This window comes from Accipiter gentilis, chromosome 26 (genome assembly GCF_929443795.1).
Source record: "Accipiter gentilis chromosome 26, bAccGen1.1, whole genome shotgun sequence".
NCBI classification, from domain to species: domain Eukaryota; kingdom Metazoa; phylum Chordata; class Aves; order Accipitriformes; family Accipitridae; genus Astur; species Astur gentilis.
The window spans coordinates 10,397,863-10,681,711 of record NC_064905.1 but is presented as its reverse complement, the minus strand read 5'-3'; the positions used below and the strand labels follow the sequence as shown (position 1 = coordinate 10,681,711).

General features: G+C 49.0%; 5 protein-coding genes across 13 annotated transcripts; all 5 read left to right on the top strand.

The window, feature by feature from the left end:
* Positions 1–7,513: 7,513 nt before the first annotated feature.
* On the top strand, positions 7,514–65,824 carry PPARGC1B (PPARG coactivator 1 beta). 2 transcript variants are annotated; one of them, XR_007509650.1, is made up of 13 exons: positions 7,514–7,663; positions 43,552–43,725; positions 46,305–46,517; positions 48,408–48,524; positions 49,330–50,482; positions 51,095–51,131; positions 51,559–51,623; positions 52,071–52,842; positions 53,334–53,409; positions 54,263–54,384; positions 54,786–54,940; positions 56,668–56,960; positions 64,979–65,051. XR_007509650.1 is itself a non-coding variant. In XM_049829130.1 (13 exons), exons 1-13 carry the CDS (start codon positions 7,580–7,582, stop codon positions 65,184–65,186), a joined length of 3,276 nt encoding a protein of 1,091 aa, XP_049685087.1. In that variant the 5' UTR covers positions 7,514–7,579; the 3' UTR covers positions 65,187–65,824. The 2 variants fall into 2 exon arrangements, 1 of the variants encoding a protein (XP_049685087.1); XM_049829130.1 differs by having other exon boundaries at positions 56,668–56,767; positions 64,979–65,824.
* Positions 65,825–67,575: 1,751 nt separating this feature from the next.
* LOC126050798 (nuclear factor 7, brain-like) lies at positions 67,576–78,768 on the top strand. Its single transcript, XM_049829144.1, has 9 exons — positions 67,576–68,579; positions 69,217–69,312; positions 70,381–70,614; positions 70,725–70,747; positions 71,727–71,869; positions 73,306–73,736; positions 75,554–76,133; positions 78,064–78,159; positions 78,736–78,768. Exons 1-7 carry the CDS (start codon positions 67,953–67,955, stop codon positions 76,121–76,123), a joined length of 2,124 nt encoding a protein of 707 aa, XP_049685101.1. The 5' UTR covers positions 67,576–67,952; the 3' UTR covers positions 76,124–76,133; positions 78,064–78,159; positions 78,736–78,768.
* A 9,485-nt stretch (positions 78,769–88,253) lies between these two features.
* Positions 88,254–99,850, top strand: SLC26A2 (solute carrier family 26 member 2). Of its 6 annotated transcripts, none has more exons than XM_049829142.1 (3): positions 88,254–88,383; positions 94,752–95,405; positions 97,764–99,850. In XM_049829142.1, exons 2-3 carry the CDS (start codon positions 94,764–94,766, stop codon positions 99,267–99,269), a joined length of 2,148 nt encoding a protein of 715 aa, XP_049685099.1. In that variant the 5' UTR covers positions 88,254–88,383; positions 94,752–94,763; the 3' UTR covers positions 99,270–99,850. The 6 variants fall into 6 exon arrangements, with proteins under 6 accessions (XP_049685099.1, XP_049685096.1, XP_049685097.1 ...); XM_049829139.1 differs by lacking the exon at positions 88,254–88,383 and adding an exon at positions 88,841–89,396; XM_049829140.1 differs by lacking the exon at positions 88,254–88,383 and adding an exon at positions 89,407–89,565.
* Positions 99,851–103,838: 3,988 nt separating this feature from the next.
* LOC126050794 (sulfate transporter-like) lies at positions 103,839–131,177 on the top strand. The gene is given in 10 exon segments (XM_049829135.1): positions 103,839–105,983; positions 108,626–108,827; positions 109,837–111,034; positions 111,960–112,590; positions 113,438–114,214; positions 114,216–115,206; positions 123,452–123,678; positions 123,815–123,881; positions 126,233–126,517; positions 127,467–131,177. Coding segments are annotated over 4 exon segments (2,256 nt in total). The 5' UTR covers positions 103,839–105,983; positions 108,626–108,827; positions 109,837–111,005; the 3' UTR covers positions 115,035–115,206; positions 123,452–123,678; positions 123,815–123,881; positions 126,233–126,517; positions 127,467–131,177.
* A 3,993-nt stretch (positions 131,178–135,170) lies between these two features.
* HTR4 (5-hydroxytryptamine receptor 4) lies at positions 135,171–281,038 on the top strand. Of its 3 annotated transcripts, XM_049829155.1 has the most exons (8): positions 135,171–135,316; positions 178,087–178,168; positions 202,559–202,684; positions 203,673–203,873; positions 218,381–218,534; positions 220,452–221,020; positions 247,413–247,488; positions 252,080–252,198. In XM_049829155.1, exons 2-7 carry the CDS (start codon positions 178,143–178,145, stop codon positions 247,471–247,473), a joined length of 1,137 nt encoding a protein of 378 aa, XP_049685112.1. In that variant the 5' UTR covers positions 135,171–135,316; positions 178,087–178,142; the 3' UTR covers positions 247,474–247,488; positions 252,080–252,198. The 3 variants fall into 3 exon arrangements, with proteins under 3 accessions (XP_049685112.1, XP_049685111.1, XP_049685113.1); XM_049829154.1 differs by lacking the exons at positions 247,413–247,488; positions 252,080–252,198 and adding an exon at positions 278,154–281,038; XM_049829156.1 differs by lacking the exons at positions 247,413–247,488; positions 252,080–252,198 and adding an exon at positions 224,493–224,969.
* Positions 281,039–283,849: the final 2,811 nt, after the last annotated feature.

Genomic DNA, 283,849 nt, shown 5'->3' with positions numbered 1-283,849 from the left:
CCAGCATGGCTAATAATAACAGCTCTAAATTCTCCTCGCCTGGCGCTTAGTCGGCGGCAATGGGTGCTGCGCAGCCTCGTTGCATCTCTCCGTGCCTCCATTCGGTCTATGTCTGCGTGTGCGCCCTTAAATACATAAAATGCGTGGGCAGTTGCACACCACTCCCTCCTCCCCCAGTTGTGCAATTCGAGTGTTTGGATACAATATCCAACCCCCTGGCTCTTTGCTGATGGGAATATCGTGCCCGTCCCTGTGGCAAGCAGAGTAGCTAGGCGGCTGTATTCCTTACCTCTCAAAGGAGCCGGGAGTGCGGAGAGAGCTGGAAATAGCCCTGGCTGACACAGATACCTGTGCAAAACAGCAGGGGCCTGCACTTGCCTTGGTAATTGCATACTGCATGGCGATGAGTCACCCGCAGCCCCGCTCCGGCGGGCAGCGCGCGGCCTCCCTGCCTCCTGCTGCATGGCGCGGGCAGGATTCGCCGGGCTCAACTTGGTACCGTTTGCCTGGGAAAGTGCTGCGCTCCCCCCCGGGAAGGGGGGCCCAAAGCAGAGGCAGTGAGAGGCGAGGATAGCAGGGAAAGGATGGGAATGAGAGCATCTTGCAGCTTTTTAAGCTCTCAAGATGCTTTCAAGTGCTAGGAAGGCTGTGTGAGCTGTGATTTTGCTGCATTATTTCTGTTGCTAGCCATGCCTGCATGGGGAGCTCCTGTGTGCAGAATAACTGCGTGCAGCAAGCAGGCATTCACAAACTGCCTGGTCTGGGGGGGGGGAGGGGGCGAGCCCCTCAGCTGGCATCACCCGCAAGGGACGAGGGACCCCCCTGCAACCAGCCCTCAGCATTTCCCAGGATGGGGACCTGGGGACTCAGAGATGGGACCCCCTTATCTCCGCCACCGGTACAACCACAACCGAAGCAGCCAGAGAAGGAAGCGATGGGTCGGCTCATCCCGAGCTCCTCGGCCACGGCAACAAGGCTCCACCAGCAGAGCTCTCCATCCTCCTCATCCTCCTCGTCCCCATGGCAGGGGGCTTGGGGGCTGCCTCGCTGCCGGCGATTGCACTGTCAGGAGGAGATTAATAAATAATTAGCCGGCAAACTTTCACCAGGGAGCTTTGTTTCTTCTCCTCCAGTGGTGCTGCCTATTCAGAGAGCAGAAACCAGGGGAGAGCGGCTGTCTCCGGGGGAGAGGGCCTAGAGGGGGTGGCATTTTCCCCGCCAGGCTGGCGGCTCCCTGAGCTCCTCCGCAGCTGACTTCACATATCAAAGGGACGCAGGAGGGAGGAGGAGGAATAGGTAAAATCAATGAGAACCTATTTGGTGGGATAAAAGAACGTGGTTTTATTTATAGCGCTGGCTGGATCTGAAGTGTCTTCTGCCCAGGAACACGGTGCCGAGGTGCTGAGGAACAGCAGAGCAGTGTCTGTGCAGGGCCAGGAGATGCGCCAGCGCCTGGTGCCCTGGCATCCTCCAGCCCCACTGAGCCCAGAGCCCCGTCCCTGCCGCTCCCCAAAGTGCTGTGGGTGGCTCCGCTCGCCAGGCTGGCAAGGGGAGCAGGAGGGGGTGCCTACAGAGGGGTTTTGGGGCCGGGGGTGCAGTAGTTGGGGATAGGGAGAGCCAGTCACCCGTGGGGAGGCGACTCGGAGGAAAGCTAGTGAGGAGGGCGGGGGTGTGTGGAGGGGGTGCTGTGGGATGGGGGCCCGGGGACAGCCGGGGACAGCCCGTCTGGGAACCACGAGGCAGGGAGATGCCCACGGAGGTCCCTGCTGGCAAGAGCTGCTTGAGGAACAGGTCCCTTCGCTGCTCACCCCCTTGGCCAGCTCTGCTGGTGCAGGGGGATCGTGGCGGGTCTCCGGGAGGAGGCGGTTAAACAGAAAGAGGAAGAGAAAACAGTGATGGTAGCAGCCAGACCCTGACCGGCCCCCGGGGACAGGCAGGAGGAGTCGCCCTGCTTGGGGCCAGGGTGAGCAGAGGAGGATGAGGTCGGTCTGGGTCTTGGCCAGCCTCCCACCTGCCCCCTCGATCCTCCCGGGGAGCAGAGCAGAGGAGCGGCTGGCAGCAGGACGATGGGGATGGAGGAGATACCCCAGCTCCTGGTGCTGTCCTGCCGGGCTGGGAAGGGAGGCCACGCAGCACCACCGGGACTGGAGGCAGCCCGACAGGCAGGGACGAGGCAGGCGGGCTGGCGAGGGGACAGTGGGTGACATTGATGGGCTACGACAGACACCGCCAGCGCAGTGTGAGAGCCGCTAGTGGCACGGTGCGGTGGGGAAGCCGAATTCAGCCAGAGCGAAAGAGTGAGTACGAGGGACACGTGCCGTATGGTGCAGCTCAATTCGGTCCCTGCACGCTGATGGCTGGCTGGTGCCAGCGTGCCTGGCTGCCTCTGGGACAGCGTGTGGGGACACCGCCGGTGAAAGAGCAAGAGGAAGGCCGGGGTGTCCATGGGGGGATGTCAGTGCAGAAAGAGCAGTGCAGGGTCTCTGACAGGGGATTTCTTCCCCCAGATAAAGCGAGGCACAGGGTGAGCCACGTGCCCTGGGCTGCTGCCGGGCTCTCGTCCCCAGGCAGAAGGGCCCGGCTGGCCCCGCTGTGCCGGAGCAGCCTGGGGAGGAGGACAGGCTGCTTCAGCTGCTGCGGGTGAGCTGCTTCCCGCGGACAAATGAGTCACTGGAAACGCCATAAGGAGTCAATGGGCATCCTGGTCTCCTCACTCAGCCCACACAGCTGGTGGGCAGCATGAGCCATCACGCAGGAGCCTTCCCTATCCTCTGCTGCTCTGCCTGGCCTCTGCCGCTTGCTCTGGGAAATTCCCATCTGTTTCAAAAGCTCATTCACAACCCCCTTCTTACTCCTTCGCCATAGGTTTCCTCCGCAGTAACTGCATGGCTTTAGCTCCACAGCATGTGCAAGGCTGCGGTTTTGGAGAGGAGCAGGCTGCAGAATCAGGCAAGCTGGAGCCCTGTACATCACCCTGCGTGTGTGCATCCCCCCAGCCCTCCGTGTCGGCCATGGGCTCCTCTGCAGAGCCAGAGCAGCCCAAGTGCCTGTCTCTGCTGTGGGGAAAGAGAGCTGCAGCAACCTGAGTTTGGTGGCACGGGGTGGGGAGTGACCCTCTGCCAGGTGCATTCCAGAGAAGGGACTGGGGGGGCTTTGCCATGGCACAGGCAGATACGGGGCCCATGTGTGCCTGCACGAGGGGCTTTGCCAGCACGGTGGAGCATTGCTCCCCAGCGATGCCTGGGTATGCTGGAGCAGGAATGGCAACCTCTGAATAAACACAGCCACAGCCCTGTTCCCTGGACAAGCTGGAGCTCAGAGACAGGAGCCCAGCCAGCACCCGCTTGTCTTCTGAAGCCACTCTTGTTTCCCAGGTCCCCTCCAGCCCAACAGGCCATGTCCTCAGCGCCGTGGCAAGGAGGGTGTCAGACAGAGAGCGGAGGGGCAGTTTCCACCCAGGTTCATGGGGAGTGAGGGGGCATGTTGCCCAGCAGTGCATTACCAGAGGTTCACTCCTTGCTCACCATGGAGCACCACAGAGCCCTCATGTCAAAAAATGAGGGGGAGGAGGAGGAGGAAGAAGAGGAGGCAGGAACTACCAGGTGAACATGGCTGATCAGGAGCCACCGGACACAGAAAGTCTGGAGGAAAAGCAACACTAGGTCCCTGTGCTCGGTGACTTCAGGTGAAGGACGAGGCTGAGCTGAGTGCCGAGCAGGACTGAGGGGAGAGAAAAGCAGAGCTCGTGGAGAGGAGCCAAGCAAAGAAACTCAGTGAAACCCAGGGGCACGGCACTGCTAACCACTGCTGCCCCGTGGGGAGCGGAGCCTCTAATTAGCAGCCCACATGAATGAAGACTGCTTTAGGGGAGGACTTTGGGAGAGCCTGGGGGCATCTTGCCCTTCGGCGGCTGTCCCCAGTTTACCCAACTGCCAGCTCAGAGAGACCCAGCCAGCGCAGATCCCCCTTCCCCTGGGTCCCCAGGGAGGGCGGCCGCCAGGGTGGCCGTCCTGGCCACCGTGCCAATTCCCCCTGGGGCTGCATTTAATTTTAGTGCCAAGGAGAGCGTGCCACAACGTGGGGGGCTGGCGAGGACCCACCGGAGGCTGGGGATGTTGTAACTCAGAGGAGCCCCATTTGCCGCTGCCTCTCACTGCCCTCTCTGCCCGGTCCTTAGAACATTTTCCCATCCACAAACAGGGGCAGCTGCAACATGAAACCGCAGGCGGGAGTTTGCACAGTGCGGGGTGTCTCCTGTCCAGGCGCCGCTCATTGGCTCCTGCCCCTGTCCCACATTTGGCCTTTGGTAGGCTAAGGGTACCTTCAAACCCTGTCCCCTCCTGACCGCTGGCCTAATGACATTACTCACTCTCTGCTGTTTTTAAAGGGCATTTGCAGACTTTTCCTGTTATATTTTACCTTGGTAATATTATCCCCAGCCCCTCCAGGCTTAGCATCGTGTTGCCACGGCTGGCTGCAGCGCCGGCACGGTGCCACGGAGCGCTCCGGCTTAGCTGGGGCTGGCAGGTGAGGGGTGGATGCGGGGGGCTTATTTCTGTCTGACTGTGGCTGACACCTCTTTGAGTACATAAACACAAAGAGTAGCAGAAGCTGGAGCTCTGGCAGCTCTCCTGCTCACAAAGCTCAGGTTCTGGTTTAGGAGGAAAGCCCTGAGCACTTAGTGAAACTGTGCGCAGACAGAGAAGGGTGGATGCACATGGGGAATATAATGTCCCGTTCACACCATTGCACTGAAGTACCGTGGATCAGATGCCTTCTCTACCCACCGTGGGTATTTCTGAGGCTGCTGCATCACTGACTTCTAAGGAGGCAGAGACAATGCCAGCTATAACATCTTGTCCTCCTTTGCCTCTCTCCTGGTGCTTTGAAAGTCCTTTTTATGAGCGTTATTCAACCAATGCCCCCAGAAGCTCCAGGGCACAGGAAAGTGGTATGATGTCTGTTCTATAGGTGAAAAAACCAAATGGCATAGAAAAACGCTTGGACTGTACAAAAGTCCAGAGCAGTCAGGAACAGAAGTTGGAGCATGTTAACACCGACTTGCAGCCACGTGAGCAACTGTACTTCGTCCTCTGGGATTCCACAGAAACCCTGAAGTGGCAGCAAGTCCACCCCTCTGAGATGCCCCCATTTCGCTCCATCGCTGCTTTCCTCTGGCCCCCTCTTGGCACAAGGGCAGCCTGACCCCAGCGTCCCATCCAGTTTTGCCCACTTGGCTGACAGAAGCCCTAACCCTTCTCTGTCCAGAGGATAAATGAGGCAGCCCAGGCTGGGCTTTGCTTTCCTTGTGCTCCTCAGTGCCGCTGGGCTGCCTGGCTGAGCCGCACCGTGCGGGTGGCTGCAGCCAGGGTGGGCGACTCACAGGCTGCTGACAGCTGGGGACTGGAAAGGGCTCGTCTTCTCGGGTTAGAAAGCAAGGAGGGAGGAACTGTGCTTGCACACACGCCAGAAGGGAAAAGGTATTTCTGAAACACATGGCTATGCATAACTTGATTTTAGAACAACCGTTCACACGTAATTCCTATGAATGGTTACTTCCCATTTGAGTACAACTGGTGTAAAGGAAATCACAAGATACTTGAGTGAGAACCTTGCCTTTTGTGCCACAAATTCCTCCCAGAAGACTGCTTTTATGGTGAGGCCTGCCAGTCCTGCTTTTTCCCTTCTGGGGCAAATGTCCCTCCTGTTCTCACCTCACCTCCTCTCTCCGCAGCATTCAGTGCTTGCCATCTTCTGCAAAGGAGGGACTGGGGTGGGAATGCACTCCAGATCACTGGCCAGCAGGGTCAACTGGGAATTGGAGTCTTGTTCTGCAAGGAATTGCACGTGCCCCAGAGCAAGGCAATTTCCTTCCCCCGGCCCTTCCGATGCAGTCCAGCAGCGCTGTGCTCTGTGCTGTGCCTGCTGTGAGCTACAGCTGTGCATCCAGGCAGCAACGCTTCTGGGCCCAGACCTCCCACCCGTGGGAAGAGGAGTTTCATTGCTGAGGGAACAGCTTGAAAAGCACCTTAGGTAACTGTTTCAGCATTTCATAACAGTAATTAGTAATAAAGTGCCACAGCAATGAGGAAGAGTTGGCGGCAGCTTCTCTCTTGCTTTGTCCCATCCCAGCAGCGGAGCCACCCCTGCCCCCAGCTCTCATCAGCCGTATGATATAACACACGCTGCCCGCTGACATCTTCTTTTGGTGCAAGGCTCGGGACGATCAGGGAAAACCCAACGTTGCTACATCGCATGGTATTCACAGCGTGTCCTGAACCGAAGGGAGGCCAGAGGGTATTAAAAAATGGCTGGAAACAGCTCTCCCTTTGAAACAAAAGCAGGGCAAGGACGGGCAGCAGGCCTTTCCTACCAGAGGAAGAAGCACCTTCTGTTCACCCATCAGAGCCTGATGCAGAGCTCTCCACCTAGATTGCTCCACATTGCTTTGCTTCATCAGCCATTTACACTGATACTGCAGGCCCGCCTGAGCCATCTGAGGGGATTTTAGGATCTGGAGCCATTAGGCTGCAGGTGTTGCCACTTGGTTGGTTGCGTATCAGCTAATTCAGGCTGCAGTGCCAAGTCCTGCTCTTTGCCATGTAATTGCTACGCGTAAGTAAATAGAACATTCATGAGATTTTTGGTCCCGTCATTAATTATTTCTGAAAGGGCTTTTAGCGTACGCCTCATAACCCCAGACAGAAAAATGACGTGCGTGACATCAAGACGCTCGCAGCAACAGTGGGATGAGCGTTGAGATGAAAATGAGGGAAATCTGAAGACCTTTCCTTCCTTGTTAGTCTTTGCTCTCGGCCACCTGGCCCCACTCCAGCGCAGACCCACTGAGCCTGCGAGTGACCCTCGGCCTACCACGCGGCACTCAGGGTTTATTTATCCCAATACGGGGTGAGCTAGGGACTCTTGAGTGGTGCCCGGTGATGCTGGGTGCCCCCACTTGTAAGGGCTGGCACTTTTAAGGTGTGCATGGCACTGCTTAAAGTGGGCGCACGTCCTGCGGGAAGGCCCTCGTGCCCCACGTGTGGCTGCGAGCCCCACGGGGCGCTCTGCCGCCGCGGGTGTCTATCTGTCCCCCGCGCCTGGATGCGACCTTCAGCCTTTCCACGCCGCACTCGGGGTTTACGTATCTCAACTCGGGGCAATCTAGGGACTGTCGAGCAGCTCCCGGTGATGCCGGCAGCGCCCCAGGTGCCCCCCCCCCCCCCCCCTTTCAAGGGCCGGCACTTCTAAGGGGCTCGCAGCAAGTTGGTGCCCTGGGTGGGCGCGCGTGTCCCGCGGGAAGCCGCTTGTGCCCCCCCCCGGCTGCAAGCCCCACGGGGCGCTCTGCAACTGCGGGTGTCCGTGCCGTCCCACCCCCCCCCCGCCACCATCCTCCCGCCCTGCTCCCGCCCTCCCCCTCGCTCCACCGCCCTCCCCGGCTCCCGCAGCCGGCGGGTGGGGGCTGCGGGCGGCTCCGCCCCGCCGGCCGCCCGGCTCCCCGCCGCCGCCGCCGCCGCCGCCGCCGCCGCCGCGCCTGCTGCATGCTCGGTGCCGCCTCAGCCCCAGCCGGAGGTGGAAGATGGCGGAGCCGGGGCCGGATTGCAGCTCTCTGCTCGACGAGGATCTTTCTTCCTTCGTCTTCAGTTACCTCGCTGACAGCCAGGTAGGGAGGGAGGGCGGTGGAGGGGGATCTGCTGTCCGGCTTCCCAGCGCGGGTTGCAACTGGGGAGGGGGAAGCCGGCAGACCCCCCCCCCTACCTTCCTGGGGCACCTGGGGAAAGGGCCGGTCCCCGCACCCCCCCCTCCGGAGGATCCGCGGGGGTCCCGTTTGCTCCACTGATGCGCAGAGGGGGAAATACGGGGAGGGGGGACGCGCGGAACCCTGCCGCCCCCGCGGCTCTCTCTGCGGCCCTCCCCGTGGCTTCGGGGCGGCCCCGGCGCGGCAGCAACCCCGCAGCCCCGCCGGCGCTTTCAGCACCACTAGCACGTGGACTCCCGCGCCCCCCCCCCCCCGGGTTTCTGCAGGGAATTTGGGGGGGGGGGAGAGAAGTTGATGGGTTGATCGGTTTTGGCACATACCACCACCCCACCACCCCCCCCTTTGCAACAGCCCTTCCCGCTGCAAAGGTGGGGAGGGGGACGCCGCGGTGCAGGGCGGCGAGGGGAGGGGGGGGGGTGCTCCGCAGGGGGCTGCGCGGTGGGGGCTGATAAGAGCCGGGCTGTGGGATGAGTCATGCCGAGCGTCAGTTACACGCATACCGGCTGGGATCTTGGGGGATGGAGGTTTGGGGAGGGGGGGGTGGCAGGGAGAGGGGTCTCGGTGCTGCGAGTCAGCGGCTCCAAAATCTGGATGGGCTCCCTTTTGGACGAGGCTGGGTATTAAAATCAGATTAAGGCTCCTTGGCAGCTCCCGCACGATCACGAGAGCGAGCCGTGCTGGCTATAGGGCTCGCATGCTTTTCCATTTTGGGGGGTGGAAGAGAGGCGCTATACAATAAGCCGGGCAGTAGCAAGAGCCGTGACTGATCCGGAGCACAACCGCGCATTTTGCAGTCGGATTGATGAGGCTGGTGCAAGTGGGAAGAGTTTTCTGTAGTTATATATCATCCCTCCAGCCCTTCACTTTCATAACCACGGATTACAAAATAGCTTCGGCTGTGAAGCTAGCGTGTTCATCTCAACCCTTGCTCTGTCACCAGTTTAGCTCCGGGATTGCCAACGGCAGGAGCATGTGTGTGGGGGAACGGGACTGGGACTAATCCCGCTGTTTGGGTTCAAAACAAATAAGGTCTCAGGACTTGGTAAATCAGATTTGCCCCCGGTGTGTGTGCCAGACAGAACCAGGCAGGTCTTGCCACCAGCTGGATCGGTGTAGTCCCAGCACCTCTCCTCACATGCACCAGTTCCAGAGCGCTCTGGCTTGGCTTGGGACCCGGGCAGCTTGCTGGGGGCAGAGCAGGAGGGAGGTGGCAGCTTCGGTTGTTAACGAAGAGCTGCTGACAGGTTGATTACCACAGGAGGGTCAGGAAGGGTGAGAAGTGGGCCGAGAAGATTTTGTAAGCGGTTTGTGTTTTCCGATTTGGACGGATTTATTATTGCTGAGGGAACCGTCAGCTAGAGAAGAGGAGGCTGGTTGTGTGGGATGCCATCCCTAGGACGTATGGCAGAAAGGCTGCGGCTCCCACCACCCCCATTGTTCCCTGGGCAGGTGAAAGTTCCTGGCTCCGCTTCCCCGCAATAACCTGCCTGTTCTCTGCGTGCTTAACATGAAATGAAAAGCTCGTGTGATTGCAGCTCGCATCTGAAGGCTCGTTTCTTTTTTGCTTTCTGGTCAGCATTTGATGTGCCAATTTAGGAATCTTATTCCAAAAAGGGACTGCGAAGGGGAAAAAAAAATCCTGCGAATTGTCATCCTTCTCTGGTGCAAAACCACCATGTTGTGAACATCCCCTGCAAAATTTGGGACTGTGAAATGGCCTGTGACGAAAGATGACTGTTTTTATGGCATGTCCTAAAATCCAGTTTGCCGTGCCTGTCCCCTCTTTTTCTCTCCCTCTCCCATATGTGCACTGTATTGGAGGGAGCAGCGTAGGTACACGCACAGAGTTAGTGCTAGCCTGATGTCTGCGGGGTGTCTAAGATGAAGAGTAGCAAAGGGATCTTTGCAGCCCGCTGCGGGTTCCTTCGGCAGCCGTGTGCAGCCTGTGTTTGCTCTCCCACCCGGCGCCTGCTTTTGATAATTGCATTTCCTCCTGTCCCCACGTGCGCAGAGGGGTTAAAGGCTAGGGTAAAAAGTAAAGAAAAAAAGAGGAGGGGGGGGGAAGCGCCCCCCCCCAGCTATGATTTGCATGCATTTGCTTAAGAACCGCCTGAAGTTGTAAGCGTGTGTTGTGCTTGTACCTTAACCTCTGCTGAAACTGCAGGGAAGGCTCCAGCCCTGGCTGCTGTCACATGCCCGCTTTATAACTCGGAGCGGGAGGCGGTCCGGGGCTGGTGCTGACGTCTCTCCCCATTACTACTGTACGAGCCTCTGCTTACAACTGGGTTACTGACTTCTCAATGAAGCCCAAAAGCTGCTTCCACGAAGTCCCCAGTGCTCCAGCACAAGATCAGATTATCCTGAGAGGCTACAATGTCAGGAGGCCGTGAGATCATCGATATTACCCATTTCCTTCGTGGAAATCTTGAGGAACTCTGACTCTCCTCCTCTCTCCCGCGTGCTCCTCCCCAGTCCTTGCTTTCGCAGTAGGTTTTGAGAAAGGCGCAGTTGGGTGCCGGGTGATGGCTTCCTTGCCAGGGCAGGAATCCTCAGGAGGGCTCTTGGGGAGATGCACGGTGAAGGTTTGACATGGACATTTGCATCAGTCCCTTAATTATATGGGCTTGTGCTGAGGATGCCTGCTAACCTCTATTTACATATCGAGGACAGCGATGATTCACGTGGTACCTGCATTGCTACAGAAAGGAAATCAGGGGTTTTCACTTGATATCTGCCTTTCTCCTGCCAACTCCTTTTCCCTTTTCAACAACAAAAAAAGTGATTTTGTTTTGCTGCGACTCAAAATGTGTCATTTCTGGGCCCGCTTAATCCATTTTGTGCAACTCTTTGCTGCTCAGAGGTATGAAGCTGGTTGTAGCTGGTTCATCTGCTGGCACCAGGCGCTGCAAAGTGCCAGCCAGGCAGCTCTGCTGGGAGCACCACGGAACAGCCGGCGACTCTCAGCATCCCTGCTAAAGGCAGGAGCAGTTTGACTCTTACGGCTTCAATTTGTTTCAAAACCCCAAATGAAGTGCAGCAGGGGGGGGAAAAAACAACCGAGAACCAAGCTGCTTCTCAGAGAGATGCTTAAGATCACATGAACTGAAATACAATATTCTCTCTTTAACTTCTCAGCCTCCTGCTAACAGCTTAATCCATTGATGAGTACAGGAGGCCCGGTGAAGCCCTTGGTGGAGAAGTGGTCCATTGGGTGAATTGTTACTGCCAGTAATGAAGTGGGGACGCATCCCTAATTTCTGATAGTCCTCACCGAGCAGACTAATATTCTGCTTTTTCTGAGGCTTTTCTCTCACAGGTTTTGCCAGGGGGGGGGGTGTCTGGATGACCGAGACAGCCCAAGGGCCTGTGCAAAGCGTATCTCCAGCCTGGCTGCATTGCTGCAGCTTGGGTCGAAGGCCGCTGCATTGCTGGGGCTGGAGACCCCCCCCCTCCCAGGAAAGCACTGCAAGGTGTCCGTGGTGTGGTGGCTGTTACTGACGGTGGCAGTTAGCAGAGGCCACACGGGTACGTTTGCAAAGTGGGGGGCGGCGGTTGCCAGGGATGCCGGCAGCTGCCCGCGCCGCAGCGGTGGCTGCGGGAGATGGCGAGCGTGGCGTGCTGCTGAGCCTGCTGCTCAGAGCTGGGAGAGAGCAGCCGCTGGGAGCAGTGATGGGGGAAAGGGGGGGGGTCCCTGAAATCTGGCCCCTCGGAGAGCCTCCCCACACACCTGCCTGCCTTCACCCCCTGCTTTTGACCAGATACCCTGGTGCTCCCCACCCTGGCAGGGCACCAGGGCTGCCCCACGCTGTGGGCTTTCCTCCCTCCTGCCTGCGCATCCCTGCCCTGGTCTCATGCCGTAATGGAAAGGCACCTCTCCAACAGGTGAATAATTAAGGTCTCAACCTAGTGCCTCCAGCAAAGGGAGCTTTGTGAGGGAGACGGATCTCTCTCTCACATTAACCTTTCCAATGTCAAAAGCCTCTTTGTAGTTAGAAACTCCACTTGCTCCGGCACTTCAGTGCTGGTGGTTGTCCAGTGAAAAAAGCCCAAGGGATGCCCTTCCTGCCCCAAACCCCTTCCTGGCTTTGAGGATTGGGTCCCATGGTCCCTGGCGTAGGGCTGGAGACAGGGACGCCACGGGCTGGCTCCTGCCAGGCAGTTTGCTGTGCTGCCGGCCGCTGCTGCCTGCTACTGCTGCCCGCTGTTCCCGAGGTGCAGGAGCCCACCAGACCCTGAAATCCCCTTCGGTGGGGCTGGGGGCCAGTTCCTGGCAGAGCGCGGGAGCCCCGCGTCTGCACTGCCGGCAGGCAGAGTGCTGGCAAGGGCACGCTTCCCCCTGGCCGGCGTGTGCCAGCACCCGTGGGAGCTCGGGGACGTCACCCGTTGGGCTGGGGCAGAGGCGTTGTGCGGGGCCAGCCTGTGCCTTCGCTGCCTGGTGCCTGCGGGGCAAACGCCACCAAAACCACCGCTTCTGCCTGCCCGTGGCCTTGGGGGGATGGTGAGGGGCACCGTCCCTGCGGGGCCCCCAGAGCTCCAGCACCCGTGGGGGTCTCCAGCACGGAGGGGGCCTGGCTCTGGTGGGGAAGGGGAGGGCTGGCCCCAGAGATAAGGCTCTGCTGGGACCAGGCACGTTGTGCTCGCTCGCCGCCACCGAGGAGCCGGGAACACGAGGTTCCGGCAGGGCCTGGGTCGGCAAACGTGTTTGCCGGAGGGATCGGCTTCGGGCTCCCGCGGCTGAGCCCCGCGCCATGGCAACCCCGCGCGGGTTTATATTTCTCGTGACTGCTTGGCAGCCTGAAGTGATTTAGCGGAGGGGGAACTTTGTACATGCCGGAGCTGCCGCTGCCAGCGCGACCGTGCGGGGCTGACGGCCACGGTCCTGGCCATGCGGCACTGCTCCTCCCTGGGGGGCACGGGCTGGGGCAGCCTCTTGCCTGCACCCCGAGAGCGGGCAGCCGGCTCCCCTGCCTGCATGCCGTGCTGGGAAAGGCAGGTTCTCACCACCTGCCTGCTGGCTGGTGAACCACCCTCTTGCGAGCATGTGGAAGAGGATGTTTTAAGCTGCCTCTGCTTGTAGTAATGAGCCAGAGAGTAAAGGTTGAAGTTAATGGGGCGGGTGGTCAGGTGAGGTAGTGACCTACTGCCAGGGACAGCCGCACCGTAGGCACCGGGTGATGGTCCAGCCAATGTGTTTCCCTTCCCTTATCGCTCGGCTGTTCTACGTTTCAGCACTTTGCCTGAGCTCTGGCTCACAAATTATTATTTATTTATTCATTTATTGTTTTTTATAATGGGAGCTTCCAAGAAATGCCGTAGGACTTTGCACAGATCTGGCAGCGCTCACGGTCTCATCAGCCACGTCCTTACCCTGCTCTGTCTCACTGCACCTCCCCAGGCAGATGCAACAGCCAGGGTTGACCTGCTGCAAATTGCTACATTAAACTGGTTCACTTCAGAATTAAGACAGGGAAAAATAAAAGCTGGAAATCTCCTTTGGCCCTGTAAGAGCTGGAATACCCCCCCACCACCACCCCGGGCAAAGGGTTCTCCATGTGGCAAGTCTGGTATCTGCTGGTGGGGGTGTGTGGAGACTGTGGCAGTCCTGGGGGCTCTTTGAGATGGCCCCATCCAGTAGCCAGACTAACCTTTGATCACTGCTGGCTCCCGGGCAGCAATGTGGGGCTTAGGGAAAATACTTCGCTTATCTTGCATCCCTGCTGTCCCGAGGCAAAGCCGCCAGGCACTGGGTGCCGGATGCCTCCCCGGTGCCCCCCCCCCCCAACCTCTTACCCGAAGCTTCACTGGGGGAGCACGATGAGGGTCCTGCTGAAGTATGACAGGAGCTTTTTATATCTGCCTGTGCATATCCACCCTTCCTGCAGCACCCTGCCCACCCAGGCAGCAAACAGGCAGGCGTCTGCCCTCATGGCTGGGAGCAGGAGGCCTCTGCCCTTGGTGAGGGTGAGCCTGTGTGATGGGGGCTGAAGCGGGAGAGACCCCCGGTGCCCCAGGAGGGCCGATGTGACACTTCTCTCCTTCCCTGGGACAGAGCGGTACATGCTTTATATTGATGCTGGAAGCTTTTTGTGCTGAGGTGCCGGAGGATAAAACGAGTTCCTCCAGCTCTTGCAGCGACTACAGTTGCAGGGCAGCGTATCTTTACCGTGATGCATTTTCTAAATTCTTCCTCTGCACTGCTTCTGCGCCCTGCGGTCGCTGCCTGCAGCGGCAGGGAGCACGCTGGCCGAAACAGTCCCTTCTGCTGAGCCAGCACCACTGGTCAGGCTCCTCAGTTCCTGTTTCAGTTTGCAGCAAGTTCATCACCGCCGTCGCTTCTGCTTCCCCAGCCTGCGTTTGGGGAGGCTGCAGGACCCTGTTCGATCCCAGCATATGGGGCGGCGGGCGAGGGGTGTGGGAGGTGTCATCCTTTCCCCCTGCCAAAAGCTGCCTTCCCGAACTGGTCCCTGAGGAACCCTCATTTCCTAATTTTCATGCACATCAAGAGCAAGGAAATCCTGTGACGGGGGGGTGATGGAGGGGAGAGGGCAGAGCATCCCGGCGCAGGCGGGGGGCTGAGCTGGGGCTGAGCTGGGGCTGTGCTGCAGCCAGAGCAGCGTGCTGGGGCGGCCGGCTGGGCTTTGCGGACGGAAGGAAGCCCAGCTGCCTCTAATCATGTTTCTTCTCCTCCCTCCTGCCCGGATGAGGGGGGACGGCAGGTTTCGCTGCCTGCGAGTGACAGCTGGGGACCTGGTTGTCCTACCATGAGGGGACCTGTGGCCGGAGCAGCCCCAGCTGTCCCTCGGCACACAGAGCTGGGGTGAGGGGAGCTGCTGCTGGCAGCAGGCAGCGTGGTCCATCCCCCCAGCCTCAGCAGCCGTCTTGCTGAGCCCTTTCTTGCTTTGTTTCTAGCCAAAGCGCCGAGGTAGGAGTGAGTTGTGTTGGTTTTTTTGTGGTTTTTTTTTAATGAAGAAAGTGCAAATGTAGCTGTGGGGTGTTTCAGGACACATCCCAGTGGGACCACTGCCGCGACCCTTTGCACGCACACGAGAGTGATGGGGCAGAGCTCCAGCCGGCCCCGCGGCAGCTGGGCTGGGTTAGAGCAAAGAGCAGCGCTGATCGCGGCCGGGGTGACGGTTGTACGTGTGCTTGGATAACAGCGAGGAGCTGGAGGCGTAAAACATGGCGCTCTTGCAGCTCCCCTTGAAGGCCAAAGCAGGGGCAGGCTCTGGCTTCTCTTTCCCTGCAGCGGCCAGCCGCCCTGCGAGCATCGCGTGCCGACTCCGGTGGGCGCGGGGCTGGGGCGGCCGCGGTCCTTCGGCTCCTCGCACGTCGCCCAGGCAGAGCGTGCGCTCCCTGGGCTCGGAGCAGGGGGGAGAGCCGCTGCCTGTGTGCCAGAAGGATCAGGGCTCTGCCCGCTCGCAGGCAGCACTGGCGGAGGGCAGGGCAGGACACGGGGTGCTGTGCGGTGGTTTGTGCCAGGCGAGCCGGCGGTGCCCTTTTCTGCCACACAGAGGTTGCTCACCTGGCACCCAGCACGGCGGGGCTGAACTTTGTTCCAGCTCAGGTCCCTCTCTCCCGATTTTCCAGGACTTGCACGGCCTCAGTGCAAATGTTTGCAACTTCCATGGCCCTTGGCTTCAAGCTAATTAAACTTTGCATTCCTGTCGGCTCCCTTTAAACTGCGGCTGCTTAGCTGCTTTCCTTTCCCCCTCTGCTCTGGGGCGTGCAGCCCTGCCTGCGTGAGGGGTGTGTGGCTCAGAGCCGCCTTCCAGCATTTTAATGACAGGAGGATTTTCAAACCTTCCCTTGAACAGCATAAACCCCAGAGCTCTGCATAGCTGGAGCTGGAGTCTGAAACCAACCAGCATCGTTTCTCGTTGCGAGCAAGCTTGCACATAAATAGTCACAACCTAACCGTGCTAATAATGAAAAGAAAAAATTGCAAATGTTTTTCTTAAAAAGGAAGTTTCTGTCTCTGTGTGGGCCCCACCAGCAGACTGGCGCATGTTGGTTTTGGGTGCTAAACCCCATTTCCCAGGTAACAGAACTCAAGCCTATGAGAGCTGTGTGGTTTTCTCAGGCTGAAAGGTTGGATGGTATTTGAGCTGCCTTTTTTGTTTTCTTGTGGCCATGTCCTTTTAGGAAGGAGTAAGTATGTCTATTTATATATATTTTGAAAATGAAAGCACGTGGTTCGTGTCCCCAGAAACCCCCATGGTGCGTGTTGTCACCTAGCTCTGGTGGGGACACTGCTTTGCTGACGACCGGCAACCAACCCTTCCCAACAGCTCACGCCAGCAGCCGAGCTGGAGGGTAGGGGTAGCCCCTGCCCTGCAGCCCCGGGGCTTGGGGGGAGCAGCGGTAGGTGTGCGGGACATGCTCATGCATGCACGTCTCCTCTCCTCATGGGACCAGAGGCTTTAGGATGTGAAAGTGGATGCAGGAGGAAGTTGGCAGCTGAGCAGGGAGGGATGTCGCGGGGGAACTGTTAGGACAGGCATGGCTGGGGAGGGCTGGAGCTGCTCGGTTTATTTACTTCTGTTGACTCCTCCTGCCCGTGCTTTCAGTCGTGCTGTTTGGCCTTCCTGCAGCGATGGCTCCTCCATTCCGGTGTTAGTGCATCCGGGATGTGGGGCATTGGAAGCCCCTGGGCCCCCACCTCCCTGTGCTGACCAGGGGCTGCCCATGAGGGTCTGCTTGCCCAGGCTCCCTCGCCTCGGTTTGCACCGCTCGCCTGCTGCCCGTCTGCCCAGAGGAGCTGGAAACCCATCTGCATATCCAGCTGAGTCAAAAATAAATGAAAGGCAGGTTACTGGGGGGAGACTGTCCCCATCTCTGCTGCTCACTTATGGCAGTGCAAGGACCTGGAAACACAGCTTTCAAGTTTCTCTCTGTATTTATGTAACCCAAACTAACTCTTTTTTGGAAAAAGCCACTCTGTCTCGTTTAGCTACCTAAATATAGCAGCCACTCTGGAGGGAGGATTAGCTTGTGAGTGCCCTGGTGGGTATGGGACCTTTGTGGATGGGTGTTACAGGGAGTTTAAGCCTTGTTCAATCAGGCCCGGGGGGGGGGTTTCCCCTGATATTAGCAGGGCGGGCTTGCAGCTGTCCCGGGGCAGCGGGGAGCTTGCAGCAGTGACCGGGCTGCGCAGACCGGCAGGGAAGCAGGAACCTGCGGAGATGTGGACTGCAGGGTTTTTTCTAAATGTCTCAATGCCTTTTGAGGCCAGAGCCCATCTACGCCCAAACATGCTGTTTGCTAACATACCATCGCCTCGCCTTGGAGGAAGGAACCGTGCTCCAAAGCACAGAAGCAGAGCTGAGCTACGGGCAAAACCTCCGCATCCTGCTCTGCCAAAGGGCCCCATGGGGCTGTGGCACCTCGGTGTGATTATTCAGGGCTGCTGGAGCAGAGTCACCGCTGTGACGTGGGGTTGGGCGGAAAGGCGAGCAACGGTGAAGGTCCTTCTGCCCTTCGATGTACGGGGCACCGCAAGCATCAAAGTCCTTTGAGCTCCTTTGGTGAAAGATGTGGGACTGACCCTTGGAAATGCCAAAATGAGGGACGGCCCACAGGTGCCACTTCCCCTTGCCAGGGACGTACGCTCCCCACCCTCGCGGGCAGCGGGGCTTGTACGCTTGGCCGAGATGCACCTGTGTCAGGATCTGGGCACCGTGCACATCCCATGGACCCACTTCTGCTTCTCCATAGACACAAGGCCCCTCATTGCCCTCAGAATGAGTACAAGAGATGGGTTTGCCCGAGTGGTCTGACCGCCTCACCAGCTTGCCTATGTGGCATGGTGGGGCTCTCTTGTACCACCTGGGGTCAGCAAGGCTCGCATGTTGCATGAAGTAGAGGTGGAAGCCAAGTTTCTTGGAGGTGCGCAAGGTGGCCCTTGCTTTTGTCTCTTGACATCTCCAAGTGCCCTGCGATGAGGGTGCCATGGGTCCCTTCCAAGATAGCAGGGAGCAGCCATTTGTGCATGCTGGTGTCCCAGGGACACATGCTGCTTGAGTCTCTGCAGCTGGCTATTTGTAAGCATGAGGAGGGGACACCCTTGCGTGCCCCCTCTGCTCTGCCCTGCTTTGCAGCACTGACAGCAAGAGCCCGGCTCCTTGGCCCAGTGCTGCTGCAGGGGCTCTGTCTTGTGATTCAGGCCCTGATGGAGATGTGCAGAAGCTGCCTTGCGTTTTCTGCGGGAAGTGAGAGGGTCCCTCAGTTATTTGAGCCTTCATCCCTGTGCTTTTCTTGTTGCTTCCTCTGCATGCAGCAGCTCTGTCTCCTTGCACGCCTCCACATCTCCCTGCTGCCCACCCCTGCCTGTCACCGTGCCCTCTGCCCAGCTCGGAGCTGTGCAGTCTCGTGCCAGGGCTCACCCTGGTGTGCAGGGTCTTGTGCCACCGCTGCCATCCCACTGGGGCAGGAGCCACCTGGCTAAACGGTGGGACCCCTGGGGAGGTGTTGGTGAACACGTGCACGCTGCTTTCACACGGTGCCCTTGCACAACCTCGCAAACCCCAGTGCGATGCCCCCTCGGCTCCCATCGCGTGGGCAGGGACCAGGCAGGTTCGGCGCTGCCCCGTGGCAGACCCACCAGTCCCTGCTGGGTGGAGGCAGCCTGGGTCTGAAGGAAGGACCCTGCCGTTTTGATGATGCCCTCCTCAGGTCTGTCTTATTTGGCCCTAGCAAGCTGGAGGTGAAATAGAGAAGGTAAAGGCTGCACATTGAAATAGGAGGAGGCAGCGCAGTTGAGATCCGGCTGGAGGGCTCGCAGCATCCCCAGGATCCCCGAGCCGCTCCGGCAGATGGCTGCAGCCCTCCCGCCCTGCTCTAAGGAATACAAATGTGCGGCAGATACGGTTACCCAGCCCCGACAGCGGTATTAGCTTTCATCTAGATCGATATCCCTGCCTGCCTGCGTCTAAGGGAGCACTCAGCTGGCAACCCAAGCCTGGCCAGGAGGAGACACCCGCTGAGGCTCTGCTGCCCGCTCCAGACCCTGCCTGTCCGTCTGTCAGTCTGCCTCGGCACGGAGGCAGAGCCAGCGCCGACCGCAGCGCCGTTGCTGTGCTGTCGGACTCCGTCATGCGTAAAATGTAATAAATAGGGCCATAAGCCTTTTACGAAGTCTATTTCCACTCTTGGATCCGGGATTTAATGCATGGCTGCTTAGAGAGGCTGAGGATTTCAGGGGTCAGCAAGGCTAATTGCACTGCTGGAATAAAAGGGCGCTCGGCAGGATCCTGTGCGCGGGCGGGAGGGGGTGCCGGGGGTCCCAGCCACCCGCCGCAGTGCCCCAGCCCTGCGTGCTGCCCGCCAGCAGCCTGGGAAAGCAGCAGCCACGCGTGGCAGCTTGGCGAGGGATGCGGTCACTGCGGAGCGCTCCTCAGCTGGGCACCGGTGGCTTTTGGGGCTGGGGGCACTGTGCCAGCTGGGGAGTCATATGCTGCAGGTGATCGGTTCCCCACTGCTGCATGGTGTCCCTGGGCATCTGACTGAGCACGTCTGGCTGGAGTGCTTGATCTTAGATTACCTGGAAGCCAGGGAAAGCCTCCGTGGGGGGTGAGGATCAGGGCTGTCCCAGTGCAGGCTGGTACTGCCGGGCTTGGCCGGTCCTGGTGCCAGCTCAGCCCCAGCCTGCAGCATCTCCTTGAGCTGGGTACCGCCCTGCCAGGCTGCCCGCTGTGCCGGCTGGCCCCGACACCACCAACTGGGACTTGAAGGGGTGTGTGTGCTCGGTGGTGATGCCACCGGAGAGACAGCCCCACCAGGAGTGAAAATGCAGGGCCGGGGCGAGAGCCAGGGGCACAAACCTGGCCGGGTGCTCCGGTGGTGGGAGTCGGGACCCGGACTGTGCTTTCGTGGAGGTGTCGGGGTGGGACCGATGGGATGGGCAGGCTCCGCTTCACGGGGACAACTGGCAGCCAGCACGCGCCCGGTAAGGTGAGGGGGACCCAGATGCCCGGAGGCTCCCAGGGCTTCTCCCTGTGCCAGCCGTCCACGCAGGGCTGGCAGGGCTGTGCCTCCGGCCGTGGCAGACGGAGGACGCCAGCTCCGCTCAGTTACTTTCCTGTCTGATCCCGTCATCTCCATCTCGCGCCAAGTGCTGAAGTCGTCATGGAAACCGGCATGGCGGCAGCCTCGCCAGCAGCTCCCGCGCGGGATCCTCGGTCTGAGCGCCCGACCGGCACTGGTCTGCCGCGGCGGCGGGTGGCTGGCTCAGTCGGCCACTTGCTGCTGGTCCTTATTCCTTGAGGGCATCGGTCTGCTGCTAGGCTCCAGCGATGCGCACACATGGTTGCTTCCCTGGCGTTGTAGCAGGGCCCAATCCGTTAATGTTCACCAATCCCAGAGAGCGCCTTCCAAAAAGCACAAAAAAGCGCCCTATAGTACTGCTATTAATAGTACCTGTTCACAAAGTTGTCTTCAGCAGAACTGTTCCCACCTTCATTCACAACAGCCATCGCACGGGCCTGATTCTTCTCCCTGCTGCCCAAGTGGCTTGGAGGTAACCCCGACCTCCCAGGGTGCCCCACTCACCCCACGCTTCCACTGCTCACCACCGTTTCATTTGGCTGTGGAAATAGATGGTCTGCAAACCTTTCCCTGTAGTGGGAAATGGAGCAGGATTTTTTTTCCAGGGTTAATTTTTCTCTGGTGACTCTCTGTAACTCTGAACTCTGTTTGCCTTTGCCTCTCCTCCCACGTCACTCTGGTCCAGCGGGGCTGTGTTGTGCCAAAGGCTTTCTCCCTGGAGCATCCCTGCTGGAAGTCGATGCTGGTGCTGGCATTTTGCTTGATCAGCGGAGGAGGCAGTGCCTGAACTTGACTGTCGGGGATGGAGTATTTTCCACTTGTATTTTAGTGGGTGTTTTCATAGGTTTCAAGCTATGGTCCTCCCTTCTTGGCATCTTCTGTCTTCAGAGCTCACGCAGACTCCTGGGAGGGTGCAGGGCTTTGAAAGGGCTTTGAGGATTCATGGGTTCAGCCCACTGCTTTGAGGCAGCATCTCCTGCCACTGCCAGGGAAAGGCCTATTTCTCCTATTCTTGAACTCAGCAGTCACAGAGTTCCTCAGGTTCCTGGGCTAATCTGTTCCTGCCTTTAACGAGCTGCCTCATTAAAGTGTTTTTCCCTAATAACCAACCCTCTGGGCTGGGTGAGAGGCTGGTGATGTTCGACTGTAGAAAACTGGAAACCTGCAGGCTGCAAAGGGCTTTTCCAGCTGCTTGCAGGGATGTAGGCTGAACACCAGCCCTCTCCTGTGCAGCGCTGGCGAGGCTGTGAAAGTGGCAGCAGCCCAAAGCACCCCAAACCATGCCTCTCCTGCGCTCCAGCTCCAGGTTTGCTGGACCCACAAACTGCAACGGTGCAGCTGAAGGGGGCAGGTTGCACTGAGAAAGGCATCTGCCCTTGGGGTGCAGCAAACTGGGGATGCTGGGACTAAACTGTCCTGCTGCACAGCCTTCCTGCACAACGTCCTTACCCAGTGATGTGTGCTGGGGCTGCTCAACGTCACCCTACGAGCCAAACCCACGCGTGCACGCTGCCGAGCGGGCATGCCTGTGCGCCTCGGGCCCAGGAGGTGTCTGCCCAGCCTTAATGAGGGGGTTTGAGCTTGTTGCCTTGGTGCTTGGGAGCTGGGGCGGCTGGTTTCGATGAATGGAAGTGGAAATCTCCCTCCTGGGGGCCAGCTCTGTGTGGCAGAGTACACACGCCGCTTGCAGCCGTGGCCTCCTGGGAGCGTCTGTCCGGCGGACATCGGTCCCACCGGGTCCCCCCACCTCTGGGGTGGCTGCCCTGGCCAAGCGGGGCACAGGGTTGGGAGCCCTTGGGGCGATGGCTGCGAAGGACCAGATTCAGCAGTGCCTCTGGCGACGTGGCAGCATTTCACGGCTGCCACAGCCTGGGCTGAGCCAGCCCCTGTCTCCAGGCCATGGTTTTTAGGGTGGCAATGATGCAAGGCAGGAAGGTGCCTGGTACTGGTGCTGCTGGGGCTGCTCTGTTTATATATAGCTGACCCACTTGCTGAGCGGGGGCTGCCAGCCCCTCCTGGTGCTGCGCTCGGGGGTGCATGCACGTACCAGGGCTGTGAGGGGCTGCACCAGCATCAGCCTGGGGGCACAGGGCTGCGGGTGACTGGCCTGCAGTTGCCTGCAGCTTGCTTTGTGGAAGGGCTGCAGGAGCTCTCTGCTCGCAGGCTACAACTGTGCTGCCTGCCTTTCAGGGGGTGCGGGCTCTGTTAGCCTGCCTGCTTCCTCAACACCCCCCTGGCCTCACCCACCCACCGGCACCCCGGCTCTCCCAGGAAAGGCAGAGCCGCCAGTGCCCCAGCAGGGACAGGACCGGGCAGGAATTGCTGGTGGAGGGACCAACCCGAAGCTTGCCCGGCTGTGCCTGGACTGAGCCAGGATCCCAGCCCAGGGCAGTGCTCGAGCCCCCCTCCCGAGAGGCAGCCCCACATCCCGTGGGCTTAGCCTGCCCTCCCGGCCATCCCCTCCAGCCGGTCCTGAGCGGTGGGCGCTCAGCAGGCTGAGGGTTTGGGTGCTGGAACAGCCACCTTGCTGCTAGCCTCAGGTCTGCGTGAGCAAGCGTGCACGGGGCGTGCGGGTGCACGCAGGGGTGAGGCGGGACCCACAGCACGCCTGCCGCAGCCAGCTCCTGCCACACGTACTGGGTGCTGCGCCGGTGCTGCCGGCGTGTGCCGTGTCCCACTGCCCGTCCTGCCCTGCCCACCCCAGTGGCAGGCAGGAGCGCCGGGGTGGGTGGGATAGGGTGGCAGAGGCGCAGGTACCTTGTCCCTGTGCCCTGGTCACTGGGGTGCTGTGCTCATCTCAAAGGCACAGTCTGGTGCAGCGTGGTGGTCTCCAGGCTCGAATTCCCGCGGGGGACAGGGTGCAAGGACTGTGCAGAGCAGGTGGCAAGAGGAGAGTGGGCTGTAAGAGGCAAGGATGCAGCCCCACTGTGGGGTCACATTCCCTTGGGCCAGAGGACCCAGGAAATAAGGGAGAAATAACCCACCAAAATTCATGCCCTGGGCCACTCCAAGCACAAATCTTGCATCCCCTCTCCTGCTTGGCACTGGTGGGGCTGTGCTGATCTCCAGGCACCCTCCAGCCCCAGCTCACCCCTCCAGCTGACTGCTGCTGCTTGCAGTGGGTGCTGCTGGTGTACAAGGGGCTTGGGGGAACTCTTGGAAAGCCCTGGGCTGCCAAAGCAGTGCCTCTTGGTGCCAAGCACCTGGGAGCCAGCCACTTCCCCAGGACAGGAAGGAGACAAAAAGAAAACCTCTTTCGAAGTGCAGCTGGTGGGACACCCTCCATGTGATAGCTGCAGCACACAGGTCACCTGGGCGAGGGAAGGAGAAGGCACTGGTGCTCCAATGTCTGCACTCATGCGGGCTTTGGCCGGTTTCTCAGGGAGGAGACGGGGTGCATGGCCACCCCATGCCACCCCTGGTCAGGCATGGGGTGAACTGGGAGGGCTTGTACTGCTGCCCCTGTGGAAAGGGGGTCAGCCAAGTGGACTGCGGTTTGGTAGGAGAGGAGCTGGGAGCTCCCAGAGGCAGCAATTGTCTCAGCTGCCCCGGGTGGCTGCACAGAGCCATCTCCCATGCCGCCCCATCAGTTTTCTGCCCGCCCTGAGCACAGCCCTCAGTGCAGAGCATCGCAGGGGTGCCGGCAGGTGTAGGGACATTGTCTGGTGCCGAACCACCCGTCACATGAAGCTGCAGATGACAGCATGCCTGAGCTCTCGCCCGCAGTGAGCTGCTCCTTGGCAGGACGCTGGCACTGGCACAGGGAGGTGGGTGCCATAAGAGGCAGAGACATGGCGGCGGGTGCCATGGGAGCATGATGGCAGGATGGACCTGGAGAGACTGCGGGACTCAACCCTGTTAACCCTGCAGCTTCTTCCCCAGAATTGGGGTGTCTGACCAGGATGCTTTCCTGAAAAGAGCTGTTATCCACATGTAGTTGCCTTTGACAGGCTAGACGGGACATGGTGTTCCCATCTGATGGCCTCTTGAAGTCCCTTTGGCTGGGTGTTTGCAGAGCTGTTGTGGTTGGCACACCTGGAGAAACGCAAGTCCCCAAGGTAGGTCAAAGCAAAACACTTGCTGCGGAAAGGGAAATTAATTATAGGCGCTTTGCTGCACTCCAAGCAACTGCAAAGGCTGATGTTTCTCCTGTTGGCTGATAAACTAATTGTAATGACGAAACCTCAACAAAAGCAACACTCTTAAATGCTTTCTTAATTAATAATTTTCAATAATTACTTGACGTCAATGACCAATAAACATTTCGGAGAAGGGAAGTTGCTGTTAAGTGCCCAATACCTTTGCTCCTCCAGTTGCTGTGCCTGGGTTCCTGCAGCTCTGATGAATCCCACAGAAAAGCACAGGGAAGGCCAAGCCCAATGTTTTTAAAAGAAAACATTAAGCAGGAAAAAGTGATTATTCACGTGCATGTCCACAGGGAAAAGAGGAGGGAAGCTGAGCAACTGCTCAGCCCTGCTGCTCCCCGCTGAGCAGCTAGCAAGGGATGGCAATGCTGACAGGCAGGCGTCCAGAGGGGTGGCACCCATGGGTGCCCCTTTCCTGCCCCTCTGGTGCTGCTGAGCGCCGGGTGGGGTGCTTTCCTGGGGGCAGCATGAGCGGGAGGGCACTTTCCCAGGGAGTCCGTGTCCGGGACTTCTTCGAGGCATTGCTGAACATCCTGCACCCGTGGAGGGTCACCCACCTCCCACAGGCATCTGCCGCGTGCCTCTTCCTCCTCCTCCTCCTCCTCCTCCTCCTCCTCCTTCCCACAGCCTGTCTGAGGGCAGCATCTCCCAACTCAGCACTGCCAGGCCTAGAAGCATCACCAGCTGCATTTTATTGGGTGGGAGTCAGGAGGACCCCGGTCCATCTGCTGTTAAGTGGAGCCTTGGAAAATCTGTCGTTCGTCCTCACCGAGGTGCTCCTGGCTGCAGCGCAGTGCCGGGAGGGTTAATGTCCTTCTCCTCCTCCTCCTTCTCTTGGCTTCACAGCCATCTTAAAACCGCTGGAGCTGTGCAGTCCCTGTTCCCACTCCTTTTACAGTATGGGCTGGCCAGCCAGGGAGCCCAGCCGGCTCCTCCATCCGTCCGACTCCTTTCCTTCTTTGGATGTCCCCTGCGCTCGCTGCCCGGGCACTGCCTCCCTCCCATGGGACCCATGCCCCTGGCGAGGGGCTATGGCTGGGACAAGGGGCTGCCCGGGGCCCTGGGGCAGCAGGCACAGGGTATGATTTTTGCAGAGTTTTCTCCAAGACAGCGCTGGATGCCTGCCAAGATGGATGCCAGCCGGCTCCCGGGCACGGTTAGCACTTAGCGAGCCCTTTATACCTGCAAATCCCTTGGCAGGCGTTAGAAAAATCCTCCTGCGGGGAAAGATGGGAGAGGGTCACTGTCATTAGCAGTGAGGAGGGTGGCACAGCCAGGGGACATGAGCTGTTCGGGGTGAAGGAACCTGTCGCAGAGCTTCCCACCAGGGATGGAGACAGGGCTGCTTCCAGCAGGACGGCAGCAAAGCCTCACCTGGCACACGTCACCATCCAAAATAAGCTGCAGTCCTGGCGGGGGCAAAAGCAGGGATGCCACGGGAGGGTCCCCCAGCCCAGAGAGCTGCAGGCATGGAGGGCAGAGCTGCAGGCAGGCAGGCTCTGCTCCCCTCTGAGCTCTTCCCCCATCTGCCACCCCTCACATCTGGACTCGGGGGTCCCCGGGCTGTTTGCTGGTGGCTGTGGGAGAGTTGCTGGAGCATGCGCGGCTGCTGCCCGTGAGGACAGCAGCAGCACGTGCTCCTGGCTCTGCGTCCCCAGTGCTCTGTGGCCTGTTACCCAAATACCAGCTACTGCTCAAGGGTCTGTGCCCCCTGTGAGCCTGGGGAAAGCAGGGGAAAGGTCTCTGGGGCTGAGGGGGGAGGCAGAAGCAGGGCGTCCGTGTGTCCCCTCTCTGCTGCTTCAGCAGATGGCAGCACAGGGAGGAGGAGGTCATCCAGAGATCATGTTTGGGGTTTTTTTGGGTTGCTGTAAGTCTTTGTGCATAGGATGGTCCCTGAGCAGGGAACAAGGGGAGAAGGGGGAGCAGCCCCCAAAGGCATGGGGAAGTCTCTGATGTGGTCCTGCCTCGTGAGCCCAGACATTCCCCCAAAAGCAGGGCTGTTGCCATCTGTAAGGTCTGGCTGAGGAATGTAGCGTGGGACTGGCCAGCTCACCCTGAGTGTGGGGATGCAGTGACGGTCGGACTGCTTCAGGTTTCTCATGCTCTGAAAACATGAAGATTGGTTAGAAGATGGTGAGATTTGGGGGGAAAGGGTCAAACATATCCCCCATCTCTGGTCCCCAATGGGAATTTCAAGACTGGGAGCATCCCATTGTATCCAGGGTTGGGCTGAGGGATGTTTGTGGGCACGGGGCTCCCATGGGCTTGCAGAGCCCCAGCTCCCTCCTTGCTGTGCTGCTGTGGGTCCCCATGGGCCACTGGCAGCAGCAGTCTCACTGCAGCCCCCGCGGCAGCAGGAACACTGCACGGGGGCCGAGGACCCGTCAGTCGGAGAATGGCTTTTTCAGTTGCCCTGCATGAGCCCCTCACCTTGTCCTGCCTGTTCCTGCCTGGGATGTGAGTGTCCCTTATGTCCGGGGAACTCGGGCTCTTTCTGCAGCCACCCAGCTCAGCTTCCAGCCAGCGGCTGAGATGCTCAGGAGCAGGGGAACTCACCTCTGCCCCTGCCCAGGGGATGCTCTGGGCGCCTGCATCGCACCCTCCCTGTGCCAGCGATGGGCGGGAGTGCGGCAGCGGAGTGCGCAATGGGTGGGCGTGCGGTGGGAGGGCGCGTGATGGTCGGGTGTGTGCTGGGTGAGTGTACGGTGGGAGGGTGTGCGATGGGCGGGTGTGCGATGTGGGGTGTGCAGCAGGAGTGCTCTGCAAGCCCAGCGGCTTCCCGGTCCCCATGTGAGCGGTGGCGCAGGCGCAGTGGGTGCCATGGCTGCCTTTGCTGCTATCACCACGTGATCCGATTCACCCAGAGGAGCGTATGCTGCCCGCCTGGCAGCCCCCAGCAGCCCCCCACCACTCTGCGAGACCCATGGGTGGTCTCAATATCAGGATGCATAGGAGTGCAGGTCTGGTGCTTCTGTGGGTGCCATGGGCCCCAGGTTCAGCCGCTCTCCAGCAGGGATGGTTAATGGCTTAACCCCTTCCCTCCCGCCACTTCCAGCCTCCCATTTGGCCAGTGGGGTGGCTGTGGGGGAAAGGCCGGGTGGGCTGGGGAGCCGGAGGGCTGTTTCCTTTGGCCGGCGCTGTGGTCACGGGGCAGGAACCGTGGCCGAGGCCGGCAGTGCTGGCAGCAGGGCGCCCTGGCCACCCGGGGAGCAGGTGTCCTAGCGTGAACCGGCCGGCCGGGAGTGCCGGCGGCAGGAGGCAGGATGCCTGGAGTTCCCGTCCTGCTTGGCCCCGTCTCAATGGGACTCGGCGCCAAGAGTGGGGTGGATGGCTGCTGCGAGCAGCCAGCAGCGCCTTGGCCCAGCCTGGCTTCCTGGCCGCGTGGGGATAGAGGCTGGCTTGCAGCACGTCCCCTTTTTTTACCCATTTTTCCCAGATGTGGTGATGGAGGCAGCAAGCGCACAGCCTGGGGCTTGATGGCACCCATGGGAGCATGGCTCCCTGCCCCTCCTGCCTCTTGCACAGGGCCCCTGCTCTGATGTCCCCACCAGAGAGCAGCAGGAAAGGTCCAGGGAGCTTGCTCTGTCCAGGCAGGAGGCTTGCGGGCAGCTCACACCAGCCTCCTGGGACGGCTCTGATGGGGCCGTGGGTTGGGGTCAGTGCTGGGGTTTTAGCAGGAGCACCATTGGGGTCCCACTGAGTCCCACCCCCTCGAATGCTGCCCTGTGGGATCTCGGGCAAAGAGGCTGTGCAGCTTGGCCCGGGGTGGGGAGGCAGCGTGGGGTCGGCTGCCAGGGGAACGGTGCCGTGGCATGGCAGCTCACAGCCGCCTGTGAGTGTGGGTGGCAGCCAGCAGCGTTTTACAGCACCCCGGGCTTCACCCCTCTTGCTCCTGCCCGTGCCTCAGCCCCATGGCAGCTGCCTTCACACCATGTCCCAGAGCTGAGCCTGGCAGGATTTTGTGCTCTCCTAGATGTGCAGGATGCGATCTCCATCCTCCCCTGCCTGCCCTGCCCTGAGCATCGCCTCCTTCCCCCGCCAGCACCACGTTTCCCATTGGTGAACAGGGTCTCTCAGGAAAACCTTGGCAAGGCATCACAGAGGCTGCAGTTCCCCAGCAAATTTTGGGGCACGTCTCCTTCCCTCCAGGACGCGCAACAGAGGGACAAATCCTGGTGTGACATATGAGTGTTTGGCAGAAACGATCCCTCAACCGTGGTCCCAGCGAGACAGTGGGATCGAGCGCTGGCATCCGTGGCTGGTTTGGATGAGGGAGCATGCCTGTGTTTCATCAGCAGGGAAGCCACAGGAAAGCTGCACAGCCTTTGCTGGAAGGCCTGGGTACTGCCGCTGCTCTCGCCAGGAGTAGCGGGAATCCCTTCCCACCCAGGCAGGACCTGCTCATGCCAGTGCATCTCTAAACCCCTCTGGGATGCAGAGTGGGGGTTTGGACCCACAGCATTGCACAAGCAAACCAGCCCCATGTCTTAGGAGACACCCGGAGGGAAGGCTCGTGTTTATTTTATGCTTTGCACCCTGTTTCAGCCAATGCGAGCTTCTGCACTGGATGTGTACAGGCAGTCCCCAAGAAAGGGGGAGCATCAGTGCAGCCCCCTGGCTCCTCTCACACCAAATCCAGCAGCCGGCAGGATAATAAATGAGGAGTCTATATTTAGATGCAGCGTCTAGAGAAGCGTCACGGCGTTGCCAGCGGGTTTTACTATTCAGCGCAGGCAGGTTTCCCCATTCCTCCAGCTTGATGCCACCTTTGTGGAAAAGCTCGTCAAGGACATCCAGCACCAGCTGGAAAAACACCCCAAACAGAAAAACTGACACCTGCGACAAGATCTTGGCACCCGCTGAGGGATGGGTAGAGCGGAGCATCCCAGGGAGCCTTGGAAGGAGCTGGCTCGCGGCCCGTTTAGTTTGGCAAAGGCCTTATTTTGTTGTACAGAAGTTTGTAGTAAAGAAACATGTTGCAGGGATGGAGCCATCTCTTGTGCCACCCCAGCCTGGTGTCAGCTCCCTCTCCCAGCACTGCTGCTGGGTGCAGCCCGGCCGGCGTCTCTTTTCTCCGTGCACTGGGCTGGCTGATTCCTCTCCCTTTTCCAACAAGCGGTACAAAGGCTGGCTCTGCAGCGCTTCTCCCTCTCCACATTCCCAGCCGGGCTGCCTGGGTCGGACACTGGTCCGTGGCAGGAGCCCCACTGCCCTGGTGCAGGCAGGCTGGCTTCATGCCACTTCATCCTCTGTTTCAGCACAGCATCAGCTATCGCCCCGCGGAGCTGCTAATCCACACGGTGCCTAAACCTCCGGCAGCAGCCCGGCTGGCCTGGCTGTGCCGCTGGAGCTGCTGGGAGCAGCTGGCGGTGTGGTTAGGGAACATTTCTCTGCTGAAGCCAGGGCTGCCCAGCCTCCACTGACTCAATCGTCAGCATGAGAAGGTCTGTGCAATCCGTGTTGAAATTTAAGGAGAGGCCGAAGTGTTGTGCAAAGGACGAAGAGCGCTGTGCAGAGCCAAGCTGCAGGTTTCCTACTATCCCAGAGCGTGAGGTTAGTACCAGCTTGGGAAAGATGAGATTTGCATGAAGACGCCTGGTGCTCGGATCCGGGTTTTTTCCCCTGTTTTGCAACATATCGGAGGCTGTTTGGAGCAGATGCTTTCCATGTGCTGGCTCCTCTCCGCTCTTAGCCTGAGGAAAGTTTCTTCAGGCAAAGCCAAACACTGAGCCATTGCCATGAGACGTGAGTGTGGCTGAGCCAGCTGGTGACAGACATGGTGACCAGCTGTGCCAGAGGCCTCCTTTGTGGCTCACAGCACCTTGACTGTTTTTTCCTGCACCCCTCCAAATTTTGATCGCAGCAGGTCCCGGGGAGCAGTCTGCTTGGGTTCCTGTGTCCCACCAAAGATACAGACAGGGTGGGAAATGCCAGCACAGCCATAGTGCTGGGAAGAACTCACCAGCAATGGGGCAAGCGGTCCCTTCCCCACCTCTGCTGCACCCTGGGGCTTGCACGGCCCCAGCTCCCTGCTCCCGTCTGAGCACGATGGGCGTTGTGTGGGTGCGAGATGCGCACGGACAACCTTTCCTCTGATTGCCCGTGGTGCACGCTGTGCGTCGGCAGTACGGGGGCACTTGAGGACACCTCAAGGACTGTGAAACCCGCTGACGGGGCTGGTTCACAGCTGCGCTGGGGGATAACAGCGCATCGTGCTGAGGGACAATGAGCCCCCGTGCCTGCCCCCACCTGCTGGGGCACCCCAGGGAGGGAGAGCCCCTTGTTCATAGCAGGCACGTGGTGTTCGGCGTGGGGACGGAGGCACCCACAGGAGCCTGGGCAGCTGCCCACAGGGGACTGGCAGCCGTTTCGGGAGGAGGAGGAGGAGAAGGCACCTGACTGCCAGGCAGCGGTCCAACTTCTTGAAACAGCTCCCGTTGTGGTTTGCATAACCAAGCACAGCTCGGCTGGGTCTGGGGACACGTGTCTCCACCCAGTCGCCCACAGTTGGAAGCCGCGCTCGCAGAGGAGCGCTGGATGGAGAGACCCAGGCGTCTGCTTGCTGCGGTGCCGTGCACGCCATGCCCGTGCTGCCAGGGGCTTGGAGGCACAGGGGTGGCTCGTTCGCCTCCGGCAGCGGTGGGAGGGTGTGAAATCAGCTTTACCCGCAGGCTCGGTCCCCGCGAGGTTCCTCTGCCGGTGCCGTGCCGAGCGCGGCCGCCGGCCTTGCTGCCCGTCTCCTTGCCGGACCCGTTGCGCTGCCCTGCGAGGTGACATTGGAGGCTCTGCCCAAGGACACCCGGCCGCGCTCCCGCATGGCAGCCCCCGACACGGGGAGCAGAGGGAGCCGAGGGAGATGGATGTCCTCTGTGGCTCAGGGAGGTGGACTGGGTAGCTGGAGCTTTTCACATGACTGGGGAGCTGCTGCCAGGCGCTGGGACCATTCAAAGCGTGTGAAGGTGGCACACCAAGCAGGCGCCTTAATCCCTGCGAGCCCTGCGTGGGGATTCAGGCCATCTGGGACATGGCACTGCCAGGGCAGAGGCGGCTGCCCCCATGCCGGGGGGGACCCTCGGCTCTGGTGCTCCTGACCTCGAGGCGGATGCTGGGTCAGACCAGTTCCTGGGCACCAGGCTGTCAGATCCAGATCTCGGGTCTGGATTTCAGGCCAGCCTGCCCTGGGGTCTCAAGCTTTATGTTGATCCCAGGATCAGCTAGGGTCAAAACCAGCAGGGAACAAGGCTCGGGAGCAGGCAAGCTCAGGGTAGGGTTGTGAGGGAGCTGGCACAGGACATGGAGTGAGTAAAAGGGTCTGATTTAAGCATAGGAACTCATGTTCGTGGGCTTTACCCCCACTGGTTTGGGGGGCGAGAGGTCCCAGCCCCCAGGCGCCACAGCAGGGAGCGGCTGGACCCCACCTGGGCGTGCAGCTCCTGCGCGCCCCGCCGGAGCCTGTCGGGCTGGGGTTTTGGGGAGGAGAAAGGTGTGGTCCCTCGCAGCGGGGAATTTGGAATAGCGTGAAGCTTTGTGTATGTGGGTGATCGCCCGGGTTTGCATGTGCTCCTGAAGGAGTGTTTTGCCCTCGGAGGGATTTTTCTATCTGGAGATCTTGAGCAGTTTCTTTCCGGGGTGAGTCAGTTGTTTGCAGTGGGGGGAAAGGTCCCAATGCTGGGGAAAGCTCGGAGGAGCAGCCAGGTTGGCAGTGCCAGCTCCAGGCTGCGGCTCCCAGAAATGCTTCCTGCCAAGCCAAAAAGCAGGGACAGAGTCCCAGCCCCGGGTCCCTGGGGGCAGGTGGCCTGGCTGGGACACCCACCACTTCCCGGGACACTGGCAGTGCTCTGGTGCGGACCCAGGCACAGCAAAGCCTTGCGCCGGTTGGTGTAGCACCGGGAAATCCCCAGGCCAAACAGGTTGTGCTGGTGAACGTGCAGCGGGTGCTGGCAGTGCCTGCACCGCAGCCCCGGGGGTGCTGCTCAGGGATCACGCCTCCACCGTCCACACTGGGAGCTGTGTACATAGCCCGTGGTCACGGGACCTGCTGTAACCTGCTCTCATTTCACTTCCCGTGCCTCAGTTTCCCCACTGTAATAATTGGAATAGGATCAATGCTTTTGATCAGTTAATACCGGTGATTTCCTAGCACTGATGATGCCCAACTGGCAAATACCCAGCTGTTCATCATCCCCCTTCCCCACCACCTTTTTAGGTGGTTTGAGTCACTGAAGGGGCGATGCAGCTGTGCCAGCTCTCTGCAGTTTTGGGGTGCTGGGGCTGGCACAGCCCTCCCCTGGCAAGCCCAGGAGGTGCCTGCGCCTGTGCTGTGCCTGCCCACCAGTGCCCAGGCTCCCCCACTCCCCCCTTGCTGGCTTTCCTGGGGAGCGCAGTTAGAGTTGTGCCAGAGCAGAGCCAAGCGGTGACCGCACCGGGTGGTGATGCATCTCCTCTGGCCAGGACGCCTCCAGGCACTGTGCAGAAAATGGGCATTAATTTAATCAGGGAGACTGCAGTGCCTACCTGATGGGCTGTCAGAGCAGGGAGAGGAGGGAACCCCCGATTCAGGAGAAGAGGTAGGGGGGGCCCCTCTCCTTGCTCTCGCAGGGGACCCTGGTGATGGGGAGCAGTGAGGTGCAGGCAGCATGGCCATGCCATGGGGTGCAGGGCAGCAGGCAGGAGCTGGTGCAGGCAGCGCTGCCCGTTCCCCTGCAGCAGGGGGACGCAGCGAGGGGTGGCTGGCAGCACTCTCCCGCCTGGCAGGGAGAGCTGGGCAGGGCTCGCACTTCCACCCCCGCTGGGATATGGGCCTGGGCATGCATGGACAGGCCTGGCAGGGTACGGACAGATCTGAGCAGTTTTGCCCTTTCCACAGCGGTTTTCATCCTTCGAGGCCTTGCGCCTCCAGCCGAAAACTTCATTTTCCACGGGGGAGCTGGGCACAGCGGGGGATCCCCAAGAGACCCCCCAGCAGGACAGCCAGTGCAGCCAGGGTCTGCCAGGAGAAAGGGTCTGTTGAGGGTCACAGTGGGTCAGGTTTGGTGATGGTGCCCTAATCCCTGGCAGGGCACAGTGCATCACTGGAGCATGCCTGTGGCAGCAGAGCATCAGGGCTGGACCCTCTGGGAGGTCAGGCTAATGCAGGAAGATCCTCCTTGCACCTTCTTAACCCCAGCTTGAACCTTCCCTGTCTCCTGCCTTGTCCTGATTAGTGCTAAGAGGGTGCTTTGCTGCTGGTGGCACCAAACAGTGTGGGGCACTGCACTATCTTCCACGGTGGGGAAAGCCTCAACGCCTCTCTGAGCTTCAATACAAAACCTGCAGACAGGCAGGCAGGCAGGAGACATGCTTTCCTCCCTCCCCTGCCTGCCACGTCTGTGGCAAAAGGGACTGGGAGTGCTCCCGGCAGGGGACAGGCTGCCCGGACAGTCCCTGCTCTGTATGGGAGCACTGGTGAGGTCCAAAAAGGTGCCTATGGCTCGGGGAGGTGAAGAGCATCCTGCAGATGATGGTCACAGACCTGGCAGAGGGATAACACCGGGCTGTGGTGTCCAGCAGTCAGCAGATTTTCTCCACCCGCTCATCAGATGTGTATGTAAAGGGGCAGGATTCAGGCCAGCTTTAACCTCAGCTCCCGTTTCACGGCTGTGGATCCACTGACACGGAGCGCCAGAACGCGCTGGGAATTACAGACCCCTGCCGAGCGTGGCAAAGCCAGGCTGCCTGCCGAGCCACTGCCTCCTGCTAGCTGCCACCCAGAAAGCCCTGTCTTTAGTGTCCCGAGCCAGGGGAGGAGAATATTTCAGTAACCATAGTTCACCCGGAGCTGGTCTTCCCTCCTGTGCCATTTCACAGCCTCAAGGCAGCAACCCCAGAGCTGGTGGCACCGCGGGGCGAGTGGCTCTGGTGCAACTGAGAGTCTGCCCTGCTGGCACAGTCGCTCCCTTGCCGCTTGCCCGTGGACCCCAAAAGCCTCCTGGCTACTCCACATTGCCTGTGCCAGCCCCCAGAAGTAGTTCAGGGATTCCCAGGACCACAGGCTGCAGCTGTGGCTCCTGGCAAAGCCAAGGGGAGCTTTCCAAGTACAACACCACAGAAGATCCCAAGGCTGTGGCTGCCGGTAGGGAGCACGGCTGAGGCTGGGCTCGCCTGGGCAGCTCTGGAGCTGGAGCAGGAACCCGACATGGCATGGCACAGTGATGTCTACCGTGCTCCCTGCGGGCAGCGGCTCTGCTTTCCTCGTGCTACTGCGGGTTCAACCTCACTTGTAGTGTGGGGAGCTGCAGGGACAGTTGCTCGCTGCCTCTTGGCAGGGATTTGCACTTGCAGTCACCTGAGAGGGGTGAAGGGCTGCCGGTGCTAGGGCGAACAGTGCCCACGGAGCTGAACTGGTGTTAACTGGGAAGGGCTATGCCATGGGAAGACGTTTGCAATATCCTCCAGACAGAAGGGGCTTTGTGGAGCCCCGTCAGCCCACAAGCTGGTGACCAAACCTCCGAAGGGGCCGCTGGCCAGAGCAGGGCAGGGGCAGGACTTCTCCCCCTCTGGCCCCTGCAGCCATGCTGACTCTGGGGGAGCCTCCTCGCTGGCGTCCCTCTGCCCACAGCCATCATGTGGCTGCTGGCTGCCAGGGCATCAGAAGAGGAAGGTCTGAAAATAATCGCCCCCTCATGTTTTCCTTTTAAAAGGAGGGAGTTGCCGTCGCGGGGAATTTTTGTGACCAGCAGAAGCTGGCTAATAGTCAGCTCCTCGGTGAGTCAGGTGCTTGCCCCCTCCCACAGTGCAGCCTGGCCCCCCTGTGCCACCAGCCTGGCTGGAGCTTGGGGTCACCCCTCCACTCCCGGGGCTCCCCAGCCTGTCTTGCGGGGCCACAGCATTTCCTGCCAGCTCCAGCTCTGGGTCTGCGAGTGGAAGCTGTCCCGAGAGTTTTGGGGTCTTGATGCCCCCGCTGGTCTCTGACACGGCCCCTGCTGCTCCCTGTCCTGCTGGGCATCATCCTCTGCGTGGAGCCTCTCGAGGCTGCAGGGCTTGTGCCACCTCTTGCTCTGTCCTTGCCCTGTGCAGTCTGTGCTGCCTCACTGGAGAAATGCTGCGGCGAGGAGGTGAGCGTCATGCTGGAGCGCAAAACCTGCCTGCTCCTGCCTGTGCCTCTCTCCCCATGGCCAGGGGATCGCATGGCAGGGCTGGAGAGCTCCCGAGCTGATGGGACATCTCAATTCCCACTGTGCTTTTGTAGCTGGCTCGGCACGTGCCGGTTGCTGTCTGTTGGTCTTGCGTTTGGTTTTGGGGCAGATAACAAGGAATTTCTTAGAAAACACCACCAGGGTTCAGGACCAGGCCTGTGCCCTGCCTGGCTGATGCCACCGAGAAATGCCAGCCCCGCTGCCTGCAGCAGCACCTGTCGGTGATGGGAGCAAGGCTGGCAGCAGCCGCTGGCACATGCATATTTAGGGGTGCTGCTCTCTGCTGTGCCAGGATCAGCCGGTGATGGGCGGTGGTTGCTGGGCTAGCTGCTGGCAGGGTTGGCACGGGTGCTGCCGTTTGGCTCGAGGGGTGCAGGATAAAGCTGTCATTTCTCTTGCAATGGGAGACAGCGTTATCAGCACGCTGTGTGTGCCCGAGCATGCTGGCACTGCCTGGACAGCCCTCTGCCTGGCAGACCGTATCCCGGGGACACGGCAGCAGCAGCAGTCGGCACGGCATGGTGCTTGGCTGCAGCCACAGTCAGCGGGTGCTGTTTCCATTAGCTGGTGTTGAGAGGAGCTGCATCTACCTGCTGCCCCCTCTCCTTGCGTGGGGCAAAACAACCGTCGGTTCTCCTTTTCTGCCCTTACCTCGTGCTTGGCGGTGCTGCCCTGGCGGCAGTGGTGCTGGAGGGTGACGGCAGTGGAGAGGTGCTTTGGGCTCTGTGCAGGGTAGCTGGGGCTGCGGGGTCTCCCCAGCTCTGCTGCAGCACCAGCGGGTCCTGAAGCCCTGGGCTGGCCTGTCCCAGAGCTCAGGCAAAAATAAACTGGACTCTGTATTTGGAGCCCAAATAAACAGCTGCCGCATATAGTATGAACATGCAGCTCTCTAACCTGTGATATACTTTGCTGCTGCCTTTCTTCCTAAACTTGACACACCTTTGTTTAAAGTGTTCCAGCAAAGCGTTGTTTATTCAGGGCATTATTACCAGTATCTCAGGCTCCTTTTTTCTATCCTGTGACTCAAGGATAGCTTAGTGCAATTTCTTCCATCTTTCCTCCATATCAAAGATATCCTGGCAAGTTCATGTTTATTGTTTGCAGTTAATGTTTAATATTTCCTATTGCTGGCATCTCATGGTTGATCTTAATTACACCTTTCTAATGTAAGACAAAAGTCAGCGAGCGAGACTGTGTTCACACTCGGGCTGTGGCTCAGAGCCTGGCACCGAGCACCCCTTGGCCTGCTGGTGCCGCTGGGCCGGGTACCTGGTGCTGCCTGCACCCCCTCCCCTTGCCCGCTCTGCGCTTCACGGGCTGCATCCGGAGGGTGGCTGCTCCACGCGAGTCGGTGCAGGGTGTCCGGTGTGGGGCCTGGCACCGCCGTGGTGGCTCCCACGTGCCACGGCAATGCAGACAAGCAGCAGTTGTTTCTGAGCGGCTCGAGTGGAAGAAAGGATCAACCTGCTATTTATTTTGTCCGGGCTTTAAATGCTAGTGCTGGTTTTTCCTCCCGCTGGCTGGGCTGAATCGTTAAAACAGATTAGTAGGAATTAAAAAAAATTAAAAATCAACAGAGTGCAGAGGGCGAAACGCCCGGCTCCTAGCAGGACGGCGAGGTGTTGCACGCCTCTGTGCAGACCCTGGGAGCCTGGGAGATTCCTGTGCTCCTTTTGCCCCAAAACTGGGGAGCTGGATGAGGGAGCGGCAGCCTGCTGCTGCGCAGCCCTGCTTCGGCACTCCTCGTGCCTCCCACCACCATGTCACATCGGTGGGTTTGCAGGCAGGGTCCCCTCTGCCTTCGCTGCCTCACGAGGAGGGACCGCTCACCCTCCGCTTTGGGGCTCTCAGGCTATAAATATCGGGGGGGGGGGGGGGTGACGAGGGGCAGCCGGGCCAAGGCACAACCCGACACCACCTCTCCCTCATTCACAGTGACATTTTGTCAAATGCCAGTGGGGACGGGGGTTGCTTATCTGCTGGCATACACTCCGGTGACCTTCACAGCTCTGGCCAGGTGCCTTCTTGCTGTATTTACACTTATTTATAGCTCTCTCCTCCATCCTCACCTCTTCCCTCCTCCCTGCTACTGAAGGGGGGATGCCCACCCCACACAGGTCCCTCTGGGCTGGGAGGGCTGGGAGGCAGCTGGCGTGTCCTTGGGGATGATAAGGGGCTGGCAGCACCCAGTTTTGCCACCCCAGGGTGCTGGTGGCGTGACCGCGTGGGGACCACGTCCCCTGGCTGGGAGCTGTGGGGACAGCAGGGTGCACCCCGGGAGCGGACGGGGCTGGCTTTGGCCCCGGCGTGGGTCGCAGTGGCCGTGTGCCCCCATTGCCTCCTCGCTCGGGTTCTGGGGCAACCCAGGACGGTGCTGGGGATCTGCAGGCGCCCGTCCCTGCCTGCCCGAGCGGGGCTCCCACCTGCCCGAAGCCGCTAGCGGGCCTGGGGCAACCATGCCAGCTGCCGCACCAGCCAGCCCGCTGCCGCCTGCCTGGGGAAGAGTTCATCCCGGTGAAGCAGCCGCCCGGTGCCCGCCTGCCTGCATGGCTGTAATCCCCATTGCAAGCAGTCTGTGATTACGGATTTCCCTGATAAGCCTGGACGGCTCTCTCCAAAACCCCTGCCCAAGGATTTTCTTTCCTTTTTAGAGACAAGCCTGGGGTGAGGGTGAGGAGGGGGAAACTCCCCGGCCAGCCACAAATGCGGGCACCGGGAGCCAGCGCTGCCCGTGCTGCCGCGGGGGTCTGGCGGGAGCCGGCACTTGATGTTCTCGGCATTTCTCACCTTCTGCTGATTTGGGTCCCAGCCTAAATGCTACTGGCTAATTTGGGGCTCTGTCTTCAGCGCGTGCGGATGTATATTTATCCCTTAATGCTTTGGGTGGGCACTTGGCTGTGGGCAGGGAGGAGGCTCCGTGCGGGGCTGAGTCACTGCTTCGGCTTCTCAGCGAGGAGATGGGCTGCCTTTTTCTGGCCGGTTCCTTTGGCCCCTCTGAGGTGCTGCCGCTTGCTTTCCTTCCTTTTTTCTGTACAGCAAAGTGGCATGTGAGTGACAAGGCAATTGCAAAGCATCCTGGGGCCGTGTATGCAGGTGGCAATGCAAATCTGGCCTCCCAGGCTTAAACAGGATTAAGTTCCTGCGAAGGCGCTGCGCCCGTCCAGCAGCGCTTTTGCGCCGGCAGACTTCAGAAGCCGAAACTTTTGCAGCCTCACTAAGCATGAGCACAGTGCGTGTGCCATGGCCCAGTGCGCTCAGAGCCTCGCTGCAAAATACTTGGCCACCACTTCAAGGTGCTGGACCCAGGAGTTTTGCAGATAAGGGAGATTTCTACTGGTGCTGCTGTCGGGGATATGACAGAGGAGAGGACCTGGAGGTCTCTTTGTCATGGTCACTGCCCTGTCCCCAGCCCCTCTGAGCCAGTAAAGCGCTGCAGGCAGTGGGCAGCTGAGCTCTCTTGCTTGCCCTGGTTTAGGTTGCAATTGCCTGGCAGCAGGGCTGCAGTTCCTCCAAGACGATGTCCAGAGGTGACATCGCCCCTTTGCTTCTTTCCCAGGCTTGCTGCAGGGAAGGCCAAACCCCAGAGCATCAGCATTTGCCTGAAGGCTGCTGAACTCTGGGTTGTAGGTGCCTGTTTTCAGGCTGGCAGGCAGGAGGGCCGTGCGCTGCCTGCTCCCCGGGCAAGCTGGCCGCACACATGTGGAGCCAAGGTCTGCTCGTGGTGGGCTTGCTGGGTACCGCTGCCCCTGGGAGCCAGCAGCCTGGTCCCAGCTCGGCTCTCCAGCCCTGCTGACTGGGGGGTTTAGTCTGTGGAGCCCAAGTTGACACTGGAGAAGAGGAAAACATTTCCTGTCTCGTTAATCCAATATTTGAATTAGAGTTGGGCTTGGAGAGGAACCTCATGTCTCTGCAGAGGTGAGACCTCACATACTCCTGCACCTGAGTTAACACTGCTCCAAAGCAGGAGAAAGACCTGAAAGGGGAAATGTCCCACCTGCTGTCCCCACGATGTCGGGAACCAGCACTGAGCTGCGCTCAACGGGGCATCCTTGGATGTGGCTGCAGCCAGTGGCTGCCCTCACTCTGCTGCAGGTCCAGCCCGGGACACGCGCCGGAGCTGCTGGGGACGCTAGAGACGGTTGCCCGCGACGGCCGCCCTCACGATCGGGCAGGGAGATGGAGCTAACCCCCACGCCAGGTCCTCGTCCCAGTCTGCCTTGCCACTGCCCTGGGAAAGGCAAAGATGGGGGGGCTTTGCAAAGGGATGGGGAGTTAGAGCAGCAGGTGCCCTGGTGAGTGCAGTCCCCAGAGCACCCGGGAGCTCTTCCATTCGCAGCCCCGGGGGACAAAGGGATGCTGACCAAGGAGCCACCAGAAGTTCTTAGACTGATTTGCTCCCATGGGGTTTCCAGGAGAAGGCATAGTGCAGGCTGGGGTTGGAGCTGGTCCCTCTTCGCCCACCCGCAGTGGTTAGGGAGAGGCCCTGCTGGTACTGGTCTGGAAACGCTTAGGTGCAGCCGAGGCTCCCCGGGACAGGAGAGTTGGCGAGGTGACCTCTGGACGTCCTTGGCTGCCAGTCGGAAGACTGTCCCTTGCGCCTTCTCGCTATTGCCACCTCTGCCGTGGTGGACATGGACAGTGGGGCTGGCGGCGGGGCGGTGTCGCCACGGCGGGCACAGAGAACCTCCTGCTCTCCAGGCTGTCCCCAGGCAGGCACAGCACGGCTGCTGCCGGATCCGGCCAGCCTCTGCAGGGACATGAAACGAGCACAAACCCTCGGCATGAGGGTCCCTGCCGGCCTCCCGGGGCAACCCCTGCTCCCACGATTGAAGTTAGAACCCCCCCGCAGCGGGAAAGGGCTGCCGAGCTCAGCAGTAAATGAATAAAAACGTTAATGCTCTGTCCTCCCAGCAAGCAAAGCCTCTGCAGAGGCGAAGCTCCTTGCAACACGCAAGCGAGTATCAGCTGCCTCTTTGTCCTGCAATTGCAATTGCGTTTCTGCTAGGGCTGAGGTCAGAGCTGGTTCATGCTTTAAAGAAAGCCGAGGAGGATGTCTCTGAACAGAAGCCGTTCCCCCAACTGCCCTCCACCTTTTAGCTTTGGCTTTCTGTTGCAGCTGCCCGCGCGGTGCTGCTGCGAGGTGCTCCTGCTGCTGGAGGGGATGCCCAGGCTTGGATGTAGGTGTGTGGCACAGAGGCACGCACGTAGCTGCCTGGGCATCCCTCTTCCCTGGAGCAGGGATTCATTAGACAAGTCGCAATGAGCTGCCGGCAGCTTTCTGGTCGCAGCCATGCTGCAGCGCGCACGGGCCAGGTGTCTGGGCTGGAGGATGCCTCTGAATTTTTGAGCATGTCTCCATGGGTGTTTGCTGGCTGCACACCAAGAACCCATGGCTGATCTTCCTACAAACTCCCGAGTAAAATTAGAACAAAAGTTCACTCCTCTCCCAAGGCAGCAGGAAATGCAAAGGGTGGGAAAAGGGAGAGTCAGAGCAGATGAGGTCCAGTGCCCGCAGGCAGCCTCCCCATCGCCGCTGCCACCCCCTACCTGGGCAGGGGGCTGCGTCCTCCCCCACCCCTGGGGCCAGCCCAGAGGGGCTCTGCTCTCAGAGCTCAGTGCTGGGCTAGCGGTGCTCAGAGGGATGGATTCCCTCCAGAGACTCAAGTCCTTGGTGGCTAGGCCAGTTAAATGCAGAGGGGGCTGGCTGGAGCTGCGGCTTCATGCTGGGATGCCCTGCTGGGTGCCCACGCAGGTGACCGTGCTGACCAAAGGCTCTGCCCGCTTCTTCCAAGCAGGGGGATACAGATGTAGGCAGAGCTGAGTTTTCAGGCGCTCCTGACCTGTGCTAGCTGGGAATCTGGGAGCACCTGCAGCCAGCCACTGCCTTGGGATGGCCGCGCGCAGCGTGGCAGTGCCGGGGCACTCCTGCCTCTGGGGTGCCCAAAGAGGGCAGCTCAGCAGCATCGGATCGCAGGAGTTTATTTTTACCAAGCCCTGTTGCCAATGGGGACATGTCACATCTGTGGAGTTGATCAAAAGACATCCCGAGCACTGGTGTCAGCTGCTCCTTGTGATCTCAGCACCAGGATCTTTTCCCTTGTGGCATATCAAAAGGAGCAGGACAATTTGACTGCTTTGCTATTTTTAATTGAACGCGCGCACACACACACAGAGAGACACACATATATATATGTATGGCTTTTCTAAAAATAAAAGTCTTTGCCTGTGTTCCCATGGGAAGATTTGGGGAGAAGGGGGAGCCGGAGTTGTTGCAAGAATTTTTCTGGAGCAGGCGCAAGAGCAGTGGCAGGAAAGCGGGGACAAGCCACAGCAGGTAAGGGACACATCTGAATGGCCAGAGGCCGTCTGATCCCAGAGCAGCCCAGGATGCCCCTGAGCAGAGGGGACAGGAGAGCTAGGGGAAAGGTAACAGCCGTGTCCCCCAGAGCTGGCAGTGATGAGGATGGGGACCCTTGACCTGCTACATGTGCTCTGACCACTTGGGGAGCAAAGGTTTTTGCAGAGCAGGTTTGTAGAGCCCCAGCCTTGGGGGGCCCACGAGGGGTATCGGTATCCCAGAGCCATTCAGGGGTTTGCATAGAATTTTTTTGTGCCTGATATGCTTGGTGGCACCATGCTCGTGGACATCAACCTGATACACGTCCCTCCCACAGCAGGGTGGAGGGAGGACGCTGAGGAGAGCATCCCTCCAGCGCAGGGGCAGCTCCCCAGCCCCTCGCAGTGCTTTGCCTGCGCCGGCGAGGCTGGGGCAGCGTCAGCAGCTCCCCACCATCCCCAGCCCCGCTGCGGCCGTGGGCACGGCTGGGCTGGCAGCCCGTTGCTGGGACATGGCACTGGCTCGCTATTGGGCCATGAAGCTGCTCTCCCCTACCCTTGCTGCATCTTCCAAACCGCTCGCCCTTTCTTCCACTGCCCCTGGAATGGGACAGAGCAGAAAGCAGGCGAGAAATGCAAAATGGTAGTGGGTGTGCGCACAGGAGTGTCCTTTGGTGTGGCACAGGGTGTTCTAAACCGGGTGGGGAGCATGGTACACAGGCTTCTCAGCCTATGGGAACACAATCAATAATCCCAGGTTATCCCAATTAAAAACAAAGGAGAAGAGAAAGAGAGAAATGCTGCGTTTTCCGTTCCAGCAGCTCGGTCTGAAATCCCTTTTCCTTCCGGTTCAGTGTCGGAGGACACCCTTCCAGGGCACTTCAGGAGGGGAGGCCCCCACGTTCTTCTGCCCCTGCAGCCTCCCTCACATGCTCAGATGTTTGCCTGCTCCAAAATCCATTTGCTCTGTAAATAAACTTGCTTCCCTCATCGCCAGAAAACTCCCCCCCGGGCAGCCAATACCGGGAGGAGTTGCACCAGACCTTTCCCCTCTGCGTTTGAACCGGGACACCAGCGGCAAAAACGAGCGGGACCCGAGGGCTTGGTGCAGGCAGCGAGCGGTGGTGCAGGCAGGGCCGTGTGGGTGCCAGCCCTCGCTCCCATGGGTGCTGGATGCAGCCGCAGGGCTTCGTGGCTGGGCAGCGGCTGGGAGCCAGGCAGAAGCGGGGCAGGTCCCAGCTCCTTTCTGTGGTTAAATGGAGATTTTTAGCTCGGTTCCTAGAACTCGCATCGCCCCACGTGCACCGGGACATTGATTCGTTTCTGTGCTGTTTTTCTCATCCTGCATGTGCGATGCGGGGACCGGGGTCTGTATTGCCTTGGCAGTGCCTTGGGACATGCAGGACGTGCAGCTTCCCCAGAGGGACTGGCCCCGAGTGGTTCAGTGCCACGCGGGGGGGATGGGGACGGGGACGGGGTATGGAGCAGCCAGGCTGACCGGGCGTGAGGCTGCCCACCGGAGCCCGGCCCCGTGGTTTGCTCTCACGTGCGCCCAAGTCTCTTGCCTTGCTCTGTTATCGCTGATCCCGAGGGCAGCTGGATAACCCTGGATGTCACCCTTAGGGCACCAAAGGCAGGAATGGCTTTAGTTCCCCCTAAGAGCACCAGCAGCGGCTTTGCTACAGTCCGGTTGGCTGTGCTGTGCCCTGAGCTTCTGCTCGCCAGAGGAGATGAATCTCTTCCAATGCAGATGCTGCTGTTTCGACACCTGCCATGGCGCGGGACGCAAGGGGGGGGTGGATTGTGGCAGTTGCGGGGCAGTTTTCAGTAACCAGCAGTACCAGTGCCAGGTTGTGCAAACCGATTTGCAAGATGCGCAGTAAAGAGGTGCTCTCTGCACTCTGCACTGCTGTTTAATTGCTCCTGGAGCCACTTGCCAAAGCTTATTCGAAAGAGGGTCTGAGTAATGGGCTCGAGGGGAGGCAACAGCACGCTGGGAGAGCGGCCGTCTCCTTGGGTGGTTGCTGCTGCCTGTTGCTGCCTGCCCCCCGGCATGGCGGCGGGCTCACCCACCCCCTTTCTCTTCTCTCCCCAGTACGAGGTGTCTGGCGAGGAGCACCTCTACTCTGACTTCCCCGAGATTGATTTGTCTCAGCTGGATGCCAGCGACTTCGACTCGGCCGGCTGCTTCAGCGAGCTGCAGTGGTGCGGGGAGCACTCGGAGACCGACTCCAGCCAGTACAGCACCGACGACTCCGAGCTCTTCCAGGTACCCGCATCCTCCTGGCACAGGCGACCTGAGGACGGAGGCAGGGGGAGGGCAAGGGAGGGGGAGAAGGAAGGAGGAAGAGGGGGGACACACACAACTATTAATAGCTCCTCCCCAGCTGATTAGTGCTCCATTAATTTGCACGCCGGCTCTAAATGGGGCGAGCAGAGTAAGGCTAATGAGGAGATGGACGAGCAGAGGAGGGCTGCTGAGCCAGCCCTCCTGTGATGTATTATTAAAAGGGAATTACAGCTGGTGTGCAGCGCGTCTTGTTCTATTCCCGGGATGGCAGGGTGTGCCAGGGCGCCAGTGTGGGGGTCTCAGGGCTGCGGTGTGGGGCAGGAATATTTATTTCCCAGGAGCAGGAAGCAGCCCCTTCCCCTGGCTCTCCAACTTCGGCATCCTCCCTGTGTTTAGGTCTGCGTTCCCTCTGACAGAGGGTGGCTGGTTTCTCTCCTCACCTTTGTGCTGAGATGGACCCATCACTGTGCCGGCACCGGGGACCGTGCGGTGCAAAGCAGTGCCGGGACAGAAGATGCTCCTGGGTACAGGCAGGGCTGGTCCTTGACCCTCAGCACTGGTTTTGCCTCTCCTTGCAGAAGAGCTGAGCATCTCATGGAGCTGTGGTGCCAGGGCAGGGCTGTGAGCACAGCTCAGGCAGGTTGGAGGCAGGGAGCTGCGGAGCCTGCCTGGGGACTGGGCACAGAGCAGGCTGGGCAGCTCGCTCGCCTTTCCCAAAACTCATGCCATGCCCTGGATGTGCCCCATCCTCGGGGCCTGAGGTCTCTGTGCCTTCCTGAGCAGCACCCAGGCCCTTCCGTACCCCCTCGGACAAGGAGGCTGCGACCCACTGGTGCCTGCTAGTCACCAACTCTGGGTTACATTTTGGGAGGGAGGAGGATTTGTATTTAAACAAAGGGAAAAAAAAATAAAAAGCCCCAATATTTTCTAACCTGGCCATAATAACAACCCTCTGGCTTTTATGCTGTGCTGATGCTGTGCTTGAAAATGGTCCAGTCCAGCTGAGGGACCTTCATCACGAGATGCATATTTTCCGCTGAACTTCCTGGGGAAAAGATAAACAGAAAAGAAATGCAAAAGACAGGCCCATTAGGAGCAGTGGAGTATGATGAAATGTATCCCACTGAACTTGTATGCACAGTGGTCTCATGCCAATAACAGGAGGAAAAGAAACAGAGCCAAAACTGGAGCATCCTGCTGCCTTTCCCTGGAGCCTGCTCTAGTAACTGCGAGCAAGGTTAGGGCACGGAACAAAAGATATGTAATTTTCAAACAAGATGAGAGAAACACAGGAGGCTGTGTGCAGTCAACAGTCTTCCTTCGGAGCCTGAATTTACCTCTGTGCTAATTTTATAGCTGATGGTAGCCTGCTCCTTGTTGGACATGGTTTACATTCAGAATATGATGGAGGAGGACCGAAAAGAAGGAACTCCTGGCTCACTTCAGCCATTCTCAGCTTCTGAGTCCTCTTCTGGGCTTTTGCATCATATTTCCAGATTGGAGGGGGACTCATGTGGCTGTGTGGGACTGGGAGGGCACTGGGAGCGCTGGAGGTGCGTCAGCCGAGGCAAAGCCTAGATGGAAAGAGGGGCCCGAGGGGGCATGTCGGGGCAGTGGGCAGGTCGGAGGCAGGACCAGCCCGTGGACCTGCCTGGCCCAGCGCAGCCCTGGTGCAGCCCCAGACACTCAGAAATCTCCCATCAGAATCCCCAGATCATGCCATTCACCAAAAAGAATAGATCAGGGGAGCCGTAACATAAGGCCCATCTCATTCTGGGGGCAGTGCTCTGTTGGTAGGGTCCCTTGCAGAGCGCTTGGCGCAGCTGGCTTAAGCCTGAGGGCTGAGAGCCCCCGTCGAGCTGGAGGTGCCTGTGTTTGAAAACACAGTGAAAACAAAAACCACACTGCTTGTTGCAAGCTGTGGCATGTGGCCAGCGGTGCAGCCCGGGCTGAGCTTCCCCTGTGCCCTCCCAGGGGGCCGTGCCCTCTTGTCCACTTGGCAGCCCCGGGCTGAGCTTACGGCTCTTCACATTTTATTTGCCGTCCCCATCAGGAGAGCTGCAAATAACCAGCCGTGCCCTCTCGGGCCTCCCCAGCCCCGTGGAAGGCAGGGGGCTGTGCCTGCCCCCTCCCTGGGCTTCCATCCCGGCTGGATGCTGTTCCCAGCCCCGCTCAGTGGTGCTGTGATAGCCAGTGCTGGGGGGACTTGCAGCCCAGAGTCAGGAGGGTTTGGGCAAGGAGCCTTTTAATCACAGATCCTTTATCTGCTGCTGTTTGCCTCATGGTGGAGTGGAGGCAACTATTGGGAGAGAAGATGCTCTGATTCACTATATTCCTGCTGGGGGTGCAGGGGGACAGACTGATCCTCCTTTTCCAGTTGGGTCTCTCTCCTGATCCTAGTGCTGTGCTGGGGAAAAGCCCTCCCAGGTCCCCTGCAGGGTCACTGGGAAGTGTGGGTGCTGGTGTGGCACTGCCAGCCCCTCTTCCCCCCTGCCCAGCATCCCCCAGTCCCTCTGCCCAGCCTAACTGCCCCTCTCTTCTCTGCCTGCTCCTTTCAGATAATAGACAGCGAGAATGAAGCGCTGCTGGCAGCCCTCACCGAGACATTGGATGATATACAGGGAGATGACATGGGCCTGGCTGCCTTCCGAACTATGGAAGAGGGGGACACGCTCAACCATGCCTACACCTCGCCTGCCCCCTCCCCCAAACCCACCGCCCCGGTCACGGGGGGGCCGCCCCCGGCCCCCGAGTTTGATGAGCTGTCTCTAGTAAGAACCCACTTCCTACTGTTTAAGGTGGATTTGGATGAGCCCCTGATAAGCCGGCTGCATGGGTATGATAGGAAGCAAAGGTCTGAATTTTTTCATTCTAGGCTTAAAACTCTCTTTAACCGTCAATACCAAAGCATATACTTGTATTGTATACGTATACATGTTCTGCATCATTGCTGTCACCTCCATCACCATCCTCACGGGAACAAGCTCTGTGTATACAAATATATCTTTGAAGGGGTGGGGGCGGGTGTCAAAGGGGTGGGGGCTGCTTTGGCAAGACCCACACCTGCTTTTAATCGGACGTGCGGATGTGGGGCTGCCCGGGGCTCTCTCCCTAGCCCATCCCAGCCCCGTGCCCATGGGCAACGGTGGCTGCTCCCTCCCGGCTCTGCCTCGGGGCCGAGCTCCCCGCTGCTCTCGCAGGAGGGACAGAGGGGGCTTGGCCGGGGTGTCAGAGAGCCCATGCCCTCAGCTTTCAGCGGGAGGGTTTGACCCCCCCACGCCTTCCACCACAACCCCCTCGGGGCCTGCGTGCCCTCCAGCCCCTGCAGATTTCGTGACTGGAGCATCCCTCTTGGTTCGCTGCAGTATCCGGGCTCCAGCCCTGCTCCCCCTCCTGGCCAGGACTGACTGGCAGCATTTGCTGCAAACCGCCGCCGTCCTCGGGAGGTGCCCTGGCACAGGGGCACCCACCCCACTCCCTCCTGGGGCTCACGGTCCCCCCCAGGGACCCCCAGCCTGGCCCCGAGGTCTCCCCAAAAGCCGGGGCTGTGGCAGGGAGGAGTGACATCCAGTGGTGAGAGCGTGCATTTCCACCGCCCACGCCCTGCGCGGGGGGGTATATATCACACACAATATGTATGTGTATATATAGGATGTATACGTTGCAGGGGGGGGGGGGGGGAAAGGTGCTGGTTGCTTGCACCAACAGGAGCTGCACGCCTAAAGCTGTGGGTGCCCCGGCTGATGTTTCCCGGCAGACCCTGACCTGGGCACCCCTTATTTCTATCGCCCTTTAAAAGCCCCCGCGCCCGCCCCGGGGCTCCATGCCCGCCGGCCAGCGCGGGAGCCCCAGATCTGTCTCCTCCGTGCAGTCCCCCGGCGCCTACGCAGTCGTCTTGCTGTTGAGATGTTGTCGCCTTCGGTTGTTAGCGCGACACGGGCGGAATATGAAATGTTGTTGCTGGGTGTGGGGTTTGGTTTTTTTCCCCTCTAACCAAAAATGGTTTTGAGCAGAAGAAAAATGTTATGCTGACCTTGCCATCAGAAGTGGTGGCACTGTGGGTAACCCAGGGAAAACCCCGCTCCCACTGCCCGTGATCCTGACAGAGCGTGTTGGGGAACATCCTCAACAGGTCCCACAGGGGCTTGCATCTGCAAAACGCCTTGAAAGCTCATTAATGAGTCGAGGCCCTATCTGGATGTTTCAGCTAAATGAGCCTTGCACGGGGACCCAAGCGAGCTGTCCAAACCTGTCACTCATGCCAATGTAAAGTCTCTGTAACCTAAAGGCGGAACTGACGGAGTGAGAAGTTTGGATGCCACGACAGCTCCTGTGTGTCTGACGGGAGCAGGGTTGCCACTGGGAAGTAAATTCCCTCATGTCCCCACCTCCCCGACCTGCTTGGGGGTCCCTGGGGACGTGGGTGAATGCTGTGGAGACAGCCCCAACCCCCTCAGGGCTGTGCGTGGCCAGGCGCCTGGCCCCGCAGATGTGGGAGAAATACCTCCCTCCTTTTTATTTTTCCTCCCCCATTTTTGGGTCAGATGCTCAGCAATGGACCTGCGTAGCGCAGGCATGAGCCGGGGGGCTGCAGCCCCACCGGCACTTTCTCTTGCCCTCGCTACGATGCCGACTCCTTTTCTTGCCGCTTCTCTTTGCAGCTCAAGAAGTTGCTCCTCTCTCCATCGCACGTGCCTCCGAGCTGTGAGGCTCAGCGGGACGGGAGCGCCCGGCGCCCGGGGACCCCTAAATCCCGACCCGCACGGCCCTGCACAAAGGTACTTTCTCGGCGGGCAGAGCTCGAGCCCATCCGGCGCCCACCTCTTGGGACCCATCCTAAAGGAGGTCACCAAAGGATGGTGTTGGGGAGCGTGGGCAGCCCCTGAGCTGGGCCAGGGGCTGGGGACAGGCGGGGACCGTCACCGCGGTGTTCCCATCCCTGTCTGCGCAGGGGCTGTGCAGTCCGGCTTCAGCAAAACCTTCAGGCTTCGTGCTGGGCTGTGAAACATCTCGATCTCATTTGGACCCAGTGGGGTCAGGCCTCTCCCAGCTTCCCTGAGCACCGGTTTGTGAAAGCCTTGTGTGCTCCCTGGCCGCCCCCTCTCCCCCCTCCCCGCTGACTCACAGCCCAAGCCGGGAGCCATCAGCCAGGGAGAGCTGCATGCCGAGCTGCAGAGCCGACCCTGTCACTTAAGCTAATCTCCTGAAACCCAGCAGAAGTTGCCATCAAAGATTTTTCTACTTGGCTAATGGTAATTGTGCGGTGCATTAGGCCCGGCAAATTAGATTGCCTGGGAAGAGCAGCAAATCCCTCCTGGCGAGAAGGAGCATCATTGCGTGCTGGCTGCTGGAGGGGCAGCGCTCGGGGCGGTTGGGCTGCCAGCTCCGCATGACCACTGGAAACCTGCTGGGGTGTGGGGCTGACCCCCAGGCACGTCAGGATGCTGGTGGGCTGGAACCGGGGGTTCGAGGATGTGGGGTGGCTCTGTCAGCCTGGGGGGCTTCCTCCCCCTGTGCTTGGTACTTGTGTCAGGTCGTGGCTGCGGGGCTTGGGCCTGACTTTCTCCTCTCTCCTCTCCGAAGGTGGAGGGTCCCCGGGACAGGAGGGCGAGCGTCCCGCAGGCACAGAGCCGCAGCTGCACCGAGCTGCACCGGCACCTCACCTCCACAGCTCCCTGCCCCCAGACCAAAGCCCCCCGGGCACCTGAAGAGTGCCCCAGCGGCCGCCACCACCCGTCACCGGGCGACTGCGCCCATCACGAGGATGACAGTGACTCCAGTGAGGACTCGCTGAGCTCCGGCGACTCGGTAACCCCCCCCTCCTCGGGGGAGGATGGCTCCGGCAACCAGTTCTCCTGTGAGGGGGAGATGCACTCGGTGGTGGAGCTCATCCGCTACATGCACACCTACTGCCTGCCACCGCGGAAGCTGCCCAGCCGCGATGCCGCCGACGCCAAGCCCCAGCCCTGCAGCAGCCCCTTCAAAAGAGCCAAACCGGACTGCCCCGCGCAGACGGGCCCCCCCGGCAGTGCCCAGAACCGGCCGGGCTGCGCCTGGCAGGCGGCAGGGGGATGCAAGAAGCCCGGAGCATCCTTCTCTATCCTGAAGGAGCTGCTGGCGCGGGACCTGCTGTGCGACGTGAGCAAGCCATACCGCCTGGGCAAGCCCGTGTACGCCGCCCTGGCCCGGCCGCCCGGCTCCCGCTCCCCTGTGCCACCAGCCCAGGATGGGGAGGATGCCGGTGGGACCTGCACATCCAGAGCCAAAACGGCACCGGAGAAGGGTGAGCCGTGGCAGAGCCCCAGGGCCGAGGCAGAGGCACTGCGGGAGCCGGCTGGCCTCGAGGACGATGCTGGGAAGCGTGCGGGCACCCCGGGCGCAGCCGCAGGAAAAGTGGTCCGCAAGCAGGAGAGCGCCGTTTACGCCGTCCGCCGGTCCAAGAGACTCAACCCCGAGCTCGGCCACTGGCTCTCCTTCCTCGACGAGCCGCCCCCCGAGCCCTCCATCCCCCGGGAGGCAGGGGATGGCCACGGCCCCCGGGACGCCCTGGTCTGCAGAGACCCCACACTGTGCCCAGTGCTGGAGGGCTTCTCCGCCGAAGAGCCAGCGGCCGAAGTGGAGGTGGGGGGCACGGCACCACCGGCAGAGCCCCAGCCCCTCTCCCTGGGCTCCCTGGGGGACGGCGAGGCGGGTGACGGGTCTGAGAGCCGGCGCTGTGTCCTCCTGGAGCACGCAGGTGAGGGGGCCGGGGCTGCCACTCTGCTCACCCCTCCCCGGTGCTGCCGCGCTGCCTGTGGCGCTGCCTGTGGGCGAGCAGTGCCGGCCAGGCGCCCGGCGCTCAGCTGGCAGTGAAGCTGTGGGCAGCCCCAAGCACAGGCGAGCCCTGACCCATGTGCCAGCTGGCTGTGGGGTCCCATGCGTGGGGAGTTGGGGGGCCTGTTCTGGTTTTTGGGGTGCTGTTTCGATCCATAGGGGCCTTCTGCCTCAGTTTCCCCATCCTTATAACGAGATGAAGGAGTCGGTGTAGCGCTAACCCAGCAGGGACTGGGTTGCCCCATCTGTCCAGGTCCCCCTTCCCCACAGACTCACCCTGTGCGTGGGCACCACGGTTCAGCTGCACCAGGGCCCCAAAATTGCAGCTATCCACAAGCGCTTTGTGAGCACGAATGGCTCGATCCTGGCAGTGTTAGCCCTCCCGCAAATGCTGCTGCCTCGCAGGCAGGCAAAGCCCACAGTCCCCAGCCCTCTGCCAGGCAGGCAGCGGGGCCCCAGCTCCCACTGCGAGCGCTGCGGGCGTTGGAGGGAGCACAGCTCTGCTGGTAACCCTGCTTCTCTCCCTGCCTTTCAGAAACACCCAGGTGTCTCACGCTGTCCTTGGCACAAACGTAAGTGCGTGTGGGGCTAAATGAACTGCGCTGGGACTGGAAAGCCGCCTCGCTTTGTCTGGCTGGGCATGCATCTGCAGTGAGCAAGCAAAGCTGCTTTTGCAGAGCAGACTGAGCCATGCAGCTGAGCGCGGGGCTGTGGGGAGCTGCAGCCATCGCTCGGGTGCAAGGAGCTCAGAGAGCCCCAGGCTGAGGGCAGGGCATTTCTGCATGCCAGGGGCAACATGCCCCGGAGCTCTGGCTGGGATGGGGAGGGCATGCTGCTCGCCCGGCTGCCCCTTGCACCCCTCCGTGGGGTTAGTCTGCCAGGCACTAGCTGTGGTGGGAGGGCTTGCTTGTAGGCAGTGTTTTCTCAGCTTCCCTTTGGTTTTTGGGACCGTGGTTCACCTAAACACTTTCTCTCCCCTTATTTTCTGCTCTTGTCCAGTGACCCAACCTTTGGGAAGAGAAACTTTGAGCCGATGTTGACGGTGGAGCTGTGTGGGACAGCAGGTAGGACGGGCTTTTAATTTTTTAATTTTGCAAAAATCCTCACTGGGATGGGGGCAAATATACCCTAAATTCAGCCTGGAGTCACCAGCTCCAGCCGAGGGGGCACGTTCATCCCTGGCCCAGAAACCCCCTTCCGCACCACGAACGCAGGAGACTTCCAGTGCACTGCCTCCGCATCCGAGCACTGCGAGCAGCTCAGGGGGATGTTTGGGATGGGGGCTGTTCAGGGGGCTCCTGCATGAGACAGGAGGGAAGGGAGAGTCCTCTGGTCCCTGCTGGGGATCAGGCATCCTTCTTTTTCCTCACGTGCTGCTGGATGAATGAGGCTCCAGGGGCTGAGCAGCCTCCTCCCTTGCAACACCTGGTGCAGCCTAGGTGCTGCGGTGGGACGGGGCAGGACGGCGGGGTCAGAGAGCTGACTCCTGCCCTTTGTTCGGGGGGGTTCAGGTCTCACGCCGCCCACCACTCCGCCGTATAAGCCCGCTGAGGAGGACCTGTACAAGCCAGACATCCCCCAGGAGCCAGGGAAGGAGGACGGGACGGCCCCCAGCCCCGGGGGCGCAGGGGACGCGGCAGCCTCCCGGAAAGCCCCCAGGAAGCACCCCGAGAGGACGGAGCTCTTCGCCCACCTCAGCCGAGCCGTCGGGCGCCCCGTGCTCCCTGAGCAGCAGGGTGTGCTCAAGCGGCCCTTCTCCCGCTCCTTCGGGGACCACGACTACTGCCAGGTGCTGAAGCCCGAGGCCGCCCTGCAGAGGAAGGTGCTCAAGTCTTGGGAGCCCCCGGGCCAGGTGGAGACGGAGCACAAGAGGAGGGTCCCAGCTGCCCACTACCAGGGGCTGGACCTTGGCGGCAAGGAGGCGGGCGGCGAGATGCTGTGGAAGGACGGCGTCAAGCAGCTGAGAGACCAGGAGATCAGAGCCAGCTTAACAAAGCACTTTGGCTTTCTGGACAGTGCTCTCGATGACGAGGACATGGTCTTCTGCAAGACCCCCGAGTATGACACTGTCTTTGAAGACAGCTGCAGTGAAAGCGGCTCCCCCTTGGAGGAGGAGGAAGAGGAGGAGGAGGAGGAGGAGGAGGAGGAGCACGGCGACACCAAGCTGTGCCTGCGGAGAAACCCCCTTTCCAGGACCACTTTGCATTACTGTTCCCGGAGCAGGTCCAGTTCAGGGTCTTCGTGCTGCCGGTCCCGATCGCCCGCAAGCAGACGCACCTTCAGGTACAGGGGAGCCATGGGGAGGGCACTTGGGACTGTTCTTGCCCCCTGTGTTTTTGCCCCAGTGCGTGGCAGCTCTGGCTGTCTCCGCTCTGATGGCCCAAGTAATAAAGATGCTAATTGATGAAAGAAAAGCTATAGAAATAATTGGTACTACATCAGCAGCTGCTGCAAACACCAGCCATGGCCAGAGAAAACAGCACTGGGGCAAAGCAGCCAGGGGTTTCCACGGCACTGGGAGAAATGGGGCACGGGCAGGAGCCGAAGGGGTGAGTGCCAGCTGGGAACCCCCTCTGCCATCTATCAGAAAGGACCTTCCAGTGTTCTTCCCAGTGTTTCCAGACCCCCATCTCTCCTCGGCTGCCGGGGCTCCGGAGTGCCCACCTGCCCACTGTTGCAGACACTGCGTGCCTCAGCTTCTCTTTGATGTTTGAAGCTTTCCCTGCTGGATGCCCCCAACCCCCTGGGCTGACCTCCTCTCCCTCGCTTCCCAGGTGTGAGAACAGCGAGCAGTGTCAGGGCGGGAGCGGGCACCGGGGCCAGCTGGAGAAGAGACGGGAAAAGGCCATCGTAAGTGAGCGGGGACCCCACGCTGGGACAAAGCAATCCCCAGCCCTCAGTTCATCTCCCGCTCCAGAAAAGCAGCAGTGGAGCCCATTAGCCCTGGCTTCAGCATCCCTTGGTGCGAGGCCAGTGTTAAACAAGGCCATGGGGATGGAGCGAGGAGAGAAAAACCCAACATGAAGCGGAAACTGCCGGCAATTGGCAATACACGGAGTCCTTGGCCCAGAAATGCCCAGAGCATCCTATGCCGGCGCTTCAGCGCAGTCGGCATTGGCAGTTAGCGGAGTGAGCTGGGGAATCCCTGAAGCAGCTCAGCCGTTACAGATGCGGTCCTGCCGCAGCAGCAGCCTTGTGCACTGGGAACCTGGTGTGTGCCCATGGGTGGGAGCTGGGCGGGGGGTGGGTGTGCGGGGAAATAACTTTGTCCTCCGTACTGTTGTGCGCGCACACACACACACACACATGCTCACACATGCCCCTCTCCATTTTTTTCCTGAAATGCAATTGAATTTTGCCCCTAGCAATTATTGGGAATATTTCCCGGTATCTTCACCAGAAGAAGATGAAAAAGCTGCAGGAATGCAGGAGAAATTTAAAAGTGAAGAAGAGGGCAGTGGCTGCTTCAGCCTTTATATGGCTGTCCCCTGCAGCAGTGGTGTCCTGGGGGTGACACCTGTGAGCTAGCTGGAATGGACACAGCCAGACTCTGGACATGTCAGGCTGTGCCCATGGTGGTATTGCCCCACTGCAGCCTGATTCCCAGTGCTGGCTTGCAGGGACTCCTCCATGGCCCCACATTTCCAGTACCCATCAGAAGCCCTGAGGTGCGGGATCCTGAAACCTTCGCTTGCTTTGCCAGGGGGAAGGCCGTGTGGTGTATATCAAAAACCTCTCCAGCAGCATGAGCTCCAGTGAACTGAAGAAACGCTTCGAAGTGTTTGGTGAAATCGTGGAGTGTCAGGTCCTGTCCAGGACTAACAGGTGGGTGGGGAGCGAGCTGCGGTCCGGGGCTCCAGTGGCTACGGACAAACCCTCTTCCCCAGGCAGCATCAGCACTGCCAGGCAGCGCAGGGTCACCCCTGCATCCAGATGTGCACATGCGAGTGATGCGGTTGTGCCAGTGGGGTGAAGTGCTCTGTGTCACGCCAACTCCCTCGCTCAGCTGAGCCTGTGGTCCCGGCACTTTGGGCGAGGAGATGCAGTGTGTCCTCAGGTCCAAGGGCAAGGGGGGGAGCGGGGGGATGGAGGTCTGGTGGGATGGAGGGGCAGCAGGATGGAGGGACACAGCGGGATGGAGAGCCGGGGGGTGCGGTGCTGGGCAGAGCCACGTCAGAGGGGCTGCGGGGCCCATCACATCTTGAATTCTTTCTCTGGTTGCTCAGGGGGGATAAATATGGCTTGATCACCTACCGGTATTCAGAGCATGCCGCCTTATCTCTGAAGAACGGCACCTCGCTAAGGAAGAGGAACGAACCTTCGTTCCAGCTCAGCTCTGGTGGCCTCGGGCACTTCGTCTGGACCAGATACACTGACTTGGGTAAGAAAGCAGGAGCTGCTTTTTCCGAATCATCTCGTTTATCAGCACAGAGCTGTAATGGCACATTGCACTGCTGAAACCTAGTCACGCAAGGATCCTAAACCTCTTTAAAGCCTGCAAGAAAAGCCCACCGGCTCTCCCATGGCTCACGTAGCTGCTCTTAGGTCAGTCAGATGGCTTGGGAAACTGGGGGGGAGAGAAGAAAAGCAACTGGCGTGAGGACCCAGAGTGTGTTGGCTGCAAAACATAGCATCGCGCCCCAGGGCTGCTGGGTCTCAGCTGACCACAGCCCATCCTGTCTCTGCTGCATTTCTCCACAGCACTGGACGCTTTCCAGCAGAGAAGTCCTTTCCCAGTCATTAGAGAAAGCAGTCAGCCACATCTCATTAGCCCAAGAGGTGATCTGGGTGGTTTGCTGCTCTGCAGGACAGATTCACTACACTGCACGTGCACTTTTGAGCCAAAATGATGGCACTGTAATGTGCTGTGGTCGCATTAACGCCTTCTGTGCTGTATGGGCTTCTGCAAGACCTCCTGTCTCGCTGGGCGACCGCCTTAGCCGGGGTTTTGCTGGACCCCGTCCCTCCCTGGGTGGTAGGGCTGCAGCCTGAGCTGAGGGACAGGAGTGAAACCCTGTGCTAGTCCTACAAGAGAAATGTGATCCAGCCTTCGCTCAGCTCTTGTGACTGGGATCTTCAGGTGTTTCACGAACATGGGGCATTTATTTCTGTACCTTCTGCAGGGGGTGAAGTGGTTCTAATATCCCACTTCATGCACGAGAGACTGAGGCCCAGAAAATAAAGCCCTAAGTCTTGATTTATCTGTAGATGCCCAGTCTGACACAAGTACTGCTTGATCTTTTAGCACCTTATCATATCTCATCTGCTCAAAGCAGCAATCCCTCTGACTTTGTGGGCGCAAATGCCCATGTTCATCTACATAAATCCCTCTCATTTTGGGCACAGAGAAGATAGGAAACAGATAGCACCCCATGATGAAGATGTTGGCATGTGGCTGTGCATTGCTGCGGGGAGGGGGGCCAGAGCTGGCCCCCTGCATAGGAGAACCTCCCTCAGTGCTCCTCACCCGCAGATTGCTGCAAGGCCAGCAGTCAGCCCCGTATTGCACAGCCTGACTCGTTCCTAAAACCCTGCTCGCCCTTGTGCACGATGAGAGGCAAAGCCCACAGGCAGAGGTGAAATGCAACCACGCCATTCATGGCTCGTGCAAAAATATACACCCAAAAGCTGCTGTTAAATTAGGCAGCCTTATTTCTGGCATTTGCTGAATTTCCCAGGCTTTGCGGTGGCACTGCTTGTTCAGCTTCTGATGGACGGCTGGGTTGCAGGCAGGCAACCTCCTCCCCATGACCAGCACGGCTCCTGCGGGGACGGCCCTGTGTCAGCACCTCAGAATTCAGCTGCACCCCGCAGATTTTTGCACGCCTGGAAAGGGGTGTCTGTGGTGTGTGGCCTGCCGGGCTGGGCACCGCTACAGCCCCTCTGCCCAACAGCTCCTTGTCGATGAGGGAGAGGCAGCACCGTCCCCGTTCCCTTTCGCCATCACCGCCTCGGCCAGGCTGGCTTTGCGGTGCCGGGGTGCAGCATGCCGGTAGCGGGGGAGCAAGCAGTGCCCTGGCGTGCCTCAGTTTTCCTCCTCGCCCGGCAGCGAGCGTGCCTAGTGCCCTGCTCCCTGACCCATCTGCCTTGTATCCCTGCCGTTCCCAGATTGCAGCGTGGAGGAGTCCTCCCCAGCTCCAGTGAAAAGCAAGTACGAGACCATGGATTTCGACAGCTTGCTGCAGGAGGCCCAGCTAAGCCTGCATCGGTAACAGCCTTAACCTTGGAGGAATACCTCAATACCTCAGTCAAGGCACTTCCAATATGTTTACGTTTTCAAAGAAATTATTCAGTCTATGGAAAGCGAGAGAGAGCGAGAGAGAGCGAGAGCACGCACGCACGAGAGAGAGACTGCTGTCCCTTCCGATCGATGTTTACATTGAACAAAGCTGCTTCTGTCTGTGAGTCCCCATGGTGTTGATGTCTCACTGCCACACGTTAGTCCCCCCCGCTTCTGACTGGTTGTTTCAGGGTGAGCCTAGGAGCCCCCCACCCCTTCTCCCTCCTCCTGGCCCCCCCGGTGCTCCCGCCGCGGAGTTGCAGCTGTGTTCACCATAACATTTTTTTGTCCGTAGTGTGTGATGATGAAGTTGTTAATTGTGAATAGAATCAGGATTATAAACTAATTTTTAATAGAAGAAGAAGAGAAAAAAAGTATATACTTAAAAAATGTATTTATGGCTCAGATGTACTGTAATTCAGATTTATTGTACCGCTTCCTTGATTTTTAACTATGCACTGTAATGAGGCACTTGCCACTCAGCAAATGGGGGGTCAGAGCAGAGTCATGGAGCCAGCATTCACCCGTCGGCTGCGGAGGCGCCCGCCTTCCCTGCCGGCAAACCGGGGTGCTCGGCAGTCGCATCGGGGTCACCCACTTTGCTGTCAAAGCCATTCTTCTTGCTCACGTGGCCCGAGTCCCCCAGCCCCCCCAGCCCACCTGGGTCGCGGGACCCAGATGCTGAGCTCGGTCCTGGTGCGTGACGGAGCCGGCGGGCGGTGGGGCATGCCAGCCCCGTGCCATTCTTGCTGTGGGGCTGGCCAGCTTTGCAGGCATGAAGGAGAGGGGTGGTAAAAGGATGCACTGCCCGGGGGGCTGCCAGCGCTGCTCCAGCCCTCCGCTGCCTTTGGAGCCAGGAGAGAGGGGCCGGGGGGCCGGAGCCGGCCAGGCTTGATCCAGTGGGTCCTGCTGGCACAGCCTGGGGGATGGATGCCTCTGGGTCCCTGCGAGGGAGCTGGCTTCTGTCCGGCTCCTTGGGCGGCTGGGAGACCGGCCAGGCCGAGCCGCTTGCTCCCCGCTCGCTTCCACCCCGTGCAAAGCGAGTGGGGCGAGAAGATGTGTCTGTGATCCCTGCCCGGCAGCCAGCCCAAAATCCAGAAAGGCAGGGAGGCAGGAGCGGGGCACGGGAGCCGCGCCGAACGCCCACCCTGCCTGCGCTCTGCCCAGTACCTGATAAGCCATACACTTCCCCAGCACCCAGTTGGCACCCAGGATCTGTGCCCCATGCCCACCAGTGCCCCGTGGCACGCTTGCCCACTCTGCTTCTGGCCGGGGGCCCTTGGGGCTGCCTGGCAGTGCTGGATTTAAGGTGTGCTCAAGCAGCACCCCCACGAAATCTGCTTGCAAACTTGCCCTCCATCTCCGGGCGAGGAGCGAGGGGGAGAGAGCCCACCACCGACTGGAGCAAACCCCACTACGTGCTGGCCAGAGGCACTGTTTTCCTGAGGGAGCGGGAATCTGGCTGCTCCTCAAGCCATCGCCATCGTCTCCTTTTATTTTCCAGGCCCAGAGACCACTAGGGATTCAGCCATCCTATGTAGATAGAATATTATAGCCTTAACTCTGCCAATAGATAGATTAGAGTCTCCTGGGGTCTCCCCTCAACATGACTTAGGGGTTTTATTCTCATTTCCCTGGCGTGGGTACTCTTTCGTCTTGCAGGGAGCGTGACCAAAGCCTCAGAAATTGCATGAGGTGCAATGCCGAGAGCCTGGCTGCTGCCGAGGTGGCCCTTGGCTCCGGGGCCATGCGTGCAGCTGGTCTCTGGCGGGAGCGGGAATGCCGGCAGCGCCGATACCAGCACCGTTACCCGGCTATTTCTCTCCGCTTTTGAGGGAGCCGTGGTTCTGACGACGACCAGCCCGGCGGCGCGAGGGTCCACGGGCCACTGCGGGGTTTGAACTGCGGGTCCCCAATCTGCCGCCGGCGACGATCGCTGTCAGGGAACGGTCCTCGTGCCATTGCAGTCTCAGCAGCGAGGTTCGGCATCTCTCCTGCCACGAGCTCCCCCCACTTCTCATCCCACCTTAGCAAACACGAGTTGCTCTGGCCGAGACTGAGCATCTGCTATTGGCAATTGCCTCATTGTAGCTTTGCCTTTTTCTGTCCTAGTATTTCCTCACAACGATGATGTTTACATGTGATTGCTATAGAGCTTATGTAGAATGTATATAGCGACACATTTAGGGTGGGTAGTACTGTCCTGTGCTGTGCTGATGTTTTTCAGAAAACGATCAATCCAAAAAACCAACAAAAAAAAAGCAAAGTAAGTGGAATTCTTCCATCTCCCGCTCAGCCAGCGGCACCGAGCCCCCACGGCCGGACCCCGCTGGGGATGCATCAAGCGTGGCAGAGGGGAAGGGTTAGTGCAGAGCTGGGGGGAGCCCTCCCTTGGGGGATCACTCAGTCGCTTCCCAAGCATTGGTTTTGGTGTACCCAGATACAAAATTTCCCATTGTTTTCCTGCGGCTGGGTGCCCCAGGTCATCCCGCAGCCCCTGCCGGTGCCTGGCTTCTGGATATCAAGGCCGGTGCTCGGGAAGGGGAGGGCTCGTCCTGCACAGAGCCGATCAGTACTGCACCCGTAGGGTAGGAAGAGATGCAATAAGTGGTCTTTGTGGTGCCTGAAGCCTATAAGTGGGGTTGGGGTTTGGGGTTTTTTTTTGGTTTGGGGTTTTTTCTTTTTTTTTCCATTAAATTGGGATGGTTTGTTTTCCCTCCTCCCCGAAGAAATTTCTCCAGGACTTACGCACTATGCACAGAGGCGTGCAAGGCGCAGAGGCACAACTGTGGCTGGGGCAGCCCTCTGCTGCTGCCCGCGCCTGCCAGCCCATCGCTGCAGCAGGGAAAAGCAGGGGGCACGCGCTGCCAGCCCCAGGGCTATCTGCTGCCTGCCCTGGGGGGCACGCGCTGCCAGCCCCAGGGGCTTCCCCTGACTTTTAGGACTGGGTGAGAGTGGAGGGTGTTCAGCTCAAGAAGCACAGGTCTGCTGGCTTTAGAATTCCTCACGCAGGGTTTGTGGTGAAAAATAAGTTTCTGCTTGATTTTGTTTTGTTTTCTTTTAATATAAAGGTGTCTGTAGCTCACAGTGCTCGAGTCTGCAAAGGGGCAGGAAGGAGGGCTGGGGCACAAGGGGCAGGTGAGAGCTCACTCCTGTAGCGACCCGTGACTATGACTGTTTTGGATGCTAATGGGGAAATGGGGCAGGAGGAAAGCAATGCCCGGGCACTGCGCAGGGAGAGGCAGCCCGCACCACCGCGGAAGCAAGAGGCACCCAGTGCTTTGCGGGAGCTGCGGGGGCCGGGGAGCAGGGATCGACCCCCCACCCCGAGGATTAGCTTTACATCCCGCCCAGCCGGTGGCATCGTGGCAGGTGCGTGTCCAGGCTTGGGTGCAGCTCAGAGCTGGGCGCCCCAAAAAGGGAACCCTTGCACCCCGGTCCCCACGGCAGCCCCGGGAAGCCGCCCCCCGCTGCCTGCGAGGGCCGGGGCTGCGGGGTGTGTAGGAGCACTACTTCAAAGAGAAACTGGGAGCAAAAGGGTATATTACGGTAGGCAATAAGTAAGGAGGAGATTTATTTTTTTAAAAATATGTAACTATAGAATGTCCCTCAGTAGTTCCCTGCAGGTACTGTGGGGAAATGCTGAATGTGAAGAGTTTTCGTGACAAAAAAGCCCCTTTGCTTTTTTTGCACAGATTTGCCCCAGAAAAGCTCATTGTTCAGGGTGGGGTACCAGGTTTCTGGTGGGAATCCCGTGGGTCCCTGGGGCTCCGCAGGAAGGAGCAAATGTTTCTGAGTGTCTGGGCTGAACGCAGAGGACAATCCCGGGTTTTCGGTTCATGCTGCCCCAAAGAAAAGGTTTGTCCCGATTCCTACTCAGCACAGCTGGCTGGGCTGCACATCTTTCATGAAGTGGCAGCTCAGTCACAACATTACAGTCTTGAGTGTCTGATTTCAGCACTGGTCCATGCAAAGGAGTGTTGCAATTGCAGACCAGAACTCTTTTTTTTCTTTTTTTTTTCTGTTTTGTTTTTTTTTTTCTTTCTTTTTGGGAGTATGCTGAATACTGAGATACATTGTTGTTCATAGCTGAGCCCTGACACCCTTTCTGTTCTAAGCGTCGTAGCCCATCCCCGACAATCTCAAGCAATATAGAGCCAAATGCAGCCTTTGGGTTTCGTTCCTCTTCCCTCGCCCACCCTGGGGTCAGGGGTGGCAACAGCAGCCTGACCACAGCACCCACGGCCACGGCCACGGCCACAGCACCGAGCCGAGAGCCACGCTGCGGTAAATACGGAGTTGGGGAGGGAGTGTGTGTATGCATGTGAGAAAGAGAGAGAAAGATTAAATTGATGCATTTCTTGAGAAAGGTGTAAGAATTTCACCTTAAAAGGGGCACATCTGCTTTGTTATTTATATAAAAAAAAAAAGCTAAATTCTGTCTTTTTCTTCTTTTTTTTAAGTAAAAGGACACTGCTAATAATTATTAGGGGCCAATTCTGCCTCCCTTCCTCATGCTGAGTAAGTACTACTTTGCAATTTTCTACTTGCAGAGTAAGTAAAAGTAGCAGAATTGATCCCTCTGTGATTAAGAATCAAGTTTTTAGTCTGTTTTTTTTTTAATTGGTAGTGGTTTTTTATATTTTACTTAATTTTTTTCCCCAGTTCCGTTCCGTTGTGTCCTTATTTATGTAATATACTTTAACCTTAAAAGATGGCATGGATTCTTATGCCTTTCCTTTATTATTATTGTTATTATTTTTAAAAAAAAGATTTATTTCTAGTGTGATTTAACTGTCTACCTTCTAAAACGAGAGAACGTTTTCTTGTATTTTTACATTGTCAGATTCTATAGTTTCATAGATAATTTAACCAAATCGCTCAATGTATTATCTATATCTATCTGGTGGGTATAAAAGTTCTATTTTAAATTGTGTAAATACTTCAGAACTGGCTTCTTTTTCCAGACTCCCCTGCCGTGGAGTTACTTGTTTACATCAAAAAGACTGTAGAATCTCTACGCTCATGTACTGTAAATAGTGAAGTGATCTGCCTATAACTAAATGATAACATATATACTATAAAGTGGAAAGAAAAAAAAAGGAACAAGTCTGTGCCGCTAATACTTTAGTTTATCAGTGCAAGCCTGCTCTGGGAGGAGGTGTTTTGCTTTGCAGAAGGTGCTCTCCTGCATCTGCCTGGCCAGCAGTGGGATTGTGGGGGCACGGCTGGGGCCGGGAGTGGTGGTGGAGCCCCCCAGCTCGCTCACACCAGTGCTGCACCACTGCTAGGGATGTGGCTCCTACGGGGGAACATCCCTGTATATTGCTATTTTAAGTGTGGCTTCTTCCAGTTTAACTCATGCAGGAGAAGCCTGGGCTCCATACTCTGGACTTTGGGAGCAGTGCCACTGCCGCAAGACCTGTTCAGAAGAAACCCCCCGGACTGGGTGGTTAAAAATGAAGTGGCAAATTTGCTTGAGTGGGAGTAAGAGAGCAAAGGGCTGGATTCCAAGAAAAAGTGTGGAAAAGACTCCAGATGGTGATGCGGCAACCGTACAGCTCGGGACGGCACCTGGAGAGCCCCCCCAGTACCAGGAGAGCAGCCCCCGGGAGCCAGCCTGCTCTGCCAGAGGCACGGCCAAGGTGGCTGAACCGCTGTTTCCCAGCACAGGGGCTCTTGGTGTCCTGGTCACTGTGGGAGCCCAGGCTGTGGAAGGGATGGGATGGAAAGCCGGGGGAGTTGGCAGCAGCATGGGGGCAGCTCCCCTGCAGCACCCGGCACATGGGAGCCCAGTGCCAGCCATCACCCCTGCGAGGGCTCACCAGGTCGGAGGTGTCGCACTGAATTTATCCGGAGCATGGCACGGTGATGCTGCCAGGCGGGAGCACCTCAGCAGCCCTAAAGGAAGAGGTCTGCAAGGTGCTGAGCTGTCCCACATATTTTTTTCTGCCAATTTGCACCGATTTAGGCAGCTGCCCTAGACCTGCCTGCCTCCAGCACAGCACAGCCAGAGGCAGCCCAGCGCAGGTCCCTCTGCCCAGCCATAGAGCCAGAACCAGCCTCCTACCCCCAACACAGCCCCTCGTCCCTGCAACTGCTGCACCCCAAGTGCAGACCTTATGGGAAGCCCATTTCCCCACTGCTTTCCAAAAAAACCCCAGGCTTTAGGGCCACCAAACAGGAATATTTTTCTAAGATACATCAGGGTGCAGTGATGCTGCCAGTGCCACGACAGATTAAAACATGAAATTGCAAGGAGGAAATGTGGGGATGCAGCTGGGGCAGCCGGTGTCAGGGTGCCTGGGGTGGGTGCAAGCATGAGCAGAGGCACGGGAGCGGGGTCCCTGGCTGGCAGGGCTCCAGGATGGAGCGGGGGCACACGAAGGAAGGGTCTACACAGAGGGACAGACCCACAGCTGACGCTTGTCTCCCAGCCTGACCTGTGTCGTCCAGCACTGCATTCCCAGGGAGCTTCCTGGAAAATCAAGGACTGATACTGTTGATGGAGTATTATCCTGCAAGCAGACCTAGAGACTGAAGGGAGCTGCTGGTGAATCACAAAATCAATTCAGCAGCTCCATTAGTCCCAGCAATTACTTCCAGCCATTTGGAAAAAAACCCAATGCAACAGTTTCCATTTTGGTATAACTTTGAGATAAAATGGCTTCTTTTCATACAGACGGGTGCTACTTTTGTAGTAGCTTATATGGCTGCTCTCCAGCTGCCAGAGGGAAGGGAGGTGGCGTTATCTCCTGTACTGGGCATACCGTGCCTTGTGGGAGGGGAAAATAAGTCAGTAACGGGCTTTTGTGAATAGGGACAGCTTTTGTCACTGACCTTGGCTGACTGGCACCTGGCAGGCAGGGTGGGCAGCAGGTAGCGTGGGCAGCGCACGCAACGCAGGCAGCAGGCACCGCAGGGGCTGCAGCGGGCAGTGTGGGCAGCGAGGGCAGGGTGGCAGTGCCCGCATCTGCCCGGCTGAGCTAGGCTAGCTGAGATCACGGCTGCTCTGGGGCTCCACCGGCTTGGTGGGATCCCCCCAGCCCCACAGGCAAAGGCCCACAAAAAGACCCCTGGGTGGGCAGGGGAGGCAGGGTCACAGCAAGGCAATGCTTGGAAACGCCACGCCAGGCTCGTGCTCCTGACTGGGGTGAAACCCCTGTTGCTTGGGATTTATTTCACTGTCCTGGGCTGCCCTTTGGAGTTGCAGCTCCTACCCATGCCCTGGGCAGTGACATCTGACACCAAATCCTGCTCTGGGCTCTTCTAAGCACAGGAGCTTCCAGCTCCCCGACATGGACTTCAGCTTCTGGGCCACACACAAAGTCTATCCAGGAGGCTGTGGAGGTCATACTTCGAGTAATGTACACATCTGCACATTCTCAGTATTTATCAGTCCCAGCTTGTTGTCCAGATCCATCTAGGTGTCTTTGCAGGGAGAAACAGGGACAGGTCTGGTTTCTGTGCTCCCTGCCAGCTCAGGGACCTCTTTGCCTCCCTGCCCACAGCAGCTGCCTGCATGCCCACAAGGGATGCCTCCCAGCTTTCCTTCGCGCTCCCTCCCAAGCTTTGCATGTCTCCCCCTAAAGCACCTACAGCTCCTACCTCCTGTGCTTGCTGTGTGTCTTTAAATGCCAGTGGAGAGCTTTCTCCAGGTGCTGCTGGGTTTGGGTCCCGCAATCTCTGTTCCCTCTTTCTCTCCCCCTCAGTCCTTGGCTGGATAAGTTTTAATTTTTCATGCACCGTCTCTGCCTCCAAATACCTTTTCAAACTCAGACTTGGACCCCTCGTGTTTCTCAGCAGCCTCCTGCAGGTAAGAAGGCACCATCCTCTCCCCACCAGCTTTTCTAGCACTAACCCCACTCCACTAAAACCCCACCACCCTGCTGACTCTGAGGGAGCGTTTCCAGCTCCTTATGTCTGCAGGCTCTTTATGTCTGCAGTGCACAGTGGGCCACGCTCGGTGGTGGCTGAACAGACCCTTTGATGACCAGGGCAATGGCAGCAAATCTGCCCTGGCAGCAGCTGCAATGGGTGAGGTGCTGGTACGGGGCTCTCAGGAGGCAGCCGGCTCCGCGCAGCAGTGCCAGGGCTGCTGCTTCTCTCCGTTTCTAAGTGTCTCTGCTTCCCTTTCAGCTTGACATCCACAAGGACCCCTCCTTGCTCCTGCAGTCGTGCTTTGATCACCATGAGCAAGTGGCTGCCCAGGTGGAGGCTGAGCACTGAAGGAATAGCAGAGGGCTGGAGAGAGCAGGGCAGCTCAGGTTTGCCGGGAGCTGCCCTCTGCCTGCCTGCTGGTCAACAGCCCATGGAGCAGAGGGAAGACACCTCCTCATCGCCTTAATAATAGCGATGATTTTAGAGGAAAACAGTCTACACTGCAGTAGCGCACACAAGCACATGATGCCCTGGGCTCTCAGTAGCCCCCGAACCACCGAAGGCTGACTGCTCATGCACAACCTGCTAGAAGAAGGGCACAGAGAGGGGTTAGATCGCCCTGGAGCCTGGCACACGCTACCTGTCATCTGTATCTGCTTGCGCTGGTTTCGGATCACTCGGAGTCTTCACTGCAGTGCACATGCAAAATAGCGGTGTCTGCCTGGAGAGAGGCAAGGAAAGGATTTAGCTCACCACTGCTAAATGGGCAAACTCTTGGGTGAAGCCCTGGCTTTTGTCACCACCACCATCTCCATTCATCACTGCCAGCTACTGAAAGTCATCTCCAGGCAGCAACTCAGAGGTCTGAGGAGAAAAGACAACTTGTGCAATCCCCCCGGGATGTGGGGCTCTCCCTCACACACTCAGACAGTGGAGGGAGGGATGCTGCTCCTAGCATCCTCACTCCTGGGATTCAGCTCGCCTTCGAGTTTACTTCCAGGAAACAGAAGTCCATGTTTGCTCTAGTGGGTTTTTGCAATCAGTCAAAGGCAACCAGCACTGAAATACTGTTGTATTTAAAAATTATACAGAAAAATAAATGCATCTGGCAACCAGCTATCACTCTCTCCACAGTGCTTCTGGTATAAGCTCTATCCCTGCTACTTAATCTACCCTCCCTTCAGTGCTGCTGGTGGGGGGGACCCCCACACCAGTGTAGCTGTGAGGCCGAAGGGAAGAGTTAAAAAGCCTGTTTGGCTGCAGCCATGCACCATTTTGCCATGCAGGCTGCCCACAAGCACCCCAGGAGATACCAGCAGATTATTTACAGTGGCCATTGCCTGCAGCTTCCAGCATCTACTGGCTATCTAAACTCCTGAAGGAAATTAAGGAAACTAATTTTTCTTCAATGAAAGGATTAAGAACTTTAATTAATGAAGGGTAAAGAAAGATTTTAAGCTAGGCGATTTGCAGGCAGCATGTGCAACAGCAAGGCTGCAGCTGGCTGCAGCAGCATGCAGCGGTGGAGCAGCAGCTTGTCTCAGCCTGTGTTTGCAAGCATGGCACAGTAAATAACCCAGAGCAATCCACAAAATCCCCACAGGCTCCCACATGGAGCAAGCCCTTCTGCAGCCCTCGTAGGCTCCAAGCAGATCAAACAGAGGATTTTTCCTATGCAGCACCAGGTTTGGGGGTTGGGATACACACAGCAGCATGGCAGTCAGCTGATGCCATGTGCACTAAGAGCCGCATTTGCAAGTGCAAGTTCTGCCATGCTGGAGGAGGTGGGGAAGGGCAATGGAAAGCAGTAGGTTCACGTGCTTTGGGGGAACAGCAAAGCCAGGTGAGCACTGCATACAGTGTTAATCATGTTCGAGACAGCTGTGGAAAAGGGATTAGCAGTAGCAAAGTGTGAAGCCCCATGGAGGGGAGAAAAAGTAATGATAAAGGACACAGTGGTTAGGAATGAGAATAAGAAACATCACTCAGAAAGCACAGCTGTCATCTGAAACTTCCCCATTCAGTGGGCCGAGGTCATAAGAAAGCATTAGGGAGCAGGTAATAGGCAGCAAGCTGCAAATGAGCTTGTGTTCTGATACGGAGGGAGTAATTCTACCTGCCCCAGGTGGGTAGCAACATGTCAGAGAGGATTGAGAGGGAAATACCATCAGGAAGAGATTTATATGATGAATTCTTGTAAAATAACCAAAGTAACTATTGCTTCTTTGGGCATGTAGCCAGGTACAGTGTCCTTGCCTCGACAGTAGCTCGGGAGTCTCGCTTGGTTCATGTAATACGTGTTTAAAAAGTCCTCGGGAACCCAGGAGCAACCAGACCAGCCCAATAACACCAGCCTTTGCAAACACCACAGGCAGCAAGGTCTCTGCCACGGGGGACGACGACTATTTTTTGCTAGGATGCTTACTGACAGCGTGCTTCGTGCCAACAGCTTTTCAGAAGCTTCTCAACAGCTTCTCAGAGTAATGGGACAGGGAGAAGAGAGAAAGGAGTAGCTTTTAAAATATTAAAAAGAAGTTGCCTCCATCCTCCTCTCTCCCCTGCTCCTGCAATGAAGGAGCCTTTTATTCCCTCCTGTTTTAGGAGAAACTAAGGCTTAGCAACTCCAAAGAGGAAAGGGGGGAGCACCCCCGAGCAGAGCCCCCCTACAGGTCCCACAGGAGGGCTGGGCCCTGGCATGGCCACCCAGCCGAAGGGCAGCGGGGGAAACGTCCTTCATTCTTCCAGCTTTCCTCCCGGCACTCAGACGCTGAGGGGAGGCGGGAGCCTGGCCAGTCCCGGGCCGGTGGGCGCAGGGGCCGCCTTTAAGGATGGAGGATCGCCAGGTGCCCCCTCAAGAAACGCCTCCGCGAGGCCTGGGACAGAGAAGAGTCGGGCGGGCCGCAGGCGGAGGCCCCGCTTCCCGGCCGCTGCCCTCCCCATATGAGCAGGGGTGGGCTCTTCGCCCCGCTCCCCCCCGCCGCGGCCGAGCTGCCGGAGCCGCCTGCGGGCTGGCGGTGCCCTGCGGCGGCCGTAGGGGCTGGGGGCCGGCGGGCAGCGGCGCGGAGGAGAGGGCCGGCTTTGGCCTTGCGAGGCGGGAGGAGGCGGCGGCGGCGGCAGCAGCAGCTGCAGCCTCAGGGCGAGCCAGAGCCGCCCCGGCGCTGCCGCTTTCTGTTTCTTTTCCCTGCCGGTACCCGCCCGCTGGCCCTCGGCCCTGGGTGTTCCCCCAGGCACCATGGCGGAGCCGGGTGCTGTGGCCGGGCTGGAGGAGTTGCTGACCTGTCCCATCTGCCTGGGCGTCTACCACGACCCCGTGTCCCTGGTCTGCGGTCACAGCTTCTGCAAGGCGTGCATCCAGGAGGCCCGCAGCTGCCGGCCCGGCCCCTTCACCTGCCCGCTGTGCTCCGCCTGCGCAGACCCCGCTATGGAGCTGCAGCCCAACATCCAGCTGCGCAGCATAGTGCAGAAGTTTCTGGAGGCTCTCGCTCGTCAAGAGGAGGGAGAGCGCGAAGGGCAACGTGAAGAGGAGGGGGAAAATTCGGGCCAGGGGGACAAGGTGACCCCGTGTGACTTCTGCCTTCAGGAGCCCCAGCCAGCCGTGAAGACCTGCCTGAGCTGCGAGGCCTCGCTGTGCCAAGCCCACCTGAGCAAGCACAGCACAAAGAGCCTCCTGAAAGACCATGTCCTGATAGAGCCCTGTGATGTTCATCTTTTGGCTGAGAGGAGGTGCCCCCAGCACGGCAAACTGCTGGAGTGCTACTGCAGGACGGACTCGGTCTGCATCTGTGTGCTGTGCTGTGTCGCTAGCCCCCACAGGGAACACAAGATCGACACTTTGGAGGAGGCTTTTGGCCAGGCGCAGGTAAGAGGCTGCCAGGACAGCAGCCCGGGCACGGCTGCGCTAGGAAAACCGCTGGGGTCTGTGGCGTGGAGAGCTGCCCGCAGCACAGGGATGAAACGTCTCCCGAGTTTCGGATCTGCAAACTCAGGATGGGGCTACATATTCATCTTGGGATGTTGGGCTTTCAGTCCTAGTTTTGCCCCAGATTCCCTCTGGGCTTGCCCCTCGGGATATAAAGCAAGATGTTATAAACGCTTTCTTCCCATCCCGAGGAGCCAAACTGGTCAGACTGAGTGCTTGTGGCTATGCTTTTAGTCCTCGGTGCGCTTTCAAGCCAGAAGACCAGCCTGAGCTGCATTTATGCAAAGAAAATTGATGACAGAGTAACAGAAAGGAAGCTGTCAGCACTGAAGGTAGCTTTATGTGTGGCTATTGCACATGAACAGCTTTCAGTTTCAAAATGTCTTTCCCATGCTTGTAATTGTGGTATTCGTTCAGGGGTAAAATCTTACAGTAAACCTTTATGTATTGATTTGTCCTGAGAGCATGCAGTGAACAACCTTTTTGCAGGTCTGGCTTAACCCGTTTCCATAAAATAGCTGATCTTGTGTACGTATGTCGGTCCTATCCTCATACCTCCCTCTGGTTATTTTTATAGAGTGTTTTTCCTGAAACTCTGGAAGCAGTGAAAGAACATGAAGCTGCACTGAATCAAAGCATAGCAAATCTGCTGAAACAAGAGGAGGAAGTAAAGGTTTGTTCCAAGTTTCCATATCCCTTCGGGATGGTTGCATGCTGGTAGCTGATGAGATAAGGTTTTCTTTTGCGCTTTCCCAGATCATGGATTCCAAAGCTTTTTTTAGTTCCAGGGTGGTTTCTCAGATATTTTCTAGGTTTCTTCTTTGAAGGAGGAGGATGAACAACTTTCTTATCAGTCTGGCAAGTACATTCATAGTTTGCAAAAGACCTTTGACCTTGAAAGTTGCTGTTAAGTCCATGCCTCCTGATTGGTGGGTGGTGGTTGGTTTTTTTTCCCCCAACGTTACTCAATTTGCAGACTCTAAAATACTTATGGAAAGGATACAGACCATGTTAGAGTAATTTTATTCCTCTTTACAACAAGAAATCCCTTTAGGTTAGTCTGTGGTTCTAAGAAGTTGGTAGGAATGAGATTAAAAGATTGCCCCACAGTGTCTGGTTTTTGCTCCCAGCATGCAAATACCTATGTAAAAGCTCTGAAAGAGCGGGGAATTTAACGCAGGTCTCCAAATCCTCATTCATTCTGCTTAGGCAGAATTGGCACTTGCCTTCCTCCACCAGTAAAAGTGATGGGACTAGAAGTCCTGGCACTGGGCAAAGGAAATGTTCCCTTCAAGTCTGAAGACAAAACTGTACTTGTGGGCAGTGTCCTGTCTGGCAGTGTAGCTGCTTTCAAACAGTGAAGGAAGCTTGGTGGAGGCAGTAAGCAGAGAAACTTTTTCCTCACCTGTCCTTAAAAGGACCAAAGACAATGTATCCATAGAAAAACACCAGTGCAGAATAAGGAAATACATGTATAGTGGAAAGTTTTCAGCAAGCATTGTGCAAGAAGCACTACTTTTTCATCTTTTTCTGGTCAGGTGCCAGATGCTGGGGAAGGCCACTTATGTCACTTGGCCTTTCTGCTGTCAGTGGGACATCTTGGTTTGTTGTCATATAGAGAGGCACTGAGTTAGTAGTTACTTCTCTCAGCCCAGAAAAGACCAGGCTCTTTCTGAGTGAGAGTTAGTGTGGAAAATGTAAGATTCAGTCCCTAACAACTTTGAAAGTGTTTTCTTAACAGGCTAAGGAGAGCCTCCTGAGGTATCAGCTGGAGAGCCTCTTCAAAGAGATGTGTCTGCAGCTAGATAACAAAAAAAGAGAGGTCCTGAAAGCTCTCAGTCACAACGAGGAGCAACAGCTTTCTCAGATTCAGATGGAGGTACAAAAACACAAAGAGGAGAAGGATGCAGCCAGCTGCGATATACAGGAGCTGGAGGCTCTGAGAGATCAGAAAGACCTACTTCTTTTCATGAAGGTACCTAATAGCATCTCCCTTTCCAGAGATGCTCAGCTCTTGGGCTGGCAGTGCTTAATTCTGGCTGGCCTGCGCTGTGCTTAATTCTCCTTTCAAAATGTCTTTTACAGACTTTTGCAGCGATTCGATCCAGGTAAGCTCTTCCTGAGGTGGTCTGCTATTGCATTACATGTTGCTTCAGGTGACTGATAGTCCAGTGGTCCGGGTCTGCTAGCCCAGCCTGTATGCACTGCAGGCCCACAGCTCCCTGGGCTTGCCCTGGCTGCCCCTTGGGCATGCTGACTGCACATTCTGAGCCTGGCTTTGTCAGGGACCTGGAGAAGCCCCAAGCCCCAAAATATTAACAGAGGTCGCATGTGACTCTTCGTATACAACATGGCTTAATTTTCTGTATCCTCTGCACTCATTCTTGAGACCCGTTCTGAGGGCAGTTCCTGAATATTTAGGTCCCTGGCTGGGCATGCAAAGGATGGATGAGCTTGGATATCCTGAGTTGTCCTCCAGTTTGCATTGCCTAAGGCTTGTAAGAAGCAAATGTGGCAGGAGCCGAAACATGCAGCGAAGTCATGAGACTACAAAGTTCATGGTTTTTCTCCTGAGCTGCTCCCCCAGTGCTGTTTCTCCACCACTGCATGCACACAGGTCCCGCAGCCCAGCCTTTCCCCAAGCCCTGCATTTCAGGTGCAGCAGTTGGCTGTGATAACACAGCACTTCTCGTTTGCTGTCCCAGCATGCCAGCGGTTGCCCTTGACACCTCATTAGCTCCTTCTGCAGGGACTTGAAGACTGTAACCAGAAACATGATGCTGGGGTCCTTCCTGGCAAAAGTTGGGGCTGAGGTGACTGAGACAAGGTCCTCTGGGGACAGATATTGTCCATGGAGTGAACTTCATCCTAACAATGTTGAAGAGATCTGGGGTTCTGGGAAAAGACCTGTCAGAGGGAGAGTCGCTGGTAAAGCTGCAGAGGGGAGGGGATGATAGAAGCTGCTTTTCTGTTCCTCCCATCGAGGCTGGGTGTGGAGTGGGTGACGCAGTTGTTGGGTCAGGGATGGGCTTGGTGACGGTTTTCTGATGACTGGCTGCTCTTCTGATGTCTTTCTGTGTGTTTTAGGAAACGCAAACAACTTGCTAACAAAGATGGTGTAGAACTGCCAAGGCCACCCATTATTTTGGATAAATTAACAACAGACACTACTCTAAGGCTTTTCCGGCAATTCCTCTCAGACATGCAGTCCTTATTTGAAGTACCACCTGGTAAGTGATCATGTCACTACCTGACAAGCAAGACGGAGAAGCTAACAAAACATGTTTAAGAAAGGACTGTAATAGGACATCAAGTATGCCAAGTACCTCTAGAAGAACTGATTACTAACATAGATTATTTTCACATATGTGTACGTAGAAGGGTGCTTGTCCTGGTCTTCAGTGCTTTGGGAACATGCCTTGAATACATCCTGTTAAAATGGGCTCTGGGTGAAGAAATGTGGATGTCGTAGGAATTTTCTGGGAGGATTAAGAGAAGAGAATAGCAACACCTCTTCTGTCTGTAGCATCACTTTGATTCAAAGCATGGGGAAAGTTGTGAACTCATCACAGCAGCAGCAGGCGGAGTTTGTCTTATGTTGTAAATAATCTACTCTTTCTATGTAAATAACTTTACTCTTTTGTAAAGTTTTGTAAGATCTACAGTCCCGGTGCTGTGCATGGTGGGATGCTTTTCCAACTGCGTTGAAAAAACTAGGGTTCCCTTGTTATTGCTCTCTTGATGGTGCTTGAGCCCTTGCTGACAGTCAGCCTAGGGACAAGACTGAGAGACAGCTGGGGTGGGAACGCTCCGTCCAGAGCGTGTGCGACAGTGTGCGATGTGCACACCTAATTGGCCACCATCGACACAGCCTTGGGTACTCTAAGAAGCACACTGTGCTAATGGCCACTCCTGAGTTCAGTCTCTACCATACCTGTAAGCATAGTCCAGACCTATTCTGGCTAAAAAGCCTTAGATCCAGGTTTTCCTAATTATCTATGCCATCTAAGCAATTTTGGTTAGTTGCCCAAGTCACTGCTGCTGTTTCAGTTTCCTGGAGGAGTATCTTCCGGAGCAGAAAATGCCACAATATTGAAATGCATTACGTGCAAGAGAAGGTCTGAAAGACTGAAAGAAAACATTCTGCAAATTCCTGAGTGTAAAATTAACTTCATGTGACTGGCCATGCCAGGAATTGTTGAGAGTTCTAGAAAATAACTTCGAATTATGCTAAGTAAACAAGCGTTTATAAAATGGCTGTGCTGCTGTTCACACATTTCTCATACAGGGAAGTTAATCTGGGAAGTTTTTAAAAATGCCTCATGAAGGTCTGCAGGACAATGATGGAAAACTAAAATCTAAGTTGCTGTAGTTTGAAACAAAAAGCAAAAAGACACTTTAAAATTGTGAAAGAGCAGCATTTCATGAAATGTGATATCAACCTCCTTTAGAATTACATTGGAGCAGCAGGGAGGTGCAGAAGGTGTTTCAGTTAACATATGCTTTTAATGACTTGGGTGGGTTGGACTTGAATTGGATGACTTGGATAGGATGACTTGGATTGACTTGGATGACTTGGATTGGGAAATCCAGCTTTCAGCAGTGGGGATGTATGCAAATCTGCACAATTATCTGTTAATCATAGTGTGGTTTTTTCTTTCTATAGTTCAGGAACACCTGACTTCTTCAACGCGTCTAGGAACTACAGTTGCTTACAATACCAATGTAGTCAGTGCACCCCCATCCACTTATGTCCACTTTGGATGGACACCAGCTAGCTTAAATCCATCTAATGCCATCTCACACGTAAAGAGCAACCAGAGCTTCTCACAGGGCTGTCACTTCTGGGAGGTGGACACCAGCAATGCAAGATATTGGAAGCTTGGAATCGTTAATCGCAACTTGGAGTGCTACCTGCAAAATTCTCATGATTCCCTCTGTGTGTTCCTAGGTCAAACAATGATCACAGCAAAGGGCTTTTCTACAGCCCTCAAAGTGGTCAGGGTAGAGCTAGACTGCAGAAGAAATACACTGTCATTTTATAATGCGTCTGTTGAGGATAGAGATGCTGCTGAGAGCCTCGGGCTTTTAGAGACAGTAAGCATCCCTTCGAACTATCCTGCCTATGCTACCTTCGGTGTGCTTGACGGCTCTTTGAAGCTCCTGTAGTGATGTGGCGACAAGGTGGTGTTTTGTGTTTCCAGGCCTAGGTATCGAGAGTGTTGCTGCACGGAGGCTGCGCTAAGCTGGCATATTAGAAATTGGAATTTGGGCTGCTGCGACAGCTCATCTGTGTGAGAGCAAGGCCTCTCTGGGGTATATCACAGCACACTGCAGCTTACTGCAAGAGCTCCTATCATATTTGTTCTGCTAATCACAATGGAAATACTGTTAAGTTGTGCTTTTTTGTTTGGCTGTATCAAATGCTGTATTGGCTGCATGTTATTAAAGTAATTCAGTTTGCGAAACTCAATGGCAATTTAGTTTATAAAGAAGTTGACAGCACAACATTAACTGCTACAGAACTAAGCAGCAGCAATGCTGATCTTTGCTCTAATGCATCAGCTTTTACCTCTGCCCTCCTCCACCTGTCCGGCACAACCTAAGCCATCTGTTGCAGAAGCAAAGCTGGCCTGGGAGGCAAGTAGACACTAGGCGGTAAGACACCTGGTTTCCCTTGCTCTCTGCTGCTGTTGTCCCCTGTGAGCTCTCTGATAAATCAGTTACCTACTTCTTGCCTCAATTTTAATTTTCTCCTCACTTATGCAAAAATGTCATAGCAAAGGGAGTAATAAAAAGGAAAACTCCTGTGCCTTTAGTCTGTGCCATATGGGGCCTAGATTACTTCGTTCTTATGGTTGTCCAAACACCTTGGAGGTGATATTCCTGCCTGCTGCCTGTGGTTCTGCTGCCTTCAGACAGAGCCAGGGTATTTGCATGAAGAAGTCCAGGCAGGAGCTCTTCACCCCAGCAGGGACAGTGAAGGACCTTGAGGAACACTACAGTTTTGCATATGCTAAAAGAAATCCTTGTTCAGTCTTAGAAGAAAGTAGCTGTCTTTTCTATTTTGTGTTTTATACACCAAAATGCTACAGAAAACCATGCAGGTAGATTTGGTTCTCCCAAATGCACTTGCAGTGGGAGAAGTGGCTGCTTAGGTGGGATGGGTGTAAAGTGAGATAAGCAATGCTCGTGATGTGGTATGGGGATATTCCTATCCTAGAGTGCCTTTCCCGAGCACCTTTCCCAGTGCCCATTTGCCTGTCAGCTGGCTGCAGGTAGGAGACCAACGTCAACAAGTCCCAGTAAAACTTTCCCCTAGGTTCTCCCTATTTTACCTTTAGGGGAGCATCTGTAACTGTTACGGAGAAGAACCAGGCAAAGCAGAGGGAATTCCTGGCTTACCCCTGCCAGGCTCATACTCTTCTTGTCCAGGTTTTATCTTTAATTCGCTGCCCCTGGCATGGGATGGAGGATTTTTCCAGGAGGGCAGAGGGCTGTAGAATTGTCCATCTTGTGCCCAGCCCTGCACCCCCTGCTCCCACCGGCCTGCTGGAGGCTCACACAGGGAACAGCGCTGCCTGAGACCGAGGGCAAATGTCTGAAAGTGGCTGCCACAGCTTACAGGAGCTGTTTCCAGGTGGAGCCTGGGATGGGGAGCGTATCTCTGCCGGCCTGTCAGAGAGCAGAGAGGAAGGACTTGCAGCCTGTGGGTTGTCAGAGAGGAAGGATTTGCAGCCTGTGGGCTGGGTCTCCAACAAGCACACAATGCCAAGAACGTCTTTTTAGTTTCGTTTCTCGCAGACTGGTTAACGCGCTGTTTCCGCAGCCATGGCAAAAGCAAAGGAAGAATTTGGAGGGGGTGCCAGCCTGGAGGACGAACTCAGCTGTCCCATCTGCCTGTGTCTGTACAGGAACCCAGTGTCGCTGAGCTGTGGTCACAGCTTCTGCAAGCAGTGCATCCAGAAGGCGCTCGGTGCCCAGCAGCAATCCAAGACCCCTTACTCCTGCCCCATGTGCAAGCTCCAGCTGGGGCCCATCCTGGAGCTGCAGAAGAATTTCCAGCTGTGCAGCATCGTAGAGGCATTTCTGGCCAGCACTTCCAAAGGACAACAGGCCGAGGGCTCTGCAGAGGGGAAGAAAGAAGAGGAGGAGGAGGAGGAGGAGGAGAAGGAGGAGAAGGAGCAGGTGGTTCCCTGCGACTTCTGCCTGGACCGCTTTCAGCCAGCAATGATAATGTGCCTGAACTGCGATGCGTCTTTGTGCCAGGCCCATCTGAACAAACACAACGCCAAGGCTTCCCAGCAGCACCACATGTTCATAGAGGTGGGCGCGGGCGATGCGGCGGAGGGGAGGAGGTGCCCGGAGCACGGCAGGCTGCTGGAGTGCTACTGCCAGGACGAGGGGCAACACATCTGCACGCTCTGCTCCATTGTGGGCTGCCACAAGGGCCACAGCATCATCACCCTGAAGGAGGCACATGAGAAACAGCTGGTAAGGGGCTCTCCTCTCCCCAGGGCCCTCGCAGGGTTTGCTCCGAACTCCTGACCTGGAGGAAGGGGGGAAGCTGCAGGAGGAGCAGTAAGGCTTTCACCAGGGAGTGGGGACGGGGACGTGAGGACAGGCAGGCAGCAGCTGGAGGGATTTCATGCCCGCACCCAGCGGGGACTGGTGCATTGTGCTGCAATTTGCTTTTAACTTCCTTCTTTGTGTTGTGAAAGCAGCCTGGCAGGCTAAGCAGAGGTAGAAGAGCAGAGAAAGGTGTTTGGGGCTGACCAGGACAAGGGTGGGTAAATCCTGTAGCGTGTGTCGATGGGGACGTGCACGCAGGAGAGCAAGCAAAGAGGCAGGCGCAGGGCTGTCTGTCCCGTGCAGCCCCAGGCAACTGCAAACTGCCCATGACAAGTATATTCTTGCCTGGGATGAAGAAGTATTCCTGCAGGGATTAAGAATTCTCTTCCTTTACAGAGCCTCGGGGACCCCACTACTGCTGAATTTGGGGCTGGGAAACATGTTTTCCCACTCGAGGCCCTTTCCCTCTGGCTCCCTTGTCCCTCTGCCCTAAGTTTTGCAAAGCCAGCGTCCCAGCAGGCAGAGACATGGGGCCTCGACGTCCCTGCCTTTGAGTCCAGCTGCTGTCCTTGAAACACTCCAGAACCAGCTGAGACTGAGGGGATAAAATGCATTTGCTATGCTCACTCACTGCCTTGCATTTGAAATTTCTGGGCTCAATGTAGAGCCCAAGCAAAACACCCTGCAGGAACCCAGTGCATGGGGAGGAAACGCCCGGCTCACTCTGGACCTCAGAACAGGTCACAGTCTCCTTAGGAATTAGCAGGAAGCATCCATTGCAGTTACACTTATCACAAACTAACTTTCTCCCCCAAGTTATGTGTAGAAAATTCAGGGCTGCCAAACAGAAGCAGGCTGTGTAGGATAGTAGCCAGTTCCTTCATCCCTGGAGCTGGTAAAGGAGCAGCACTGCTCTGCCTATGGGGAAGCTGTCTCCATGGATAAGCTGAGATCTCAGCTGCATATTCCTCTTGGTTGTCTTTTTTAAACTCCCCAGGATAGCCAGGGAAATCTGGAATACAGCTCTTCAGGAGGAATTATAAAAAGGTTTTGGTGCAAGGAACCTTGGTCAAATTTGATTATTTGCCTTTTAATTTTCCAAACATTAAAACTTTCCAACTGTGACAACTATCTCATGGAAAACCTAAGCTTTCTGGCATAATTTTTATTAAAGAAACAGGAATCTGGCAGCTGTGTCTGCCATGGCCATTCATGGGTGCTTGAGGTGTGAAAACACTGCTGGACACAACCAGGAGCAACCAGAACCGTTCAGAGACTATCTAATCCCCAAAGAATGAGGTTTAATGTCCCCTCTGAAATGTGTTATCGTGCAGTATAAGAGCACTGAATGATTGTGGTAGCCATTAAAGTAAACAGCTGGGTGAGTAAGTACTGCTGTTTCGCTGATCTTCAGAAAAGATGGTTGCTTATTACCTTATCCTCAGATCCCACAGCTGCTGACAGATGTGAAAACTAAGGTTTTGGATCACATTAGGCCCATGCAAAGATTCTGGCAGGAACAGAGCTTTAACAGATAAAGTGAGATTTATTCATTTAAAGTGAAATTTACTTATTCAAAGGGAAAGTTGTTTATTAACCTACCACATAGAAAGCCACACATATAAAAACTAAACATTGTCTTGAAAGATTTCCAGTTCATATCAGTTTTCTGTTATGCCCTATCTTTATGAGGAGGCAAGTGAACACAGTTTATTCTAGGACTCCCTGGTGAAAGTGGGCAGGTAGAAGGCACCCATGCCATTTCACCAGCTCCACAAACCGCCAGTCTAGTTTAAACCTACGTGTGCTTCTTCCCTGCTATAATGTTCAATGCTGTCTTTCCTTCTGCTAGGGTGAACTCTCAGACATTGTGACGTGGCTGCAGGAACGTAAAAGTGCTTTAGATACTGCCCTAGAAGAGCTTCAGAGAAGCAAGAATCAGCTCAAGGTTGGTACCCAGAGCATCTTTCCTCTGTAATTTCCCAGAAATAAGTGATGGCAACTATACTGTTAGAAGCAGATGAAAAGAAAGAGATATAGTCCAAAGTAAGGAAAACACTGGTGTAAGAAACTGGCAGAAGCCAAGCTTTCTCACAGCCTCCCTTCATAGCTCCACAGGAGGAAACAGCTGAGAGACTGTTGCTTGTGGCTGTGGAGACTTAACGCTATGTGGTTGCATAGACAAGGCTGCAGGACTGGCAGGCCACAGACTGTACATATCATTATGTATTTTTAAAGTTTTCTATCAGTTAAATAAAAGAAAAACAATTTGAATCTACAAGTGGGATTTTCAGTGTGTACCGATACAGTTCTCACATTGCTAGCTGAATTTTATCTGATTTTGTTACTATATCAGCATTAATTTTCATAACCCTCTGTTTAATCAGATATTCTAAACAAATGCCTATTGCCTGCTTCCTTCTAAAGCCAGTGCAAAGGATAGGTACAATCTTAATTAATAGAGCACTAAGCTGAAGTGTTGAGTTTCCAAGCCAGCGCACCATTTTCTTATCTGTTCATTTAGACCAATACGAAAACAGTGACTTCTCAGCTGCAAAAGCTGTTCGAAGAGATGAATAGAGAGATGATGCTGAAAGAGAAGATGATCCTGAGTGACATTCAGTTCAATGAGAAAAAACAACTGGCAGACATTACCAAAGTGAAGAAGGAAGTGGAACAGAGGAGAGATGAGGCTGCGCAGCATCTTCAGTCTTTGCAGAAAATGAGAGCGCAACAAGATATTTTCCTCTTCTTCAAAGTAAGCAGCGGTATTCTGCTTTTCTTCATGAATATGCCTATTTCTCAGCCAGGTGCCCTTTCTGGAATTCACACTAACTGCTTTTTTCCTTTTTTTTGGGGCAATCCTGTTTGTAGGAATTTAAACTGGCCACGGACAGGTATGTTCCACCTGAAAACACTTGTTTTCTTCTTTGAAAAAATATGGTGTTGATAACTGGGATCAAACCCTGCTGCCTGTGCCCCTCTGTCCTGGCACCCTATGCTGCAAAGCTGCTCCCTATTCAAGCTGAGCCAGAGGGCACCACACTATTAACGAGGATGGCGAGACATCTGCCTGCTGTTCCAGTGGTCCCTTTAAGTTTCAGTTTCCTTGGCAGCTACGTGGTTGCTGGATTCTGATGAAAACCACTGGCTTTTATTACCAGAAAAATGTTTTTATCAGAGATGAAGCCCATAGGGTTCAGTTTACAGCAACACTCTCTTGGATGCGTATTGGTGACACTCCTGCAGGTAAGTCCCAGTGAACAGCCTTTGGCTGCAGAGGTAACTGGCTCATTTCCCACCGATCTTTGCTTCTGCTTGTGGATGAGCTTAATAGCTAGACAGATTTATTATCCTTTCTCTTGCAAGTGACACATTTAATTTATAACTTCTTACTTCCTAATTGACGCCTGGGTGTCAGCTGTAATGCAATGGTGCAAAACCACACCAACAGTAAGTTACAGAACCCCAAGAAATTTTGCTGCAGCACTAAACTCCCCAGCCACAGGAAGGGCTAGCTCAAACATCTGGCTGGATTTTAAGGTGTCATCTCTGTAACATGTACAAATAAAACTGAGTTTGAACTTGGATTGTAAGGATAACTTTGAATCACCGTGTACCTAGGGGCTGTGCTGGCAGCAGCATAGTCCATTACTCACAGCTGTGCCGCAAGTCAAAATCTAGCCTGTGGGATCAAAGTCATTTTCCAGAAGCCTGGACACCATTTCCTATGTTTGGCATTTTCTTTCTATCACGATGGCGGTTGTGCTCAAACAGTAAGCGCCTGCCTGCAGCAGGCCAAAGCACTATTTGCACAAGGGTATTAGCAAAACACCTCCCCCTTTCTCATTTTTAGCATTTGAAAGTTCCCATCCAGGTTTGGTAAGCAAAAGGCATTGCTAAATAAATAACAATATATAACAATTGCAATTCACTTAATGTTATCAGAGAGCTGTTTACCCGATGCTTCATGTTGCCAAAGCACCCCCCTCTTTGTAGTGTCCTTCCTAATGAAGGAGTTTGTTAACTTTCTAATGCTAAATGATTTTCCCTGGTGAAATGGCCACTTGCACCCTAGGGTTGCGAGTCAGAATTTCGGCACCAGCAGGATGGACGTGGAGGTAGTGCAGCTGGATCAGGCCGGGATCGACCATTACCGACGCCTGACGAGGGACTTCATGAGTCGCCTGGACTCACTGCTGCAAGGCGTGCAGAGTGAGTGATCTGCCCCGACCTGCTGGCCACGCACTGCTGACCCCGAGCGGAAAACAGCAAGCCATGGGTTTCAGTGAGCTGGGCTGGTGGCCACCGAATGCTGGCCCCTTTATATGGGACGTGTGCATGGCCTTGAGAGGCTGATGAGGATTCAGATGGGATCTTGGGGGTGTTGGAGAGGGGAAGGTGAAGGGGGCAGAAGGACTGTTTCCGGGGATAACAAGGAAGAGGTCTGCTCCTAATCAGCGTAAGGCCAGCTTCTCCTCTGTTTGATGTGCTCTCCTCCTCCCACCTACCTCCCAAATCTTTGGGTGCTCAATCACGCTTTCGAGAAACGTCTTCTTTGTTTGCCTTTGTCTATCCCTGCCCATGACATCCAGGGGCACAGTACCAAGTCCCAAACTTCTATGCATTGCCAGCTTTGTAAAACAATCTTCTCCATCTTTCTTAGGTGAACTCTCCAACCAAATTAAGCAGAACAGGTAAATACTTTTCTTTACTCACAAAATGTTCCCTGCAAATTTCTCCAACAGTTGTTCGTTTAAGGACCGTGTGTCCTGTGCTCCTCTGCTTCAGTCTCAAAGAGGGCCAAGCAGAGTCCAGAAGGCTGTCCTTCATCTCAAAAGAGGGGGTCATATCCATTCATGTCTCTTATTTTGTTATTAACACGGTGTGATTTGTGTTTTATGAGGCACTAACAATCAACACTGTTTCTTTACAGTGGGGCTTCAGATACTGGTGCCTCTTCAAACTGTAAGTGTTCAAAAATACTAGTTATTCCTCAGGACTCTGGCCTGGGGCTGTGAATCTGGCAGAGAAAATCTCGCACCTAAAAATGTGAGCAGCATTTTGTTGCATGCATCTCCTCTCCTTGCCAGACGTGAGACCAGCAGGAGTGCAGCCTCAGGGCACAGTTCTCAAAATCTGCAGTGGGCAGAAATCTCTGGGAACTCACCAGAGAAATCATTTATCTTCAGTGTGAGGGAGAGACTGGGTTTGCTTCAGTACTCAATAAAGGTCTGAGCCTGCTCCTGGGAAAGACTGTGGAGGGGTTCTCACCAGCTGAGCAGAAGCTGGAGCAAACCCAGTGCCCGAAATGATTCCCAGACAAATCCAAATGCTGCAGGAGATATTAAATCTGTAAACAGTGTTTCTCTTCAGATAGCACTAGTCCAATGCTCAAATAGATTTCTGCTGAGTACAGTGGTGCATTTTTTCTACAAGCTTTTTTGAAGAAAACTTTTTTAGAAGTTGTTTGAAAGATTTTTTGTATTTTTTAATTGCTGCAACTGAAGTTCAGTTTGTGAACAAGTTTTTCTTAATTCATCAACTCAAAATAAAATCCTATTTTCTTCACCACTTTTTAATTTTTGGAGGGGAAAAACATTCTCTTCAGACAAGCATTTCTTAGGGACAGGTTAATGGTCAATTTTACTTCAGAAGAGATGTGTTTGAGAACAGCTGTTCAATTGGGGCATTGAGCCTTGTATGTAGTCTTGCCCTAAAAGCAAACATATTTGTTTTACCAGACACATTTGAAAAAACAGAAAAAAATCTTGTTTTCTTTTTTCAGTAATTCAGGTAGCTGATAATGGATGGAAAGCACAAGAGGTATGCAGTGCAGGCAGGTGATTAAATGGAGTTTTAATTACACAGCTCAGCTTAACAATACAGTTGCTTTCATTTAACATAATACCAGCCTCAAATCTAGAGGTATATTTTTACATCAGTGTACATGGCCATTTATTTGTCTTGTGAGCTCAGCCTTCTACAGACATATTAATGTCTGTGTTCTATAGAGAACCAGTTACTCAAAACAGGGAAGGGAGAAGAAAGATTTTTGTATTTTTTCTGAGGCAATGCAAAGCTGTACTTGGAAGCAACTTGTCAAATATGTTATTAGCACAGCAATAAGATATTACTTTATTATTACAGTAAATGAAACTTTTCTATCTTGTGTATTCCTACAGCACAAAACCAACGGAAAAGATCAGTGCGCTTCAAGTGGCAGATGTATGCCCAGAAGTAAGGGGAGGTGAAAAAAAGAAGTCAGAACTGAGATGGAAGGACGAAGTTAAATATTGTAAAAAATGTCCTCTAATAATGGGGACTGGCCAAGTGTCTTGACCTCTCTGGCATACCTGCTTTTAAAAGCAATTCTGCAGCATATGCAAATTTAGAAAAGAAGTGCTAAGATTTTAATATGAACGTAAGAAAATCTCCAACTGCTGCTGGCTTCCGGACTGTGGACGGTATCATCTCATGGTACTGATGATACTTGGGTACTATTAATTGTGGTGACTATGTTGTCATTATGTGGTTGGATAACCAAATAAATGGCTATAGATACAGATACGCAAGGCTGGCTGATTTCATACCATCACCAGGAATTAATTGTTGAGAGAATTGTGGATGGCTGCAGTAGGAAGCTGTTCAGGACCATGCCACAGATTTGGATCATCACAAGTGATCTTTGTAGCAAAGAATTAATTATCTTTGTTTGAAACCAGCTTAGTCAGCCTCTAAGCCACATTTTAACACTTCTCCTACAGAGCGCTTAGAGCCATGCAAAATACCTCAGTCAGCAGCGTGCAAAGATGCTTTAGTGGCCACATCTCCGCGTGTACAGATAGTCTTTTATGATCAAGCACATGCTGTGCTTTCCAGATGTAGTGCTTATTGCACGTCAACTCCACAAAGGGATTTCATGGACGCTGCCAGGCAGATAGGCTCACTCTTTGTTCCTGTAGGCTGCTCTGTGCCTAGCTGTGGTTCAGATCCAACATGTAGGTTCACAACCTGTGCGTTTCTTCTCCAAATGATAAAAATATTCTACTGCAAACCAGGGTTGCCAACATAAAGATTTTTAAGAAATAAAGGCTAAAGTTCTGGGTGCTTCTATATAAATTCAGATTCATGGCTACTATTCCGTCACTTGTGATAATCAAAATATACATAATTGCAGGGATTAAACCCAATAAACTCAGCAAAATCCATCTCAGATTTAGAGTAACATCTCCCTTCGTGGTTTAAACAGACTCGCCAAGCTGTAATGGAGCCGCAGCCCTTGCTCTGCTGCACACAACAATTGTCAGCATAACAGAAAGTGCGTGGCCAAATTTTGGGAGCTCAGCAGTAGCTCAAGGTGACTTTGCAGATATTCCCTACTGCTTGAAGCCAGCGAGACACGAAGGACAGCTGCTCTCAACCACTCAAATGAGGCAAAAAAAAAAAGAGCCTGTCCTTCAGCACTTTTATTACCTGGGCTTCTTTCTGGCTGCCAGGTAGTTACTGCTTTCACCCCAGGTGACGGAGCTGTGACCAGCCAATGCAGTTCAGTGCTGCTGCTGCAGACAGCAAGTTACTGCGCTTCTGCAAATCACTACAGAGAGCAAGAGATTTACTTTAGGCAGACTATTTTAAGTCACTCCCTCACTCCCATCTCACCACATCCTACATTGACTACACTTCGGAAACGTCAGCACCTCTGTAGCCCCCTCTGAAATATTAGTTGAGCATTTCTTCGGTGAAAGCCGTATTACAAAGGTATTCCCATGCCTCCAGCCACAGGCTGCTGTGGGAGAACCAGAGCACTGCTCTCCCCCTCGCTAGCAGAGAGAAAAGGCAAGTGGCAGCAGGGTGCTGAGCAATTCCTGTGCTCCCAGGCAGCAGCCCTCACCAGTGTGTTTCTGGATATATGGCTACCCCGTCGCCTGCAAGCAATTCTCATTTTTTTAACACCATTTCTGACAGTCTTGGCGAAGCCATGATTATATTTTCTTTCCCCAGGGAGATGAGGTACTGAGTTCACCTTTCCTCCAATGCAGCCATCAGCTCCCTGAATCTCTGAGCCCCTGGCAGACATGCCTGTGACCTGTTTAGAGAAGGGTCCTCCCAGAAACCTTCACAGCGGATGACCATCCAGCTCTCATGAATGGAGTCACATTCACAGGAGGCTTTCAGAAGGGCTGGGAGCAGTCGAGAAGGGAGTATGTCTGCAGCAGGCTGGGTAAAGGCCGTTCGTGCTTTAAGGACAAGCTCTACAGCCCTCACTAGACAGTTGTAACGCTGCCTTTGAAGCATCGATCACAGGTAATACAGTATCGCACTAAGACTGAAGTACTTAGCGTAACTAAAACCCAGGACCAATGGGACATATTGACCAAAACAAAGACAATAATTATCTGGATGGAACTTGCCCAGCATCTAATTTGGAGGGAAAAGTGCATGTAGCTCTTCACTGCTAGGTTTATCGGACTTGAATTTGGGGCTGATGTAAATACTTGCCAAAACGGAGCAAAAGAAGGTGACTACTGTAGGCAAAATTAATGTGATCCAGGAGATAAGGACTTCATAATTGCTGCTGTATGGCAAAAGCAAAGGATTTCATTTCAAGTGGATGGAAAAAATACATTTTTTAATACTGCTGCAGGCTTACAAAGCTTTTGGATGAAAATTAATATCTAGGAAGGTAGATTTTCCGAGTTAGATACTAAGCTGATGGTGCAGTCTATTTCCCCCCTACATTTGCCTGCTACAATATTAGCAAAGATAGACTCTGAATTTGAGCCTTGTTGTATTTTTAATATTCCATGTATTAGCCTTGAGGAAGCAAAGAGAGGTAAAAGACTATACAAAAGCAATGTAAGAAAACACACTGCAGTCCAGCAATTATTTAAGTAAGCCTTCTAACCCACAACAACACTCTGAAAATTTTAACACCTAATTAGTTTTTGACTCTAGGAGACAATATTGGACCAGAGCATACACTGAGAGTGTAGCAATTCTGCGCAGATATTTGTGCAGGACACTCTTTCTTGATAGCAATATAATTGTAAGATATGTAGTCCTGAGATATGGACAAAGTCTATTTCTTTTTGATATCTTTATGGTTTAAGTATTTTGATTACCTAAGGACTCTGATTCATTGCATCTTTCATTATTTATTATGCTCTCTTCCCTCCACCCACTTCATTTTTACTTGGCATTTGTCTCATCCTTGATGGAAACCTTTAGAGGGGAGGAGAGTGAAGTAGCTGATTTTATGGCTCTTTTTTTTGCTTTTGCCAAGCATTGCATGATGTGGCTGAATTTATAATCAAATGCATAAATAAAATGCATTTCAAAAGCTGGGTCAGGCCTCTTTCTGTTACTTAGTCTGATGGGTTTTCTAAGTCAGTCAGACATGCCACATCTAGATCTTTATGTGTCTGACACTAGGGCCTTCTAAGACCAGCAGGTTAAACACGAAAACCCACGGGTACCGCTTTGATTTTGCACACTGGACGCTGCAAGAGGTCTTGAGGAAGGTTGTCCTAAGGCTCCTGATTGCTCCCCCCAAATGCTCAAGTTCAAGAAGCTCAGGGTAGCTTAATGTTACTTCTGTTTTGTCCCTATTTTCTGACTATTAACGTTTGCCTGGGTGACCAGATAAGCTGCCCACGTGGGGAGGCACGTCTGTGTGGGCTCCGATATGCAGATAGATCTCACTCTCTAGGCAGCAAGCTAGGCAGCTCCCACCTTCTCCATCTCCAAATTTCATGCAACATTTTGCAAATGCAGGCCCAAATCTCAGGTGACGGCAAGTTGTACAAGGAAGGAAGGACAAGGAGAGAAAATAAAACATGTTTTTAGCTGCTTTCACCATAGCCCACCTGTCTTACCACAGAGCCGTACAGCCGGCAGGACCGAGGCAGTGGGCAGGGAGGTAGTAGGAGGACGCTACCGAAAGCAGGAGGCTCCTTACACAAGGCTGGGAGCCAGATGGCATAAACCAGCTGAGAGCTGGGGGAAATCAGAGGGTGCTTTAATCTGCTGACTGAAAAAGCAGAGCTGGAAGCCTGGAGACGACTGAGAAGAACCAGGGAGAGCTGCCGCACAGGGCTTTTATTGACGGGGCAGAGAGGGATGATAAGACCGTCCTGTGCCGCCCATCGAGCTCTTTGCCAGGGGCACCGGGGTGCAGCGGGGCTCTACGAGAGCTGCCGGGTAAAGAGGCAGGGCGGGAGGGCTTCCCTCTGCTGCAGTGCGCGGGGCTGCCCAGCAGTATGTGCCCGGTGGAACAAAACAGAGCGTTTTTCAAGATTATTTTGCAGTCTGAGAAACTGGTCTCTGGAGATTTGATATTACAAAGATGATGGGGCAATGTGGAGAACCGGAGGCCGTGGGTTTGACAGGTAGGCTGAGCGGGATGGGCAGATGGCAAATGCTAGCGTTCGTATGTCAGCCAGCCCCAGCTCACCACCGTTCCTTGGCAGGAGGTTCTGGAGTGTGAGGAGCCCAGAGGCACATTTCTCCAAGGCCAAAGGTTCCCTTAGCCTTGTACAGAAATACATTAACCATAAACTTAATATACCCCGAGAAGAGGAAAGCAGCTGGAAGTTGAATGATTTACTTATCTTAAATATTTACTTGGATTTTTTTCCCCTACTTTTTAGAAAACCAGTATACAGTAAAAAAGAAAAAACCCAAACCCTAATAATAGCAGTGATTCAGAAAAAAATTAATGCTTGGGATTTTTTTTAATATCATGCTCTTTATTTGCACTCCAAGAAGATACTGCTTGGTTTTCTTGTTAAATTTCTGCAGAGTCCCCCCACAAAAAGCTCCTCTTAATGCTTTTGTCACAGATGTCACTCCTCACAAGGATTTGCTCTGGTAGTCGTGGAGTCACCATATACTTCAAACTCAATTAAAACTCCTGTGGAAGTCCCTAAGAGGATTGGGAAGTCAGAGCCACTGATGCTTTTGACGGTGGGTAGCCAGGGGAGAGGGAGAGAGCTCTTTTTTTTCCTTTGCAACCTGCCTGTTCTAGTTACCATGACATCTAGTTAAACCCTTGTGGAGAGGGTAAATGTTTACTATTGGAAATATTCCGTATTTCTACAGCAAGATTTACAGCATTTGCCTAACACCAAAAGACGTGAGCATGGATTCTGCAGGCGTGAAGCTGGTCTCGCTTTCTCTGATCATGTATTGATGGGCTTTTTGGCAGCTCGAGGTTCCACCCGAAATGCAAATACTAGGCAGCGTTCCATTTCAGAGAATGTCTGCTTTTCTGTGCAAATGGCGAAGGAAAGGCAGACGAGGCTGGGTATGGCCCCTCCGACCTTGAACCTCCAGGCCAGAGATAAAAAAAAGAGTACTGAACAAAACCCTGCTATTTTTCAATACTGACATTGTCAAAGATCCTCTGTCCTTCCCACTTGGAAGCACCTCCCAAACAGATCTGGACACCAGAGCAAACAAGACTGAGGGATTTTAAAAGGCTATTTTTCAGGAATCATAGTGGTACCCCAAAGCAAAATGAGGCCATTTTCTGTCAGAAATTGTTACGGTTTCCCTATCTGTGTCACGGGTGGAAAGTTAAGGTCGCTTCACCTCAAGTTACCAAATCGAAATTAATCTTTCAAGCGTGAGTGCGACTTAATTAACAGAAACGCGGACTCTTCACTAGAGTTCCTCCGGTTTGTTTGTTTGTTTCGGGTTGGTGGCTTTTCTGGGGTAAGGAGCAGAATCAGCGGGTCGCGCTCCGCACCAGGCTTTTTCAGGCCGCTCGTAATTCTGAACACGCTTGGAATTAACTGGAAAGTAAAAACTGAAGCGGGGTGGGGGGGGGGGGACGGGGTGTCTGGTCCGGGCGGCCCGTTAGGCCAGGCCTTGCCTGCCGAGGCCTCTCGGGCGGCCCGGCCCGGCCCTCCCCTCCCCTCCCGGCGACGGGCGGGCTCCGCGCTGCGCCGAGGGGCGCGGCGGGGGCGGCTCTGCCCTCCCCTCCCCTGCCCGCCGCTCCCGGCCCCCTCGCGGGGTAGGCGGGCGGGGGCGAGGAGCAGGACCGGGCCGGCGCCGCCGAGCAGCCGGGAGCCGCTGCGGCCGGCCGGTCGGTCGGTCGGTGTGTCTGTCTGTCGCTGGGTCCCGCCCGCCCGGCCGAGGTCTGCCCGGAGCCGCCTGCGGCCCCGCGGTGAGTGGGCGCCTCAGCGGGCGCTGCCAGGCGAGGAAGGGGAGGGCGGCGTGGGGGAACGGGCGGGCCTGGGGGGCGGGGGAAGAAGGGACGGGCAGGGCGGCGGGCAGCGGGGCGCCGGGCGGCGGTGGCGGGTTGCCGTGGGCCCGCCTCGGCGCCCCACGGGGGGGTTCCTGCTCACGGCCCCGCTCCGTGGAGTGGCTCGCGAGGCGGTGCCTCAGCGTGAGGAGAATAGAAAATGAAAGCCGGGGGGGAGTGCTCGGTGCCGGTGGGGGGGATGTGTGTGTGTGTGAAGGAAGTGGTGCTGAGATCGATAGGGTGAAACCAAGTGTTGCATTAAAAGCGTTGTACTTCCCTTTCTCTATCCTGGAAACTTCATGTTGGTTGGCTTCCGAAGTGATACACCAGTGCTCAGCAAAAATCCGTGGTTTCAGGAGTACAAGAAGTGTGTGGATTTCTTCTTGCTGTGCGCTCTTCTTCTTGCTGTGCGCTCTTCTTCTTGCTGTGCGCTCTTCTTGCAGATTTCAATTTAAAAAAACAAAATAGAACGATTTTTTGAGCCCTCCCTTACGCAGTGCAAACCCTGTGCTTAGCTTTCCGCTCAGAGGCGGACAGGTCTCTTGCACGACCCTCTGCCCCGTACAGGCAGCCCACTGCCGTGGCTGCCCTCCTGGCTGCGAGGCCAGGCCGGCGGGCAGCGTGGCAGGGGCTGGCAGCCACGGCCCAAGGAAACGCCTTTGGGGCAGCGCTTCCTCCACCTGTCCTCACTGCCCCGGTACAGCTCGTCACCGTTCAGCCTTCGCTACCTAATGGTAAGGGCGGGAGGGGGGTCCTGACGGAGAAGTGACTTGCTGAAAATACTACTTGGGAAGCCCTCTGTGGCAAATCCGGTTCGGATGGAAACTGCTTGAGTGCTGTGTGAGGCCGTAGACGGCTATCTTCAAGAGGGATCCGCATCAGGCAGGGCAGGGCAGTGTAACCGTCACACTCGATGTGCAGCTGCTTTCTCGGAGGTGAGCTGAATTTCCTGGAAGGACTGGCTGCGAGCGGGGCTGCCGACTTCCATGGGACCTTCCCCAAAGAGGCTGGGGGCTGTGCGAGGCTGGTGGGCAGCTTTGCTGCTGCTGCTCGGGAGAACTGACATTTGAAGTAGGAGGAGATCAACTATTTCACGCAAACAAGGTTTTATTGTCCGGCTTTGCAGGTTTTCCTGCTTGAGTTAATGGCTGGTGATTATTGTGCCGACAGTAATGTAGCTTTGTTCCAAAATGTGTTGCTTAAATGTGGTATGTTGTTTTATGGGTCTTAGTAAGATTTCAGTATTCATATGATTTTAAGTCTCTTGTTGAAATTAAAGTTCGTAGCTTGAATGTTTTATTGGAGGGTGTTAAGGATTTTGTCAGAAATCTGAATTTTCTTCCAAGGTACATGCAGTGCTGTTCCAGCGCCTATCTCGGTGTTATCGTGGCGGTATTGAATTTCCTTGTTGCTCCACAATACTTAAGAGATTATTTGTAAATGGCTGTTGTCCAGCAAGAGTAAGGACAAAGATATAGTTATCAAAATGTTGTGATACGCTTTCCTTTTTTACTCTTAGGGTGAGATTTTCCAAGGACCCAGAGGTAGTAGCCTACCTCCGGTTCAGTTCATGTGGAACTTGGATTTCTGATTCATCTGCTTCTCCTTTACATCTCTTCAGAAATTGTTCATGTCTCTTTAGATTATGTGTTTATGCATTAGTTTTTAAGTGCATGCATTTAAGTGCATGTAACTTCTCATGTCTAGCAAGTGAGTACGTGAGGGTGGGTAGTGATCACATACAGTGACAACTGGTGCACCTGAAATGTAGAAAAATAATCTGGAAAACTGAGATTGGTGTTATAGAAAGAACACTTTTGATTTAGTTTCTACTCTTAAATGCACACCTCTTATGTTTAACCTTGTAAATATGTTATTCAGCAGGTGAGTAAGCTTCACAATCCATTATTCTCATACTGTCAAGGTGACTGTGATCTGTGACAAAGAAATGAAGTCCAAGCCAGCAAGGCCCTGTGCTGCAGGTAGTGTTTCCCCAAAGAGAGACGCTAGACAGGTGATAGCTCACGTCTGCCATGTCATGGGATCAGTCAGAAAGGCCCAGATGGGATCCAGAAAAACAGTCTGTAACAAGAATGCAGTACCTCCCCATATCTTTATTTTATGGCAGTCACTTGATAACAGAGAGATACTGGAAATTTCCTCAGTTCTGTGTTGTAGTCTTTTTCTTTGTATCTTAAGTAAAGGTTTGTGGCAGGTGGACACCCCCTGAAGATCTTCCTCAGGCCAAAAGGAGCTCATAAAAGTGAATTCTAGGCAGACAAATTAGTTGTACGTAAATAGCAGCTTTCAAAATAAAAAGCACAGTAGCTCCTTTTCCAAGTTAAATATACAGAATATCGTTCAGTATACTGAACCAAAGGCTGTTTCCATTTTTATTTTTTTTTTAAGAACAAAATCCAGTTTTACTAAGTAAGCTTGGGCTAAACGGTTACACAAATAATACAGAGCAATGCTTTCAGGCAGAAAAGGGTGAAACGTGTTGCAATTTTTGTCATTTCCTAGTGTCCTGACCTGGCAAGAGGCAGTGACTGTGTGATGAAAGGCCCTTTTCATGCCACGTAGTGAAAGCTGTCATGCAGCTCAACACAAAGATCCAGTATATGCTCAGAGTTTAGTAGCCAAAAAGATTTTTACTTAGAACAGTTCTCCACTGTCTAGACACGACCAAAAAAACCCAGTATCATCTACTATGCAGATGCTTGATGGCACTGCAGGGAAGAACTACACTGAACTATCTGGGTTTTGTGTCGGAGTTCCCTGGAATGTTAAGAAAAACTCCCAGGTTTGAGTGAGCTGTCTACAAGTCCTGGATGAGGGAGAGAGGAATCAGAAGGGTTTTCATTACTAAAATCTTTTCTAAAATCTCAGAAAACAGACTCATTCAAGTAATTTGCTACACATAAAAAGTAGTCTGGGGTGAATTTTTCCCTCAGCTTTTACAGTATTGATTTGTAACTCTGTGCTTGTGAAATCAATAAAGCTGCTCAAGCAAATACAACTACAGAATGTGCTTATGCAGAGTACTGCAGACACATGCTTTTGTACACTATATTCACTTCATTCTCAGTATTCGTTTTGGTTTTTTTTTTGGTAAGTGCTATAAATAATCCCTGAGCGGACTTTGCAATACTGTACACGTGGCTGAGATTTGATATCTGGAAGGTGGGGATGGATTCACCTCCAAGCGTGATTACTATGTGATCTTGAGTATGTCATTTCTTGTAGTGCATGTTTCCTCATTGTAAAGATCCTTATTCTTCATATGGCTCTTCTGAGCCTATAATTATTCTAACACACATTAAAGATACTGAATTGGAAGGCATTAGCCAAGGGAAGCTTGTCACTATAAGATGTATATAGGTATGTCATACAGTAATACTGTATGGCCAGGAAGCTGTAAGATAGAAGTTTGGAATAATCAAGAAGGCGGGTAGCCAAAACTGAAGCTTTCTTTTCTTACCTTCTATTGTACTAGGTGATTAACTTGTCTAACAAGAACAAATATGGAGACAAAAAAATAAATTTGAAAATTTAGCCCTAAAAATGTATATGTATTAGAGTTCTGGGTGCACTCATCTTTGGATCCAGAATTCTCAGTTCTCCAAGCTATAAGGGCCAGGATGAAAAGAAGGACATAGATACAAGAAATAGGACTTGAGTTCAAATTACGGAATTTTTCACTTAGGTATCACCTAACCTAGCAGTGCATTAAAGCTTCATTTTTCCTTTTTTTTGGAGTGTGACTTTCCCGAAGCAGCACTTCTACCTGTGCTCAGAGCAGCATCCACCAAGAGGCATGTTGCCCCCCTGTGGTGCTTAGAGCTGTTTTCATCTTGCTGGTTTGCAGACCACCCTGCAGACCCTATGTGTGAATTAAGCATAGAGTTGGAGGTATGGGAGTATGGAACAGGGCAGGAGCTGGAGAAAAGCATTGATGCATTGCTAGAGATATCTGGTAGGTGTGGAGAACAAGAGGTAGGTATAATAAAGTATCTCGCCCAGAGCATGAGGCCTGGCAATGCTCTTCAGTCTCCCCCAGCATGTAACAGAGCACGAGTTGTGTAGATCATGATATCATAACAGGAAGGCATACAGCCCCTGTCTTATGCAGAAAGTCCATCCCTGCTGATGCTATTGTGCTATTCGCAGTTTTGGAGCCAGGGAAGTCTCCGTTTGAAACATGGCTCCCTTCCAGTAGCAGTCCAATGGCAGGCTAGCAAAGAGCTGTGTTCAGTGATTTGAAAGGATTCAGGAGCTTACCCACCAAAGAGACACTTGCTGTCTCTGGCTCTGTAGTGAATGAAGACGCCTTTTGGGAGTCCCAGCATGGAGCAGAAGATAAAATGTGAACCTCCGTCTCTGGTATTTTCTGTTGGCTATCTGTCGGCATCTGTCCCGTGTGTTGACTTTAGATAGCCCTCTGCACGCTGTAGCCTGGTAGCTGTAGGGAGCAGTATGCTACGGTGTGAGGTGGAAGAGTTGGATTACTTGGGTTGAATTGCTTTCTAATTGGAAGGCTCTTTTAGAAATTTCTGAATATTTTTATCTGGAAGGAGAAGCCAGCCTAAACATTAAGTATTGTAACTGCTTCTACTCTCATGTGGGTTCCTTTGATATGGTTAGGATCTTTTGATTAGGCTGTCCTAAGACAGTAGGTACTTGGGTTGGTATTGTCTTTCTAGCCAGAAGAACCAAAAGTAGTTCATCTCTGTCTGAGCTAGCAGACTGCTGGAGGCATGGCTGTGCGTAAACTGTTATACAGGGCTGGTGCACGGCAGTTTGGATACCTCCGTATGACAATATCAAACCTGGAATGGAGGAACAGAAATTGTATGCTCCAGGCAGCTAGACCAAGGTCTAGGAGAAGGTGTTTCCTCTCTGCATAGCTGTAGGATCAGTGCCTTGCAATGGTCTGACTGCAGGAGAAACGGATGGTTTGAGCACCACGCTTAAACTCGCTTCGCTCCCTTCTCCCCTCACATGTTTTTGAGAGACTTACACTGAAGTGATAGTAGCCGTGAATGTTTTATAGCTACTTGTGAAATGATGATTAAGTGAACAAGTTTTGAGATGGACTTTTCAGGGACATCCTCAGCACTGCTAGCTCCAATACCGATTTGGTGATAAATTCAGTCATAAACATTGCATAGAACGTTAGTTTGATTGATGTTTGCCCTGCACAGAGAAGGTGTAATTAGCACATAAGGGATATGTTGTTATAGCAGTCTGGGTCTGCAAGGTATGTTTGAAAGGGAAGGCTGGGAGTTAGATTTTTCAGGGTTCTGCTGCTGTCTCTGGACTTGACTCCACTGTAGCACCAGGTGAATGGGTTTCTGGCTGAAATCTATCAACTTCAGTGTACTAGTAGTAGCAGGTATTGTGGCTGAGTTTTCTGGACGATTCTGGATTTTTTCTGGAAACTGGGAGTGCTGTATGAATGCTGGCAATCACTGTTGGTATTGTCAAGTTTCATTAGGGCTTCTTTCAAGACTTTGCTCTTTCACAGTCAGGCAATACGTTTCCAATATTAAATGTGTTTTGATACAATCAACTTGTTTTACTGTTTGTAGGCAGCCTGTACTAGAGCACACATTCTAGCAGAAGCGTTCCACCTAACTTCCATTGTGCCCATTAACATGCTTTCTGCTTGTGTGTATTGTTTTGGTCAGATGTAATTTACTTGAAAACCGGCTTTTAAAAAGTGTGAAGAGCATTCTTTGCAGTATGTCATTGGCTGAAATAAAGCCACTGTGTGAAGATTGCATCTTCTTAGGTAACAAATCTTTACAATATTTGGTAGGTGTAATCACTGCATTTTTTTAAAAAAAGTATATATAAATGAGATTTAGACCAAGCTGTGCAATGTTAGAGACATACTAATTGTAGTTAATTTTCAGCAACTGAATTGAAGTGACTGTTGGACTGCTTTGTGTCTATCTTTGCATGGTGGAACAGGCTGCAGACAGTGATTTTATTAAGGAAGCCTCCCAGAGGGACAGTGCTGCTGCATTCTCTTCCATTTCACAACATTGCCAGCAGCAGGTTTATTCTATGGGATGTCAGCTTCCCTCCTAGGGAAGGTGATTCCTTGCTTAACAGGGATATAATGGGGAGGCTCTTTCCAAGTTTGCTTGGCAATTGCTTTCTCTGTGCTGAACTAAGACTTTTAGCCCTTGCTTTTCATAAATATTGTATTCAGTCTATTAAAAAGTCTCATGTAGAGCATTCATTTATGGTTTAATGCAAATGGTCCTTCTTTGTGTTTCTAGGGAGTCCCTGAGATGGCAGCAACGGCAGAATTCAACAACGTCCACTCAGTGACTGAAATGCCAGAAGGAGACGATGCTAAACGCAGTTTTCATCACAGAATGTTCTTGGAACCCCAAGAGAAGAAGAGGAGCATGAAGGCTCTGATGGTTAAGCAAGCAAAGAAAACTTGCAGCTGCACTCCAGCCAAAGTTAAAGACTATGTTTTCAGTTTCTTTCCTGTCTTGCAGTGGCTTCCTAAATACAAACTAAGAGAGTACCTACTGGGAGACATAATGTCTGGTGTGATTGTGGGGGTGTTACTAGTCCCACAGTCAATTGCCTATTCTCTCTTGGCTGGGCAAGAGCCTATTTATGGCCTTTATACATCCTTTTTCGCCAGCATCATTTATTTCATATTTGGAACCTCCCGCCACATCTCAGTTGGCATCTTTGGTGTGCTTTGCCTGATGGTGGGACAAGTGGTGGATCGTGAAATACAGAGAGCTGGCTATGACTTAGAACCAGCTGCGCTCAGTGTCCTCACAGATACAGCAGCGTACGTAAACACCACCATTTCGCCTGTGAATCAGACATTGCAGAAGCTGCTCTGTGATAAAAGCTGCTATGCAATTACAGTGGGAGCCACCATGACCTTCATAGCTGGAGTTTATCAGGTAAGAGGAGGTGGGCAAACAGGTTTTCTGTGGAAATAGTTTTAATTCTTTAAGTGATTGTCCACATGAACAGCCTGCTGGGCTTGCATGTGTCCTCAATCTGCATCCCAAATGAGTGGACACAGGAAGGACTGGAGGCCTCCAGTTACTGTGCAGTTACTGCAGTGCAAGAAATTCCTCTGTGTCCTCTCCTTTTTTAAATAAGTTTTTGTGCTTGTGTTGCTACTCTGTTGGGGACTGTAAGGACCTGCACATAGCCACCTGCTGCTCCCACACAATCTGCTCACCACCTTCCTCGCTGTGGCCTGAAGCTTTTTTTTTTTTTTGCTGGCTTATAGCTTAGGCCTCCATTTCATTGGGCCAAAATGTGGTGTGTCAGCTTTTCATTCCAGACTTCAGGCATTTGCCTTTTCTTCTATCAAAAAATAATCTGGACAGTAGAAGTATCTCCAGTTTCTTTTTATTTATCACTGTGCTTGTAAAACTTTGCTGTTTGCCCATTCAAAGCCAAAACAATGCCATTGTATGAGAGGGATACTAGTGAGATGATAAAATATATTTGAAATAAAACTTTGAATTATTACCATATTAAAATATATTACTCGACAATATTTTACCACTCTGTCTCTAATTACTTCCTAGAATTAACTGCTCGCTGAAATTAAAGCAGGTATCTTTGTTTTTAGTGTCATGCATTAACCAGAATGGATTTAGTTTTAACAGTGCTGCATAGCTGTGGTATTTCAGTTTGTGAGTTCACATTCATTTGTTCTTACAGTGACCTCCAGGGTGATAGCTAATCAGACTGTGTAGGAGCGGAAAAGGAAGCATACCTGTGATACTCTAAAACACTGGTTTTAGGCACAACCTGGGACGACTTCTTGTACTGGAAGTCAGTGTTGAGTAATTTCAGAAATATTCTGGGACTCTGAGGTACACTGGATTTTGTGCTTCATCACTGTAGCATGGATGCAGTTTTGGAGTTGTGAATTGTTTGTAATATTCTTTGCAAGTACAAGTACAATTAAGTTCATTTATATGAAGAAGTCACATTACTGTATCTTAAGTCCCTCTGAATGTTAGGCATATTTTACTTGCTGTCTCTCTGCCTGCTAACCAGTAGGTCTTCACACCCTCAAATATATATATTTTTTTTTTAATTGGAAGCTCTAACCAAAATCACATATTCTTTGTATCAGAAACTTTACAGTCAAATCACAAAAAGCAAGCCTGCTCACACTAGTTGCCTACAGCATAACTAGGTAAGACAATTATTGCTAATGTTTTACAGTTAGAAAAACCTTTAATTAACTTAATTACCAAGGCTGTGAGGGAGACTTTTTTAGAGCTTGGCTCTGAGCCCATGTCCAGTCAGTCCAGGTCCCAAACCAACCTTCTCTTCAGTAATGCTTTGTGGTTCTTATGAAGTTTCCAGGCATGATCCTAGCCTTCTTTGGTTTTTTTTTTTCCCCTCAATTATCTAATAGGACATTCCAAATTGGCACTACTTAAAGTTTTAATACCTGTGAGTTCTGGCCTGCAGTCTTCAGATAAGAGTGTCGACATCCCTGTTGGCCGGTGCAGGGAATTAATAGGTTTCTATCAAACTGCTGTGAGAAGGTCCATGCTCCATTTGGCATGAAGGTTGACGGGGAGGAAGAGACATTTACCAGGTGTGAAAACACATGTGTAGAGTAGGTATCGATAAAACCAGTCATTTCAATGAGAGCGCACCAAGGATGTGTCTGTTCAACTAGCATTAATAAAAATGAATGACAAGGCACTTTAAAAATTTATCTCTATTTATATAATCTGCATCACAAGAGTTTGCAGCTCATATACTTTCTGAGTCAGATGCACCAAACTTTATGCAGTGCAAAGTACAGTTGTTATGACGTAAGGTGTATTTTCATTGCAGGTTGTGAGCTCCAGTATAAGACAGACAAAGACAACCAAAAATGTTTTGGATCCCTGCAAAGTTCACAGAGTTTGTAAGAACTTGAAAGAGAAATGGCAGAAGTAGCCAGTATTTCAGATGCTTTTTTCCCCAGGCTTTCTTTTTTTGCTTGCTAGGGTAACTAGAAGTTATAACTGAACCAATGAGCAAACAATAAACACAGGTTCCGAGTATGAAGACCCTCGCAAAAAGCTGGCGCTCTGTTAGAAATGCATTTTGTTTAAGTGTGGTGCGCCAGGAGCAGCTGAATGCTGGGGACTCTTTTCTCCATGCTCTGACCATGCCTTGTCCTCCAGGGCTGTGCGCAGTGTTTTTTTATTGCACCTCCCTCCAGAGCCCCACAGTGATGACATCTGCGAGTTTTGCATCCTAATCTGTTTTGTGTGGTTGATTCTTTTCAGGTGGCCATGGGTTTCTTTCAAGTGGGCTTTGTCTCAGTGTACCTCTCTGATTCATTGCTGAGTGGATTTGTCACGGGTGCCTCCTTCACCATCCTAACCTCACAAGCCAAGTATCTCCTGGGCCTAGACATTCCACGGAGCAGTGGCATCGGCTCCCTCATAGCCACGTGGATAAACATTTTCAGAAACATACACAAGACCAACATCTGTGATCTCATCACCAGCTTCTTGTGCTTTCTTGTACTTATCCCAACCAAAGAGCTTAATGAATATTTTAAATCCAGGCTCAAGGCTCCAATACCAGTTGAACTAGTCGTGATTGTGGCAGCTACTCTGGCATCTCACTTTGGGAAGCTGAGAGACACTTACGGCTCGAGCGTTGCTGGACACATCCCAACTGGGTTTCTGCCACCCCGCCCTCCAGACTGGAACCTAATTCCTAATGTGGCCTTGGATGCTATCCCCATAGCTATTATTGGCTTTGCCATCACTGTCTCCCTCTCAGAAATGTTTGCCAAGAAGCATGGTTACTCCGTGAGGGCCAACCAGGAAATGTATGCCATTGGCTTCTGCAACATCATTCCCTCTTTCTTCCATTGCTTCACAACAAGCGCAGCTCTTGCCAAAACTCTTGTCAAAGAGTCCACAGGCTGTAGGACACAAATGTCTGGCATGGTGACTAGTTTGGTAATCCTATTAGTCCTCCTTGTGATTGCACCTTTATTTTATTCCCTTCAGAAATGTGTCCTTGCTGTCATAACGATTGTAAACCTCAGAGGAGCCCTGCGGAAATTCAAGGACTTGCCAAAAATGTGGCATTTGAGCAGAGTGGACACAGTGATCTGGCTAGTTACTATGGCAGCCTCAGCACTCATCAGTACTGAGATTGGTCTTTTGGTTGGTGTTTGCTTCTCTATGCTCTGCGTCATTTTCCGAACTCAGAGACCAGAGGCACCGCTGCTTGGCTGGGTGGCAGAGTCTGAGACATATGAATCCCTGTCTGCTTACAAGAACTTGCAAACCAAGCCAGGGATTGTCGTGTTCCGATTCGAAGCACCCCTCTACTACATCAACAAAGAGTGCTTTAAATCCACCCTGTACAAGCAAACTGGAGTCAACCCAGTCTGGGTGAAGGAAGCGAAGAAAAAGGCAGCGAAAAGAATGCTTAGAGAGAAAGAGGTGGATTCTAGTGGCAACCAGACCAGCATCTCCATGGATTTTGTCTCTGAACCTCTGGGGTTTCACACAATAGTGATTGACTGTTGTGCAGTACAGTTTCTGGACACAGCAGGAATACGTACGCTCAAAGAGGTCTGCAAGGACTACAGGGAGATAGATATCCAGGTGCTACTGGCCCAGTGCAATCCTTCGGTGCGGAGTTCCCTGATCCGAGGAGAATTTTTTAAAGAGGGCGAGGACCACCTTCTCTTCCACAGTGTGCACCAGGCTGTGGACTTTGCATTGGATGCACAGGGGCACAGTGGGACCAGCACTTCTAAGAACTAGCAGTGGAAAGGCAGCAAACTGGAACAAAGCCTGGGAAAAAATGGCTGTGGGTCTGTATGTCTATGCAATATATATGCACTCAGACAAAAAGAGCCAGGGTTGTTAACACACTGGTTACTATGCAGTCTGTTTTGATGCTTTAAATTTGCCTGCCTGGGTATAGTGATTCAATAGGTGGTACTGAATGAAGGAAATTTCTTAACTTGATTATGGCCAATCTGTGAATCTAAGAGTTTTCATATGATTGTTCATCTCATTTCTCTTCTCTCTTGAACTTTCTATGTCTCAGTTCCTCTCTGAGTTTTGATTGTCAGCATTGAAGTCTTTATTGCAACCCTATCTTTATGGATCAGACAGAATTTTGAAGTAGTCTAGGCATCCTGTCCAGCCAAATAATGAGAGGCAACTCATTTCTTGTCCCTTGTTCTGGCATTGCTTTTCCATATCACCACAGCCTTGTATTTTCTAAAGAATGACTGACAGGAACTGTTTGCTCTGGTCTTTACTGTGGAGTGATTGGTTGTTGATTTTGTAACCTCCCTGAATTTGAGACAGATAGATAAATAAAATCTAAACATGCATGAAGGTCTTAATGAATAGCTTCTAACCATCTACCACCTCCAGAGGCTTTGTCATTGTCTGCTGAGAGCCTAATGCAGCCAGGCAATGGGGACATGGTTATCTCATTTCTGCACAGGCCGTTACATGCCAGGAAAGTTTGCCTCTTCAGCTTGAATTTTTCTGGAATTATTTTTATTCAGAGGTGGCTGTTTAGAAGTCTGATTCATGCTTATGGTCAGTTATTTGTTTTCATAATGTTTAGGAGCTCTTTAGATTTGTGGACAGTAGATATGGAAAATCTAAGGGTGGGATAGAAGTAAAGCAGAAATTGCACTGGGGGATTCTTTCCTCTTTACACTCGACTCCTCTCTCCTGTACTCTTTCCATGCTGCCCAGGTGGAGATTTTTTGACCTGTGACCATGCACAGGTTTGTGTAGCCAAATTCTAACCAAGAAGGGCAAAACAGCAATTATTTATTAAAAGATGTTTTTTCAAATCCATTTCTACCTGTGCTAGAAAGGGAGGAATAGGAATGTTACTTCCAAGAAGTACACACTTTCCACAGCTTACAGCATACGTATTTGTAGCTCCTGGGTATTTGTTTACATAAAAGCACAATAAAACAGCCATAAATTGATTTTCAAAGAATTAATTTAGATTACAGCTAAAAGATATACTGAAGTGATTTATGTTTAGTTAGAGCACATTGAATCTGGCCTCAGTGCTATTTGTGCAGCCACGACTGGCAATACAGCCTCCAAATTCCATTTCAAGCGAGACACAAGAAACCGTATTAAAATGCAACAGCAAAGGCAGCCAGCCAAGCAAAAGAACAACTTTTAATGTTCTTATTTAAGATAACGTCCAGAGGTCATAGTATTAATAAGTCTATATTAATACACACAGCCCTGGTTAAAAGGGAACAGAAATAAATGCTATTTGCCAGAGAGTTCAGTATAATAGAGAGTCCTTTGGAATTAACTGAAGATTAGAGCTTGTCATGACTGGAATTTCTTAAAACAGTGGGTTTTCAGCTGTTTTCTTTTTAGGACTAGAACCATTTTTTAACAGAGGCATGAATCTGATTTGAGCCTACTGGCAAGAAGCACGTTTCGCTTGAATATGTTTATGGACCCTTTAGAAGTAATCCAATTTCACCTTTAGGAATCAAGGACCACTGATTGAAAACTTGCCCTAAAGAATTTGTTTTATAAAGGAATTTCATATATATATATATATACACACACACACATGTACGCACATATATATATATATGTGTGTGTATATATGTGTGTTTGTGTACATATATATATACATATCTTCTGTATGATGGATGCAGCAGCTATATATATCCAGTTACACTTTTGTGATACTCCTGTTTATGTCTGGGAAAGGGCTCTTCTGCCTTCTACTGTTTTAAATGAACAGTGGAAGACATGTACTAGATTTTATAAGGGGAAATCTGCCTTCTGTTATCCCTGCCTCACAGCTTAATTTGTAATCTATAGGAAGAGGGAATCTCAGAATGACTGATTTTGGGTCTATGCATCTGTCTGGAACAGGAACGTTCATCCCAGGTGCAACCTTCAGAACCCCAGGCCAGACTGGAAGATGGTATAAATCAGTTGATCTCCATTCCCAAACGTACTAATCAGCAATTATCACTCTAAATGAAGAATTAAGAGATCATTAGCACATTCATTAATGGCAACAACACAGCATTATGGAAATTAACACTCACAGTCTCAGCTATACTAAAGACAACTGGAAATGTCTTTAGTAGTCTCCTGCTAAATGTCAGGCTCTTTTTTTACATTTATTGCTGCTATAGATAGTACTGTCAGTTCCTCCTAATGTGGCAGTTGCACTAATAAATGTTTTACTTCTGTGAATGTTTTGACATGGAAACAATTTTCAGTCCACTTAATAAAATAGGGAAAGGTACTGCAGTGGAGCACATGGTGCTTATTTTTGGATTTCTAATGACATTGCCAGCATTAGTCTTGTGCGATTTAGTGATCTTGATTTTCTTGTAAGCCATTGCAGTTCCATCTGCTCCTCTGTAATTCATTGCGAAACCAACGTCCACCTTCTTGACACTTCTTTCTGTGTTTTGCTGTAAGACATTGCATATGATTGACTGTAAATAGAAGAATCATTGCCTTTGTGTATGTTGCTATTATGTGTGACCTGCTACTCAATTTTCATGCCAGATCCTTTGATAAGCCTAAAGCTCCTGAATAGAGAGTGTAAAACCCCAAACCCCACCAAGTCAGCTGGGTTCTGGAGCTGGGAGAATGGGGACTATGGACCACTGTGCATGTTCCCCCCCAAGCAGGCTGGAGCCTTGGCCTGATGTGGGGCTGTGCGAGGGTTTGTGTAGCTGCAGGAGTAACAGTGCTGCCCAGGAACAACAGATTAACCTGGAGATGTCTTTATTATGGGGCTACTGTGACACTGTGTTACGCAGCCATGTGCCTTTTTCCATAATGAGTGTAATAACGCAGGACCTAGTTCCTGCTCAGTGCTGCTGCATGAGTCACTGTCCTGAACTATATACGTAAGGGATTTCTGTTTTCATGCTTATTTATTTTTAGCTAATTTTAATCTAAGTCCGCATATGGCTCTCCCAGCCAGGACAGCAGAGCTTCCATGACTGCTGTGCTCCTTCCCCGTTGGGCTGCGGTGATGAACGGAAAGGTACTTTCTCTTGGGAAAAAACAGCCATTCCTTTGTCTCTGCTTGCTTCTGCTTGCTTGTACCACGAGACATTAAAATCCACTGCTGATGTGTCTGAAGTGCAGAAGTGAGGTATTGCAGGTAGGAAAGCATCCTGGCTGCCGCACCAGGGTTTTAAGCCAGTTGATACCCAGCTGCCTCCCACAGCCTTGTGCTGAGGTCGACCGTGAACTCTGCCTGTGCCAGGTCCTAGATCTAGGTCTTACCTGGTGGGATGCAGTCTTTCTGTGGCCAAACCTCCCTTGAGAAGACCAGCAACACTGTGCGTCTCCTTGGGTCCAGTTCCATGAACCTTTCACCCAAGGGCTCTGCTAACTCACTGTTCCCCACCACGCTTAGCTACCTGCTATCATCTCCAGTGCTGCTGGTGCAAAGAGCTTTTAAGCAGGCTGAAGTCATGTCACCCACGTGTCTCCATTCCAGAAATGGTGCAGGAACACCCATGCTGGCCCTGCACACAGGCACACAGGCAGGCGCGGGCTCACCCAGGCTCAGCACTGACCTTAGCCTCCCTGTGCTCCCAGCGCAGTGAGGAGCACGGCTGGGCTGTAGGAGACTGCTGGTCTAGAAGATCATAGAAACTGGAACAAGAGGAAACCCTTTGAGCTGAGGATGAAACTCTTCAGGCAAAAAGTTTGTTTCAGGGCATTATCTTCTGTTGTGTTTTTTTTTTTTTTTTACGGAAAGGTGATTTACATTCTTTAGATTTTTTTTACCGACATGGCTAAGCTAATGAAGCTGTGATGCAGATAGCAGTCGTCTGCTGCTGATGCCATACAAGGTGCTTTGTGTCTGTCTAGCTTACTTTGCTTTACTGAGTCTCGGTGTAGGATATCGTTGTGAGACTTCAATATTGATGTAACTGTCCACACCAGAAGGGCTTTGCACTTCTACTATGCTGGCATAGGTAAAAAGAGCAATGTCTTTAGTGCAGACTTTGCACTGTGAATGACCTTGTTAAGTCCCAAGAATTACTTGCACTTGGTTATCATATTTGTAAGCCTTTGTAGGATCAGCTGCTCATGTGAAAACTACCTGATCTTTACTGTTTCAGACAAATTCCACCTGAAGTGGAAATAATTCTGAGTCTTGCCTTTTATTTTGAGATCATTACAATGCTAAAAGTGAGGCCTCTGGTTAGGTAAAATGGCAAATATTTAATATATATGTATTTAGTTCATAGTATAATTAGTACCTTTCTATTTTATTTTCTAGAGATTGTATAAGCTAAGGCATATTGCTATTCTCTAATGTGCAAATACACAAAATATTTCAGCGTTGGGTGGAGAATCAGATCTCCATTGAGTAAATATACTGCCAAAAATATTTGAATTCCAGTTCTCTCCAGCTCTGAAAGCACTTAGCTCTCAGTCTGGCTCCCAGATGATCTGAGGACTCCGTAGGAAGATAGGAAGCAAAATATTTAGCTGGACTTGGGTCCAAGTTTTTTATGTCTGATTTTTGACTTAAGGGAGTAAATTTTATGTATATTTGAAATGCAGCTGAAACATGCTTAAGGAGAGGTAAAGCCTCACTTTTTCTGGAAAGCACACGATACTTTGAGTTCATCAGTCTCATGAGTCTCTGAAGATCATCTCTGGTACCTTGGTATGTTCTGGGGTATGATTTTTGAATTATTTTAAATTCAGAATAATTTTAGATATTTGTGACATAATGTTTTGCAGAATAAACAAAATGGCAAATTTTGCCTAGAGTAGCTTTTTCAAGTTAGAGAATCAGTTTCACCAAACAGGACCTCAGGAATGGAATATATCACATCAGTCGGCTGACCTAACCAGTTTACAAAATAGTTTATTTGAATAAAATGTGGAAAAGTTGTATAGTGTGTAAAAAATAGCTTACTTTATACTGTGACTTATCTGTGCAGTAAAAATAAGGTATAACTTTTCCCCCCAGTTTGGTGGCAGAATCCAGGGTGCTGGGAGAGCCGTCTTGCTCTGTGGCATCAGTCCGTGCTGGTGGGTGTTTGCTGACGCGGACCTTGCCTTACGCCCAGCGTGGGGAGAGATGTGTTGCCATCAGCTCCTTGTTGAGTGCTGTGCTCACCGACCAAATGTTTGTGATGAAAGTTGTGTTTTGTCAGTGTCCTTCTTACATCCTACCTTCAGCTATGGGATATAGCCTCTGCATGTTGTTGACTCTCCTTTATGCTGTCTCTGTTAGATCTGTATCAGTTGTCATTTTTAAATACTAATGTGCCTTATTGTCATGTAGAAGATTTGTTAGCACAAGAATTTTCTATCAAATGTGGTAAAATCTTTGGGATTTCTTTATCACCATTAAAAGATGATATTTATGTTTTTTCTGTTGTCGGTCATATGCTTGACACATAAGAAGATGCTGCAGCTATAAACTTTAAGAAGAAAAGCCACATGTATTTGAGCAGTGAGTCCCCAGTCCCCGTTTCTCCTGACAGTTGTGCCCACTCCCTGTTGTAAAGCACAGTGTATACACAGCTGTGTGCGCTGTTCTCCCGGACTGTGCGTGGGACACACGTAGGCACGCGTGGAAGTTTCCTGCCAAGGTAAACCAGGGCATTGACTGACGATATGCGGCCAGCAGCAGGCTTTCTCCTCGTTCTGACTTCGGTGCTCTGTGCAACCAGGCTGCAGTTTGTCTCATGAATAATAACAAGTAATAGGCAATGTGATGACGGTGATGTGCCGAGTGCCGGTGAGCAGCACCCCCCTGTGGGCTAGGTCCATATTCCTAAAATGCAAGAAATGACAGATTTGGTCAGGTTTGGTGCTACTTGTACTTTACATTATGTGTAGTTATAGCACATGGTATTACATATTCAGCCTTACAAAATTGCTGCAATGTGTTTCAGTGTTATTTGACATAACAGGTTATATGACTTAGTCAGGCCATGGCCAGTAAGGGTCAGGGCAAAAATTAGGGCAGCTCTGGGTGCATTTCTGGGCAGTTACTGGGACCATTATCTCTGCATACACGTCCTTGAGTTATGCAAAAGATTTTCTTGATCCAGCACGCCTCAGCTTTTACCTGAGGATGCCTTTTACCTTAGGAGACCTCAGCGCACATGCTGTAATTTTTGTGTTGGTGCCAACAGAGTGGTAGGAGCCCTCAATTACGGAGAATGCCAGCAGGAGCTTTCTGGTCTCTTGAAAAGCATAGGACAGCCATTGCCTTCAGCAGAGTGACTCTGATTCCTGCGGATACAGAGCTGAGATAACGGACTTCAATCAGCAGGACCCTTTCACCGTGCTACTCAAGGCTCTACCTTACCTGTGGACAACTATTTCTCGCCACACGCGCTCCTGTACCAGATGAGACGCCCCCAGCCCCATCTCCAGGGTCACAGCCTGGTGGACGCTGCTTGGGAAAGCTGTACCAGAGGTCCGGCCCATTCAGAGCCCTCCCAGCACCCAGTAAGCAGCAGGCTAGAAACTTCCTGAGCACTTAGACCTTTGTTACAGCTTTTGCAGCACTTCTCTGTAAAGCTTCCTAACCCCTTTTCTCGAACCAGTTGACTCCCACCACACCCTGTGGCAGTCCATCCCAGTGTTTGTGTTGTGTGAAAAAGCTGCTTCTGTTTAAAATCTAAGAGACCCAATCTTGTCATTTGGCAGGTAGTTGGAGATGTGCTGCAGTTTCTGGGCTTTTTACCCATCTGCTGGAGCATCTTTCTGTCCTGTGGCGTTGAGATGTGACCTCTGTAGGATCCCTCTCCACTGCCTCGGTGCACGATGAGCTGGTGTGGGATGGCTGCTGGGAGAGCTCGGGAGCCAGCCGCAGAGCTCTGCCCGACGTGGAGCCTGCTGTGCTGTGCTGGGGGGGCAAGCTGTGTTAACTGCAAACAGGGTGACCCTGTGAGCCAGCCAACAGCTACAGGGGGAAGCAGCATCCCACCAGCACGGCCTCAGTGCCATGAAGGGCTCGTAGGCAACACACACAGGTCAAGCCTGAAATGATGCCAAGTAGCCTGGGCTGAATGCCAATTCAGTATGAAACAGAAATGTGTCTCCCTGTTTTTATTTCACTGTATTAATCTGTAATCAATTCAATCTGTTTACAGAGCCATTATAGCATTTTTGGTTATTAGCTTGATAATTTGGAAAAGGGTCATAAGCACTGGACATTTGTCATGCAGGGGAAAACAAGAAAACAGCAACACAGTGCCGCAAAAGTTGGCAAGGAATCATTTTCACCCTCCTTATATAAACTGGGAATGCTCCCCAAATCCTCTAGCTGACGTACTTGGAAGTGTTCTTTTTTTTCATCTTCTAGGAGTGGGCGTCAGTGCTGGGGAAGGACTTGTAGCAGAGTGCTAGTAGGGTGGATCTAGCATGTGCTATCCTCAATAGCTGGACAGTTGATGTGCGGTGTATGACTTCTGCAGCCGAAGAAGCTCTTCCATGTCCTTTTAGATCTGCTACCCTTGCACTGAGTCTCTTTCCAAGGACATGTGCTGCATGTCGCATCTTTCAAAGTACGCTAAAAGTCATTCCTTTCATGTCTGTCTTCATGGCTCAATGCTGGGAGCAAGCAGGAATTTAAATAGATGCTCTTTATCATTATTTGTAGGTTCCTTGGTCCTTCTCAAACTTCAGAGTGGCATGACTGCATTACCGTGTGCAGTCACAGGGTGAGCAATACTTTTAGCCTCGCAGTGTTTATGTCTGGAGAGAACTTCTATCTTTGCCTGGCATGCCCTGCTGCTGTGACCCCTGCATGTTAGCATCAACTGCCCTGCAGAATAACAGGAGGCTCCAAAACCTTTTATTTCCAGGGATAACCTACTGTACTGGTTCCACATTCTCTGGTGTTACCTCTTGCAAAAATGTGAATAATTGCTTTCCATGAAACCATCAGAGAGGTTCTATTCAGCTTTTTTGTCCTCGGGTGCTTTTGTTGCATTTTGCCATATCTCGGCAGTGGGACCAGTTCTGGGCTTGTCTCCTTTTCCTTCTTTTTCCCTTAAAGAATGGTGATGTTCTGCAGATGTCTACATGTTGAAAGTTCATTTCCAAGTGGAACTGAACCAGCAGCCATCCGAAAAGACTGTCAAGTCCCATACCTGAAGGGAATGAAGAGCATCTCTCTTAGATACCTGGCACCATCACCTGGCTCACTTGCCTTTTTTGTAAATAAAGTTGCATGTGATCTAAGTAGCTGCGGAGCAGTGGGGTGCAGCCGTGTACTAAGCTGAGGTGGTCCCTTTATGGAACCAAGACATGTGGGATGCTACTTGAAAGGCTTCCAGGAGCCAAATAGTCATAAGTATATTTACAAGCCTTAAGGCAAGTCAAAAATCCTTGTACAGTGCAGTTAGCTCTGTTCCAAAGAAAACTGGAGATGCCAGCTCATACTGTTAAACACAGGTGATGCACTGACACAGCAGCAGAGACTTGAATTCGCTACACTTAGCCATTGCAAAATGCCTGGGTAACAATCATGGACACAGACAAGTTCATAAATTTTTTTCTACTTAGGATAGAAAACCAAAATAGCCCGCTACTACATTTTCCTTGTACCTGGAGCTTGGTTTTCCACTGCTCTGTTTCTAGCTGGCTGCAATGGCTGTTGCATAGATGGATGTTACATTGCTCACATACTATGCCATAAATGAAAAATTTGGATTTCATGCTTTCTGCTTATCTTAAAAACAGAGGGTGCCATGTTACTGGCAGGCAACATCCTGTCTACACTTGCGTTGTTCGAGATAATACCGTCTGTCCAATCCAGCCTTGCCCAAAATGGAGCTAAACAGTTAAGTGAGTTTATAGTGGCAATAAAGAACAACCCTTGAAGAGGCATTTGAAAACAAAGAGTTTCAGCAGTTTGCTGTAGTGACCTTGCATTTGGAAGGCAGTGCAGCCTTAGCCAGCTCAAGGTCACATGAAGTTCCGTTGTGGGTTTCTTTTTTTAAGCTGTCTGCTATACATTTTCTAGAGCAAATGTGAAATGTTTGCAGTTTCTGCCCTTGCCTCACCTCATACAGTAACAGTAATTTCAGAGACGTACGCAGTGTTCAGTGTCACCAAGTATGTTCTTCCCTCCTCTCTGCCAGGATGGAGAACATAAAATTGCCTGTCCTCACTGTCTACAGAGTGAATTTCCAGCACAGAAAGGACCACGTGGAAGCTGCCATAGCATGAAGGCTTGCTGTTTCAAAGAGGTCAGCACAGAGAGCTGAATGCACAGGGAAGCCAGCTGGGACAAGGAGCTCGAGAACATAATTCCAGGGAAAATATGGAAGATTTTTAAGTTGAGTATACAAAAGCAACTGGGAACTTGCACACAAGAAAGGGGGAAAAATTGTAGGGAAGGCTTCAGACTTAATTGAAAGGATAGTCACATTTACAAAGGATGGCAGGGGAGGCATGGAGACAGAAGAAATGGAAAAAAGAACTGCTCACCAAAACCTATGCTTGGGAGAGGTGGAAAAGCATGGCTGTAATCAAGGCTTACCAAACTACATCAGGTAGTAAAGGAAATAATAACAAACAAAAGAGTTTCAGAATATATAAGTGAAGATGGAAGTTGGAAGGAAAAGCAGCAGCAGGCAGTGAAGGCAGGGTGGAAGTTAAAGGTAGCCTAGGTACTGTCACAAATGGGAAAATTGCTTTGTCCCATTTTCATGGTGGACAGATCAGGGATACAGAACTGGAAATAAATGCTTCCTAAATAAGATCAAAACCCAAAGATGGATTGTACACAGATGTGTTTCATCCCACCAAACAAGCTGACTTAAAAGACCAGCCTGGCCAGCTTTTCAGTGACTGAGTCACGAGTTCTTCAGTGACTGAATTTCAAGGTGAAGGAATCATACAGAAAATGGAAATTTGGGTCATTTGCTAAAGAAGATGGAAAAGGAAAATGAGTGAGTAGAGACAACATCAGACAGTCCAAGACACAAGATGAGTTTTGACTAGGAAGGATTATAAAGCATATGAAGGAATCATCTTTTAAGGACAGGAGGAATGACAAGGCTAAGGAAAGATACAGTCCATTACTGAAAGAAGGGAAAGGGAAAGGGGAGCTATCAACAGATGAACCTGAAAATAAATGAGCTGTGGAGAAATGGCAGAGAATAAAGAATTTATATAAATAGATAAATACATTGAGCAGCTGTCTCCGCTACCATGTGCTCTCATTTTTTCCTGCTGCCAGAGAGCCCTGATGTTTCTTATTTATTTACTTCTAATTGCTGAGATACAGACTTCCACTGATGAGATAAATGTAGCTCAGGATGCTCATCTTCCCCTTCTCTTCTCTCAGGGTGTCTCCCTAGCATCTAAATCATCTCTCCATACCTCACACCATCTCTCCAAAGACTGTGGGCTCTCAGCCCCCTTCCCAAGCCCAGAACACAGTCAGTGCCAGGAGCAGAGGCCAAGCTTCCTGACTGCCAGGTGTTTGTCCTGCTCCACGGGCAACGGCACATCCAGCAAAATCTCAGAGACTAGATTGATGGAAAAGAGATGGAAAAGGAGAGGAGAATAAGGTGAGACTGGCAGCTGGGAGTATGTGCTGAGAGGTCTGATGCAGGTTGTTGGCATGGATCATGAGGGCAGAAAAGTTAGAGCTGGTATTTATGAGACTGCTGTTTCAATTCAGGAGGATGAGACATTTTTCCTGCCCACTAATGCAATTGTTCATCTTTACCTACAAAAGAAATGCAACCCTGCACTTTTTGCCAAATTGTGCTTACTTCTGCAAAGCAAAATCCCTTGTTATTTGTGCTACGGTCTCCAAAAGGCACGTGCAAAGTGTGAGTTGTGCAGATTTGATGCACATCAAGTTCTTCTATCTACCTAGAAACAGCCTGTGTCACCACACCTTTGCTGTCAGCGCAGACCTATGTGTACAAAGTCCCAGTGAAGCCCAGTGTCGCTGGCTCCGTGGAAGTGGGTGAGAGCAGTGGGGCCGAGCAGAGGTGGAGGTGCGCGGGGAGCAGCTGGGAGGGCGGCTGAGCAGAGCACAGGGGGCTGGTGGCAGCACGCTGGTGGAAAAGCTACCAGGAAAGAAAAGTCATTCCGGAACAAGTTTTGCTTTTTGATTGTGTTTTTGGAATGACAGCTTTCCAGAATAGATGGAAACCTGAGCGGAGAAGCTCGGCAGGACTCAGGCAATGATGCGCTCTCAGTTCAGGGAGCAGCAGAGCAATAGCACACGCAGGAAGATTTCTTCGCATTGTTCCCCTTGTTTAGCAAACACATCTCCAGATACCAGCAATACTGTTATCTGGCAGGAGCACTTCTCTAAATCCCTTCAATCATTCTTAATGGCCAGAACAAGTTTTCATCAAAAATACTCTCCCAGAACAGTGTTTGTTTTCAAAATATGGCTCTGTTTGGCCGGCTGCACCATCGTCATCGGCTGGAGTGAGATAAAAGGGCTGATCGCTTGGCTGAGTAGCTCAGATCTCTCCTCAAGGGAAGCGGCACATGGTCCGGAAGGAAGGCAAAGGAAACAGGTTTGCAGTTGTTAGCCTTGTGCTTTCTCTGTTCAGTGTGTGCTGCGAGGTGCGGAGACAGGTCTGTCCACAGGGGAGAAGCTCCAGGTAGTGAGAAAACACCCAGTGTATCTCCTTGCAGCCAGAAGTAAGAGATTTGGATTGGGACTAGTGATGTGAAATGAACCTGTAGGGCAGGGGAATGGGATTTCTCATCATCCCAGTTCATTTTCTGAACTGCAGCCACTCTAGGTCTCCCATCAGGAGAATTTTTTTCTGTGTGTACTGTTCAGTTTTGACAAAAAGGTGTGTTTGTTACAGCTGCATTTTGACTGAAAAACTTGGAGTAGCTCTGGAAAATATGTATGTTAATTAGACTGAAAAAGTAGGATGCTTTCATTCTGCAGATAGGAGCCCCTGTCATGGACCTGTTTGATGCAAGCCAACAATGTAATTTAAAATTTTGAAATGTTAAAGGAAAAATTATTTTGCAAATTACCTCCCTTAGCCATGTGTTAGGTTCCTAAGACATCACTTGGAATATCTAAACGTTTTCAAAGTAGTTGTTGCTTAAGCGGAAGTGTCATCAAGAAACATTAGTTTCAGTGAAATAGTATTGTCTGATCTTAACCCATTCTTCTGTCCTGTTTCAAAACAAGAGGTATGTTAGGAAGGAGCACAGGGCTCTCTGTAGCTCTGTCCCTGATGTGGGCATCTGTGCCAGTGTGAATGCAATTTAAACCGTGGTCTCAGGGTTGTGGTTAATCAGGTCCATAACTGAAAACGAATCAACCGGCACCACGGGAAGGTGCTTTTCTGTTTGATTTGTCTGAGATTATTTTCCTTTATTTATTTATCCATGCAATCCACATGAGCCCTGGAGCTAAGCAAAGCACATGATGTATGTGACTGCAACACCTCATGGCTGCCTGCTCTCCTGCCTTAGCTCTCCTGGTGCAATGGAGGACACGTCAAGCCAGAAGTCAGGACAGAGCAAAGAGGTGCTGAGCTCCCTAACACCAGAAGAGAGTCCTGCCAATTTTGTACATGTCAAATTGGAGGAGTATGAGCCCGCAGACTTCAGCACCAAGGTTCTCATCCTAAAGAAAGCCAGAGAGGTCTGCACATGCAATCATCAAACCATCATCACCTTCTTCTGTCAGCTGTTCCCAGTGCTGGACTGGCTTCCCCGTTACCACATCAAGACGCAGTTGCTTGGGGACGTCGTATCTGGGCTCCTGGTGGGGATAGTTGCCATCCCTCAGTCCATCTCCTACTCCCTCTTAGCCAGTCAGGATCCCATCTACGGAATCTACACCAACTTCTTCCGCAATATCATCTACGTCGCTATGGCCACGTCGCACCATAACTTCGTGGGCTCCTTCGGCATCCTGTGTCTGATGATTGGGCAGTCTGTGAACCGGCACCTCCAACTAGCAGGGTACAGCGGCGACAGCTCTGGCTCTTCACTGGTGGGCAACTCCACCTCCTTCAGTAATGGGACAGGAGCCTGTGACAGGAGCTGCTATGCCATCACTGTGGCCCTTTCCTTACGCTTTCTGGTTGGCCTTTACCAGGTACAAATGTTCACTGTTGTGCTGTTTCCTCTCCATCCTTTCCCTGCTAGGGACTTCTCTGAGCTAAAGAACTCTCTGCTGCAGTCTTGGTTCAGACCTGCAAGTCATGAGAAACCTTTCCTGACATGAGTAGACTTTGACACCCTTGAATCAAATGTAGTGATTTAGAAACCCCCAAACATAGCTGAATGTGGGGTTTTCTTCCCCGCCGTGTGATAGGCCATGTCCTTGGATGTGTCTGAAACATCCTTTAGGATTAGACACAGCGGGGGAGGAGACGGAACTGTCAGCCACCTTCCCACCACACCAGTCCTGGAGCTGGTCTGGCTCCTGGTGCAGGTTAGAGCAGGTTTGGGGCTGGCAAGAGCAGTCCTCAAGGACCCTGCCATCAGCAGGGACTCTTTCTAAGGCCACGCTCCCTGGCAATGTCCCCACTGCCTAGGCTTAGCTGTCACTGAACAATTTCAGGCTCTTTCACTGGGACAACTAAAATTCAGTGCGTCACATGGGTTTTGTGCCATCAAAGTGAACAGCTGCTTTGATGTGGCTGCTGCTTGGAATTTCAGTGTTAGCTATGCACCCTTATTGCTTGTAAGGAGACACAAGCAGGGACCATATAGGCTTCTTTGAATGGCATCTCTAGCCACAGATGAGTCTTACAGATAGGTCTCTTTAGTTTTCCACACCCTAGATTTACTACTGAAGACAAAGTCCTCTGCCTTGCAATGAATGCTCAGCAGACAGAATAACCAGAGCTGCTAAAGGGGAAGCAAACTGACGTAAGTTGCCAGCCACCTCTCCGAGCCCTTCTCATCGATGCTAAAGGTATCGCTGGCTTGCTTTTCAGATCCTGCTGGGGGTTTTACAGCCGGGTTTTGTGGCTGTCTACCTGTCAGAACCTCTGCTCAGTGGCTTTGTGACTGGCTCCAGCCTCACCATTATCACCTCCCAGATGAAGTATCTCCTGGGACTGAAAATACCTCGTCACGAAGGGGTGGGGTCCTTCCTCCTGACATGGGTTGACCTTTTCAGATACATCCAGAAAACCAATATCTGTGACCTGTTCACCAGCCTGGTTGCTTTGGCTATCAGAGTGCCTGTCAAAGAGATCAATGACCGGTATAAGGAAAAGATGAAGGCCCCATTCCCCATAGTGCTGCTGGTGGTCATTGTAGCCACAGTAATATCTTACTACTTTAACTTCGAAGAGTGATACAAGTCTGCTGTTTGTGGGGATATCCCCACTGGTTTCAGGAAACCCACTCTACCAGATACAAACCTGTTTTCCAGCCTGGCAGTTGATGCTCTGCCCATTGCTGTTATTGGTTTTGCCATGACCGTCTCCCTGGCGGAAATCTTTGGCAAAAAGCACGGCTACGCTGTCCGTGCCAACCAAGAGATGATTGCCATTGGCATGTGCAACCTGATCCCTTCTTTCTTCTACTGCTTTGCCAGCTCTGCAGCCCTGACCAAGACTCTGCTGAAGGAGTCCATGGGGACCCAGACCCAGGTGTCCGGCTTGGTCACCTCCCTGGTGCTGCTGCTAGTGCTGCTGTGGATCGCCCCACTCTTCTACTCGCTGCAGACCTCCATCCTGGGGGTGGTCACCATTGTCAACCTGCGGGGGGGGCCTGAGGAAGTTCCATGATACCCCCCGCATGTGGCAGCTCAGCAAGCTGGACACGGTGGTGTGGTGGACAACCATGCTGTCCTTCACACTGATCACCACAGAGATTGGGCTCCTCGTGGGCATCTGCTTCGCTCTGCTCTGCATCATCTTCCGCACACAGAGACCCAGGGCCATGCTCCTGGGCAAGGTCAGCAACACAGAAATCTATGAGGACCAGTCCACTTACAAGCAGCTCAGCAGTATTGCTAACATCAAAATCGTCCGCTTCGAGTCATCCCTCTACTATGCCAACAAGGACTATTTCAAGACAGTTCTCTACCAGAAAACTGGGGTAAATCCCATCTTGCTGGCTGCTAAGCACCAAAGGGTGGAGGCCCAGGCAAATGCAGACGCAGGCAAAAGCAAGAGCTTTTTCGGCACCAGGCTTGACTGCCTGAAACCTGCCAAGCAAAGGACTGAGAAGCCTCCAGCAGATGCCTGTCCTCCCTCCATAGATACGCACACCTTAATCCTTGAGTGTGGGGCAATGCAGTTCATAGATACTGTGGGTCTCTCTGTGCTAAAGGAGATATGTCATGACTACAAGGAGATTGGTGTCCAGGTGCTCCTGGCCAACTGCAACCCTTCCATCCACCACCGGCTCCGGGAGGGAGGCTGGGCTGGTGGGGCAGACAGCGGTGGTCAGCTGGCTTTCCACAGCGTCCACGATGCAGTGCGGTTTGCTGAACGGCCGTACCACGTGCAGCGGGAGAGCAAGGAGAAGAAGGATGCTGTCCTGGACCCCGAAGACCTGAACTTCCAGGCGCCATTGTAGACCTGCGTGTGAGCAATGGTTTCTAATGGGGCCGGGCTTGGTACGTACTTGAGAGCAGTTTTAAGTCTTTGTGCGGCCAGAGCGTGCCAGAAAGGCTTTAATGAACTGTCAGCAGCAGGCATGGGGCGAAAGGTCTGGGGACGGTGTGGATTTCAAGAGAGACTGCCAACAGGTAAATAACCCGAGAGGCGTTTCAAGGTCTGTCCTGTCGGTGAAGAGGCTGGATGGCTTTTAACGCTTCTCCGTTTTGAAAAGGGCTGCGACGGCAAGAGATGCCGTGCAGGGAGGTGGGAGGCCCGGCTCCCGCCAGCAACTTCCATTACCCCCCCCCGCCCTCCCCCTCCACGCAGGCTTTCCCCACGGAGCACCCCGCGGCCGGAGTCACCCTGCCAGCGCCGGCCGGGCCTCCCTGCCCCGCTCCCGCCCGGCCCCGTGTCTCGCGTGGGCACTGGGGGGCACGAGTGAGCCGCGCTGCGCCGCCCCAACCAGCGCTTCGCTCCCGCGGGGGGACCGGGCCCCGCTCCCCCCGCCAGCCAGAGCTGCACCCCGGGCAGGGCCGGGTCGGAGGGTGCCACCGGCCGATCGAGCCCCCCTTTGCTGAGGCTTGGGGAGCCCCTGGGAGCTCGCCCACCCTCAAGAGACCGCTGGGCTGCCAGGATGTGCGAAAAAGCGAGAGGTGAGCCGTGTCCCCCGCTGACCGGGTGACATTCGGACGCGGCTTGGGCCCCACGTAAGGGCCAGCAGCAAGGGACAACCCTGTCCTTCTGCGTTACAGGGGCTGCCGCAGGCCGTGGGGCAGCAACAGGTATCACTGCCGCAACGGCAGTCACAGGAGGAGGCTTTGCGGGGGTTTATCCCCAGAGGTCTGCCAGTGACCCAAGCTTTATGCCTGAAAATCTTGTTCCCCGTGGCACCCGGCATCAACCACCATGCGACTGCTTTTTGGGGAGAGGGAGGGTCGAGGCGGGACGCTAAGGCAAAGGAGAGAGGAGCTGTAGGCAAGGTTTGCCATCCGCTCCTCCGAGGAGCCCCGGCCGTGCTTCCCACCTCCCCACGGGGAGGCATGGGCCCAGCCTCTGAGGCCAGGCGTGAAGGTAAGCAGGTCCCCTGTGCTGTGCCTCTCGGCTGTGCAGCTCCAGGTGTGCACCCCCAGACAGCAAAGGGGCTGCGGCCGGCTCGGACCCACCAGGAAGGTTCACAAATGGAACTGGAGCTTGTTACATGGAGTTCCCTTCCATGTGTAACTCCAGTGTGCCTATAGTGGCCCAACACAGAATAACTAGGGAAAGAGAAGATGCCAGCATCCTCTCTTGTGGTGCCGTCCCTTGAAAATTGCATCGTGGACAAATGCACACCCCAAGGCATCTTTAGGCACCAGCCAGCAAGGCCACTCACCCACCTCCTGAGATGTGCAGCAGTGGGGGCTGTGGCCTGATTGCACTGGGATGAGAACCGCCAGTCCCGCTCACGAACATATATTCATCTTTTGCCACCTTTATTTTGGACTGCCCTTCTCTTCCCCCACAGCCACTCTGAGTCAATGCGGGAAATGGAGTACAGAGGCTTATTTATTTTCCAAACACCCTACAGCACAGAGTTTCATAGCCCTCTCAATGGCCACAAAACAGCAGCAACAAACCTGGCAATGGTAAAGCACTTCCCTTAAAAACAAACAAAGTTTTGGAAAACTGGTGGGAATTTGTTCAGCTGATGGTTCTTGCTCAGGCCCTGTGTGTGGCTCAAGACAGTCTGCTGCAGGGCAGGAGAGGCACTTTCCCCTGCTGTTATTTACAGACTGGAGTTTATGTGACTTCCATGGCTGAAATGACAGATTTCCTCCCCCCAAAAGGCATCTGAGATCACCAGCTGCTCTTCATAAACTGTAAATCAGGAACACCTGTGTCACAGCGTGCAATGGCCCCAGTTCTCCCAGTGTTTAGCAGGATCCGAGCTACCTTCCACATGCACAGCTGGATCCTGACAGCAGCTGGAGATACAGTGCTATCACTCGTAGGGGTGGGGCAGGGTTGCCTTGTCCCTGCAGCACTGCCGGGCGTGCAGCTGGAGGGAGCCTTGGCTCCGAAGCGGACATGGGGACCTGTCCTTTCTGCTGGGCTGGGAAAGCAGCATCCTGCTGGCTCTGCATCCCAGGGGTGAGTCCTTGCTCTGAGCTGTGAGGCTCCGCAGCATTGCTAAGTACCAGAATAGCTTTGCTTCTGTGAACTCCATCTGTAAAAACACCTTCTTCATTGCATATTTAATATGTGACTATACCCTTGGCCTCATCCAAGAAATACGGCACCAAAGATATCCCGGTGAAGAGAACTCTGGCTTTCGCGGTCACTCGGGAGCCCAGGGACCGGAAACTATTGTAAATAAGGTGCATGGAAAAGGAATCCTACTGGCTCTGCTCAGGAAAATCTCTTCTTGTGGTCAAAAGATTATTTCAAATGGATTAAAGAGCGTGGTATGCCCAGCTGCCTGCAGGTTCTTGGAACAAGGTTGTGAGTGTCAGATGACGCTAAATTGACTGAAGAGGCCAGTACAAGCCTTGCAGGGCTGGACGGACAGGCATGCTTGGCATGCCCCGGGTGCGAGTGCGAGCGGGGCACAGCTCCCGGGAGCTGTGGCACCTCTCTCCAAGGGTCCTCGCAGGCCACCGCAGCATGAGGCAACTCCCCAGGGAGGTTGCATCAGCTGTGGAGCAATGAGTAATGGGCCAGTTTTGTGTCTGAACAGCAAGTCAGTGGAGAAGGAAAGTCTTGTTACCTACAAGGATTATGACCTTCCTTCCCCTTTGGAATTGTGTTGCCGTAATTTCCTTTATAAGACCGTTTATTGAGAAAATGAGATTGTTTTGGTTAGACTTTAGATGCATTTATGATCTCAATGGGGTCATAAAGCCACAGCAGAAAATAAAACCAGTGCTGATAATTCCTGGGCACAGCCTGGTGCAAGATAGCGCACATGAGATTACTGTCAGAGTGGCGGTTCCCACAGCCCTCTGCGATGGGAAATGGCTGTTTATATGAGCAGTTTCTGCTCAGAGCTGGGAGAGCTGTGAAAATGCCAAAGAGATACCTGGCAGTTTTTATGGGATGCCTTCCCTTGGAGAGGAGTACCTCCTTTCCTTCCTCTCCAGCCCAGAGCAGCTGGGATCTCGCTGGCAGTCCTTGCACAGGCTGCTTGCCCAGATCGCCCAGCCCGTCGGCTCCACATCCCTGTGACCCAGCATTCCTCTGTTCCCCACAGATCACCAAGGTAGCTCAAGGATAATTGCTATTTTTATATCAGTTCCTGTGAAGAGGTCCTGGGTTGTAAATGACGCAGAGGAGAGATGAGGAAGGACAAATGACACAGTCCAAGGTCAGTTTATAATCAGTGTTACTGGAGATGAGGCTGGTCTCTCACCACCTACATCTCCTGGTGGAGGCAGATGTGAACAGAAATGGACCACAACTGTGGTCCAATTCCCTGGTGAGGGCACAGGGCACTCGTCTGCCCCCAGCACCCAACTGCAACAGCCCGAGTCCCCCCCCCAAAGGGCTTTAACATCTCAGCTGGGGGATGGCCCACCACATCTCCCACCCGAGAGAACCTGCCGCTCTGTCCCATTGCCGACACACTGCACCCCAGGGCATCTCGCGTGCCTGTTCCCTAAAGCTTCACCATGGGCCAAGGAAATGCCATGCAGCTGAAAGCAAATGTTATCCCTCCTGGTAAGCAGCTCACCTGTTATTCTCCTTCTCTCTCTCCCCCCTGCCTTGCTGTGGATCTATAAATACTTCAGGAGTGTGATAAATAGAGGATTGCTGCTAAGGCTTTGTCAGCTGCAGTTGGAGCTGACTGTGCAACTGTTAATTATGCCTCAGCAGCAGCCGGACAGGTTTAAATCCTTTTGATGCTTTGAAATGCTCCCTCTGGGGAAGTTTAAGGAATAAAGGTTGTCGTGGCTGATACGTGTTTGCTTCCTCTTCTGGAAAGCGTATGAGACACTGATTGCTGCATGGAGGGCTCTTCTCACTTCCATTGCCTGTTCCTGGAAACACACACTCTGTATAATAGCAAGAATCTGCTTCTGCAGATCTATAACTGCAATAAAGCAGTTAGTGTGCTGCCAGCATGTGCCTAGGGTTTACCCATGTAAGCTTTCCCTAGCAGACAAAACCGAGTTGGAAAGAGCAAGCAGTGAGCTGCAGTTGATGTCACTGGATTTCCTGGGGAAGAAAAGGTTAGGGCCGGCATTAATGCCTCACTGGAGGTAGCCTGGTGACAAAGGAATCACTGGACAGTGCCTTGGGCGCACACAGTCCAACTGCGGGTGAAAAGCTCCCAAGGGATTCAGCACAATCCAGGGACTCTGCTGGGCCCTCTTCTCCCCTGACTCCCTGGGAGCTTGCCAGGCTGAGCTGTGTGGGTATCTGTGTGCTCACCTACAAGCTTGCTGCTCTGGATTGCTTTATGAGTTTTCTGTGCCATATTTTTACTTGTGTTTCTCAGAAGAAAGGCTTTGCTCTTACACATTCATGGCAGCTTCCAAATTCTTCCACTGAGTAAGGGGCATGCACCCCTCAGCCTAAAGTCCTGGTCTAAAACATTCAAAGTCATGGGATAGCCACATCAGAAGCCACTCCTAAGCCACTGGATAAAAATCCCTTCCTTTTTCTGCCACTTACCCCTACCCTCTAGTACAAGGTGCCCTGGGTGCTGTGTGTGTACTCTGTGTAGAGGTATCACCACAGATGATGCCCTGGCAATATGAAAGAAAAATCCAAGCTGCAACTATCAGATGGTGATTGTGGGCAAGTGTGTCCAAAGCTGTGTGCAGAGCTGGGACGGAGCCAGTCCAGGGCTTGGGCCCCACGCACCCTGCTCGAGCTGTATGCTCAAGAGCAAGAGAGGGAGAGGTAGGAGGACAGGTCTTCTTTGGCCCTGGCTGTTGCACTAGCTGTGCCAAATTTTTATTACACACACCAAGTTTACTACTAACCTGAGCTCCACATGTCTGCTTAGGAAGTGTGTATTCTCCTCTTAGAAGTTTGCTCTGGGGCACTGTAAAGCACTGTAAAGTCCCTGTCATAAACAATAGCCTGCTTTCACAGGTATTTCCTCCTAGACTAGTCTCCTTCCAACTGTGATGACTGCAGACTGAAGGCTGGGTGTGATTTCTGTTGTGCAATCAAATAAACGATGTTGCTGGCAAAGGACGCTGCCTTTGCTGAGCTGGCAGTGTGCGCAGGTGTGGATACCCAGGCACACCAGCCCAGGTACACGCTCATGCACATGCACTTGCATGCCCAACCTTGCAGGTGTTCACCCAGGCACAATGCTGCCGCACCACTTCCAAGCCCCAGCTCTCTGACTCAGGTTCCCCAGGTGGAGTTTTCAGCGTGACAGGGCTGTGATAATTTGCCAGCAAAGCCTGGGGTCTTTCCCTGCTACAGTCACATGGAAAAGAGCCTCCAGGCCCCATGTCTCCAAGCCCCTCCACGAAGTTTGGACCCTGCTGTGAAGGTGAAAGCCTGGGGAGGGGGGACGAGACCGCAGCACTCTGTTCCCTGCTCCATCCTTGACAAGTTACTGAGCATCCAAACCCTCTTTGCCTTGAGTTCCTTCCCTCCCTCCACCTGCTGTAAAATGGAAGCGATGAGATTCACATCCCTGAAGAGAACTGCCAGGGCTCAAACCAGACAGCTTTGCAAGTGACATTTTTGGTAGCGTTTCCAGATTTTCAGTGGCCAGGAACAGCAAGGGGAAGAGACACAGCAGCTTTTGAGATACAAAATCCCCCATATTACTTGACTGGGAATGGGGTCAATTTGTTTTTTCCACAGTGAATCTAAGAGATGGGGCTTTTCTAGTGATGTTCTTGTGAAAACAGGATGTTTCGGTCTTTTTTTAATGATATGGCTCAGCATCCTCAGTTTAATCAGCCACCCAGCACCTCTGAGAGCACTGGAGAAGCTGCGGTGACAGCTGTCCATCAGCAGTGGCTGGGTTCCCAGCAATCCCCTTCTCCCCTGCTTACAAACAGCCTCTCATCCAAAGGAGAGCAGATTTACATTAACAGCATGAGTGGCACCTCTTATCTCGGCAGCACCTGGAGCGATAAGGGCAGTTGCATGAGTGATTAACATTAATGTCTAAAGAAGCAGAGCAGCTTCCTGGAGAGGCTGAGAAATGCTTCCTTGTGTCTGCTGGAGGAGCGAGCGCTGCAGCAGGTTCCTGCTTCCCGCATCCTGGCTGTGCCAGGCTGGGCAGTGGCGCTGAGGCTGCGACAATGTCCGGGGCATAGCCACATCCTCCAATTTTAGACATGCAGTGGAAATTCACTTTCTCAAACCCTCCTGATCAAGACACAGATGTTTCTCCAGACGTGGAGTTGTTTCTCTAGAGGGGAGTTCGGAGCCCCTGGGGAGAGCCTGTCTTTTCCCGTGGCTATAGAAGAGGTCCAGGGGGACAAGTCTAATGTAGGCATCCCCAGCAGGTGTCTAGGGAGTAAATGGTGCAAAGAGCCTGCCCATTCTGCTGCAGGCATAACAACCTTTGCGTCACACACCCCATGGTAGGTGCTTTCCTGAGCACTCAACAACCATTTGGCCAGACAAATTAGCAGCTGACACATGCAGGTGATTGTACCTACAAATTGGGAGATGGTCACTTTGGAAAGATAGACACGAGGAGAATCATCTCACCTCGCTCAGGTGATGCAGAAGTAAATGGGAATGGTAGCATCCTGTGGCACTGATGAAGAGAGAGGACGGAAGCTTCATCCCGACTGAGACAGGTGCCGAAAGCAGAGAGGATAACTCATGGCTGGACATACCCAGGGGGGCCCAGCTACTTGCATACCCCAGGCTGGCTGCAGGTAGGGAGAAAGGGAAAGTTGTGCCATTACCCCACCATCCGCACTGCTCTACCAGTAACAGCCACATCCTGGTTCCTGTAGGGACCAATGCCACTCTAAAGGGAGAAGCTGTCAGCTCTTATGGAGGGAAGGAAAAGGAGGAAGGACAGAGATGAAATGGGCTGAAGAGGAAAATTACTCTGGGCAAAATTCTTGCAGTGTCCAGGATACTCACAAGTAGCAGCAGTAGCTGCTGGTCTCTGTGATCTCCTACAAAATAGTGAAATCAGCCTGGTGATTGGGAAATCTTTCTGCAGTTGCCATTTTGCTATTGAACTAGCTGTACTCTTTGCCCTTTATTCATCCTTGCCTGGAGAGGAATCGGATGGAGTCAATTTGCTCCACTTTGTGTCTGATCCTTTTCTGCCTTTTAATCAGAAAGTCTGTCGGGGAGGGGAGGCGGATCAAAACACCTCCATTTTACTCATCACTGCAAGCCCAGGGCCCCGTGCTGCCCCGCCAAGGCTCTTTAGTGACAAATAATGCTGCCCTTGGTCATTGTCCAGGAAATGATGATCCGCCCCACTCGCCTGGTGATGCTCCCTTCTAGTTACAAGTGGGGTGCTCTGCTTCTTGATGTGCCATTAGTCACTTAGAGGCTCACATCTCACTAGCTCTTAGGAGACCTCACTGGGGAAAACAGCTCCGTAGTTCTTCCAGCTCCATGCAGGAATGATGAGTCTGGCTGAAAAACAGTTTTGCAGGTTCTTTTAAAGAAGGCAGTTCCCTGCCCTGGCTTGAAGGGTCAGGTGTTGCTGCTTCCCCAGGGATTGCTTAGCAAAGAGGAAAGTAGTGTTATCAGACTGTGATGTGGGTTTGTCATGACAGCCACGGGCCAGTTCCTGGTTAGATACAGTGTGTTAGGGGAAGAGTAACCCACCTAGGAAAGCCATCGATGTGACGGTAAGTTGGAAAAATAAAGGTCAGGGAGAATCAGGGAAGACCAGAGCTCTGCTGGTCTAGCAGAGCCAGGGCAGCTCCTGAGGAGGGCACGCACACTGGCTGGCCACCCGAGGCAGCCCAGCTATTAGCTAATGAACTGGCTCAGCTGCTGGCGATTACAATTTGAACAGTCCAAGCGGGGAAGCCTGTGCCAGCGGGACTAAGGAAAGTGAGGAGGGGCAGGAGGGGAGGGGGCGGACATGGAGATGCGTGGCAGCCTGGGGAGCACTGGGCTCCGTGCTGCCTTCTTGGCAGCCGCCATCTGGCTGGCTAATTAGTGCACGTTATAATGTCCTTTGAGAGTTTGAAGTACTTGTTAGTAATAATAACAACAACAATGATAATAGTCAAGATTAAAAATAATTAAGGAAGCAAACCGTAGAGGAGATTGGATGCTCAACTGCACGGATAACTGAGGGGACTCCCCAGGGTCCTTCCCTGGGGACGAGGCCAATGTTACAAGGTGACAGTCATGGTCCACCTGAGCGGGACAAGGATTTGGAGAGATTTCAGAAGTGCCACCAAACCTTCTATCTCTAATACATTGGTATTGTGTCCTCCTTTGCAGGCTGTTTGCCCAAGAATACCTCAATTTCAACGAAAAGACAGCAGAGGAGAGTTGACAAGACTTCTGACCGTGGGGACCTTATTACCAGAGCTGGAGAAACCAGTGAGCACCTCAGCACGGGTAGCTCTGCTTGCTCCGAGTGTGGCAATCAGTAGGTGACAGCTTGCCGTGATCTGTGGGGGTGGCAGACATGTCACGCTGGCACAAAGTGGAGGATATCAGAAGAGGTGAATGATAGCCCAAATAATCTGCAGCTGGTATCAAACTGAGCTGTGGAGGCAAATGATGCTCCACAGAGGGCTTAAGGCAGAGGCTGGTGTTGTGAGCACAGCTAAATGATGGGGTTTCTGATTTTTTTTCTAGTGATAATACACGTCTCAGCAACTTGGAGAAAACCTCTTTTCCTTGGTGCTGTCATCACTGAAAAAAGGTGAGGATGAGAAATTGTTTTTCAATGCACCCCTAACAGCCTGTAATCCCAGTTTCTAGCAGCCATCAGAGATGCGGCACAGGGATGGTGAGGGCAGGGCCTCAGCTCAGGCGGGCAGGAGGTGGCATGGTGTTACCATGATGGGCAAAATGGGAGCAGAGAGCTTTGTGCCCTGATGTTTGGCAGCAAGGAAAGCCTCCGAGATTCTTGGCTTTCAGGAAATTAGGAAAAGGCTCAAAGCAGGGTGGCAAGGTGGTAGAGATAAATGGCAAGGCAGGGAGAGGAACTGAAACGAGCTTCATTTGCTTGGTCTAAAAAAACCTGAGACAGGAGGAGGTGAGCTGAAGAGCATGAGCATTAAGCTGGGCTCTGGTTCCAGCTGCACTGGAGCAGCTCTGGTCACTTGCTGCCCTTGGTGTCTATGGCAAAATCCTCCAGTTTTGTCAGGTCTTGCAGTTTTGGGGCTCTTTAGTGGGTGCCTCAGCTCCTAGGAATCACTAAAGTCCATGAAGATAGCTGTTGCATCTTTAAAAAAAAGTATACAGCCCACATAGTTATGGAAAAAAGTACAGAAAAGGTGTTTTTTTAAGCCTAAAGGCTGAGAAAAGAGAGTCCAACAAGAAGAAAATATTTTCTTATTTTTCTTTCTTTAGTCACTGAGAAGTGTGTTTCAGCAGGTACAATTGTGGTTTCTTTAGAAAGCAGAGACAAGATTAAAAGTATTGTAAAATACAAGCCAAACCAGACAGCAGCTGAGACTCACAAAGCAGGTAATGGATAACAGATAGTAAAGTTCAATAAAGCAAAGGAGAAATAACAGTGGTGAATGCTGACATCTCAAAGTTGTTTCCATTTCAAACCATCCTTGCCAAGGAATCTGTTTGTCGCTTTTCTATGTTAGGCTAATTTTATTTTTTTTTTAAAGAAAAGAACTTCCAAGAAATGCTGGCCCTCCCTTCCAAATCAATATTTACTCTAAATGCAAGAGTTGGCAGTGCCAAGAGTCCCCTGCCACCACTGCTCTGCCCTGCGAGCCAGCGGGCAGCGTGTGGGCGCAGGGCAGCTTGTGGGGGACGGGGCTGCTCCGCTTGGTGTGTGTGCTGGTGGGAGAGCACTTGGGCACAGAATATTTACTGTGGGTATTTGAGTCTGGAGGGTAGTTATTTTGAGACGAGGTAGTATGCCAAAAATAAACGGAAAAGCCAAAATCGAGGCAGGGAAACGTTGACCCGGTTGCGGTGATGTGCCGAGGGGAGCGCGGGCTCACCAGCCACTGGATGGCATCGTTGTTTCACACGGATAAAAGCTGTCGAGGCTGCCCTAGCCCCTGGCCTGGAGCCGCTGCAGGAGGCTGGGCACCAATCCTGAGGAGGCTCGGTGGTTCCTCTAACCATGATGCGAAGGCAGCCATGGGCTGAGCCACGTTGGGAAGAGCCGGGTCTGTGCCGTGCTCAGCTGTCCCCGCGTGTGCCGCCGCTGCGGCCGGGCTGCTTTCGGCTCCCTGCCCGCAGAGACCGGCTGGGGGATGAGTACAGTCCGCGGCACTGAGCGGGGGATGCCCTTCGGTGGGGCAGCCAAGGGTGACAGAGGGTGCAACCTTCCCGCGTGCCCTTTGCCATCCTGGTGCGGACCAAAGGGAGCTAACGCCGCTGCTGAATTACGCTCGGTGTGGCGCGTTTGGGAAGAGGGAGGACTTGAGATCTGGGAGGTGAGCAGCCACGGCTTAGGTCAGTCAGCGGTTAGGGGCTGGTGGCATTCGCGTGAGCTGTTGCAGACACGCCGGAGTCCTCTGTGTTTAGCCAGGTCCCGTGCTCACCTCACACCATGCTTCCTTCCACCCCTACCTGTCCAGGCCACCGTGCCTCGAAAGCAATGGGGTCGTTCCTCCCTGTTCCCTGCTTCTTTCCACACAAGGAGTAGAAAGCACCAGCTGAAACAGGCGCGTGGTACACTCCAGATATGCAAAAGGGTGCTTCACACAAGGGGTAATTAATGCAGACACTCAGATGACAAAAATGTGTTCGTAATGCCGTGGGAGGAATTAACGGAAGAACAATTAATTGGGGCAGCGGTGTCCTCTCTGGCTGAGGGACTTCTTTAACCGCAGGTCACTGGAGGCTTGGAGAGTGTCCCAGGGACGCAGTATGCTTGCCTGAGCCTACATGCTCAACTCCCTCTTAACCACTAGAGCCACTACTGAGATAAGGTATGGGATTAGATGGACCAATTCTATTCCCCAAGCACTACAATAACTGGGCTGAATACTGCTGGGATGCTTTAGGCTGCTGTGGCTAGACCACAGGCAGTCATATCTTTCTTTTCTTCTATTTTTTTCTCTTTTTTCACCCTAGAAACTGTGTTCATGCAAATAACTCACTGTGTGTGGCCTCAAAGAGGAAGCACAGCAGCTGCTGCTGGTGAGCGGTGATTTCATCTTGCAGAGCCCTTCCACCCCTGTGCCTGGCCTGGTCTACTCTGCCCATTATTTGGCTTAAAATATCTGCTGTGTTCGGGAAGCTGCATAATGAATTTCCCTTCAAGGCTGTAAGAATGTTGCGGTGTATTTTGCCAAAACTGGTGTGGAAATTGCAGAAAGGAGAAGTGAAAATGGCTGAAGATTGAACGTGGCACAAAAGGTGAGTTAAATTTGGGTGGGGAATTTCTAGTATTTTTTTCTTGGAAGTGAAAATATTTAATAGTATTCTGCATTTATTACAGCCCAAGCTAGTTCTGCAAATCCCAGCCGTGGCTTTCAGTCCTAGCCGTGGAGGAGGGCTAGCCATGTGCCCGTCTTGTCAAAGCCCAGCTGGAACATGTGGGTATCACAGCTCTGAGATGGGCAGCTCTAGTTTAACTTTTGTTCTGCTGAGCTGCTGCAGATCACTGAGTGTCATCCTGGAAAAAAACATTCTGGGAAGTGCCAGCCATCGTGGCTGCCGGGGCGCAGGAGGCTGGCCACGGGCTCCCACACTTACTGCACTTGGGCAAACATTGGCTGTAACTGTGTGCTAATCAAGCATGCAATTGCCAGGAAGGGTTTGCAAACCACCTGCAGGCTCCAGTCTGTTCTCTCTTTGAACAGCTCTGAATAAAGAAGTCTCCTTCTTTTTTCTTTTGTTTTTGAAGATTTTTGTTGGGGAATTAACGGCCAGAAATAATGTTGCTTCACTGAGCAAGTAAAGGACTTGGAAATAGGTTTTCCATCTCCAAGAGGGGCCTTGATTTTCCTTCCTGGGTAGCCGAGGGCACCCCAGAGCAGTGCAAGGCTGCTGGCTCTCCTCTCCGCTGGGACCCGCCTCCCGCTTGCTAAATGGCCTTGACTCCAGCGGGCTCCCGTCTCAGTGCTGACCTGAGCTGACCTGGCTGTGTTTCTGAGGCTGTGCAGCCCGGCATCGGCATGTGATGCCCCAAACACCACTCCTACTGTTCACGCAGCTCCAGCAGCCCCGGGGAAACTCGGTGGGAAAAGCCACAGCGGCGGCCCGAGGTTTCCGGCAGCGAGCAGAGGATGAAGGCTCCCCAAAGGCCAAGGGGTGGGAAGGAAAAAGTCACTCTCCAGGTTTATTTTTGTTTGTGTTTTAATAGTAGGGCTGCTCACAAGTGGAATCGTCTACGTGCTGCCATGGAAACACCAGCCTTGGTCCCCAGCGCAGTTCGAAGCCATCTGCAAGGGAACAATTGTCGGCCTGTTTGCATAAAATCATCCGGGGTGGTGCCGGGTGGCGTGCGGCTGGCGAAGGGGAAGCCACACTGAGACACAGCAGGATGTGCTTGTCACACTGAATAATGGGATGTACAAATGCCCGCAGACAGGATCCACAACGTCCTGTCTGGAGAAGAGCTGATGTGCAAAACCAGTGTGAATCAAATTGGTTTGAATGAGTTGGAGTGAGCGTTTGATTCCCAGGGGCTCCAGCACTTTGCGTGCAATGGTTATGGGTGTTCACGCTGCCAGCTTTTCGGTTTGTGTGAACGTGGGGACCTCCATGCAAGCAGAGGTCGGTGCGTGTAAAGAAAAGTCTTCTGAGAGGCAACAGCGTGGGAGCCCCCAGCAGGCTTCTGCTCCTGTGGAGCTGAATTTCAGTTGCTCTGGGGTGGGAAAGGGAGCCAGGTTAACTTTTTGTATATGAACAGCTCGACTGAACACACTGGGCTTATGAAGCTCTTGGCATGAAGCATGCGCAGAAGACTGAGCATCCGCCAGCATTTGCCAAAACTTCTGGGGAACCAGCTCCTGTCTTTACTCAATCAGGCGTTGGGCTTCAAATCTGTGAAGAGCACGTTGTGTTCCCAGGCAGTTGCCCTACCCGAAAAGAGATGGACATGAAAAAGAAAAGTACATGAGAAATGGCAGAGAATAACCTGATCCACACTAACTTCCTCCCTTGCTTTGGCAGGACTGCTAAGCCCAGGATTGCTCTGCTGGTTTATGTCCTAAACGTGCTGGGTACGTGCTCTGACGTCATGAGCGTGTGTTGCTGAGATCTCACACTGATGCCACAAGGAAACCCACCAGAGAGCCCTGCCAGAGGAAGGTGTCCTTTCTCTGCTAGGAATGGGCGAGGGTGCAACCCGCCGGCTGCCAGCGGAGGCCAGCTCTGCCCTCCACCCTTCAGAGGACCTTCAGCACCAAGAATTTGTTTCTTCTTATTTGCGATCCGCCCTGAAGGCCAGCACAGGCAGTGCAGAGGCTCAGGACTTTGCCTGAAGAGTCCACGGAGGAGCTGATTTCTCTTTACTGGCAGAGAGAGGAGCTCAAACAGCCTCATAATGCGTGTGCGTTGAACCTGCCGAGCTGAGCTTGCACGCCCGCAGCCCTTCCCTCACCACCCCAGCAGCCGAGCGCAGCCCTGCCTGACCCAGCTGGCAGTCGTTCATTCGAGCTAGCTTGTAAACCCCCTTCATTTCTGCTTGTCCCCTGCTTTGAGCTCATTTTCCTCTGAGATCCCCATGACTGCACTTTACGTTTGTGAACATTCAGGGGAAAAGATTTTGAAGCTTCTAGGCGGAGATGCCAGAATAGACTCGCTTTCTGGGAGAATTTGCTGTGGTTAACCTGACTACAAACATCTCATTCAGCCAAGCAACGAGGAGAAAAATTACTTGGCTTTAATCTAGTTCATCGTCAAAAATACTTAATAAAAGAGGGAAAATAAATTCAGGGGGGCTTGTGGGCATCTTGAGAGCAGAAAAAGAGGTAAAATTAATCCTATCAATAATCCATGATGAATGATTCACTCAGCTCTTTTATTCACGGTTGCATATAGTTATCCTTATTCACGCGGAGATGCAGTACTCATGGAAATATATACAGACTCATATGCATATAAATTACGAAGCCCAGCGAGGGCTCCTACGCAGCCGGGGTTACAGCTCAGCGTAGCTCGCACATCGTACACGGCTGCACGGACCTCGCTCCTGCTGGGCTGAGCGCAGGTCGCTGAGCAGCCGCCGGGCTCTTTGGAGCTTCAGGAGGTTTCTGCACAGCCACGTGCCAGGGCTTGGCTCCTTGCTGCTTGCATTTTCCCAGCAGGTTCATCCATGTGCTCTAGCAGGGATGAGGAAGGGAAGGGGTCTGTGTCACCCTCCCTCCTGGCAGGGGGCACTTATGGGAAGAAGGGCTATAAAGCCAGCGTGGCCGTGTCCAGCACGCTCCGTGCTGCCTGGTGGGAGAGGTGACGTCGGTGTCCCCGGCCCTCAGCTGCCTCCACACAGCTCCCCTGCACTGAGGCTTCCCTCTCTTTTGCCAGTTTGTACCAGAATCTTTTCTCTGGTTTCAGTGGTGTGGTCCCAACCCCCTGGCAGCAGCAGCCAGTGCCTCCTGCACCGCAGAAAGACAAACACCCGACCGCCCCAGGGTGCTGTGAGCTGAGAAGCTGGCTCCTTGCAGCACTGGGGGGGGGAGCGGCAGGAGGCAGGAGATGTATTTCTGCTTTCCAAGCAGTTCTTTTTCTTCCAAAACTTCTTTGCACGAGAAAAGAACCAAGTGGAAAATTTTAATTAGAAATAGGATTTTTAAAAAAAACAATTAAAAGAAAATGATGAAATTTCTGTCACAGTTCTGTGGCCTGCAGTGAGAGAATTGAAGTGGCCCAGCACTCCGAGACCCCCTCCCACGAGGAGTCAGAGGAAACGTCAGACGATGCTGAAGAGCAGAGGACACAACCCCATCAAACACTGGTCTGGCTCGAGGAGCACTGTGGCTCTGCGCGCTTGAGAGGAAACCCCAAAATGTACACAGAGCCAGCAGCCACGCCAGCCTGCGAGGCCAAGCACGCGGGGACAGATATTACTGGAGGGAGGAGAAGAGGCAGCCTAGGAGGACGCAGCCCCAGCGCAGGCACTGCCTCCTGTCCTCCCCAGCAGAGCTACAGCAGCACCAGCACTTCTCCAGGTACCCACGTCTGCTCAGGCTGAGGTTGCTTTATTATCAACTGTCATTTCGCCCTCCGTCATCCTTACGTTGCCAGCTCACGGACTGCGAATGGGGTATTTGTCTCCAAAAAAATTGTCTCCCGTAAAAAAGAAAGACAAACTTGTCCCCTGATGTCAGACTTCTTAAATATTCCACCTCACATGACTGGAACCAGGAGAGGGGTAGGTGGTTTTACATATGTCTGGCCATTTAAAAGTTAGGGCTGTTGATGGAGAGAGAGGTTTTTGCAAAAGCAAGCTCAAAGCCACCCATCGTGGAGGAGCTGCCCTGCTCTCCGGTGGGGAGCCCCTGTCCCGCAGGCAGCTGCCTGGCCCTGCTCCAGCTCTAACTCTCTGGCTGGTGCTGACATGGGTCCCCCTTGCTTTGGTTTCTTCTTTGGTCTCGAGATAGTAAATACCTCAAAGGGTCACTCTGGGAGGGCATTTTAATGCTTGCAAAAATAATTTTGCAACCCTCAGATGAAACTGAAATAACGATGTCTGTGTTATGAACAGCAATTTATTTACACTGTTAAGAATGAATGCAAATGTTCTCCTTTAAAGCTAAAAGTCAGACCTGCCTTAAACTAGATTTTGGATTCATATATCCAGATAGTGTTATAAATAAAGTATGGTGAATAAATTAAGGTGCTCTGGAAACAGTGAGATTTTGTAACATAGATGCCAGATTTTGATTTTTTTAAAGGCCTGTCTGTTTAGGTATCACTAGTGTGACTCTCTTCCTTTTGATCGCTTCAGTTTTGAACAGCTTCCCACCTTAGCTAGGCTCAGCACTTTTTTCATGAGTGTGGGAACCTGGATGCATGGCAATGCTGCAGCATCCAGAGCACTCCCTGGACCAAATAATGAATAATGTAAAGAAAGGAGGTGGTGGCAACAGTGAGATATAATTTTAAGTAAGGATGAGCACCATATCAGCTGATGCTCTAAATCAGATGTAGACCAGAATTTTCCTCCTGCCTCACCTCTTCACAATGGTTTCCCTTGCAAAATGGTCTGGGATGCAAACCACTAAGAAATCCGAGTTGTTCAGTTACTGCATCTGTACTTTTCACCTTAGGTCTGGGTACCAATAGATGCCATGGCCCAGGCAGAGTGCTTACTTCAGAGGTTAACCTCCCAGTGAGAGTGGGGAAGTTTGCATTTCAAATGGAACAGAAAGAAGTAGTTCTTCCCCAGCAGAGTGGGAGGACTGCATGATCTAATGGCAGGTATAACCCTAAGAAACTTAATTTATTTAGGCTCTCTTTTTAATAAAATCCATCCCACACAACTGGGCAAAGGAGACCATGCTGTGTTCAAAGGGAACATGCCGTGCACACCAAAAAGCCTCTCTGTTAAGTTGGTTTTATCTCCCTCTCTCTGTCTTATATCTGTGCCTGAAAGCGCAGCCAGTGATCTAAAGCAGCAACGGAGTTACTACTGCAGAAGTGAACGCAGTGAATTCCACTGCATAGTGACTGTGATTCAATCCTGATGAATCACTCAGCCACTTTTTTTCTCAACTAGATCTTTGGCTTTATTATTGTTACAGAAGGAAAAAAGGAGGAGAGAGGGGGGAAGAAGAAAAAGCCACTGCCTTATCTCCCTCTCTAATCCTCTCCAATTTTTCTTTTTAAAAATTTAATTAAATTTTTGTAGGCATCCCATTCAGGCTGAATAAACTCTTTGATAATCCTGGAGGGGAATCTGCATTAAAAGGAGGTGTGATGTAGTATGACCAAAACTGATGACAGCGTTAGGGTTCAGCATGACCTGTTCTCAGGGTTCAGAAACACCCAGCGGTGGAAGGGTCTTGCACGCTGCCTCCTCCATGCATCCAAATCCATTCCCCACTTCATGGTTTGCACCTGGTAAAGCAAAGAGAGCGCCAGGATCCTGAGACCAGGACTGCAGAGGAGCGGCGGCAGGCAGCCTCGCTCTGCTCAGGCACTGGTCACATTCAGGTATCTTTACACAAGGGGATCTGTTTTGGTCAAGCTTCCACGAATTACTCCCTTGGCTCTCCATCCACCTGGGCCACTCTGCAGACAGCAAAACACTTCGCTGCTGTAGGTTCTGCCTGGATGGAGAGATGGCTCCATATACATGTGGTACTCATGGTGTTGAATATTACTTTCCTCCAAATATCGGCGGTACGGGCACACCGAAGGGCCAGGTGGTGAGGAATTGCGTGGCAGAGACAGCGCAACCAGGACCCACTGCTCGTGCAATGGGTGGGCGCAGGCTGGGATCGCTGCCCCGTCCTCCGGCAGGACATAACCCAACTGCTACCAGCACAGCGTGCTTTACCCCTGGCTCTAACCACTGGGGCTGGGGAGATGGGGGCCTAAGACGTCAAGACCCTCCTCCAACTGCCACTTGTGAATCTGCCTTCCAGCATTCAGGTTTTCAAAGTGCATGTCCCTAAGACTGCAGTGAGCACAGCAAGGCTGGGACAGGAGTTTGCTGCAGTGCCAGCAGGAAGGGGACTGCTCGGTTCTCTTTTCCATCGCTCTCCAACTTGATGGATGCAGGTGAGCAGCTTTGATCCTGACCCACCATGCTGCTGGTCTTCGATCCAATGAAGCATTTAAACACCTGCTAGGAAAGCGCATAAACCCGTTTAACTTCAGTTTGCCTGCTCATGTGCAAACTGCAGCATGTGCTTCGCTTAGGGGTCCACACTCTGATGTTTTCCCTTTTATGCTATCGGGCTCATTAGTAGTAGCTGCTGGAGATCCTGACTCAGAACAACAGCAAAGGCAAGTGAGCAGCTGCTCTGAGGACTCAGATCTTGTCAGGAAGAGCTACAACTGCTTGCTCCATGAACAGACATCAAGCCGCATATATATATAAATTCAGTATTAAAGCTACAGGCTATAATAATGAGTTGTCCATAAAGCTCAAGTTCATACTACAGAGAAGAAAATGAAGCCAAACCAAAATTGTTTCAGGAATGCTTTAACTTCCAGTTTTAAAATGACCCATCTCAGCTCCACCCAGACCAGCCTCATCCACTTTGTCCTCAGTGGTGCAAGCCTGAGAAAATCCAAATTATGACAAGGTGTTTCTTCACGGATTTGATCCCAGTTTTACTTTTCTTAATGTTATTCCTTATCTGTCTTTCAGTTACTATAGTGATGAACAAATGCATGCAACAAACACGAGGCCTGGCAGCCTGGGAAGGCGTGATTGCCTGCAGTGGCTGAAAATACCGCCAAATTTTTTGAGAAATCAGTTGAAAGATCTTTGCCAAAACCGCTCAGATCTTTAAAATATGGGTCCTATCAAACAAGTTGATAATAAACTGCGTTTAATAGCATTTATTTTTGGAAACTTTGAGTATCCTGTCAGCAAGAAACATACATTGCAATTTGTTGGGTGCTCTGGTTTCTCCTGCATCTACACACCATCAAAGACGTCCCTTTTCCAGGTCCTAAACTGGGATTAAAGGGCATGGAATGGATAGCTACACACCAAATTTCTTCTCTGAACTTGTGCGTACTTTGGATCACCCTGTTCCAGTGCAGTTCTGCTCTGAGAAATGACAGCCTGAAGAGCTCGCAGTGATGTCCCTCGGGGTCCCCCGCAAAGCCTGAGAGGCATTGTATGAGCGCAGCAGTGTGCCTGAATCCATGCACACTGGATGTGTGCACACTCCGTGGATCTCACTCAACAAACTCAGCCTCTTGGAGTCAAATCTGCTGACATTTGTAGCCAGAAGTTACATCAAGACAGAGAGGCCAAGCTGAAGGGCCTTGCCCTGTGGATTGAGTTTCAGCGTGGGCGTGGAGCCCACGTAGTTTCACAGAGGGAACGGAGGAGCCTGGTCTCCCGCAGACCTGGAGGTACTGGCGAGGGAGGGAACCCAGCTAGACCCTGGAGCTGCAGCCGAAGCTGAGTGCTGGTAGTTGGAAAAATATCACTTCATTTCCAAAAGCAGGTCTAGTCAGAAATACTCCCTGCAGCTGTCAGTACCGAGCCTCCTGTTTACGTGAAATGTTTACAGGCACTTTCCAAAGGAGAAACTGCACAAACGCACTGTAGCTTTGAACCCCCAAAATACAAAATGCAGTTCCAGATGTGGAAGGTTAGCATACCTGAAGATGGAGCTGCTCGGATCCTGCTTTTATCCTCAGTCCACTATTGCAATAGTTATTTTCAAACTTCAGATGATGAGCTGGTTGTGGTGCCCACCTCTGCCAAGACCGAGGTTTGTTAAGGGTCACAGGGTCAGATTTTCAGCTGCCAAAGCTCTAATGATGTCAAAGGAACCGGGCTGACACTGCAAGCGAAAAACGCGCTTGCGGTGTGGCTCCGCTTCCCTTCTGCTATTTTCGCACACAAACAAACAGACAAACGCGCAAATCCCCCAAGTTGGCTTGCAGAGCCGAGAGGGAGAGAAGCCTTTGCCAGGATCAAAGGGGATTTGCCCTCCCCCAAAGCGCTCAGATAAAAACTTGGAGGACGGGGGTCGGAGAGCGCTCCGGGAGCCGGCTGAGGGATGAGGCTGCCGGGGGGGGGGGGGGGGGGGGGGCGGCGGGCAGAGCCACCCCCCACCTGGGCAGGGCAGAGGCGCAGCCTCCCCCCCCCCCCCCCCCCCGCCCCGGCCTGGCCCCGGGCTCATCGCGGCGGGACCGACCCAACTTTTCCCGGCTCGGGGCTGCCGGGGGAGAGCCGGCAGGAGCGGGGGGGTGGTGGTGCGGGGCCGGGCAGCCCCTCCGCTCCCGGGGCGGGGCGGCAGCGGGGGCGGATTCTCTCCGCGGCCGCGGAGCGGCGGGGCGGGGGCAGCGCTCCCTGCGCTGCCGCCGCGCCTCGGCAGGCAGCGCCGCAGCCCCGCGGGCGGCGAGCGCGGTGTGTGTCCCCCCCTCCCCTCCCCTTCCCTCCCCTCCCCTCCCCGCACTGCACCGCACCGCGCCAGCATCAGCAGCACCGGAGACCGGCCCGGGCGGCCCCGTCCTGCCCCGCCGCCGCGATGAGGAGGCGCGCCGGGGGAGCGGGGCTCCGGCACGGCGATGGTAAGGCAGCGGCTTCCCCGGGGCGGAGAGCGCCTGGTCCCGACCGGGCGGTCCAGAAGGTGGTGGTAGTGGTGGTGGTGGGGGGGGGGGCTCCGGCTGCGCGGCGGGGTCCGGGGTGCGCTGCCGGCCGTGCCCGCCTCCCCCCTGCGCCCCCCCGGCCGCGCCGGGAGCTTGGGGCCGCGCTGCGCCCGCAGCTCCGAGGGTCTGAGCGGAGCCGCGCTCGCCTGGCGGTTTTCTTACTCTCTTGGCTCGTTGAGTGCCCGTCGGCGCTGGTGCGGGGCTGAGCCTGTGGGCGACGCGTGTGCCCGGGCCGGTCGTGAGGGGCCGGTGTAGCGAGCGGCAGCCCGGTCACGGTGGGACCTCGCTCCGCCTCGGTGCGTGGAGCGGGACGGGCGTCTCGAAGTGGGTACGGCTTTGGCACAGGCCGGTGCGGGTGGTCGCGTAGAGGTAGCCGGGGAGGGGGAGGTCGGGTTGTGTGGGATCGCACAGGGAGCCAGCCGGCCAGGGAGAACGGTTTTTCGTGCTGGTGGTTGCTGCCAGCGTGGGTGCCCGCCAGCTGCGATGCCGCTGCGCCTGTTCAACCAGCGGTGCTCAGCAAACTGCTGAAATTGTCAGTAGCGGTCTGCTGGAAGGCAAGAAACGTTACTCTGGCTGGGACGGAGCAGGAGCTCGGTGCCACTGAGAAAGTTGTCAGGCGGAGAAGCTCATCGGGCGCTGCAGGGAGTAGGAAACTTCACTTGAGCGAAGGCACTGAAGGAAGGTGTTTTCCAGGAACGGAGCTGCTGGGGAGTCGGACAGCTTTGTGCTCTGACAGTTGCGTCCCAGGGTCCGTAGTGCAAAGCTTTCCCTGTCACATCCGAGCTATCCGAGCTCTGCGTCTGTTCCAGGCTCGTGTCGCCGAGGCTAAGCGTTTCATCGCAGCTGAACACCGACCTTGCTCAGACTTACTCCAGAGCCGAGAGAAGTTAGCGGGAATCTTGCTCATGTCTAAGTGCTTTGGTTCAGGTACTGGGAGTGGAGCCAGTTTGTGGATCTGACGCCAGGAGAGACAGAGCTGTGTCTGTGAGTGAAAAACTAGTGTCATTTCCTCAACCCCCCGAGGCATCTTTCCTAGCTCCAAAACAAACTTCCCCCATGGAAACTTCATAGAAGGGTGACTGATTAAAACATTACACAGCTGCAAGTTTCTGCTGCTTCGGGGCAGCGAGGAAGGAGCTAGGTCCTGGTTTGCCAGCTTTAAGCTCCCAGACAGTAGTGGCAGTTGGCCTGGACTGTGCTTTGAAGTGTGTGATGTCATTATGACTTCATTTCTTTTTAAAAATAAAATACTTTTAATGAGAATAGTGCCCTGTGTTTCTTGAAGGAGAATTATTTTCTCTGTCCTGTGTTACAGCAGTTGACTATTTTTGCTTGGGATAGCAAAGGCAAGGTAGATTTTTTTAGGACATTACTTGGATTTTGTCATTGTAGCAGCGGATGATGGGCAGTCTCTGGGGGAGGCAGCTCGGGATTTGCAGCAGTCTGTGCAGTACCACTCTTTGGGGGAAGACCAGCGGTGCGGGAGCTGCAGGTGCGCCCACCCCTGCTCCCGGGCAGGGGGGACTCGGGGACCCGGCCCCCCGTGGTGTTCCCACCAGGAGGGGGAACTCCTGCCATGTGCAGGAGCAGCAGCAGCCACCTTCTCCTCTGAAAAGCTCTTCACTGCTTCTTTTCTGCTCTCCCAGCCTGACCTCGGCCCTGTCAATACTGTCCAGTAATGCTGCTGAAAAACAAACATATGAGTGAACCTCTGTGTTTGCTTAAATAATAAGTATTTACACACTAAGGTATGTTTATCTTTTTTCTTTAAACAGTCCCCTACTGGGGATAGACATAAATAGTTTAATTTCCCCAGGACTTTGTAAACACTGATTTAAAAGTAAGAGGAGCAAGTGCACTGACTGTGCTTGTTGGCTCATTAAAGCCCCTAGGAAGTCTCCAAATTGTACATGCAGCTCCTCTGCACCGCGTTCCTGTGAGTGCCATCAGTGGTTCTCCCCACCTCCTCCTCCCCGTCCTCTGGAGCCAGCTGGCACGCCTCGAGTTTTCCACGTTTGCTCCCCTTTTGCAAGTAGTCCCTATCTCCAGGAGATCTGAGGCAGGCCAAAGAGCAAGGTACTCCTCCAGGTAAGGGTGCCTGCCAGCATGGGTCTAAGTCCTTTGGGTGAGAACTGTCTGTTTGGAGCTGGTGGAAGGGGTTGCCAGATGAATGCAAGGGAGATACAGCTTGCCATGGGACAGAGGACTGCAGGCAGTGTGTGGTGAGAGGGTTGTGAAGAGGAGGAGGTGGGGAACTCCCCACCTCTCCGTTGAGGACACCTCAGGTCTCTCCTGCTTTCCACAGTCCTCTGCTCCTGGGCTGGAGACAGCAGGAGGCAGTGCCTGGGGGGATGCGGAGGACAAGGGGGAATCCAGATCCCGGTGCCGTGGTGCACTGGGACAAGGAAGGAGCTGAGCACCTTGAGGTGAGAACCACGGTCTCCTCTGTGGGGACCGACCATGCTTCCTACTGTCTCCCTGTACTGCTCACTGTAGGAGCAGTGAGCGAAGGGTAGGGAGTGTACGGCAAGAAGGAGCGAGGAGGCAACATATTGCCTTGCACATCCAACTGTCACACCACACAATATGGAAATACTCGTTGTGGGTTTGTGTTTGAAACCAAAGCTGTCATTTGAGTGAAAAGCAGGAGAGAGCCATCCTTCCAACACGTGCTGGAGTAGATGAGCAGAGAAGCAGGGTAGGATTGCCCCATGCCTGGCTTGGTTCACAGACGCAGATGCCCAGCTTGTGTAAATGGAAGTAATCGCAGTGATTTCATTGAGGAGCCACGCTGATTTAAGCTGCCTGGGGATGTAGCACAAGGACTGCAGTGCATGTTGGTCTAAATACTGAGAATACTGCAGCTAAACATCTGGGCTGACAGTGTGCCAAGTCAATAGAGCCTCCTGTGTCAGGGCATGACGATCAGTAAGCTTCTGAGGGTTAAAGAAAATCTTCCCTCATGGGAAGACTACTAATTAATTATCCACTTATGTCCTCCCTAGCCCATTTGCTAAAAAAGACGGCGATGAGTGCCAAGGTAGAGACCGTCCTCTGTTCTGATGTTGTCATTCCTGTGCTTCGTTCCTCAGGTAGTCTCTCAAAAAAATTTGCAAGTCTTAGAAGACTAATACACCCAATTAAAAGGTATAGATGTTTCTTTGGAAACCCAGTTGATTGCTCTAGGAAGCAGAATTTTTCACTCTGAACACTGACTATAAGGATGCTGAAGAGCAGGGGGACCCTTTCTGAGTGCCCTGCACTGACCCCCAAAATTTTCACCCTACTGGGCTCAGCTGGTGATGGCAACTTCTACCTTCAGGCCTGCACTTGTGGCCTACACTTGCCCTCAGCTCTTACCGTCTCATTCCTCCTCTGTGCTGATGTAGGGGAAAAAAAAAAGTGTGGCATCATTTCTCACCACACATGAATTACATCTAGGGTGGGAAAGCAGGGCATTCCTTCAGGTCTCCAGAGGTCTGAACGCCAGCATGTTTTCTGCTCCTGCCACCTGCCTCTGTGTAGGAATAAAGCCATAGGAAAGGTAAAATACACATTTAGCACTTAGCTTAGGGCGAGCGGTGGTTGTCAGCATGATCTAACCTTCGCCTCAGCTGGTGCAGAGGGTGGATTACCTCCCACAGCAGCCTTCACGTGTGGGTCAGGAGATGGGAGAGGGATGAGCCATGTACTTGTTCTCTTAGCTAACATGAAACCGAAACCAGTATTTTCAAAGCAGCTAACTTTAATCTGGTCTTGTGTAATTCCATTAGACTTATTTTTATTAGAAGAAATAATCTAATTCGGGCCCCTCCTCAACCCTAATGCGTTTGAGTGGCTGCAGACACATGGGTTACAGTGAGAGACACAGCCAGCAATGCATGGTGGAAAGCAAATTACTCTGTAAGAAGACAAATTGAACTTTGGCAATTTTATGTGATTAGGGGAACAATTAGAGAAAATAGCTGGAGGTGCACTCGCCCAGTGGTTCGTGTGCTGGTGGAGATGGGTGGCAGGGTGGCAGCTGCTCTCCGGGGTGGGAGTCATCCCCGAGCACAGGGCATGGTGGTGCCGGGGTGCCACGACAGCCCACCTGGGTCCTGTCTCCAGCCTGGGATGGGAAGATAATAGTGAAAAGCCACTTGCTGACCTTCCGCGCTGGTCACCAGCAATACAGTCTTACTCACAGGTGATCTGGGTTTTACAGAGCCATGGTTTGGTTTTGTCTGGCGCAGCAGGGGTTGGATCTGGACCTGGTGCATAAGGTCGAGCAGGGGGAGCATTTTCTTCTGGGTTCTCCTCTTTGCTCCCGAGATCCCTGGATCTGTATTTCGTAGAGCCGAAGCAGGAGTTCAGTGCCCTGACTTCAGTCTATCTCATCCCCACCTACTCCACCCTGCCCTCATCTCCTCCATTTGTAAAGGTACTCACACCCACAGTATTGTTTAAAGTCATTGAGCTCTGCGTAGGCTCAACACCTCCGAAAACCAGGCCTGCATGGTCCCACTCACACATGCACCCGTTCCTGGCTGCATCCCCACGCTCCCTCTGCCTCCCTCCCTAACTCGGTGCCTGTCTTCTGATCTCTGGCTGGGCGAGAGTTGTGTTCAGCCACACGCTGCGAAGCTGAAGTCGTGGTCGGTGGCTGCTGTTCAGCATTTGCATTGCAGCGGCACGGCTTCCAGCTGCAAGCACCAGAGCTGCTGTTGGCTACGGCAGAGCAGCAGGGTAAGGACTTCATCCCAGCTTAGAGCAAGCGAAGCAAAGGGCCGGCGTGGGATGATGGCAGGGCACTTGCTCAGCCATCTGCTCGGGCTCCGTTTGCTCAGAATCGCATTGCTGTGAGGCTCATTATTTTCTTTGACTTTTTTCCCCCCTCTCGGTTTGAGATGGCACAGACAAGTTCTGCCCTTATTATAGTTCCCATGGAGACAGATTTGATGCCGTACATTAATGGGGGGTGAGGCGCAGTCAGCTCTCGCCTGGACCAGCAGTTTCCCCCATTCATTTGCACAGCATCTCTCCCAGCGGGAACCCAGGCTCAGGGTCCTTGTCAGGTTCTTTGTCTTCAGAAACAAAACTCTAAACCATGTCTTCTGTTATTCTTTGTGTGTGGGGCACAGTGAGAGTGTGCTCTGGGGGCTCTGGCACCCCTGGGGACACCTACATTGTGGCTAGTCCTGAGTAAACTTTGACATTATCCTGTTCAGCATCTGAGCAGCCACTCTCGTAGCATCCATGAAAAGTTCACAATATTGTCTTCAAATGCAGAAGGGTTAATTTGGACTGATGGACGGCAACAAATGAATCCATCAATTTTATGGTGTACCGTGGCTGCTTTAACATTAGGAAGGTCACAGATGGTTAACATTAGGACAGTCACAGACCTTTCTCAGAGGTCTCCCTGAGAAGATTTGAAGTATGCAGGTGAACGTTTGGATCCAACAAATGAACTCTTCCATGCATGAGTCCTTGCTCATCAGGCAGGAAGGCGTCCTGAGGTGTCCTGACTCTAGTGGGGCACCTCAGCTGAACAACAGTGTGCCCGACTGGGCCCTTGTAGTGAAGTGAATGGCAAGGTGAGATCCAGGCTGGTTTCATTTGGACTAGAAAAGTTAGAGAAGAATGTTTTTGAGAATCTGCTGAAGTGCTGGCCTCTTTTATGGTGTGCCATGGCTACTTTAACATTAGTGAAGTCAAAGCTGCCACCATTAAAGCCCTTCTCAGAGGTCCGTCTGAGAGGACTCGAAGGTTGCAACTGATTTTAGATGAGTCAAAGCAGTGGAACGTGCTTCCTTTTTATGGGCCCTCTGTGGGGATGTTACAAAAACATCTTTTCCCTAACAGGAAAAACTACTGAGCAAAATGTTTGTCATTCAGCAGAGAAGGGAAAAAGGAAATAAAATAACCCCCCAAAACCAGTCAATGTTGTACCCAGAAAAATAAGGTGATAGCAATGAATATAAAGTAGAACATGTAGGTGTCTGATAAGGGAGGCTAAAGAGATCAGTGAAATAGTAATGAGCAGGAGGGTTAAAGACGGAGAGAAAGCATCTTCCAAGAACATCAGGAATCACTAGAAGGCTATGTCTAGCATAACTTCTTTGCAGGGTTCAAATGGTAGGGTCATAACAGGAAAAGGGAGGTTTAGATTAAACACGACCATATGGGTTATTCTCCAAATCACCCTTTTCCCTGGCAAGAAGTACTGTCTGCCATTGCTATCACCAGACTTCCAGGTGAGAAAAAGTATTGGCCAGGTAGTCAAGGAGCATAAGCTGTCATTATAATAATACCTTGGTCTTCACCTAGTGCATTTTTTACTCTGCACACTTTACTGAAGACAGCAATGCCGTTATTTCAATCTTTTAGAAAGGGTGCTAAGAGAAAAGGGGACTTCTCTAAATCGGTGTTGGTGATTAGCAGCAGGACCAGTTATAAACCCCTGTTCTGCAGAGCCCCAGCTGCTTGCCTGTACTCTACATTACTGTGGCACTGCACTGATTTATGCCGGTAAAAGGGGACTCATCCATGGAAAAATGGATTCCAAGTTTGAAAACCTTGCCCACCCTGTAGCTGATGGTAATATTATCACTAATTTAATCTGTGTTTTTTTTAAAGCCAGAAAAGGACTTCTCTGATTGTCTTGTCCGCTCTCCTACCTACAAAAGAAAGACACAAATAAAAGAAAAACTGTAGCTAAGGAAATGTCTTCGTGATTAGTTCCAAAATATCAGATGGAGCGTAATAAAAAAGAAACAAACCAGTTGTTTTCTTTAATAATAATAGAAGACCAAAAAACCCCAAACCCTGTTTAAATCCTCACTTGAATGTGAGGATTTCCAAACAGCCCATATAACAGTATCTGGAAGGACAGAATGAAAGGAAGTGATTTCAGGCAGTGGTTTGACCCCTTCTTTGCCTTTGTGGGGCAAAATCCAGGCTGTTCCTGGGAGTTTTGTTCTGTGAGAAGACACAGGGTCTTCTTCTGGTTGGTGCAGTGCCAGGTGGAGCGTGTACAGGGAGAGAAAAGAGTCAGGGCTCGCTGCTGGAGACCAGACCTGTCATGCTGCATCGTGCTTCACTTTATGAGCATGGCCGTTCGAATCAGCGGGACGCCTTGGGAAGTCAGGTCCCATTTACCGGGCAGATGAATAGGGACCTGTGGGAAGAAGAAAAGGGGACTCGGCACGGTGGCATCTGCGGGGGTGGGCAGGGCACTGGCGGCTGAGTGTGCTGTGGAGGAGCTGGGTTTCTGGCGTGGGTGAGCTCCCAGAGAGGAGCCAGCCTTCAGAGCCACCCTCTTGGGCGGTGATGCCGTCCTCCCTGCCAGCCGGGCAGCTCCTTTCCTTCGCTGCCTTCCCCATCCCCGGTGCACTTTGTGCCATTGTTCACGTGGGGCTGAGCTGACTTTTAAACCAAATTTAGTACAAATGTGCGTACGCTAAGCGTTAGAAACCAAACGGTCCTGATGGACAATTGAAGAAAAACTGGTCTGCATTGAATGGATTCCAGGATTACTCTGAAGCCAGTGTTTTCTGGGATGAAACCAGGAGAGTTAACTCATTGCCGTGGGGGATGCTGTCCGCTGGAGACACGACCTGCTTGATGTCTTAGGAGGATATCACAGGTCTGTCCTGCCTAACCTTAGGCAAATAACTGGTATCCTGCTACTGCCAGTGAGAAGAAACAGGAGAACGTCAATGCTTCAGCTTCTTGCTTGAAATGTGGCAGGAAGAGCACAGCAGCTCCCCAAGGGTGGTGGGTGCTGCTTGTCCTGCAGGACAGCACTCTGCATGCCCATACTGCATGTTCACCTCACAGCATTGTGTTATGCCATAAAGCCCCAGAGCATGCATGGGGAACAGACAGTTTTCTTGGCTTCTGTAGGCTACGTAAATTGGTAAACACTCTGATGTGCACAGCCTTCGTGTCTGGAGGAGCAAAAGAGGGAGAAAGTCAGAGGCTGGACAGGGCATGTAGCAGGTGAGTGAATATTTGGGCTTGTAGTGCCCTTCTTAATTTTAGGAGGTTTCTAGAAGAAGAAATATTTTCTAGAAAAAGAAAAGGAGCTTTTTTTTGAGAAGGGAAAATACAGTCAATGCACTGTGGGACACTTGTAAGGTACAAGAGACTCTTTTGGACTTGATTTGCTTGTGATATGCAGTGCTATGGGTCTGGACATCAGCCCTCTGCCCTTGCTCCGAGGAGGGTGGGTGAGAATTTGGTGAAAGTAAAATGGGACCTGTGGCAGAGAGACCCATTGTGCAAGCTTGTTAGAACCAGTTGCTTGAAGCCAGTTGCTGCTGGTGCAAGATGAAGTTCCCTTTCCTTCCTCCTCTTTACCTTCATCCATTTTCCATTCTGGAGTTACCCATGTTCTCGGATCTGACTTTCAGGTCATGTTGCACATGGACTTACTCTCAGATACACAGACAATTTAGGATCTGCAGCTTTGAAAGTCTTTCAGTAGGAGGCAGGCTAAATAATCTACCCTGTCTTTTACCGGAGGGGCATGTCAGAGAAGTGCAAAGTAAGCATCTTGTTGCTGGCATGAGTTTAAGAGCCTTGCTGGTCAGGGGAAGATCACAGGAGCTGATTAAAAACTAATTGCAAAGATGCCTTTTATGAGTGCATGATTTTCTGTGCACTCTGCTTGGCTGCATTATCTTATTGATTGGATCCCTTATATTATAACTCATGAAAGAAAACAACCAGCCCTATCTGCACTTCTGTTTACATTTAATGTAATAAATCAAGTGTTACTTGCACAATGATGATTAAAAAAGAACCAGGAAATTAGGAAATCAGAGGAAGAGGGGAATTTCCTTTTTTCTGCCCATTAGGTTCAGGATTTCCCTGATCCATTGAGTAACCGTTACCACTGAAGGAGGTAACTGCTAAGAGAGGAGAAAGATGGGCTCTTTGTGAGACATCACGGTGTGTGAGACCTGTGGGTGACAGTCTGTTGTGGAGTTGGGGCAAAGTGAGTGCAAATGTCTGTGAAGACCTATGTGCAAGGTAAATTATTAGTTCATAGAAGCAAAGCATGTCAGGCAGCCAGCACTGATCTTTGGCTCTCTCCTTTCTTATACCCCTCTCTCTCCTTTCTTGTACCTGTCACAGTGCCTTGACTAAACTCCCCTTAATACCTGCAGCAATCCCTTGAAAAAGGGGCGAGGTGTTGTGCTGTGGAGGAAACCAAGTGAAGCCATTTGCCCAGGGGAGCCACGGATACCAAGGGCAGAGCAGAGACTCCAGTTCTGTCTTTCCATAATTAAAGCTAGTCTTTGACCCCTGAGACCCTCCTGTGTCCATAGCTGTGATTGTCCTCAGTCTTCCAGGGCCCTTCCCTGGGCAGCAGCTGGAATGCCCTTCCTAAATGCTGAGCATGCACCAGGCTAGTTTCAATTTGCGTTCTGCTTTGTACTTTGTAAAGTGCTCCAACAAGGAATATCTCCTTCCCCCCATGGCTCCCTAGAGCATCAGCTCTTGTCCAGCTCTCTCTTAAACTGTATTAGCCTATGATGGCTATGAGATTGTCAGTTCAGTTTTAGGTCAGACACTACGGGGACAGCAGAAGGAGGAACATGGGCTCTGGTCACTGGGGATTTTGCAATTCAATGCAACGTGTCTTGCATGTGATGTTTTAGGTGTCATAAGCTTGTGCTTTCCTGAGGTGTCTATTTTTGATTTATACGGGCACTTTAGAAATGCTGACATTGGGATTTGGGTTGGTTTTGCCTGGAATTGTTGATAGCTTCTTCAACAGTGACTTTAAAGTTTTTATTCTGAAATTATCACAGTATGGGGCCCACAGTGACATTTTAAGTTACAGTGCCATGATAATGAGATGCCAATAAACTGCCATTAAGTTCACCATAGTATCATTATTTGGTGTGTAAAAGCTGGTTGGTAAATTTACATTACATGAAAAAAATCTACGCAGCAAATTGTGCTTCCAGTGAATTACATGGGAGACATCAAAGGGAATTAGGGCTATATTAAGGTCTAGCTTCTTCAAATTAACTATTTTTTAAAAAAAGAAGGATTTGGGGCAGGGACTTTTTTTTGGTGTAAGGGATAGGTAGAAATGTCAAAAAAAAAATGAAGACCTGACTAAGTGCTTTTGCATTTGAAATGGATTAGTGATAGCTGGCAGTTTGAATCCTGAAGTCCAACCCAGCTGCAAAATGTTAGTCCAACCTGGCCTACTCAGGTGGAGAGGGAAAGAGCAGAACACTTCAGCATCTTTTTCACCCCTTGCCTCTCTGTTAAATGAAGATTTCCCTGTTCCTTGAGCTACCAGCTCTTGTTCCATTACATTGCCCTTGTGAGGGCTCAATCCTGACCCAGGCCTACACTGCTGGGGATGCAGCCCACCATCCCTTTGAGCAGGCGATGCTGCTGGATCCTGCCAGTAAGGAGCGTGGTGGGCGCTGGGATAAACAGGTCTTTGGTGGAGTGGGGAACAGCAGCTCACGCCATCCCCTTGATCATCCACCACCATGGTCTGGAGCAGGGCTTTTCTCCTTGTATTTGAAATGAGTCATTATTCAGGCAAAACTCTTGGAAAGGAGGTGACGCTGCCACCTCCCACTGGTCCATGACTGGGCAGAAGAAATGTATAGATAGAGCTGCTGCTGGGTGAGGAGACAGCAGTGCTGGGGAGCCATCACGGCTGGAGCAGGGGGACCGAGGTGACAGGGTGTAGGAGCTGCTCAAGTGGTGGGAGCAAAGCCTGTGTCCTTTCTTGTGAGTCCAGAGAGGTGTTTGAGAGCATGGATTAGCTCAGGGAGGATTTTGGGATGGGCCCTGCACCACTGTTCCTGCCATCCCTTGTACGTGGGGAGGTGGCAGCTGCTTCTCAGCAGCACGAGTTCCCTCCTACCCCCTCTCGTGGGGTGCACCCACGTCCACGGTGACCCCTGTGTCTGTAGTTGGGACCCCAGGGTTTACTTTGCTTAGCCAGGACTTTGTCCTTCTTTTGCTTTAAAGCTGACAAGGTCACAGGGACCAAAAAGGCACTTGGGCTGCCCTTGAGAGAGGAAAGGATCTTGGGCTAAGGAGATAAGGCAGGTAAAGCTCCAGTGCGCTCCCTGGTGTCATTCATACTTCGCCAGAATGATGGACATCACAATAACTAGGATAGGTGGTAAATGAAGTAACTCTGATAGCAAATATTGGCAGGGAAATGCTGGTGAAAGAGCAAATGCTGCACCTCAGTGCCAGGAGATGGACACTCTATTAATACTGAAAAAGTAGATAGAAGCAAGGGTGTTACATGTGGATTTTGATTTGGGTTATTATCCTTCAAGATAGTAAATGAAGGAAAATAACATTTGGCAAATAAACTGGATTTCAGCTCTTACACCAGCCCTCAGGCAGTGCCTTGAGATTTTTCCAGAAGACCCATATCAGGAAGTTTTCAGCCTGGTTCATAAGCTGCAGAGGCAATGAACAAAACTCATGTGTCTGCAGATGTGGTCAGGGATAGATTCTTACTGCAGTCTAAGGCAGGAGACTGGGTAAATAGGGAAAGAGTTGAAATTAACTGTGATGTAACAGAAATTTATTCTGCATTGAAAAAGGTATGGTTACTTCTGCCTAGGCAAACCCAATGCCTTCCATTTTCGGCTATTGCTTGGGAATCACATTTTCCTGTCTTTAAAACATAGTCTTTGGTGAAAACTGCAGAAACTAAGAGATGGACCACCTTACAAAATGGTCCATCCCAAATCCCAGCTTTCCAATGCTTTTTCGTTTTATCGTTCAGTTTTGCCATGTGCAACAATCTATCTTGGGCCTTTATTGAGCACCAGCTATTTACAGCCATCTCCACAGATTTTTGCTCTGCTGTGATGATGCTGTTGCACAGGACTGACTGCTTGATCTCCTCTCCCCCTACCCTTCTGTTCACACCAGCCTCGCTCTTCAGTGTCTGTGCTTTGTGTGATCACATCTATTATTGGGGAGGAAGCCGCTAGTAATAGTAGCACACAGCTATGACTATAATAATAGTGGGTGTCCCAGAGGCACAGTCAGTCCCTCACAAAGGCGGATTTATGGCAGTGCAGACATGGTTCTGGATTGCTCTGGGTCTCCCTTTGCTAGTTCTTCCCAGGCTGAAGTGCTGAAGGCAGAAAGTGAAGGAGCTGTGGTTTGCTGGGGTTTTCTGGAACAAGTGCAGGCACTGCTGAGTAGTTCTAGGAAAAGGCAAAACTTAAAAGGTGGGGAGGAGATTGTGCAGAGCATGGGCTGCATGTGGGTGTGCAGAAAGCTCTGAAACCTCTTGGAGGGATGAGTAAGTGCTGGGACGTAGCAGAGGAGATCCTCAGCATGGTCTGCCAAGGGGAAGCTGTTCCTCTTGAAGACACAGCAGCTTTCTCAGCATCTCTCACACTTCCTAAATTATCTCGGGGAAAATGTCCTGGCCAAAAGAGGGTTTCTGAACACATTTTTGCCTAGCAGTGCTGAAAGCACTGTGAGGTGAAGGATGAGAGGTGGACAGGCCTGAGCCCGACAGTGGCCAAGTTTAGCTTCCCTGCTCAGTCTCAGGGGTTTGGACAAGGCTGCCAGCTTTGTCTTCAAGGAAGAGTCTTCAACTTTGCTTTAAGCCCATTTGAGGGAAGAGCTTTTAATTCCAGGACAGGCTTTAGGGTTGTCTTCTCCAAGGGAGAGCACTGGGGACCCAGCTGGAATCTCACATGTTTCCAGGTGCCTCCAGTTGGCAGCACCGGTTGGGTGTCAGGGTGTGTGTTCAGCAATCGCTCCGAGCCAAGCCTGCAAGCCAGGGATGGTGAAATTCGCTTGGTGAGGAATGAAACAGGCTCTGAAAGCTAATTTATATTTCAGGTTATTTTGTAGTTCTTGGGTAAATGGATAATTGCACATTTTGCATTTGATGTAACATAGTCCCAAACGTTCCCTGTCTTCCACCTACACTCAGTGGGTCCCCGGGAAGGATTTTCGAGCCCTTGCCTTGGTGGGTGGTTGCTGTGGAGGATGAGGGGGCACAGCCCACGTGCCCCTGTCTTGCTTTGCTAATCCCTGTGCTGCACTGTGCTGCCAGAGCCAGCACCACACCAGGATTCACTTGGCCAGGCAGAAGGGCAAGGGAAAGGCTTGGGGCAGATGAAGGGTTACCCGTAGCCAAGCATTCCTGCTGCATGGCACTTTGAAGATGAGGAGTGTGGTCTGTGAGCACACTCCATTGTTTATTAACAGCAAGAATGATAACGGTGGCAGCTGATTGACTGCCTCTCTTTGGCTCATCCATGTTTATCCACATCCCGAGAACTCCCTGCCTTCCCCGCTCGGCATCGCTGCCTGACAGATGAGCTGTGAGGTATTCTGGGATGTTTGGCTCTGCAGTGTTTCCCAGTCAATTCCTCTCTTTTCCACAGCCACATCCCTCTTCTTTAGCAAACATCTGATCCTTCACTTCTCCTTGGGTCCCTGGACATTTATTATTAGAGCTTTTGTTTATTTAAAAACAAACACCAAAAAAAAATTAGCGATGAGAGCCCAGATCAAGGATCCAAAAATAGGGAACCCAAGAGAGACTGAAAGCTCTAATCTTGGCACATGAAAACATTTTTAGGTGATGAAGACTTAAAAAAGCCCGGCTAAAAGCAACAACGGCAAGAAAAGCACCCCAAAGACATCTGCAAAGAAAGATGGCAAACACAGCACACACTGATTATAATCCTTCACTGAAGTCAAACCCCAGGCAAAAATAGTGTCAGGCACGGGATGCCACGCACCATAGCTAGCACTGCATCAAGCAGCCAGCGCAGCGAGATGGCACGGGGCAGACCTTCCCGGCTCCACATCGCTGCCTGTGCCTCCCGCCTTACTCCTCCAGGGAAAGTGTCCCGTGGGGGGGCTGTACAGTGGCAGCCCTGACCCTCAGCACCCCGTGACGGCAGCCGGGGCCAGATGCGAGGCGCCCCTGGGACTGACGGCGGTCGCTGCGGCACGGCCGAGCGAGGATGCGGTGCGGGAAGATGGGAAGATGCATTTCGTCTCCCCAGAGAGCTGCGGCTCAGGGAGAGGCACACAGGAGGCTTTCTGCAGCTCTCCCTCCCCCTTGTCACAGCCTGCACATGCAGACGTCTGCCCTGGCCGCTGGCCTGCCAGCCACAAGAGGTTGTCTTCCTCCAGGAGTTCATGTCCAACCCATTTCAGGTGGACCTTTGTGCCCCCATAAAGCGCCTGCCAACCTCCATGTCCCGGGGAGACCTCCCCAGCTTGGCAAAAGGAGGAGGGCGAGCACCACATGATGGTGGAGCTCATGGAGGAGCCTGCTTTTAAAGGAGATATTCTTCTTCCCATTAAATAGGGAAATAAGAGCTGGGTGGGCAACACCAAAAAGGATTTACAATTTAAATCCCAGAGAATTTGTAGGGATTGCTGTGGAACATGGAGCAACACTAGTTGCCTCCTTTAATGGCAGTGAGATGGATTATCCACATCGCTTGTGGAGACTTCGTGGGGAAAGGTCTTCATCCCTTCAGCTTTCCTCTGGCCATCCCTCTACAAGAGCATTACTTAGATGATAAAAACCTAGCTAGAGTTTAAATTCCTTTGCCGCCCTGTACGTTTTAAACAATGAGTGAATTAGGATTTCTATGCTACTTGGCAAAAGGAAGGCAGGGGCTCCTTATCTGCTCTGCTGCTCTGTTGTTAATAGGAGAGGCACTACCAGACTATCTGGAGCCTCTTCTCTTGTAAACTTGTCTCCTCATCTATATCTGGCCTTTGTGAGCAATGCTAAGCCATAACAGAAGCTGTTAGCGGTGCTCAGAGTGGTTGAGGGAAGAGCATGGTCCAGGGAACACTGTCTTCCAAATTCTACAATAAACAGCTGTATGTGAAGTTACGTCTTGACGTAGTTACATGTGGTAAAGCTCCCACGTGAGGACAAATTCAGGCTGACGACAGAGAGTGCCCTGTCAGAAACATGAAGCACCAAGTTGTTGAATGCCCTCTCTCAGTCATGTAGGCTTGTCAAAACACTCTTAAACGGAGTGGTTTTTGTCCTGGCAGGCTATGTGCTGGAGCAGGTATTGTGTGTCCTCCAGCCAGCGCAGCGCTGGGGATGGAGTACAAGACTGGCGTAAACGTGGTGTCATGTGCTTGGCCGCATAAGGAGGATGAGATCATGAGCTCCTATCTCAACATCAAGATGCCATTTTCACTGTGGGGAGTGCACACATTTCATATGAATGAACATGAAGCCACAGTCATACATCCAGGCTTGATTATAAATACAGACAGTTTTCCTAAACAGATTTTAAGATTGCACTGCGTCACGGTTTCTGCTGAGCTTTCCCTAGCACGTGGCAGACTTCCCTCTGGGGAATCAACCATGTTTGCAGAAATCTGCCACTTCCACTGGCACATTGGGCGTGCGATGGCCTCTGCAGTGTGGTCTCCTGCACTTGAATTCAGTCATGAATCATGAAAATTTGCAGGAAGTCACTATGAGCACATAGCTCTTGGTGACATGTTTTCATACCCCAGGTGGCAGAGAGGCACGTCTCATGTCAGGAACTGGGTGCAGAAAGTCTCCTTCCTATCGGCACCTGGTGGGGTCAACCTTATCACACCCGAGTGCCTGCATCTCCTGACTGAGAGGTTACGAAGATGGATCAAGTGCAAAACTCAGAAATCTCTCTCCTGAGACTTCCTCTAGGACTCCTGCTATATTCCTCACGGAGTAACTGTTGGGGAAAGATCTTCGCATGAAGAGCCATGGTCCTGATGATGATGAGCTTAGGCAGGAATCACCGACTGCACAAGAAGTGGATGGAGAACGATTGGTTAGGAAGGCATTGCATGGGACAGGACATGAAAAGTTAGACACAGAAGGCAGCGAATCAACAAAACCCACCAACTAATGCTGAAAAAGAGCAAACAGAACAGAGTAGCAGCACTCATACAGAGGAATGTGATGGGTAAGGCAGGGGAGGGAGTCCTTCCTCTCAGCACTCTTCTCAGGTTTGGAAATTGCACTTCAGGAAAGGTATGGGAGAGACCAGGGAGAGCTCTTGGAAATCAGCAGGAGAGAAGAGCAGAGCTGGGGCAGGCTGGCCTCTGTGCCAGTGTCAGCGCGGCTGGGAGCAGATTCGTGGTACTGCTCTTCAGACGCAGGAGGGTCTACAGAAAGGAGAGTAATAAACAGATCTCTGCGTCTGTTGTGGGGAGGAAAAGAAGTCACAGCAATAAAACGCAGCAAGACAGATTTAGGATAGACCCTAAAATAATCCCTACATGTACTCCCCCTGGGAGACGGCATAAGGAGAACGTGGAAACTCCATCCCCAAGTGCCATCTACAGCAGGTTAAAATATAGTTGGGTCTGATTAAACAGCTCCTCAGGGTCTCTCCCAGCCATTTTTTTCCATCTGATTTTTCTCTTCACGGCATAAGAATCTGTTTTACAGTCTGTCTGAAGAGAAATACAGAGCTGAAACAACTAAATGACAGACCTAGCAGATTTTCTTGGTAGTGGTGTTTTTTTTTAAAATGACGAATGGAAACTCCCCGTGGGAAAAGTCTGTTTTCAGTGTAATCTTTTTTTTTTTTTTTTGTGAAAAAACCAAGATCACAAAGAAAACTCATGGGGAAAAACTGTTTACTTACTGGATCTGCTGACTTGATGGTGGTCAGAGATTTTATTGGACCTGCTAAGTTGGTGCTGATGAAATATTTTGATGCTATTTTCCATTAAGATGTTCTTCCTTCGGATCAAAGGCATGGTTAAATATAATAAACCAAAGATACAGATAACAGGGGAGGAGATTGTCTCAGTGCAGTATTTCCTGCTTCCCTGTACAGAAGCAGTTTATGCTTGTTGCCACGGGTGTTTTTAAAGGGCACGTTGTAACCACAGGTACTGTGCCTTCTTCCTGAGCGCATCCAGGATGCATGTCCAAATACCTCTTGGTTCTTACTCAGCATACGTTTCCTAGCAGCTTCCCCTGCCCTGTGAACCCAGGCTTACCCAGGAGGTAAAGAAACAAAGACAGACTTAGTGCATGACAAGGGTTAATCTGATTTGTGCCGCTCCTTTTCATGGTGGGCTTTGGCAAAGCCATTCTTCATTCTGCCCTCAGCTGGGTCCTGTCGCAGGGCAGGGCGGGCGGCGAGCAGGGGGCTGGGGAGAGCTGGGGGCTGCAGGGGCTACCTTGCACATGAGACTGGTGCAGCAAAAAGCTGGGGAGCAGGGCGGACAGAGGCACTGTTTGTTCAGTCAAGATAAATGCCGTGATAAATTACTTTCCATTTCTCTCTCTCCTTGTAAGATGGATTTTTAAATTTTTTTTATGTTCACCATCATTCATTAAATAGGGGGCTTTTATAAGAACATGTCTCTAATTTCTATCGTTAGTGACATATGTGCAGACGCAAGGTTTCGGGTAGTCACCAATCACACCACTTACTGCTTATTGTAATGTCCCAACACTTTCCCTCCTCCCTCGCCATCCCAAAGCAATTAGCAGGAAATTCAGCTGCTGCCTGAATGGACACATTTTCAGCAATCTTCCTTAATTCTTTATTTACTGTAAAATAAGCAGGAAAAAAAAAATGCAAAATCAGTTCCTCTTCCGAGGATGGATTAGTTCTCTCATCACATCTCAGTCTCTCTCTCCCCTGCCCTTTCCCCAACTGTATCCCAATTTCTGATGAGTTGTGATGAAAAGCAGGCAGGAAAACATCTGATTGCTGCCCATGAATTCCTCGAGTGAACACGTTTCAGAGGTAAGTAGTGAGACAAAAGCTGAGCTATTCTCCATCAGCGCTTGGAGCTGATAGTGTCCTTTCCTGCATTAGACAGTGACTTGTACTAAGTGAGCTGAAACTTCGCTTCTGGATCATTCATAGCAGGAACTGATGTAATTTACTGCCACGCAAAGAGAAAATTAAATGCCCAATCTATTGCTTTTAATAAGGAAGGTTTTTAGCACTGGGGATGGGATACGGTGAAGCAGTAGAGGGACTGGCTGAGGCAGGGGGGAGCAGCAGATCGATGGAGGGAGTGAAGCGAGCTGGTGTCTGCTGTATCGAACAGTATCTCCCTCTTTAAACGGAGCTTTGGACATCACTGCTTCAGGAATAAAGTAGTCTCTGCTGTGAGCACAGACATCAAAACGTGGCCTCGCAGAAAAGAGATCTCCGAGATCTCGCTGACATTTCCCTTTGATGCTCTGCGCAGTCCAACACACAGTTCACAGGTCTGTGCAGACGCAGAGTTGCACCTGAGGGAGCACCTTGCCCTGCTTTCAGAAAACAAAGAGGGGATGGGGAGGAAGATGTCTGTGTTGCTGAAAAGCTTTAAGGCAGCTCTAGACAACTGAAAGGCTCAGAGGGCTCTCTCCTTCCTGGCTTTCAGTCTGCCCCCGCCCTTACCCTCCACCGCCTTTACTCATCAGCTGGAGCCCAGGCAGGAGCAGGAGCAGGAGGAGAAGCAGGAGGAGGAGGAGGAGGAGGAGGAAGAGGAGGAGGAGGGCTGCACCACGCACAGCGGTGCACCAGAGCAGGGCTGCAGGCTGGCACCGAGGGCTTCCCAAGGGCTTCTGAGGGAAAATTGGGACCATGCTTGTAATTCAGAAAGGCACTTCTGGCTGTCTCTGCTGAACAGAGGAGACCTCAGCTCAGAAGGTCTTCTCTTTGTTGGACTCAGACGTATATTAAAAAAAAAAAAAAAAAGCTATGAAAGCGGTGTGATGCACTGTGTGGGGTACAGCCCACCAGTGCCTCAGCCCATAACTGGAGTCGTCTTCACCTCCTTCCCCCTTTCCTTGCTCATTTTAGATTTGCCTTTAGACATGAAGAAGACTAGGTCCTTATTCCCAAGGCAGGGAGGGTGGGAAGAGTTGTTTATCTGAATGAAATACTCTATTTGGAGTTAAGCAGCTCGGGTTTATCCTCCCAACTGTGTCTCAGCCTCCATCTCTGAAACACATACACTCCTGAGCACCCTTCTCCTGGCTGTTTGGCCAGTCTGGCAGAGTGCTCTGAACTGTACACTGACAGTTAGGGGTTGCTGTTATCACTTACAGATGACTAAAACCCCTCCAAAGAATATTACCTTTGTTATAGAAATGCAAATAGGTAGGCATTTTGATTAACTGTTCTCTTATCACTGGTGGCTGTTTAACAGATTTGTCTTGGCTAGAGCTTTGTCTTTTTTCTGACCTGTGTAACAGGTCCAGGTGGGACGTCCCGGGAAGGGTGTTATTCCCCAGGCATGTTCCTAACCATCCACCAAATCAACAGTTTGTTTTCTTGTAATTGGAGTAGCTGAGAGAACTGTATGAAAAAAGACATAAATGGCTTAAAAAAAGAAGACGCCCCAGAATGCCAAAGCTCAGACCACTCGTGCCTTTGAAAACCTTTGGTCTGCAGCTGTAAAATAGCCATATCGCCATATTGCTGGATAACTTATCTGTGTATGAATGCTTTATGGGTCTTATGTCCTATGTCTCATGGTCCCCCTGTAAAGATTGGTGGACTGATTACCTAAAGCTTGTTACCTGTACGGCTTTTGCATGTGACCAAGAGCCACATGTACATCCAGACAGAGTATAGAAATGAAACTAGTTTGGGGAAGTTAGTTCAAATGGTGCTGACACATTTGGGATCTCCAAGGTCAAGGGTAGGAATCTTGCACGTTAAGGTCCAAAATCCCAATGAGACACATGCACAGATCATGATACTCATAAATTCACAGTCCATGTGGCTCTTAGTCACATGCAAAAGCCCTACCCATAACAAGCTGCACTGCAAGCAATGCAGTAACCTTGATGACCCGTTGTAGTAAGTTTTAACAAATCCTACAAAAAATGCTTTTTGCATTTTGCGTCAGTAGGGATGTTAGAAAAGATCCTAGGGAAGTCAGGTGTGCAGGCAGGTTTGTAACAGAAAATCCAATCAGTTATAAATCCACATAAAGATTTAACAGCAAGGTGCAGACAGTGTGACCTTCCCTGTCCCTTCCCAGCCTCTGCTGTACACCATATGCTCTTCAGTCTTTTTTATTGTTATTTGTCTTTTATCACAGTTGCTTTAAATCATATTGTGTCTGTAGGAGCTTCCTGAGCTAGAAGAGGGTGGTATGATTGTTTAAAGGCAGCTCCATTGTGCACCAAAGTGTCAGAAGGTGAGGTTTGCTGTACCGTGGGCAGGAGATAGCTGGCGGGCAGGGCAGGCAGTGCTTCCTCTCAGAGGGCAAAGGGCTAAAGGCTGCACCAGAGAAGTGTCCCTGATGCAGCCGAGAACAACATTCTTGTCTTTTCTTTGTCCTGAAAGTCAGTGAAGAACAATTTTGCTAATACAATAAACTGAAGCATCTGATTCAGTTTGCTGTAACTTAAGGGGACTGTTATTCATGAGCATCTTCCAGAAATCTGGAAGTTTCATGCATTAGCATGAACTGATTATGCATCTGGAAAAAGTAATTTGGGAAAGAACAGTAGTTATGCATTCTGTCTAGTTTATCTGCATACCTTTACTGTTTTACTATTTCTTTATTTTCTGGAAATAAAAAAAAAAGTTTGAGGCAACCAGCTTAGTTACTGTTAAACTGTTTTAAGCTCCTGAGCACTAGTGGCTTGTTAGGATTCATGTATTCTTTTGTCTTTAGCCCTTCCATGCTGCTGAGCACAGAGAACAGACACGACCCAACCTGAGAAACTGATGAATGAGAAATGATGAATATGAATGTTAAAATGAATATGTAGTGCTTTGTATTCACATGAAACTTTTGTGATGAGTACATAATATTAACATCCACAATTATGATAAAAATCAATAAACTGATACCAGCACTGAAAGATCTGTGAGCTACAATTAATTTCTAAGGGATTCACAGAGAGGTTATGGCCATAGTACTGTTAGCTGGGTCCCTTGTGCTGGTGGAAATCATACTTAATTCTGATGAAGGAAATAGAATTAATTGATGTACTGGGAGAATCATAGTTAAGTTATATAGTTAAGATTTTTATTTTTCTCCCCCAAAGGAATAATTTCTTGAAAAGGCAAGTTAGGACCCACTGAAAAAGTGCAGTATTGCTAGAGCCAAAAGATTTTAGGATAAAATAAACTCTAAGCAGAAAAGTATGTGACAATAAATATATGAGTATGGAAGGATCTTAAAGGATTGCTGAGAGCAAACAGCTCATGTACTGCTCAAAGACAGAGGTGATGGGAGAAGATTCCAGAGAAGCATAAATCAGACTTTCCTTGGGCCCATCTGTAGAAAATGACAAGTCTCATCCCGAAGAGTTTTCCCAGGAATGACAAATAGGAAGGAAAAGAAGACCAAAATGACAAATTATTAGTTTTGAGTGACAGCAAAGGCTTGCTTGGCTTGGAAGTCATTTTTACAGATGGTCATTTTGTCTGTGTCCCATTGAGAGACCATAAACTTGTGTCATGAACATACAACAAGCCTTACATGACCTTCTCTTTTTTCGACTTTGTATTGTAGGGAAGATGTGGCATTTTTTAACTGGTATCTAGTCAAAAAATGTGAGATGAGCGAGAGCACGGTCATTGGAGGACTGCCATCTCCCACTGCATTTGGCAAATCCGCTGTAGAGGATTATCTATTTCTTGACCCTCATTCAACACTTCTGCAAGGTCTGGTGTTTCATATTGTCTAGCAGGGACCAAGCCAGCTTTTGGAAGCTGATAGCAATGTTTCCACCAGCTTGGCTGGGAAGGGAGTATGGCTGTTCTTGCTGACTTTGCAATGAATGGTACAACCCAAGGTGAAACTGTCTTTTGAACTTAGACTCTGGGAAACAGCTAGTGAGCCCCAAGAAGGGTCTGGTCCCATACTGCAAACAAGCAGTCCAAGGGTGTACCTTAGTATCAGGATTTACCAGCTTTTCAGGTGTTGCTGCACCACAACACAAAACAAGAACAGCAGGACAGATTCAGCAAGCTTTTTAGCTATAAAACATAGAACTAAACCATATTCAATAATCTGTGCTTGAAGGAATTGTTCGTGAAGCCAATCTCCTTGATCCTTTTTATCCAATCTCATCTCTTCCAAATGCAGTGTGATTCCTTCCACTGCAGCACAGCACTACCACTGAGAGCTCATTACCCCACGTCTGTAATGGAGCTACTGGAAGTGTGGTGCACTTCAAGAAAATGATAGGGTTTGTTACCAAAGGGGAGGATTAAACTTTTTCCCCTTTACACATGCTGTCATGAGGAAACGCCTTTCTTCCACATTTTTTGGTTTCTCCATCTGTGAGTTTTGGCAGGTCTTTAGGGCACAGGAAGCTCAGGACACTGCCAAGTGCTTATGAACTTAATTCGTCATGCTGCCACTCATATGCATGTCCACCAGCCTCCAGCTGTGTAGGAATGAGTGCGTAGAAGCACACTTATAATAGAAGTTTACAAAGTCTAATAAAAGATTCTTAAAGATAGACAAGTGTTAGCAGCCATAACTGTTCCAAAGCACAAGTTCATTTGCTCACAGAGTGAATAAACATTTTAACAGTTATAGCCATCAAGAGCTGTGCTGGTATTTAGTTTGTTTATAGTCCTTCAATCAGATGGTGTTGAGTTTGGAAAGACTTTGCTTGGTGCAGCAGGGTAAGTTGTAGTCACCACGTGGCTGGAAGGCATGAGCTGTACGGCAATCAGACAGCAAACCAAGAATTAAAAATTCCAGTTGTACAGCGTGAAATGCTCTGGTAGTTTATTCTGGCATCCCATGCTCTAACACTGGGTGGCAATTTAACACAGAGATTTACTGCCGCACCTCTGCACTGCAGGAGAGGAAAGTTCTGATCTTTTGTTATTTTGGGTCAACGACAGACCTATGCGCAACCTTCCAAGTTTATAATTTTGGGGGACAAAAACTACCTTCAAGCTTCAAGTACCTGCCCGTTGGGTCGATGGAAGTGAAGCTCTGGGCAGGTGAGCTGCACCAGGGAGCATCTTTTGTGGCGTCTCTGGAAGAAGAGCGGCCAGCTCACCTGATGGAGGAGATGCACGTGGCAGCCTTGGACAGGAGAAGCAGACGGTGGCTCCCAGGGCAGTGCTGCCGAAGCCACGCAGAGCCGGCCACAGGCTGCGTTAGCCGCCAGGCTCCTGTGGCCACAGCTCTGCTGCCATTCACGTGGCATAGCCCTGACATGGGACCCACAGCTGAACTGCCCAGGAGCCAAATGTTAAACACAGCTGGTCTAGAGGGTGCTAATAAAACTGTTCTGCAACCATGGCATCCCATTTTTCCAAAATCTGGAGTCCTACTTCATACTCACGGAAGGAGAGGAAGTTACCTTTTGGTAATGTGGATGTTGTGCAGGCTCAGAGTAGGGAAAAGCTGATTTCTAATCCCAGCTTTACTACTAGTTTCATTCTCTAGTCCTGGTCATGGCCTTTAGCCTCCCTGAGTCTGGGTTTTGCATAGTCCCCATGAATGCAGTACTGTTAACTTCCTTCACTTGCTAATTGTGTGGTGAAGTTCCTGTCTGTAATCCTGAAATTTGTTTAAAATCATCTCTATGATTGTCATTATGCTTTGTGTGGTGCTGCAGGTGGGGGAGGGTGTAATCCTTTCTTCCCAACTAAGAAAAACTTAGTTATGAGACAGGCTGGATGGGGAGGACAGGCTGGAGAGGAGCTGTACCTGGTTTGCCCCTGCAGCTCTTCGGGAGAGCATTGCTTTTGTTTATACTTTTGAAGCTATTCTTACTTTTCTTCATTTCTTTTAAACACTGCAGTTTCCTCTTACATAATTTATCCAGACACACGAAAAAAAGATTTCAACCATTGAGTGGAGATGGCTGGCATAGGTTGGCTCCAGGCGCTCAGGCATGAGATGTGTGTGGTCCCAGAGCTGCCTCACTGTACTAGCACGAACATACCTGGGAGGGTGGTCTTGGGTGAGCACTTCCAAAAGCTTCAGGACGGGATTGGTGTAAACCCAAGGGCTTGAGCATTATCAGAGCTAACAGAGTCATGCTTGTGCTTCGTGTTCTGCACTTAGCTGTGTGGGCAGCAGTCGTGGGGGGAGACATGGGGAGCTGGAGGTGCAGCTGGAGTAGATGCTGTGCCAGGTCATGCCCAGATGTACATCTCGGAGCAAACGGAGCACATCCAGGCTGGCTCAGTGTGCGCCCAGGACAGCCCTGGGCTCACCTGGAGCAGCTCAATGTGCACCCAAGGGCAGCTGAGTGTGCAACCAGGGAAGTTCAGAGCACAGCTGGGGCAGCACGTGCAGATGCTTCTCTTGCACTGACATCACTGGGCTTTTTATGTTATACACACCACCTCTTGCAGACAGATCCATAACTTTCCCGTCTTGTACGTTATACAAACCAAGGAAATAGGATTTTAAAATTCACTTTGTAATAATGCTTGTTTAAGTTCTCTGTATTTAAGCTGACTGAAGGTCGAATGAGTGGTGCTAACAACGCAGTCGCTTCAGAGGGTAGGTTGTTCTCCCCAGATGCCTGTCTGCAAACAAGCTCACAGAACCACGGGAATGAGTTATCTCCAGGATAACAGGGGATACCTCCGGGAAGGAAACTTCTCTAAATGGCAAAGCAAAAAGCTTTTGTACTGAGCATAAAGGGGCTCATCCTGGCACTTCTGGGGCTTGCAGACAGATGCACACCGATCATCTCCTGGGCAGCAGCTGCAGCACACTGCCAACAGCTCCCTCTGAACCGAGCACACCTCCGCCTCCGCAGGCTCAGGGGAGCTCCAGCCACTGTACTGGTGACATTGCAATGCAGACCCTGGGGCATCTCACACTCAGTGGCAGCTTTCATGACCTGTACCTCCTGTGCCACAAACCGTGAAAGGGAAACTTGGTCCGCGCAGGACCTGGACAGGAGCTGGCAAGAAAATTTGGGTCATCCACTGCCAAGTTTCAAGTCAGAACCAAGTGTGGGAAGGGTTTGTGTCTGCTGCCAGATCAGTTCTGGGGGCTAGCAGCAGGTATAGATCCCCCCCAGCAGAGAAGCCTTCTCCGTGCCCAGCATGGTGTTGGCTGGCTCAGGTGCCCCACAGCCTCCTCCGTGTAGACCCTGTTGGTAACTCTCCCCGTAACAGAAACCCAGAGGCCAAAATCAGAGCCCTTAATTCTGCTACACAGAAGCAGAATGATGTGATTAAGGAGCAGTAGCTGTTACGGGAACTCTAAGATTAAGGTCCCTGCCTGGGCCACTTTCATGGAGGACTTGCAGGTTGCCCTAAGAGCCCTTCTCAGGCCTGATGGATTCACTGTCTGGCCTGTTTGGTTTCTGGTGCTTCAAGGATGCCAAGGTTGCATTAAACACTGTCCCATCCCTAGCAGGTTTTCATTCAAATGGACAAAAAAGATGGAAAGGGAAATAGGCACCAAATGCATAAATTACTTTCCTAAGGGTGCAGGAGGCCCACAGGATAGATATATTGTGATAAACCTGCCCTTGTAATAGCAGGTGATGGAGGGAGGAGGAGAACTTCTGAAGGAATTGCCCATCTGGTGACTTAGCCACCTTTTACCAGCAGCAGTTCTTGGCCATGCGTAAGGAAGGTGCACATGCAAACCCTCTATTTTCATTCTTTCCCTGTGGCTCTTCCTCTGGTGTCCCAACTCTGCTCACACCCATGTCCTAAAGAAGTCCTGGCGGGGACTCCAGATTTCCCATTAGCAACGTGTGAACCAAGCCCCCGCTGACTTTTCCTTCCAGCCCTGGGAAACACGTCCAGGGAGTGTGGATAGAAATACATCTCAAGCAATTATCTGGGTTTTTTTTTCAACAACAGTGTAATTTCTTTACTCGTATTCAGGCTGCTGTGTTGTGGACCCTTAAATACTGCAGCTTTGGATGGAAGGAGTCTGGCAGACACATCTGGAACTTGTTTCCCGACAAGAACATTTATTTTTGGCTAATTTAGTAGTTTGCAACTTCTTAGGACAAGTAGGTTTTTTTATTTACTTTATGATGGACTGTGTAAGTATGAGTAAAAGTTGGCTGTTTCACTAGCAGTCAAGAAATATAAAAAAAAGATCCTTTGGCAAACACCCACATAGAAGATTTTAAAAGCAGTCTCAAAATACTAAACTGCATCTGTAGGCTGCAGCTACTCCTCCACCATTGTGTATCCCTGTACTCCATAAAGGGAGTACAAAGTGACAGGAAATCACAATAGCAACTTTTAAAGCCACTTTTTGTGGTTTTATAAATAGCTACACAATTTGCAGAGCAGTGCTGTATTGTCCCCATGCATTGCTATACACGCTGTACTGCCATGTATGTGCCTGGAAACAACAAGAAGGAGCGTCCTACAGATGTGCTGGGCAAGGTGTAAATTCCCTTCTGCATCTTCTTAAGGGAAACTTGCCAACTATTGCTTTCCTGTTCCTAAGGCACAATTCAGAGCTGTTCAGAGCTGGTCACACTTAGACCCCAGCTGGTGCATATTCAATACAACAACAGTTTGGCATAACTACTGAGACCATGAAAAAACGAAGCTCAAACAGTTGGGTGAAAGTAAGGGAATATTAGTGAAAAATGACAAAAGGTAGCTTGTAAATTAAAAGGATTTACAAACTCCATGGCCATCAGAAGCTCTTTCCCTGCATCAGACTTCTGCCCCAAAATGAATCCATGAAGGATATGTTGTATATCATATTTTTCAGAGACAAAAACTGAGAAATTTGTGATCTGTCTTAAGCTGGCTTATCTGGTTGTGAGCAAACCTTTTTCCTGTTTAAAACTACAGAATTTCAAAATAAAGACCTTCATTGATGCTGCTTGTGCCCTGATGCCAAACTCCCTTTCTAGTATCACAGACCATCCTGTCCATATATCCCTGCAGTCTGACCATGTTGCAACCTCCAAACTAATTTAGCACAGGAGGAATACACCATGAGTCCAGATGATTGCAAGAATAAGGAATATCTCACTCACCAAAACTATGGATGGTTTACGATTTAATACCTATGTTCATACTGGATAATTTTAGATGTAGATTAATTTTAGATTAAGAAATATGAATGATAAACTTTGCTGACAACATGCAGATTCTTTCCTATACTTTTTTCATTAGTGGACCATTCATTGCATTTTTTTGGTTGCTGATATTACAGATATTTTTAAGTTTCATGGGATTTTTGAGTCGCAGTGTTGATTCCTTCACCCAGTTGGATTATCTTAGTGACTAAACCAGGTTTTCATTGCTAGTCCTTGCCATTGCTAATTCAGAATTTATAATTAAGTAGGGCACAATATTCAGTTAAAAATCTGCTGTTCCCATGAGCTTTCTTACCAGTTAATTTATTTGCTAGAATATTTACAGTGGTGGCTATAACTGCCAGAAAGTCAGAGACTCTTTGTGGTGGGGAATAAAAAGTGGAATTTTCATATCTTCTCATAAGCAACATGAGCATTGCAAAATGCTTTCAAAATGATTTTTAGAAGTTTCTTTTTGAAAACTTCAAACTGAAATAGAGTGTGGCAGTCATCCCTGCTTGGGTGGTGAGGTGGTAGGAGATTGGACATTGAGAAGCGGTGGCTGAGTGGAGCCAGGGTTTTAAGGACTCCTTGCAGCAGTAGCTTCAGAGAGGCTGAATATGAACTGGACCTTCCAGCCTCTGCAGGAGACGGTCCAGAAAGGCTGTGATCCTTCAGTCTGAGCAGGTTGCCAGGGAAAGTGGCTGGAAAGCATGCAGGGCGGGACCCGCCAGCCAGATTTGATCAACGGTCTTCCCAAAATGTGTATGGTAGGATGAAACATCTGGTGTTTGATGACATTGGTGCATTGCCTCGAAAACGTCGTGTTCAGAAACCCCCAGCCTGCTCCCAGACCTCCGGGGCACGTGGTATGCTCAGCACCTTCCTTGTGGCCACGTCAGTCCGTACTTCCAGCTCTGAGGACCTCAGCTGAGCTGGCGGTTTGTTGGCCAAGGTGGTGGCTGTCACATTTGCTCAGCACTCGTGTCCATCACTCGCTATTAATGTGTGAGGCAGGGCTCCCCACCCGCAGGGTCTGACTGGAGCAGCTGGTGTCACTGGGGGCTGTTGACAGCTTTGAGTCAAGGCTGAATGGGAAATCAGTTCTGTAAACACTGCCAGAGGAGAGTGGATATTATTTATTTAGTGTGATAATACAACAGCAGTGGGTTAGTCAAACAGTAATTAGCAACAGGTCATGCTATAATTAGAGAGTCTGTTGCAGTTGGCTACCTCTTACTGAATGCCACCAGTAAGTCATCAAGTATCTGGGGTAAGTAGGGGATTAGTTTGGGAAGCAAGTGCTTTCAGGCACAGTTAGGACTGTTTGGGAACATGCAGATTCTTTTCTTTGCCTCCCTTTATCCTAGCAATTAATGTAAGACAAGGCTCTGAAGTGGCAGTTGCTTCTCTCTTAGTTGCGTGAAATCTTGAACAAAAGCTCCAAACAGCTCTCGAGTGATTAAATCTCATCTGAAAGAGCTTGAAGTCTCAGGGGGTACAAAGGAGTAATTCTTCTCTCTCGTCTAACAGAAGGGGAAGGGGGGGAAGTTCTGCTCCTCAAGCACAGGTTTATAGTTCACATATTTTTTTTTTTCCTTCCTTCTTCTTGCTATTTTAAGAATCAAATTTCCACAATTCTATTGTCTGAACAGCAGAAGTTTCTTTTGCTTAGGCAGACAGTGAGATTCTGGCGCCTCATATGTGAAAGGAAAGAAAATACCTCAGTTAACTGCGTTCACAGGTTTTTTGCTGAATCTTCCTTCCACTGAGTGATTTGCTGTGTTTAAAGAAGGAAGGACTGAAATCAGTAACTAGAGACGGCAAATAACTACTAGGTAAATGCCACGCACATCAGTCTGGATATATTACTCAATCTTCACACCCTTGGATGCTCCTGCAATGCCTTCACATTGCAGTTTCATCTTTTCAGTCATAGCTTTCTCCTCCATTAGCCCAACTGTCCGGAGTGCCTCCCGTTTCTGCTCTCAGTTCATCAGCTTGGCTCACAGATTTTGCCATGCCATTATGTGCAGAGATTTGCCTCCCGATAGGGTTGTGTTTGGTTGTGCCGTGCTACTTGACTGTGGCAGTCGTTATCAGTACAAGTCAAATATATGCGTCTTCTTGCTTGTCTGAATTTGCTTGGTTTCAACTTTCAGCCCCCAGAACGTCTTCTGCCACCAGGATTGTCTTGTCACCAGTGTCCTGTTTTCTTGAGTATCTACTTGCAGGACATACTCAAGTCCTTCTTCAGCCTCTTCTGGGATAAACTAAATAGATTACTCTCCAGAAGCATCCTGTGGTAAAAACATCTCTTCCACTTCTTTCATAAGGGTTATGTCTTTTCTCCTACGTATTTGCAGCTCTCCAACATCTTTCTCATATGTCAACATAAGCATGGAGTAAGGTACCATAGCAGCCTACTTTCTCAAGATCCTCCTGAGAATCGTGTTAGCCACAGCAAATGGCAGCAGGCACTTGCATTGAGCTGACAATGAACAGGGACCTCATTTCCTTTTCAGTCATCTCTTTCCAAGGCCAAATTGTCCCAGTCCTGTAAACACTGCCTTTATTTTGGCTTCCAAATATGTTGCCTCACCTTGGCTATACCCAAATGCATATTGTTTTCTTGCAAATTGTATCCAAGCAATCCAGATTGCTCTGCGTCAGTATGCTGCCTGTTAAATTTATCAATCCCCCTGATCTTAGTCACCAGCAAACTCTTAAGTGATGATTTCAAGGGATTTTTCCTTGACGTGCGTAAAAAACTGAGTAGCAGTAACAGATTCCCAGAGGACCACTCTAAAACCAGAACTGTTAGGCAGCATTTTCATGTTTGCATGTGCATTTGAGCCCTCTCGCTGTACTGGGTTTAACTCTGCTCAAGAGTCCTGTAGGGAGTTGGTATGTCCTTGCTTCTTTATCAAAACCTCATGTATTACCAAATGAAATGCTTTTCTGAAATCAGAGAAAACATCAGTATTGCTGTTGATTATCACTGAAAATATCAAGATGGCAAACTGATTGCCCTCTAATCTGCACTGATTTGCCAAATTCTATTCCCCATCTTTAATTCTTGATGGACTGTATTCTTTGTGAGCCATTTTGTTACTGTGCTGGAGAGTAATCTTGGATTGATAGGCTTATAATTACCTAGGTTATCCACTTTATTCTTTCAAAATATTGGTACATTTTTTTGTGAACTCTGATTGTCCAGGTTTACTGGAAATCAAGATCAACTATGTATAAAGTTCCTTACCCAGCTCTGTAAAAGGTCTTTTTAAAGAAAAAGATGCATTATCTGGACTTGCTTATTTTGAAGTATCTAGCATTAGTAAGTGCTGTTTAACATTTTTTTAAATGTCTGCAGGTATGGAAAAGTTCAGCACCACATAATATGGCTCCCCAAAAGAGAATAGAAGTATTTATTCATGGCATCTGCCTTTCCTGAATCATGGTCAACAACTCTACCATTTTTGAGCTGATGAGCCTAACTTTTAATATCTTTTTTTCCCAATATGCTGAAAATCAACCTCTTCTGCAGCCTACAGATTTGTCTACAACTGTTACTGCTTTCTGACCATTCCCAAGTTTTACTATATATCCACAGCTACGAGCTTCCCCTTTCTTCTCATTACAGTATTTTTGAAAATGCTACACAGCTGTGACATCTGACCTGTGCATCCCTACAGGGTTGTTGGCATGAAGGCTTCTCTGTGCTGCAGGTCTGTGACCTGGTGGTTATCACTCCTCAGTTTACATCCTTCCTTCTGTTTTAGCTCACTGTTTTCAGCTGTGTTAAAAACATTAGATATTGTCTAAACTCTTTAATGCACACGTCTGTCTCTTCATATATTCCCGCTTTGGCTTTTTTTTCTGTTTGCTTCTCAGAAATGTAAAGAGCTGCCATGATCACGATTTCTTAATCCAATATATATTTCCTCTTAGTGTAACACCATGATGTCCCATGTAGAAGCCTAGGCCAAATGCACTCATACTTATCCTTTCTTCTACATGATACATCAGGATGAGGGAATAACCCACAGAGCTGGCTCTGTAGAGCTGATGCCTGGTCCAAGGTAACCGTCTATGCTTCAGCACATCTCGACCTCAGTGGGATGCACATCCAAGAGTCCCTCCAGTATCACCAGAAATGAGGGGTGAAGATTTCTGCATTCAAGTTCTGCCAAATTTTCCATTCCTTCCTTCCTTTGGGGATCTGCTGATTCCCTGCAGAGCTAAAGTAAGCAGGGGGATTAGGAAGCCTGCACTTCACTAGCAGTGCAAAGCGGGATGCCATTACCATGCTTCCCTCACGAGGGAGGCAATGGCATGGGGTACATCATAGACAGTCTGACAGAAGCCAGCCTGAGGACATTTTTCAGGGAGTAGCAGCCTGAAATGAGCAGAATTTCAAAAATGCACTTGTCCAAAGTAAGCGTGCTAGTAGAAATAACTGTTCTCTCTGAAACCATTGAAAATGAGCCACATGACATCTCATAGCTGCCAGGTGTCTGGTGCCAGATGCAATTAGTGTCTGGACAGCTTGTTTTACCTGGAGAGTCTGGCTGATGAGAACTCACAGCCCACCTAAAGCATGTTCTGTCATTCTTACTTTGGAAATAACCATTTGAAAGCAGCTTACCCTATGAGCTCATTTATCCTTTTCCCCCTTCCCATCAGGAGTACCATAAGGCTTGCAGCTTTAGCCCACCAAAAAATGACCTTCAGGGTCAACCCTCAAGGTCTCATAGCTCCGAATTTATTTTGGTTTCTTCACTTCTAATGACCTGAGAAGGATTCAGTAATTTGGTAATTTAATTTAAAAGAAGCAGAAAATATCAGCAGCATCGTAGAAGGTGCTTAGCTCAGCATAGTTTGGCAGGGAAAGACACTTCCTCCACATGCGTGCTTCCTAAACAGGGAAGCACCAGACCCCACTTCTGCTCAACCCCTGCCAACACAGCTCTTGGCCCCATACTTCCCCTCATAGCCCAGCAGAGTTGGGCCTGACGTACAAATATCTGCTCCGTGATGGGATCACCTCTTGCTTCCACCTGGGATGATGAGCTGGCAAAGCCTGCAGCTGGCACACAAGCTCTTGTTTGGGTACCCTTGCCCTGGACTGCTGCTAGCAGTGCAAGGGTAGTGGCACGACTGCCGGCACAGTTATCTAACAGCCTGGTTAGATACTGAGGCCACAGTGATTGTTTTAACTGCTTTCTCTCGAGAAAAATGACATACTCTAGTTGTTCTTCTCTGACCACTACCGGAGAAGGTCACTGCTTTATTGCTGCAATATGTAAGTACCTACAATCATCTCAAAGTAGCTTTGTTACTGCTATGAAATATTTGGAGCAAACTCTTTTGTAGGTAACATCAGAGCCTGTGTGCTGAGCACATTCCCTCTTGCATCATCTCCATCTTTTAAAAAAGTAATTAATTAATTAACCTTTTGACTTTCCCTGATGGTATCAGCTTCTTAACCAGAAAAGATGATGGCTGTGCACTTTATATATTTTGTACAGATCTGGAGAATCACATGGTCTTTTGGGGACTGTGATTATTTTAGCTTGCTGCTCAACTAACTAATTTTTTGATGTGAGCCAGAGGCAGATCAAGTTTAAGATGAACACACTCAGCCAGTTTTCTCTCCGGAAGCCATCATCTTTTAATGGAGTGTGAAGAGATGGCAGCAGAGGCATGAGTCGGTTGGGTTGGTTACATATATCTGCAGCTCAGAGCTCTGGGGATTTTGTCTCTGCTTCATTTTCTAAAATGTCCTGTGGAGTCATGGCATTTCCACCCCAGTGCAGGGGCATCAGAAACCTCCCGGGTCTGGTCTGCCTGTAGCAATCAAGAAAGTTGGTGAGAAAGTGTGAATGCGATGCAATGAGTTAAACTGTGTGGGATCAGTGTCCTCGCTCAGAGAGATGTGTCTGTTGGCAACAGCTTCACGTTGCATTAGTTTATTTGTCTTAACCCCCCATGTGTAGAGAGTTTTGGGGGGGTTTTGTTTGGGTTTTTTTAGCAAGGACAGTGCTCATGTCAGAGTAAGTCTGTTGGCACCCTTGGGCAGGAGGGGCTAAGTTCTGTGTCTGTAGGCTTTCATGCCATGTTATAAATTTCCAGCTAAGCCTCTGTGAGATGTCCTCTGCTACAAAGGTATTCAGACAGATAATGCACCCCAAAACTTCCCATCAATAGTCAGTTTGGTCAGACAGAAGTAGAAGGGAATCTTTAATGCTTGAGATGTAAAGCGTCACCTAAACCCTTTCTGCAGCTGAAATCACAGAAGATGTAATTCAGCACAACCCTACTGATTTCTTAGTCATAGTTACACAGAAGTAATTACAACAAACAAACATACCTAGGCCAGGAAATACTCTTGTTTCTGCTGAAGTTCAGGGGTTGCAGAACCATAAACACAGCGACCGGCGTGTCTCGGCGCCGGGCTTCAAAGCAGGAGGTTATTTCCTGCTTGCATTTCACAGGCTACAAAACCATCTTATGGCAGCAATAAAAACAAAGCAGAGGAATTTTATTCCAACACAATAAAGTTATAGTCGTGCATGACCTCCAGATGGGGACTGGAACATGTCCACCACACAATGACCCATGTAGGAAATCGGGCAGGAGATGAAGGTGGTGGAAAAGACAAGTTACGCTTGAGTCCCTCTCGTTGTGCTGTGAATGAATCACGGTGCCCGCAGTGCAGCGGCAGCCTTGGAGGGCTCCTCTCTGCAGAGCACGATGAGGAATCTTTCCCGGCTTGCTCATCTGCTTTGACTCACGGTTCCCCTCCCTGGCCTGGGTGACACAGTGCTACCCATGTGGGTTTGAGGGCAGGACGGGAATCCAAACAAGGAACAAAAACAGGTGAAAAAGGCTTGCCTGCACAGCTGGCAAAGCAAAGAATAGTATCATGTATTGAAACGCAGCGGCTGGGAGTGACTCCAGGCTCTCCCTGTGACATTTCGGCACTCGGTGGCAGGAGGGAGATGGTTCCTTTCACTGCTCTTTCCCTTGGCTGTCCCAAGGTGGCAACTGCCAGCGTGTCCTCATTAGCAGAGCTCCGAACAGCGCAGCAGTGTATCTCTGTGATAAGATGAATGGCCATGGTAATGTGCGTTTTCCATGGGTCATTTTCTGTTTGCTTTGGAGCAGAGTAGCTTTTTAGCTGGCGCAGTGACAGACTGGAGCCTAAGGCTATTGTAAACCCCAGGATTGCCATCGAGTGACACGGTCACCGCCCATCGCTGCCTGCGACGTTCTTGTTGGGGTATGAGCTAACCTCTGCCACGAGACCACCAGCACTTGCCTGTGAAGTTCATTTGCAGTAGGAGGGCACTGTACTGGCTAGTAATTTATTAGAGAACTGGTAAAAGCAAGGATCCCAGGTAAAGTGTAGAGCTGCTCTCAACTGCAGCCAGCACCGGGTTATGGTGTGTGTGCAGCCGTCGGCAGAGGCAGAGCTGAGTTAGGGACGGTGCTGGGTGTCCCGCAGCTCATCCAGCGAGCTGCGAGTTACCTTCAATAGCATCACAACGTGTCAAAGCTGAAGGATTTCTATATTTCCTAGCATTTATAGTGTACATTTCTCTGCTGTGTAAACAAAGTTTATTTGACTGCAGGCGCAGAAAGCAGAAGTGGTGCCTTTCTGGGGCAGCGGTTTCCATACCCTGGGTCTGTGCTGGTGCGAGAACGAGAGTAGCTGGAAAGTGTGTTTTCTAGGGAGAGAAAATTTACAGTGAATTATGGGGAAGTTTTGTGACATGTGAGCAAGAAGGAAACGTGGTAGCCCTGTATAAATCCCCATCAAACACATGTATGGTTTCTAGTCCTTTGTAGTGATGAGGAGCACTAACATCGTGGCTTGTCCTTATAAAGACAAACCGCTTTGTGACAGTGTCATGGAAATCATGCCTATCTGTGTTTTCACCCACACTTCTGATGCACTTGTTGAAATCAACCACCCTTCTTACCTTCATTTGTTGATTGATATATCTTACTGTATCTTGGTCTTTTTAAGAGGCCCTTGGTCTTATGCTGGATTTTTCTCTTGACTTCCTATGCTGAGGGTTTGATATTGCGGTCAAAGACTTGGAGCACTGGTTACCAACTGAGTAATTGCTAAAGGTGAGAGCAGCGAGTTGTGAAATTTCATACTACTACTGTCATAGTAAATAACGCCTCCGGTTTTGTAGCTGCTTTCTCTCCTCAGACCTCTTATACAAATGTAGAATGGTATAGACAAGGATCTCACACAGATGTCTGCATTGGAACAAAGTCACCCTTGAACAGCCCATAGAGCCTTTACAGCTGTAAATATTTGGTCCAAGAGAACAGGTAGGCAGAATTGCTTCCACGTGCCCTTCCCAAGGGAACAGCCCTTATATTGTGCTGTCTGTTAGTGGGTTTTTGGTACTCAAATGTGGAATTTAAACTTTCTTTTTTGAAAGTGTAGAATGCCTTGCTGTAAGGTTGAAAAGGCACTGAGGTTACAGCTGAGAGGCCGTGAAGGCCAGATTGACATGAAGAAAAGCCCACCTGCCTGCAAACAGGGAGCACAAGGTGCTGGCTTCCACCGTGACCTGCATGCTGCCTGCGACTCCTGCGTCCCTTGGGAACACGAGCCTGTGGTTTGGGTGGGTTGTCAAGCCAGAGGCTCTCTCCATGAGTTTAAATAGCTGTTTTGAAAAATAACCCTTCAATGAAAAGACATGTCTTGTGTCTTTTTCTATCTTAAAGCTGGACTCCATTTTCTTTCTCAGGTGATGTGTCATGTCTATCTTTTTATTTTTCTCCATTTAAGCAAAGTGCTGCATTTTAACCTGCTGGGATGACATTCGATTAACATCAGTCCAGCAATCTGTCTCTGCTGACAGCTGAGGGACTTCTTATCAGATTTGTCCTTTGTGGGGAGAAAAGGGACAGCAGTGACAGAGAAGGCAAGAAGTGCTGTGGGAGCAGGCAGTGCCTTATCAGAAATGGGTGGTGGAAACAGAGCTATTTTATCTGGGAGCAAACAAGTTGGATCACTCTGGTATTTCCTACTCCTCAAGTGTTGTCATGGGCAGGATATTCTCTTGCAACACTTGGAGGGCTTTGGACTGGTCTGCAGTGATGAGCAAGAAATTATCTTTGGATTGAGGTGACTGTCACTCTGCAACATCAGTTTAATGCGGCCTGGGAAGATCTGGTCCAGTTAGCCTCCGCTAACAACTTCTTTTTCTCTGATAGTGATGAAGATGGAGCTATGATAAAAATTACAACCCCAAATGTGAAATGTGGTAGGAAGTGAGCAACAGCTTTTTTTATTCAATTACAGCTTTAATTTGGTAGATGTTTACTATAGCAAGTGAGGAGCCTCTTGAAATCACAGATTCAGATAGTAGTAGTAGTCTTTATTTATGTTGGAGTGATTCCTCTGGCCTCAATCAGGAATCACAAATACTGGGTGAAAGCTCAATGACTCCCTGTACTTCCAAGAACTTACACGTTGAGATGTGGACAGCAATTTCTAGGGGTAGGCTAAACAGGCTTTCCAAACATCTGCGACATCTTTTTTTATCAGTCTACTGCTCTGTGTTACTCAGTAACAATGGGTGTCTGCAGGACATCTATGCTGAGGTCAGAGGCTGGATCAAGTTATCGTCACTGCACACCACTCTGCTCTAACAAGACAAAGCTGGCAAAGGATGGAGGAAAAGGGCATTTTTTTTTTAACCTTACATTTATAAAGAAAAGAGTGAAGTTGGAGAATAGCAGTGATAAGTCCACTTCTTCACAAAGAGCATGAGACACTCAGAAACTGAATTTAGGGGTTTTTTTATATCCCACTCCCTCCTGTGGTGCAGTAGAGCAGAAGGAACAGTATGATATTAATCTGTAGGTAAAATGAAATGGGCTTTTCAGACTGCTCAGTCCACCCTAGATGCGGCTTCGTTTAAGGTGTCATAAATGATGAAGCAGCACAATCCAGCGCTGCGGGAAATGGGGTGTAAGCTTTTCAGAATGACTCAACTCTTCTGTTGTCATCAGCTCAACAGTGACAGAAAGTGGAACTAGATGGGGCTCGAGTGGGATGGAAATAAATTGGATGAAGAATGTGTCAGTGTCTCAGTTAATCAGTGCCTTGCAAAGGAAATATCTTGCAAGACTGGTGTGGCTATTGCTGTCAGCTGGTGGGAAATTTTCATTTCTGCTGGGCAGACCAAGGCCACCACATAGAGCAGGCAAGTTTGTGGTCACTTAAGAGACAGGATCAGCTGTTGGCCACCAGCTAACTCCTTATGGTCTCTGAGAAGTGAATTCTTTGTTAACACCTTAAAGCCACTGAGTGCAGTTTCCCTAATAGTCCCTACAGCTTGGTTGAGAAGATATGTTGGTTTATCCATCTCCTCATTGGGTTTTTCCTTTCCTACCCCCCACTGTGGAGGTGAGGAGGAGAAGGGGCAGAGGTAGGGGAGCATCTGCTAAGGTGACTTGGTGGTGTGTCAGGTGAAGGAGCGAGGCACAAGCATGCAGCTGATCTAATCTTGACAGGTGGATGGTTTCTGATATCTCTGAATGCCATCAGCACAGACTTGCCGAGGCTTATTACTGGATTGCCTTTCCCAAGTCAGAGCTGGTCTCCTGTGCAGTGATGACTATGACTAGTCATACACATATGGTATATCTGTCTTGCTCTTGGTGGCAGCGATTAGTGGAGAATAAAATAAGGTGAGGAGTTCTTGCCTCACAAGGGAAGTCTATGGAGCTGTCATGTCAAGCCTGCTGGAGATGCTGCACCTGTATTTTTTTCCATTAAAAAAATGTTGTGCTTTGCTGAAGTGAAAATACTGCCAAGAGTACTGACTTCAGTTATTTTCCTTTGAGTGAACAGTTTTTTTGTGAAGGCCTTTTGTTTGGTTGTTTGGTTTGATTTTTTTGTTCAAGAATGCCATGTTTGATTTTTTTTTTAATTCTAATATAGAAAGTTTGAGTTATTGTGGAGGTCTCCATGATAGCATGATGGTACAGATATTGTGTAACTTCAGTGCACATTATGAGATTTTGCAGGAAAAAAAAAGCAAACAAGGTGGCCCCAAACTGGAATTTTGACATACAAAATCACTGAAAAGTTTTTCTTCCATTTTGCAGGAGTTATCAAAATTAATTTTGTGCTGACAACTGAAAAAGAGAAACCATTTCACTTCACTGCCTGAATTTAGCCCCTCATGGTAATCCAAGTCCTTAGGTAGATTACTGTGGTGAGCTTTTCATTGCAGTCCCTGGTACCAAATCTGAAGAGAACGCATATGGGAAGACTCATTTTGAGATGTACCTGGAGTGCGGAGGAGGCTCAGCCTGACTCTCCAGTCTGGCCAGCGGAGCCGACCCGTGTCTGAGCAGGACCCTGTGCTAGAAGCCAGGAACCAGATTTGTACAAGAAACCAGACCCAGAGCCCCACGTGGGTCCCCTGGCAGGTTGCGAGCGGGTCTGCTCTCAGCAAGCCCAGGAGGGAAAGGCTCTGGAGCCCCGGAGAGGAAGACCATGGGTTTGCAGGACTGTTGCCCTCAGCCCACGCTGTAGAGCAGGGACTGCTCATGAGCTGTTGAAAGCTAGACATTTACGTTCAGGAAAACATGACCGGGCTGCAGCGATGTGCATGGCTCCATGTGCCTGTAATCACCATCATGTACAACAGCAGAGAAGCTCTTTTGTGCTGAAAGGAATATATATATATATATGATGGGCTGGATGGTATAAGGGTTGAGTTAGGAGGTCAGTGTTATCTTTCTGAGGCAGAGAACAGCTTCTTAATTGGGTATGAGTAATCACTTTAATAACAAAGAATAGCACCAGGCCCTCTGTGTGAGCCAGATATATTTACAGAATAACTCATGAAGATTTTTTTTTATTACATGGTATTGACGTCATTTTTCTTTCTTTGTTGGGACCCCAATGACTAGAAGTCTAACCACTGCGGTGTCATGGGCAGAGCAAAAGGGAAGGAAGATCCAATTTTAAAATCCATTACGGAAAAGCTGACAAAAGCTAAATAATGTCATTGGTTTAGTCTCCTTTCATTATACGTTCATTATATGCTTCCTCGTATGGGGCAAGACGAAAGTACTAACAGCGCTTAAAGCACTGCAGGTCTCCTGTACAGTGGTGGGAGGTTTCTGATCCCGGAGGGCCGTGGAGTATGGTGCATTGTATAAATGCATTGCCCCTTCAGACCCAAATGTTGCTTGTTTCTGTATTTGTGGGGGAAAAGATAACATGTTTGTGGGGAAAAAATGTTCTCAGGGCTGCAGAGTTTAGGAATATATACAGCTTTATAGGAAAAAATAAATTGTGAGGTGCTGCCTGTCACACAGTGTATGGGATGGCTGCCAGAAACACACCTAGCAGCAGTGAGATGTAGCTGGGTGTTTGTACACAAGATTCCTAGTTTTAACAAAATCCTTAAAATCTTCAGTTTTTCCTATTTTGTACCAAAAATATTATTTCTACTGTATAAATGAACACAAAACAAGTGAAGAAAATACTAATGGAAACAAAAAGTTTTTCCTCTCTTTTTAAGCATGTTACACTTGCTGTGACTGAAGGAACAGTAATGCTGGTGCCTACATAGAAAAGTTCATTTCGATGAATAGGTAAGGCAGCAGGTCTGATTATACTGAAAAGGTGAGTTTTGCTTGTTTTAGAAAGTTTCCCAAGGTACCTCTTAAACCCTGGTACTGAAGGGAGCGTGGGGGACTGGGATGGTGCAGATAGGTCTGTCTTCTCTTATTCCTACCTCCACTCTCGCTGTCTCCCCCCCCTCCACATTTCCCTTGTAGTTCAGAACTGTAACAGGCATGAACTGCAGCAAAGCAGTTTCATAACTTCCCACTGTAGCTATAAGTACTAAAGCCTCTCTTCTTCGGCATAGCAAAGGAACGGTTTCCCTTGAATCAGTGTCAACAAAACTTAACAGGATTTTCCTTGTGGCATATCTGTTCTATCTCAGCAGTAAGACCAGTTTAATATCTATATCTTATGTCCAGGGGCTGTTTCTGCCCTGTTCCGAATCTTGGTGGGGTTTAGTCAACCTCTTTGTGCCTCCATGGTAAACTGAGATGACAACCAGTTTTAACCAGTGCTCACAAACTATGCTGGCAGGCAGAGGAGATGGGTCAAGATCTCATGTGTTTTGACTGCAGTTTATAGAGTGTTCTCTTTCGTTCATATTTATCCTTTTTAAAATGACAGGGAAGAAGGGGTTCCCGTCTCCTTTGAAACAAAGCACCATATCAGACCTATTCTGATAGAATTGCATCTGAATTAACTGAAAATAATTTAACCTATTTGCCAAACAAATGATTTGAAGTAAGTGGTTACTTAAACCTCTTTGGAGATGAAATAATTAGGTTTCTTTCTGTCTGTTTGAGCTCAGAGACTATTGATTGTATTTTCACATCCCCCAGACCATCTTCCAGGATATTCTTCCTGCATCTTTGACAGGCAGCTGTCCCTGCAGCTTGCAAAGAGTTTTGTTCTGTGGAAGAAATCCAGAGAAGGAGCACAGGAGAGCTCCCCCTCCCGCCTCAAATTAAAGATCGGGGTCAGGTCTTAGCAACACAGAGGTGACTTGATCAGAAACTCTAGACTTCTCACCCTTATATTTGTGAAATACAGCAGTAGTCATTTAAGTCACCAGAGTGCCCTTAGAAACATCGGTTGAAGGCTTAAGCTGTAAATAGTGGCCAAATTCTGAAGGTTTCCACCCTCGGATAAAAACAGCCTTTTGACTTGAGTAAGTTTTGCTTGCACAACTATGTACAGTCTATACCTGCTGAAGTACTAATTCTGGTAAACACTAAACCAGGCTTGGGTAGTGGGCGTTCATTTGCGGTGCAAACCTGGCATCATATCTAGGAAGTCTGAGTCAGTATTATTACAATCTTTTCTTTGAAGCCAAGTAACCACAGTGGCATTTTTTGCATTTGAGTTGTTATTAATAGCACCATAGTGGTGGCATTATCCTTGGTTCTCTAGAGACACAATGCAAGGGACAATAAACAGTCTGAAGTGCTCAGAAACTTATCCTATTTTTTCCACTGGATTAACAGCAGCAAACCCACAAATTCTTTATTAAGATGGTGCATTCATTTCTTTGGAGTCATGATGGAATTTTGATAGAATTAAAAATCCCATTAATATTTATATCAGTGTTACTGGGAGTAAGTACATTTATTTTAACTTGAGCTGCAAATCATTTAGTTCTTTGTAATTACAGTGCTGCTATTAAGTATTCATAAGGCTGTACAATATAGTGTCACAGGAAACCTATTTTAATTTAGTGGTAAGTCAATGTTTTAATTTTGTGTAAAAACAGAAACCAATTTACCAAGCATTCTTGCTTGTGTTTTCCCAGCCAGGTTTTGCAAGCGTTCTTCAGTTGATTGTATTTAAACTGCTTTTTGTAACTTTGAAAGTTTGGAAGTTACCATGAAAATTCTTGGGTCCGGTACAGTTTACATGTGTGCATGCTGTTGCATGTAATTTTGAATGTAAGCATAGGCGGAAAGAGGTCATTTATATCAGTGTGCAGCTCCTTGGTGTCACCAGAATTGCAACATTACATTTTTTCATAAACTTCATAAAAAGTTGGTCTTGGAGAACAAGTCTTGAGAATGGTGCCTGTATTAGTAATTTCTGTTGCTGGCATTTATTTCTAGAAATAAGACTATTTCAGCTGTGAGAGTCTTTGGTAATATATATAGATAGATCTCTCTGAGGTCATTTGGAGTTTTAACTTGCAGAAGGAGAGGATGGATTGACTAAGGGTATTTCTGTGTGTGTCCCTTCCCACACCAGCACCCAGAACTCACTGGCTACAGCATGGTATGCTGTGCGCACTAGTATAATGCTTTGGGTTTGTCTTTTAAAATTATTTTCCTACTAACTCATTTGTGGTAATTAGAGGGAAGGAGCTGCTACTATATGAGGCAGCACTACACAGAATGGCATTTTTCAACAAGTGACACAAGATGTCCGCAGAGGACTGCGACAGATACAGTCTTAGATGTGATCTGTATCCTATGCATGGTCTCATATGACTTCTGCCTATGCAGCTTCTCCTCACCCCTATGGAAACCAAATATTTGTCCAGAAGAGTCTTTTCTCTGTGCCAGTGTAGCAGTCCTTACAGTAGTTTACTACCTTGCTGCAGTTGAAACAATCCTCTGGGAAACCAAATCCCAGAAGTTCCCAGGAGAAGCGATGATCATGGAGTGGATTAAAGGTTGATCTTAGCTTCCAGGTGAAGACCTGGAAGCTCATAAAAGGGGGAATTTTTTTGTTCTTTTCAGTAGAGCCAGTGTCCCACTGGGACCCTGAAGCACTGTTAGCCCTAGGTTATGCATGAGTGGGTGGTGTATACACAACCACGAAGGGTTGTCTATCGCTTCAGCTTGATTTCGTGCCTCCAGGCATGCACCTTAGTGTTGCGAGATAAAAATATGTCAGGGTAGATAACAGAAAATTGTGTTATGACAGCTCTATGCAGTGGTATGTCTTCATTTTGACATGCCTAGATAGCTTCTGTTTTCAAGAGGAGCCAGGCCAGAGAGGCAAAACGCAGTGTATGGGTGTCTTCACTGGGGTAAACATGCACCCATGAGAGATCCTTTAATTTATAACTGTCCTTTCTAACTCTCTCCACTGCAGGACGAGGTCTCTTCTATGGACATTGAACTCCCAGCTACCTATGCCTATCGCCTGTGATGGAAGAACTTGATGTTAATGTGAGGTAGGATAAACTAAACGGCTCCTATACCGCGTCTCATCCAGCCGGTGAGCTGCCGGGGGCAGGGGCTGTATGGTGTGTTTGCAAAGCTGCAGGGTGGTATTTTCTGTTTGCCTGTAGATGAAGGTCTCTGCTCATGCAGCAATGCCTGATTCAGGGTTTCCTGGGGGTTCCATGATGATGTAGTGTCACCCTGTTATTTGTGTAAATATCAGATGTGGCATAGCCAAGACAAGGACTTCCTTGCAGTAGGATGGATAGGGCCCCATCAAAGACCAGGCACAAGCCCATCTGTGCTTGCCGAAAGTCCGATCCTAGTTTTTTTTCTTTTTGGTGTAATGGTCTAAAAACTTACAACCTCATCTCTGATGCCTTATAGTGGGTCAAGCAAAATAAATGACATCTCTGAAGTCATTTCAAACCCCTGGGCACGCTACTGGTATCAGTGAGAGGCAAATTTCAACATGGATCGTTTTGATCCTGGAAATGTGATGCCAACAGAAATTGTTCAAAAAAGCTGGAGATCCTGTTTGTGGTTGTCCCTGGGACACAGGGCTAGCATCAGCTCTGCCATTCTCCCTCAGGTGTGATTTGCAGGGTCTTTCTGAAGGACTGGGATTTGTACCTTTTGTTTCTTGGCCTTTTGACTTGCCCGGCTGCCGGTGGTGCTGAACTGTGTGGGGAGCTGAACTAACACCCACCAAACCCACTTCACACAAGGACATCAAACTTCTGACCAAAGCCATGTTGCTGGCCCAGACAGAGGAGGAAGCAATATTCCAGTTGCAATGAGAGGTGTACATTTCCGCAAAGAGTTTTCTTAAAATCCACACAGGGTGTATCTTTTTGATGTCTCAGGTTTTTATTTTGGGGAGGGATTCTTTACCTTTCCCCTGCCTGGACACTCAAGTAGCAAGTACATGAGGAAATGTCTTTTGGAGAAAATTGCTCTGACAGAGACAGATCAAATGTATGTGCTCTGGTCTTCCAGGAAACCTTTCCCTACGGAGTTACTGAACAGAAATCGGGAGGAAACGCAACACAGAAAAGGGGAACAGGGTCTTACACCTCAAAGGGGATCCTGTCATGCCACCCTGTTCTCACAGCTTTCTAGCTCTTGGGCTTTCAGGTTGGGATGTGCCTCTGTGCAAGCCACAACCCACTCTCTCCAGTTGCATGCACAAAGCAAGATGATACATTTTCAAAGACAATTTCTATTCTTAATGAGCCTTCTCAAAGTGCTATACTATCAGAGAGAACATCTCTGGTCTTCATTCACCTACTCAAGTGTCAGGAAAGTCACCAGCAACTCCAGGTTGCTGCTTTAATGCATACTTAGCAGGTCACATTTATAACCCGGTAATCAATGCGGAGAGGTAATGTGTTTTGCTTAATGAAATTTATCTTGCCTTTTTAATACCAGAAGTGTAGTTAAATGCGTAGGCTACTGCTCTTTCTCTGTAAAGGGAATTAAGGTGCTGACACCAGGCAATTTTCCCTACAATCTTTTCCTTCCTCTAAAAACACTAGGAAAAAATCTTCTGTTTCTCACTATTCCCCACTATACATTTCGCCATTCATAGAAGGAAAAATCTGTCAGTTCATAAACACCAAGGGGCACAGAGAAACTGCCTCAGCGAGTGCCTGAACCACAACTGCCTGGGCACAGGGAGGCTATACCAGGAGGGAAGTGTGACATTTTGTTTACCTAACTCATATATTTTCTTTTCAGTAACATGCTATTTGCCACTGGTGGAGACAGTCACTGAATAGGTCTGACCAAGTGTGGATGTTTTGAAGTGATCTGTTGGAGTTTTGTAATTCACTATTTGTAGCAACCCACAGATCATTATCTGTTTCTTCCTAATTTTGAATTTTACTGTAATTCTTATCAGCCCTAATCCTGCTCCAAAAAACCCCAGCCAAAACCCCACCCTTCCTCCAGCCCCCCCAAACCAAACCCAAATAAAACTGATTCCTATCAGAATTAGGCTTTCTCTTCCTACTTGTGATACTTTCCAATATGTGATGTAGTCTGAATGCAATGGGAAGTGCCTGGGAGCAAGGAAGGGGGCTCGGGGCACTTCAGGGGTGCTGGAGCGTGGGCAGAGCTGGGGGGTTTTCTTCGGTCAGCTTGCTGCAGAAAATGCCCATTGCACAGGCCTAGGGAAGGTTTTTTTGGAAAGAGTCCCTCAAGAGACTGCTTTCTCCTGGAGACTGGTTAGTGTGACTGGCTGGTGACCCTGGTGGCAGTGGAAGAATCTCTGAGGGGGAGATTCTTGTTTGGTGAATTATTTCATCCAGCTTCCCATTTAGATGTTAAAAGAGGCAACACAAGGTATTCCTGGGAATCTGATGAATGAAAATCCATGGGAATTTGAAAGCTCTCCTGAATCAATATTGATTCACCGTTCCCCAGCTGTTTTGATCAAACACTATGGTCACATCTCACTTCATTATACTTCAGGAATTATTTTATTCTTTTGTTCCTAGGGGATCTTTCTGAGCTGGACTAAGGCAGTCCTTCATTTTGTGTGATTGGTTGCATAAACAGACTTTGTGGTAGGCACATTTTGACTCCATGCTTTTCCAAACCATGAATTTTTGGTTTTGAGACCCTTGCTTGTCAACTACCAGTAAGTAGCTAATGTTTCTCCTTTATCTGCCCTGATTTCAGCTTTTTTGCCAAGATGTGAAATACTGAATGTTTTCTGTTGAAACCAGGGGCTTCCCCGTGTTGTTTTCCAGAGCTGCGCGTGGTGAGCCTGAGAGATGGGAGCACCTGAGTTCCCCCTCCCCATCCCTGCGGAGCTCAGGGATGCTCCAGTGGGAAGTTTGTACAGGAAGAGGAGCAAAGCTGGGGGAAATGGGAGACGCTTTGACAATATGGGGACAACAGCAGGATGGGAGGAGAGAGGGACAGTTTGACTTTGTTTAGAGCTGAGCCCTGTGGAAACATCATGCTGTTTTTTGGTTCAGAGCAACAAGTGCTGCAGTTGTCCTGCGCCAGCCAGCTGGGATGGGCATGGGTGCAGGCCTCCTGCCCTCGACAGGTTTTGAGGAGGTGCCCTAGGGAATGCCAAGTAATGAGCGGGTTTACATCTCTGTAGCTACCCAAAGCATTGCAGGCACATTCAACTGTCCAAATGTTTAATTTCTGTGGAAAAATTTGCTTATGAATTTTGCAAAGGCTTCAGTGTGAGGTTAGACTTTCCTGGAAATTTTAGACTGTCTGCTTTGGGACTTGTATTTATCACAGCCGAGGGGGGTGGCAGACCTCATTTTCTCTAATTCTAGAGTAGAAAAATAAATGGCCTTGCAAGTATTTCCAATTTGTACTTTATAGAATTTTTTAATTTCATGTGACACGGTGATTGTTATTGGGTGCATTTATTATAGGCAGTAGGTTAATGAGATACTGTCAAGTGGTTTGGAATCAAAACTCGAACCCTTGAATTGGTTAGAGTATGGGAAAAAACGCCGTTCCCTTTATTCTCTTCATTTCCAACAACTTTATAAAAATATTAGTTGAGCACACTACAAACAAGAGTACGGTGGTCCTTCCCACTGACCTGCTCTAGCACAGCATGCATGTAGTGAACTGTAGGCTGTTTGCTGCTGCTGCCTTCTGGCCAAAGGGTGGGAGCTCCTGCGAATGCCTTCACTGCTACCCTCAGTGGCACAAACCTCTTCCTCCACCTGAAGGTTGCGATGTACCACTTTGAATCTTCTGTTTGGAGCCGGACCCGGTGCAAGGGTTTTAGCAAGCAGGCTGCTGCCCTGCCTGCTCATGGCAAGGTGTTTGCCTGTGGTTCTTGTAAATTTGTACAAACTTTCAAAATGTGTTTGCACTTCTCTTTTTCAGTTTTTCTGGCTTTTGGTGTATTAGAAAATTTCACTTTCATACAAACACAATGATTTTGACAGCCTTGGAGAAAGTGGGAAAAGGCTGAATCTCTCTGGGCACAAGAGGAAAATATGCACAAAGATGGCTTTGCTGCAGTTTGTTTTACTGTGCCTACACTTGCATTTCAGTGCAGAACAGCAGTAAGGTGAATCCCCCAGTTATCCCCACATGTGGTATATCAGTTTAGATGACATAGCACTTAGCAAGGGAACTTGTGAACTACATTCCTCTTGGAAGACATTACACTATCAGCTCTGCACTACACACTCTGCAGTCCACAATGAGGACTAAAGGCTTTGAAGCATGGGCTCAAACCATGCAGCTTCCACATTCAGGCATGGTGGGGAAATTCAGGCAGGGAGACTGGGCTAAATCTAATCCAAAATATTCCCCCATGTCCTGCATAGAGTGCACATATAGGGGCCACAGTACCAACTGTTTCGATCTACTCCCATTGTGCCAAATTACCAGCTAAAACGGGCATAGTTTGTGTGTACAGAAGTCACCTGGCAGTCCATGGACTCTTGTTTTTCTGTGTACAAACAAGGCAGTTGGCTCTTACAGGCTGTGAGTAGGTACATAATAACTCTGCCCATGAAAACTGTGAGAGGAGCTTCCGCATACCAAGAATGGCACCTGCAGACCTTGCTGAGCATCTTGGAGAGGCGCAAGCAGGGAGCACTCTGCTTCTCTTGGGCACTTGCCATGTAGGTTGCAAAGGTGCTGTGCACAGGGCGTGAGCAATGGCCTTATTAAAGACCGTTAAAGCCTTCCTTGATCTTTAGTAAGACTTTGATCATCTCACTACAGAGCATTCCCTCTAGCCAGGAATGAAGTAAAGCTTCCCGTTGCCATGCTGGTCCCTCCTTATCTTGTAGCAGTTAATCTGGCTCCTTTACATTGCTGGGAGCAGAGGTGACTCAAATCTATGCCAGTTCTGAATGGCGTGGTTGGCCATTCATGTCCATTTTCCCTTTTTTGAGCTTCAGCACTCATTGTTCATTCATTCATGCCATTGCTATGGGTGCTGCATGGCAGCATTTCTAGCTCTGGGGCTGCCTCAATTTTAGTTGACCAGGCACCATAGAGGACTCTTCATGATGCAGCTCTGCACATCTCTCACCATCCTGGAGCTGCAGCGTGCTCAAATGCTTTATTCAGCTAACTGCTCGGAGGTGCTCTGCTGACACAGTTTGAAAACCATTGGCTCAAGCTTTTTGAAAGAGCTTTGGCACAGGCAGGCTCTGGTGTGGTTTACAACAGTAAAACAGGTTGGGAAGTTGCAGTTGCTAATGAGAGGCAATCTGAACATTTCTCAGAAGCTGCAAACTGATCTTCATGTGCTGGCTGATGTTTCCATTGGCCGAGGACCCTACTATTGTATGCTAAATACTGACCACACAATTGTGTTTCAGGCAGCTTTTTAAACATTTGTTACCATTTTAGCCCAAGAGGCTGTGCTCTGGCTTTGAGAACTAGGTTGTTTTCCAGTTCTTACACCAAACTCTTTGTAGGTCCTTGGGCAAATCTTCAAGACTGATTCTTCCCACTGTGACAGCTGGAGTCCCATACAAGCTCCAGCACTAGCAGCCCTTGTTACTCTTCACGTCCATACCTGGGAGGGGAGAAGTGGAAGAGCAGCTGCCTGGCATTTACAGCCAGGACCGGGTGAGCAGAACTGTGGTTCTGCTGGCTGGAGCGCTTCTCACGCTCTTGGGCACCAAGGAGAAACCTCTGCTCTTTGAATGGGTACTTCTGAGTGTGGGCAGGGCTGTTCTGTGTACTTTACACTGCACAAAAGTTTCTTCCCTCCTCAGGTGTTGGGGAAAGGCTATTATGCTTATGAGAAATAAGCTTTTGAAAAAAAATCACGAGACTGTTCAGTGCAAGTAAATAGCTTTTATATAAGCCTTTTTGTTGTAGCTATTGGTGAAGGCAGACTCCTTTTGCTAAATCAACCATGGAGAAACAAAGTATTATTTCAGTTTGTCACAACAGTAATTGCCTTTTATTTTTAAGCTGAGCCCCCGAAACAGCTGAATTTTAGATTGATGTTAATTGCTCCCAAACTTGGCTTTACCAGCTTTAGTTTTCTCAGTTTGTTGCTGAAGGTATTTTTGTGGCTCAAAGTACTCTGAAAAACGCAGAGCCCTCCAGCAGTACTGTGTGGGGTTCATTAATCTTGTCTTGACTTTGAGAAATGAGAGGCAAGGTGAAGGAACAAGGAATCAAATTGGTTGAATTAGTTGTGTTTGTTTGGAAGTAAAGAAAATATTCCATTATTTAACCAAGCTGCTGTTGCCAAAGTCCTCATACAGAAGCATAGTGAACGTTATTTCTGACAACAGACCTTCTCGATGATATGCCCTCTTGCATCAAGTTGTATGTTTGAGTGAGCCCCAAATCTGGAGCGTTGCTGTGTTGGCCCAAGAAGTTCCTTTCTCCATGGACCGCAAGAAGCGGTGCTGTCGATGGCTGGCTCTGAGACGGGTTCATTACCTAAAGCTGGTACACCAGCAGGATGGCTGACTGCAGAAAGAGGCAGAGAAGGTCTTAGGTCTCCTGTCCCCATCCAAACCTGGGGGGGAAGCAGGAGCAATAGCCAACGGTGGGAGAGAGAGGGACCCAGAGCTCCATACCTGAAGCCCCAGAAGTAGCGAAGGGATGGCCAAGGAGAGGATTCGATGTGTGCCCTTGGTCCCTGGGCTCCCTGCGTTTTTAGGACACTGGCAGCCAGCAGTGAGCACCGAGGGGGCCAAGATCTGAGCTGTGAGGCAGCACAGGCAGAAAACTGGGCTGAAAGCAAGGCTTTTGGTTTTGGGGGATGCTGTTTGGGCAAGGGGGAGGTTGTACTGAATGGTTGGAAAAAAATAAGCATCTGATTTAATGACCTAAAGTGTAGAAAACGGAAGGGTTTTAGGAAAGAGTTTGTGTGCTCTGAATGCCTTGCCAGTGGGGATTTGTGGCAAGCAAACAGCTTAAGATTCCTCCAGCAGGTTGCAATGTAAGTGTTTATTCTTATATATACAAGCTCTTTTCAAAACCTCTCCAGCTTCTACAGTTTGAGTCATTAAATCATTGTTTATCTCAACTTCTTCGATCACATTTCTGTTTAGGTGAGAAATACTAGGCTAAAATGTCATTTAACAGGCCAGAATTGGCCTAGCGCACTCATCTTTTCCTAGTCCCCTTTCTAAGGGAAGATCAACTCTAATCCTCCTGTAACACCTGCAGCATCCATCCAGAAAGGTATTTGCTCATGCATTTCTGTGGAGACAGACATACTGATTGAGAAGATTTTCTACAGAGCCTTGTCTTCTTCGCCTGCATCCCCCAGGCAGGAATGGTGCAGCAATCAGAGGAGCACGTAGATGAGAGCTGAGTGTTTTCATCCCTTGGTATACAAGTGATATAATGTCCTGTTCTGCTTGCTGAGCTGATGTGGATGAGTGCACTTTCCCCTGAGGATAATGGCAGGCAGAACACACAGTGACAAAAAAGAGCGAAGTAAAACCCTACAGATCCCTTACAAGGCAAAACCTAACAGTATGGATTTACATCAGCTGTAGATACGACCATATATAAGCTGTGCTGTTGAACAAAATGAACCATTTTATAAGTAGCCATTTGAAAGTCAGCCGGTTGTTGGGTTTGTAGGGTTTAGTCTCTGCGTGCCTGGGGGTGCTGGGGTGGTCGGGCACAGCAGGGGCACCTGGGAAGGAGTCCACAGGCTGGGAGCGCTAAAATGCACAGGGGCATTTCTGCCTCTGCAGCCATAGACTTTGCAGAGAATTTCCCACCTGCCAACACTGGATGCAAGAAGAGAGGTGAAGCAGGAGGGCACAGGGAAGCAAGGCACGGTGTAGAGGTTCACTTTCATATTTTTGTGTTACCAGCCAAAAACCGTCAGTAGCCAAAAAAGCCCTGCAAAAGAAGTTATCTCTGCCAAATGCTCCTTACAGCCCAGGCACCTCTCAGCAGGAGCGATAGCTGTTATCAGCCTGGGTACTTTTCATATTGTTCAACTTTTTTCTCAGTTTCTAGGGAAACACTTTATAGCACTATATTTATTGGAACGTCTTTCCAAACACCTCCACCAACACTTAATTAATGGAATTTTTAAGCCTGGCTCCAGCTTCTGCAAATTAATAGTGTGCTCCCTTACGGCAGCTGTGGAGCAAGTGAGACATATATACTCTCTGAAATAAGTTAGAGGGTGCAGAGGCAGAGGGGCAGCTCCCCCATTTGTCTCTGGGTGCTCAGCCCCCCCGGAGAGGTAAAGCTGTCATGCACTTCTGTGATGTTTCACTCTGCTTTTATTAGCGTGCCCTGAGGAATCTCCGCAGATGAAAATGCCCTTGACAAAGAGCTGGGCCATAAAACTTAACTTTTGGTGTCTTTCAGCACATCCTTTCTTTAGCTTCAGTGTCTCTGCACAGAGTGGCAGCTAGTGAAGATCTGGAAGAGGCTGTGGAAAGCTCTTAAAACAGTCCCAAACCCTGGGATATCCTGGGGCAGACCTGGCTCTAGGGCTTGGCAAAAATGGGCAGCTGCCCTAGAAAGCAGCAGATTGCCCAGAGCAGGAAAATGGGCTGGACCTTGTTGCCAGCTTTTGCCCACACCAGCTGCCTGGGAGGGCAAGGCTGGCAGCTGCAGCACCATGGGCTTTCCAGGACACTCTCCTTGACTTTTCAGGGCTGACCCTCAGCATTAGGCTGCCAAAATTCAATTTGTCTCCATGTTTGGAATTTCTTGAGTCAGCCATGCTCAGAGGTTGTGAGTAAGGAAGGTGGGAGGGGGTATTAGGGTGTCTTCAGAGACAGGACTGCTGTAAAACTGGAGCTGTGCAGCAGACACAGGACTGGATTAGCTGTGTGAAGGTTAGTAGGGCAACGTGAGTCATATTGACAGAGCTGTGTTTCCTCAGAGAACAGACACAATGTTCTCAACAGACATTTTGTCTCTCAAAACCAAAAGGTATTGGCTGTAGGTGGAAATCTAATGGCTTTTGCTCTCCTCTCAGTGAGTTAAAATCCCCTGGGTTGCTTTTGGAGAAGTGCAGCAAGACAGTCCCAAGGTCCTGGGTAGACATCTCTTCTGGGAATGCTGCCTTCAGAATAGGGCTGTGATGCTGATAGCTGTGGTGAGCTGTTACCTACTCCAGATCCTGCTGTAATAGTGTGTGCAGCTGCAGAACAAGCCATTGACTGCTTGCGAAAGAGCATTTCTACTATGTCGGATATGAAAGGTGCCGCAGCAAAACGTTTTGTGCTATTTGCTTGGCCATGGTGTCTAGGACTTGCTATCGGGTAGTATAAATGACTGTTGATAGACTATTACCCTGGAGCAGAGTGCATCTATGATGCAGATAAGAAATGTGCTCCTCTTCTTACCTAGTGTCGTGGTTTCAGCCCGGCCGATAACAAAGGACCACGCAGCCGCTCGCTCACTCCTCCGCCCCCCTCCGGTGGGATGGGGAGGAGACGGAGGAGAGAAAAGGAAAAGAAACTGGAACCTCGAGGGTTGAGATAAAGGCAGTTTACTGGGACAAACACAAAAGAGATTACAACAACAACAACGGCACTAATGAAAAAAAGTATACAAAAAGAGTGATGCACAGTGCAACTGCTCACCACCCGGGACCCGACGCTCCGCCACTTCCCCCACCGAAAACCGAGACCACCCCCCGGCCCGCTCCCCATTTATATACTGGGCAGGATGTCCCATGGTATGGAATAGCTCCTGGGCTAGTTCAGGTCAGCTGCCCCGGCTATGCCCCCACCTCCCAGGTTCCTGTAAAAATTAACTCTATCCCAGCTGAACCCAGGACACCTAGTTCAGTCTTTCCACTATTTATTTGCCCCTACTGTACAGTGACGATGAATCATCAATGATGTGACTCCCTGGTCTGGCAAACAGTCAGAGGTCTGAACCTCAGTTTCTGGCTGAACTTACTGCCTTGCCCCATCTGTTAACTGAGGACTTGCCATCTTGTGTCCTCTGAGCAGCAGCCTCAACCTCCAAAAGTCAGAAAGTTAGGTAAAAGTGGCCATTGTCTGAACACAGGCTTTGCCATCTGATGGACAGGAGCCCTGTGGAGACGAAGCTTTCAGGGAGTCTTTGGCTGTTTGGGGGAGAATCCATTGTAGGGCAGGTTATTAAAAAAAAATAAGCAAAAAGAAAAACCCCAACTTGAGGCATGCTGAAAAATATAGCAAAGCAATGGGTTCCTCCTCATCTCACGGGGAGACAAAGTGCCATTAGTGCTGTGAACTGTTGGGCTCACATTTGCAAAAGGACTTGAAAAGAGGCAATTTCAGCTCTTGTGCTTGAATCCCTCGGTACAAACCAACTGGAGGGCAAACTACTCTACCTTTAAGCACGTGCATAGGAGGTGGAGAGGTGAAGGGTCTGCCTGTTGCAGGTGACTTTGCAGTTGATGCAGTTTCTGCTCTCTGTGGAATCTTTGAAAGCTTAATACAGCCTTATGCAACTCAGGTCCTTCCCACCATATGATGCCTGGACTGCAGGGAGAATTTGACCTCACACTTGCCAGGTCCCCTTCTATTTCTCATATTTGAGGAACAGTAAATCTGGAAACTTTAACAAAAAAAAAAAAAAAAAAAAAAAAAAGGCATCCTTGCTGAAAAAAACCATTAGAAACAGAATATCAACATTGGAAAGGGCTGTTGGGGACAGAAGCCAGGTTTCTGGCTCTGTGCTGGTGTACCTGTGATAAATGGGCCAGCAGCTGACCTTTCGACTGCACATAGGCGTTGCTGTAAGCTCAGAGAGGAGTGAAGGAGAAAGAAAAGGGCTCTGCTTGCTGCTAGTGAGGGATGGGATGGGGTGAGCAGGATGCTGTTAAATATCTGGCTATCCGTCTGTTGATGGGTCAGAGTGAAGGAGAGAGAGTGAATCGAGCAGGGCCCTTCCCTTCCCGGGGCACATGAGCTCATGCATACAGGAGAGCAGAGGAGACGTATCGTGGCTGGTTTTTGGGGTCATATCTGTCTTCTGTCACCCCTCTCTAGGTTGGGCACTTACAGTTCATCTCTAACTTTGGCTCTGTGTATAGGCACAGAGTATTTCTACCTAAAAGTAGGCACAGACATTTTCCTTGCTTTTCCAGTGCCCCCCAAGCTGCAGTGCAGACAGTATCTACTTGTTCATTCACTACGTAACTTTCCCAGCCCAAGCGCCCTCCCCGTGGGAATATTGGGTCACTGCTCCAGCAGGGTACAGATAGAGGTAAAAGCAGACTCCAGTGGTTATAGTGCTGGGCAAGAGCATGTCCTGATGACTGAGTTGTTTTAAAATAAGTCAGTTCCAGATGTCAAATATCTGTAAATAGTTTACTTCACTTAGTCCCCAGTTCCTTAGGCTGGAAAATCACCCAAGCTCCCAGTTGGCTTGTAGAGCTCAGATGATCATTTTTTTTCCATGTCTGTATCTCCACAGTTATACCTATTGGCATTTTAGTTCTGTTCAACTTTGCCTTAAAGGCCAGGACCTACCTGAAAATACAAAGTCTAGCTCTTTCCAAAGTCTTCTTTCCTCAGTGAGAGCATAGGGCTGTGGTGATGGGCCAGCTCATTGCTCACTAGTCTGGAGACCTGTTCAGGGCTTGCTCTTCTCATGAACTTCCTGAGTGCTCTGAGAACTTACCTGCAAACAGGCTGTTGTCTACTCAACAGGGAGTGTAATAGGAGAATAAATAAATCCAACAAAAGAAGATAGGCAGGAAAGACCTAGTTCGTGTTAATTTAGTCAAGAAGTTCTCAGGACTGAGAGCTGAATGGTGAGGAATCTGCCCAAGAGCTGTGACATGTTTCTGAGCAGACTCAGCCAGGGGCGCTGATATTTGGACAACTGGGGTAAGTAGAGGATGTCACAGGACTTCAGACAGATTTTGAGTTGCTCTGTGGAAAGGAGACAGTGGGAGGCCTCTGCCAGAGAAGCTTCTTTGGGGCTTGTGCATCAAGATATGAACCTCCTCTTTGCTGGTAGACATCCCTGGAAAATTAATAGACTGCCTTACTTCTTTGGGTATTAAACTGATTTTGTGGTATTTTGGGCCATGCTAGACTGGAAGAATGCAAATTTTTTTTTCTCCATTCCCAAGCAGCTGGAATAGATTTGGTCCCATTACTGCCATTATTTGCAATTTCCATTTTTATGGGCCATAACGGGGATGTGATTCTCAGGCAGAGCTGGCAGCTACAATGAAACATGGGGGTTTTATTTCTTGCAATTCAGCTACTGTTCAGTATGCTTTCCTGAGCCCAGCAGATCTGGGTCTAGTCCAATGCAGGCACCTAGTGTTTTTGTATTGCTTATACTTTTCCCTGTAAGCCATGCTCAAAGCTCTTGTTGATGCTGTATTCTTGCAGCAACATGATGATCTGTTTAGAATTACTCTTGGTGACACACCGTAACCAGAAGTTTTCACTGCAGCTCAAAGCTGTAAACCAATTCAGATAATAGCATCCCTCACCTGAAATACCCATTGAAGTTAGTAACAAAGTTTAAATAGCCAGAAAATTAATCACAAAACAAACTAACTTTCTGTACTCATCCTGTTAAAATGCACTGCACCAGCTTTCCAGAAATGTCACTAATTAAGATTTTCAGTGCTTTGTGATTGGCAGGTGCTACCGCATTTGCAACAGCCTTGCAGACCCCTAAGCAGAGAATTTAAGCCCAATGGGAACATGTTTCCCTGGTTACCCCTGGACGAGCAGCCTGGCTGCTCAGCACTACTGCTGACCCTGGGTTGGGGGCCAGTTTCCCTATTCTGACTTGGAACAAACTACCCACAAAACCAAATGGTTGTTGTATTCTGTTGTCTTTTTTTTGAGCCTTGTGCCTCTATGCTTGGTCGGTCCCTCCTCTGACACTTGAAAAGATCATCATGTTTGCAGTGTCATTTTCTAGGTGTATCCAAGGTGCTGGGTGCAGGCATCTTACCTCTTTCTTCTTCGCTTGTCTCAAAACTTTACATATAGGGCCACATGATATTACTGACATGCCCAGCCTTTCTTCCTCACTAGGCTTTTAAACCCTCAAACTGATCCTGTGTTTCTACTCTGTTTTATCGAATTTCTGCTCTCCAGGCCTTTGGTTGTTTCCAAGTATGTCTGGGCAGTAAGTTTTATTTCCAATACGGCTCTTAGTTTGTCATCCATTTTGATATGCAGCTTCATGGCTTATTTTCTAGTCTAAAGAACTTAGCTGATGGTGCTGACCCTTGAACCAGGACACCAAAAGCAGTATCATTGCGGTGCCGCTGGCTTTCTCTCTCTGTTTTCCCCTGGAGCTTTCCTTTTCTTCTTTTTACCCCTCACAGTTCTTGGACCAGTTTCCTCAGTCAGTGGCAGGGAAAATGAGAGACCTGTGGTACCCAGCATATCAGGGTGTAATTTATTTGCAAGTGGTCAGTTATCAAACTAAACCAGATTTTTAAAATCAGTCTGCACTGAGATAGCTGGGAGAGACAGCAGCTAGCTCCCAGTTGTGGATCAAACTTGAAGTTCATAGAACCTGTGAGTGGAGAGTCCATACCTGATGCCATCAAGAAAGCTCTAGGCCATTTCAGTCCTTTGTGGGAAAGAAGGTCTCTCCCTTCGCATTGCTCTCTTTTCCAGGAATGGCTGTTTCTAGGAATCTTTGTCAAGGTCTTCTGCAGACAAGCACGGTGAGACATTCCTCCTGGAAGCTCTTGCACTTGATAGCCAAAGGAAATCACAGTGGAACAAACACTTCCAGAGCTTCTCAGGCTGGCCTCAGAGGCACGTGCTGGTATGGACTCCTGGGTGGGATCTGGGTTGCATCTGAGCCAAGTGTCTGCACTTACCAGCTACAAAGCAGTCCCAACTGTTTGCTTTTCCTCTGTCTTGCTGCTTGCCCAGGTTGACATCCTCTCTTGTTTATTTGAAGTGAGAAATGTGATGAGGCTTTTGTGGAGAGTATTCAGAACACGCACTCAGCTAGGGACGTAGAAGGAGGTTTAAATAAAACAAGAAATCTAAGTAAGTGCTCTGTTCTTGAATCAAGGACTTCCCATGTCCTTGCTTAGAAAGAACACCTATCTGGAACCTAAATACAAGAGCGAGGTTCGTACAAAATGAGCTGCTGAACTTGTACTCTGGGGGTGGAAGATTTCTGGCTGCCACCTCTGGAATTAGCTTTACCAAACTCTGGTCTTTATGGTAAAGCTCACATGGAGGTAGCAGAGTTGGAAATGCATGACATCTCAAGGATTGCTTTAATCCTGCTTGACTGATGTGTTTTGTGTCAGGGTGCAGCGAACTGGTTGGGCAGTTCAGAAATCATGGCACTGGAAAAGGGACTAAGGAGACACACCATTACCCAGGAACACAAGGCAATCACTTGGTCAAATACTTCAAGGGGCACACACCTTGGGAGCGGAACATATAAACTCCACCACGGTGTGCCTTAAAAAAAATAATTGGGACAAACAGTCCTATGTTGTCTTCAGAAAAGAAGTGGAAGCACCTCCTGCTATTATTTGGTAATGAATGAGCTGGGAACTGGTTTCATGTGGCTCAGAGGCACACGGGGTGTCTCAGATAAATTGTATTCCAGAAATCAATGTATTATCTTGTCTGTGCCAAGTCTTCCATTAGCAGAGACAACAACAAGAAACTCTTTCATTCTTCTAGATTCTTGAAACTGGGAAACTATCCAGGAAATATTAGAAGTTAGACAGCCAATAGCTGTATTTTAATTTTATTGTCCAAGGTGTAAACAAGCAGTGGGAGAAGTGCAGAGCCTGGATGTTTCAATATACAGCCTGATGCCAGGACTTTTCCACCGGTCTTGACTAAATGCCTCTCATTTAACAATACTTCCCTGACTGCAAATATTGCTTGCAAAAGCAGAGCAGGACCTTCATGCTTTTTGATTTGAAAGTCTTGCAACTTCCAGGCTTTCAGCAAAGATGGGAACAAAGGTTTTCCCTGGTTTGAAAGTGAGAACTCAGTACGAGAATGCCAGTAAAGACTAAGAACTGCCATTATGGTGTTTTGATAAAGAGTTATCTTTGGGGAAACAAATGTGTTGGCATAGGGCAGGACTTTTTTTTTTTTTTTTTTTTTTTTTTTTTTTTCAGGAAAAGTTATAATAAGACAGGGAAACAAATGCTTGTAGCCCAGGATTAGCAGCTCACTGTTGAAGAGTAGCGGGCTCTGCTTGATCAGTCTCGGCGCACCCCAGTTTTGTGCCTGGTCTTTGCAAGAGGCATCACACAGATTTCTGTGAGAAATCTGGGCACTCAGAGTATGTTTAGCAGGAGTCTAAACCTTGATTTTTCCAGCTCACTCCTGTGCCAGAGGAGGTTATGTCACAGATCTGCATCGAGTTACTCTCTGTTTCTAAACTACTGAGATAAAGCTTGAGATAGTTGGTACGTGTAGGTGTAATGGTGATGTTGCTTATGTCTCTGTAAAGTAAAAGTCTTTTGTACAATAACTGAATTACAAACATTCTTGTTCGAAAGTACATACTAGCCTCAGTCTTCAACATTTATAGAATATGGAAGTGAAATGAATGGCAATTAATGGGAATGCTGGTGGGAAATAAAGTGCTTCATTAAATCAGATCTCCTGAGCACAGGTGTGTTGTATTTGTCATTTGAACACACAGCCTGCTCTGTTTAAGACTTCTGTATGAAATGGGATAGGCAAGAGCCACTTACCTGGAAAACAGAGGATAATTATTAATGTCAGGTTTATTTTTGTGCTTCTTTCATCATCTTCTGTTCTTCATTAAAGTGATATGTAGTTTGATAGATACAGTGGGCTTACTTCTGAGGAGCAATTCTAATTAGGAACTGATCAAGACATTTCTGATTAAAGGCATGTTTGATCTTTGGTTTTATTCAGCATTTACAAAGGAGAAATGATTGTTACAACATCTCTGCTGCACTTTGTAGTATACCTAAATTCCTACCTATGCCTAAGCCAGAAATTTGATTTTTTTCATAGTTGTAGAGTATTTGGTAACCTCGTTAAAATAAGTAGACCCTACGTATCCGAAAAGTATTGTTACGTTTATGTGAACATAAAAGGGGAATATTCAGCGTTTGAAGGGGGCATTGGGAGTAAAATTTAGAGACTTGAAAGTATATTGTAAGGAACAAAACATAATGCCAAGGTCCTGCAAGCTCCAGCCGGATGTATGATTGGGATTTGTGATTACACAGGGCTTTGCACGAGAGCTCTCCTGTGGTAGTTGTTAGTGGATCGCAAACAAAGTGATTGAGCAGCTGCCCTTCCTACATATAAATACCATGATCTTCATCTAATGCCAATTTTGTAAGTTAATTCTAGCTTATATTTTAGGTGACAGTCTAATGGTTTTTAAGGAGTGTACTTACATGCATCAGCCTTGCAGCAATATCCATTCGTACGTGGGTGTGAATTATGTAACGCTTGTTCTGCTGCCTGGGAAAGAGCGGAGCCAGGGCTTCATCCGTCACTGTATGAAAAGCAGAGAGGGACGTGGCTGCTGGACTCCCACCTAACTTCCCCGCAAGGGGAGAGGCCCTAAGGCTTAGGCTTTGTTTCCTACCTCCGTCGCGTATTTCCATATAACTGTGCAAACTGCTGTCTCTCTCTCAAGCTCTCAGACCTTCATCTGTATGAAGATCATGATAAAGCATTGCACTGTTCAGGGTCAGTTTTCAGCCCCAGATCCAATTTCCATCCAGAAAAGGCAAGAACTTCTGCTGGTGTAAGCTAAGGAAATTGCGTGGACCAGCAGAAAGCTTGATTTTTTTCAGGGTTTGTTACGTGGAGCCCCTCCTGCTTTGTCTGTCAGCCCGAATCCGGGCAGTCTCAAAGCCCAAGGTGGGCGCAGAGGTGGAGCCATTGCTCTGGCCCCAATGTCTCCTGAGGTCCCACAGCGTCTGACAGCTCCAGCACGCACCCGCTCCCAAACGGGAGAGCGCTCCTCACACATACTGATTGACTGCGCAGCCCCCACACAGCAATTTTTAAAACATTGAAATAGCCTGTCTTCTTTGCTTCATCTTGACAATTGATTTTAATCAGTATTATCAGCTGCCTAAAACACTTAATTCTCTGAAGCACTGTAGCATTCAGCCTCTGGCAGATACACGGAGCAGAGGTGCAGGATCAGTGATGTTATCAGTAGTTTTGTCCAGGAGGAGGTGGCCTGAAGTCCTCGTTTCATCAGTCATGATCCTGCTTGGGCTGCTGCTGTTTGCAGTAGCGTGGTGTGTTATCAGCTGCACACCATCAGCGGAAGCAAGTCGGTTTGCAGAATGTTTCTGAGGTTCAAACCAGCACAAAAGGAGAAAACCTCATGCCTTCCCACCCACCCCACCGCTGCAATCTATTTGGTTAAAAAAAAAGAAAAGCACTCAAATAAACTAATCATATGGCTGAGTTATTTTGATACATGGTATGCTGTTTATTTCTGGCTTGTCAATACTTTAATTTATTTCAATCTGTTTCTAAAACAGAAGCGAAGTACATAATTGATTTAAATCTGTTAGAAGTTGTCCTGCCATCTGCACAGTCTGAAGCAAAGCAGCACAGGCAGTGTGGCATTTGAAGGCATTAAAAGAAGTTATATGCTTCTGGATTAATGCTGACTTCTGATTAATATTTTTAGGTGGCAGTAGAAAAGAATATGGTAACAGCTGGAAAGCCATAGATCAAATAATATATTCCCTATTGTCATGTTTCTGTACTGAGACATGCATTGTTAGGTTTACTCATAAAATAACATATCTTGATATATAAGTGTTTAACACTCAGCCTCTGATTTTATGCCTAGGAATAATCAGGGGAGTAGAAAGGAGGAGATGCAAATGACAGCTTATTTGTAGTTAAAGACCTACATGAAATATTGTGTCAGCTGGATTTGCAGAGGGAAAAACCATGGCTTGGTTGAAAACAAAGCAGACCAACTCTTCCATGTATTCCCCATACACTGAGGCCACTGTTAAATGAAGAAGAAAGTTCTTTTCTAGGCTACCACTGCTCTGAGCTTTTAGTCTTCTTCAGTGAGACTTACACATTATGAAGTGCTCACTGTGGTCCCTGGCTTCCTCCAGGAGATGCTCCAGGTTACCTCTGCAGGCAGAGTTATTCCCCTCCAGTTTGGAAATGGGCCATCCAGCCTCCTTTTTGTCAGCTGCGCTGCTCTGACCCCCCAAAGCAAAGTCTCACTCTGTTCCGTCTCTCTTACTCCCACAGGAGGGTCTGTGCAGTGCCCAAGGTGCTCGCAGCACTGAGCTGTTTGTTAGCGACTTTTTCCCACTGCAGTGGCAGGGAGGTCAGGGTGTGACATGTGTAACGAAAACCAGAGGAGCAATGTGCGTGGTCTTACCTACATGACTCATCTGTGCAGTTTAATTGCTGCATAAAATATGCAAAAGCACTTGAGGTCATTTAGAAAAGTTGGGGTGTTTACAGGAAAGTAAAAATTGAGCTTGAAAAAATAATTACACTTTTTTTTTCTTCACATTAATGACTGCACGGAAGAGCCTTTTGAATGTGTCCATATATGGGTTTTAAGCATTCATTCCACATCAGTATTTCACCTTTTTCCTTAAGTGATTTCTATATTCCTACTAACCAACAATCATTTTGTCTGAATCTCATTTCCTCATAATAGCAAACCCATCAATCTCTGCTTTATTAAACAGGGAAGCATGCTTGGAAGCCAGAGCACTCAGATTTGATCAAAGATGTTATGCAAACCATTGATTTTAATTTACAGCAATATCTACTTCTTCCATTATTAACAGCTTTGAATTACTGAGACTGAATAATTAACAACTATTCCTACTTGATTATAGATTATTCAAAAGGCAGATGTACAGACACATAGCCCTGATGAACATCCTTCCTGCACCCCCAGTGATGCTTATGCCTATTTAATGTTCCCTAGGGGAGCAACGCAACATGGCATGAGAGAAATACTCTTTGGAGAGATCTCCCAAATGCTTCCGAAACTATTACCACAGCAAATGCTCCATAGACAAGCGTGCTGGTGCACGTTTCTGACCTGCTGGCCTCTGTTCAGAGCCCTGGGCTGTGGCCAGCCAAGTCAAATGATGCAGACCGGGATGCCACCACTTTCAGGGCAGGGTTGCCTGTGCACGCTGGATGGGAAATGTGGGCTTAAAACATTGCCCTGCTTCCTGCCTGAAGTTGAAGCACTCCTCAGTCTTCAAGAAGGGCAACACCTGGTGAAATGTGGCTCAGTGCTGGCCTCCTTTGGCATTTCCAGAGATTGTTTTGATGAGTAAAACTCAAAATCTCTGTGCACCAAAGATGACCTGAGGCGGGTAATTCTCTTCAGCGTCTGTTCACTTGTACAGCTCTTTGCAGCTGATGAGGCTGGAAGGGATGGAGGTCTCTGTACCAGGCAATAAGCTTGTTCACTGAGGAAGATGTCTGGGACCACAGAGCAGATCTAAGTCTTCACCTGCTATTATGGTCCCTGTCCTTCTTCACGAGCCCAAATGAGAGGAAACCGTCTGGGATTCTTACAAAAGCAGACAGCCAGTATGTGCCTTGCAAGGACAAATCTCCCTTCCACCCCAAACCGCATCCCTGCTTAGCAAAACCCAGCTTAAATTTAGTGTGAATCTTCCTCCCCAGAGCACCAAACTTGGCCAGTTACAACTTCTAACTTCAGAGTTATAACTTCTTTGCAGCTGTAGGAGTTTTCTCTTCAATGCAGAAAATCCTGCTGCTAAGGAAGAGCATAGGAGTGTCTGCAGCTATTTCTGTCCTAGCCGCATGGTGAAAATCATCATGTCTCTCCACCTCCAGAGCCCTTTTCTCTGGCATCCCTCAAGCTCCCTCCTCCCCCCGGTCCCACAGAACCACCTGCGCCCATGGCGAGAGGAGCAGCGCGCACTGAGGAGTCAGCAGCACGTCAGGGCACCCGGCTTGCCCCCGCTGCCCAGCTGGGGGGCACATGGGTGCTGTCACCGCTGGGGTACACTTGGCAGGATGGATGCAGTGCTCCCGAGGAGTGGATGCGATGTGAAGAGCCTGCCCTGGTGCCTGGGGACAGGGCCGTCCTTTCGGTGGCAATGGCAGGCGGCAGCCTCGACCTTTGTCGGGGTTTGCTGTATAGGCACAGCTGCTTTCCAGCGGGAGATGAGTGGGCAGTTCAGTTCACCCATGCGTTTACTACGTGCTGTATTGATTACTGTGAAATGTTTATGTCCAAGTGCAAGCCCATTGCCTTTAGGAGCAGAGCAGCTTATTCAAGGAACGGGTCAAATCAAAATGCTTCACTCCTCCTCTCTACCTCCCTCCGTGGGATGAGGCCCCAGGGCATCCTGGCACCAAGTGCCTTTCCCTGGGCAGCACAGCCACCAGCCTGAGAGCCAGCGTCCCCGCTGCGGGGAGGGGACAGGGATCTCTCCGCAGGCAGCCTCAAGTCCCCGGGGGCTTCCCCCAAAAAAGAGCCAGCAGGCTTGGTTGCCAGCCCCCTTCCCAAGGCACTGTATGGTGGAGTGAGAAGCCCTGACCACGGCCCATGGCCCATGGCCAGCTCACCTCCCCCGGGCAGGGCTCAGGGACAAAGAGGTGTCTCTCCCCCTCTGTACGCTGCAGAGTGCAGATGCAAGGTGCTCAAATAATGCAGTGATGAAAATTGTTTAGGACAGCAGAAGGACAGGCAAAGCTAGATAAGACAAAATATAAATCTAACTCAGCCTGGCTCTGTGTAAACTAAACCATCATCATCCTCTTTACCGCTCTGCTGGCATGTACGTGCTGCCATGCTCACTCGGGAGGAAAAGGAACATCTTTTGTATGGCGCTATTCAGTATGGTTTGACATTTTGTTTCGCAGATGCAGCCACGGAGCAATGTTAGTCTATTGTGAAGGTTTATTTAGACAGGTACAATTACAGCTCAGCAGTGAAGGTGCCTTTGATCCCAGCATCCCCATTGTTCCTGTGGCTTTTCATCCCGCCCGGTACCCAGGTAGAAGGCCTGTGGCTGAGACCTGCCTTTGAAATTGTTTCTTTTCCATTTCCCCTTAATTTTCATGGTGTCTTCTGCTGATGAACATTATTGATGAAGGCTCTGGCATTCGGTTGTGCTCAAAATACTGATGCTTGGCAAGTGTCTGCCCTTCCCCAGCTGTGCAGCAGCAGCCACGTGCAGCAGGAGAGCAAGCGGTGGGCTCAGAGCAGTCTGTGCGGCTCCAGCAGAGGAGAATCCCCTCGTGCATCCCACTGTGCATGGCGCCCACGGGGAAGGACCCGCTCCTGACTGCTCATCCTTTTGCAAAGGACTTTGCTGCAGTGCAGCAAATGTGTCAGCAGCTCCCAGCTTCCTGCCTCCCAAAATCTCCAATGCAGGACTTTGCTTCTTGGGAAAATGAGGTCTTTCGGATCGGATGTATGTGGAGATGAATGGGAGAGAGGGACAGTGAGTTCTAGCAGAGGGAAGGAGTGACATCCTATTCTAGGAGTAGCTGTGTGGCCAGTGACAGGTCCTGTAGGGCAGTCTGGGATTTTAGTGTTTTAGTGTCTAGTGCTGGATTTTGCATTTAGGTTGTTACTACGAGACCAAGGAGGAAAGATGCCCAGATATAGCGTTCACCATGTACTGGGAGTTCGAAAGACAGACCAGAGAGAGGAAGGCAAAGGAATCCACCAAAAGCTGTGGAACACAAGCCCACTGTGATGCAGACCTTTGCGGCATGAGAGAACATGCAAGGGAGGCACTGCTGCGTGCATGTAGGCATTTCGTCTCCTACAGGCCACTGTCAGACAGAATGATGGATGAGGCAGATTCTTTTGATCAATAGGCATTTTCTTCTGTCAGATGGGAGGAAGTATGACTGGACCAGTGTAGGCAAATTGCAGGCAGCAATTGCATTGTAATTGCAAGAACTGCAGACACAAAAACCACTCGTTGCAAGAGCTGTCCAAGAATTAATGACCCAAGGTGTTAGGAAGCAATGCTCTCCATTAAAAACTGGGAGAGCCACATTTAGTTCAGACAGAGCCTTGTCGACATTTCTGAATGCACTGAAGGATTTGTCCAGAGCTACCAGCTTCTCTGAGCCTTAATTGCCCTCACTGAAGTTGTGCTAAGTTCAGTAGACAGCTCTTTCTAATTAAGTGCAAACTCTTTCAGATGCTAAATAAAAACACATCTTGACTTTGCCTGTCTCCTATCTTAGCACCTATAATGGGCTTGCACGAAAATAAGTGCCTTGCTGGATGCAAACCCATGGCTATGTCTGACCCCTTCAACATAACCCCAGAGACCTTCCTACATTAAGCAGGAGTGGATTTACTGACATTAGCACTGAAAACCAGCAGGGCAAAAGAAACAGTCATGCCTTTGCCTTTGCCTCTGGGCTGGGATCATTCATTCCAACACAGGATAAAACCTGCTTCCTTCTCAGGTACCCTTTGCCTTGAGCCACCTGTACACCCTCTCCTGGTACACTGGTACCCCAGCAACCTACCTCCAGAAGGACACGTGCCTGGCAGTGCTCAGGGACTTTTTGCCTGAAAACCTTGTAGAGAGGTGGGCTACACCCAGCTGTCCACTCTACGTGACATTTATTAATCTCTTAGTTTTAACACAGGAGATTATCTGGAATTAAAAGCTACCTATGCTCTCACAGGTGAGAAAGCACTACTTGGCATATGGACATACATTTATGAAGCTAGGATATGCAGTTGCCTTGGACCTCTTTCTTACTATAGCCATAGAATTGCACTTGTTTTTGAGCCTGCATATATCTACCTAGTGCTGTGTTTTTCTACGAAACTAGTGTGAGGCCAGGGCACCTCCTTTCCTTTTCTTTATTTGCTTATAAACATCCTCACCCGTCTGGATGAACCTATACCTAGCAATGTATTTCCTTGTAAAACATTGAAAATCAAGGAATTCCTAAGATATCGTTCCTACTCAATACGAGGAGTCCAACTTCAGCAGGCTGCCATCTTACCCACTGGTGCAACTGGCAGCAGGCAAAAAAGTCATACTCAAAGTGGCATCGCTTTTAGGGACAAATATTGAGATTGTGATTAAATGGATGTTCCGCAATGCAGGCTCAGGGTGAAGTCAGTCGCTAGAAGCTTATTAAAATGGCACAGGTAGTGGAGGCAGGACCTCAGCAGTCTCTAATCTTTTTTAGCTTTGCCAAAATCATGAGAATTCAGTGAGATAAAGTGTAAAAGTCTGGAATGTACTTAGTAACTAAAAAGTGACCCGAGAGGAAGTCAAAGTAAAATAGAATAACAGTTCAATTTTTCAATTACGTGAACAATCTCACATCATTAATCCTGGGTGCTGACTACCAGCTCCGTATGCTGTGAAGAAATTTCCCTGCTGAATTAGTGTCAAGTGCTGCTCTTAATGCCAGTTTATTTCTAGCCACACTTGATAACATGAACAAACACCCGTTCTCACCCATAAAATGTAATAGGGAAAGTTATACAAGCAGGCGAAGGTTTAGGATGTGTTTTGTTATGGATACATAATGAGAAATAGCTATAAAGGAAAAGTGGCTCAAAATTTTGTAATAAAACCAGTTTTATGAGGAATTGAACACTATTTAGTGCATGCTGTGTGTTACCTTCCTGCTTTGCAGGCTCTGAAAAAACCCCCAACAAATTTTTTTGAAACATTTAACAAGATATTTGTCAAAATGCAGACTTAGAATATGTCCAACATTGTGTTTTCCTGTTATCTTTCCTTTTTCTTTTCTTTCTCTTGATTAACTGAAAGAAATTATTGGTGTCAGGGTAGGGGGAAATTGGGCACTTCCTTTTAAAAACGAAATTTTCTTTTCCCTAATTCTGGAAAAGTTACCAAGTGAAAAAGCAAAAAAAAAAAAAAAGCCAGGCTGCCTCTTGTTCTCTGGCACAGAGTGAAGGGAAGAGAGAACAAGGGAAAAGATTATGTGGATTTCAAAATTCAAGATGTAAAATGCTCATCCTGAGGAAAAACCTGGAGAAAAAAACGGAAAAACAAAAGGAAAGAAACCCAAAATACTTCTGCATAGAAAATAACATTATTTATTGGGATGAAAAGAGAATGAAAATGTTTTCATCCAGAGTCTCAGATTTGGAAGGGACTTCCAGAAATCAGGCACAGTTCACTCCAGCCCTGGGAAATGGGCTCCTCCACCGTATGTGTCGGCTTCTCTGCCACTGGGAGACCTGGGTGGCCATGGATGTTGTGGGTATCCTCCACCTGTAGGCTTTCTGCTGATGAACGCAAGCCTCGCAGCTTTCCGCATAAATACGGAATGGTCTGTGTTAAAGGCCTTGGTGGGAAGGTTGCCTCGCTGCAGCAGGCGTGGGGATGCTGCTCTCGCACTTGCCAAAACGAGTGCCCGTGCCTGGCACCTCCGTGCTGCCCGGGTGATCCCCTCCCACTGTTCCTGCAGCTTCTTTTCTTTTCTTTTCTCTTTTTTTTCCTGCGTGCTCCCCAGTTCGAGTGAGGGCTTCGGCGTAGCGGAGAAGATTGTGCTGCTCACCTTCATCTCCGCCGTTATACTGATGGCCATCCTGGGGAACCTGCTGGTGATGGTGGCTGTGTGCCGGGACAGGCAGCTCAGGTGAGCCCACCCAGCCCACCGCTGCCTGCCCTTCCGCGGGGAGGCACAGGGGAAAATCCCTGCCTAAAAAAACCCCTGCCCACAGCTGGGGGCATAAACTGCCGCGACGAAGGGTGTCTCTGGCCATGCGTTGCACCGTGGCAGCGTCACTCTCACACTGGCCTCAGCGCATCTCCACTCGGATTTACACTGTGGCGGTGGGATCATGTTAGTATCCATCCTCTACGTTATTAGTGTGCTCAGTGTAAAAATACAGATAAATCAGTGAAAAAGATAGCTAAGCAGCAATTCCTTGGAGAAGCAGTTTGGCCTCTACCCCTTTTCCATCTCAAATTTCCCAACAAGCCCATCAGAAAACCACACAGATCAAGGTCCTGTTGCAGTTGTGCTGCACTGCCACAGCTTGGCGAATGCTGCCAGTGATGGGGGGGAGGGGGGTCACTGGCAAAACTCCTGTCTTGAGGCTTGCTGCTACCCCTGGGAGTTGTCAGACCAGCCTCAGGAGCGGAGCGAGATATTCAACAGCTTCTATTCAAATTCTGCGTGGGATTTTTAATGGATTTAATTCTATTTTATTGTTATGGTTTAAAAAGTAGTTTTCAAGTTAAAATTACAGCTTCAGTCTAGATTCTTCTCAATGCTTTCTGGAAGGATTTTCTCAATTTATAAGTTAAAATAAAAACCCTCTCCTCCACCCCAAACTCTCCAATGCAAGCTGTGAGGCTGAGCCGCATGCAGAGGCCTGTGAGCATCTATTTGCCTCTTCTGTGTGAGCAGAAAGATGCGTTTATGCAGGGAACGCGGTGGATATTTAGCTGTAAAAACAGGGACAAGCTAGGGGTGACGCTATAAAGTGAAGAATACATTAGAGAGGACGTTTTAGTGTGATGGAGCAAATTAGACCCAAACACAAGCTGAAATCTCTGTCCACATGTAGAGGATGCTGCACTGAAACTATTCCACCCTAATTTTGTGATCTGCCTTGCAGGAAAATCAAGACCAATTATTTCATTGTTTCCCTTGCCTTTGCGGACCTGCTGGTGTCAGTGCTGGTGATGCCGTTTGGAGCCATTGAGTTGGTTCAGGACAACTGGATCTATGGAGAGATGTTCTGCCTGGTCCGAACGTCCCTCGATGTCCTGCTCACCACAGCATCGATCCTGCACCTGTGCTGTATCTCGCTGGACAGGTATGAACAGGAGAGAATAGAGAATAATTATAGTTGCTTTAAGTTTCTTCAGTGATGTTGCTCATCAACAGTAGCCAAAGGGCAAATATGAACTCGCTGGAAACTATAGAGCAATAAATCTCTCTCAGTAGCTGATTTTGGAGAGAGCTCTCTGAATCCTTATCAGTGTAGAAAAACTTTGAAAGGAATAAGATTTATATCAATAGAGCAAGCCGGGTTCTCAGCTGCTTTGCGGCACACAGCTCTGTTTGCATAACTGATCAGACGTGGCACAGTTTCTTCTTTAAAGTAAAGAAAAGATGCCTTAAAGATGTTTCCAAAGGAAAGACCTGCAGCTGTTGCAGACGGAGGTGCATCGTGCACAGGCTGTTTTTTGAGCAGGGACGTTTCTCTCCGTTACAATGTCAGGTGTTGCTCGCTGCCAGGGGCGGCTTGGCTGGTGAACAGCTTCATGCGTTGTGTGGAGGCCCATCTTCCCAGGGACTGAAACGCTAAATTCTCTCGCTTTCTCTCTCTTGTCAAAAAAATATTTGGCATATCTTTCAAGTGCTATCAGAGCTGCTCTTCCTGCTGCTAGCAGTCATACAGGCAGATGAAAACCAATACTACTAAATGACACATTGTGACATATATTGCTAGATTGTATGGAGAAAGAGCAAAAAGAGCAACCCCCCCATATTTTATGGGCTGCTTTTCTAAGGCATCCATTTGCACGTCTCCACTAGTGACTACTTACAAGGAGGCAAACAAAGCTGGTGAAAAGAGTGAACAGGCTTTGTGGGAGGTCCTAAAACCTTTCTTTTCTTTCAAACTTTTCTTGCAAAATTAAAATGAAGCCATGGCAAACAATTCTGTTTTACTGTTGTCTGCAGTTTTTCAGGGTAAATGGCAGGACTTTCCGTACAGAATAGCAAGAACTTTTCACAGGATAAATACTTAGAAGAAAACATTTTGTCCAGCTATTCTAATAAGCAATATTTAGAGCTTTCATTTGAGCTCTGTGCGGAGATTTCAATATCTTTAAAAATACTATTACTTAGTATTACTAATATGGCCAAAATAACCATAATCATTCTCGTCATCATGAAAACTGATATTTAAATAGCAACTTTCATCCAAAGAGTCTGCACCCAGCCAGACTTCAAAAGATACTTGATTAACTTCTCCACTGATGGGCAGCACTCCTTTGTTGTGGGAGAGTGGGGCACTGGCACACGCAGTATTGTATCCAGAGAGAAGCTGACATGCAACAGCCACGGCGCGTTTCCTCATCTGGAAGTTTAGATGGGTGGAACACAACTGGAAGCTCATTATCTTAAAAACGTTGACAAATTGCCACGTTGAGCCAATTACCACGTTAGGCACCGCGCTCTGGATGTGGCCTTGTTATATAAAATGTTGGAGTTTGATTCTCCGGGCTCTTAATTAAACATAGGGGGTTGTGTAGAGAAGGGGACATGCAGGGAAAATATTGGTTTCCCCCCTGCCCTTCCGCCCCGATCTCTGACACCTGCAGGGGAGGAGGAACCTCCCGTGTGGGGTGCGCCGAAGGGAAGCTCCCCCCTTTCTCCTGCCTATGCCACCCTCGTGCAGACCCCCGCCACGTCACGAGCTCTTGCTCCCGCCGCCTGTCCCCATCGGTCCCCGTGGTCCCGGGACAGCCTTGTCTGAGGGTAGCAAAGGGGTTGGGGGCAGCCTGCTGTCGAAACGCAGGGCTCGGGGTTAATGTGTTAGGGATATAGAATAGAGATCACAGTTTTATACAGGAAGATTTTCTTTCTGTGAACAGACCTGAGGCAGAGTTTGCAAACACCCAGCTGAGTAGAAGGAACTGGAAATGAAAAAAAACCAAACACAAACCAACAACTTAAAAAAACCCTAAGATGAGATGGATTAGATTATTCTGTACTAAATGAAACATCCAGAGGAGATCGTGAACGCCTGTAGAGGACTACAGCTCTGCTCCTGCTTCTATGCTCTTTTATTCTCTGCCCAGGGAGTCTTGAATTCTCTCCACCAGATCCAGAGCTGCTGTAGCAATGGGTGAACATTGCTGCCTACAGTAACGCACAGATGATTCCCCTTCTTTTGGACAGAGGGCAATGGGGAGCTGAGTCTGGGGACCCCCACTCCATTCCCCCATCCCAAGCCAATGCTTTAATCACTAGAATACTACGCAAGACAGCGAAAACGGCTGTCTTGAAAGAAGGCAGGAGCTGTAACCGTGTTTTGGAAGAAACTATTTCTCTAAGCTTGTTCCACATGTGTTCTGAGAAGGTTTTGGGAAGGTGCAGCAGCCCCTGCACTGGCATCTGAGGCTGATGGGCACTGCACTCAAATGACTCCCATATCGGCATTGTTCCATTTAATTGGCTCCGCCTTCTGTGATAAAATCATCCCGCTTTTAAAGGTTTCTGCTTACTGAGTGTGTATTTGAACCTGTTTCTGGTACAGGAACATTCTTCCTATTTCTTCAGAATTAAAGAGATTCTTTAAAGTAGAATGAAAAAATGACACACACACACACTGGCTAAAAAAAACCATCCACCAATCTTAGTGCCAAGCTGATCAAAAAAAAGTGTTTAGAGCTCTGAATTTGAAGTTCCCAAGAGCTGGAACTCATCTTAAGTGTCACAGCAAAAAAAAAAAAAAAAAAAAAAAAATCTTTCAGAAAATGCCTGTAAACTTTTTTGTCATGAATGCACTGACAGAGAGAAATCCCCCAATATTTGCCACCCCCCCCATTATTGGCCATGTTAGACTAAACTGCTGTCAAATTGCTTGAAAAAAAGACAAGAATTAATTAATTAATGAGTGATGAGTGTGTTGAAAACCTCTGCAAGTTCAGGGGTGAGGGAGCAGAGCCATGCTGTCTGGAATACAGAAACACAGCAGTAATTTTTGACAGCTGACAATCCTGAAATTGGCAGGTATCAGAGAATTATTTAAGGACACACAAACACTCTTTCTCTTTCACATGTGTTTACCATACATGTGCTGTTCTTTGCTCTCAGGCAGAGAGAGAGAAAAGGTTCTCCAAGCTGGTGGCTGGATGCAGCCTGACATGGATAATTATCGCAGCCTTTATCGTTTGCTTGTTGCTTTCACACTGAAGAATGATGCCTCTGCGGACTAGTTCTCTGGTACTGTGTTTTTCTTGTTTCTCTTCTCAAAATGGCTCTGAGTGCTTGTTAGAGCAATGACCACCACACACACACCACTGGCAGAGCACTAACAGCAACATCCCTCAGACAGGCTGCTCCTCGCCAAAGGCACTTGAATTTGCCATAGAAACTTTTCTCTATCGTCTAATCTCTGCAGGGCATATATAGCTCTCCTAGCCATTCAGTCTTGCCATGGAATTTTATCTTGAATGCTATTTTGACTCCATGGGTAATCATTTGTAGCTTTGCTACTGACATGAAAAAAGCCAGGATTTCATCTTAGACGTTTCAAAAGGTATATTTCTTCTCCCAGTACAGGTAAGCACAATTATGTCTGTGTTTGCTGACAGTGAGTGTCAGCTGAAAGATGAAGCACAAGATCTCTCTGTCTCATGTGAAGAGGAGAATTCCAAGTCAATTGTGTGGCTTTCATCACTTTCTGTTTGATCAGACACCTCAGTATGAATCTGATTGAGTCTCAAGATTACGGGCTTTTGGGTTCTCCCAGGACCAAATGTCAAGTTCAGACTACCCACCGTGGTGCTCGAGACAGACCAAGGTGCCTCCTGTAGCACTGGACTAGCTCTCCTGAACCACTGTAAATGAAAATATTGTAGAGGTGGGTCAGTCCCTAGTCATCTTCCTCTCTTAAAGCTGTATTTCTTCCTCTGATTGATTGACTGACTGATTAACATGATTTTCAAAATACAACTTAAGGACACCATTAGGGTACTGTAGCCATCACTGAAGTTGTTTAACATCCACCTGGACATCATTCTTGAGCACAGAAATGGTCCTAATCTGACCAGGAATTTCTGTGCTAATTCATGAGCAATTTTGTGTCCCAAACAGTCTATTAAAAAGACTTTCTTTCTTCCTGAATTACCAATGAATATGTTATTTCACATTTCTGCAGTGCTTGTTCACTGGCATGCTCTGGCAGCCTGATTAGGTAAATCAGAAAACATTGTATAAAAGCAATTGCTTTCCCCTACACAAGCAGCAGACCTTGATGCCTGCAGATCCAAAACCTGATACCCCTTAGCTAGCAACACTGTCAGGTCTAAACATCCACAAAGAACAAGGACATGAAATTTTTTTCCTACTGGTCCTGTTTAATAAACCATTTTCTGATTGAAATGAAACATGAGGTCTTTCCCTCCATCTCTGAGAGGAGGCATTTAGGTGGAAGAAGACAGGGAGAACATAGACATTTTGATTTTGGCCTTTACCACATCCCTAAGGACATGCCATGGTATCTTCCTTGCTGCTTTGAGGGTGATATTACACTTGTGCCATGTCATGCTGTGGGTCACCTGAAGTCCCACTTTGTGTCCCCTCTTCACAGAGATTAATTCCCTTCTGCAGCTATGAAATTGGATGCTGTTCCAAACATCCTCAGCAAGCAGGACAACAGGGATTTTCAACACAGCTTGGATGGAGTGGTGGATACAGAATAATAGATTCATTTTCCATACCAAAGAAGGCTAAACCCCACCTTGTAAATCTGCCTTTTTCTCCTTCCTGATCTGCCAGCCCCTTGCTGTGACTGTCCTGGGAGCATCACTTCCAGATGTCTCTTGATCATCCTGAGAAGGGCAAGGAGAAAATTTCGACCTCACTTCATGTCACTGCTGTGGATGAAAAGTGAAAATATCCACACTTTAGTCACATTTGAATAGATAAGAGTACAAAAATTTTCTAAATTCCACCTATTTCTTGAGCACTTTGCCAATTTTTAAAATCCTTTTCCTTTTGCAGACTGAACTCAAAAAGTTGTGCTGTTCCTGGTGCATATTATTTAAAATGTGGGTACTTGACAGCTCAGTCTAATAGCGATTAATGATTTGACAGAGTAACTATCCTCTAACCCAAATGAGCAGTGTACCCCGCACGTGCTGTTCACAGCCAGGATTTAACAGGCTAGCAAAGTCTCCTGATTCCCAACTGCTGTGCCAAATTTTCCTTCTGGGACCCGGACTACAGGCTTTCGAAGCGTATCTCTCTCTTGTCGAGTGCAAACATTAGCTGAGATTTGAAAAGACTTCCAGACAGTTTAATTTTTGTGGTATTCTGCAGTCATCTCCAAGCAGCTTTCAGGTCAGCTCAAAATACTCACTCTGATATGAGTAAGAGCAACATGTCTGATATGAGTAAGAGCAACATGTCTTTCTTGTCTGCAAAGCCTCAGAGCTAGGCTTTAAAGGTTGCTGGCAGAAACTTGAATTTCTGTGACAATTTTGGTTGTTTTGGGGTTGTTTTTTCCACAGTGAGAACTGACTCCCAAACAGTGTTAAGAGGACAGAACAGGTGAGGAAAAAGCGGTGGATGGCTCTGAGAAGGTCAGAGCAGGTAGATGAATGTCTGGGTTTCTTGCAGGGAAGGGTGACTCAGCCCATCATCGACCAGTTCTCCACCACCATTGCTTCACCCGTCCTGGCAGCTGGGTTGGAGGAGCACTGACAGCATTGCTTCCTTCACAGTGTTTTATTTAATTTTTGCTAGCTGTTGCCCTTCTGTTCATTCAGACTTTATGGGAGTATGCTTCTTCTAGCTGGTGTTTTTCCTGTGATTCATATATTCCCTGCCTTCTGTTTTATTTCAGGGCATACAACTGTGGGTTTTTTAAGAAAACTGGGTGGTTAATCTAATCCTCAGGACTCAGTTTGGAAAGTCATTCTCTTCAACATTTTCAGAAAGTGTTGCTTGAAAAGACTTTTATCTGATAATATCTTGTATCTATTTCCATTAGCGCCTCTGAAAAAGAAAAAAAGAAAAAAGCATTCAGGCTTTAATTCTTAAAGGCATTTGAGAAAATCTGGAGAAGTCACCACAGGATAAACTGATCTTACCAGTCAGACACAGGGAGCAAACTACTGCAGAGCCTTAGAGACAGTCTTATCTGAAAAAGTGTTTTTCCGAGTATCAGAGGTATCTCAGGGCTCACTGAATCAAAATTTTGCTGTTGCTGGGTTATGCCTTTGCATCATCTCTTTGGTATTCTAATGAAAAAGAAAGATTTAGCCTTGAATTATTTACTTATTGCATGTTTTATGCATACATATCCATTCTTTATGCCTATGCAATAAAAAGAATTGCACTGCATATAAACAGACCAAGAAGCTCTGATAGTCTCCAAATACAGTTAACCTGTCAGGAAAGGCAATTTTCTTCTCCAATATTTGCAGTACAATTTGCAATACAATTACTTCTCGATGTCTTGGGGGGAAAAAAAAACAACCGAGAAACAAACAGGTCCTAAATGCCTGTATTCTTGGCCTTAGATGCACATCTGGCACCTCTGCTCTTCACGCAGCCACAGCACGCTGTACCCTCTCTCTGCTCCAGCTCTCCTGGCTGTGTCCCAGCCCATGGAGCTTTCCTCCAAGTCTACGTCTCTGCTCGGCACTAGGTACACTGTTTGCCTGGCGTGTTCGTAACATTTGCAGATTTGCTGTGTAACACGCAACAAAACAGACCTAACTGTGTGTTTGTATATTCAACGCTAATCTTACTGGAATTCAAACATACCACATAATCACTGCTAAATAAAGGCTAAAGCAAAACAGATGTATCCAAAGAGTGTTGGAGCACCAGAGTGACAGATGCTTGTCGCGCCATTTACAAACATTAATTAACATTAATGTACTGTTCAGACGTCAAATTAGCACAATCCCTTGAGAAAGACAGTGTTTTAGAGATTCCCAAATGCCGTGCTCTGCCGTGGCAGTCTGTCTGGAGAAGAAGCCCTCTCCCTGCATGGGGTGGGAGGGTGCACGGCCGTGAGAGCACGTGCAGGGGCACCGGGGGGGGGGGGGGAACACGTTTGGGTGGCCGCCAGCTCTGCCCCGGTGCCTGCTGCCTCCCGTTTCCAGCGCGGCATCGCATCGCTCTCCGTGCTCGTCTCTTCTGCACGGCGTTAGAGCCGACACAGCCGAGGCACGGGGCGATCGCCCGGCTCGCCAAAGGATGCCTGGGCCACGGTGGGGCTCGAGGTGGGGAGCGGGATGTCTTTCTCAAGGACGGGGGAAAGGAGCTGTGCCCAGCGGCGCGCTGCGAAACATCTGCCGGCTGGCCAGGGGCAGGGAGAGGTTATTAGTGGGGAGACGTATTAGGTTTTAAATAGCTATCAGTAAGTAATGATTGGGCAGTCGGCAATCTGATTATATGACACAAATTCCAGCTATAGTTTTGAACGAGGCCGTAAATCCCCCGTGCCCTTTTCGGCTGGAAGAGCATCTGATCTCGTGCAGCTCCCCGGTGCTGAGGTGGAGGGACAGAGAGGCAGCACAGGAAGGGGCTGAGCAAGGGCAAGGGGAGACCCTCCACAAGGGCTGCGAGACACGACACATAGCTGTGGAGTTATCCCTGTCGGCGCTCGGCTTGGCAAGAAAGCTGACACGGGATTTGCAGAATTCAGGTCTGAGAGCATTAAGAAAAATAACAGAGCAGATGGCCACGGCACAGCCTGAGGGATGCACTGTCCTTTATTAATCTTTACAAACCCTCTAGAAATATGGTAATTTATTTTGCCACTGTTGCTGCCAATAACCCTCCACACACACCGACCCACATGGGGACCATGAAGGAGTCCTCTATCTCCGTTTGGCAACATACATTTGTTTGTATTACTAGCTAAATTTATCCAGTTCCAATTAACTGTTCTCTTTAGCATTTTTCTCAGTGTAATTATCTCAACACCAGCAGGCCGTTGTTTTTCTAATAAGAATTTAATTTTGTTAGATATAATCATTTTAGGACAATTTTTTTTCTGGACCGGCAATGCATAACTTTGTTTTATTTGGCACTGTCAGAGACGATAGCTTATTTGCTCAGTGGAAAAGGGGAAAAGAGAAAGAGCTGTTCTCTCCCAAAAAATGTAAAAATCTGGTTATGCAGAGGCCAGAATCCGGTTTCGCTGAAATATCAGCGAAGCCAGTAGTGCTGTTTTAATTTCATGCAGGCACAAATAAATTGAGATCCTAGCTCGTTAGACTTCATCACTTGGTCAGGGTTCAGCTGAAGACTCTGGCCCAGTCTGGATTCACTGAGGGAGAGGAGGAGCGTGCAAAACCACGCTCAGTTGTGGGTTTTGTGGAGTGCACCAGAGTAGAGCTCCAAAAAGACTAAGGGGATCTTCCAAACTAGCCAAATCCTTATCTATAACTTGTGTCCCGCAAGGAGAAGCAGCATCTCTCTTCTGAAATAAACATCCCTGTTGCCTGCAAGAGTTTTCCATCAGTGCCGTTCAGTGTCTTCAGCATCTGAGCTGGCTGCCCGGGCAGGCAGCCCCCGGAGCCCCTCGGCCAGGCTCGGCCTCCTCCCGGCTGTCGGGTTAAGAGCAGAGTCCCCTGCGGTGGCAGCTAGCCCAGTCTGGCTGTCTCCTTTTGCTTTTCTTTGGCCTCTCTTTCCTTAGGAACTCACAAACAGATCATTCCCACTTTGGTGTTTAAGACGCGCTTCAGCAGACACATACAGGCACAGAGCCTCTATGGGCATGGTTGTTGCACCCGAACTTTGGGAGGGAGCTGATAGCACCCACAGTTATCCCACCCTCTTCTCTTCTTTTTTTCTGGATTATTTAAGGGGGGTAAAAAAATTATTCAGTATAAATATTCAGTAAATTTTCCCTGGCTCATTTTGGTCCCAGTGATGATAAAACATATGGTATGTATATAATACATGCACATGACACCAAATGGTTTTAAATGTGGGCCACCCACAGAACCAGTCTGTTTAGTAAAGGTGGGTGTGTATTTGTCTGTCTGTGATATCCAAGGAGCTTCTTGCATGGTACTGTCTACATACCCGTAGCTCAAACAAAATTGTATTGCAAACCAGGGAGATACTTTAATTTTTCTCCAAGGGCAAGGAATTACCTAATGCAGCTAAGTAATTATATTTCTGTAATGTGCAGAAGGCAAGGAAAGAGCATCAGTGTGGTTAGAGCATCACTGATCCTGGGGCAGGAGCTGAGGACGCCAGGACTGCTCTCTGGACATGTGCCCAGGGCAGGTTTTCCACTGCTTGAGGAGGCCCTTGGATGTCCAGGCTGATGGGTGCCCAGATGTGCTGGCTGCTGTATCACTGCTTGCTTCTGTTTAACCACAGAAACTGGTGTATGTTAACGTTATTGGCCCAGCTGGTCATGTAGATTCTTGGAGCTTTGATTTCAGTCCTAACCAAGGATCCCGGTCACAAATGGAGTCTCATTGTGTTTGTGCTTGATGAGTATGCAGACAGTCACTACCACAAATAGCTGTCTTTGCCATGGACCACAGCTAAATTATGCTGCTGTCAGATCTAGGTCACTAGTGTGTTGAAATGCAATGCTGTTTCTCAGTCTCAGTCTTTCCTTACTTGTCTACAAGAACCTAGAAGCTATAAACTTGTAATATCTACAGGTGTCATCACTTAAAAATTGATGTGCTTTTCAAGAATCTTTTTTTTCTATTTTTTTTTCCTGGAGGAAAGGCAGGGTATGATACAAGGAGTGTGCATACATGTGTGTGCATATATGCATGGGATCTTTCATACAGGCAAAATGGCAACAGCAAACACCCATGTTTTACAGCACTTACATTTCCACAAAAGCCGTGGGCCACCACAGCAGATTCAGCATTCAGTTGTACAAGGCAAGAATACAACTGAGGTTCATTTTCTATTTTCTCTTTGGCTTCCCAGCTTCCCTCTTATCTGCCCTTTCCTATCTTCACATATACACAAGCTTAACATTAGGCAAGCTGTCCATGATCCTGCCACTGAGGAATGTGATATTATGTCTTCTCTACCCAAAGTGCTGAAGGCAATTAGGTACCAATGTGTTGCTGATACACAGTTCATCAGACATTTATATCTGCTTTCTGCTTTTACACGTAGCACTGACTGTAAAGAGGAGCTCGCCAACAGGCAAAGCACCAGTCCTGTTGGGAAAGGATAAAACATTTTGCTCTTACAGGTGGTGGGCACTGTGTATATAAGCGACTGCGGCAGCTCCTGCTGGTGATGCATGTAAGAATAGGGAGGAAATTGCCCTGCAGACTGGGGCACCGAGTCACTGAACCTTCAGCATTTTTAATAGCTTTCATGAACATAATAGAGGTGCACCTGCATCCCCTCGGAGGTGCTGGGAGAGTGTTCACAACACATGAGGTCCACTTTCGGGAATTGATCCACTTGGCACTAATTGGTCCCCCCACATCCGTATCGCTGGAACTTCCACTGGAAGACCAGGGAGCATCACATTCATGTTCCTTGAGACAGCGTCTGGCCACTGCACTGTTCCACGGAGTGACCAAGTGACGCTGGGCAGGTCGCAAACCCTTGGTAGCCGGACACACCTGGAGTGGCCATAAGAGCCGTAAGTAAGGCCATAGGAGCTATGGATTTCTTCTTTTGAGCCCTCTGTAAAATGTTAGCACTTGATTAATTCATGTGGCAAATGTCTGATATGGGAAAGGAAAAGTATTATAATAACCTTTGCTTTATGGAGCTACTTGGAAGATCTACAGCTCCAGGAAGGGATTCTTGTATTTCCCCTTCAGCGAAGAATGGTGTAACAGAGGCGGGGGAGAGCATGTGTTTCACATCATCTGCTCTGCTATAGGTAACAGGGAAGTTAACATTTTCAAGAAACTGCAGAAACGTGGGTCTTGACTGATAATAGTAAGAATTAATATTTAATTAAAGCTGGACATCATATTAATCATGTGTATGTATTACATTTTATATTCATCCATCACACTGTCATACTGGTACATAATAGATATTCTTTAGGAGCACAGGAAAACAGCTTTAGCTTGAAAGGAAGCAGAAATGTAGAATAAGAAAATGTCTTTATTTCAGCTTTTGACTAAAACTATTGATAATCTTAGAGATATAATTACTTTTCTCTCAGTGAATAAATAGCTGCTTAAATGCCCAAACCATCACATACATCAAATCATCAGCTACTGCAAAAAATCGGTGTGACTTCAATGACTTCTGTTAGCATACACAGATTTCTATTATCTGACTCTTGGGGCCACTGAATGGAAATCCTGCTGAGCTGTCGAAAAGTGGATGGTGTGCTTCTCTGCCTCCCTCGCCATCAGCAAAATTGTCACCCACACTCCAATTCTGGAACCGTGTTACCGATAACAGTGTAGGGCAGGAGGAACCCAGCTTGACTTTCTGAACACAAGGGAAGTCATGGTAGCAGCAGTTAGCAAAAAAAAAAAAAAAAAAATATATATATAATCTTTTGACATGTAAGTGGAGGAAAATTGCTGCTGAATCACTGGGAGGGAAGAAATATGAGAGCTTAAGATGTCATTTTTACAGGCATAATTTTTACTCTAATGGCCTTTAGTAGCATGTACAAGTCAGTGTAATGCTGTCAGCTGCAGCAGAGATAGAAGTACAGAAATGTAATAACTCAAACTGCCTGGAAGAACTGTTTTCCTGCTCTAGTTAATTAGCAATGTATCGTTGTTTTCCTTTTCTGTTTGCTTATTCAACTTGTGAAATGGTAGCTGGTGTCTTGGCTGTTCTTTCCCATTTATTTATTGAATTTCTTCTTCTGCCTTTTCTGCAAATAAATGTAGTCTCTTGTGACTTGCAGTAACTTGCCATCAGGCATGTTACAGGAATCCTTTGATGTCCAGCACTGGGTAGCACTTTCCAGTAGGTGCCTCTCAGATAGTAAACAATTAAATATGCCAGATATATCTCCCTTGTGTTTAGAGTCAGAAGAGCAGTTGCACGTAATGCCGACAGAAGCACCATCTGTCCTAATAAGCAGTCAAAAAACATTACCGAAAATACCTGTTTGAATTCAAAGGTCAGTTTATTACCTGGGGGAAGGAAATCAGGAGAGCAGGGGGAAATCCAAAAGCAATAATCTCTAGCAACAAAGGACAAGGTTACACAAACACATTGTGGCTGTCATGAGGAAGGTAGTTATCCTAGGAACAAAGAAAATATTTAGCCTATCCTCTGAAACCATTAAGATATTGAAATCTGACCATAATGGTCTTCATTGTCTGACAGGCTCAGAAAAATGTAGGTTGGAAAGGACTTCTGGAGATCTCTAATCCAGCCCTCCTCTCAAAATAGGGCCAAACTCAAACTTAAATCTGTCTTCCTTTAATTAGGTCACTCAGGGCCTTAATCAGTTGAGGTTTGCATATCTTCGAGGCTGGATACCCTCACTTGTTCAATTCACGATCCAATGAAGGCAAACACCAAAAACTAAGTAAATCCTATTCCTGTAAATTATTCAGCTTCTCCTCGTCGCTCGTGGGAGGGATGTGAGGACCATGTTAGTGGGGACAGGAATCAGACCCACTGACTGCCATGGCTGTTAGCATGAGCTGCACAAGAGGAACATTTCACCCAGTGTTCTAAAAGAACAGTTACTGTCAAATATACCATTTCTTTGAAAGTGAAACTTTTCAGAGGAACAAGCTGATTTTCATGCACACGTGAAACCAGAAGAGAATGTAGAAATGATCAAATTGAAATAGTTGAATGCTTGTTTCAACATTTTTCCCCTGTGACATTTTGAATCTTGTTTCAAAGAGACTTATAAAAAATGTTTTCTTTTGACACTTTGATATTATTTCAACCCTTTGTGTGGAATATATAATCTGATTTTATCAAAATAAAGCAATTCAGTTGACTCCACGTGACTTTTTTTTAAAAAGTCTTTAAAAAATTTGGAAATTCCTAGATTTTTGTGCCTGTTTAGCACAAAAGTTTTGGTTCCCACTTAAATCTTGAAGAAATAAATTGCACACCTCAAGGACATCTCTCTAATACATACACATATACTGGGTATGGGTGCATTCACATATGTCTTATTTTAATGTGCTGATGGCACTTAGAAATTCTCACAGGCATCTCCTCAGGTTATGGTCCAGCTTTAGTGTGTGTTTGCTAATTTAATGTCTCTCATGATTCTGCTGACCTCATAAAATCAACTTTTATAGGCATCCAGCAGTGAGGCTCACTCTAGATACATATTATACCTTGATGTTGAGGCTTGACTCAAAAAAAATCTCTGACAGATTATTCATTCCCTTTATAAATAGTTATTGAAACTGTGGCCACTTGCAAACTGTGGCCAGTGCAATGCTCATATCCTATGGGGGCACCATATTACATAATTTCTGTGCTTGCCAAATCTGGAAACTACATCTACCAGATAATCATTATTCATTCACTAAGAAAATGTATTCATCAGGCACATAGCTGAATGATACATTCAGTTATTCAGAAGACCTGAGAATTTATGGGCACTTCTTGTGTCTCTGGACCCCAGTTCCCTGTCACAGCTATGGGGACATTGGTACTGTTTCTACAAAGTGTGCTGACATCCAAAAATCTAGAGATCAAAAATATTTCATTGGGAACCTGAGACAGACTGTCAGGTCAGGACCACCAAAAAACTGCAGTAGGATGATATGGTTGCTGATCTGCTATGCTTATGGGCATATATTAATTTCAGAGCAATGATATACCTTCCTGATCTAGAAATCCACTAGCAGGTGGGTAGCACAGGGGCCAAACAAAGAGAAAGAGTTCTTATCTCTTTGAGAAGACTTTTTTAGTTTATAGCTACTTGTTATTTTAAGAGCAGGGACCTGTTGTACTATGAATATGTTGGATGGATCAGGAGGAGAAAGGAGAGTGCAGGGCACGTCCTCCTGATGGTGCAAAGATTAGAAGCCCCATGCAGATGGTTGCCCTGTCCTCGTGGCAGAAGGGTAAAGCCTGGCCAGGCAAAAGCCTGATTCCTGGGAGGTAGAAAGGGAGCTTCGTTATGGGAAAACACACTTCATTTTACTGACGTTTTCACAGCTTTGAAACAGTTTGTTAATTTGCAATAACAGCTTTTGCAGTCTTGTCAAAATAAATGTCCATCGCAGTTAGGAAAACCCCAACAGTTACTCAGTTATGGCTACATGGAAGGAAGGTGTACTCATTCACCGCGGTAAGGAGGGTGCAGACAGCTTAGCGACTAAGTGCAGAGGGAGAGGAGGGCTGAATATGAAGTCAATCCCTTGCTCTGCAACCTCAGGCAAACCACAGCATTAATCTGTGCCTCATTTTCCCTAGCTGGAAAACAGAAAATACTGGCTTTCCCCTGCAAGGCACTATGAAACCTTATTTACTCATGCTGTGAAAACATCCTGAGCTCCTTGTGTGAGAGGCAGTCAGTGGAAATAGGCTATAGACTCAATTTTTCTCTATTTGGAAAGGCAGGAGAAACAAGCTGGAGAAAATGCTTTACAGTTTTATTTTTAGAAGACTTGGAAGTCTCCTTTGATGACGGTTGTTCTCTCGCTTTTCTCCTTGCAGGTACTATGCTATCTGCTGCCAGCCTCTGGTTTACAGGAACAAGATGACTCCACTGCGCATTGCTGTAATGCTTGGAGGGTGCTGGGTAATCCCAACATTTATTTCTTTCCTTCCTATCATGCAAGGCTGGAATAGCATTGGCATCATTGATCTGGTGAGTAGCAAAGGGGGTACAACAACCTGGTATCAAATATATTCGGTGCTGTATATTCTTCTTTAAAAAGCAATATTCAGAGAAAAGAAGGCAAGAGAGGGTCAGGGAGAAACTTCTTGTTATCAGTGCAGAGGGGCTGCTGAATTTCTGGAGGATGTCCTTAGGGGGGTTTGAAATGACTCTGTCCTGGAAGGACTGTCACAAAGACAGTGGTGGCTCTGGGAGAGGATTTTACTAATCAGTTCAGTGAGTAGCACTTTGAAAACACGCCAAGCTCCAGCTGGCTCCTGATGGGCACCTCAGTAGTCCTTGGTTCCCCTTGGCCTCTGCAGCTCTCAGGGAAGTGCTGGCCACTGCCAGCTCAGCCCGAGGGTCCCTCCTTGCCATGCTAGCGATGTTTGGAGAGCTAGGAAACGCAGACATCCCCAGAAGGGATGATGCTTTGGGCCAGTCCCGTCAATATCCCCTGTCTTGGTGTGAGCCTTGAAATGGGGGAGAAGGTGGAATTTCCCCATGCAAGTCAATTTTCCCCACTGCAGTCTGGCTTCACTTGCAGGACCCCATCTACAGGACAAGATGTTAAGAGCTGCAAATCTGTTCTCCTTCCAATGTAGAGAGGCAGGAATTAAAAATGGCAAACTGTGAAAACACCTTATTTAGAATAGCCTGTTTAAAGAGTTGTGGCATCTTCTATGCCAAGTCTCAGTCAAGGAGCTATGAATACTTTTTGGCTTGTGGAGAATAACAGGTGCAAGCTGCCAAGCCTCTAGACAAGGTGATAAAGCCAAAATTGCTTCCAGACAAGCATCTTTAGGACATGCAGCTGGTAGAAAAGGGAGGTACATTTTGTTTATTTAACAAACCATGTCAGCTATCTGGTTTCTTCCACTAATTTCTTGCCCCCGCCTTTTCAGAAAAGGCTCAACACCCAGCTGTCCTCACCAGCTTTTCTAAACACCAGTGCAAGCCCTGTCCTTCCTTGTAACTTGCTGGAGTTCACCGTGCCAGTTTCAGCAGCTGCATGCTGAGAGGTAGTGCAGGGTTCAAACACCACCTAGTGAGAACACTTCATAGTTTACTTTAGAGGAAAACTTCCCTACATGCCCAATTAAATAATTTTGGTATTGTAGTTTTAAATAGGAGACGGGGTTATTCTCCTGTTGGAATAAACACCAAAAATTATGGGCCTGATGAACCTGCAGTGATATTGTTTTGTAGCAAGAATAGCCTCGGAGAAATCCTGTCTGTCCCAGTTATGCCCCCTGCTCCCCAAACTCATATGCAAGACGCCTTTCTTCTCTGCTCGCTCTGTTTCCATCACAAGTCACTGACTAGATCACAGCCTACAGACTCAACCTGACCTGCAGACTTCTGCCCGGGCTGCTGCCCACAGCCCCAGTGCCTGGGAAGCTCGGTGTCACCCCCAGCCTGGAGCTGGCCCCAGATGCTGCAGCCCAGTCCCTTCCCTGTCCATCTGGTCCTTCTCTAATACCCCTGTGGGACTCGGCCGGGTGAAACTTGTGCATCCTTGCTGCAAACCCACGCCCTGATGAAGAGAGCAGTGAGCACTGAAAAAAACGCATGGCACAAAGAGAAGCTATCCGCCTTTGCTGTGTCAGAACTGGGGACCTAGGCTGATTTTCACTGGCCGGGTTGAGGCATGCTCTAGGAAGCCGGAGCTGCAACACGGGCTGGTCCTGCAGACCTGGGGACCAGCAGGGCCTGAGAGCCCACGGTGTGAGCACAGGCGGGAGAGGCAGCGGTGGGCAAGGCAGGTACCGCGGGTGGGAGAGGAGAGGGAGGAGAGAGAACTGGAAAGCGGTGGTGAGGTGTCCTGGCAAACAGACTGCTGCTGTCGGAGGAGCGGTGCTGAGCTTCTTTCCTTCTTTGTCCTTGTCCTTCCTCCCCCTGCCCCAGATTCAGCAAAGGCAGTTCAACAAGGCTTCCAACTCCACTTACTGCATCTTCATGGTCAACAAGCCATACGCCATTACCTGCTCCGTGGTGGCCTTTTACATTCCCTTCCTCCTGATGGTGCTGGCCTACTACCGCATCTATGTCACGGCCAGGGAGCACGCCCGACAGATCCGGGTGCTGCAGCGCGCGGGGGCCCCCACCGACGGCCGGCAGCACCACCCGGACCAGCACAGCACCCACCGCATGAAGACTGAGACCAAAGCTGCCAAGACCCTGTGCATCATCATGGGGTGCTTCTGCCTGTGCTGGGCTCCCTTCTTTATCACAAACATAGTGGACCCTTTCATAAACTACACGGTGCCGGGAAAGCTGTGGACGGCTTTCCTGTGGCTGGGCTACATCAATTCAGGGTTGAACCCTTTCCTCTACGCCTTCCTGAACAAGTCTTTCAGACGTGCCTTCCTCATCATCCTGTGCTGTGGTGATGAGCGATACCGAAGGCCTTCCATCTTGGGGCAGACGGTCCCCTGTTCCACCACCACAATAAATGGATCGACTCATGTACTAAGGTGAGTGTTTCTCGGATGCTGCAAAATGCCTGGAGTCACTAGAAAGACTGCTTCTCCAGAGTTTTCGTAAAGGATTGGTTTCGCTTTGCATTTGAAATATCTGATGGATTAACTGTTTAAAAAGGGAGGAGGCAAGAGAAGCATCCAGAAATCCTTAGGGTGCTCAAAAAAAGAGGGTTTGTAGGTAACAGAGAAGTGTTGGCATGCTCAGTTTCTCCAGAAGTGTGTTCAGGAAAGAGTTGGGAGGGCGCAGAAGTCACGTGTGCATTTTGGCAAGCCCTGTTGTTTGGTCTGAGGGGAACAGCTTGACCCCACGGGGAGCACCTTGAAGGAGGCTGCCTACTCTGTCTTCTCTAGCAAAGGGATCATGACGCCCATTGCCCCTTCTCAGCTTCTGCCTTTGTAGCCCCACCAGCCACTGCTGCGTCTGCTGGACTAATGAAAGGGAAAGGATGAACTTCCCCAAATGTCTTGACCCTGCTGGGGCACTTCAATGGGTCTCTGGGGGGAGAGACACTTGCGGTTGTGTTTTAGCAGCTCAGAAAATGATGGGGTGTCCGCCTTTTACTGTAACCCAGTCAAAGCCTGCCAGTGTGCAAGGTCAGCAGCACCCAGCTCTGCAGGCGCCCTGGGAGCTGAGTGTGCCTCACACAGGCTGCAGGACATAGTCCTGCTGGTTGGCAGTTTGGGGTCCCGGTGAATTCGAACCTCACACCCCCCATCCTTCACTGAGTACCACAATGTGTTCATTGCAAGACAGAGTGTGTGGGCTGTGCACTGCGGGGCTGCAGAGGGATTCGGAGGGCTCTCGGTGGTATGAGGCACCCTCTGTGGTCTTCTCCTCACCGAGCAGAGAGGTGGGAGGCAAAGCACAGGAGGAAGGCAGGGAAGAACAATTATCTCCCATAATATCAGAACAAACTGCAATCTATGAAAAAAAAAACCCTATAGGTGTTTCTATGCAACTGTCTAGAGGAGATCTGGTTCCTTTGGTAGATGGATTCATGGCTCTTCACATGCAGATGAGGACTTGGTAACCATATTTGTGTTCAGAGCCGAATTCATCTGGAGACTAAATCAGATACTGAGCACTTCCCAGCTGAGTCTGATCTGCTAGTTTGCCCTGAGCTCCCTTCTGCAATGATCTCTGAAGTTTTGGAAAGAGTCCTGAGCCGTATAATGGATGGAAGATGGGGCAGGGCTTGTCACAGCCTTGAGACAGACCTCTCAAGTTTTTTAAGTCATGAAGGACATTACAACGTATTTATCTTCTGCTGATTAAAACCTGTTTGGGGGCTATGGTTCCAGAGCCATGCATGCCATACTCAGCCTGTATTTCTGTCAGAGCTGTGCTCCTGGGGACAAGCCAGATGCTCCTCTGCTGCGGTTAGAAGGGTTGAGAGATCAGCTGTTACTGGACGCATTGTGCCATCCCGCAGCGAGCGAGGCAGTACCTCTGGCTGGGGAGCTGTGGGGGCGAACGCTGGAAAGGCGTCCCTGCGTGGGGAGAAAGGGAGGGAGGGCTCACTCCCATCCCTGCTTAACTGGGACGGCTCCGTGCTCTCACCACGGGGCCAGCCCGGTGGCCTGAACACAAAGAAAGAGAGAGAGGCATCTATTTTGACTAGTAAGCACAGCAACAAGATACCTTTTGTTAAGTATACAAGGCAGAGACAAGACAGGGAGCCTCTCTTCTGTGTGGGTTTGAGATGTGGAGGGCAGGGAGCCCATCAGCCCAGAAGGTGAATTCCTTCAGTCTGCACTGATGTTTGACCTCCAAGCATTGCAGATGGCAATGCCGGTGCCTCCTCATGTCTCCAAGCTGTCTCACCGCTTTTGAACTAAGTTATCTTGCTGTGAGACCTCATCATCCTGCCTGTGCCCTGTGGGACAGGCAGGCTCAGGCCAGCACTGCCTTGGGGATGCTGGGCAGTGGAGACGGGCTCCCAAGAGAGCGAGCGGCCGGGGAGGCTCTGCACACCTCCAGGAGGGCTGAGCTGCTGGGGGTTTCCTTCATTCTGTGCTGAGTGGCCCCGAGCTGACAAACTCCTCATTTTGAGACTCTTTTTAAACATATCGATGTCCCTGCGATAGCCAAAGCAAATGTGAAGAGTCACCTCTGCTTCAAAGCTAGAGGTCGCCATGGTCTCGGCCACCTCAGCCAACTAGGGAGGCTCTGGTGGGCTGCAGTAAATGGTGGATCCCACCATGGAGTTGAGATCAGGGCTTCCTCATTTCCAGTTTCACCATCCCACTTGTACCACTCTGCTCCCCCATACAAGTTATCCATGGAAATGTATTAACAGTCCTGTCAATCTAGATGTGGCAACCATTGCAAAAGGCCCCATAAGAACCAAACCTGCACAGGGCATCTTGTCCACTTCCAGCTTTTATGAGTACTTTTATGGGTAAGAGCACATTGCCTCTCTACAACGTGCTACAAGCGCAAGTCAGGTTATCTCCCGCCCTTCCATATCACTCCAGCTCCACAGAAGGCACTCGATTCCTGCTGCCGCATCCCCTCCTCCCTCCGCGTGCCAGAGGGATGTGGTTCTGCACATCAGCACTTCCCAGAGCAATTGTTTTCCTCAGCTTTGTAACCGATGAGAAAAGCGTGACTTCTTTCCCTGGTGCAGATGGTAGAGGTGTGGGGATTAAAGGAAAACTGACTAACTGTAGTCTTTGGACAGTTAACCTCACTTGAGGAATTTGCATTTCTCCAGTGCTTCTCTCTTAAATGCAAAAAAGGTTGGACTCGGCATGAATGGAAGAGAAATTCAGTGAGGCAGATTCTCTCAAGGTATGACATACATTTGCTTTACTAGCATGGAAATACAAGGGGTTTGTGCCCAGCAGCTGAAATATTGAAAGCTTCCTGTGTGGGTTGGCTTCATACCAACCCAGCTGAGAAGCTCCGGGGCTAGACCTGGCATTTCTTTTCCAACCTCAAAGTTGTTTCTTCCTGACCAAGAGCTTCTGTAAATGGGGAAGTTGTGCAAGTGGGATTTTACAGCTGCTTTTTGTACCCTGACAGGGAGATCAGTGAAGAGAAGGACAGACCTTGTGCTGATCTAGGGCAGAGCTCCTTCCCCAAAACCCGCAGGTTTGCAACTATGTGTTAAGCTGACGTGAGTCATTGAGGCTCAGAGGGAGTCAGGAGTGGTTGACAGTAGGTCAGGGATTTCTAACTCGTCTCCACTAACTCGTCTCCACTTCCAGTCTTGAGAATATCTGAACTTTCCTTCAGCTCTACCTGTCCAAACCATTCTGTCATTGCTCACAATCATTTCACAGGTGCATTTGCAAGTGCAAAAATATGTTTGTCACTGAAAGTTCAGGCTCATGCTCTTGGATGCATCTGAGCTGTGAGAGTGCCTTCCAGGGACGGAAGGCATTTCTTTTTTTCTTTCGATAACTTTAGTGTCAAAATGTTCTGACATTCCCATTTTGGGATTTTTCACATTTATATTAGGAATGGGAAAAAAAGAAGAAGAAGGAACAGAGTGCAATAAAACACGGCAGTGAGAAGAGACAGACGCCCTCACCACACACAGACTGAGACCACTTGGGAGATAGTTCTCATTCCTTCTTTTTTAAAAATTTATTTTTCAAGTGAACTGTGAAGACTGTGGTGCTCTGGGTGACCCAGGTAGGGAGAGACTTTTTGGGAAACTACAATGGCTATGGGGCAAGGGAGCAGACTGCACAGTGGCTTGACCATGATGTGAGGGTGACCACAGCTTGCTTAATCCCCTGGCAACCACCCCACTTTATCTCTGAATTATGAACCAGAAGATGGGGAAAGGATTTCCTGCCACCTATTTTGTTCTTGAACTCTCCATCAGCTGGTGTGAGAGACACCCATTCCTTGGGTGGGGTAAGATGTGGTGCAAAACGTGTTTTGAAGATGTCATGAACAGCCAGGAGATAAGATTTGGTTAGAGCTGGATCTATGTGTATGATGGGAAAGAGTATTAGAATTAAATATTCAGCTTTGAAAGAAAACTTTGATTTGCCTGTTTTCCAAGTTTGCTTTCTGCAAGTGTAGGAATTGCCAGAACTCCTTTTTTTACCCCTGGATATTCACCTGTTTCAATTCTGATGTGTACCATCAACTGGAAAATTCAGGCAGGACACATGCAAATGGTGAATTGAAATCTGCAGGTGTGGCTACAATCCGAAATTCACGCCCTACTCATTTTTCAATGGCTGATATTGCAACTCACATGTCATATACAAAGGTTTGTTTCTCTGGCTGCAGTACAAGTTGTGTAATTCATTATAAATATTTGCAATTCACAGTTCTAATAACCTATGGTTTGGAATATCATTCATTGAAAGGACTTGGGAATCATTCTGAATAATGAGTGGATAGGAGAATTTACAATGAGCACTCAACTAACGTATGGTAAAAATTAGTACAATAATTAACTGCAATAGATACGGGTTTCTGGATGGCTGTAGCATGTGTTCAGGAGTTCTGTGAGCCGTGAAACTGAAAGCAAAATGCCATAATCATCTGAAAAATGCTGTCTTCCCCTTTAAACATATTGCTTGCCTATCTTTTGTCATGCATAGATATTTATTCAACACAAACCAACAAACTCATGCCTTCATGAATCATTAAACTCTTGTACTGCACAAGTGGATGAGAACCCAGATCAGCATTGCTTGAATTCTTGGATAAAACAAGTTCTGAAATTTTGCCACAGCAAAGAAGTTGACTTTGGGTAAAATATATTTGAGCAATGATCAGAGTAGACAAACTCCGGAACATTTGGGTCAAGGAGGTCACTTTGGTGTATTCCCTATTTTCTCTCAGAAGTGCACTGTTCAGCATAGTACAGTGTATTAGTCTCTTCAGGGAAAGCTATAGTGAGTGGTTTATTTACTCATTTTCCATCGTAGAGAGGTCTTCTCAGACAGGGCCGATGCCAATTTTATTTCTCCAAAGCAAAACACATCCTTAGTTTTCTTTTAGAAGAGCCAAAAGAAACAAAGTGAAAAAAAGCACGCACCTTGGGGGCTCTAAGTTCATTGTCTTCATAAATACAAAATTAAATAAATAACCCAATCAGCCCACACTCATGTCAGCACTCTGAAGTTGCACAAAACGCTGGGAGAAGTGTGCACTAAATCATTGCGTGCAGCCAGCACTCAACACCAGAGCATTGCTGTGGAGTCTTATTGGTCCCTATAGGGAACATGAGTAATTGTGCCAGTAAGTGTCCTGAACTGCAGTGAGCCCAGTGCTTCCTTTCTGCTGTTGGAACAGGCAATGCAGCGACTCGGGTCTCCGGTTTTTAGTAGTTTAGCAACTCCACGGCTTACAGATCTGTTGGAATACAAATAAGTCCACCCTGGTTGCAGGGACGAGGTCAGAGCTGCTGTGGAGCGAAGGAAGAGATGATGTGTGCCTACCAGCGATGCTTCCCCAGTGGCACTGCACAGGGTGGTCCTGCCCCTCGGCTTAGTCCCCTACGCAGCCCTCCCGCAGAGCCGCCCCAGCTCGGAGCTGGAAGCCCCTCCTAGCACATGCATACTGTGAAACCTCTGCTGGAATTTGGGGGGAGACCCGTCGCAGCTCTGGCGGCATCTGCGCAGCAAGGGGAGCTCCACGGGTGCTCCATGCACCCACTGCCCCTGCTCCATGCAGCCAGAGCCTCCTGTTGCAGGGGGCTGACATGCGGGATTGGCGGGAGGGTTGGGGCTTGAGGGCGAATTTGCACCTGCGTTTAGCTTTGTATTGCCACTTCCAGTCCGTAAAGGCAAAGGTAGGAGCTCTGCCTTTCTCCTTGCCTTTTCCAGGCCAGGAGCAGAGGAGCCTTTGGGCTAGAGGCCAATACGTACAGGCGGAATGGGTGGGCTGATGGCATTGCATGACTATATGCAGTTTTAAAACAGTGAATAAGTTAAAGAGACTTTCCCCCTCTGTTTACGAGGTAGCTTTTCACAAAAACAACCAGCCATCCTGAAACCCTCCTGGCTTTGCAAGGCTGCCAGCTCAGAGCCCCATCTCCCCTTGCTCCTGGGGTGTCCCCGACACCCTGACATGTCCCCGACACCCTGAGCAGCAGCTTGGGTGCTGCCTGCAGCAAATACCCATCAGGATGCCTACTGCTGTGGAAGCAAAGTAATTTGTGTATTTTCAAAGATGATTTTGAATGACCATGCCTTCTCGACAGCCTTAATTTCACAAGGTCATTTAACTCCATCAGTGCCCAGTGACCTCCTCACATGTCACACCCTGGCTGGACAGGTGTCCCTGTACCACCACTCACAGCCTCCTTCTGCAGAGTTGCCTTCGGGGGAATGGGCACATTTGGTGTCTGTGGTGTTACAAATCCTCCAGCTGTTTCCAAGCTCCTGGGCTCAGAAATGGCTTCACAAGATGGGTTAAATAGTGCTCCGGCTTCCCCACGCACCCAGGTAGTTTGTATGGCCTGAATCACGCAGCAGGCTCAGTGCCTGGCATGGGTCATTTCATTTGCGTTCATAGTGCATGGATGGAGCGGCAATCCCATCCTGCCTGTGATGGTGGGATTTCGTGGACTGCAGTTGTGGCTTGACTCAGAAAACACAGCGGCTAGTCACTCAGAGCTGCTTTCTGACGGAGCTAGCAGGTGTCTCTCAAGGACCTGGGTTTACAAGTAAAGTATCTCCTCCTGCTCTGCCTCCTCCTGTTCCTCTTATCTCTTATCCTCCCTTAGGCACTAAGACAGTCGCAGAGACCGCAGAGCTTCCTGAGGCAGAATAACACGCTCGCTGCCAGGGGTCGGAAAGCCCCGGCAGGTCCGCAGCAGCAGCAGCAGCAGTCCTGGGCTGGCACCAGCAGTGGGGCTTTCCCACCCCAGCCCAGCCAAGCCTCCGGCTGATGTTCTGGCCAGTCCCCTGCTCACCTGCCTTTTCTGCAGCTCTACCGAGGCAGAACCACCCCTTGGCGTTTGGCAAGCCGAAAGCTCTCCCTGCATGCGTGCTTCGTCGGCGAAGGTGCATTGAGCCTCAGACTGGGGGGACGCGTGCCTTCGTTACCGCATTTTCCCGTGGGACAGAGCAGTGGCCGCTGGCACCAGCAGAGGTCTTTTGGAGGAAGGAGGGACCGCGGCAGTGAGCATGGAGGGGACAGGTCAGGCACAGCCAGGACAATATCTCAGCCCTCCCTGCTGAAGTCCCTAAAAACTGTATCAGTAGCAGTAGAGAGGAATCTGAGCCCAGGTCTGCTGCTGCTACGTGATGCTGAATATCTGTCTCCCCTCTGTTTTCTCTCTTTCTCTCTCACACATGTGAACACATTTGCAGGAACAACTAATTATGTAAACCAGAGGGAAGTTATTTCTGGAAGGGAGATGTTTGCAGGCTGTTATCAGGGAGGTGTTACGCCCTGCTGTGTTTGGGATGTTGGAAAGAGGATGGTGCGCAAGGGCTGCAGCGAGAACCAGGAATTCAGCTCCAGGCTGCAGCAGCAACCAGCCGGGCTAGGCAAGGAAGGGCTTCAGTGCTGCTTTAGAAAAAAAAAAGAAAAAAAGCAAAAAATGAAAGAAAATGAGACATTTCAGTAGATGCACGACTTTGCTTGGATAAACTCGCAAAAGGCTCTGATCTGCAGCTGTCCCACAGGTGAAAGATTATGGTTTGGGTTCAAACTCAGGGTCTCAGGAGTGCTCTCAGCTTCAAAGCCAGCTATTTGCATTCCTCGTTCACTCTGCTAGGCTGCCTGGAGGCTCCACCAAATTAGCTAAAAGGGTAAAATCCAATATTTATTGGTTCTCCCAGAGTTTCTGAAAGGTGTTTTTTTTTGCTTTTGCTCTTAAGAAGGAATAGGCAAGCGGCAGGTAGGCACCTGGGTGCACAAAACAACCTAGCAAGGGAATAAAAAACATCAATTACAAACGTGCTATTCTAGCTTGGTTTGACCAAATTTCGAATTGATGTAGAAGTGAATCTTCACTGTGACTCAGTTTTTAAACACAAAGGATGCAGGTCTTTGATTTAAAGTTGGAGGGGGTTATGTATTTTAGCACTAACTGCAACATGAGTTACCTTCTCAAAGGGGTTTTTTCCCCTTTACACAAACTGAACAGATTTTTCTGTAGATTTTCTGTGATTTTTTCTTATCACTAAAGTATCAGTTGGAAAAGAATTCCAGTGGCAGAATACTACTGCCCGAAGCTATGCAGTTGTTTAGAGCAAAATCAGACCATTAGGGTTAAAATTTCTGACTGACTGGCAGAAGCTGCCTGGGAATTTTAATGATCCTACAAGATGGATCCCAGCTTTGACATATGTTATCATCTTCACTACAAAGTCATTGGCCCCAAGACGGATCATTCAGACTTGGTCTGCTCTTTCCTTCATTGCCTCATTGCTCGCTGTTTCACACTGGATTTCCACAGGTCATTTTGGAGGCACAGTGTAAGCAGTGTATATTTTGCTGTGCTTGTGAGATTTGGAGCAATTACAGGCTACTAAGCTTTAGGACGTGTGTTGTAATTTCTCCAGCAGTCTTCTTATTAATGGGACCAATAGGCAAGAACTTCACCCCTTTGTGAATGTGCTGATAAAGCACATTCCCACTAAGCTCTTTTTAGGACATTTCTGAGCAGAAGATTGAGAAACACAACAAATGATGACATCCCCCTGACATCTCCATGCCCTGCAAATTTTGCTTTTCTTCTCTTTTTGACAGGACTTTAGCAGAAACTTCCTGTTGAGAGACACAAATAATTTTTGTTTTCAGAGAAGCTTATGAAATACTGCTAGGGTGCAGCTAATATCTTTGCATATCTTTGGGCTGGGATTTTGATTCTTGTCCCTGGTGGTAGGGATTTATTTTGCTTCATCATAGCAAATAGATGCAAACATCATGTTTGCATGCAAACCGTCATGCTCCTGTGATTAAATTACTCTGTTTAGCAGGACTGTGAGCAGCCACCCTCAGCTGACTGTACCTTGCAGGCACATTATCGCATTGCTCTGTGGTGCCTGGAGGACCTGAAGGAACGTCCTCTTCTGCACCTGGGAGGGCTCTGTCCTTAGGGACACTCCAGTGCTTCGCAAGAGGCACAAGAGAAGCTAATGAAATTTTTCGTGTAATAGACATAAATCTTGGTGGACTTGACTTTAATTGCAGTACTGTCATTTTTCATCAGGTTCAGGTGCCTGGATAAGCAATGCTGACATCCTTGGTGCTGTCAGGCAGTGCTTTCCGTACACTTACCGTCGTACACTTTCCCCATTACCAGTCTGCAAGCACAGCATTAGGCAGGGCCAAAAGCGTGCCCCATGATGCATGAGTGCTGCTGGAAGGGTATTGAGCGGGTAGCTCCATGCATCAGTCTGGAGGCTGCTCATTCCACCTGGTACAGAGCCGTGCCAAGGGGAGAAACCTCGTGAGAGCTCTCCATGCCAAGGCGTGAAATAGTATATCAACCAAAACATTTTAAAATCGTGACTTCAGAGGTGACAAAGAGCATTTCCTTCATTTTGGCACAGCCCCAGGGCTGAGCCCTTTGGGCAGTGCAACCAGAGATGGCTCAAGGTGTGTTTTCCACTCCAGTAATTTCAGTTCAAGTATCAGTTCCCTGTGCCGGCAGAAGCGGCACCGCACAGCTCCGTACCACAGCCCGAGTACAGCTGGCTTGTTTCATCTAGCAAAATGGAGGCTGAGATGGGATCTGATTGCTGTCATCAGGGGGGTGAAGACTGGGAAGGGAGAAGAGTTATTTAAACTAAGGAATAATGCTGTCACAAGAACAAATGGATATAAAGTGGCCAGGAATAAATTTAAGCATGGAATTAGATGAAAGTTGCCAACCATCATGGCAGTGATGGTTTGAAAACAACCTCTTCCTAAGACTAGTGGGGGAAAATGTCCAATTTTTAACAAGCTGAAGCTTGATGAATGTACAAAAATTATCTCATTATATGGCATAACTGTGATAGCAGGAAACTGCCTCAGGACCACACAAAGCCCCACTTTTGCCTTTATTCTGACCTTTGTGGAAACCAGAAGCAGAGCTGAACTGCTTCAGGTCTTGCTGATACCTGACCACCCCGCCTACGTAAAGTGCAGCTTTCTCTCCCACCCTGCTGATTTTGCATCAATCAGGGAACGTGGAGAGAAACAGAAATTGTCCCCGTTTCCCAAAAGACCTCACGGGTTGGGTCCCTGTGCTTCCTACCTCACTGTTCCCCTTTGGGCAGCGGCTGCAGTGCAGTATTACCTGCTGGCTGGTACGTGGGCTTTTCAGGATTGTAACCCTCTGTATCAGCAGCTTGGTATCCTGAGGTTGCCTCTGCCTCATTCCCAGGATCCAGGTTTGGCACAAAATTGCACCCACAGATAAATAGGAAGGAAGAACATGGTCCTTAAGTGATAGCGTTTGATCTAGAATATCATATAAAAAATCTGAAAAGACAGAGTAATGTTTGTACCACTGGTAAACATGAGATTATAAAAAGTAGCTCTCAATGCTCCAAAATAATTTTATTTTATGAGGTTGCAATTTGCAGGAAGTATGACACATTTGACTGGGTACCTACATCAGCATGGCACGTATTAACTAGATCACCCCCATAGTTTGTAAATTATAATAAAATTACCATCTTCTAGTGGATGTATTTCTAGTCAGGACTCTAAAGGAACAGGTCTTGGCCATAAGCTGTTTACTTTTAATCTCCTCTCTGGAGAAAAACAAATAATTGCTGATAACATATGCAGATAGCACAATATTAGAGGACTAACAGTAATAAGAGCGAGCAGCACAGGGCTACTCTGCTCTCTGAATTACTTGATTAACTGAGCACAAGCAAAATGTTTCCACAGAGTTACAGAAACATGGCCTTTATGGCTGTGCCTCTTGGCGTACTGAACACAGACCACAGGCTAATCTAATAAACGGCCAGCATGAAACAGGCTTCGGTGCTGGACATCAGCTCCTGCTTGATACTGAGCCTGAAGGGTGAAGGGGCCGTTCCCGCAGACACAGAGCCAGTGCTGCTCGCGTACCCAGCGCAGGCAGGGCTGGCAGAGGGGTACCGCGCTCTGGGAGGAGGCTGGAAAAAAAGAAGGGTGATTAAAAGTTCCAAAAGGAGGCTGTAACAAAATAGTCCTGGCACATAAACTATTTATCTTGTACTAGAGAAGGCAGAGAGATCAGTGTCTGCTTGGGTACAGAAGTCTAATGCACAGATGTGTAGCAAGGGGAAGACCTGGAAGTTTAAAGTGCACAAAATTGCTTTAGAAACACAGTGTTCATTTTTAACAGTGAAAATTGTAAGCCATGACAACAGATTATCATATGCAGTTTTCTACCACTGTGGTGGGTTGACCCCAGCTGCATGCCACGTGCCCCCCAAAGCCATTCTATCACTCCCCCCCTCAGCTGGACAGGGGAGAGAAAAATATAACAAAGGGCTCGTGGGTCAAGATAAGGACAGGAGAGATCACTCACCAAGTACTGTCACAGGCAAAACAGATTCAACTTGGGGAAAATTAACTCAATTTATTACCAATTAACCAGAGTAGGGTAATGAGAAATAAACCCAAATCTCAAAGCACCTTCCCTCCACCCATCCCTTCTTCCCGGGCACAACTTCACTCCTGGATTCTCTACCAACCCCCCCCAGCAGCACAGGGGGATGGGGAATGGGGGTCACAGTCAATTCACCACACGTTGTCTCTGCTGCTCCTTCCTCTTCAGGGGCAGGACTCCTCACACTCTTCCTCTGCCCCAGCGTGGGGTCCCTCACAAGGGAGACAGTTCTCCATGAACTGCTCCAATGTGGGTCCTCCCCATAGGCTGCAGTTCTTCACGAACTGCTCCAGCGTGGGTCCCTTCCACGGGGTGCAGTCCTTCAGGCACAGACTGCTCCAGCGTGGGTCTCCCATGGGGTCACAAGTCCTGCCAGAAGACCTGCTCCGTGGGTTCCTATCTCCACAGATGTGCAGGTCCCGCCAGGAGCTTTCTCCAGCATGGGCTTCCCACGGGGTCACAGCCTCCTTCGGGAACCCACCTGCTCAGGCGTGGGGTTCTCCATGGGCTGCAGGTGGAGATCTGCTCCACCGTGGAGCTCCCTGGGCTGCAGGGGGACAGCCTGCCTCACCAGGGGCTTCCCCACGGGCTGCAGGGGAATCTCTGCTCCAGCACCTGGAGCATCTCCTCCCTCTCCTTCTGCACTGACCTGGGGGTCTGCAGGGTTGTTTCTCTTACATGTTCTCACTCCCCTCTCTGGCTGCAATTTCTGTGCCCCGGCAACTTTTTATTCCCTTCTTAAAGCTGTTATCCCAGAGGCGCTACCACTGTCTCTGGTTGGCCCGGCCTTGGCCAGCAGCGGGTCTGTCTTGGAGACGGCTGGTGTTGGCTCTGTCAGACATGGGGGAAACTTCTAGCAGCTTCTCACAGAAGCCACCCCTGTAACCGCCCCCACCCCCCCCACCCCCCCCCCCCCCGCTACCAAAACCTTGCCACGCAAACCCAATACAACCACTCAAAAATTGAAGATTGGCTTTCTTTGTAATAACCTCTCTCATTCAAGAACAGGTATTGGAAGATAAAACAAGAGTGAGTTCAGGGAAGACCTGCAGCCTGTTTTGTTCAGGACATACTGGGTGATGCCAACGGTCTCTGCTGGTTGAGTGACCTGGTCTCCAGGGCAGGGATGTCCTCAACCCTTTTGCTTTCAATCCACTGCGTTGTTGTACTAGCGCTGAGGGCACCCAGCCAGGAGAAAATTCACCGTTTTGCCAGGTGCCACACAATTTCAGAGGGGAAAGGCAGCCTGAGCCCCCAGCAGCTGTGTCTAGGAAAAGCGAGGGACAGGGGTGGCAGCTGGGGACACCAAGCAGCACTGAGCTGGCAGGCTGGACCACAGCCTAAGCCCGTCAGCTCTCAGCCGTGTGTGGCTTTGTAAGTAGCCAGAGTTTTATCGCAGCCTGGTGGGGGTGATGAGTGCAAGAAAGGAGAAAACAACTTCCACCTCTGTCCCTCAAGTATTGGCAGAGGCAGCATAAGTGTATTGGTTTGTGTTTGGCTCAGCCATGAGGGCTCTCAGTGACCTTGAAATAACCTCTGTTACTTTGCTAAATACATTTTTTTTCTGCCTTTGCTCTTATTTCCCAGTTTCTTCTTCAGAGTGGGTATGTGGTGGCATGTACACTACATACATCTCATCTCATTCTGCCATTCAAAGCTAAACTGGACAAAGTAGTTAAAAATAGTACCAGGGGACAATCTTGTACCAGGGAAAAGGCTCGGATTGGGGAATTAGAATATAGCACTTATCAGGTCTTCCCCTTTGCTAATGTTGTTAATCTTAGTCAAGAGATAATTTGGTTTTCACTGAAATCACATTAGCTGCAAACCTGAAAATGTTTTCTGTAAAAGTATAGAGATCATTAGATTCAATAACAACTAAAAAAAGAGTTTTGTAATTTCTTGGAGGAGCTTTCTTGTAATTTTTTATGAAGCTTTGCCAATATTTACAATCAAATTTATGTTCCAACTTCCCTGGCATGATTTTATAACTTGGCATCAGTCTTCTCCACAGTAACAGCCTTCTAGTGTAACATTCACAAATACTGTGACTGGGAGTTGTGAAGGATCATGAGCAGCAGAGAGTGTGCTATAAATATCGGGAGGTACATGATAGCTCAAACAGGAGATAGGGGCTGAGTCAGGAAGTGCAGGGTGAGATTATACACTCTGCTATGCAGGATGCAAGAGTAGAGAAGCCCTCGGGTCTGGGAATTTAGATGTTCCACAACAGCAGAAGTTAACACCATAAAAACGGAGAGTTGCACACATGGCAAAGGGCTTGGCCATGTGCTGTTCTGTGCAGCATCAACCAACCTACAGGCTAAAAGATGGGACATCATCGTCTGCACAACTGTCTTGTCCTTCCTCTCCCCTCTCCCTCATCTGAAGGAAGATACACATGTATTTCTGTATCTCCTGCCTTCCACAAATAGCTGGCTGCACAGGGCGCCTTGTGGCAGCTGGTGGCACACCAAGCTCCTCCAGGCAGCTGATGTGCTGCCCACGGAGGCTGAATCCACCCTGGGCAAAAGCATTTGCAATGGCCAGGACATACTTCCAGCACGGCAGCGTACACGGGAAAGTGTGGAGGAAAAAGCAGCCGCAGCCACAGCCGAGTTGGTGGGAAGCTGCAGTAGGAGCCCCTTCCCTTCCCTTCCCTTCCCTTCCCGGCCACTTCCCCACACCGGTCACCTGCGCTCACCTTCCACTGATGCTCCCACTGCCAAGCCCTGGACCACTCGGCCTTCTCAGCTCTTCTCCAGCAGCTTTCCCCTCACCGTTGAAGTGCAAGGGTTAAAAAGGAAAACTGGGGAGAAAGGGTAGAGAGCCAAGGCCAGTGCTACAGCCCGGCTGATTGCTTCAGCTAGTGAAAAATGCACACGCGCTTGCAGCTGTGCATAAACAGGAGCCGGTGCCAGCAGAGGTTTTGGCCCCTTTTACTTGACAGTGACACAGACACATCTCCAGGCTTTGTCTGTTGTACCGTCACCTCACCCCGAGACGACTGGAGCAGGAGCTCTGGGAGCTGCCGGGCTGTTTGGCATGGTGTTGCCTTTGGGCTCCCTCTGCACAAACACCGCCGGGCAGGCAGCGCCGCGATCACGGGTACCAGCTGCTTCCCACAGCATTTAACATCCAAACATCAGAAAAAAGAATCCCAAAGGCCAAGATCTGCCAAAGAGGAAGGAAGACTCCAGCACGGTCTGGAAAATAAAGAGCAGGATTTGCACCATTAATTGAAGCCGGAAAAGCTGGGGCTGGGGTGGGAGCTTATGGCAAGACAAGGTAGCTGGGAGCCTCTCCGAAGCTGTGCTTACTGCCTAAGGTAGAGCCCCTGCTCTGCCCCTGTCGTGGTTTTGGGAAGGCAAAGCATGCCTGAAGCAACCACCAGCATTGCCGCACGCAGCGTACCTCCAGCTTGCGTGGGGGCGGACTTATGTTTTTATTGTGGGTGTTTTCTAAAGTTATCGCTAAAGCCTTTCTTTGTATTTGTACATGCAATAGGCTTTTTGTCGAGGTTAGGTTATCCCCAGGGTAGGAAGTCGAGACACTAATTTCTTTTCTCTCAGCTGTCATCTGTGAAGTCTGAGGTAAAGTGTCTCCTCCCACCCCTTCCCTGCTTTTTCTTTCCTAGGGATCTGTGCGAAATTTAAAAGCTGAACAGTTTTAAGATTTTTTTTCTTTTGACACTTCAAAATCCTTCTGCAAAAAGGTTAAAGTCTAGGAAAAAGGCATGGGGTGACCTTGGCTCCAATCCCCCCCACCCCCCCATTTCGGCATCACACCAGCTGCCTGGGATGATGAAGCGCTGCCGGCACCACGTTGGGCTGTGCGGGCAGCGTGTGTGCGCATCGCCCCTTCCCTGCTCCTTGCTGCCTGCACACCAGTCCCACCTGCCAGGCAAGTCCTGTGAAACCCACCGCCAAAGCAAACCACCTGTCCCAGTACAAACCAGCTCCCACAGGGACTCCAGCCCTCGGGTAAGCTGATGCTGGCATCTGCGCTGCACCTTGTGTCAGAGGAGGCTGGTACCTTCCTTCACCCAAAACCCGCTTGTCTTGCCAATAATCAGGACACTGCTGAAGCCTGGTACACAGCTCAAAAAATGCCTTACCAGAGGAAACTGAGAACTTTTGATAAGAGAAAAGCTTCTTGTAATTGTACCGAGTGAAATCAAGATATTTATCTTATTTCTTACAGAGGAAAGAGGGGATTAGGGTTTTAAAATACCACAGTTTCCTTCAATTTTAGTGAGGTAATCTCTTTCAATATGTCTGTATACTGGAAAAAGAGATTAGAGCTAAGACAAACCCCTTTTTGTTATTTGGCCTAATACAAGATTCAAGATCAGAACTTCTCTTCTGCATCAGTTTGTTTCTGGTAGGGAAGCCAAGGCACTGACGGGCACCTTGAGCTTAGAAGCAACCAACTGATTTTTGTCTATTTTTAATTGCATGACTTGTGCTTTGGGTAATGAAGGCAACTGATGTATTCTGGTGGGGCAAGATCCCAGTTAAGGCTTTCTTTCTGGTCTGAGATTTACTTTTGCTGATGTTGCCCTGGTTTATATCTCCCTAGGGAATGCCCAACCCCTGGTTCAGTACCTCCCCATTTGCAGTATGACCCATATAATTTGGAGAGGTTTCTGGGAGAGCCTTTTCTGCAGGAAACAGTGGGGATTTTGTACTCTGTGGGCCTTCCAGGGAGGCTGGGCTCAGTCCAACAACCCCCGGAGCTGCCTGCCTGCCCACACCACCCTGCGTCCTGCTCAGCCTTTGCATATTATCACCAGCAAAACCTACGTAACCAAACCCCTGGCTTAGCCTGTTACTCTCTGCAAAGCCTCTCTTACTTTGTTTATTGTTTATGAAAAATGGAAAGCAATCTGGTTTAGAGAAGTTTGCGGTGATCCGGCTGATGGCAGCCCCTCCGGTGCTGTTGGAGGACGGTGCTGGAAGGAAGGGTGCCGTTAGGAAAAGCAGAAGAGGGGAAGAAGCCACAAGGATGACTAGTCCTGCTGCAGGTCAACATTTCTTCTCTGTGCAATTATTGTTGGGTTTCACTTCACTGTCTCTCTGATTCAAATGGAAACTTTAAGTAACTTACAGTAATTGTTGTCTTTTCCAATTAAACCTCCCTGGTCTCTGACATGCATGACTGTTTCTTATTACTCTCTGCTTTGCGCAGCCAGTTTGCATAATGAACAGTGTGTCCCCAGGATTTTGCAATCACTGGCCTGGAACACGATTGCCACACGGAGCCTGGGCGAGCTCTGACTGTGCTCTCCCAAGGGTTTCAGAAACACCACCCTTGCTGCAAAGCCTCAGCACCTACTGCCATTCCCCCATCCGCTTCCCTCCTGTCCAGCATCTGCAGCTTTCCTCAAAGTTTCCTTTCCTCTCTCCTGCAAGATAGTGCAGGGAAAAAGCAAGGGAGTGCATGATGAAAGCAGGAACATCATCTGTCTGGTGGGACTCGCTCAGTAAAGATGGGCTGGATTTCCACATGTCTACTTTTTCATCCTTCTAGGTCTCCTGACAGTAAAAGCAAGCAGCTCCTGTTGTATACAAAGTGATTTGAATGACAATTTTAATTGTTTTGGAGGCCTTGATGAAAAAGCAGGACATTATCTGTTCGGAAAAGCTCTAATCTGATTTCACTTGAGTCCGTACCAATACTGAGCACCATTATTGGACTGCCTAATTTAATCCCAGCTCTGCTTCCTGAATCAATGATAAGGTGCTAGATATTTATTCAGGTTTATACACCAAAAGTGGAAAGTTCCTGCTGAAAAATGAATTCTCTCTCATGTAATGATATTTAGCTGAGATTCTCAATGGCAATGTGTCCTGTTTTGGGAATACAGGACAGGCTGAATAGCTGGTACTGGGAATGGTGCGATGAGATGGACAAAGATGCGTGTAATTATCTGCCTTCCAGCTGTAATTAGGAGTCCGTTGCCTGTTGCACCAGGAGCTGGTACCCATTGCCCAGAGAGGAGCACTGCTGGCCATAGCACTGCACTCCCAGTAGCTGGACTGCCCGACATCGCCTCCTGTCACATGGCAAAGTCCAGACCTATTGAAAACATATCACTTAAATAATTGAATGCAACTTAAACAATTACATTTAGCTAAATACATACATCCCTCATAACACATGCTGACATATTGAATCTGATTCCAAGACCTTTAGGACTCTCTCCATTCATTCCAGAGGGATAAACAAAACAGGGTTTTAAACTAATTTTGGTACCTGAATAAATTCTATTATGGATAGCAATTTACTATCCACTCACTTCCCTTCTGTTTCAACTGCATAGCTCCTAACGAGACCTTTGCACAGCTAGGCTGAATGTGTTGTGCTGTTCCCCTCCTCTCCAGAGATTAATATGTTTTATCAGGCAAAGTAGTTTTAGACAATTCATATCAGCATTTGCAAAGAGCTCCATATGCCTTAGGGCTAGAAACGCTATATAAATAAGCAATTATTTTTATATTCTATTATTCGTTGTGGCAGAAAGCATCTCAAACTCAGGGCTAATAGGTTAAGTGCATTTTAATTTTAGGCTAACTTCTTTTTTTCTTTTTCATTTTTCAATAACCCTCTTCCTTTCTGACTCCTGTAGGATAATTTATTTAAGCATTATATGCACCGCCTTGCTCTGTAAACTCACACCGTGGAAAAGCTTCCCCATTGCTGTAGTTAAAATTGCTTCTAAGGCTTTTAGTGTGTCTATGGGAGAGAAGGGCCCTGTTTTTCTCAAGACGTTTTGGCCAGCTCTTTGGTATCTCCGGAAAGGTGTCAAGGACTTTCAGCACATCTTCTGTGATTTGATTGCCTTTTACCATTTTGCCACTTTTTGGATCCTTAACTTTTGCCTGTATTTCTGATTGCTGGGTGGCTGCTAGTGCCAGCCTGCCTGGTTCACGTGCTTCATCAAATTCAGGTACCTGCTAAGCCTGCTGTGAGCCTGTCTCCAGTGCTCATCCACCTGTTATTTCAGTTCTTAGTCAGCTGTAAGCATTTTTCCATCTTAAGCTGCACATTTCAAAACAGTAAATCGGCCATTTTGAGGTTTTTGGTTTTATTTATTGGACATAGCAAAGATTATAGTTGCTAACATCTGCTGCTCAGTATGCATTTGCATCCTGAATTGATGACCTGACCTGTGAATTGATACAGATGTGGTTTTGGTTTGGGTTTGCCACCAGTAAAGATGCAATATTTCTCTACGTATGCCTTTGGGAGTACATAATGTCTTGCAAACAAACAGCTGAGTAAGGCTCTATCTGCATTAGCTGATGATTTCCAGGCCTTACTTCTGCATTACTTTTCCTGTTCTCTGGCTATCCCAGGCTACGTCAGCATTACTATCATCCATCACAGAAGACAGCATTTTAAAAATTCAGGTAGCCACACTTAGGAGGCAGTTCTGCAACTCATCTTTGTTCTTGTTGCTATATTGTGCTTTATGGTTGCATCTTTATCAATGAGATTTATACCTTGCATATGATGCCTTCATCCTATCAATGGGGGATTTTTCTGAATTCTCCCCTTAACCCTATGTCTTCATTTAATCCTGATTAAACAACATGATTTCTCTTGCTTAAAGAGCTCATTGAACCACACATGTTCCCTTTCTCTTACTGATGACAAAGTGTAGTCCTCTCCTTTGAGATGTACAAGCTCTTTGATATCTGAAGTCTTTTTCTTACATTGCAGGGATAAACCTGGATGTATTTTCTTACTACTGATGTCAAACCATCTGAAATCCTGTAATGTGAAGACTGGTTTCACTATGAGCCTTCATATTTTGCAGGCGTTGTAATCAGAAGACTAGTCATATCTTAACACAGGCTGGGGGGAACCTGACTGACACATGTCAGAGTCCCAAGTCTATTTTCAAACATCCAGAGACAAAGCAGATTCCTAACGCTCTGTAGGGAACACTTCCATGATTTCTAATAGCTTTCACTGTTAGGTGTTAAAAAAAGAAAGTTCTGTTCTTCTTTAAAAATAAGTCTTTCTTAAATTTCTCCTGTTACATCCAGTTAATTCATTTACTAAAAATGCCTCTCTCGATGTTCATATCCACGGCATCTTCCACCAAAAGTCTACAAAAGTAGTTAGTACAAAGCAAGTTAACCACCCTCTATTTTACAAATTCATATTTGAATTTAACCTATAAACATTACTTCAAATTCAAAACTTAGGAACTTCCCAAGAGGACACTGAAGCATAGAAAATGTTATTAGCACAGTCCACATCCAGTGTAATTAATTGCACTGTGAGATGCCAGAAGAAGGAAAGACTGGCTGTAATCTCTGTGCAGCTAGAATGAACTTTTCTAGTAATGTCTGTTGTTTTGTATGAATTTAACTTCTTATGGACAAGTGAGCAGGAACAGCGTAATAGATCCAAGTGTGAAGGGTATTTGAAGGATATTATGAGGTGCTGACCTACACTAAAAGCTCAGAACTTTCCTGAGGAATGTTTGGAGGTTGTAACTGTTCTCTGGCAGGAGTCTGCTGCAGAGCTCCAGACCACCAGCAAAGAAGTTTGAGGGTGGACTGATTTGTTTGGATTAGAAGAAATACTATCTTCTGGAAGCTTAATAGATCTCTGCTGGTATCCCTGATGTCAATGGTAACTGATAGATCAGATAGATAGATAGTGGGACTCAGGCATCACTCTCTGCGGAGAAATGTGCATTTTTTTCTGAAAGATCATTCTGAGGGAGTGGTAACTTGTAAACAGATGCAGAGCTGGCTGAAATTGCCTCCATCTCATACTTTCACTGAAGAAAATGTGGGGATTTTTGAGAGGACAGCTCCAACAGTTTTCCCTTCTTCCTGTGAAATGAAAGTATGTGCTATTAATAGAGTGAGGAGTTAACTAGCAGATAGGGTCACTGATAAGTTTCCTCCTTTTCTTTCATCAGGTGAGGAAGACATGTTAGCTCTAGCAGAAGCTCAGTTTGGCTTTGTGTGCTTCCCCATATAGCAGAGTCAGGGACTCCTACCATGGAATCTTCAGCTGGGCTTTCTTTAATTCCAGAAAACACAGACACATTACAGGCACAGGTTTTTTGCACAGCAGAGCAATCCTGAGCTGTATTACTTTTCCTTGCTTGAAAAGTACTGTGCTGGAAAGGAGGAACATTGCTGCGGTCCATCCTGCATTCTTCCTTTCTCTGATGCTGCTTTCCCTCACGGAAGTCAAAGTAACTATCTTGCTTTCTTAAACCTTTCTTGGCAGTGACTGAGCCGGTAGTTTCAAAGTCAATCATGTCCCTCAAGGAAGCATGTTGATCCTGTCTAACACTTGTTAAGTGTCACTGACACTAACAGTCTTTGAAGAGATGTTCTTGCAGACTTAACAGAAGGGATGTTAATTAGGCTGTTGATTTGCATTATTCCATAGGCCCATCAAACACAGTGCAGCACTTCAGTAACTAAAGAGGCACATGGTACTAAAGAGCATTTAGCTTTATCTATAAAGTGCGATTTATTACCTGGGAACAATGTCAGGTATAAGCTAGTATTTGTTAGATGACGTTGCAGCAGCCTCCTTTAAATACTGACATCAAATGCCCCAGCGCAGTGGGAATGCACTCCGAGACTCAGGCAGGCGGTTGAACCACCTGCAAATGCTGCTGCCTCTACTGTGAATCCAAGTGCAGCTGGATGCGTTTGCTTTCAAGATCGTTAACTTTCTTCTAGTGCAGAAAGATGCTCTTCCAGGTCAGTTGTTGATCCTTTTGAAGCTAATTAGAGGTTTTGTTAGTGAGTTCATTCAATTCCAGGAGGATTCAGTGTTGCAAAGGGCCACTGACCCATCGGTCACTAACCAAGCATTAGTTTGCCTATACCTGAAAACAGGCAGGTACTCATGTGGCCCATAGCATCAGCCAAGCATTGGCATGGCATTTGCAGGGGCATCAGCCTGCATTTTGCACTCTCCTGGAAGAAGGCAGGCCAAAATGACTTAAGAAACACCACTATAAAGCATAACCCTTTCTGGACTGCTTTCCAATCATCCAACACAAATCTGTGAATGTTGGACTGAATTTAGCTTATCTTCATGTGCATCCACGTGTATGAAGGGAAAAACTAAAAGCTAGTTCACATGCCCTTACATCCCACTGTATTTTTTCTCCATTTTTGTGCTTTGTCTTGGCATTATGTCACACATCATATAATGTGACATCCTCACAGAAGCATTATACTGCTCTGAAATCCTTACCTCTCAAAATGAAGCATGGAAACTCCTTTAGCCTCAAAGTCTCCAAAGGTCTGAGTCCTAGCAGTGCTTTTTTCCACCACTGAAGTGAAGCCACCTTTGGAAAGACATGTAACAACCATTTAAGTGCAAACCACAGTAATAGGTGGTGGTGGTGGGGTTGTTTGTTTTGATTTGGGGTTTTTTTTAAGAAGTGAAGGAAACACAATATGGATTTGTCACATTTGAAGGAATGGAAGGATGCAGCATTGCTACATGAAACTGAGTGTAGCTAAACAGGCAAACTCGAGTACTAGAACCAAAGAAAAGAAAAAATCAATAAGCCAGTCATATCTTATGTTAATGTTATGTATGAATAATTTTATCATTGATTGATCTGTAATCTGCCTGGTAGTGCACAGAAATGGTAACAGTTTACATTAATGTATTAAAGGCACATATAATTTATTCAGTGAGATTCATGCCCTATGGTGCTTTTTTGACAAGTTTTTATAGCACTGTAGTTAGTATTTACTAGCAATGAAAGCACTTTGTAACACTTTGATACAATATTTGAGACAAGAACTGCACAAAGCAACTACTTCATAGGCAAGAAAGCAATTACAAATGACACTTCAAGAAGTTGTTACCACGAGATCTTCAAAGAGCTCAAGTTTCTTACCATCGACAACACAGCACCCGGCAACGGCACGGTGCTGTCAGCGCAGAAGACGGGAACATTTGCTCAGCTCCACCCCAGCAGGAATGTCACATCCACCTCCCCAGCAAGGAGATGCAGCTTCTGCGGTACCTCAGCATCCCTGGAGCTCCATCCTTAGGCACAGCCCCCTGTTCAGCTTCTGTGATCATATGGGAGTGAGGAAAACAGGAGCAAGAGCGCAGTCCATAAAAAAATAGCTCAAAGGACTTAGGGAAATGAGGCACTTTAGTTACACACTTCTTTATCTGCTTTTGGAAGAATCTCTGTTCTTAATAAATTTTAAAACAAGCCCATAAAATTCCTTCAAAATAAGCTACAGGCTAAATTAATTTCCTTAAAAATCTCTTTCCCCTATGCACAGGTTCACATGGGTTTGCCTTGGAAGATTTGGCTGTAAAATTGTGTATGCTTATGTCGAGCTGCTTATTAATCAGCTTAATTAAGGGTTAAGCAGAACAGGCTGCTGTGCTCCTCTGGAGCTGTCCTGCCTCACCTGCATATCTTGTTTGAAGTCAGGAGGCACACACACACAGAGTTTTACAAGCAAGTATTTCAGAGCGCCCCGGACAAAACAAAAAGGCTTTGATTTTCAGCTGTGCTTCTCCCTTTGGCTTCCAGTACAGACCTGGGTGCCGAGTGTTTTGGAAGCAATTAGATCCTCAGTGATCTGCAAAATCCATACATGCCTTTAAGTAAAAAGGACATATATTGGGAAGCAGCAGAGAGGCAGTTGGACAGAGACTGGTCTTTGGAATGTCACTCAGAAATGTCAGACATACATTAAGGGGCAACTCTAAATTATAGTCTCATGACATAAGGAAAGTTGTCTAATTCAGATGAATTTTTAGATGCCTGAAATTTGGTTTCTTCACCAATCCAAATTCTCAGCTGTTGTTGCCACAGTTTTTGTCAAACTATTACACAGATAACATAAGCTCAGAGACACCCCTTGTGGTTAAATTAGCCTTACAACGCTTTCATGCCCAAGCAGGATAATTTTTAGCTATTAATTATGTTGTCACTGCCACTGACACTACTTACACGACTCCTGCAGCCTCTTAAGCCAATTAAGTGGCTTTTAGGGGTGGAAAAACAGGCAAGCTCAAGCAATATCCAAGTGTCTGAGTGTCAGAAACATGTTTCTTCTGTAGAGAAGGCAGAGGTCTGAGGCAGTCCCACCGCCCCATTGAGGCACCTAAACTGGGACATCCCTCTTGCCCCAGAGAAATCAGTGAAGACAAGCTCCTCCAGAAGGCAATTCAGGGCAGTGAAATGCCTGAAGCTGGGCTCTGAGGGTACTCCACCTCTGCAATCAAGTGTATCACACAGGTGTAGTGCAAAGCCTTCCCTCCAACCCCCATTTTAAGTCAGCAGAAGGAGAATAAAACCCTGATCTAAACATCACGCAATTCCCAGTATGATGCTCTCAAAGTACTTAACGGGCAGACGCAGGAGTACAAGGGTATTGTTGGGCTGAAAGGAGAAGGCTCTTATTAAACTAGAGATGTCAATAAAAAGCAAGGAAATGCAAAAAATAAGGCAGGTCTGTTAACTGTTTGTGCAAATCTTTTCCTTCTTCTCACAGTTGGCCCTAATGTGTAATTCTTTTCTTCGTCATTCAGTGGAGCTGCTAAGTCACTTGTGTTTGCACTAACTTCCATGTCCACAGCTCGTGAAACCTTCTTCAAACCTGCAAAGTACGTCATGTTTCCTGACTTGTTCTGTCCTTTTCTGTTTGGCAAATAGTTTCTACTGCACGCTCCTCTTTCCATATATGTTGCTTTATTTATCATTGTATTTTTTATTTTTCATGATAGTTACAGAATAAGGTCTAAATCTGCTACACCTCAGAGAAATAAGGGCTAGAGCTGATGCTCACATTTTTTAATAAGTATGGGATAAAAACCCCCACCTTCTCATCTCATGACTTTCAGCTCAGGTTCTTGGAAGTGTCCCTATAATGACCTGAATATATGGGTGGTGATATCCCCCCATGGCTGGAAAGGCAAACATAGGTAATCTTCATTCCACTGCAGCTAGATTTCAGCTACCTGCTTCTCTTAGTTCCCCAAAACTCCCTTTTTGGGCAGGTGTTGGGGGGATCAGAGTCCCCTTTTCTGATCCTCATGAGCTGTTTGTAAGTGGGGGTTTATCAGGGGAAGGGATGGGTCTGCAAAGGATGAGGCTTGTGTGTAATCGAGGATGAGCAAATCTGGCAGCTCAGCACATCGGTGGGTCAGGAAGGCAAAAGGTTCTCTCCTATCCACAAATGAAGAAATAAAAGGAATATCGGGTAGAAATAAAGAAGTGACCTCTGTACTTGACATGGTGTACTCACAGGCTGTAGCCTGTTCTGATGTGCCCAGATCAGGAACATGAAAAAAAATCAGAAAATTCAGGGGGAACAAAGCACAAAGTAGCTGAAATATTTGAAAGCCTGCCTTACAGTGAGAAATTCATGGATGATCTCGTTCGGTGCCTAAAGGGGATGTTAGTCTTTAAGGCAGTGAAAAGAGGATCCTGTGACTGAAAGCTGAAACTAGAATATTTGTACTGAAAATAAGGCACAAATTTCTAATGTGAGGGTAGTTATTCAATAGAGAAAATTATCAACTGCAGCATAGCTTTTCTTTTACTTATATCTTAAGAAATTAAAGATTCCCCGCCCAGGGATACAACTGGTTGAAACATCAGCAAGGTCCTGTGCTATACACAGGCAATAGGATGTTTTTCATCCCTAGGGCAGCCCAGGTGAAGAGAAAAGTAACATCAAAATCTACAACAGGGACCAAGGCCTGCCTGTAAATCTCCAGGCGCCTTGCCAATGTGGAAAAACCCAAACAAATCCATCAGATCCAAGGAAATCCCCATTTATGAAAAGGTCTAAGCAGCTCTTAACTTCTCCACATCAGAACTACTGCTGTTTATATAGGAAATTTTTCTTCTCCATTTGCACTTTATCAGCCTCTTGTTGGCTGGTCAGGATTAAAATGCAAGGCTAGGAACAGGAGTTACAACTGTTAAGTGCATTAAGAGGCACTGGTAATTCTCTGTTACACTTCAGAGGATTGGTGAGAGACCAATAGTACCTTGTTCACAGCCAACAGCAGTATAAAGTTAGTACCAGGTGCTGGCTAGCAGCCAGGTATAGTTATAACTTTACAAAAAATTAAATAGTAACTGCTGTATTCCTGCACTGCAGTCTAACAAAATCAAGGAGCTCAACTATTACTCCCCCGTCTGTACTTAAAAAAAGCAGACCAACATTTCCAGCATACTAGAGCTGTCAAAAGGCTCAAGAATCACCAGCCAGGAGTCTATGGCAGGACCGCATTGCCTCCATAAATCAAATTTCTCAGCAGTGAACATGTCAGCATGGGTGGAAGTTAAGTGACCTAGTTACTACTCCCTAGACTTTTGTTTAAGAGATACAGGTGGCTTCCTCAAAAGAGGTTCCTCAATCAGACCAAATGGGTTGGTGGTACTCGTGAAATTAGCAGGAGAAAGACAGTATGTAACTACCAAATCCCCTCCTAGAGCAACTGAAGAACTTTTGGAAAACAGGCTCAGCAGAGCATTCCTGCCAAAAAATCATATCAGTGAGACCGGAAAAAGATATTCTTGAAAAACTGAAGGATTCCCAAAATGGCTTATAAAAAAAAAAAAGGACCCCCACCTGATGGCTCATACAGTTCTAACCCAGTTACCACCACTACTGTAAAAATCAGGTTTCCCCTTTAGTGGGAGGTTTGGGGATGTAGCTCTAGCTTTGACGCTATTGGAATATAACTTCTTGGTGTTTAATGTCAGGCTAGCTGGAAAGCATTTTCCTATTAACCATCTCTGTGTTTTTTCCTTTCTCCCCTTACTACCTCACTGTGTCTGTCTTTCCTCCTTTCTGCACTAAAAGTGGCTGTTCCTCTGTCTCCAAGCTCCTCCTGCTCTTCTGCAGTAGACCGGCTCCTGTCTAACCGTGAACATGCTCTGTAAGTCCTTTCTTTTATTACTGCAGCCCTGTGTGTGTGTCTGTTCAGTATTCACTGTAACACAATTTAAAGCCTCATTTGATGTATAGCTTAAGATTTGTGGGGTAGAGGCAGAAACCCCAGCTGAATGGGGATGTTTCATCCCAGGACACTGAGGGTGGGCTCCAGCCTGCAGGATACTGCAGACGGCCTGCAGCAGGAACGCTGCCTTTGGGGATGGTCGTTCTCACTCAAAGGACTGTGTTACAGTAGTGCAGGGTCTCACCAGTAGGTACCACACAAGGGAGTAGAACAAGATACAGAGGACAGTAACAAACTGGGATTAATTTCACATTAGAGCTGCACAACGCCATATATCACAGACTGCGCTTAGGACAGAAGAGCTCTCTGCAGCCCTTGGCTGGACCAAGCCTGACCCATGCATAAAGCATGCAGGACTTTTAATAATTCCTAGAGTTTAGATACAGCTATGAGAGGTTCTCATAGGGATATGGAAGACTCCAGTACTTGTCTTAAGTCAGTTAAACCTTCTGACAGCTCTGAGGCTTTCTCTCCCCTCAGGTGGTGTGTAGGGTTCCAGCTGGCTTCCTCCCTCAGTGGGATAAGCATCACAGGAATGTTCCAGGGGCCAGGCACTTCCAGGCACGCAGCTCCAATTAGCTCAACATTAAAAAGCAAATAAATATAATATTGGTTTTCTGCTCAAGATGTTTTTGGAAAGATGGTAGGGAAAAGCAGCAGAGCTCATTTTGAGACCAAGAAAATGCTGGTGGTCACAATTACTATCTCCCTACCTTGAAACTGGGATGACAAGTCACAAGAACTGATACTTGACCAGCCTTTTGCATCTTCTATCAGGAGACTCGCAGAATGCATCTGGCCCTTCAGTGTCACCCACCCACCCACAACTGCTCCAGCATCTCAATGTTACCAGTCCCTCCACCTGCTCTCCAGACCATGCCCTCTGTATCCAGCCGATGAAGCTGCAGAGCCTGGGGACATTGTACCTCCCAGTAGCCACAAAACCTCCAATTATCCCAACAGATTTGTGGCAGGCAGGGGGTTTCTCTCCTTTTTTCCCTTCAATGCTTTTGCTTACTCCTCATTAGGACACTCAGATATCAAAGAGAGGCAGCAGATTTCAACAGTTGCTTTAAGACAGGAGAGTTCAAAGTGGAGAACACAGTTTCTGTTTCTGCCATCTGTAACTTTCTGTAGCTAGGTTCCCTGGATAGGATGCAGCATCCGCAGAGTCAGAGCTGTGATCGGGCCGCAATCTGCTCCCCATATCAGCACTCAACCTTCTTTTGAAGTTTTGCACTGCAGAACTCCCAACCACCGATGGAGAGCTGGCACCATCCCTTCAAAGGCTGTACAAAAGAAAGGACATACCTCAGCAACAAGGGGTTGCCAAAATGACTTTTTGAAAGCAGCCAGTGGAAGCTGCGTAAGCTGCTAATTTAAAGTAGACTAACACGAAGTAGGGACCTCAGGCACAGAGAGAACATCCCTGGCTAAACAGGAAGGGAATGCTGAGCACTTCTCAGAAAGCACAGTACTAGAAGAGAAGAAAAGCCTAATTTTCACCATTCCCCCATTCCTGGCCATTACTGAAACTCGAAGGATTAGGAGGAGACTCTGGGGTATTTCAGAGCCCGTTGGACTATCCCCTGGATACATCTGCAGGAACAAAAGCACCCATGGAGCAGAGCTCCTCAAAATAGAGATCTTCTTGCCCCTTGCAGTGTCCAGGGCAGGGAGAGCAGTCTCCCAGCTATGACTGTCAGCATGACCCCACACCACTTCATCCCCGATGGACTCAGTTCCCAAGCCTCAGAGGCTATGAGAAGCAGCTCTGGTTTTCAGCAATATTCAGGTCCTTCCGCAGCCTCACAGCCACTTACAGCTAGAGAGGAGAGGGAGCACTGTGTCTCACCTGGGAGAGAGGAAAGACAAAGGGAAGCACTTGGAAGAGCCCAGGTACAAGCCCCATAGCTCCCAACCCACAAAGATTTCCTCAGCTGAAATAACTGTCAGAGAGAACAGGATTAGCACAGCTGTCACTCCCTCTCATAGCTATCTTTTGTAATAGCTTTCCCTCACCTTTTCAATACTCCCCAGGATAACAGAGCACTAATACAGCTCCCTTAATCACCACACCCACTCCAGCACCCAGAAGTGCTGCTCTCCCACCCTCGCTCTTTTATTTCCTCCTCTCTACCAAGGCACTTGGTGCTAATGAGGCTCATTAGGCTTCCCGCTCCCCTACCCATCTCCCTGCTCTGGAGGGACAGCTGTCTCTGGTAACCCTCTCCTGGCCAGACTCTGTACACAAGCACCCTCGGCCACGAAAAAGACACGGTTCTACAGCATTGAAGGACACCGTAAACGGGCAGTATCTCAGCTCAGGGAGAGCTCCATTGCCTGCTCGTGAGGGTGAGCTCTCTCACTGGGGATTATAATCTTGCAATTTACTCCTTTACCTAAAGCCACTGCCTGGGACCAGCTGACTGCCATCTTCAACCCATTTTTGCATGCCTGTTAATAACCATGCACAGAGTGCAAGTGAGTCTCAGGCCATCGGACCCTTTCACCACATCATGTCACCTTCTGGAAGGCCCCTGAGCTCCTTCATGGGTGGGACAAGAGCTGTGCTGGCCCACAGGGCAATGAGAGTGAGGTGGGGTGAAAGAAGCACCTCACTCTGCTGGTCACACTGCTCTGAGATGGATTTTTTGGAATGAGGTGCAGAGGGTAGGTTGTCCTGGTTCTTCTCAGTTGTTGATGTGCTACGTGATACTGCCGTATTTAAGCAGTCAGTGGCTTAGGAGGTGGCATTCACCTCATTTTCCTTTTCCTAAGCAGAGGCATTAGCCACAGAAGTTAAAAAGTCTTCCTGCGCTGCATGTGTATTTACATACTTGTGCAGAATGGAAAAATTCCAACAGAAAACATGAGCAGGAACCAGTACTCAAAAGCAGTTAGTAGCCTGTAGGTGGTGGGTCATTGTAGGATGGGGGAGAAACAAGTCTGACTCTCAGTGGGAAAAAAGAGACCTGAAGGCTGAACCCCAAATCCTTTTCTGCTCACTAAGCTGCTGTCACCAATGCCAGCCTGCCTGAGCCGACGGGATGGGGCTGGAAAGCTGAGACTCCCTCAAACCTGGGTTAGGAGGTTCCTGCAGCTTTTGCATGAGGCAGGTTCATAGCTTTTCTGGGTTCTTTGCATTTAGGGATCTAAGAGACTTTACTGGGTGCTCATAATTAGATGGGGGTTGAGCACGGAGTTCAAAGGTCTAGATTTCAGACAAAGATGTCTAACGTGTCTGTTACTCCTTCAGTTCTTTGTGTCAGGTGTTTGTGAAATGTCCTCATGTGAGTTTTGTGTCTGCTTTCCTCCCTCTGGCAACTTCTCCACTGTCATTTCCCATCATATGGCCATATGCTCTTATCCCTACACAAACATCGCTCGGCATGTCCGTCACATAATTGTAATCCGTCTTGGCTGCAGTTCTTCCAAAAAGCTCAAGTGAAGAGAGCAAACAAAAGGTGATCTACAGTCTCCATCTCGGTGTGCTGCTATCTCTGGTTTACAGTGAAATAATTGACTCTGCCTGGAACAATCCAAGCTAACTGAGGTGCTGCCAAATCCTGTGACCCACTAACAGTTGAATGTAATACGTCTCCACTTGCTCTGCTAGTCACAGAGAGGAAAATCATGATTTTCCATAGTATAGTCAATTGTATCTATGCTAGTTACAAAACCTTACCAGTCTGGTCTGGTAGGATTTTAACTTTCCTGGTCAAAGTGAAGAATACCTCCCTAGAGGTCAGGACAACAGCGAAAGTAGCTCAGTTTCGGAAAGAAACAAGGAGCAAGGACAAAAAAGCAAACTGCCACTGGCACAAGCCAGTTCATGCTTGTTTAAATCAGTACAGTCCATTGCCTCTTAGACTGCTCTACCTAACTAGCAGTAACCAGGGACCTGACCCCATGGCTTGGCAGGCACCTTCACAGGATGGACTCCTGCTACCCTGGCTGTGAGATGTGCAGAGCTGTATTTCACAATTTGACGTTGATGACCAGTCCTTATTTATCACAGTCTTTAAAGTCACCACTACTTTACTTAGGGTCTGCAAAAAAAAAAAAAAAAAAATCCATGCAGGCTGCCAAGGCAGTCTTCATTTGGAAGTGACTTTAGCTGTTCCAAAACACGGAATTGTGATGAAATGAGAAGCCCTGGTAGGATGCAATGGTAGAGTTAGTTAGGAGCAGTACTTTGGTTGGGGCTGCCTCCCTGTTTAATGTGGATTGCTGCATTTCTTTTGTTAAGGACATGAGTGACTGTGGCTGGGACGGAGTTAATTTTCTTCACAGTAGCTGGTATGGAGCTGTGTTTTGGATTTGTGCTGAAAACAGTGTTGATAATACAGGGATGTTTTAGTCATTGCTGAGCAGTGCTTACACAGAGCCAAGACCTTTTCTGCCTCTCACCCCACCCCACCAGCGATTAGGCTGGGGGGGGGCACAAGAAGTTGGGAGGGGACACAGCCGGGACAGCTGACCCCGACTGACCCAAGGGATATTCCAGACCATAGGATGCCATGCTCAGCGATAAAAAGCTGGGGGAGGAGAAGAAAGCAAGCGACATTTGGAGTGATGGCATTTGTCTTCCCAAGTAACCATTAAACGTGCTGGAGCCCTGCTGTCCTGGAGATGGCCGAACACCTGCCTGCCCATGGGAAGTAGTGAATGAATTTCTTGTTTTGCTTTGCTTGTGCACGCAGCTTTTGCTTTACCTATTAAACTGCCTTTATCTCAGCCCACAAGTTTTCTCACTTTTACTCCTCTGATTCTCTCCCCCATCCCACCCGGGGGGAGTGAGCGAGCGGCTGCGTGGGGCTGAGTTGCCGGCTGGGGTTAAACCACGACACTCTTCCTCGGTGTCACTGGTGAAAGACAATGGGAGGTTCACTTTGTGAATCAGAGCAGAGAGCTAGAGCGTCGGGGCAGAATGGACCTGCACTACAATATTTTGGTACGTGTATCTGCTGTTAAAAAAAACTTGCTAGCTCCTTTGGCCAGGGAGCTACACATTATGGGGTCCCCAAATGGAGCTCCACAGGGATGGCCAAAGGGAGAAGTTTTCCAACAGACTCATTAAGCCATTGCTGAACTTAGGCAATTACCTACAGAGCCAGAGCAACACACACACTCCTACATTCCTGGTCCCTTAAACAATTCTTTACAAAGTTTTGACAGCATACATTTCCTGAAATACTAAAGAAAGCAGATCCCCAAAAACTGTAGTCAAAAAGGATTGACTGTGCTGCTGAACAATGATTTCATAAAACAATACAGCACCTTGCTTAAATATATTCCTTTCATGGGCCAAGTAAATTCAGAGTATTGCCAAGTCTTTAAAATCAAATTGCCACTTAGAAAATCCATGCTTAAACCTATGCAGATGTTCTCTCTGAGATAGTATTTGCTTTAGAGCCCTTTATATTATAATCTGAATAGAAAATTAAGTTGTTTGTATTTCTATAAGATAAATGGACTCCCTAAATGCTATTTTAGCCCTTGCATTAACCTTGCTCTAAAAACCTGAGTTACTCGTGACGCCATCCTGAATTGTTACAATGAAGGTAAAAAATGTACGTGGTAGGATGCTTTGTGTAGGCGAGAATGCAGAGCTTAGGGAGGGCAAGCAGCTACTGCTAATGAAATGCATGAGAGGCAGTGGGGTCCTCCAGTCAATCCCCAAGGCTAACATACTGTGCTGGAGCTGCCATGTCCATCCCAGCTGGCCTGAAAGCCAAAGTCAATACCCAGAAGGCTGTCCCAACCCGTGGGCACCTTCACTTTCCTTCTCACGGCCGTGGCACAGGCAGCTCTGCCAGAGCGTGGCAGTCGTCTTCTGGTCAACCCCATGAGCCAATGTCACCCCTAGGGGTTATGCCAGCTCTGGGCCTATTTAGCATGGGCTAGAGAAAGAACTGGGATGATAAAACTGCTTCTTGTTCTCCTGCTTCTCTTTTTGTCCTTGTTTATGGTACCCCAGTTGATTTTGTCACAGTTTGTTATTGATGAGATAATCAGCAAGGCTGCAGAAAAGTTATCTGAGATCCTGCTGGAGTTTTTTGAGGCTTAAAAGCACTGAGAGGAAAGCCAGAAAAGCACTGACAGGCCAGAGCCTGTCATAGAACACAGCTGATCTAAATGCTTCAGACATCAGAAAAAGTATTTCCAACTTGTAACACAAACCTTTTCCCACAATCATCCTGGGGGACTACAGATAGGATGCCACTGCCAAGGAGAAGGAAAAGTTAGCTCCTTTTTGTCTTTCTTCCTACTTTACAATGCATTAATGTGATAAGGATAATCTCTGGTGGGAGTTATGGCTGCAGTCATACAACAGTTGTCTTGGAAAGATGTTTCAGCAACACAAATGAGGGGCTGCACAATTTTCTAAAGCATAAATCTTTCCGTTTTGAGACTGCTTTCAAAGAGCGACTGGAAATACCCAGCCTAGAACTGGCTTCCAGTTGGAAAGGGCAATAATAATGATCAATGCTTCATTGCAAGCAGCACACTGGGATTAATTGCAAAGTGGAGATCCAGCAGTTTGTTTGGTATGTGCAGTGTGCGCATTGTGCCCTGCGAACGCCACGTGCTTGTTCTCCAGGAGAAATTAACATCCAATGTTGTGCAGCATTTACTAACTAGTCCAGGAGGGAAGTGCAGTACATTTCCACTGCAACATCTGGACTTTAATCAAAAGTGAAGGAAAGAAAATGTGCCAGTCATGGAGGGAATCAGGGAAGAGAGGAAGGCTTTCCCTTTTTTTCCTGTTAAACTGCAGGGTAGAAGAGGAAACTGGCACATGTGTGTGTGTGTGCATATGTGCCTGTGCCACTGTATTTCCCTTGCACCACTGCAACAGCCTCCTTAGCATTTGCAGGGAAGGGGGGTAGGGGGGGGAGAGCGATGCTTCCTCTGACTGCCAACTGTACCAACAGCAGCAGAAGACTGTGCAGCCAGGATCTCCTTGTCTTTTCCTCCAGAAAACCACAACGGGATCTTCAAGGGTGCTTTTCTTTAAGATGGCAGGAATTTCTCAACCAAAATAGTGCCTCCATTCTCATATATTTCAACTAACGACCCGGGAGTTGCGCTGTGTTTTAGCAGGACACTTGAGCACATAGAAGAGCAGGGCACAGGACGGGTCCTGCTGCAGAGTCGCGTCCTGGGGATGAGAGCCGCTGCACCATGGTGCAGATGGCAGCGCCATTTTCAGAGCTATAAACAGTATCATTGTCATAGCTCTTTGAATGGTACTGCCATATGTACCGGAAAACCAGCATTTATGCTTGTAAGGGCTTTGGGCCAGCTGGATTTTCTCCCCATTCGGATGAAGCCGATTCCTGAAGTATGAGTGAAAGCTGCATGCTGCTTTGGAGTAATTCCCCCTCAGTACTTATTTTCGAGTCTCCAAGGATCATCATGTTCTCATCAGCCTCCTAAACTGCAAAACCCAAGTGTCCTGCACATGGAGAGATTGCTGATGCATCTAAACCTCCCTGCTCAGTTCAAGAAGAAGCAGAAAGGTCGTGGAAATTTTGATAGCAAACCAGTCAGGCCCTGCACGTTTTTCTTTAGCAAATATTGTACTTTCACTGTAAAGCGCATGACTGAGTGTATATGTCTGTGTGAGTGTGTGGGTGGCTGGCGAGAAAGCGTTTGTCTTCAGGGGTTGCATACCTCACCTGGTTGCCAGTGCAGCTCACGTTGTGCTCCCCTCCATTTGTATTGCTGAAGGAATAACAGCCACGTGCAGCAAAGTGAGGAAAGCATGACAGCAAAGGGTGCCACAAGGCAAGTTGATGAGCAGAGCCGAGCCTAGCAGTGCAGCAGCATCAGGGCCACACGGGGCTACGGACTGCTCGGGGGAGTCCCCTGCCTCTGCTCAGCTTTGTCCTTGCTGCAAGAGTTTTGCTGTAATGTTCAATTTTTCACTGACCCAGCTTCTTTTTTGGCAAAAAAAAAGGGGAGGCCAGCAGCTCTGGGCTTTGTTGAAAAAAGAAACTAGTATGGCCCTGCAAAGATATGCAAGCAGGTGGTAGGGAAGGAAATTTCCCATTTGTCACAAAGCCATCGCAAACACCGAGGTGCTTTTCCAGGAGCAGCGGTCCTGCATTGCGCTGGTTCTGCTCTGGCAGGAGTTCGCGCTGGTGTGTCAGATTTCCCTGGGCAGTCGGTCCCTTTTGAGAGGTGGCTCAGACCATAGACCATAGCTGGGGATGCAGAGAGGGGCCAGTTCACAGGGACTAAATGTTTATGGAACAAGAGCAAAACCGTAAACTCTCCTGGGCTGTGGCCAAGCCTTTCAGCTGACAAATGCCAGACATCTTTGCTTAACTTTAGTCTGATCGTAAGAGCCTACAGAGATCTGAGAGCCACAGAACTGGGCAAAACGATTCCGATTATTCTGTGTATATAACATCAGCAATAGAGTACGATGACTAGTGAGCCCAGGCATTTGTGACAAACATGCAGTTTACCTGGCCACCCGTTTAGAGACATATTCTAAGAACAAATTAATTCTTTCAGTTTCCGGATTAAACTATTGTGCAAAACATCGCATCAAACAGAGAACATTATATGGTATGTTACTGCAATTAAAAAAAGAGATAATTGAGCTCGAGAGATGCCCACAACACTAATTAAGATTAATTAAGCAACATGACCTTCAGCTGGAGAAGATGAAACTGAGCAATTCAAAACTGGCTAGACAAGGTGGGTGCGACATGCTGAATTCATGAAGGCACATATCGGGAACATGTTGTTCAGTAACACTGCTATGGCAGCCTCACCAACCCAAGTTGATTTAATGAGGTTGTGTTCAGCACCTGGAACACACCCATTTTTTTGGCCAAACACAGGCATGCCTGTTACACAGCTAAGAGTTAAGACGTTGGTGGCTGGAGGCTTGGTAGCACAGATAAAGCACTGCCAAAATATACACAAGATTTCCTCTACAAGGTCTCTCTGAGACAGCAGGTAGATTAGTGTGTTCTTCATTTCTCTGATCCTTTTACTCTGAGAACAACACAGTTTATCTGTGTAACAGAATTATCACACTTCAGACAGACCAGCTGTGTGAAATGGTTGGGAGAAATTAGCATTTCTTAGCCTATTCAGAATGAAAGGATAATTCCAGTAATCGGTGTCATCAGTTCTTGCTTCAGGGGAGAAACCCTAAATTGTCCCTCCCATAAAAAGAAAGAAAGAAGCTTAGTTGTTCTGGGTCAAATTAGAAAAACAAAACCCAAAACCAAACCAAAACAAAAACACCCCCCCAACCCCCCCACGCACACAAAAAAACCCCACAAAAAACCAGCAAACATTAAAGCAAGCTAGAGATTTTTTTACAAGAACTGGGGAATCCCTCCCCAGAAATCCCCATTTGACCTGTTACAGTGTCACACCTTTTGTGCCTCAGCTGTGACGTTCTCTTGCTGTATATGTGCTCAGGTCATGCCCGTGTTCCAGGCAGAAATCAGCAGCTATTCTTGGGTCTCCTGATACATCTTTTTCTCAGCTTCTGGTTTTGCAAACCTAATGCCTATATAATAGATGATCTCAATAGGTAGTCTCTCTCCATACTTTATTTCTCAGACATGACAGCCTCATTTTTTTAAAATAGCTATTTCATTAAGGCATGCATCCTCCTAAATAGTCTGAGGTCTCAGTACCGCAATGTCCTGGTTTTGTGTCCTCATGGCATGTTCACAACCAGTTTGGGAATTCCCACCAGAGTTAACTGGCAGTATATTACCAAGTTTTGTAGCTGAAACCATGTTTTTCAGACTGTTGTTAATCACTGTGAGATCTTGCTTAGTGCTTTTCAATCACTCAAAAGCTGTAAAGCTCAGCAAGAAAAACACTCTTTGCACCAATACAGTCAGCTGAAATTACTTCCACGTTGGTAACTGAATTGCTTTTTTGGATGGTATATGAGGTGACGAGTCTATCTGGAGCCACCAGATCTGTGGTCCTGTTTGAAAGTAATTTCCTGACTGCATGAGAAACACAGGGACAGTACAGTTGCAACCTCCGCTTGCTAAATAAGGTTATTTTTTCAGGTAACCCATCCTAGGCTCCTCTGCTACACTGTTAGGGAAAACACAGAGAGATTTGGTGCAAGCTCAATGTGGGGATCATCATGTATAAACCCATTTTATGGGTCTGCAATAGCAAATGGTCTGGGGATGAAGTAAGCAGGTGAGCTGGTTGTTACATGACTGATGTTTGTGATCAAAAAAAATTGCTTGTTCTTTTACGGTGTCAGATCCTAAAAATCTTCTGTTTCCCTGACATAATTAGTGTGATTGAGCACTGAAAACCTTGAGTTTTATGATCATCTGTTTCCTTCTAATCCTTCCCATGACCATGCAGGTAATCACTGAGACATCCTGGGAGCTGGTTGCTCCATGGCTTCCAGAAAAAGCAAGAAAGTCAAGGTTGGATGTTTTGACAAGGTGGCAGGAGAAGCTGCCATCTTGGGCCAGTGTCTTCAGTATCCCAAGTCCTTTACAGTATTCTGTCTTTCCATGTTGGTGAATTGTAATTTGACAGCAGTGAGCTCCTAAGACTCTTTTACTTGTTGCTTTACCGTTACTTTACTGCAGTGTACTCAGCCCAGAAATTTTAAGTCAGCTCACCTATCTGTGAGTTTAAGAGTCAACAAGACACATGTCATGAAAACAGGTGTACTGAACTCTGTAACAGGTATATTCAGCTCTTGTCATGCTGTCTCTCAACACCTTCCAAGCTCCAGGGTCCCTTCTCTCTTGTCAGTTTAATTACATTTATTTATTTTTGTTTAGAGAATACTGGAACAGAGAGAGGGATAGACTAGGTGCATCTCCTTCTTCACATCAGCATTAGCATGCATAATTCTCTCCTCTGTATTTTGTAGTGCCTTCAAACCAGTACATGTTCCTTTATTTTCTTGCTCCATAGAGTAATAATTAGTTTTTATTTTCTCTGTGTTAATCCTATGTTCAAATCTAACCAAAATATTTCCGCCCCCCTCTCTCACACTGCAATCACTTGTAGTCTCATGCCTCCCTTTCACTAGAATAGTATATTTTCAGTTGGAAGAGAAACTATTCTATTCTATTCTTTCAGTGCGAGCAGCTGGAGCAGAAACTCAGAGCTCTCAGGGTCACATCTAGCTTTGAAACAGGAAAGCTCAGTATTGATATTCTCAACATCACAGGGGATGTTTGGAAACTTTTAATTTCATTGCTACGTATGGTTGAAATCACACTTCTCAAATGTGCTCATTAGCCAAGGGTGTGACAATGCCCTCCCCAGATAATACTGTTCTCAGATATTAGTTTTAAGGTAGTGCAGTTCTGCATGGAAACCAGTGCCACAATTTAGATACCCAAAGGTAAATATTTGGCTTTGCTCACTTATAAATAACGAGTCGTTACTAGCACAAGAGAAGGACTTAGAGGCACAGTGTGTGGAAACCATATGCTTTGGCCAAATAAGAGATCTCCGCCCTAGAACAAATCATTTACTTTTAAAAATAATTAGTACTGTCAGACCGTTCTAAGAAGTGCAAGCATTGGTAAAATAATAAACAACAAATGTCTGCAAAGCCCAGCACACCTCTTGCTATTTCGCTTGTAAGGGCTAATACACCTTCCCATTTCTTCTAGAAACAGAGATGAGTTTACATAAAGAGAGGGCAAAACCTTGTTGTATTTTATACATGTAGCAAGTATCATGCTAATCATGCATGATATGCTAAATTATTGGACAAAGTGCAATTAGATTGCCTCTATGTAACACAAAGTATTGCAGGTACAAATTTGGGGTTATTTCGTAAGAGGATGGACCGGTGATTGTTGTAGCTGAGCCAAAACTTAAGTCAGTTACATTTGAAACTTGCTGGCTAAAATGCAATTTTCTGTTCCATTTGCTACATGTATCATTGCTTTGCTTTTCCTGAAGAAGGGGAACAAACATAAATCTCAGCAACATTTATTTACCAAAGCAGAGGCTAAGGCAGAGATTTATTGACTACGTCGTCTCCTCTGAAGCAGAAATTACAGAGGCCCAGGAGCAACCAAGGAAAGGGATATCACAACCTTCAGAAGTTTGAACTTGCTTGCTTCTGCACTTTAAATTTGAAGGCAATATATAAAGCAATGGACAGGTAGGGTCTGCCAGTTTTGTGAGCCCTGAAAGACACTCATAACTGCAGAAGGACTAAAAGAAATCACAAAATAGCAAAAGTAGCCTAGTGTTAACAGCAGGTAGATGCAAATAAAATATTTACACACATAGGCACAAACATCAAGAGACACAGACGGAGGGTGACATTCCACCAGCTTATGCCAAGGCTCCGAAAGCTGCAGTATGGTGGGTTCAGTGATGCATCTGAATTACTGTGCAGCATAGGTTGAAGGGCTAGGGCCACCAGTGAGAGATTCAGTATATGAGAGGGGAAAGAACCTAACCCTGTGGTTAGCCTGGCTTAAGAAAAACAGCTCTGCCTGAAGGAATAAACCTCCAAGGCATCACGTGCAGATATCCTCACCGCAGCAGCAGACAGGACGAAAAGGCACAATCTGATCTCCCCCAAAAAGTCCTTAGCTGAATGTTCCCAGCATGCTTTCATAGCTGTGTTTGACTGCTGGAGCAGCATTTTCTCTTTAAACATCCTCCTTCAGTCTGGGAATCCCTCGGGCAGTAACAGCCTCTGAGATGCCGTTAGTTAAAAAGACAGGGCAGAGCTCAGCCAGGTAAGCAGATGTCTTCAGGGAAAATGCTGCAAGGACGTGGTCAAGGTCCCACCCTCTAAAGAAAACCTGACCAATACAACCTCGCTGGCTCAGGCCGAAGGAACTAAACCAGCATAAACTGAGGAAAAACACAGATGGGGTTTTGCTTTCTTTATGACTCTTTTCGGTTTTACATTTTAAGCATTCTTTGTTTAAATAAGATACTGATACTTCTTGTGCTGGATAAACTATAAAGAAATTCCTTAAGTAAGCTAACAGCAATTCTCACGTAGACAGAAGTTTCATTTGTGGATCGAAAGGAGATTTTGTACCTGGGACTTGCTGGGAGATCCACTCTTCTTCCCAGGCACCTGTGCTTGGGTTCTTGTGCTTTCTGCACTACTTGTGCTGTGGAGAATGGTTGTACCTGTGCTAAGAAGTGATGAGACTTTGAGAAAGCTGATCTTACAGAATAGAATTTGCCATGAGATTTGGTGACTTTGGGCTTATCTGTCCCATCTGAAGCAAATCAGTCTCTTGATTCTGAACCTGTGTGATATTTAAAACATACAATGACTATTGCCACAGCACAAATGATAAGTATATTTATGATCTGTCTCGACAGTTAGCATTCAGATTTATGTACCACATACTGTTGTGGTTGTTCTCTGTCATTTGCAGGTGTAACTATGATATGTGACTTGAATGCCCATGAGAATATATATATTCCACAGACCCATTCCAACAAACTCCAGAGCTTCACATGTACTTAAAGGACTCAAACTTGGCTGAGTCAATCCAAAGACTCAATATTCATAAAATATTTTTGGATTGTTTTCTGCCAGCATTTCACTTTACGTCAAGTAGAATAAATGACTAGTTTCACCTGAAGCTTAATTTCCCCACCTTGTATTTCTGCAAGGAAACTGAAAACTTAATTGTGTCAGCAGGGGAAGTAATATGACTTTATCAGCAATTATTGTGTGCGTTTCTCCCAGCTGATTGCCAGACAGCTTGATTGCACAAGTTACCTCCTCCTATGACCAAAATCAATGCACTGATCAATACAGCTCTTAAGTGTCATGTTCCAATCTATAAGGCATTTTGTGTAACAGAGCATCTCAGCAGGGATTGCCTAGGGCTCTTTTTACTTTATGAAACCCACCAGAGCGTAAATGTCTGCTTGATTATGCTCCCTAGTTTCCCAGATTCTCCTCACCCTCCCCCAGATTAGAAACTCTTTGCAGCTATGCGCGTTCCTCTTCAGACTTTTTGCCTCTCCTGACACTTGAATAAGTGTCCTTGGACATGGTGTATTCAAACATTCAGAATGAGCTTGACATTTTTCTCTTAGACATCTTCAGAAGAGATGAGGTTCTGCTTTCTATGATGCTCAGATGAGGAAATTGTTTCCTTAGGTCCTTCTTGCACACAGAAGTTCAGAGGGTCCCTGAGTCTGGAGGGCAGCAGTAGCTGGCATCACTCCTATGAGATCCTCACTAGCAGATGTCCAGGAACTACTCCTGTTGAAATTGGAAAGGCTGAAGTCAGATAACAGGCTATCATCACAGGATGTTTGGGGATATAGCTAACAGAAGATGGGGACTTAGCAACCTCTGAATCATATTGAAATGAAGAAGCTGTCAAAGGCACCTCCTGTCCTCCCCAGCACACTCCTGAAGATGATCTAACCTAGCTGTGAAATAGCTCTTGGCAGGGAAGGCGGAAAAGCAAATGAAGCATCATCCTTCCTGAAGAACAACGGGAATGAAAACACAGCCACCAAGCAATATGTACTTATCGGCTTATTTTGGTATTGGTTTTAACCAAGATAAAAACGAGGAGCAACTGCCTATGAAAGTGATGCAGGGAATTAATGTTTGCAAGTGGGGTGTACATGGGAATACAGAGTAGGATGGGGAGCACAGAGGGTCTGCTGCTGCCCTTAGCTCACTGAGGGAAAATGTAGTGTCCGTTTATCAAACCAAGGCTGTACAGAGGAGAATATGGAGATTTTGCTCAAATTAGGCACCCACTTCCAATGTCACCATCTGTGGTATGACATTTAATCCTAATAAAATGCTTACCAAATAAGACTAGTTATGAGCACAGCTCAAAATTTTGCCATGTTAATATTTTTCATAATACAATGTATAAAGTTTTACAAATTTATACACAGTAGGCTGTAAGAGAGAAGCGGTCTAAAGTCAGGAATGTGCTAGTTAATGCATGTCACAGAAACACTAAGTGAAAAACCTTGAGGAAGAAGGAAAGACAAGTGCAACTCCCATTCAACACAACATGGTGAAACATGGTGTATGCTATCTGGCCTGTCCTTCACCGGGAGCAGGATGGATAGCTGAGAAAAGGCAGCAGCTACTGTAGCTAAAGAAACTTTAACTTCAGTTAGTCAGACTTACTACTACAACTTACCCTAAAACACAGTAGATACTAGTTGAGAGGTTAAAAGCACCAATAAGAATCTTTATTATTAATTTTAATCTTAATACTGTCTTTTGTAATTTAATATTTGTGTCATTGTTCCATTACCAGATACAATTTTCAGATCTTACCATTAGGTGCCTTAAGATACGTAGATTCACAACACCGCCTTCAGCGTATTCAGAAGTTACCAGGATACAAACCCATAGACATTGCATGGGCACATGTGTGAACTGGCCCTACAAAAGGCAGGAAAGGATGATACGTACCCCGGTGACCAGAAAACTTACCAGCAGGCTGTAGAGCAGGAAGGAACATGCGTGAGCCCCAGATGCTGTGAGGGAGGTTGTGATAGTTTGCTATTCAGAAAGGAACTTAAACTAGTGACTGACATTAACAATGTGCATATGCTAGACTTTCGTTATAAAACACATAATTCTTTATAGAAAGTCTTGTTTTGACACAAAAAAGTTCTGCTATTGCACACACAAGTAGACAGATGAAATGATGAGGAATTTTTTGCCAGAAGGTTTCAACAAACTGCAATTGTCATTTTTCACTGGATACTTCACTGCAGAAAAGGCACCCATATCCCAGATAGCTGCAGTTCTAACACTTGGCACGTTTGAAGCCTGACAAACAAAAGTCAGTCTTGGAGCTCATGGCTGCTGGTCTGCAACACCTTTGGAAATCGTGGTATCTCCATTGCACAAGGAAACAGCTCCAAGTGGTTTTGCCACTATTTTGTTCCACAGCTTTGACTAATGGTTTGTGGGGTTTTTTTCCTAGCAGATGAAAGATCTGATTATGCCAGTTGAGAGATCTCCATTTATAAAAAAACATTCATTATCTTCCATTTGAATATTCTTAATTGATCCTGCTTGTACTTCAGTAATTGAAACACCTTACTTAAAAACCAGAAGCCTATTATGAGCTATCCCATCTGCGGGTAGTTATAAACCGCTCAATGTGATGCTGTGTATTTCTAACGTAAGTGAGCACTTCCAAGTACTCTCCTAATTATCAGATTTGGGCCTCTTATGAATGTTGCATTAATTATGGTGCAAAAATGAACTGTAGGCCAAAATCAGCAGGTAATTAGAGCATATAATGTAGTGCCAAACTTAACATTAATTAGAGAGGAATGGAAATACAGAGTTAATGTGAGAAAGAGAGGAAAGTGCCTGTCTTCTGCAGCATGGCATTGAATGGCTTCACTCATTGCTTACTTGTTTACCCTGGTGTCTGTAATTAGCAAATGGATTTAGATCACTGAAAACAAATAGCTGCTTTGTTGATTTTAAAGTTAATTTAGTTTCTGTCCTTCAGTGCCCAAGTTTCTGTTTCTCTTGTGGAAACATCAACTATTGTATCGCTAACAAGTTGCAAATCTGTGATGGAAGACGTCAACATCTCCGGACTGACACCATCATCTTGCTTGCTGTGTGGATCCCATGTTTTTCATCACCAGTCATTGTCACATTTATGTTCATAATACCCAAAGTCCAAGGCCTTTTGCTAAAGTTGAGCAGAATGTCCTGTAGTGGAAAATAGGGAAACTTATAAACATCATTCAGGTCAAGTAGCTGAAAGACAGAAGCTTAAGGAGGTTGGGAAAAGAGAGAACTCCAAGCTGGGAGACAGGAGAAGTGTCATTAGGATGACTGTCAGCAAAGTCTGTCAATGATGACATCTATTAGCACATGAAGTAGTCTCTTGAGGGCACCACTGTAGAAACACCCGTCGGATGACCAAAATTAGGCTGGATAAAGTAATGGCAAGTGGTACAGCCCTGCATCAGCAGAGAGGCTGGGTGGGGTAGCTGATAATCTCTGTCATATCTCTAATGCCTCCACAGGACTTGTTAGAACAAGGAAAAAGTACCTTTCAGCCCATGTGTCTGGGGACCTTCCCAGTGATGCCTTCTTCATTCCCTGGTTCACTGTGACATGAGATCCAAAGCTGCTTCTCCAGACATTGTCTCAGCAGCTCTAAACAAAAAGCAAAGCAGGCTTATTTTTAAACTGTTGCACAATATGTTGATATTTTGCAATAGTCAAGTTCAGCAATCAAGGTGAGGGGGGGTCTTCAACCCCTCCAGCAGGGTCAGGAGTGGCATTAGCTAGCATCATCTTTCTGTTTAAGATCTGCAGTGCTGCTCAGCACCTGGAGCTGGGGGGGAGAGAGCTGCGGGTGCCCGTGCCCCAGCAGGTCTCCATGAGCTGGGCGGAGGGGAGCAGAGAGGTGGCATCCCTCGCACATCCCGAGTCGGGTGTTTTTCCACCGTAGGGGTGCCTGTGATTCTCACCCTTACACCCAGGAAGAGGCGAGATATAAACTGCTAATCTTTCTAACAAGGGCAGAGTGAGATGCATTTGGGATGTGCCGGAGAAACGTGGCAGCTATTGTTCTGACAGGATCAAAACTGCTAATGGTATAATGAGGCTCATTATTTTTACAATGAGTTTTGCTGTTTGAAAGCTGCCACGCTTGACGGCTCTGGAAGGCACAGGCACCTGCTTGAGTGAGAAAGGGAAAATGCAACCAGGCCACAGGAGAACAGGGGCGACAGCTATGAGGGTTTATCAGCTCCCTGGGAAACAGAAACTTCATTGTCAGTTGAGCATTGTGGCTTGGGTTAGGCTGACAGCAGAGAACAACTTTGACAACAGCAATGGCGTGTTTTGGGTATGTGGTTATGTGGTTTATTTAAGGTCCGGCTGAGCCCTGTTGACTAATGTCCAAAAAGCCACCGAGCCATCAGCAGTTCAGTGTTCTGGCTCATGGAGGAGATCTGGTAACCATCTCCCAAAGTATAAACTTTCTCAATGGTGACACTGCTTTATGCCAAAAAATTTAACCTGTTCAGCTGCTTGCTACTGAAGGTTTGGTTTCATAAGACAAGAGGTAGGAAATGGGCAGGCAGGAAGATATACAAGCTGTACAAACACAGTCACAAACATATATGCTCAAGGGATCACATGCTATATTTCTCACCTCTTCCAGGCCCCACTCAGCGATTGTTTGCTGTTCTTACTTTAAAAGTTATTAAAAAATCTCAGGCATGTCTTAGCAACATCCATGTTACAATTAATAACCGGCCAACAGTGACAAACATCAGATGGATGTTCAGAGCAATCTCCACTGGAGGCAACGGAAAATAAACCCGTTCAGTGTGAGTCAGGGCCAGCAGGCACAGCGCCTGGCCGGTCTCAACCGTTCCCTTTGTCTGAAATTCTGTCGGGTAAAACTGAGATGCTGAAGTTTAAAACAGTACAGCAGTATTATATGGTCCGCAGAAGAGAGGACAGCTGCCGGTGGGTGCTGCTCTGAGCAAAGGCAGTGTCCTGTCCCAACGCCAGCTCAGCATCACAAGCACAGCGCTGCAGAGCTGCGGCGTGACCATTACAGCGCAGGGAGGCTTCAGCCTTTTTAGTAAGCATTGCTAAAAGAAACAGAGGAAAGGTGGAATGTAATTATTGTGACTGTGCAATGAGAAACAGGAGGCCCAAGCCAAACTCAGTCATCTCCCTGTTTTAATTCGCCAGCCTGGGAGCATCATTACGACACAGAGGCAGGATATTCCAAGCCTCTGAGGGTGTGAAGGATTTAGTGGAGGAAGGAAGTTCTTGAATAAATAAAACACCTTTCCTACAGCTGTAGGCTGTTCTGTCCTGGAAAGCATTTCTGACATTTTACAATTGAAACAAACCATTTTTATGTAAGTGATTAATTGCTCCTGCTGGAGCACCACAGCCCTGAACCAAACTATGATTTAGTTGTACCAGACACTATTCATATCTGATGTAACACAATGCTTGTTCCAAAGAGGCTAAAATCCAAAGACAAGGCATGCAAAGGAAGTCTTATTGCCTCTATTCTATCCACAATGAAAGAAGGCTCAGAGAAATGGCACGGCTTGCCCACAACCAAACAGAAATTGTTGGAAAAAACACCTCTGCAGTCTTGAGGTGTCCCGAGTGCCTGGTAATTTTCCATCAACAATTTCTTAAAATAGCTCACTGAAGAATTTAGCTGATTTTTGTTCTTATTAGCACGTTTAGCATTTGTCTATTTGCTTAGCATTAAAGTATCTGTAGTCATGCTCCTGTTTTTAACTTTTGATGGATATCAAGAATGTAATTATCATCTGAAGAGATTATTATTCAATACAATGAGACTGTGTAACATCATGCAAAAGGTTTTAGCCAGTACCCAGAGATAATGACATAGAAAAACGTGTTCCTTCAGCCTTATTTTTTATTGAATTGGACTCTTTGCTTCTTAGCTGATCTATGTGAAATGCCTTGGCTGGCTCAGGCCAGGCCCCTAATTAGTTATTTTCATCAATCAACCTCTATCCAATCTATTTCCTGTGCCAAGTGAAGGGTTGCGTTCAGCACTCTACCAGAGACACCAATGTGATTTTCCTGCATTCATGGAACAAGAGTCTTCTGAGCAAAGGAGCAGTGTCCTGGGATTAACTGTTGAAGTAGCTTAAATGTGTTCCTACAATTTTTCTTACACCAAATTCATTAATAGAGCCTGGCAATAAAAAGAATTAAAAAAGGAAGATATAATGAGCATTTGCAGTTTCAGGGAAACAAACTGACTGGGTCAAATTCAGCAATTTTTTTCAGCAGGAGAAAAGGAAAAGGAAAAAAGATGCTGAAGTGTTTTGACATTTTATTTCAAAATCATACTTTAGTTTATTATTTGCCTGCACTTTTCAGAGGAGTTAAACATCCCCCTTGAAAAAGATATGCTTCTACTGTAAACACGAAAATAAATGAACTGGAGGGGATTTTGGTCTTGTTTTGCCAGAAAAAAACTATGAAACATTTCTATTGTACATCAACCTAAAGCACTGGGGCCTGTGTGTCAGTGTGGTCACGTATCCACTAAGCAGTATCTGCACACCTCCGCTTTTGGAGACGAGGATGTCCCTCACATAGCTACAGTCACTTCCCTGGTACTGTACGGGACTGCTTTGGCCCCTGTCTGACTGAGCCGGTCTGGGAACGTGTCCTGGAGCTGCAGGTCATTAGAGCAAGCGGCGGCCTGAGCTGGCTTGTAAGAGTGAGAGAACAGGAGAGCATCAGCTGAGGAAAACATCCTTCAGGAATGATGGAAAAAAGGACAAAGAAAGGAGAGAAACAAACATATTGATAGATGCTTTCTTTGTTTTCTGTGACTTCTCAGATACAAAGAAAGTAATTTTTTTTTCCAGTGGTATGTTTCTCTCACTCAAGGGCTTTGCTTACTTGGAGAACTGTCTGCTAATTTTAAATCTGAGGAGGCATGTAGAAATCTTACAAAATGTACTGAAGGCTGGATTATGTGGGCTGGAGACAGCTGTTTTTAAAACCTCTAACTGAAATTTAGTAAAGAATGATGAGTGCTTAATTCCAGCTCACAAGGTCTGAACAGCATTATTTGATTTAAAGATAATTAAGATATTTAGCATAACTGCTCAAGAGTGAAAAAACATAAACACTTGTCATGAGATAGAGACAAATTTGTATTTATATTTGACTATGAAGGACTTTAAAATCAACATTGCTGTCATATCCATATAAATAATTCAGCAATTCAAATGTTTTCCTGAGATCTGGACTTTCACAATTCAGCTGCAATGAGAAAATTGAACTTTTGATGATATTTCTGTGGATGATGAACTTGTGGATTTTGCCCATGTTTTCCCAAAGGACTGCATCATCTCTAAGGAGGGATGGTCCACTGATATTTGCTCCTATTTTTAAAAAAATAATTAAATAGTAAGACTAGGACAGACTTCAAATTTGGCTAGGACATTTTAAGAATTCAGGAATATTTTCTCTTTGGTGCTGAGGGTGCTTGAGACATCAAGTCCACTGATTAGGTGGGTTTTACACACAGATAAATGATGCTTCCTTCCCAAGATTGGAATAAAAGACATTGAAGGCAAAGGAATATTCCTGTTGTAAGGCTCGTTGCAGAGGATGGATTTCATTTTCTTTGCCACGTTACTGTGCTTTCCTGGGCCCGGCTGCAAAGGGACAGACAGATACCGACCGTGTCTGTTCCTCCACCAGAGTTCCAATAGGCGATTTAGCAAATCATCTACCCCAGCCACTTTACTCAGAAAATCGTAACATATCTTTGTGGGCTCTGCAGGCTGTCAGCTTGCAGTGAAGAGAAATAGTCGCAGGAGGAGGGGATGGAGACGTTCATCTGCCGTCCGGACTAACTCAGCTCCCAAGCCGCAGCTAACCCTAATGACGGCTTCACCATCCCCACGCCTGGGTTCGTCCGGTTTGAAATCCACCTTCCTCTAGCCTGCTTGGGCGGGAGCCCTGTGCTTGAAAGCACACAAGAGACAAACATTAGGTATATCTCTACAGAGTTAAAGGAATAGATCTGATATTTGAGGGAGTTCTCTTGGAGTGGTTCTCATGGTGTTTTCTGAGTTCAAACACGCCTTTTTGTATTCATTGGTTTCCCATATATTTAGAAGAGAAAGTCTCTCTGAATTGGCTTCTGTCGGACAAAGCAGATCACAGGTAGTCATGCGCAGGTGCAGTGAAGGACCTACCTTTAGTAAACTCACCTTTGATAACACACTGGTCTCCTCCGGGTTGCAGGTCAATCAGATGCAGCACAAGGATGATAAACAATAAGCTTAAACCTTATTGCTAGGAAACCTTGCAAGTATCTTGCTCATCTCAGAAACAAAGAAATGAGAAACCCACAGAGAAACAACAGGAGCTATTCATCCTAGAAGTATTAGATATATTGCTAGTTTTGCAGAATTGAATATGAAACCAATTTACGTTGTTTTGCAATGTTGATACATATCAACAAAAGGACAGAACAAGCTTGTAATTTCTGGCTCCGTTTTGCCCCAGGAAGCGCATTGAGTAGGCAAGGGGTATTCTTCCTATCCTGCTATAATGATTTCTACTGATGGACAAATGTTGAAGTTCACTTTACTGGCTGGAAGCATGAGTCATTCAGCCCAGAGATTACAGAGTTACTAGAAAGCTTTTAATTTTATGGAGTCTATGAACCCAGTAATTGTGAGAGAGGGACAATTCTGCACTGACCTTCAAAAAATTAAATATGCAGCTGTATTAAAATCAAATGTTTCATGAAAATACATTTAATTTGGATTATGTGTATTCATTTTTTCAACAGAAAATGGGAATGAAACAACATACTTTGTTCACCTTTTGTTTTGACATTTTGTGTATTTCAGGTTAAAAAAATATTTTTGCCTCTTTCAAAATGCAAAATGTCACAGATTAAAAAAGCAAATTCCCGAGATTCTTGGATTTTATGTTTACATTCTTCTCAACTTTCTGTTTCCCAAGATTTCCCAGTTTTCCAAAATATCAAAAGCACCTCTTCAGGGTAACAATAGCATTGTCATCTTTACCCTTAGCTCCTGTAACCCTGGATGGCACTCTAACACCACAGGCTCTTTCCTGCTCTTCTGAAAAACATGCTCACAGTTGATTCCTGGCCCGTGTGGGTACAGGATGGTCTGTGTGATCTGTCTTGGGTGCTTCAATCATAGACGTGCCTAAATAATGATGCCAACCAGAAACTGTATTCACTTAACAACATCTCTATGATCTACAGGCAATCATTTACTGTGGGTTAGTAGCTGCCACAAAATACAGAATTAAAAGGCTCTTTTCTAACTGCTTCTGAAACAGGAATAAAGTAAGCAGATGCATCACTGTCTGGAATAACTAACAGTCATCCTAAGCTGTTCTCTCTTTCCCTCTCTTTTATAGTGCATTTATGAATTATGTTGTTTGCATTTATAATTATGGGACTGGACAGATGGTGGAAGGCTTATTTCAGAATGATGTGTTCATTAAAATAACCTACTCTGGTCTGCCAAGTGATTGTTAACTGTAATCCCAATTCGATATTGAAGAGAGTTATTTATTCTTTCACTGTAAGTCCATCTGAAAAAATGGAGCTTTGAGAAATGGATGCTATATTGAGTGTGAAGCTGCAGTAGTGGTGCTGCAAATATTCCAGGTGGGAAACCACTGAAAAATTTTGCAGCTGTGAGAGAAAGAAAAATGCAGAGAAAGATAAATTGTGGACCACCACAATTTTCAAATCTAAGGAAAGTTTTGAGTCTTTATTCAATTTGGAAGCTCAGTTCCACTTACAGTGTGGCTCCAGCCAGCTTCTACCTACGAGCACACACTTTCTACGGTCTGCTGACCTAGGTAGTTGAGTACAATAATGGTAGATTCTGTTATTAAAAATGGGACTCTCTGCTCAAGCAAAACATAAATCTTCACAGTTTATCACATCTTTCATAGTAACATCTTGTCTTCCTCTAGTCCCAACAAGTGCTTACTGGGTGCTTTGGCAAATAACAAGAGGTTTCGTGATGTAACTGGGAATGATCATCACCTATTTGCCCTCCTTCTTGGGAATCTTACTGTACCCGCTTCACTTTACCAGCTTCATCATCTTGCAAGGCGTGATGGATCTGGAGACAATTCTTTGCACTTCAACTCCTTTGCAGCATTTTATTTTTGAGATCTCCTGCGCTACTATTTTCACATCAAGACTTCAGGATCTGGTCTGAATACGGATGAAAGCAGAGACACAGTGTCACGGTTTCTTTGTTGAGATTCAAGGAGTCTCTATTGCTCCAGTTGTGGCCATTATTCAGGTTCTAATTCCTGGCCTTCACATCTCCTTGTGCATATGTCCTATCCAGGCTACCTCAAGATGCCACTTGCGGCAGATCTTATTCTCTCAGTGGGCAGTCTGAGGGCTGCGCTGCTGGTGAGCTGCTCAGAAATGTAGTTTATAGCTCTCCTATGGCTGAAAGCTTTGCTCTTCTGCACCAAAGCAATTGGCATCACTTGTACCCACAGCTGTGGCACAACCATGGGGTCATCAGAATTTTGAAGGCAAAACTCAGAGAAAATAGTGAAGAGTGAGATGCAAAGGTGCAGGACTCCTGTCTGCCTGTCTGAGCCCACTGGGAGCAGAACCAAAGGTGGGAGGAATGGGAGAGCAGTGGAAAAGTTGATTGTGTTCACTAAAAAAAACCAGAAATGTTTGTGTTTTCTGCATTGCCTCTGCAACCATTGTTACAACCTTCAAAGATGCAAATTGGCTGTACAAATACTGTTACTGAGAAGCTTTCTGGTATCCTGGAGAGAGTTTCTAGTTACATATGAAGGAAGAAACATATTTTGAAATGTTTCATTTAGAGTGCTGGCAATCAACAACTGGAAAAAGAAGAAAATGAAAGAGACAGGCAGATGAGTGCTCACTCATATAAAATTGCCAATATGACAGTGGTTAGATCAGTCACCTTGATAAGAGGCAGAAAAAGGCCTTGAACATGAATTGGAGTCTGCTTCTTTTTTTTTCTCTTCTTTACTTTCTCATGAGAAGTTGCAGACTTGCTCCAGATCAAAGTGGGGAAAATATTTGAAACTGTGAAAACTTTTGGAGAATGGGAAAAGCATTTTCTATACCACTCTGATTTTAGCTTGAAACTCACTATTTTTAACCTAGCAAGTAAGTCTTTATAATTGCATGTTTTTCAGACACTCTGACCTCCCTTAAACATCCACTCCAACCTATTATATGTCCTAGCTGTAAACTAAATTAGCCTGTACATTTTTTCAGGGCATGCATTGTCTTCAAAAGGAGCTTGCCAGAGCTCATCACAACAGATTTCTGCTTTAGTTTGGATACAGTGTGCTACTGTCAGGAAAACATGAATAGATTTAGACTTTTCAGAGTTTTGGTTTTGTTGAAGTTTAATGCTTCGTTTAATTTGAAATCTTTAATTTGCAATGCAAGCAGTTGAGAAAAAAAAAATTAAATTAAAATATTAATAAAGGACACTTCCCAAAACGAATAACAACAAATTGCAATGCCTTTAAATGAAAAATTTCACTTGTCATTTTTACAGAAATATTGCTTTTTAATTTTTTTTTTTAAAGAAAAATTCATAGAAACTGGTACAGACACAAGAAAACTTTCAGTGCCACAAACCCTGCAGATTTATTTCTTTTCTTATTATTTCAAATTTTTAAGAATGTCACAGTTAAAACTTGCTCCTTGCCTGACTCTGCCATGCCTGAGTCCCCTCCATCAGTCCAGTAGGGAACTACAAGCAACAAACCCCAAATCCCAGTGCAGGGATGTCTGAGGACCACAGTTTTGTTTCAGTTAGGGGTAATTTTCCTGATTTGCGTGAGTGTGGGTTCAGCAGGAGACTCTCACAGGCTAGCACATCTGTAAGGTCATGGTTGCAGCCAGTGGTGGAGCATTACAGTATATTACAGGCTTTAAAGAATTTAATGCGAACAGCTAAGAAGAGCACTTATTTCAAAGAATTTGAGATTAGGATTTTATCTTCTATTCTTGCATTACCACAGGGTATTTCGAAACTCTGGCAGTAACTATTCTGCATTTATAATATAAAGATTATAAAAAAAATTTGCAAATACAATGAAACTTTGTGCTTATCAGCTTTTGTATAGTTCACGTCTAAACTTCCCCAGACTTTGCGGCCATTTGTGTACCCAGCTGAGATCCAAGCTGTCCTGGCAGTACCAGTAACAGACATACATACCATAAAGGCACCCATCCACCTACTTCTGCAGTAACATAGACCTCTCGGTGTCTGAATGTGCGTGCAAAATCTCTGCTCTACCTGGTGACGACGTGTCCTTCATTTTCTGGGCAGCGGGGGAGTGGATTTAGGTGGCAAAAGTCCCGGGGTGCAGAGTTAACAGCTCCGCTATCCCCCCCTCACAAAAGCAAACCCTTCCCAACCCAGTCCAGGGACACCTGCAAAACCTCATCTCAGTCTCCAGTGAATGTCAGGACAATAGGAACCACCTTCTGCCAGTTCAGAAATGGAAGCAATTAACAATGTAAACAGGTGTATTGGGAAAGGATTACTAAACAGAGAGCCAAGACAGCTGCGCACCTACAGCGTGTTTAGGATGGCTGCGGCTTCCTCCATTAATCTGCCTTCAGCCCAGCTGAAAGATTCGCCATGCTTGGACCGCTGTGGGCATTTATTTTATTCATTATTTTTTTTCTCTGCTATTATTATGACCCTCTACGTGAAATTATTTCTCCTGCCAGGGTTAAAGGGACAGAGCCTGCTGAGAGAACACTGAGCCCAGTGTGTGTTCAGAGGCTTTGGAAAGTGCAGGAGATGCTGCCACACAAGTCCTTTAGCCCGTTAGGGATTCAGCTGTACCTGGGAAAGGCTGTCTTTGCTCTCCCTCTGTCAGCTTGTTATTAATGAGCGGTATCTATTAACACGATCCAAACCCTCACAGAGTTTCTGTACCTGTGAGGAGGCCCTTGCCCCTCACAGCAGCCACCAGGAGTAACGGCCTGCAGGCTAATGAACTCGAGTTTCCAGGGAGTTTAGGGAAGAAGGATGGATACGAGTGTTCAGAGCAAGGATTACAGTTAAAAGCCAGGGTGGTAATTCACAGGTAAAAGAGCTGCAAAACTGCAAACTGTGCTTCCCAGGCTGGTGCAGAGGAGCCATGGGTGTGCGTAACCAGTGTAGGCAGCTTTACACAGATACTGCAAGCATGAAGGGTTGGTAGGAGGCATTTTTGGGAAAGAGTAGATACCTTCCAATTCCTGTCTGTTTCCTGCTGTCCAGAGGACCCCAGGCACCGTCTCCACACAGAGGATCCCTTCTGGAAACTGGACTGGTGGCTGCGAGCTCCGATACAGGGGTGGCACGCACACCATCAGGGTATGGCTTCCCCTCCTCCTGGGTCGTGCTCTGCCGAGGAAATGGGTGCAGTTAGCTTTTGTGTTCAGAACAGGAGCTCTGCCCCCAAATTGCACTGCTTTCTGCTTTTCAGCAAGACAGGCATGATCCCAGGGGACAGAGATGGATGCAGGGGGCTTGCTTATCAGGAGAGGACTAAGCAGGGACCTCAGGCTCCTTGAAAACAGTGACTGTTTTTCATTGCAGTTGCAGAAGCCAAAGACCAGCAATTTTTTGGCTTTGCTTCCTTAATAAATTGTACAAGTTGGTGTGGAGGATAGCTCCGCAGGGAACGAAAGCAGGAAGATTACAAACAGCCACTGCATCCCCTTGGTGTTTTCTGCCCGGCTCTTGCCGAGATCCCAGAATAATGCTGGAGCATCTTGTTCTGGTCGTGGGCCTACAGAGGGTAAACGCACGCAGCTCCCCTCTGCTGTGCTGAGAGCTAATCCAACCAGTTAATTAAAGGGTCCATTGGACTGTCAGAAACAGCAGGAGATGCAGAAGCAATTATCTCCAAATTGGTCATCATCACAATTAAAGTACCATTTGGCAAGTATGTGAACAGCCTGCAGCAGGGTACCTTTATAGGTGGTAATGCCTTTTCATTATTGGGCTTTATTGCTGGGTGGTGGTGTCTATGAGTAAAGCTGTCAGGTGAAATGACAGTAACACTCACCCCCAGTTCTGGGAGAAGTCGGATGCAGAGGGCAGAGGCAGCCTGGGATGCTATTTGTAAATGAGCTTGTTAGCTTAATGTGCCAGTCTATACAAATCCCACTGAAGGAAAGCTGAGCAACTAATTTGCTGCAGATAATTTATTTAATGCATTTAAAACTTTCTATTTTTTTTTTTTTTCCTGCTCACTATATTATGGCTTCCTCAGATGTATTCATTACTCAAACGTACTTGATAAATTTCTCTTGAAACATTCAGCCCACACAGGCAGGGTCTGAGTGTCGTTTTCTTCTTGCGGTCGGTAAGATAAATCCTGTGGAGCTTGACTTCTCAGCTGGGTGAGAGCTGAGGCACATCAAGTGTGCATTCGTGTAGGTGAGGCAAAAATGAGTTTCAGGTGCAGCTGTGCTGTCCCTCTGAAATTTGCTTCCTGTAGATACTGATGCCTGAAAAATTAATGGTATTTTCAGAGAGCAGATCAGTTAAGACATGGTGGTGTGAAAACAAGCAGGGTGCCCTGTAACTGGCAGGTAGCTTTGAACTTTCATTTTAAGGGAAAAACTACTGTATGTGAAAACAATCCTGGTAACACAAAAGCCCACCGGTGGAGGACAGTTTCCTGGAGATGTTGGTAAAATTTTTAGGAATGATGTGCCAGTACCAGAGCAAGCCATCACCCCTGCAGCGCAGCTTTCACACCCTGCATATGAATGCTCTTTCCTCCTCTCCTACCAGTCCTCTTTCCCCACAGGGTAAACAGCTGGAAGTGTTGAGCTAACTGCCAGAGGCTTCAGACAGACACTTTGAGCCACAAGAGATCTTGGGACACCTTAATGACTTCTCTTTAGCTTAATGCATCTTTGTAACAAACAGCATCACCTCCTAAATTGCTGATCTTGCACAGCTGTTTTCTGACCACTGCAGAAGAAGAAGAAGAAAGGTTTGGCTCTTTGGATGTCCTGTATGAATTCAGCTTTCAGTGCCTGTCTGTTGTGGTTCTGAGCAAGTTCTGAGTTGCTCTGAACTATGTCTGCCTTGTTCACAGAGCAGGGGGTCTCCTGGCTCTCATCCTCTGTATCACCATTTGTAGCAGAGACTTTGCCATGCTAAAGGTCTCTTTGGTGGATTGCCTCACACAATGTGCCATGTCTGACAGTATATAAAATTCAAATTACGTTATGACTTGTATGCTTCATGATCATCTATTTGGATGTCTGTTCAGTGTTAGATGCAAAATGTCTTTTATTGTTTCTTACATCAAGTCTGTATCTTGTTGGTAGAACTAGCATGCTTTTTGAAATTTATAATAATTATTTGAAGCGTTGGAGTATTAAGGGAGTACGTTCAATGGATATATCTGCACGTGCCTGTATCAAGGCAACCAAGCCTGACCATGTTGAAAACCAGCATCTAGTACATTACAGGCTAAATTCCTCCAGGAATATTCACCAGGGCAAATTCAGACAGGCAGTATAGTTTATAGCCTGGCTTTCATTTTGAGTCCATGGCTGATCTAGTAGAACTAACAGATATATCATTTGTAGGATATTCAGATCATCTACTTCAGGCATTTTAGTGGCATTGTAAGCACCTTAATTAGGAGCCTGAGTCCCAAGTGTACTCAACAGAGAAAGAGATGCATCCAGATTAATAATGATTGATGCCATAGTATCAGTTTTTGAATGTGTAGACCATAAGGAGTTCCTGACCTTTTTTCTAATGATTATTCAAACAAATCCTGAGGCTGATAGTACTTCTTTTCCGTCTATTAACAGTAAGAGAATGGTTATAGTCTTCTATTTTCTTGGGCTTTTTTCTTTTTTTAATCTTTATTGGGATGTGGATATTTCAGGTATGTCTTGCATATTTGTTACTAAGAGAAATAATATATCTACACCTGTGAACAGTCAGGAGAGGAAAGTCTTAACAGAGACCTGACTTCCCTGATATGCATTTGGACTAGGGAAAAAAATGTTTTTACAGTTGTCTTTGCAGCTTCCTACTTCTGGACCTACTCGAAGGATGATTTGGTTCAGCTTTAGTTTAAATGAATGGACTGCCAAAGAAAGATACCTGGTTTGCTCTGTACCCTTCAGGGGTTTGCAAACAAGAATGATTAGATGTGAAATTCTAGAAAGATGTGCTAAACTGGTTTTACTCCAGTTAGCCAACATTTTTGCTATCACCTCAGATCTGCTTATTCCTACTAAGCATCGCACACCACTCAGGGAAAAGAGCTGCATGTCATTAGCAAACAAAATCAAGTTCTATTCAGAAAGCCATGTTGAGATGGGCCACAGGAAATGGGCTGGTAGATGAGGCACAAGGTAAGAGATAATGTGGAATTCCTTACAACTGAATTCTGCTTTTCCATATCTGGCCCAAAGCCTGGAAAAGGTATACACATGATATGATACCTCCAAAGGACATTAAAACCTGAACACCACTGGTTTGATAAAACATACTAGAATTGGCACTAAACCCAACTTTGCAATAAGAAAAACTTTTCTTTTTTAAGTGGAAATGCCCTGAAACATTGGTCTTGGTTTCATGTTAAATAGCATTCACTTCCCAAGCTAGTCTCAAATGATTCCTTAAATGCTTGCATTGAAGACATTAACTGACGTGCCTTCAGCTTAGTATATCCACAGATAATCAGTGTTCCTTAGTTCTTTGGTCTGTTTTCCTCTCATTACCAGCTGTACTTTAGATACAGGAAAACCATCAGGTTCTTGGTTTTCAGGGATTGCCTTGACTGCATCAAACTGAAGCTTTGGTTTCCTGTCATGGAGCAAAGTAGGGATTCACATTTGCTTAATGTAGGGTCTGGATATTTGGAAGATGTACTGCCTTAAGATGTACTTGGGGGTTTTCAAGAACTCATTTTACATAAGCTTGTCCTTTTAACTAGCACTAACAAATCTTTCTTTTTTCTGTTTTTGCACTCCAAGGTACACTGTTTTACGTAATGGGCATCATCAGGAACATGAGAAGCTTCCCATCCACAATGACCCTGAATCCCAAGAGTCCTGTTTCTAGTCACAATCCTAGAAGAGGAATAGCCCAGCTGAAGGAACAGATTCATTTCGGGATGCCTAAAGGATTCACGGACAGCAGGACTTTATGAAAACTCATTCATCTGCATTGTCATGGTGCCTCCTGCACTGACTTCATATGAATGTCTGGCTGCACACGTGTAGATTGACGGGGGCATGGGAAGGTACACGAGCAGAACAGCTGAGACTTTCCTGTATCTGCAAGGACAGCTGGACTATATGACTGCATCAGAGCCTTACTCCAGGAGGGAGCTGATTTCTGTCAGTGTAAGGAAACAACACAGATACAAACCACCCAGTGCAGGAGTTCTGTTATTCCTTTTCCAGCTGCCATCTGTGTACAAGCCACCTCTCTGTCCTGTGGTATCATGATCTTAAAGATTAGAAGTTCTGGCTAAAGCCCTAACACGATGTGAGACTAAATGACTGCTTTACCTGCGCAAGATCCTGCCTGCCGCTGATCGGATGCTGTCAGGAGAGAAACAGCACTACGTTTTCTTCAGCAAAATAAGAGGAAATGTTTGCCCTTTGATTATAGTTAGTGGTGAAAGGTCAGCATGAGCTGCTGATTCACCCTACTCTGCAGAGCTTTCTTTGTAAATGCTTTTATTATGTTTCCTGGCCAAGTTCATTGGTAGAAGACTCATAGGGTATATATAGTGCCTGACAAGCTGGAGTAGGACCTACAGGAACATTTCACTGCTACCAGAAGGCCCTGCAAGCACTGCTTCAATCCAGCCCAATTGCTAAAAGACAGTGGCCATCCTCTGCCATTCAGAGGCCAATGGACGGGATGTGGCCCTTAAACCCCAGGCAAGCTGACAGTGCTGTCCTCATCTGAGCAAACTTTGGGCATTCTTACCAAGAAGAAAGGTTGGCCAAGAGACAGAGTCAGTCTGTAATAGATCACTAAGTGCCATCTTGAAAAATATACCATCTTTCCTAGCTAAATTAGGAAGACAGACTTCTACTTACATTTTCCACCTTTATTTTTCTATTTGTTTCTGTTCTCTTCCAATTGAGGCAGGAAGTTTCAAGACTTTCAAATATCACCACATCCACATCTCTGTTTGCAAAGATCTCAGTTCTTAGCTGCTTCCCGCATGTAGATGTTGCTGTGTTCCTTGTGAGCTGCTTTCACCTTTGCATGGAAAGAGTAGGCAAGGCTGTAGACTTTGCAACTTTGGGAAAATTATTATCATGCAGTGGGAAATATGCAGGATCAAGACTACAAGCCTCTACCCTTTTTAGATGAAGATCTAACCCAGAGATGCCACCCTGAGCCTAGAAAATAAAATTGTACTTTGTTATATTGTGTAATCATGTACAGATATTTTTAATGTAAAAAGAAAAGTGACATTATTTATTATTTTTTATCAGGAATATGTGGTTTTTTTCATTAAAAGCTTCTAGACCCAGGAGCTTAACATTATATGCATTATTATTTAGTAATATTTCTGTTGCTATGTGACAGGTATTTACTGTAAACAAACAAACAAATCCTGCTTTGAACAAACAAAAATGTTGCTCAGTAGGAAAAAAATTTGTGCATGATAAGAACAACTAGCTTCCTTGCCATGGCGTCTGACTTCTTTAAATACTTCTTCCACGTAAAAGTCACTGATAAAGCTTCATATCATTTTCCTTTAGGATTCAAAAAGACACTGGGCAGAAACAGCCCTAATTAGAAAAGCCAGACACTTACCAATGTAGGAAATTGTCAGCAGTTAGAAAGAGACAAACTATTGGTGTTTGTGGTGATAGGTGCTGGTGGGATGGGAAGAGCATGAGCTATTTGAAAAGAGAGGGTGAGAGAGTTGGAGCCAATTCCTGGTTCAGTATTAGGAACCGTTTGGCAATGACCAGTTTTTACAGGGCTGTGTTTCCAAAAGAACTCATTATCAGTTCAACTGTATTGTTAACACCCAAACAGAGCAGTGGGTGAAAAAAACAGGCCGTTATTGAAAGTTTGGAAAAAATCCATCTAGGGCCACTTCAGTCCTGTGATCTACACCTCTGTGGAACTGCTCCCATGGGGTTTTATCTGGATTTGGGTATGCAAGACTGCAGAACAGGTTGTCTTGGTTTCACCTCAAAGTATCAAATTTCTTAAAGAAATCCTAGAAAAGCTTTTCTCTGTCCCCATTAAAAGGCATCAATACATCGGTGTGAAATGTCTCAGAGTGATATGGAACCAGCAGCATGGGGATGCTACAGTGATGGTGTTTGTTTCCGCTGTTGTCCTTGAAGTGTTGTCTTCTCCTATATTTTTGTGTGCTTTAGTAATATAGCTCTTCTTAATTTAAAATGAACTTCTCAACACTGAGTTTTACTCATGGGCAATGTTCAGAAGGCTCTATCAATGAGATCAGTAGCTCACTAGCCAAAATGGTCAGCAGCTCTGATTGGAAAAAAGTCTCCAATTTCAAACACCATATTGGAATGAAATACTAAATATGAAATGTCCATGTTCTGTGTCATCTCTGGCTAATTGCTTGTTGGACTCAGTAAGCCTGTCATGAACCACCTGGCAGCTCCTGCTTAATAAGTCAATCTCAGCAATGCTTCTGTGAACCCAGAAAATGACATTGTCCATCATCAATAATGTTAGAATTTCTATGGAAAAGAAGCTGTCTCATGGAAAGGACACGTACTTCATTTCCTTTGCTAAAGGTAGCTAGTCCTGCAGCCTCTGAGTTCATCTTCTCATTGACCATTTTGGCTAGCAGTGTCAGAGTCTTTGCCTGTGCTGAATAATATGTAACGCATTGGCTGCTTCTAAAAATAAAAAATCCTCTATGTACATTGCAGTAAGCTCCAGCTCATACTCATTTCTTTTACTGTTTTCACTCAAAACATAAGATGCTACCAAGGAATACTTTCCACTTGCCTCACAATATACTCAAACAGCTATAACAGCAAGAGAGAATCTGGACCCATTGCTTTGAACATACAGATGAGCTCTATAGCATAATACAAATTCCTAATGTTTATCTACCACAACAATCCTGCCTCCTGCACCAAGTTCTCATGCACCAGCTCTCTTTCTCCCCACACTTCTGCTTAGATTGTTACTGAGCCCTCTTTCTCCCTTACCTGTCCTGTGTCCACCTCATCTCTCACTGTCTACGCTGAGAGATGTCACTGCTATGGGCATCATGCTCAAGACGGGCATTTGCAAATGGGGAGTCAGATATAATTTTGTGTGGCTCTGTTTCTCCGAGTTTCCTAGTGAATTTGACTGAAAAAGGATGCTCCTTTCTTCCTTCCTTTACACCTCTTTCCTCCCATCTCTCACAGATTCACTCTAATAACAATATTATCGATTTCTTCACATAAATATACTAGCACTCATCAGCAAATTATCGCACCATCACATTTATGGCCTGGGAACATGGTGTATCTTTTTCAATGCAGTAAGCCTCAGAAGTGCTAAGCATGATGCCAGCTGTAGCTGTTTTCTTGGATTACAACTGATGACACTTTTCCTCGCCAGAGGTAACGTGTTAGCAGAACAGCTAGCTAATAAGAAATTGGCTGGCTGGGCCTTTGCTAAACTGTCTTCAGGAGACTGATCTGTCAACACCATTGTTTTTCCATATTTCTGTATTATTCTAGGCTCCAGAAGCATTCCTAAGATCTTGCATGACATTTGATAGCAGGGCATGTGCCCAGACAAGCAAATCCAAAGATGCACTGAGGTTACTTGTGCTGAAAGAAGGAAGCAGAGCAACAAGCTGACTACTTCCACAAGGCAGACTGAAAAGCTAGCCTAGCACTAAAGCTCTAGGCCATCTGACTTCAAGTGGGCCCTAGACAGTGTCAAGTTGCACAACACCACAAGGTGAGCCATGCTTTCTACTGAGCAGCCTTCCATGTCTCTGGTACTTAGTTTACTCAGATAGAAACTAAGTCACAGTCATGCTGCAAAGTAAAATTCGGAGACAAAATAAACAGGTCACCAGTGGGAAGCTGTGTTCACAAAACAGAAGCTCCAAGGAAGAGTGCAGAAGAGGCCATACACTTTAATTAGCTGATGATCAAGACTGTCTGGAGGGATGTGAAGCAATAACTGGATGATACACGCTCTGTAAATGTCAGTGCTTGAGGCAGTCAGCAGCTGTGTTGCTTAGTGAGATGCATGGAGATATGGCTGCAGCCCAAGTGTACTAGCAGGTCATGCTCATAAACACCATGCAGACAGATGAATCCTTATGGGGAAATGTCCGTTCCAGATTTATCTTTCACAGTTCTTTCAACACTGAATATATTTCCAGTTTTTAGTCTTGGAGAGGGCAATGAAAAAAAGGGAGAAACAGCATCTCAGCAGAACAATTAGAAAAATACTTGCAATAAATTCTCAAAACCCTTTTCATTCAGTTCAGAAATGTAATACATGACCTGCTTCTATTGCAGGATCTGATGCCTCTCTAATTGCAGTAAGAAATGAAAACATTTACCACAGTGGCTTAAAAATGAAGGCAATAGCTTCCATTTGCATTACACCACAGTACATGGCCTTTGTGCCTACACTCCAGTTGCAATCTATTAGCAGAGCTGAGAAGGGGCTCACAGTGGAAACAGAGGGACTGACAGTGTTGGAGCTAAGGAGTATTTGTAGAGATGCGTGGGAAGCCCTTGCTTGCTTCTCACCCACACAGTGCCTGGCTCCAATCTACATTTTCCACATTCAGCTTGTTTCAAGGCTCAAATCCCCCCCGATCTCAATATAGAAGTGTATGCTTCAGGGAGAGGCCATGCACACAGCATGCACATGCGGAGCACTTGAGTGGAAAAAACAAACTTGGCGCACTGAAAACCTCTTTCTCAATGCTCTGTTCCCTGCACATTCCTAGTCACAAACAGATAGCAGGGCACATACAACCACCATTTGCTTACAGAGATACTGTCGTTTTAATAAGCTTAATCCATTACTTGTTATGATTTACTTGCAGTCACAGGAGCGCACACCTTGGCCTAGCACATCTACCTGATGGGTCCCAGGTTCGAGGCTCACTGTGGTGCTGGTGCAGCTTGCAGAATGAGTGCAATCAAAATGGACTCACATGAGCAATGAAAACCATTATTAGGGTCATCTTGGTATTGAGCAGTATGAATCCCTGGCTCCAGAGAGTCTCTCTCTTTTTGCAAACTCTGGTCCTCCATGAGTCTCTGTTATAACAAAGGACACTTCAGGGAGAACGTACATTGGAAACGTGTTAGGTAACCACTGAAAACTTGAGTGTGAGTCAGAGCTGAGAGGGCTAAATGATACTCACCTTGCCTTTGACTTCAGCTCACTTCAAAATGGCTTTTACTTTACCCTGCCTTCTCCTACTGTCCCCTAGATGGGATCAAGAGCTCTGAATAATCAGGAATAGTGTATTAGTTGTACTTAAATGCTTTTGTGCATCCCAGAATACCTCTCAGTTTAGGTATTACTAACAAATATCTCCAACCTAAAGTTCATCTGACCAAAGGATTGTGGCTTTTGGACTGGAATACACTAAAAACCAGCTCTGCTCAGCAAAGATGAGGAAGAATCAAAAGGTATTTAAGGTATTTATTGGCGTCAGTCTGACTTAATAGTG

Bases quoted from the DNA above. Each gene is read 5' to 3' on its own strand.
- PPARGC1B (XM_049829130.1), top strand. From the start codon at position 7,580: ATGGCGGAGCCGGGGCCGGATTGCAGCTCTCTGCTCGACGAGGATCTT. The intron at 46,518-48,407 runs GTAAGAACCCAC...TTCTCTTTGCAG, and splicing joins AGTTTGATGAGCTGTCTCTA to CTCAAGAAGTTGCTCCTCTC. The intron at 56,768-64,978 runs GTAACAGCCTTA...CTTCCCTTTCAG, and splicing joins GCCCAGCTAAGCCTGCATCG to CTTGACATCCACAAGGACCC.
- LOC126050798 (XM_049829144.1), top strand. From the start codon at position 67,953: ATGGCGGAGCCGGGTGCTGTGGCCGGGCTGGAGGAGTTGCTGACCTGT. The intron at 69,313-70,380 runs GTTTGTTCCAAG...TTTTCTTAACAG, and splicing joins AACAAGAGGAGGAAGTAAAG to GCTAAGGAGAGCCTCCTGAG. The intron at 73,737-75,553 runs GTAAGCATCCCT...GTGTCTGTACAG, and splicing joins GCCTCGGGCTTTTAGAGACA to GAACCCAGTGTCGCTGAGCT.
- SLC26A2 (XM_049829136.1), top strand. From the start codon at position 94,539: ATGTCAGCTTCCCTCCTAGGGAAG. The intron at 94,563-94,751 runs GTGATTCCTTGC...TTGTGTTTCTAG, and splicing joins CAGCTTCCCTCCTAGGGAAG to GGAGTCCCTGAGATGGCAGC. The intron at 95,406-97,763 runs GTAAGAGGAGGT...GATTCTTTTCAG, and splicing joins TCATAGCTGGAGTTTATCAG to GTGGCCATGGGTTTCTTTCA.
- HTR4 (XM_049829154.1), top strand. From the start codon at position 178,143: ATGGAAGAACTTGATGTTAATGTGAG. The intron at 178,169-202,558 runs GTAGGATAAACT...CGTGCTCCCCAG, and splicing joins GAACTTGATGTTAATGTGAG to TTCGAGTGAGGGCTTCGGCG. The intron at 218,535-220,451 runs GTGAGTAGCAAA...CCCCTGCCCCAG, and splicing joins GCATTGGCATCATTGATCTG to ATTCAGCAAAGGCAGTTCAA.